General features: G+C 41.6%; 1 protein-coding gene across 2 annotated transcripts; it reads left to right on the forward strand.

Moving 5' to 3' along the window:
* The first annotated feature begins 34,512 nt into the window (after positions 1–34,512).
* On the forward strand, positions 34,513–230,887 carry CASTOR2 (cytosolic arginine sensor for mTORC1 subunit 2). Of its 2 annotated transcripts, none has more exons than XM_073665154.1 (9): positions 34,513–34,906; positions 121,441–121,511; positions 185,894–186,087; positions 197,038–197,194; positions 198,976–199,099; positions 206,955–207,065; positions 208,349–208,431; positions 212,691–212,785; positions 218,349–230,887. In XM_073665154.1, exons 1-9 carry the CDS (start codon positions 34,794–34,796, stop codon positions 218,412–218,414), a joined length of 1,014 nt encoding a protein of 337 aa, XP_073521255.1. In that variant the 5' UTR covers positions 34,513–34,793; the 3' UTR covers positions 218,415–230,887. The 2 variants fall into 2 exon arrangements, with proteins under 2 accessions (XP_073521255.1, XP_073521256.1); XM_073665155.1 differs by having other exon boundaries at positions 34,514–34,906; positions 197,038–197,170.
* The last annotated feature ends 31,296 nt before the right edge of the window (positions 230,888–262,183 follow it).

Genomic DNA, 262,183 nt, shown 5'->3' on the forward strand with positions numbered 1-262,183 from the left:
ATCTGCATTCAAACAAAATTTGACAGGTGCATAAGTATGGGCACCCTTATCATTTTCTTGTTTTAAATACTCCTACCTACTTTTTACTGACTTACTAAAGCACTTTTTTTGGTTTTGTAACCTCATTGAGCTTTGAACTTCATAGCCAGGTGTATGCAATCATGAGAAAAGCTACTTAAAGTGGCCACTTGCAAGTTGTTCTCCTGTTTGAATCTCCTCTGAAGAGTGGCATCATGGGCTCCTCAAAACAACTGTCAAATGATCTGAAAACAAAGATTATTCAACATAGTTGTTCAGGGGAAGGATACAAAAAGCTGTCTCAGAGATTTAACCTGTCAGTTTCCACTGTGAGGAACATAGTAAGGAAATGGAAGAACACAGGGACAGTTCTTGTTAAGGCCAGAAGTGGCAGGCCAAGAAAAACATCAGAAAGGCAGAGAAGAAGAATGGTGAGATCAGTCAAGGACAATCCTCAGACCACCTCCAGAGAGCTGCAGTATCAACTTGCTGCAGATGGTGTCACTGTGCATCGGTCAACTATACAACGCACTTTGCACAAGGAGAAGCTGTATGGTAGAGTGATGCGAAAGAAGCCGTTTCTGCAAGCACGCCACAAATAGAGTCGGCTGAGGTATGCAAAAGCACATTTGGAGAAGCCAATTTATTTTTGGAAGAAGGTCCTGTGGACTGATGAAACCAAGATTGAGTTGTTTGGTCATACAAAAAGGCATTATGCATGGCGGCAAAAAAAACACAGCATTCCAAGAAAAACACTTGCTACCCACAGTAAAATTTGGTGGAGGTTCCATCATGCTTTGGGGCTGTGTGGCCAATGCCGGCACCGGGAATCTTGTTAAAGTTGAGGGACGCATGGATTCCACTCAGTATCAGCAGATTCTTGACAATAATGTTCAAGAATCAGTGATAAAGTTGAAGTTACGCAGGGGATGGATCTTTCAGCAAGACATTGATCCAAAACACCGCTCCAAATCTAATCAGGCATTCATGCAGAGGAACAATTACAATGTTCTGGAATGGCCATCCCGGTCCCCAGACCTGAATATCATTGAACATCTGTGGGATCATTTGAAGAGGGCTGTCCATGCTTGGCGACCATCAAACTTAACTGAACTGGAATTGTTTTGTAAAGAGGAATGGTCAAAAATACCTTCATCCAGGATCCAGGAAATCATTAAAAGCTACAGGAAGCGACTAGAGGCTGTTATTTTTGCAAAAGGAGGATCTACTAAATATTAATGTCACTTTTCTGGTGAGGTGCCCATACTTATGCACCTGTCAAATTTTGTTTGAATGCAGATTGCACATTTTCTGTTAGTACAATAAACCTCATTTCAAGGCAGAAACATTACTGTGTCCAACAGTTATTACATATATCAAACTGAAATAGCTGTTGCAAAAACACCAATTTTTATAAAACATTAAGCTTAAGATTAATAGGGGTGCCCAAACTTTTTCATATAACTGTAGTTATACAGAGTATGGGAGACCACAACATTTCAATCTCAAGTGATATTTAAATTAGACATGACATAATGACCATGAAACATGCTCCATTTACCCCAGATTTTGTCAAATTTACGTATAGCCTTCCGTTTTTTGTACACTCCCTCTTCTAATCTTAATAAAAGACGCATTCTATCCAAGAATTCCTGGAACTTGAGAGGGGAGGGATCCAGCCAATGTGCGGCTATAAGCTTTCTGACCTGGTATAGAGTCCTCTTAATGGCTATTATTTCATCCTCTTCACATCCTATTATTTCCACATGGCCTAATACACATACTTTAGGATGTAGGGGTAAATTACACTCAAACACAATATTAATATATTGCACACACTCATTCCAGAATACAGTAACCCTCCTACACATCCACATCATATGCATAAGATCTGCTCCTTCCTCTCCACATTTCGGACACACACTGTCATTCCTTACCCCAATGCGCTGTAGAAATTTGGGGGTTCTATATACTTTATGTAATAAATACAACTGTGAAAGTCTATGTGCTTCACATGTAGATAATGTCGGAACACTCTCCACCACATCTTCCCACTCCTCTGAGGATATAGTACTAATGTCACATTCCCATCTCTCCTTGATATTTAAGGGTCTGTCCCACTGAAATTGCAACATAAGTATCCCGTAAATTCTGGATATCATTCCTTTCCCACCTCTATGGCATAGTAGCGTATTAAACAGTATATGATGTTGGATTTTACTCTGCATGTGTCGTGGCTGTACAAACCATGTGTGCCTCAATTGGAGATAAAAGTAGAAACTGGTTTGTGGGACACAATATTCGTCTTTTATCTGTTGGAACGATTTAAGTATTTCCCCCTCTAATATTTGCGCCACATTAGTTATTCCCAATTTTTCCCATATTCCGAATCCTTTCAATTTATGGATCTCTGGAAGGCCCGCATTATGCCACAATGGGGTAAAACCCTCTATTCCCAACAACAGTTTGATTTTCTGCTATGTTTTCCCCATAAGTGTTAGGGTCGGGAGGTGTCGCCTAGCATCCCACCCCGAGATTCCTGTTTCTAAAAAGGAGATAATCGGCAGATTGTGTGAAAGTAGGCGTATCAGTTTATCCAGGTTCCCCTGAACCAACCCGAGCTGTTGAGTCTGAGAGGCCAGAAAGTATATCCATGGATTAGGTGCAGCTAGTCCCTCTTGATCTTTGGGCCTTTGAAGTGTATTCAAACTAATTCTGGCCACCCCTTTTTTCCAGATCAGCTCCCGAAACAATGCCTGAAACTTATAAAATATTTTCATGGGGATCCAAACAGGTGAATTATGAAGGATATATAATAATTGGGGCATTAACACCATTTTAATTAGATTAGTTCGACCTACCACTGATAAGGGAAGTTTACTCCAAGTATTGGCCTTTTGTTGAAACCTGGCAAGCAGTTCAAGTAAATTTAAAGGAATATAATCTCTGATAGATGTGGTCACTCTAACTCCGAGATATTTGAATTCCCGCACAACCTTCAAGCTGGTACTCCCTACCTTCGTATTCTGAGACAAACAATCAACCTGCATAAGGACTGATTTGTCCCAATTCATCCGCAAAACTTCTCTAACTTTGAATCTAGAGATAGTCAACTCCATCACAGATTGTTTACTATAAAACTGTCTGCAAATGGCCTAAAGACATCACAAGAGATCAACAAGTACTGTCAGATTCATAGAAAACAAAAGCAATTTGAGATCACTTAAAAGCCCCCCTGCATAGTACATTACTGAAGATGATGTTGTAGAGTTGACTACCAACTCCAATTTTACTGGAGTAGAGATAGTGCCTTGGAATGATGTAGCTTACTTTTTGTCATTGTTATAAAGACCAGAGCTGCCATAAGGGCAATATAATTCACACTGCTGTCAGGGGCCCAAACTCACCTGAAAGTTGCAACTCAGCCACCAGTCACTACATGGAAGCTATAAAACAAAAGTGGCCTATTCAATAGGTATCAATTGGCATATCTGCCCCCCTCCCTGATGGACTCACTAAATACCTGGTAAAGAGTGAACAAAAAGATTATGGTATTCTCCTGAAGGTGCTTGAGAAATATATGGTTGATATATATGACAGGTACACAACAGGTGATCCTGATCTGGAATGCCTATCGCTGCTTCAGAGATACAATGGCAGGCATGGGGGCATTGAGGCTAGTGTTATTACAGAATGGCTGGGGTCTACCTGCCAGCCGTAATTATATTATTGGTATTTATTAACCAATATCAGTTGTACCATTTGTGTTGCTTTCAACAGACGATGTATTAAAAAAAAAGTGAGGTTGTTGCTCATGCCATCCAAAAACTGGACTTGTTGCTTTTGGCAACTACTGTACTTATTTTTTGTACCAGTTTTAATAATATCACCCACCATGTGCTTCAGTTAATCAGACTTGATGTTTGATATGAGCTTAAAGGGATTCTCCAGCAAAAGAAAAAAAATGAAATAACTAAAGGAAATATTATTATAAATAAGTTCCTAAATACCCTTAATTAACTAATCATAATCGTTTTGTCTAGGGAGGTAATCACTATAGACTTAAACAATGATTACGCTGGTCTTACACTGACAAAAAACTGCCCCTGAATGTTAAGACGGGTGCCTGTGAGCATGTGTAGTAGGAAGCTCCACTACAGTGACCTGGGGATAATTTACACTGTGTGGGAGCTGGATTACTTTGTGGCGGCCCAGATGGGAACTATTACCATGTGAAGGCACAGAGAGCTGCCGACTAGACATGGATGGAAGAAATCATCATAGCATTCAGGACCAGATGTAGAAGAAAAGGGAAAATTAACACTATGATCAGAGCTGACGTCACTTGTGGGTCACTGGATGTATCTGGACTGCATACATATATCTACAGAGCTCTTGTGTAAAACGGTTATCACTATATAGTCACTCTATGGTAGTATTATTAGTGTCACATAATATTATCTGTGGTGTAACATTGGACTGAAGTTGACATCTACTTTATCTTGAAACAGTTATCACCATATTATTGTGGTGTTACATTATGGCTGCAGGTAACATATACTAGAGCAGGGGTCTTAAACTCGACAGGGTATATGGGCCGCACATGGAAAAAATTTAATTTTGGGGGGCCGCATTCTTTGCAGGACAAAGCGACATTTTTAGCGATATAATTTCTTTCTATACACCTTTTGAACATTTTTGCTGTGTTTTATTTTATTTTTTATAGCTTGGGTCGTTACGGATGTGGTGATAACAAATGTTCACTTTTTTTGTTTACTTTAGTTTATATATAAAGCAGCATTTTAAGTGGTATAACATTTTTTCATGCTTTTTTTACATTTTTAATTTTTTTTTAATTTTTACAATTTTGTTTCCCTCAGTTGCCACATACAGTGATATTGTCTTACAATTAGCACCAGATAGTAATTCTGGCAAACATCTTGTAGTAATGTGACACAGCCTGGTCCGCATCTGTCTCAATGTCACCCATCCAGGTCCCCATCTTGTCGTAATGTCCCCATCTTGTAGGAATGTCCCCCATCCAGGTCCCCATATTGTAGGAATGTCCCTATCCAGGTCCCCATATTGTAGGAATGTCCCTATATTGCAGGAATGTCCCCATCTAGGTCCCCATATTGGAGAAATGTCCCCTGTGCTGTTTCTTCACATACATATATAAGAGAAATAAAAAAAGATTCTTCTCACCTGTCCTCCGTTCCCTCGGCGTCTTTTCTGCACATGCGGGCCGCAGGCACCATAGACCCCGATTGCAGCCTGGTGCAGGAGCTGCCGACAGCTGAGCTTTAGTTCATTGTATTGCCGCGCAGAGACCAGCTCTCTGCACAGCAATACCAATGCCAGCTGCCGGCCTATCAGAGGCCAGCAGCTGACATCTGCGCATGGTAGTGATGTCATACGCCGCTGCGCCGGGACGCAGATGTCAGCTGTTGGCCTCTGATAGGCCGGCAGCTGGCATTGGTATTGCTGCATGCAGAGAGCCGGTCTCTTCGCGGCAATACACTGAACTAAAGCGCAGCTGTCAGTGGCTCCTGGACTGGACCACGATCAGGGTCTATGGTGCCTGCAGGCTGCATGAAGCTGTCTGAAGAGCTGCATGCAGCCCGCGGGCCATGTGTTTGAGACCCCTGTACTAGAGTGTTATCACTGTGTGCTATACATTGCGCTACATCAGACTTTGAGTAACGTCTACTATAGTATATGTAAAGGCCTCACATAAACATTAGACTAATGTAGACTAATCCCACTGATATCGGTGGTCTAGGCCAACAATCTAATGTGAATGTGGCTTCCCTACTTACACCCAACAGATGATGTTTTTTGGAGAGATAACAAACCGGTATGTCCAATTTTGGACTGCCGATCCTTGTGTTCTCAGTGAGATAACACTGTTCTACATATTTTCAAAAGTTGTCAGGCTCAGTTATGAAATGGGCCATTCCTTAATGATTAAGAGTTTTCCCTTTACTGCTAAATATAATTATTGCATAAAAGTTTCAGTACTTTGAAACATTATTATTTTGCAAATATGGAGATGTTCAATATTTTGTTAAGCCAATTTTCTGATATTTGTTTTAAACTTAGCAACAATTCAAATAACTAAAACATGTCTAAACACTATTGCAAATTATAAATAGTTACGGAAATTGCACTACAAAATTTGGTCCTCATTTAGTGACAACTCTTTTTTGCTTGTCTCTTGCACTCCTGTATTGGATCATCACTTACAATTGTCTAACAGTAATCTGCAAGCATTGATGGATTCCAATTTCCTTGATATCTTTTCTCCATATCAGCAATATCTTGGTGAAATATCTCACTGTGCTCATCGCTCCACAGTTTGGTGGAAGAAAGTCTAGATGCGAATGTAAGAAATGAATCTTTAAGGACATGTTACAGCCAAGATCCTTATATGTTTTGATGAGATTTTCCACCAACTCTTCATAGTTATCTGCTCTTGAGTTTCCGAAAAAATTAGTTACTTACCACTAATGCAAATGCTACCCATCCAGCCTTTTCCCTGCCCTGCAACAAATGGTAAAACTCCACATCTTAAAGAAACTTACAAATCTGAGGTCCAATAAAAACTCCTTCCTTTATCTTTGCTTCACTCAACCTTGGAAATGTATCAATGAGATACATGAATGCTTTTGCATTTATATCCATTGCCTTCACAAACTTCTTCATTAGACCCAACTTGATATGCATTAGTGGTTAGAAAATCTTATGTGGGTCAACAAATGCTGGATGCAGGTCATTTTTACTCCCTGATTGAAGTGACTGTCGGAGAGGCCAGTCTCTTTTATTGTACTGATATTCTCTTGCACAACTATCCTACTCACCCAGAAATCAGCAGTACTTTATGTATCCACCCTGGAGACCAAGTAAGGGGGCAACCACCATTAAGCCATCATAGAGGGGCCACAAATGTTGGTCATAGTTCAGACACCTCAACATCTGTTCATGTGGTCATATGTTTCTTTCATGTGAACGGCATGACCAACTGAATTGCAGGTAGCGCATTGCCATTATGCAGCAAGGCAGTTTTTAGGCTTGTTTTGGACGAATCGATGAAGAGCCTACATTCCTCTGGATTATGACTTATCTTCAGAGCTTTCATTTAACTGTTGATGTTATTGCATGCCACAAGATCGCCCTCCATGAAGAAGTATTGAACAAGATCTTTATAATGGTTGCAGAACAAAGAAATCCAAACATTGCCTGCTAGGAGATTCCACTGCTGTAGCTTGGAACCTAAGAACTCAGCCTGAGGCTGTGTGCCCACGATGCGTTTTTCAAGCGTTTACGCTGCGGAATTTCTGAAGCGTAAACGCTTGGGAAACCTTCCCCCATGGTCTCCAATGCAATTCCGCACTTTCAATGCCCATGCTGCGTATTTTTCCGCGCTCAAAAATACGCAGCATGTCCATTAATTTTGCAGACACGCAGCGTAATCGCCGCCATTGACTTGCATTAGAACGTGCCAATTCTGCAAGACTGCATCTGTACTTGCGTAATTGGCGCATTCTAATGTGCGGATGGTACCCAAGTCTGGAGGAGAGGAGAGTCTCATCCAGACCTGGGTACCATAGAATCTGTAAAAAAAGAATTTAAAATAAAAAATAAAGTTTATACTCACCTTCCGATGTCCTCCCGGTGTTTTGTCCACGCCGTTCGGTCTCTTGCAATGCTTGCGCTGTTGTGAAGGACCTGCCATGACGTCACTGAGTCATGTGACCCATCACATGACTCAATGACGTCACCGCAGGTCCTTCACACCACCGCGAGCATTGCAAGAGACCGGACGCAGCAGAGATGACACCGGGAAGACATCGGAAGGTGAGTATAATCTTTATTTTTTACCATTCTTATTTTTTTTTATCTATTACTTGGTCACACTATATAAATCCATGCTGGTTGCATGGATTTATATAGTGTGACCAACTTGTCAAGCACTTTTCCAAGTGATGCTCAAAATCGCTTGGAAAACTGCTTGAAAAAAATGCATGCGAAAACACATGTAAAAATGCTGAAAAAACGCTTCTCTCTGGCAGAAAAAACGCATGTAAATCTGCATGCGTTTTTTTCTGCCAGAGAGAGGCAAAAACGCTCTGCATCAAATCTGCTACGTGGGCACATAGCCTTACTCTTCGGAAGATCCAAATCTTTAACAAGATCGTTTAGTTCACTTTGTGTTAGAAGGTGTATTTCAGTTGAGGTTGCTGACAGAAAGTCTGGGTCATGAGAGGAAGATGCTTCATGACACCAAGCACCCTTTTCTTCCTCACTTGACTCGACTGAAAATTTTTCTTGTGCTTTTGGAACCCGTAGTTCTTCTGTATGTGGTACTGGGCATATTGCCGAATGTTTGGATACTGTAAAGTCCACTTCTTCCTAGAAACTTCTTTACTAACAGGGGGCCACATGCAGAAATAGCAATTGGTAGTGTGATTGGTTAGCTCTCTCCTGATCATTGGGACTGCAAAAGGCATAGATTGCCTCTTTCCATGCAACCACTGGGTAAGATGTGATGCCCAACTGTTACAGCATATGTGTGGAGCCAAACACTTGTCCTGATCTCCTATTCTGCAGCCAAAGTACAGGTTGTAAGCTTTCCTTAGCTTGGTAGTCAAGTTTCGCTTTTACGCAAAAGTAACTTCTCCGCATATGTAGCAAAAACTATCTGCTTTTTTAATGCAAGAACGAGGAATATCAGAGCTGAGTTGGAGATTTTTGATTGGTCACACTGAGATGATATGATACTGACTAAATACACTGACAAGCAAAAGGGTATCAATGTTTTGAATTTATGTTTGAGATAGCCAAGAAGATTGCGATTCAACCTAATAACACACTGAGCTACAAGGGAATGTGAGAACAGGGTGTATTTTGTAGTATACAAGAAGAAAAAGATTTTTCCAGCACTAGGAGAAAAACAGTAACTATGCAGTGACATACAGTGGTGGCCAAAAGTATTGGCACCCCTGCAATTCTGTCAGATAATACTCAGTTTCTTCCTGAAAATGATTGTAATCACAAATTCTTTGGTATTATTATCTTCATTTAATTTGTCTTCAATGAAAAAACACAAAAAGAATTGTCCTAAAGCCAAATTGGATACAATTCCACACCAAACCTAAAAAAGGGGGTGGACAAAAGTATTGGCACTGTTTGAAAAATCATGTGATGCTTCTCTAATTCGTGTAATTAACAGCACCTGTAACTTACCTGTGGCACCTAACAGGTGTTGGCAATAACTAAATCACACTTGCAGCCAGTTAACATGGATTAAAGTTGATTCAACCTCTGTCCTGCGTCCTTGTGTGTACCACAATGAGCATGGAGAAAAGAAAGAAGACCAAAGAACTGTCTGAGGACTTGAGAAGCCAAATTGTGAGGAAGCATGAGCAATCTCAAGACTACAAGTCCATCTCCAAAGACCTGAATGTTCCTGTGTCTTGCGTGCGCAGTGTCATCAAGAAGTTTAAAGCCCATAGCACTGCGGCTAACCTCCCTAGATGTGGACGGAAAAGAAAAATTGACGACAGATTTCAACACAAGATTGTGCGGATGGTGGATAAAGAACCTCGACTAACATCCAAACAAGTTCAAACTGCCCTGCAGTCCGAGGGTACAACAGTGTCAACCCGTACTATCCGTCGACTTCTGAATGAAAAGGGACTGTATGGTAGGATACCCGGGAAGACCTCACTTCTTACCCCGAGACATAAAAAAGCCAGGCTGGAGTTTGCCAAAACTTACCTGAGAAAGCCTAAAACATTTTGGAAGAATGTTCTCTGGTCAGATGAGACAAAAGTAGAGCTTTTTGGGAAAAAGCATCAACATAGAGTGTACAGGAAAAAAAAAGAGGCATTCAAAGAAAAGAACACGGTCCCTACAGTCAAACATGGCGGAGGTTCCCTGATGTTTTGGGGTTGCTTTGCTGCCTCTGGCACTGGACTGCTTGATCGTGTGCATGGCATTATGAAGTCTGAAGACTACCAACAAATTTTGCAGCATAATGTAGGGCCCAGTGTGAGAAAGCTGGGTCTCCCTCAGAGGTCATGGGTCTTCCAGCAGGACAATGACCCAAAACACACTTCCAAAAGCACTATAAAATGGTTTGAGAGAAAGCACTGGAGATTTCTAAGGTGGCCAGCAATGAGTCCAGACCTGAATCCCATAGAACACCTGTGGAGAGATCTCAAAATGGCAGTTTGGAGAAGGCACCCTTCAAATATCAGGGACCTGGAGCAGTTTGCCAAAGGAGAATGGTCTACAATTCCAGCAGAGCATTGTAAGAAACTCATTGATGGTTACCGGAAGCGGTTGTTCGCAGTTATTTTGGCTAAAGGTTGTGCAACCAAGTATTAGGCTGAAGGTGCCAATACTTTTGGCTGGCCCAATTTTGGAGTTTTGTGTGAAATGATCAATGATTTGATTTTTGCTTCATTCTCTTTAGTGCTTTTTCCTTGCAAGCAAATTAAATGAAGAGAATAATACCAAAGAATTTGTGATTGCAATCATTTTCAGGAAGAAACTGAGTATTATCTGACAGAATTGCAGGGGTGCCAATACTTTTGCCCACCACTGTAACACGAATCTGCATACCTAATCATATGCTAAATAGTTGCAAGGCAAATGTATGTATGAGATAGCCAAAGTGATTGTCTATAAAATTATTGTAGTTTCACGTTCGAAGCAGTAGTGGACGGTGAGATATGGAGCCTGAAAGTCAAAAGTTCAAATCATTGTTACTCTTTTGCTCGTCAGTGTAGTTGATGTAATAGACTAGTTACTAATAGTGATGGGCAAACCCATGGATGTTCGGGTCCGGCGAGTTCGGCTGAACATCTAAAAAAAAGTTTGGTTCTGGTACCAGAACGGTACCCGAACTCCATTCAGATGAATGGGGGGCCAGAACGTCCGTTGTTTGCCACGCTGTCATCTGTGTGACAATGTGGCAAACACTGGCTCGGATCCGCAGTAAGATCATTACCGCCGGTCAGAGAGCTGCAGTTCTCACACTGTCAAAAGACAGCATGAGCCAGCAACTGGGACTGGTGGTAAAACAGTGATAAAAGCGAGAGCAGGCACCGCTGATGGGAGTATTCATCAGCCAGCGCCTGTGCTATAAATAAATAATTTATTTAAAAAATGACATGGGGTCTCTTCTATTTTTGATAACCAGCGCAGGCAAAACTGACAGCTGCGGGCTTCAGCCTCCAGCTGTCAGCTTTATCATGGCTGGTTATCAAGAATAGAGGGGTCCAATGCAGCTTTTTTAAATTATTTAAATAAATAATTAAAAAAAACAAGTAGGGCCCCCCATTTTTGATAATCAGCCAAACTAAAGCAGACAGTTGGGGGATGGTATTCTCAGACTAGGAAGGGGCCATGGATATTGCCCCCCCCCCCACAGCCTAATAATAGCAGCCCACAGCCACCCCAGAAAAGGCACATCCACTGGATCCGCCAATTCTGATACTTTGCCCGGCCTTTCTCACTTGCCATGGTGTGGTGGCAAGTGAGGTAATAGGTTTGGGATTGATGTCAGCTGTTTTATGGCCGCTGAAATCAAGCCCAGAGGTAAGTAATGAAGATAAGTCTATAAGACGCCCCCATTACTAACCCCATAGTTAGATTTTTTTTTTTTTAGAAAAAAGCCAGAATAAAATCCTTTAATTGAAATAATGACACTTACTCCTTTATTTGAAATAAAAAAGCACAGTTATACTCACCTTAACACCTAATCCATTGAAGCCCATGTCCCCTGTAAAAGAAGAAAAATAATAAACAACCATATTCCTCACCTGTCCGACGATAAACCATATCTGTCCCTTGAAGATCTGGATGATTTGGTTAGCGGTGACATCAGTGATGCGACCGCTATCCATGCCAGCTGGCTCACACTGACACAGGAACGTGAGAACGCTCCTGCAGTGTATAGCGGTGCCGTAAGAAAGATCACCAGAGTTCATAGTTGATGAACCCAGTCACTTCACTTACAGCACTGCTGGCTGCCTGAGAAAGTTTTCACGTAGCCAGCAGTGCCGTAAGTAAGGTGAGGAATATGTGTTTTTTTATTTTTTGTCTTTTACAGGTAACATGAGCTTCAGTGGATTAGGCGTTAAGTATAACTTAGCTTTTTTATTTTTATATCAAATAAAGGAGTCTGTGTTTTTATTTTAATTAAAGGACTTTATTCTTGCTGTGTCTTTATTACAATTTGATTATGGGGTTAGTAATTCTTATAGACGTCTCTCCATTACTAACCCCTGGGCTTGATGTCAGCTGACAATACAAAGCTGACATCAACCCCAATACTATTACCTCATTTGCCACCGCACAGGGCAAGTGAGAAGAGCGAGGCTAAGTGCCAGATTTGGTGCATCTAATGAATGCGCCATTTCGGGGGCACCTGAGAGCTGATGTTTTAAGTCTGGGAGCGGGTCAATAACCATGGCTCCTTCCTAGGCTATTAATATACCGCAGCTGTCTTTTTAGCCTTTGCTGGTTAGTGAATATAGGGGGGACACCATGTCAATTTTTTGGGGGGTCTCCCCTATAATAACCAGCTGCTGCAAAAGGGCCGATGACCTGAGGTGACCTCAATGAGATCACCGCGAGAAATATTCTCATGGTGCTTGCGCTGAGCTCAGTGAGATCACTGCTAGCACCATGAATTTTCTCACGGTTTACTGCGGTGACCTCACAGAGCTCAGCGCAAGCACTGCGAGAATTTTTCTTATGGTGCTAGCAGTGATCTCATTGAGGTCACCACAGGTCATCAGCCCACTCGCAGAAGCTCTGTCTCCCCTGGTTTTTAGCATGAATGGTCGCATCATGCCACTGTTTATTTTGAAAACCAAATGTTGCACAGTTGTATTACAGAGTGGGACAGTATGGATTATTTTCATGTCGAACAGGTGAGGGATATGGTTGTTTATTATTTTAGCTTGTTTTTTTTTTACAGGGGACATTGGCTTCAATGGATTAGGAGTAAAAGTGAGTATAACTTTGCTTTTTTATTTTTATTTCAAATAAAGGAGTATGTGTCATTATTTCAATTAAAGGACTTTATCCTGGCTGTGTTTTTTATTTACAATTTGACTGTGGGGTTAGTTATGGGGGTGCCTTATAGATGCCTCTCCATTTCAAACCCCTGGGCTTGATGTCAGCTGACAATGCAAAGCTGCCATCAACCCCAAACCTATTACCCTACTTGTTACTGCACCAGGGCTAGTGGGAAGAGCCGGGCAAAGCACCAGAATTGGCGCATCTAATAGATGCGCCTTTTCTGGGGCGGCTGCTATTTTCAGGCTGGGGAGGGCAATATCCATGGCCCCTTCCCAGACTGAGAATGCCAACCCCAGCTGTCTTCTTTAGCTTGGCTGGCTGTAAAAAATGGGGGGACCTCATGCCTTTTTCTATAATTTATTTAAATAATTAAAAAAAATGTTGTGGGCAGCCCTCTGTTCTTTATAACCAGCCATGATAAAGCTGACAGCTGCTGGGGTTGCAGCATGCAGCTGCCGGTTTTGACTGCGCTGGTTATCAAAATCAGAAGAGACCCCAAGTAATTTTTTTATTATTTATTTATCGCACAGTCGGCAGTTGATGAATACTCTCATCAGCGGTGCCTGCTCTCGCTGCTATCATCGACAGCAGGAGTACGCTTATGACAGTAGTACTTTCATCAGCCAATGCCTGTCAGAGCTGCTGGCTCACACTCTGTCATCTGACAGCGTGAGAACCGGAGCTCTCTGACCGGCGATAATGTTACTGCCGTTCAGAGCCGCTGGCGTTTCTCGTGCTGTCAGATGACAGCGTGGAAAATGGCCAATGTTCGGGCAGCCGAACCCGAACAGTAACACGGACTTCCTGGAGAATTCCGTGCCCAAACACTAGGTGTTCGGTATGGACCCTGAACTTTACTGTTTGGGTTCGCCCATCACTAGCTACTAAAAATGCAATAATGATGATGAAACAATAAAGATGCAATTTTTCTTTAAGCCTGCATGAAAGTAATTACAACCTTCTCAGGATCTTGAAAATTAGAGCCAATCAGCAAACTTAAGCATATTCGTTTTCAGCACCCCAGAATTAGTTAAGTTCAACTGTTATAGTCTCTGAACCAATTTGGCCGTAGAACAGTGTATGTCGCTGCCGGAAGAGTCTAGCAGCAGCTTTCTCATAAACAACACTAGAGCACTCAGCACAACCGTCATTCAGCCAAGAGCTATCCATTTTGTAAAGGGATCTTAACTCCAACAAACTCCACAATGCAATTGAGCACTTCATAAAATCCCAAATCTTCTTTCATTGCAATCCAATTTAAAGATGTATTTATAGACAGACAAATGTAAAGATGTAGGGTAATAGAAACCTATTCGTTATGAACCATAAGGCTCTTCTACACGGTACCATAATTTTTTTAATAAATTGAAATAAAAGATTTTGTATTTTACCAAGTTGTGCAGTGCATTGTGGATTACATTGGCATTACTGATGCCTTGCTAACTGAAAGATCTTGCACTATAAAGGATTTGGATACACGGTTTTCGACTATATAAGGTGAAGCGGGTGAGATAATCTCTCTTGTTTTATTCCTATGCTTTTTTACATTATCTATATTCAGAGAGTCATCACTGTATGATACAAATGATGCTATATAGGATTGGTGGCAACATCTACCACATTACCTGTACTCACGAGTTAGCACCATGGGTCCAATTCAATAAGTCTCAATATTTTGGGTATAAACAAAAAAGACTGACCGTCACTTCCAAAACAAGAAGTAGGTGTGTACAGGTGCTTACTAGGAGCAGCCATCTCCACATACAACTAACAAATCAAGTAGCACTCTGCAACGCTAAGTATGCGAACATGAAATATATGAAATTTGAATTGCATTACCGCAATTAAAATTTCATATATTTCATATTCGCATACTTAGCGATGCAGAGTGCTACTTTATTTGTTAGTTCAATATTTTGGGAAATACATGGGCGGGACAGGGCATGGTGATGCCAGTCCATCAAACTCATGAAAAGTTATATCACTCTGGTGGTGTAAATTATTGCAATGTACACGAGTCCCTGACTGGAGTTAGTTTCTGGCAGTAGCATGCCAGTTGATAGATGCCCCTAATTCATTAAGTGGCAGGCGCTTCTTAATGAATAAGGCTCATTGTACTCCAGCAAGCGCGATCATTAAGACTGACGTGCGCAACGCCAGTTTTAATAAACTGTCCACTGTGTGTTTCCTGTTTTGTTACATAGGCCTGCAGGTAAAGGAACCCATACACATTAGATAGCTGTAACTCAACTGACAGCTATTGTCCGCGACCCCAATACACAGGACTGCTTGATTCGGTAGAACATTTCTGAGTTCTCTATGAGAGCGTTGCTTCCAGACTCCACAGGCAGCAGCTTATCTTTCAGAGAAGAAAAGGAGTGGCCAGAGGAAACAAGTTGGTTCCATCATCTGTTGGAGGAGAGATGGGAGGCCTCTAAACACATTTGACTGTCAGTCAATCACACGGATATCAGCAGGTTCAGCCGACTTTAGTCTAATATGTATGGGTGCATTAACATCTACTATAGTAAGGGTATGTGCACATGTTGAGTATTTGATTGCAGAAATTTCTGCACCATTTCTGCATCTCTTGGAAGGAAAGTGCAGCCTCCAAAACGTTGTGCTTTTGCCACGTTTTTTTCCTGCATTTTTTCAGTGCATTCAATGGGTGAAAAACGTAGGCAAAATACACAGAGAATTGCCATGCTGCAGATTATTTTCTGAACCAAATCTACAAGTCAAAAATACTCAACGTTTGCATGACACTTCAGGTTTCTCATTCACTTTGCTGGCATCAGGTTTTGTCACAAAATCGCACAGAAAAAAACAATACAAAATCGCACCAAATCTGCAACGAGTGCACACAGCCTAACTGTACTCAGAGAGTTATGTGGATAATCTTTCTCAGTGTAGAATTGCCTTATAACCCTTTCCAGATTGATGGGCAGCAACAATTACTAGTGTGGAGCGAACTTGTTCGGCATTTCAAATTTGTGTTCGGGGGTTCCGACTTGTTCGCGCCAAAAAAACCGGCTCCGCCCATGAACCCCGAACACGAATTTGAAATGCCAAACAAATTCGCTCAACACTACCAAATACCAGTATTTCTCTAAGATCACTGCTGATGGCTTTCAACTGGCCGACGACGACTAATCCACTTTCCAGGAAACTGTTCATGTAGGAATGCTGGGACCTGACACCCATAATGTGGTGGTGCACCATCTTGTTGGAAAAACTCAGGGAACGTGCTATCTTCAGTGCATAAAGAGGGCAACACATCATCATGTAGCAATTTCAGATATCCAGTGGCATTGTGGCTTCCATTGATGAAGAATGGCCCCACTATCTTTATACCCCATATACCACACCATATCATCAAGATACAAGATGTGCAGCATCTGAAACAACGGATACTGGAAGCCTGTGCTAGCATTTCTTCTGCGGTGTTGCTATCAGTGTGTCAAGAGGGTTGCATTGACAATCCAACACAATGGGCAGCACTTTGAACACATTTTATAAGTGGTCATAAACTTGTAAAAAACTCATGAAAGAATAAAGTTACATTACAACCAAGCACACCTTTGTTTTTCTTATGAAATTCTCAATAACTTTGATGTGTCACATGACCCTCTTCCCATTGAAAAAAATAAAGTTGGATCCAAAATGGTTGACTTCAAAATGGCTGCAATGGTCACCACCCATCTGGAAAAGTTTTCCCCCTCCCATATACTAATGTGCCACACACAGGAAGTTGATATCACCAACCATTCCCATTTAATTTAGGTGTATCCATATAAATGGCCCACCCTGTACTTTATACTTCTGCCTTACTTCATGTTAACTGGTGAGGTGGATCCACAAAGCCTCTGGTCCTTATGAGCAGGTAGTAAATAACACTGGCAACTGACAAGAGTCCAGCTTTACAAAGCTGGAACAGCGGAGTTGTTGGATTAGAGACCAGATGTGCCAGAGGCCAACAACCTGTATATTCAGGCAGAACCGCACTGCCTGAACTAGGCTTAAATAACGCAACAGCATGATATCAAGAGTGAGCTGGAAGCACAATATGCCAGAAGAGATGGGATTGTCTGGAGAAAAGGAGTGATGCATTGCTCGGCGCTGGAACAGGCGAGTTACAGTACTCCTGTTTTAGGGGCCCTTCTATTGGTGTCCAATAGAGAAGAGAGAGGTTGTTTGGCACAGAACTTCTTGAACAAAACTGAAGCATTGATGCCTTTTTTAGGAACCAAACTTCAGTCTTAGAAGTTGGGTTCCTAAAAAGTGTTAGAAAAGTAGTAGGCAGTTTCAGATGGTAAGTGACTGCGTTGCTTTGCTGAATTACTTTTAATCAGCTTTGAAAGCTTCTTAGAACCAAACCTTATTCACAGGGAAGATTTTTGGAGCAGGAGGGCTATGTACATCTACATTCTTTTTAGCCCTAGTCGTGGCTGCAGATAGAGTGACTTGGACTTCAGTACAGATGTCATGGATCTATAGACAAACCTTCGCCACAGCAGGAAGCAGGCACTGTGGAGGATGGGCAATGAAAGATGAGACTCCTGTCCAAAGACCGTATTGAATGGACATCTCCTAGTGGCTTCTGTCACAAAGTTGTTATTTGCCAATTCAGCCCAATTGTAGTGACTGGTATTACATAGTAACATAGGTTGAATAAAAACCTAGGTTCATCAAGTTCAACCTTCCTCCCCCAATTGTACTCCCTACACTAACACTACACTAACTTACTGGGACTAGGCCTCACAAATGTATTATTACCATTTTTATTAATGTTGCTCTTTTACAATTAAAAATGAACCCGTTTATAATTTTTTAATTCGTTTTATATTTTGTATTACTCTAGTGATTCTAATAAAGGTATTACTAAAATCCCTATGCCTAAATCTATTGATCCATAAGAAGGCAAAAACCCCAGGACACATTCAGCCAATTTGCATCACAGGAAAAAATTCCTTCCTGACCCCGAGAAAAGGCGATCAGTCCAAGAACCCTGGATCATACCTAATTATGATACTAGTTATGTAATTATTATTACCATACTAAATGTATTACTATAGTTGTAACATTTTGTCTAACTGTAACCCACAATGCCATTTCTGCTGAGGAATCATCCCGCCCATTTTTGAAAGCTGTTATAGTGTCTGCCATTACTACCTCTTGTGGTAGGGCATTCCACAGTCCAACTGCTGTGACTGGAAAGAACCCTTTCCTGTTTAGGTGCCGGAATCGCCTTTCTTCCACTCGTAATGAGTGTCCCCTGGTCCTTAGTATGGTCTTTGGAAGGAATTAGTCATGTGCCAGTCCTTTGTACTGACCCCTACTGTCCCCTCTGAGGCATCATTTTTCTAAGCTAAACAAGCTCAACTTTTCCAACCCCTCATCATATGAGAGGCCTTCCATCCCTTGTAATAATCTAGTTGCCCACCTTTGAACTGACTCTAACTTCTGAATATCCTTACTAAAATGTGAAGCTCAAAACTGGATCCCATATCCCAGATGTGGCCTCACCAGTGATTTATAAAGGGGCAACAGTACGTTGGGATCGCAGGATTTTATTTCTCTTTTTATACATCCTAAAATCTTGTTTGCGTTTGCGACTGCTGCTTTGTAACTGCTGCTCAGCTTACTTGTAACCATAATACCCAAGTCCTTCTCCTGTTCTGTTGTCCCGAGTATACTCCCATTTAATGTATATGCAGCAATAGGATTACTCCGTCCTAGGTGCATTACTCTACATTTATCTACATTAGAAAGTAACCAAAAATATTGCTTAATTGAATGATTAATTTTCTCAATGTGACCACTGCTTTGAGGATTATAAGAGGAGAGATATCCAGGGAAATTCTCAGTACAGGGAGGAAGACGTTGTAAATGAAAACGTCCTTGGCCAAGACTTGCACCCACTGCAGAGCATAAGGCAAACCAGATAATGGGACAAAATTCACAATCTTGGAGAACTGGTCAAATAGTTGTGAAAGCTTAGCAACTGGCAAGATCTGTGATAAAGTCCATAGATAGTTCAGATCAAAGTTTCTGAGGGATGAGCAGAAGTTGTAAAGGTCTGAGAGGTGTTAGACAAGAGGACTTTAATTTGTCACATTGGGTACACAAAGCAACAAATTCCTTCACATCATGTCTCCACTTGGGCGAAAAGATCATAAGTTCTGGAGACTGTGTTAACTCTTTTTTTCTACCAAGTGGGGACGGTAACTTGAACCGAGAAAAATAAAAAGTGCTCAACATCCTTGAAGGGGATTCAATCTTTGAGCAGATTTAAGTTATTCAAGGTTTTTTTTTATCATCAATAGGGTAGGTGATACATCCTTAGGAAATTGTCCAGTGCACGTCAGTATTATAAAGCGCTGGCTGGAGTACACTGACCTGATTCATGAAGTGGTGTTCAAATGATGCCATAAATGTACTATAGCTGGGGGATGGCGTACATTTGAGAATTTTAGCCACTTTAGTGGTGTAACTTATGACTGAATAGTACCACTATATTGGTTATTAACCACTTCGCGCCAGAGCCTGTTTTTGCCTTCGTGACCGGGCCAATTTTTTCAATTCTGACCACTGTCACTTTATGAAGTAATAGCTCTGGAACGCTTCAACGGATTCCCCTGATTCTGAGAATGTTTTTTCATGACATATTGTACTTCATGATAGTGGTAAAATTTCTTCGATATCACTTGCGTTTATTTGTGAAAAAAATCAGAAATTTGGCGAAAATTTTGAAAATTTTGCAATTTTCAAACTTTGAATTTTCATGCCCTTAAATCAGAGAGATATGTCACACAAATAGTTAATAAATAACATTTCCCACATGTCTACTTTACATTAGCACAATTTTGGAACCAAAATTTTTTTTTGTTAGGAAGCTAGCTATAAGGGTTAAAAGTTGACCAGCGATTTCAAATTTTTCCAACAAAATTTACAAAAACATTTTTTTAGGGACCACATCTTATTTGAAGTGACTTTGAGGGGCCTTTATGACAGAAAATACCCAAAAGTGACACCATTCTAAAAACTGCACCCCTCAAGGTCCTCAAAACCACATTCAAGAAGTTTATTAACCCTTCAGGTGTTTCACTGGAATTTTTGGAATGTGGAAGAAAACAATGAACATTTAACTTTTTTTTCACAAAAATTTTACTTTAGACCCAATTTTTTTATTTTCACAAGGGTAACAGGAAAAAATGGAATACACAATTTGTAGTGCAATTTCTCATGAGCGCGCTGATACCCCATATGTGATGGAAAACCACTGTTTGGGTGCACTGCAGGGTTCGGAAGGGAAGGAGCGTCATTAGACTTTTTGAATGTAAAATTTGCTTGAATAATTAGCGGACGCCATGTAGCGTTTGGGGAGCTCCTGATGTGCCTAAACAGTGGAAACCCCCCACAAGTGACACCATTTTGGAAACTAGACCCCTTAGGGAACTTATCTAGATGTGTGGTGAGCACCTTGAACCCCAAGGTGCTTCACAGAAGTTTATAATATTGAGCTGTAAAAATAAAATTTTCACATTTTTCCCACAAAACGTTTTTGATTCCTAATTTTGCATTATCATAAGAGTAATAGGATAAATTTCACCATGAAATTTGTTGTGCAATTTCTCCTGAGTACGCCAATACCCCATATGTGGGGGAAAACCACTGCTTTGGTGTACGGAAGGGTTCGGAAGAGAAAGGAGCGCTATGTTGGCTGGGATAGGTTACAGACACCATGTCACATTTGAAGAGTCGCTGACATGCTGAAACAGCAGAAACCCCCACAAGTGACCCCATTTTGTAAATTACACCTCTCAAGGAATTTTTTAAATTTATACCATTGGGCAGTGAAGAAAACATAATTATATTTTTACCACAAAAAAATGTTTTACCCTCAGATTTTACATTTTCACACAGGGCAATGGGTAAAAATGGTGCCGAAATGTGTCACACAATTTCTTCTAAAAGTGGCAATACCCCATATGTGGCTGTATCGTACCGCTCAGCCATACGGCAAGATCTGGGGGGGACGGAGTGCTATTTGACAATTGGAGAACAAATTATTGTAGAATAGGCATTTGGATTTGGGAGCACAAAATTTTCTGAATTTCTTTTCGGGGGCAAGGGCCATTTCGCTTTTCCAGAGCCTTTCTGCTACCAGTAACTTGGAATATTTTTAACAGATGACTGACCTGAGTGGGGACTAGCTTTTTTTGAGGACTGAGTTGAAGCTTTTATTGGGAACATTTTACGTAACATTTATCCGGCACTCGAGGCTGAGCACTTACATTGGGGTTTCCATCTAAATTTCCAAGTGATGTAATTCAGATGAAACCCCTGTGGGATCCATTCACTGTAATGAGGCAGCAGAGTTACACTGGACTCCGTCTGGCCTCTGTTTAGCGGTGTCCTTTTTTTCAGACGTGCACAAAACTGTGGCCAACTGCACTTTTATGCACGCCTAAAAAAACTGACACCGTGGGATCACAGGCCAGACGGCATCCACAGTGGCCTATATCTGCCTCATTACAGGGAATCTTCGGTCATGGGTTCCATCTGAATCACATATTTCAGAGATTTACACGGAAACTCTGGTGTAAGTGCTCAGCGCAGAGCGCAGGATAAATGTGAGCAGAGCCTTACTGCGATCTTTGGGAGACATAATAAACAAATCAGTAGCAGGTGAAGAATTGGTTTTATTTATTTTTTACGCCGTTCCTCGTGCAGTATAAGTGATGAGATTACTTTATTCTTCGGGTCGGTGCGATTACAGAGATACCAGATTTATATCTGGTTTTTATGATTGACAGCTGTCACACACTAAGACGCTTTTTTTTGCAAAATCTAGTTTTTGCATCGCCATATTTTGAAAGCTATAATTTTTCCATATTTCAGCCGACAGAGTCATGTGACGGCTTGTTTTTTGGGGGACGAGTTGACATTTTTATTGGTTCCATTTTTGGGTACGTGACATTTTTTGATCGCTTTCTATTCCGTTTTTTGGGAGGTAAAATTAACAAAAACCAACAATTCAAGAATTGTTTTATGAGGTTTTTTTTATGCCGTTCTGCATGTGGTAAAAGTGATAAGGTAGCGTTATTCTTCGGGTCAGTACGTTTACAGCGATACTACACTTACTGTATAGTTTTTTTTATGTTTTGGCGCTTTTACACAATAAAACAATTTTATAGAAAAAATTTTTTTTTGCTTTGCTTTATTCTGAGAGCTATAACTTTTTTATTTTTTGGCTGATGGAGCTGTATGGCGGCTTTTTTTTGCGGAACAAGATGACGTTTTCAGCGGTACCATTTTTATTTCAATTTTGCTTTTTGATCGCATTTTTTTCCACTTTTTGTTTGGCGATATGATGAAAAGGCATAGTTTTTTGCTCCGTTTTTTATTTATTTTTATTACGGTGTGCACAGAAGGAGTTAATTAGTGTGACAGTTTTATAGATCGGGTTGTTTCGGACGCGGCGATACCAAATATGTGTACTTTTTTGTTTTTGCATAATTATACGGATTTATTGGTTTAATATTTTATTTATTTATTTTTATTTATTTTGTGATTTTTTTTTTAACAGCTTGAAAACATTTTTTTGACTTTTTTTTTAACATTTTTACTTAGTCCTTGTATGGGACATTAATTTTTATTTTTCTAATCACTGATCTCATGCAATGTAATAGACATGTATTGCATTGGATGAGATCTTTGCTGACAGTTTTACACTGTCTGTCTCCTGCTAGAGTTCAGCTGCAGGCTGAGCCTAGCAGTACACCATATATGGCAGATCTGGAGGCGGTCATGTGACCTCCAGCTGCCATAACAACGGCAGGTCCTGGAAGGCATCAGGGGGCCGTCGGAGAGGTAAGTTGATGACCCCCTCTCCTCTCACTATCTTCTATATGCCGCGATCACTATAGATCGCGGCATATAGAAGATAGCAAAGGGTTAACATCATTGGGACCTGATCCAATCAGGTCCCGATGATGTCCCCTGTCAGAGCTATCGCTCTGCACCGGAACCACAGCGCTTGCAGGACCCTGGGGGTCCTGAGCGCTGCGGGACCACCTACCGTTTTTAAACGTCGGCGCTGCACAGAGCCCAGGCAGCGCCGAGGTTTATGTACAGTGGGCGGTCCTGAACCGGTTAACAAAAACCACAGTAACAAAAACCACTAATATTATCAACAGTGCCAGTTATACACAGGCACTTTGTAGATAGTATATAGTGTAAGTGTACAGTGATTCATCTGTGGCTGATCGCTTCTAGAGCACCCTCCCCACTTTTTCCCTCAATTACACACTGCACCAGATGAAGAAAAGTGCTGTATTGTTGCCCAGGTACCCTGCACGGTAACAGCACCTCCCTTTCCCACCAGTAACAGAATCCCCGAAAATAAAATATACAGTGACTTGATCAGTATTCATACCCCATGAACTTTTCCACATTTTTTCATGTTACACTCACAAACTTAAATGTATTTTATTGGGATTTTATGTGATATACAAACACAAAGTAACAAGTATTTGGGAAGTGTAACTGAAATGATACATGGTTTTCTAAATATTTTAAAAATATAAATATGAAAATTGTGACGTTCATTTGTATTCAGTCCCCCTGAGTCAATACTTTGTAGGACCACCTTTCGCTGCAATTACTGCTGCAAGTCTTTTGGAGTATGTCTCTAACTAGCTTTGTACATCTGCAGGCTGACATTTTTGCCCATTCTTCTTTGCAAACTACCTCTAACTCTAGTGAGATTGGATGGAGAGCGTCTGTGAACAGTAATTTTCAAGTCTTTCCACCGATTCTCAATGGGATTTAGGTCTGGAATGTGACTGGGCCATTCAAACACATGAATATGCTTTGATCTAAACCATTACATTGTAGCTCTGGCAGTATGTTTGGGGTCGTTGTCCTGCTGGAAGATGAACCTACACCCCAGTCTCGTCTTTTATAGGTTTTCCTCCAGGATTGCCCTGTACTTAGCTCCATCCATCTTCCCATCAACCCTGAACAGTTTCTCTGTCCCGGCTGAAAAAAGCATCCCCACAGCATGATGCTACCACCATGTTTGACACTGAGGATGGTGTTTTCAGGGTGATGTGCAGTGTTAGTTTTCCGCCACCCATAGCGTTTTGCTTTTAGCCCAAAACAAAAAGTTCTAGTTTGGTCTCATCTGACCACAAACTTCCACATGCTAGCTGTGTCCACTACATGGATTTTTAAAACTGTAAATGGGACTTTTTATGGCTTGCTTTCAAAAATGGCTTTCTCCTTGACACTCTTCCATAAAGGCCACATTTGTGGAGTATATGACTAATAGTTATCCTGTGGACAGATTCTCCCACCTGAGCTTTGAATCTCTGCAGCTCCTCCACAGTGACCATGGGCCTCTTAGCTGCTTCTCTATTTAGTGCACTCTTTGCTTGGGATGTCAGTTTAGGTGGACCTCTACGTCTTGGCAGATTTGCCTTAGTGACATACTCCTATTTTTGCATGACAGATTGAATAGATTAAAAGTTCAAAATATCGGCATGATACAGTGCAGCACTACAGAAAAAAAAAACGCGTTATAGCTAATGTGCCTTAGCTATGGTCTGTGTGAACAAGCATCTAGCTAAGCTAATAAACATTTGTTCACTAGTTAATTAGTCAGCACCTGTGTGCCAAAGAATATTTAACTCTTGTTCACACAGACCATGACTAAGGTACACTAGAAGAAACACGTTGTTTTTTTTCTCTGTAGTGCTGCATTGTGTCATGCTGATATGTTGGACTTTTAATATGCTTAAATTAATGTGAAGTTTTATACTTACCTGTTTTTCCATCATCGCTGGAGAACCACTTTTTTTCTTCATGATTATATCTGCCTGGACCAAGGCGGCTCTGTGCGGTGTATTCTGCTGATAAGGTGCTTCAGATTGCAGTGAGCTAACTCTCCCTTGTTTCCTCTCCCCCTTTTATGATTATATCATACAGTATAATGTCTCCACATCTGTCCCCGGGAAATAATATCCCCCATCCATTTTTGCCTTCACAAAGTAATGTCCCAATATAGAAATAAGGTTCCCCAATTGGTCCCATACAGTATAATGTCTCCCATTCAGTAATGTCCCTCATTCTGCCTATATAAAATAATAATCTACATCCATTTTTGCCCCAATATAGTAACAAATGTCCCCCATTCTGGTCCCAATATAGCAATAAAATCCCCCAATTGACACAGTACCGTAAAATATTTCCCATTCTGCCCCCCATACAGAATAAACTCCCCCCATTCTGGCCCTAACATAGCAAACACATCCCCCAATTAGCCCCATACAGTATATCTGTCACGCAAGGTGTAGCAAAGACTAAGTGCAACACGAAGGGAAGAGGGAAAGGGAGCCCAGACACTAGGGTTAGGCGGAGTGGAGACCTCCTAGGCTAATCTTATATCACCATGGCTCCCCTAGCATCCCTATATTGGTTCCTCACCAATTGCCGCACAGGAACTTATGTCTTGTATATCCCTAGCGCTTGGCCCTGGATAGGGAGGGGGTGGTGAGCACTAGTCAGTCCCCACTAGCAACTAAAGACAACAAGGGAGACACACACGGGGAAGAGTAACTTAGCTTGAGCCGACTTCAGAGAGATACATAAAACGTCCTCCCAGCACCAGAGAGGAAGTAAGCAGACTCCAACAGCTCCAAGCCAAACACAAGAGAACATGTGAATATCACTGGCCCCTCCCTGCAGCAAACTGAAAGTATTTAAACTCAATTAGCAGGAGGGAGGTAGCCGGTGGGTCCTAGAGGGAGACAGATTCAAGAAGGTGTCTGTAATACAAAACGAAGAGATCTTCTGCAACCAACAGCAGGGCGACTGTCTGTCACATCTGACACACCCGTGACAGTACCCCCCCCTCTACGAGTGGCCTACGGACACTCAGGACCAGGTTTCTCGGGATAAGAGGTGTGAAATGAACGAACCCACCTCAAAATCTGGTGAGTAGATCAAAATATAGTCCAGATAGACCACCACAAAACTGCCTACCAAATGATGGAAAATGTCATTTATGAAATGCTGGAACACCACAGGTGCATTGGTCAAACCGAAAGGCATAACTAGACTCTTGAAAGGCCCTTCAGGGGTATTGAACGCTGTTTTCCATTCATCCCCTTCTCTAATTCTAACCAGATTGTAGGCTCCCCTTAAATCCAACCTGGAGAATACCTTAGCTCCCACAACCTGGCTAAACAAATCTGGAATCACAGGAAGAAGGTATGGATCTCGCATGGTAATTTGATTCAATTCCCGTAAATCTAAACAGGGACGTAGGCCGACATCTTTTTTCTTCACAAAGAAGAACCCTGCCACCACGGGTGAAGATGAGGGCCTAATGTGTCCCTTCTCCACATTTTCCACAATGAAATCCTTCATGGCTTGTCTCTCAGGGCCAGAAAGATTATACAGTTTGGACTTCGGTAGTTTAGATCCGGGAGTCAGGTTAATAAGACAGTCATATGCACGATGAGGAGGCAAATCTTGACACCCCTTCTCAGAAAAAACATCCTCAAAAGCAGACAGAAAAGCAGGTAATATTTCCATAGAGACTGTAGCAAGGGAAATATCTAAACAGTTCTCATGGCAGTAATCTCCCCATTCAATGATTTCCCTGCCTTGCCAATCCACCAACAGATTATGCTTCACCAACCAAGGAAGACCCAAAACAATTGGGGTGGGAAGACTGTCCAGGACGTAGCAAGGAATTATCTCACAATGAACCGACCTCATCCTCAGTTTAACATTATGTACAATCTGAGTAAGTGCTTTCTGTGCAAGTGGCGCTGAGTCGTTGGCGAAGATGGCAATAGACTTAACTAAAGCACAGCAAGCAAGACCATGAGTTTTCACAAACGCAGCATCAACCATGCTGACTCCAGCTCCACTGTCAACAACAGGGCTGTGGAGTCGGTAAGCCAAACCTTCAACTCCCACTCCTCAATTTCCATGACACAGACTCCAACTCCGACTCCCTCATACATGGCTCATGTTTAAGTGATAAATTTACTTTAGTAAAATGGTAACATAAGGCTTTTAATCATTATTATGATACAATAATCAAGCTATTTCGATAGAACATAAAATGTATTTATTGGAATACAACTTTAGAACAAAAAACTTTTGCATATTTACAATTTATTATAGACTATGCGTAAGTGAAAAAAACAGTTTTCAACAAAAATGTACATTTTTGACGTCTATGAATTTGTTCTGAGAAATAGTATCGTCTCCATAAGATCCTCCTTCATAGATGACCTCAAATCTGACCTAATTATTTTAAGGCTAGAGAACAACCTCTCTACACCAGGGGTCCCCAACCACAGGTCCACGGACCACTACCGGGCTGTGTTTTTTTTTTTGTCGATCCGCGGTGACGCCGTAGACGATCACTAAACACTGACAGTGTGCTCTGCGGCAGCTCAGAGCACACTGTGTGGGGTGGATGCTGCATGCTGATGCAGGGCATGACGGGGCGGGGAAGCAGGCTAGCCTCAGTAGACGCGGCTCCCGGCAGAGAACATTATGCTGGGGGTGCCAGTCGGCGGGCTGGTCTCAGTGACGCAGCTCCCGGCAAGGCACAGTATGTGGGGCTCGGCAATCTGGCCACAGTGTCGTGGCTCTCTGCATAGCTGCTGGCGGGCACCTGGTCTACAGTGTAGACCAAGTCCCCACCAGGAGCTATGCCAGGAGCCAAGACACTATACTCGCTACACTGTGTTAAAGGGAGCCGCGTCTGACCCGGGTTCCGGGTATCAGTTCTGCACTGGAGCAGGCCTCACCCCTTCCGGTGACATCACTTCCTTGCATGGACACATGGGCCTGACATCAGCATTATGAGATGTTATGTTGCATTATGAGATTGAATAAATGAATGAATGGGTGTGACTCCAGCAGCCATTGTGCTCCTCCTGTATTCAGGTTGCAGGCACCATTTATTGAGAGATTTAGGCCCTAAATTATACACTGCTCAAAAAAATAAAGGGAACACTCAAATAACACATCCTAGATCTGAATGAATGAAATATTCTCATTGAATACTTTGTTCTGTACAAAGTTGAATGTGCTGACAACAAAATCACACAAAAATCATCAATGGAAATCAAATTTATTAACCAATGGAGGTCTGGATTTGGAGTCACCCCCAAAAAACACACTACAAGCTGATACAACTTTGATGTCATGTCCTTAAAACAAGTCAAAATGAGGCTCAGTATTGTGCGTGGCCTCCACGTGCCTGTATGACCTCCCTACAACGTCTGGGCATGCTCCTGATGAGGTTGCGGATGGTCTCCTGTGGGATCTCCTCCCAGACCTGGACTAAAGTATACGCCAACTCCTGGACAGTCTGTGGAGCAACGTGATGTTGGTGGATGGAGCGAGACATGATGTCCCAGATGTGCTCAATCGGATTCAGGTCTGGGGAACGGGCGGGTAAGTCCATAGCTTCAATGCCTTCATCTTGCAGGAACTGCTGAAACACTCCAGCCACATGAGGTCTGGCATTGTCCTGCATTAGGAGGAACCCAGGGCCAACCGCACCAGCATATGGTATCACAAGGGGTCTGAGGATCTCATCTCGGTACCTAATGGCAGTCAGGCTACCTCTGGCAAGCACAAGGAGGGCTGTGCAGCCCTCCAAAGAAATGCCACCCCACACCATTACTGACCCACTGCCAAACCGTCATGCTGAAGGATGTTGCAGGCAGCAGATCGCTCTCCACGGCGTCTCCAGACTCTGTCACGTCTGTCACATGTGCTCAGTGTGAACCTGCTTTCACCTGTGAAGAGCACAGGGCGCCAGTGGCGACTTTGCCAATCCTCGTGTTCTGTGGCAAATGCCAAGCGTCCTGCAGTGTTGGGCTGTGAGCACAACCCCCATCTGTGGACATCAGGCCCTCATACTACCCTCATAGAGTCGGTTTCTAACCGTTTGTGCAGACACATGCACATTTGTGGCCTGCTGGAGGTCATTTTGCAGGGCTCTGGCAGTGCTCCTCCTTGCGCAAAGGCGGAGGTAGCAGTCCTGTTGCTGGGTTGTTGCCCTCCTACGGCCCCCTCCACGTCTCCTGGTGTACTGGCCTGTCTCCTGGTAGCGCCTCCAGCCTCTGGACACTACACTGACAGACACAGCAAACCTTCTTGCCCCAGCTCGCATTGATGTGCCATCCTGGATGAGTTGCACTACCTGAGCAACTTCTGTGGGTTGTAGAGTCCGTCTCATGCTACCACGAGTGTGAAAGCACAACCAACATTCAAAAGTGACCAAAACATCAGCCAGAAAGCATTGGTACTGAGATGTGGCCTGTGGTCCCCACCTGCAGAACCACTCCTTTATTGAGTGTGTCTTGATAATTGCCTATAATTTCCATCTATTGTCTATTCTATTTGCACAACTGCATGTGAAATTGATTGTCAATCAGTGTTGCTTCCTAAGTGGACAGTTTGATTTCACTGAAATTTGATTTACTTGGAGTTATATTCTGTTGTTTAAGTGTTCCCTTTATTTTTTTGAGCAGTGTATATAATATATATGATAATCCGCAGCAGAAATTTCCGCATGTGCACAGCACATGCGGATTATCATTGGGGAACATTGCTCCCTTCTACCATGCGTTTTTAATGCGTTTCCGCAGCTGCAAAAACGCTGCAGAAACGCATTAAAAACGCATCGTAGGCACACAGCCTAATACTACTCCCATATTTGTGAGCACACATGACAATAGTAAACCTCTGTGTTTCCAAATGATAAGTGACCCCCTTTGTGTCTCCACATATTAATAGTGCCGCTTCAGAAAGGCCGTACTCAGCCCCTGGCTTCAGAGGGAGGCCGGCATGACAGGGTTTATGCGGGATAAAGGGGGGGGGCTTATCGAAGTGGAGTGTGAATAAGGTTCAAGCAAGGTACTTATGTTGGATTTGGTTGGTGAGGATTGTAGGAGGGCACTTGTAGGAGAGGAGTGGGGTATATAAGGGACGGCCATTTGGGACTTTGCAGCCATTTTAGGTTGCCATCATCCCATACACATCATCTGTGCCAAGATGGAGGCCATTGATGGGATGCAGCAGTAGCAGCTGCGGGACGCTGCTGGTCTGAATGGGGCGGACTGGTTGCAGGCATCGGTCCAAAGCCTGCTTGGGGGTACTGGAGCTGGTAATGCTTCACCAGCTCCTGAGCCACGTCGGCCGCGGAGGACTAGGCCTCCGGCGCGCCTTAGTCCCAAGGAAACCCCCACGGTCCGGTGGCGAGTTAGGAGCCCCTCTAGGGACCCTCTGGTCGGGAGTAGGGCCCGCACTGCTGCGGCCCGTACTTCGCGCTCCGGAAGGAATCCACCTCCACGCCGGGACCTGCATCAGGAGGAGGTGTCGGCCTCCTCCTCTACAGTGCGAAACAGCAAGACAGCTGGACCTGGTGCGGCAGACCCCAGGTCGCGGCGGGGGCCTGCTCGGCGCAGCGAGGTGAGGAGGGCGCGAGGACGGGGGCCTAACCTGGGGGCCCCTCAGGCGTCGATTGCGTGGCTGGCTCCACCCATCCTCCGGCGGTCCAGGCTGCAAGAAAAGTGGAATCAGCAGCGGGCGGTCAGGATCAGGCCGGCTCCGTCCACAATGCAAGCTCCGCCCATAGTGCGGTCGCAGTGGCTATCAATCTGGCTCTTACTTGCGGGCAGCAGTCAGCTGGCTCTGCGGACGGGGGGATAGGCAGCAGCACACATGCAAACGTGGGATCTACATACAGGCAGCACTGTGCTGGCCCAGCCCCCTTATCACACATAATAGCAGTTCATGGCATTAGCCAGGCTGGCTGCAGCCATTGGTCGGCTCACTCTCCATAAGATGTGGGGTCGGGATCCGAGCGCTTAACGGGGCAGCAAGCTGCTGGCCCTTCAGGTCTCCCTTTCACGACATACTGTGGTCAGCAAGGATCGGATGAAGGTCGTCAACAACAGGATTCAGGATCAGAGGCAGCTGGGTTCACAGCACCTAGGCAGCCAGGTGAGTCGTCGCTAATTTTTCCTTTCAGGCCCCCGTTACCTTCTTTGGCGTTTAACAGTCAGGACATTTCTGGGGGGGTTAGCGGGGGTATTGGTATGCTGATGCAAGGTTTAAGGAATTTAACTTCAATACTGGGGATGGGGATGAATACGTCACAGGGCATAGTGTCGCCTACCCCTGCGTGGCTGGGTAATTTTCAGTCGGCCCAGTCGGAACATAGCGGGATAAGCTGTAATAACACTTGAGTTTTTGAGGGGTTCTAATACAATGGGCGCAGGGGGAGGAAATCCGTCAATGAGTGAATCTAGCACGGGGGTATCAGGAACAACACAGGCTGTGGGGGGCGAAGGCGAGAAGGACAAAGATGACAATGTAAGGCTAGACGATATGGCAAAAGGGGAAGTATATGTTTGTTTTGAAGGGCCCTTGGGGTCACATTTGAAGGCCAAGGTGAGAGAAAAAATATGGGAAGGAGAATATGCAGAAATATTCTCGTTATTTCCATTGGAACATTTTAACCTAGACAGGGCTAGAAAGAATGATTCCAAAAAAGATGAAGAAAAACGAAGGTACGGGCTGATACCACGGACCTTTACGAACTGGTTACAAGCATTTGCAATACTAGCCAGTGTGATAGGCGAGAAAGCTCCAGAAAATTGTTCCGGGCTTTTTTGTGACATGGATGCAATCGAGGAGGAATATAGGGTGTATGGGGGACAAGGGTGGTTACGTTATGACGAACAATTTTGTCAGAGGAAAGCGGTACGATCTAGTATCCGTTGGGATCATAAGGATATTGCCTTATGGCTGAGGGTAACAGCGCCGAGTAGGAGTGGGCAAACTAACCAGTCCTTTCCTGGGAGCAGCGGTGGTCTCGGCCAGATGGGACACTCGGCAGCTGTGCAAAAAGGGCTATGTTTCCTTTACATCAAATTTGATATATTGAGATTGTGGGCAATGTTCCCAAAGGTTTTGGTTATTTGGTCTGATATTGTTCCACTACAAGTCTGGCGAGTGACCGGATCAAATGAGGCAATTAATAGAACCCGGATAAAAGTAAATAGGGCGGTGACGCGTTTCATGGTACGAAACGGGGCTTTGGTCATACACCATACAGAACTTGAGTCTGGTGAAGGGGAATTTTGGAGGATGGGGTGCACTTAAATGCGGTCGGTACGGATATGTGGTGCCTAGCAATTCAGGAGGGCATAGAAAAAGGTTTAAGAGTATGTAGGGACACAAATATTTGAGGTGTCAGAATATTTGTGCTCATGGCATGGGGGGTCCTTGAAGTTGGTGATCATGGTTAATGGTGGATCAGTGAGGGGGGGGACCTCGGGAAGTTCTGGACCCCCCTACATGGTATTCAGTGGTCTCGGGTGGTTGATCCCATGGGAATGGATCGGAGGGCCCATGGTTTGGGGCATGTTTCATTGGCCAGGCTGTTTGAATTGGTGCCTCCGAGCTGGTGCTTAGCGGCTGGAGGTTATACGCAATCTGGCCTGAGACAAAGACACTATTGATTTCTTGGTTTAAAATAGTTTGGGGCTTCGAGGACCACCCCTTAGGATGTGGTTTATAATGTTTGTATTTTTATGTTAATAAACGGCTGCTGTGGCTAATTTAATCCAACAAAGAAATGTGTGGTGTGTTTATTTAAAAAGGGGGACAAAAAATTATAGTAAAAGGGTAGTATTAATCCCTTGACTCACAGATACCCACTGTCATGTGCTTTCACAAGGTAATAATAATCCCACAAGTTAATAGTGCCCTTTTTGTAATCATGCACAGTAACAGTGCCCCTTTTGTCCTCTCAAATGGTAATAGTTCCTCCTTTGTATCTCCAAGTGATAACAGTGCCACCCTATGTGCCTTCTTATGGCAATATTGCCCCCTCCCCCCCCTTCAATGCTCATGGTGGTAATACCATCTATGTACCTTGATGTGTTAATAGAGTCTCTACATGGTAAAAGTGTCTATGTGCCGCCTTTGGGCAGAGACAGACTGCCATATAACTTGTGCGATGATCGCATCGCACTGAACGGACTGGCCGGCACCTCTCCTGACCTGAACATGACAGCATGATGTATTTCTATGCAGCTGTCAAGCTCAGGTCAGGAGAGGTGTTGGCCAGTACGAGGTTTACAATGCGATCCTCGCACAAGAAGCACGGCAGTCTGTCTCTGCCCTTATGGTGATAGAGGTACACAGATGGCACTACATGGTATCATGGTATACCTCTGCACGGTAATACTACCAACCTATGTGCCTACTTATGGTAATAGTGTCACCTATGTGCCTCAACATAGTAATAGCTTCCCCTAAATGTAATAAGGCCTATCTGTGTCTCCACAACGTAATAATGCCCCCTGTATGCCTCAGCCTTACTAGACTCCTGAAGTCTGTAGGGGAGTCTACATAGGGGTAACAGCAGCGTAGGGAGGACACTTGTGGGCAGATGAATGCTCTTCCACTATCTCCCTTCCCTAAACCACCTTCATTACACAAAGACTGCGGCAGGGTCAGCATCTCTAGTGGAATGACGAAGGTGGGGCAAGGATATCATCATCGTTCCGCCGGCAACACACACTGCATGTCTTAAAGGGTTAGGATCCAGATTCCGATTTCACCCAATTTTGCTGAACTGGCTGCTATTTTAACAAGTGGTCGTAGAGAACCAGGCGGTAAAGGCCTGAATCCCAACCCTGCCTGATCGACAACAAGATGGTGGCTGTATTGTAATAAAACACAATTATAAAGAAGCTGGTCTGCAGCAGTTAGGACACACGGGGGAGGTAATAAAATAGTTGACAATTCCTAAGGGCCACCAAGCCCTCATAAAAAAAAAAGAATGGACAGCAACATAACAACCAATTAGAAGTCAGCTTACATTTTATAAATAGATCTAGAAAAAAGAAAGCTGCACTGTGACTGGCTACTGTGGGTGTGACAATGACCTACTTTTATATCGGGGACATGAGCGCCCACCTCTGCTGGGGATTCTCAGAAATGTGCGAAGGAGCCATGAGGGGGTTTACTAAAGTGACTATAGCAAGCCTCCCAGTGCCTGATAGCAGGGAACAATAGACTGCAGCCTGAATCACACGGTGTCTCTTTAAATGCGCCGTCATTCAATCAAAACAAGTCGCAGAGTCACGACAGAACGCTACACAAGCCACAGAAGGCCTTACTACCCAACCAAATGTCCCGACCCCCACACTAGAGCTTAGAAGTCTGTGACTGCACGTCACAACAAGACGACATACAGCGAGTACAAGACACAAACAACCCAGCGTCTTTCTCCTCAGCGGCGGGCAGGACTACACTTCCCGTCATGCCTCGGGGCCGGCACGCAGGCGCAGTGAGGAGAGGCTTGAGTGGCAAGTTGTTTGTTACAGTGTAGCACCAGCTGCTTTTTGCACTCTGGAGCCGCCGCTGTGCGAGTCTTCCTGAACTCATTCAGCTTCTCAGCTTCCCTCTCCCTGTGATCCCCCTCTCTCTCCATTTACCGACCCTTTCTTACTTTCCCCTATCAGCTGCATTGAAAGGAGAAAAGATCTGCAATCGACACAAAAGGCAACAACAGTATTCCCTGCATATGATCTACAAATGAGAAGAAGAAAAAGATGGAACTGCATATCCTAGAGCACAGGCTAAAAGTAGCCAGCATAGCCAAGGAGAACATCGAGTTGTTTACCTATGGATTAATCAAACTTGCCTTTCTATCCTCCAAAACCAGGTAAGGGGCACTGCAAAAGGGGGCAGGGGGCAGAAGAGCTGGGGCACTTCTCACTGGTTGGTTGTGGATGCACAAAGCCCAGAGAAAAACAACTTCATGTCATTGGAATCCCACAGGATGACTGTGCCTGTCATTGGGATGCATGAGAGGCTGCATGAATGAATGGAACAGGTGTGGATTTTGCCCAGAAAACAGAAGTATATATAGATATATGTATACAGTACATAGTGTGTGTAGGTGCAGGCTTCCTATTGGCCAGATGCTCTGTGGATCTCCATATACCCCACAGTGCAGGGCTGGAATCTGGATAAACAATTCTCATCCTTCGCCCCCTGGTTCCCTCCTGATATAGATCTCTTACCCCATAATGGGTATTTGCTTTATTTTCTTTCCTTTGTTTTCATCTTGCAGACACTATGTTTTTGAGGCCTGATTGTACATTACTGTCCCTAGTACTAGATTTTAGGATAACACATTGTGTCCATTGTTCTGCAGGGTGCAGCAATTGTATAGCAACTTAGACAAACACATTGGTAAAGTTTGCCTATAAGATCAATGGTCCATTTGAAACAATGGCTTGGGCTTTTTGATAAGGGGGAGTGGCAGCCTATGTAGAGCTCTGCACAAATGTGCACACACACTACTTGCTGCTTTTGTCTCCCCAGTAGTTGAGCTCTGCTATTGTTTGCAAAGTAATTTATTCCAGACCCTTGTTTACTTTCTTTCCCTCTGCTCTAGGGGGGTGCAACTGTGAAAATGAGGTGTATCACCGCCTGCAGTTTCCCTAATCACTCCAAGGCTTTGCAGTACCATCCTCCACTATTAGGCGGAATGAAGGGGGTTAATTTAATTATTCTATAATAGCTGCTAAAGCTTTTCGCATTTCTTATCCCACTCTCCCCTTCCTTTCCTGGATCAATTAATAGCTATAATTATACTTCCATAGATTGTTTATGAAAATGAGCAAATAAGTAAATCACCCCATAAATTCCATCGCCCAAAGACATGTCGAGGGGGCGGATGAAATATTTTACTGTTCCTTTTTTATTTTAATACTGCCATTTGCCTCGGTCAGTTGTTGCATGTTTAATGAAATGGATGTTTACAAGGAGCGGAAAAAGTAAATGTTTCTTCAATACTTGACACAAAGAGAAGCTCTGTTTGTGACCGAGGCCTGGCTTTTTCCATGGATATGCAATGCAAGGTGTTTGGGAGTTTGGTGAAACCCCCACCCACCCCCTGTTTTTAAGCTTTCTGGGCCTTGTTGTCAATTTTGCATCATAAGGCTCTGTTCACACTGTGTTTTTGCAGCATTTACTTTATGCGAATATTCAGCTGCGTTTTATAGTACCAGCAGTCTGAGATTTCAGAAATCTCATGCACACTTTTTTTTTTCCTGTTTTGTCAAAGAACTGTGTTTTTGCAAAATGCAGCATGTCTCTTATTTCAGTATTTTACACCCATAGAAAGCGATGGGTAGTGCAAAAAAAACCCGCAGTTATCAGATTTTGCTGCTTTTTTCGGTTCCAAAACTCTGCTGAAGTTAAATTGTTTTTTTTTTCTGCACTAAACTTTATCAGCATGCACAGGACATAAATTAACACTGGCAAAAACTCAGCAAAATCTGCTTTTTTGACATTGCTTCTTTACTGCTAAGAGAGCAGGTTTTGCCTGCAGAAAAAAAAACTCATCAAAAACGCAACATGTGAACATAGCCTTAGTCTTGCAGTTGCAGAATTATAATTATATATACACATGGAGTGGTATCAATGAATGGTCTCATTTTCTACTCAATAACTAAATACTGCTGGAACAGACTTCACAGTTGATTGACTGTCCGCTTAATGGCCATTGTTGTGCTGTGTAGACACCTAATCGTAGTTTCTGAGTCATCCCTGTAGGCCAGTGGTAAACATCTCCTATGGTAGGTGTTTGTCTGTAGTGTATCATTGTAGTCTTTGTTTAGATGACTTGCTTGATTACTATGCAGTCTTGTGTTCTTTATCTTTGCGACACATGTACATTCATATGTGTATGTGTGTCCCTATAGAAAAACATTATTTCTCAATAGACGTAATCAAAATTTGTCCCATATTAATCTATAGCACTTCAAACAACATGAATGAACCAATTCAATCTGTGATAACCATATCCCGTAGCAATAAGAAGAGATCTATGATGCAGTAAAAGCTTTACAAGTATATTGAAAAAAATAAAAATTAAAAAGCGTTATTTAAAAAATTACATAGAACAAGGAATACCTCTGAGGGACATCATACACCTGGGTGAATTAATATTACTTGCAAAATCAGGCTATATATAAAAAATCTATACAGGTATGAACAATAGTACTTGATGCATGGTGGTTTTTCTACCTATATAATGATTTTGCCCCATTTGCAAGCACCATCAGAAACCATCACTAGTTAATGTATTACCCATTGAAGTACATATATACATTATAAGTATAACCTGAATATAATAAGGATGACTGTCTCTAGAGCTGTTGCAGGGTAACAGGTATGATGTGTCCTGCTACCCCCATACTTGTTTCGCCTCCTTTGCTTCTTCCTGAGGGTTTTCCGACGATGGGTTAGGCCGACAACCTAAGGTGTATGGGGTGCACTGGCTGATGAGGAATGTCGATTACGCATGTCCGATTTCGGACTGCCGATTGCCGCACTATTCTGCCAGAGAGAGGCCGCAGACTGATGTGTCATCCAATGGTTTTCTCATAAACACGGAGGCGTTTAACAAATGAGTTTTCCTTGTTTATGGGAGAGTCTTAGATGGCTGTCAGCTGAAGCATAATTCATTCAACAGCCACCTAATGTGTGTATGGGGGCCTTTACTCTTCATTTACAGCTACAAATAAGGCTGTGTTCACATGTCCAGTAATCATCAGTTAGAACGGATCCAGCAGCAATCCGTTGACAAAAAGTTGTGCAGAAACAACTTTTTTTTTTTTGTCCTGCTAAAAAAACTGATTCAACTGGATCTGTTTCTTTAACATTGAAGTCTATAGTTAAATAGCCGTCAGTTTTGTTTCATTTGAAAAGGATCCGTTTTTTGCTTACTGGATCAGTTTCAAATTAAACAAAACTGATGGCTACTTAACTGATCAGTTTCCCATAGACTTCAATGTTGAAAAAACGGATCCAGTTGAAATCAGGTTGTTGTGTTTGCACAACTTTTTGTCAACGGATTGCTGCTGGATCCATTCTAACTGATGAATGCTGGGCATGTGAACATAGTCTTACAAAGTCTGCCTCAATGTCTCTTTTTTGGAGTAATACTGTGTTTTTGTTTTTTAAGATAATTCTATAGATATCTAATGTCCAATACCATATCCCTAATTTTTGTATTTGTACGTGCGTTTCTTATTGCCACTAATAGCTTTGCTTTCAGTAAATTTTGCTGGAGGCTCATACCTTTCTGTGTGAAGACTGTCAGATACCCACTAGTAGTAACCGCAGCTCCAAAAAAAAATGTTCTGGCCTTCTTCAACAAGTCTGCATAACAAGATTACATCATCATTTATCCATTCATATGTGTATATATATATATATATATATATATATCTGTAAAGAAAAGCAGGGAGAGCAAAGCTGCAACTCCATCAACAAGAAACTCCCAGCTCTTTAACCATTTACTCATAATGGGTATGTGGTCAATAATGTAAAAAAATAAAGGTTTGATCTTATGACTCGGTATTATAATGCTAAAATCAAATCAAAATATTTACTCATTTCAGAAGTAAATTTGTATAAAGTCTACAATGTACAGTATACGTGCGAGCCTACCAGAGAAGGGCTATTTACTAAGGTGGTAGTAGCGTGTAAAGTACACACAAGTCTTCTTTTGGTTTTCCAAATTATAACAATGACGAATAACACATTTTTATGGTTCTACTTGATGGATGTCTATTATTAATAGTGCATTTGATATGGACACATTACAGAAACTTTAAAGCCCAAAAATTATTGCTTACAAATTCCATTTCAACTGTATGTATTACTAAAAGCTTGGTTCAGCACATGTATGAATTGTAGCTCCTCACCACAATCTGTTATAGGGCCCCCACCACCATGTGCTAGTCAGTCCTGGCCTTTTCTTGTGCACAGAGAGAGGTCCTTCTGCCTAAAAATAAACATTAAAACTGACTGTTACCAGCTTTCACCAGGGGTCAAAGTTCAGTGTGTTGCCTAGCCCTCTATCTAAATACCCTAGACTCTTGGGAGGCAATCATTGGATTTTTCCAATGTTAGAAAACCTTTTAGGTACGCTACAATTTTTGTTTTTTGCCTCTTAAGTTTCAGTACTGAGTTCTGTTAGTATTACAATGACGATACAATTAAAACACCTTTAATTTGAGACAATGCCAACAATAAAAGTCGAGGCGTTCACTGAGAGCTTGTAATATTGTTAATCCTGCCCTTCTCTCACTCTGCTGTGACATTTGGGAAAGACATTAAAAAACTTTAAACGGCATTTATGAAAGTGTTAGGAGTAAGTTAATAAATCATATGGGAACATTTAAAAAAAATACCTTGGGAAATTCACTTTGTGGTTGTACAAGAATATTTTAAAATGTGTGTGTGTGTGTGTGTATGTATATATATATATAATATATATATATATATATATATATATATATATATATATATATATATATATATATATATATATATATATATATATATATATATATATATATATATATATATATATGGAAAAACCTGAAATGGACAAAGTCAAAAGTGGGCAGTTTTTGATCTTTTTATTCAGTTTTTTTTTTTTTAAACCACCATGCAGTTCCAGAGGTATGGGCATTTTTATGTAGTGCTAATATAAGGGGCGTGGCTTATGGGATCCTCTGTGGTGTGTCTTTAAGCTGCTCTGAATAATTATCCTCCAAGCCACGCCCCTTTAGTAAGGACCATAAAAATGAGTGTTAAATAAAAAGGCCCATATCTCTGAAACCGTATGGTGCAGCATATATTTAAAGTGTACATATCTTATGCAGTTCCATTGATGTAGAAATGAAAATGTTGCAGGTCTTGGAGCATGGCAACGCAATTTTTTTTTTTAATACAAATTTCCACTTTTTTCACTACTTTAATAAAAAAAAAAAAAACACTACATTTATCACTATAATTATACTGACCTGCGGAATCATATTGCTTGGTCATTTTTATAACACAATGAAATCAGTAAAAACAAAACACAATTGCAGAACTGCAGGATTTTTTTCTTTTTGCAAATATGCTGCGTTCGGAATTTTTTTTTTTTTTCTGGTTTCCATCACATTGAATGTTAAAATGAATGGTGTCATTCAAAGCTACAAGCTTGTTCCACAAAAAAACAAACCCTTATACGGCTATGTCAGCGTAAAAGAAAAAAAAAAGTTTCTGCACTTAGAGGGGAAGAAACAAAAAGGAATCAAGAAGGCAACTAATCCAGACTTGGCACATCTACTAAAACAGGTTACATAAGACGTACACAAAAACCTGTATACTATTTAATAACTGCCAATGTTGCACTAGATAGGCAAAATAATTCCTAGAGTTCTTCTCTAAAAACACCTGTAAAATCCAAATAAGTGTTGCATTGTAATTGTACTAGTAGTTCTAGTGTAAACTCCTTTCATATAACCTGCTGGTAGGAGACTGAGGGCCTTGCTTGGCATTCTAGAATGAGCAATGTTGTGTCTTCTCCAGTATGCTTCTATTCTTTTTGGATTAGAGGTGGGCGTTTGTTTTCTTTTTAGCACCCACTTACTTAAGTTCCCTCCTTCTGCTGAAAAACTGACAACTCTGGATTTCTACTCCAATTATCATGTGAACTGCTAGGAGAGCGAGATAAGAAAGATCAATCCCCATTGTTTCTGTTGATGCCGAATAATAAATCTGTACTGCACATTAACCTTAAAGGTAAATGCATTTATTATTTGAAAAAAAAATCCTATAATTGATTTTAAGTAAACATCTTTAACTATTTTGATTCTGCATTTGACATGTAATGCATGGCAAGCTACTCTGAGCTCCTTATTGGCTCTGTCTCATCCCCTCCAGTTAAAGCAGTATTAGAGGGGTTTTCTGGCCTTAGGCTACAAGTCTACAGTGACTCAATGTGACTGCAGACTTGGGAATTCTCAGATCGCACGGATTGCGCGTTGTAGGTATTATCCGGCGACAGGAGCGGGCGATCGTGTGATCACAAGTATGCAATTTGCATAGTTCCTGCCACATTACGGCCTCACTCAATACACTTGCATTGAGCTAGGCCGCGTACGTCTAGTCAGCATGTGATCGAATGCATGCAAATTGCATGTTTGCGGTCACGTTCCCGGAGCTGGCACAGGAGAATCAATGCAAGTGTATTGAGCGAAGCCGGAATCAGTGTACTTTGCATATCGCATACTTGTGGTCACATGACCGCCACTACCTGTGCAGGTCCCGGAGATTTCGCACAGCGCACAGTGACTGCAAACTTGTAGCCTAAGGCCTTTTAAGATTAGATTTGGCGTCAGGAGAAGACATAAGGGGGTGGAGACTGAACGGACAGCAAGGTGGTTCTCTACATTGACACAGCATCAGACAGTTTACAATGTGTTGTAATATATGAAAACTGTAGAAGAAGCTAAACATTTTCCAAAAATATTTGTTTTTACACAATGCATACCTTTCTATTAAAAGATGCAAACGTACCAGTGGCCATTATCTATTCTTGAAGGGAATCTGTCAGCAGGTTTTTGCTATGTAATCTGAAGGCAGCAGATAGGTTCTGGAATACAAAATTCAGGGATGTGTCACTTGTCAAAATGTGTGCTGTTGTTTACGAACTGTGAAGGATTTATCACTAAGAGATTAACATTGCCTGACTAGTCTGGCAACTAAGCAGCTCACTGTCTATGGACTTTGTACACAGAGATTCTAGTGTGGGCGGGGTTAGCTTCCTCAGCTCTGCTTCATTCTAAATATAAAAACTCTGTGTGAGAATGGCTGCAATCATTAATCTAAGAGATACGTTGTTGGATTTAGCTTCTCTTTGCTTACATCTTGCTACTCTCAGATGAGGTAGAAAAAACCTGCTGACAGATTCCCTTTAATGAAAGAGAATGTATGTAATTCTCTTCTGTCACCTCAGTTCTTCTTCCTCCCCTTAATAACTATATTACTAGATGGCTCAGAGGAGTGAAAGCAGAAAGTGCAAAAATTACCAGCTAAAGATGGATCCTGGACCTCTCCAGGTTTTGATGGCACTAAAGGTGCTCAGTGAGGAAGGTATCCTCTTTGCTGTACCTCCTGATAAAGCTTTGGTATTTAATTTGGTTGTCCCAACCTAAGTCTTTCTGCGTGACACCTTCTGGTAGTTCTGTCATAGATGAGAGAAAATTCTAAGAAAGTTATATTCTCCGCTACTGCATGCCATCATCATCTCCTGCCTACACTGCTACAATATCCCTCTTTGTGGCTTCGTATCCAACACCCTTGCCCCCGTTCAATCCATCCTCAGTTCCGGTACAAACACTGTTGGATGGCTCTCAGTAGATCTCAAATGACATATATTGAATAAGGACTTTTCTTCACATTCTGTAAAGTTACCAAAGGTCTTAGTCTCTCCAATGAAACATAAATTAATAAGAAAAAAAATCATTGTGCGGCTGGCTTCTATGGCATTTCTAAAGGCCTTTAAAATGTAGACTTATTTATTTTCATCTCCAAGCTATACTCTGAAGAAAAGCTTTAACAGCCCAAAGAGGCCTGTTTACCCGTCATTTTTTTTCTCCAATAGAGTAACCTAGATACAAACTTGGCAAGGTAAGTGTAACAATTTGTAAGGATGCCATATCCTAATGTTGATTGACATGTTTAAAATGGCTGCTATTGTCTTGTTTGTGCTCATCTTCCAACCCTTCCAGCAATCTCGGTAATGTAGATGACTATTTTGAAGGGTACTTTAAATGTGTCTACACCTACCAGCTAAATAAACTTTGTCTCTTCAGTAGCTGTAGGAATAGTTTGAGTTGTGATGATCGTTTTTCTATGGGTTCTGCGTATTAAAATATGACAATACCTTTGAATAATTTAACTGGGCAGTATTCATAGCTGTGTTCAACATAGTAAATAGTTCTCCATGTACACTTATTTATTGATTTATATAGCACCATTAATTTCCACAGCGCTTTACAGACATCATTACAATACCCATTGGTGCTCATAATCGAAAATCCCTATCAGTATGGCTCTGAGATTTTCTTCTGGGAAGATGATCAGATGTGTTCCATTTGTCTTTTGCTGTAGGTCTGAGATGTAGCCCCAAACACCTCGAAATCCTCATCGTACTAAATAGACATGGTTGTTGATAAATGTGTATAAAGCTACTTCACTTCTCTCTGGAAACCTCAAATGATCTTCATTACTAGGAAGATTCTGTTCCTTATTTCCACTTGGAGAAACCAGATAGCCCTCTCAACATGTATTAACAGTTCTTTGAATTCTTATGTTATTTTTACATTTCTGAAACTTGTAACCAGATGACTTGGACGAAATGGATGATCCATACATCTGCTCCTGAATATTTGTGTTCACATTGGTTATAACGTTTAAAAAAAATTAATCGCTTTTCTAAGAAATAAAATATGATTGAAGTGGTTGAAAAATATTTTTTTATGCTATATTGAAATCATTCTAGTTTTGGAAGTTAGGACTCGAAGGTATTCTTCTTTGTGGTCAACATGCCCTAGATCTGCTGGAGTTAGGCATGTGTGTCCTATGACATGGGCAGACCAAAGTAGTCATGTTCACATCACAGAAAGAAAGAGGCCATAAATACCTGCTCACAATACCAATGATATTGATATAAGGCTTATAGGTATTCATTTTGTCTGAACGTTCTAATAGTGTCTCTATAGGATCAAAGAGTGACAGAAAAACAAGTTTTGACCTTATCTAGTTGCTGTATTGGTACTTAATTAATCAGTAACCATTTTGTCCATGCTATTTCTACAATCGCAATCACAATGACAAGCAGACCCAGCTCTTTATTGTCATGACCCTAAAAAAGACCATGATAGGTGGCCAAACATTTTTTTGAGTGGGTCTGCTTCAAAAAATGCCTAAAAAAATGCATGTTCAACCCTTCCCGTTCATTTCTATTGTAAAACTACTTTGCTGCTCAAATATTCAGTCTTTTTGGGCTTTTCTTTTTCTTGCTTCAGATTAAGTTCTTACAATAAATTTTGGTTGCTAACTATTTACATTGGGATTTTTACGCTGTATAAACTGATCAGCGGTGTGTTTTTGAAATTTGCCACTTATGGATTTTTTTTCCATGTACGCTGAGTTTTATGTACGCATTTCTCCATACAATTGCATTAGAGTTGTAAAAAAAAACAAAAAAAACAAAACATATATAATCCCCACATTCTATTGTATCAAAAACAAAGCCGCTTTATTTAAAACATGGCACACCAAAAAGAGACAAATTCAGCATCAAAAAACGCAATAAAAACTCATGTATGAAATAAACGCACTCAAAAGCGCAATGAAAAAACACAAGTGACCTAATTTGCCTAATAGGTGTAGAAATGCTGCAAAAAATCTGCAACATCAATAACCCTCCAAATACTTGTCGTGGGAACGTAGATTCAGGTTTTCAAAAAGGCAAGTGGGAAAAAAAGTGCAAGAACTCCTTGATAGAATCTACTCCAATCTACGCACCATCCAATCAGAAGGCTGTAAAAATTCTTCAGGAAAAAACTGTTAAAAAATGCCTTTAAAACCGCTAACTAAAGGCTCCAAAAAGAAGTAGCAGATTCCACTAGAATAAACTCGATGGTTTTGATTGCTTAGAAAAAAAATTGCTTATCCACATACCCATAAAACGTGCCTTCTTGTACTCCTATGGTCGCTGAATAGCCATTTTTATTGACTATTTAGAGCAATGGAACGGCTTTTTAAACACTGTTTTTGATCTAGAATCTATACTTTTTGTATGGTTGGTATGGACAACTAGTTCTGTGGGATAAAAACAAGTCTATCTAAAATAGTCTTCTCTTACCATATATCAGAAAACAGATAGCATGTACGATTGAAAGAGAAAGACATAAACAGTAATTATCATCATTCATGTATATGGAAAAATAAAGCACAAAATAATACTTGTCTAAATCCGGTAGATTAAAGAAAATGTTTTTCTAGAAATTATTAGCATTTTTATTATTACATAAAATAGTAATAATATTTAGTAAATAATTGGGCAAATTTTCTGCAGTGATCTGTTAAAAGCAATATTGTTCCTTGGTCTTTTTAAAAAAGACTCAGGAGTTAAAGAGTTAACCCAGTTTGCTGGTAAGGTCAGCACATTGTAAAGTTGGTTTAAGCTGCTGGTTACCAGGCAAGAGAAGATGAAAATGACTTTGCTTTGCATGCTGTGTATACAGAGCGTTAGGGAATATGAGGAAGTGTTTGCATACACTTTATTTGTTGTGACATTTTGATAATCATAAAGATAACCGAGGGCAAAGAAACCAGAGCATGAAAGGTGGGAAATACCATTATCTTAATGCTACAAAATGGTCATCCACAGTGAAGTACAAGCATATTTCTGTTTTGACTTTGTTATCTCTTTTAACTTAAAAAAAAAAAAAAAAAAAATGTCATGGGGATAAAGCCTTAACATGGCACAGATCACCATTCTTACCTTATGTATTATAACCAAATCTCTGCATTTTTGGCACACAGATTGCATAAAGGCATCCTCTTGTAGTGGTTGCCCTGTAAGTGGTGTTCCAGTAGGCACAATCTTTTTTTTTTTTTTTTAAGAAGAAGATAGGAACATGTAAAAAAAAATTTACAAAAAGGTTTCTATACTGGGTACTTTCCAGAAATTTTGGACCTGATTCATTAAAGAGAACCTGTCAGCACGACTTTTGTCATATAAAATAAAGACCTGGCTGTAACGGTGCTATAATACAGATTCAATTGATACCTCTGGTGAAGAAATCTGCTTTGTGGTTCTTCTTTAAATGGACTCTGTCAAAACAGAATGACTGTTCAAATTGATTCCTGCTACTCGGTGCTTCACGGCGGAGCCAATCTTTTAAATGCACCTTCCTACCTGCTTATTTTCCCTCAATGTCTACCTCCACCTTCTTTAATCGACAGCTCTGGCTTCATAGAGCCAGAGAAGGGTAGAGATAGATGGTACCCAAGCAGGTGGTTTCACGGCATTAGTTCACACCGCTCTGAGTCCAAGTAGCACTTCCAACTCTGCTGCATATCCCTGATGTCTCCACATGGCTATAGGTAGGCTCGGCCAAATCTTGCAGGAATTTAACCCTTCTGTGTCTTGCAGGGTTTGGATTCCCCAGCCAATCCCAAGTTAGCAAATGCTATAACAGGCAGTGCCACCCTCCACACCTTGCCTTAGGTTCCAGTTTGCTGTTAGCATCTAGTTCCCAGTTAAGGTGTTTTGTTGTTTGTAGTTTGTCCTCTTGACCTTTCTGTTCTCTCTGCTCCTGATCTCAGCTATGTAGCCTCAACCTGTGCTGCCTGCCCCGACCTCTGTTCAACTGACTATTCTTCTGTCTCGCCCACCTATACCCCATACCCAAGTCTCTGCCCCTCTAGACAGCTTCTGCAGTCAAGGGAACTGCCCTGGAGTGGGACCTGGTGTCTAAAAGTGTCCCACACTATCCTCCCCATCAGAGGCTCTAGTGAATACACAGGAGACAATCACGCCCTTCTAGGGTGCCTGTGGCACAGTCTGTTCACACCCATTAGCGTTACAGGCAGTAAAGTGTATTTCAATTATTGGCCCCGCCATGAAGCACTGAACACTTGTACTTGGTTTGAGCAGTCAATCTGTCCTGACAGAGTCCCTTAAATCATCATTTGGAGTTTTCTGCTAATTAGATTTCGGTGCACAGAGGCCGGAGTGAGTACTGAGTCTTCTCTTCGCTGTCTGTGATTCTCCGGCCCCTCTGCCTGCCTCCGGTCTGTGAATGATTTTCCTCCTCTATTTACAATCTCAGTAGTGACAAGTCATTCACAGACCGGAGGCAGGCAGAGGGGCCGGGGAATCACAGACAGAGAAGAGAAGACCCAGGGTACAGTCCGGCCCCTGTGCACCAAAATCTAATTAGTAGAAAATGTCAAATAGAGACTGCAGAAGAACAAAGGGGATTTCTTCACCAAAGGTATCAATATAATCAGTATTACAGCACCATTACTGTCATGGCTTTACATTACATTACAAAATCATGCTGACAGGTTCTCTTTAAGACTGTCGCCAGTCTTAATGATGGCATCACTGCAGTAAGATGCATTCATTAAGAAGAATTCATTCATTAAGAAGCTCACGCCTACTTATGAATTAGGCGCATTATATAACTTCTGTGCGCCTCTGCAAGAAATGTTAGTCCAGTGGCGTAAATTTTGATGAATTTGCTAGGACCCATCCAGCCCAAACTCCACTTGCTTTGGCGCAGCTGGCGGCGTCTGTTATAAAAATGCTAAAGGTGCAAATAATGTTTTTGAGTAACTTTTGAAATGTCGAAAAACTGCTGTGTAACTTAATGTTTTACACCTCAAAACTGTCAAACAACATGGTTCACAGGAAAACATGAATCCACTTTAAATCTGTTCTCCTTTTAACATATGTTGAATTTAAAGCCACCTGTCAGCAGGATTGTACTCAGTAATCTACATACACTGTGAGGTGGGTGACATTACACTGATTAAAATGATACCTTTGTTGGTGAAATCCACGCTGTGGTTCTTTTTTAATCTTTATTTTCATTCCTGAGATAATGAGATGCTTGTGCTTCGGGGTGGGTCTTTGGGGAGGAGCTTTATCTGGTGCTCTGCTTATGTATTCCACTCTATGGCTTCTGACAGGTCACTGTGCCTTCACTGACCTGCCCCCTATTTTAAATACTGCCTGTGTAATTGTGGTACAAATCTAGAAATTTACATGTAACAAAATGGCCCCGCAGCCCGCGCATGCTCAGTAGCATCTCTTGTTTGCCGAGAGATCTCATAACATCTTTGAAATTTGCTCATGCAAGAAGCCTCTATAAAGTGCATCAGTGTGTGTTACATTGAAACCCATAGTCCTCTGTAGATTACAAGTGGTTTCTGGGTGTCCCAGGAAGTCGGACACCCAATGATGAACTTATTTTCAGGGCTATCTTCTTTAAAAAATAAAAAAAAAAAGCATTGCCCCAAAAAAAAAATAACCACTTCATTTAGTACTCTATTGTAAAATATTTTGGGTGTTTCCATTCTTTTTTTAAAAAAAAAATTGCATGCCAATGGTTTACATACAGTGAAATTAGTCACTAAAGCTGGCCATACGCGTTAGATGGTTGTCGACCAAATTATGCTTCGACTGATGATTTGGCCGACAGCCATCTCAGCCAACACTCCCATACACGGGAGCACTCGTTCAGTTGAGTGCTGCTGTGTTCCTTATGAGAAAGCCACCGAATGACACATTGGCCAGAGTCTTATCTCCAGGAGATCAATGCGATTGTCATTCCTAAATCGGAGATGCGTGATCAATATCTCTCCTGACTGTCGGCCAAACACAACGATATCAGCAGGTTCATCCAACATCAGTCTGTGATTGTGGGCCTTTAGACTCTGGGCATATTACATTTGGTCCTTTTGTTGGATGCTTACATCAGGAAGAATTCCCAATATATATCTCTGACAGAAGGCTATGGTTCTCTGGATATAAAAAAGCAGTCTGCTGCTCTTCCTATGTGGTTAAAAAAAAAAAGTACCAAAACATGCCTCCCCAGTGGGGGCCAAAATGTGACTATCTTGGTCTGTACCAGTGGGTGGAATCCTAGGGATATGTTTAACCATTGCTAATGCACTGTTGGTGGGAATGCCTCTGTAAACTTGCCTTATTTGCAGTCTCATGACCATGTTCCTTGCGTTTATCTCCTGCTTATCCCTCGGGTGAATAGAGTGCTTCTGTATGAGTGAGCACTGTCGTGTTCACTTCTGTGGGACTAATAGAGAGTGCTGAGGCCTTTAAGAAGAGAATGCAGCAGTAGTCACACGTGGGCAATAGCACTCCATTTACACAGCAATCTTTGGGAATCCCATTTGCGTCATTAGTATCCCAGTGGATGTATATGTTAGTTAGCAGATTATTTTAACATGTTGCCTCTTTAGGAGATCTTTTAGCACCTAGTTAGGTGGATAGAAAACAAGGTTGACACAACTGTGCTTTGGTTGGTCTGAGCAAGGTCAGTTTGTTAGACAAAAGAGGGTTGCGTGCCACATCCAGAGCCACCCAAGTAGTGACATCCAGATCCCACCTCTCCCCCCTCCACAGTAGTGAAGCCCAGAGGCCCCATTACTGGTATAATAACAGCTAAAACTTCTCCAAAGTAATCACACTGAGGCAGTATACTTAGAACTAGGGATCCCACCTTACCTCCCTTTTGGCATTCTTGCATCAGGTACTCCCATCACACTATTGCATCTAGCTTCAAGCAACCCTTTAATTGGTAGCATCAGTTGGGGATCCTGTCTTAGGGCATCAAAATATTATCCAACCTCCAAAGCAAGACCTCAGAAAAACCTTTGCCTGTTCTCATACTCATAAAATTATTGTTGCAATTTCCTTTAATTTATGTTTATGTATACGTTTGGCTATATTGGTAAAATTATTAAAATATTTTGAACAGTACACAAGCTATTTTTATTTTGTTACCTTGTAGTTTGAAGCTAACAAATGAGATTAAATACATTCTTGAATGTAGAGGTTAATATGTCAAATGGACACAAGGCTGCCACCAGGAATTTCAGGGCCCCATACTGGCAAAATTTTCGGGTCCTTTTGAGACTCTGCTCAGGCTCCGCCTCCACCCCTCGAACCTTCCACAGTCCCATGCCCACTCTTGGAAAAAATCTACTTCTGCACCACATCCTCACCAATCACAGATTAACAGTTCACATTGAACACCAGATCACATGCATAGTCAGCAGCTTTTGTTTTGACTAAAAGATTTTTTACACCGCCACCACCACGACAAGGTAGACTCTTTTGGCCGGGCCCTACTCTACTATTACCTATTAAACATTTTTTATAATACCCAATACTCTCTTTAGGTATATTTTTATTTATTTTTCTTTATGGGAATATCACATACAGTACAGACCAAAAATTTGGACACCCCTTCTCATTTAAAGATTTTTCTGTATGTTCATGACTTTGAAAATTGTACATTCACACTGAAGGCATCAAAACTATGAATTAACACATGTGGAATTATATAATTAACAAAAAAGTGTGAAGTAACTGAAAATATGTCTTATATTCTAGATTCTTCAAAGTAGCCACCTTTTGCTTTGATGACTGCTTTGCACACTCTTGGCATTCTCTTGATGAGCTTTAAGAGGTAGTCATCGGAAATGGTTTTCACTTCACAGGTGTGCCCTGTCAGATTTAATAAGTGGGATTTCTTGCCTTATAAATGGGGTTGGGACCATCAGTTGTGTTGTGCTGAAGTCAGGTGGATACACAGCTGATAGTCCTACTGAATAGATTGTTAGAATTTGTATTATGGCAAGAAAAAAGCAGCTAAGTAAAGGAAAACGAGTGGCCATCATTACTTTAAGAAATGAAGGTCAGTCAATGCGAAAAATTGGGAAAACTTTGAAAGTGTCCCCAAGTGCAGTTGCAAAAACCATCAAGCGCTACAAAGAAACTGGCTCACATGAGGACTGCCCCAGGAAAGGAAGACCAAGAGTCACCTCTGCTTCTGAAGATAAATTTATCCGAGTCACCAGCCTCAGAAATCGCAGGTTAACAGCAGCTCAGATTAGAGACCAGGTCAATGCCACACAGAGTTCTAGCAGCAGACACATCTCTTCAACAACTGTTAAGAGGAGACTTTGTGCAGCAGGCCTTCATGGTAAAATAGCTGCTAGGAAATCACTGCTACGGACAGGCAACAAGCAGAAGAGACTTGTTTGGGCTAAAGAACACAAGGAATGGACATTAGACCAGTGGAAATCTGTGCTTTGGTCTGATGAGTCCAAATTTGAGATCTTTGGTTCCAACCACCGTGTCTTTGTGCGACGCAGAAAAGGTGAACGGATGGACTCTACATGCCTGGTTCCCACCGTGAAGCATGGAGGAGGAGGTGTGAACAAAGCCACATTGTTTGACAGAAGACTGGATTTGGTGGCATTATATGTTAATTATTTTAGCTAACAAGACAATATAGACATTGGTATTTTGTTTTCTTATATGTTGGTATTTGGATGAATCACTAAATTCTGTTGAATTAAAGGGCACTAGGTAAACAGATTTATGTGTATTAGTTATGGTAGCTGGTATATTGACAATTCTATTCACAAGTCTTCCTAATACAGTTGGACCCTGGAGATGGGTACCTAGATCCTCCGTGGAAACCTGAAACCACTGAAAGTAGTGTACTTGCTATAAATACCTGTCATAAGGGAAGTAGTGTACTTTACTCCTTACTTCCTTTTTGCCATCATCAATATTCAGCAGTTTCAGGGAATTATTAGGCAAAATAAGGGTCACTAGAAAACGAGGGAGAATTGATCTGATCACCAAGCTGACTACTCAGAGTACCGCACAGTTTTACTATGAGTGCTTACCACGTGACCATGCTAAGGGAAATCGTGATTAAAGGGAATCTGTCACTAGGTTTGCCAATATAAAGTACAGCCAGCACCTGTAAGCCCTCTTATAGAGCATTCTAGTATGCTGTATATATGTCCCCAATGTGCTCTGCATAACGCAAAAAACACCTTTTTATTATACTCGCCTACGGGGCAGACCGGTCTGATCGGCGTCTCTGGTCTTGATCCGAGCCTCCTCTCTTCTTACGATCGCCGTACTCCTCCTTCCCTACTTCATGTGGATGACACCTCCTACGTCATCCACACAGTGTCCCCCATCTTGCTCCTGTGCAGGCGCACTTTTCTCTGCCATTCTGAGGACAAAGCATAGTACTGGGGTGCGCATGCACCAGGAAAGGCCAAAGCGCGCCAATGGCCCATACGTGTCACCTATCGCAGGAGCGCAATGGGTGACACTGTGTGGATGACTTGGGACGCATCATCCACACAAAGCAGGAAAGGAGTACTGTGACTGAAAGAAGAGAGGAGGCCCCAGGTCAAGCCAAGAGACGCCCATTGGAACGGACCGTATAATATATTTTTTTTTGTGCTTTGCAGAGCGGATTGGGGACATACATACAGCATACTAGGGTGCTATAAAAGAGGACTTGAAGGTGCTGGTCCTACTTTATATTGGGAAAACCTTTTGATGGGTTCTCTTTAATTAAGCTGTAGATTTTGCTCTTAATTGGTAAAGATTATGAATGAAATGTATGTACGGTAAATATCATGTTTTTCATTTATATACAGACATTACTAAAGAAAACCAAATTAAGGATCACTTAAGTTGTAACATGCATGTCTGGAGCTGTACATAATTATGAATTGATGGCTCCAAGATTAGTTTTATTAGCATCATTATTGCCGTGTACCTGGATTTAGTTCCTAGACCACTTGTATTTGAGCTATGGGTTTTAATATAGGCAGATGAGCAGTCGTCTTATGTATGATACTTGGATAAAATCAGTCAGACGTAATCCACGTAGTGAGAATGTTGGCAACATTTTTATTAAAATGTTCCTCTATCTATGTTGTATGACTGAGTGATTTATATTCGATTTGTATGTCACATTTATAATTAACCCGTTGTTTAGACTGTAAAACAATGGAAAAATCTAACTTCTGTTTCTCCATATCCACCCTAAAATCTTAATGGAAGGCTGCTTGGTTCCCTGGGCCACTGGCATGGTCTTTTTTTAGAGCATACTGTAAATCGCATGTGGCACGTTTCACATTTTCATTATTATTTTTAGTTTTTTACAAGGCTGCACTTTGCCACGATTTTCCAATTTTATGATAAAAATGTTGTGGCTCCACTGCAATTGCAGATTGCAAAAAAAAATCCCCCAAAAAACACAACACGGGTACAGAGTCTCGGAGTTCATTCAGACGCTTTTCCGTGTACGAGTTCTCTTCTGGTCTTTCATGGATAGTACTTGTATTTTCGTGTATGGGGCTTTTCAAATGACCGTGACACTGATGCGTTTTTGATTTTCATCCGACTCGCTGATGCAAGTCTATGGATCCATGAAAAAAATCGGACTGCAATTGTTTGCCATCAGTGTACTATACATGCCCTTTTTGATGAAAATTGATCAGTTTTTTTCATAAATGAGAAGAATCACTGATGTTTGAATGAGACCTTTTGTAAATATTTTATTTTAATTTCTATTAACTGTGTATATAATTGAACAATTGTTCTACTTTTGTAACAGATTACTGATAAACTCCACTAGTAGATTTATGCTTTCTCGTTAGTCTGACATGCATTAAGCCATCATTTTAATCTTTTTCTCATGATTTCAGTAAACCTAGATTATTGCATTATGCGATGCCTCCTAATGCTTTGCCTCTTACCAGAATGGATCCGTGTAATATTTACTTTGAAGTGAAAAAAATTTTTTTTTAGTGCAGCTTTTTTTTATTCTTCCCGATTGCTTTTTTTTATATTCCATTCAGTCTGTCAACATGAGTGGCACTGTTTCTGGAGAAAAAGGAAAACCCCCTTTTTTTTTTTTCTCTTTTCTTCAACTTCTATTTTAATTATAGAACCCAGTAGATCACACGATAATTGCTTTTAGCACATATATATACAGTACAGACCAAAAGTTTGGACACACCGTCTCATTTAAAGAATTTTCTGTATTTTCATGACTATGAAAATTGTACATTCACACTGAAGGCATCAAAACTATGAATTAACACATGTGGAATTATATACTTAACAAAAAAGTGTGAAACAACTGAAAATATGTCTTATATTCTTGGTTCTTCAAAGTAGCCACCTTTTGCTTTGATGACTGCTTTGCACACTCTTGGCATTCTCTTGATGAGCTTCAAGAGGTATTCACCAGAAATGGTTTTCACTTCACAGGTGTGCCCTGTCAGGTTTAATAAGTGAGATTTCTTGCCTTATAAATGGGGTTGGGACCATCAGTTGGGTTGTGCAGAAGTCAGGTGGTTATACAGCTGATAGTCCTACTGAATAGACTGTTAGCTGCAGCTAAGTAAAGAAAAACGAGTGGCCATCATTTCTTTAAGAAATGAAGGTCAGTCAGTCCAAAAAATTGGGCAAACTTTGAAAGTGTCCCCAAGTGCAGTTGCAAAAGCCATCAAGCGCTACAAAGAAACTGGCTCACATGAGGAGCGCCCCAGGAAAGGAAGACCAAGAGTCACCTCTGCTTCTGAGGATAAGTTTATCCGAGTCACCAGCCTCAGAAATCGCAGGTTAACAGCAGCTCAGATTAGAGACCAGGTCAATGCCACACAGAGTTCTAGCAGCAGACACATCTCTTCAACAACTGTTAAGAGGAGACTTTGTGCAGCAGGTCTTCATGGTAAAATAGCTGCTAGGAAACCACTGCTAAGGACAGGCAACAAGCAGAAGAGACTTGTTTGGGCTAAAGAACACAAGGAATGGACATTAGACCAGTGGAAATCTGTGCTTTGGTCTGATGAGTCCAAATTTGAGATCTTTGGTTCCAACCACCGTGTCTTTGTGGACGCAGAAAAGGTGAACGGATGGACTCTACATGCCTGGTTCCCACCGTGAAGCATGGGGGAGGAGGTGTGATGGTGTGGGGGTGCTTTTCTGGTGACACTGTTGAGGATTTATTCAAAATTGAAGGCATACTGAACCAGCATGGCTACCACAGCATCTTGCAGCGGCATGCTATTCCATCCGGTTTGCGTTTAGTTGGACCATCATTTATTTTTCAACAGGACAATGACCCCAAACACACTTCCAGGCTGTGTAAGGGCTATTTGACCAAGAAGGAGAGTGATGGGGTGCTACGCCAGATGACCTGGCTTCCACAGTCACCAGACCTGAACCCAATCGAGATGGTTTGGGGTGAGCTGGACCGCAGAGTGAAGGCAAAAGGGCCAACAAGTACTAAGCATCTCTGGGAACTCCTTCAAGATTGTTGGAAGACCATTTCCGGTGACTACCTCTTGAAGCTCATCAAGAGAATGCCAAGAGTGTGCAAAGCAATCATCAAAGCAAAAGGTGGCTACTTTGAAGAACCTAGAATATAAGACATATTTTGAGTTGTTTCACACTTTTTTGTTAAGTATATAATTCCACATGTGTTAATTCATAGTTTTGATGCCTTCAGTGTGAATGTACAATTTTCAAAGTCATGAAAATGCAGAAAAATCTTTAAATGAGGTGTGTCCAAACTTTTGGTCTGTACTGTATATATATTTTTTTTTTACGTGATAACCACAGGAGAAAATCTCTTTTAATCCAATGACATTTGGCTTTCTGCCTCTAAAGATAATGTAGGTTTCCCAGTCCTGGTTACTCAGTGTAGATGTGAGCATGAAACTTATCGTGCCAGATGGCACCATTCAAACACTATTGATTGAGCTAAGCATTTTGCAGTGGAATTGTGTAGAATGTAAGAATGTTTCTTATTGCTGACTTAATATGGGTTACAATTTGCAGACGCTAAAAAAACCAATACATTGGTGGATGGTTGAGAAGTCGTGGAAAAATTAGGTGCCGAACATGATCTAAAGGTTCCTGAGATGATCTTTGTCCTCCAGATGCCACTAACCAGAACTAATGTAAAAGTATACAATATCATACATAATATCCCTCCTATTCTGTACATGAAATCTCAAGTTCAATATGATATTTGGATGAGATCTTGCTAATATCTCACTGACAGTTTAGCGGTAAAAATTCAAGTGCCGTAAAGCAATGTGATCCCTCCTATGGTTTCTTGTCACTTTTTTCCTTATAGTTAAAGCATATTGGAGTGTGTGGCTATGTAGAATATATTTTAAGATTTTTCATCACCATAATAAGCTAAGTTAGCAGCCGAAGATCCGTATGTAGAACACAAAAAAGTCATAGGGTAAATATATTATAACAGCAAAAATTAGTAAGTAGATTGTGAATGCTCACCTTTGATAGTTATGAACGGATAGGCACAACACTATTAAATGTATGGGGTGCTGCCAGATGTCGTCTGTCCTGTGAGCTTGTTGGCTGAATCTTTGCACAAAATTACATTATTTTTAAATAATGTTTTACAAAAAAGAAAAATGTGTTTAGACTTTTAAGAAATAGTCTTTGATCAAGATGTGTGGTGGGCTCTTGGATGTCTGCCATTTTTTCATTGAAAGATTTTTTGATTCACCGTAATAATGAAAAACCTTTTTGTTTTTGTATCAACAACATTTTGTGCACTGTTGTACAGGAGATTTGAACTATATTAACACATAACTATTTTAAAATGGCACTTGTCACCAATTGTACATCGTATATACAATAAACTAATAGTAGGGTACAGATATACCGGTGCTGGAGTTAACTCCACATTTTATAAATATGCACTGTTATAGGGGTTGTCCAGGATACTGATGGCTCCAGGATACTGATGGCCTATCCTTGGGATAGTTGATGAAGAACTTGGCACTTATCGAGGAATCTGTAAATAAAGCATATTGACTTCTATTCCCTCGATGAGTGCCAAGTTCTTCATTACCTTTTGAATAAGGGGTGGGACCCTACTTGTATGCCATTTGCACAGGAGTGCGTTCTTTCATTACATATTGTATTCTTAAGATAGGTCATTATCAGAGGTGGGGTGATTTTCGTCACCACGAAGATCGGCATTTACAGGTATTGCACTAGTGTATGGAACCGGTACACCACCTCTCTTTTCACTACACATTGGCTGTTCTCAGGTACTGAACTTAGCTGTGATACCAGAGAACTGCCATTATACAGTGTTAGGAGCTGTCGTGTTCTGGCTGCATACACACACATAAATAGGAAAAAAATGTATGCTTGCTTCTCAGACGAGCGACGCTCCTTGTGTCCCCCACAATGCTTCTAACAGAGTCTGCTGCACGGCTATAGCCTTTATAATTCTGGATGAGCGGAAGAACAATATTTCTCCTGCTTGAACATAAATGTGAAGGCTGCAGAAGTGATGTGACATCATACATGCCAGGAGTCTTGTGGGGGACACAAGGTTGAGGGCGGAGGAGTAGCGCTTGTTGGGGAGGTGAGTATAGAGGTGTTTTTTTTTTTTATTTGTTTTTCACCCTGGGGCCAATAATAAGGGATTGCTCTTGTCCAGTAGCAGACAATCCCTTTTCGGCTACGTTCTCATGGTGCAAAAACGCAGAAGATATTCTACCTTGTAATTGTTTGTGGAAAATTCATAGTATTTTACAATGCTAATATATAGTGCATGGGTTTCTAAAAAAAATTTCTAGCGCATGCTGCAAAAATATATCTGCAGCGTAAATTGACGAGTGCCAGATTTTAGATCTGCAACATCTCAGTTTATGCTACAGGTGTATGCAAATTGGATGAAATTTCATGAAAACTCATGATCTCACTGCGTGATTAAAGGCGCTGTTGAACTTAGTATTTTGGTCCACTTTTCTTCCTGTATTTTTCTGTGGGGAGCCAGAAAAACATATGTAAAAAAAATGTTGAATCCCAGCGTTTCTGAACTAAATAACACATTAAAAAACCCGCATCATCACATCTCCACCGAAAAGCATCAAGCAAAGGGAAAATGCTTAAAAAACTACAGCAAAAATCCAATAATCAAAGCGGAAAGCAAATTGTTATTGCGTATTTTTGGTGTGGTCCTATGTTGAGAAAAATATCAAATATTTTCACACCTGGGAATATAGCCTTAAGCAATAAGAAAGTGCTATCACTTTACAAATATTTCCATTAATGCCCCACCTTCTTTTCAGCATATTTCTAATTTTTATAATCCCTTCCATTACAAATTTACAATACGTCGTTTAACCCATTGGTGCTGTGTGACTTATTTATCCGTCATGTGCACGTCCGCTTGTACACTATGGCCACGGCCCCACTATCAGTCTTTGGCCAGTATTTTTTCTCAAGTATGCAAAATGTCACAGGACCGCCCACTTGTTTGGGGCATACAGAGGAATCATGACATTGTGCGCATTGAAAAGGTCAGAATTTAGTAGTCTGTGGTAGTGACTGCAGATCTCTTGTAAGGCCACGGCCCCACTATCAGTATTTGGTCAGTATTCGGTCAGTATTTTTTCTCAGGAGTAGGAGCCAAAACCAGGAGTGGGTGATAAATGCAGAATTGGTGACTTGTTTCTATTATACCTTTTCTCTGATTGTTCCTCACCTGGTTTTGGCTCCCACTCCTGAGAAAAAATACTGACCGAATACTGATAGTGGGGCCGTGGGCTATGTCGAATATACACATCATGCATTTTCTGTACCAGTGAAATCAGCTGCAGGAGCCCGACTGATATACACAGCCAGCCCACTGCTGTAATTACCAGGATTGTTGTTCTCACCGATATCCGCAGTTTATCTTCTCATAGGCTCCTTTCAATAGTAACAGTGGCACATAATGAGTTTGACAGAGGGAGATTGCTACTTCTGTCAGACCATAGGCACTTTCAGACTATGTGCCCACGATGCAGAAATGCTCCGGATTTTTCCTGAGCGTTTCTGCATCTCCCTGGCAGAAAAAACACATGCGGATTGTACATGTGGATTGTACATGCGTTTTTCCTGCCAGGGACATGCGGATGTGAAGCGTTCTTCACATGCATTTCCGCATGTGGGTTGACAAGCGATTTTAGCATCACTTGGAAAGTGCTTGACAACTTGGTCACACTATATAAATCCATGCAACCAGCATGGATTTATATAGTGCGACCGAAAGAATGGTAAAAAATAAATATTATACTTACCTTTTGATGGCCCCCGGTGTCCTTAGCGATCCGTCCTGGCTTGCCGGCAGCTCGCGGTACAGTAAAGGACCTGCCGACGTCAGCGGTAGCGTGGCCCGTCACATGACTAAATGACGTCATGGCAGGTCCTTGAGTCCACCTCGAGTATTATTCTTTTTTTACAGGTTCTATGGTACCCGGGTCTGGAGGAGAGTCTCCTCTTCTCCAAACCCCGGTACCATCCGCACATTGAAACGCATGGAATCCGCATGTACATATGCAGTGATGCGGATTCCATGCGTTCCAATGCAAGTCCAAAAAAACGCCGCGCTTCCGCAAAATAATTGGTAGTGCCGCGTATTTTTCCGCAATGATAACCCGCAGCGGAAATTTCCGCAGCATGTGCACAGCGCATGCGGATTATCATCCGCAAAAGTCAGAATTTTTTTTGTTTAGAGTTTAAAGAAAAAAGTTAGGCAATAGTTATGTGTCCCAAAAAGCTGGGACTGGCAAATAAAACTCAACTGAAAAAAAACAAAACTCTCTTATATGGCTAAATCGATTAAAAAAATAAAAATACTATGGTTCCTGAAATGTGACAAAGAAAAAACAACAACAAGGATGCGACCTTACGGTCCTGAAGAGGTTAAAAACTGTAGTTTGCTTGTTAGCAAAACAACCCTTAGCAAATAATCAGCCCAGCCACATAAAATGCAAAAATGTGTATGGCTGGCTTCTTTGTGACAATAAGCTCTTCTCGGAGTCTTGTGGAATGAGCTAGTCATGTGTATCAGATAACCCAAATTAGACCTCTGCTAAGAAGAAGGTTTAGCCGGAGCTGGAGAAGAGAAGCAAACAACACGTATGAATTATTTGTTTTCAGTCTCCTGTGCTACTTTGTGTTAGGATGAATTGCTTCTTTCTCTGGGAGCTGTTTACTCAACTGCTAATTTAGAAATGCTATAGGAACAAAAGCTAAATTCACCAAATGTGTTTACAACGTTTTGGACGCAAGCACAAGTTTGTGCCCCAACCTATAAAAAAGCAACTAAGCGTAAAATTGAACTACTCACAGATAAGACGTGAAGCTTCATTGGAAAAACTGTACATCTTCAATCGCAAACTTATTTCTTCACCCCACATCATCAAAAGAAAAGGCTCATGTCACAAGTACAGGCATGGATCCAACTTACCTAAGGCATTGGTTTCCTGTTTACACCTAAGCCTATGACTGTTAATAATAATAATAATAATAATAATTTTATTATTTCTATAGCTTCAACATATTCTGCAGGACTTTACATTTCTATATTGGTAGGTAGGAAACATTGAAAGCCAAATTAGCTACTGTATCCATTGGTTTTGCTAAGTTGATGCCAATGACACAGGCTTCTTTTTATACATCTCTCTTAGGCCTCCTTCACACATCCGTGTAAAATCGGTACCAGTGTAATCAGGGTGTCCGTTTTTATCACCAGTGTTTTTCCAGTACGGATACAGAAAGAAAGAAATTACAAAGCTTCTCCAATACTTTGCAATGTTAAAGGGGTTCTCCTCTATTAGGACAACCCCTTCTTGAACTAAATGTTTGGCCCCGATAAAATAAAAAAGCCTATAGTTTCCTCCCGTGACGGTGTCAACTCTCGGGGCTCTCGTGCTGCTGTTGGGACACGTGACGCTGGTGCCCAATCAGCTCTGTTTGGGCGCCGGCGTCATGTGTCACAACAACCGCACGGGAGCACCAGGGAGAGCGAATGCCGACAGCGCCGGCACGGGAGGTGAGTATAAGCTTTTTTATTTTATCATGGCCAAGCATGGGGAATGAGAAGGGGGTGTCCAAGTAATGGACAACAACTTTAAGCACAGACAGCATATGGAGGCCATCCGTGTGCTGTACATGTTTTTCACAGACCCATAGATTTGTATTGGCCCTTATCCGTGCTGCTGGGAAAAATGGACATGTCTGTGTGTTTTGCATAGCACCATTAGTTATATTGGGTACATGTGGGATCATGTAAAAAAGGCCTTATAATGACTGATAAATTACTGTCGTTGGACTATTGGTGTTGCAAGTTGTCTGCTTTCAAATTAAGCTTTTTAATGGCAATGCCAGGCACAAACTGTAGGCTACAGTGCCACTCTTGTACGGTAAAAATGCCGATCCTTTCTCTAATCTTGGATTACCCATTTAAGTCTAAGTTAACTCGACTGTTGTCAGTCTTGGGCCAGGCATGTCCACAGTTTGACACCTGCATGGCGGATAAGCGCTGCTTGCTTTTTTTATGCACTCGTCTCTTCCACACATCAGACCAGAATAGCCGATGCTGCAATTTATTTTACATTGATGTGTGAGAAATGGCCTGTGTACAGTAGCACATAGGATAACATCGAACCCTTGTGTGGTCTGTTTTCCACAAAGGCAGCACACAGACCGAAAACACATTTGTCTGAACATACTTTTAAAAAGAAAAGAGAGGGTCTATGCAATTTAATTGAAAAAAAAAAAGAAAGAGAGGTGGGTGGTGGAGGTTAAACCTATGTGCCTCCAATGAGTGTTTTGGTGAGTTTCTGACGCATACTTTTTGTCTTACATGGATTGGATTTATACAAATTTCCTGCATCAATCTCTCTTGCGGGTGCTCTGAGTTTTGTGTGGATTTTCCCTATACATTTGCATTAGATGCTAAAAATCCACAAGTAAAAAACATACATGCGTTTTGCAACAAAAAACGCATCCCAAGCCCATGTAATCCACACATGACTGTATAAGTAAAGTTTTGTCAAAGTCAAATACCAGATAGTATCAAAAACAAATCAGCTTTATGTAAAACATGACACTTCGTTTCAGGGAGGGGGCAGGGGCTGCGACAGTGACAGCATCCTATGCCCTCTGATGACTGGTCGTTTGAGTATCCTAGGATGCACTGGGGTGCTCAATTTGTCACCAGACCGGAAATACTAAAAAAAACACAATAGAAGTTAGTGTAGTTAGGGAACAGTATGGAATTTTTAAAGCAAGTATTTTGGAAATGAGCTTATATTATAGTATCAAATAGATAAGGAGTTAGGAGAAAAATAATTTTGCCTTTGGGCCATCCCTTTTAATATTATTGCACATATATTTGTCTTTACACTTGTTGGAAACCAGCAGAGCAGTAGAGATGCTCTATAGGTGTAAATGTTCTAAAAAGAAAAATAAATGCAGGGTTTGGTGAGCCGTGAAGCAGGTTTTGCAACAAGATCCCTCGTAATTATGAGTGCGAGACTTCTCAGCGCCGGGAGTGAGGTTGAAGGATCGTTGATAATGATTCTCATGAGTAATACCGACAACACATGCTTAACGCATACAGCCTATATCAGTAATTGGTTCAATATTACAAAATGTTTAGTCCTGTCGATTGCCATGATAATTTGATTGTAATTGATTGGATCATTAAATGCAAGGTTTATTTAATTTTGAAGGGGGCTAAGATCATCCACTTTCTATTCACTAATGGGCACATCAATGATGTGAGTGATCTGACGTCTCTTGTTAGTGCAGATTTCCTCACCAACTGACCAGCACTTTTGTCTGTACAATGGCTGGTGATGGAGGAGAATAAGACTAGACCATCAGCCTCCTTCAATAGAAAGCAGCTTTTCCATGTGAGGTGATTTACAATTGGAGGAGGCTGTTGGACTGGTCACACGTTCCTCCACCATCAGACAATTTATGGAGAGAAGTATTGGTAAGTTTGTGAAGAAAGCTGCACCAACAGGAGAAAGTGGCCAATTTCTAACTAAGAATCCATCAGTGAGCTTGTTCTGACAGTTTAAAGGGAGTCTGCCACTAGGTTTTTGCTACCACATCTGAGGGCAGCATGATGTAGGGGCAAATACCCTGATTCCAGTGATGTCATTTACTGAGCTGCTTGCTGTCCTTTTGATACAATCACAGTTTTATCTGCTGCAGATCTACCAGTTTTCTGAATGCCGAGCTCTATATAACCCCGCTCACACCACTGACAGCTTTCTGCCCATGTACAGTGTATACACAAATCTGCCAATCAGTGTGCCTGGGGTGGGGTTATACAGAGCTCATGAATATGGAGGACTACCTGGCTGCAGGTTTACTAGTCCTCTAGTGATAATTACTTGTTGATAAAACAATGATTTTTTTCTAAACTACACCAAGCAGCCGAGTAAGTGATACATCTTTGGAATCTGGTTCTCTGTCTCTACATTATGCTGTTCTCATATTAGATGGCAGAAACCTGCTGACAGATTCCCTTTAACAGAAAAGTGGCCAACCCTTTTAAGTAAATGTTATGTGAGTGGTGTTGTTAGTGCTGCATATTGTTTGTATAGAGCTGCTATCCTTTTTGTAAATAATTTTTCTATTTTTACATAATTATTTTTCATTATATTTTTGTTTCCAAAGTATCAAGTTCCTAAATTACAATGAATTCTAATATCTGTGGCTTTAAAACAAGAATAAGAAAAAAACAGTTTTCCTCTTTAATGATTCTTTAAAGAAACGTTTTTCTAGGGGTGTGCAGCACACAAATACTGTAAGTGTAGGAAGATGCCCTGCAATACAAACCAGCACCACCAACTGATCAGACTGCAAGATTTCCATGCTCCTATGGAGATTCCACACCATTGCTTGCAGTATTTGAGAAGGCCAGGTGGCATTTCACAGGGTTCGGCCTTCTTGACAGTGCTGTTGTATGGATGGAAAAGTATTCTCTGTGGCGCAATGCTATAGAACTTTAGATTGTCTGTGTACTCTATTCTATGATATGCATATAACCTCTTAGCAGAGGAAGAGAGCAGGGACTTTAGTAATGCCTCAAATTAGAAGTAGTCAAATTAAAAGTCAAATAAGGCCCTTTAAAAAGGCCTTGTTACCTGACTCCGGATATAAAGCCAAACCAGAAATTCAATTTGCAGAAACATGTTTCAGGGTTTTTTCCTCTCATCAGTGCAATTCAGGAAAAATTTGGCTGGGTGAGTGGCCTTTGACAATGGGTTTAAGGTGTAAAGTTTCTCCTTACAAAGAGCTCCTAGTTGGCGTAAAGAGGCTTACAGGCCAAACAATGCTTCCCTGGGAATCTATATATGCAATAGTCTATTCTCATAGGAAGAGAGCAGGGTTTCTTGTGCCATCATATTGGAAATGGCAATCCTTAAAGTCAATATTAACCATTTAAAGAGCCTTGCCATATGACCCCGATTTAAAGCTGAACCAGAATTTTGATTTTTCAGACACTAGTGACTCTGCTCTCTTCCTCTGTGAAAGAGGCTACTTGCATATTTAATTACCAGGGGAGTATTGCTTGGCCCATAAGTCTCCCTATGCCAAACTTGGCATTCTGCACAAGTAGAAACTTTACCCCTTTGTACTACGTGCACAAGTTTTTGTTTCCTATACATGATATTGGAGCCATATGGAAGTATAATAAGGCTTTATAGAAGTCTGTGAATGCCATTTTACAACTTCAAACAGTTCGGAGACTGGAAAGACTATCAGACTTTTTATATTATTATTTTGCCTAAGATTTTACATGAAGCAACAATTGGCAAATGTCTATTTTTGGATGACTTGTTCCTGATTATGTAAAAATTTTGCTAATTGGCCAATGAATGAGCAAACACTTGTTTGTTGTGTGATTGGGTCATTTATGTTAGCCCTACAATTGTTGATGGGGGCCGCACATTAGCCCTGCATGCTGTGTGGTGACAAAATGAACATATTAATGATTGTTCAGTCTCTATATAATTTATGAATAGTCCTTTGTGAACAGGCCATTAAATATTTGCCTGTCGAATTGTATAGAGTTGATCTACACTTGTTTATGGACAGAAGTCCACCCATCTCAGTGGGTCTTAAACTTGAATGTACAAATCTTTGCTATCTTATTTTCTTCTGCCTAAACCTGATCGGTGCACTCTAGGAGTATACAACAGAGCCTGCTCAACGTTTGTGCCGCTAGGCTCCTCCAGTGTCCGATGCTGTTAATCAAGATCAGGGACAGTATATTATTTGTATGATCTTAGTAGATGAAGTCCCCTATATAAATGTTCAAGTAGCTGAGTTTTAATTTTAGGGGCAACAGTCTTCCTTTTAAGAAGTAGTTTTAATAGTGTTCTTTTGTTTCAAGAAATCCTTATTACTTATTTGACAAAGGAAGACAGTAAATTAGAAGCATGAAGTCTGCTGAGATTCTTCCTCCATAACATGTTTACTACTTCAGCAGAACAGTTTGTTCAGAAGTGTCTAATAAATAAATTCAATTTGATCAGCAGTTACAAGTCCCTTTGTCAGGAGTCTTCAGATATAGTGGCGCTGTTTGGATACAGCTTTTGTAAATGGACATTTTAGCTATATTTAACAAGAATAAGGTTTCTGTGTTCTAAATTTGTTAGGGAGAAGACAGTTACAAAAGTATTGAAGATTAATATAGAAGAAAGTATCAACATAGTTTAATATTTTCTTATTACATATTATATTCTGATTCTTATATTTCAGAATGTAAGATGTTGGAAAAATAATTTATTATATTGGTTAAACCAGGTTTTTCCCATATAACCTACGGCCAACGCCTTTCAGCCCTGTGTTACAGCATTCTGGAATGCTGTATAGAAATCTCCAAGCCACCCTGCAACACAAAAAAAAAGTCTGGTCCGATGGGAGTCGCTGGTCTTGCTTCGGTGCCGCCTCTCCTTGCGATGCCGTCCTCTTTCTTTGCTTCGTGTAGCTGACACGTGCTACGTCATCCACACAGTGTTCCAAATCGCGCTCCTGCACAGACGTTCTTCTCTTTGCCCTGCTGAGGACCGTGCACAGTACTGTTCTGTGCATGCGTTGGCACTGTTTGGATTTTCCGCACGCATGCGCAGAACAGTACTTTGCTCTGCCCTCAACAGTGCAGAGAGAAGAACGCCTGTGCAGGAGCGCGATGTCGGGGACACTGTGTGGATGACGTAGCACGCGTCATCCACATGAAGCCGAGAAGGAGGATGGCATTGCAAGAAGAGAGGAGGCGCCGGACCAAGACAGCGACGCCCATCGGACTGGACTGCCTTGTAGGTGAGTATAATAAAAGGTCTTTTTTTTGTTTTGCAGAGTGGCTTGGAGACTTGTATACAGCATTCTAGAGTACTGTAACACAGAACTGAAAGGTGGTGGCCGTAGGTTATATGGGAAAAACGTGATGATTGGTGAGCCAATAAGAATCTGAGAAAAGCATGATGTAGGGTTAGAGACTGATTCCAGCTTTGTGTCACTTATTTTACTGGGCTACTTGCTGCAGTTCTGATTAAAAATTGTTTTCTCCACTGCTGATCTAGAATGCTGAGCTCTGTATAACTTCGCCCACATCACTGATTGACAGCTTTCTGCCTATACACAGTATACAGAGAAATTTGCCAATTGGAGGGGGGGGGGGGTGGTTGGACCTAAATGTCAGCAGGTTTACTAGTCATCTAGTGATGACCAGCTGATAAATCAGTGGTTTTATAAAAATTACACTAAAAAGCCTTTTAAGTTAAAAAATTGCTGGAGTCATGGTCTCTATCTCTACATTATGCTGCTCTGAGTAGGTAGGAGAAACCTGGTGACAGATTCTCTTTTAGCATTCAATGCCAAAGACACCCATACACGTTACATAGCTGTTGGCGGAATAGTCATTCATTCAGCCGACTGCTATCTCTTTGGACCCTATACACAGATCTAAGGGGTAACATTTCGCCTTGTGGAGAGTGACAATCCAGGCCTGGCATGTCAGAGTGAGGAGACTTATACGCCATGGATGCTCCTCTGGGAAATTAAATATGCAAATTGCCTCTTCAGAGAGGAAGAGGACTTTAACGCTAGTGCCATCTATTGGAAGTGGCAAACCTAAAAGTAAAGACCCCTGAGCACTCTGGTGTTATGTATGAGAGACTCTTCTCATAGTAGCTTATTTCCGGGGAGAAAAAAGGCATAGCCTGCTGAAATTCATAGCAATGCTGCTTTTAGGTCTGCGGGGTATGTGGAAGGAAATTTCTTGCAGGGCATCATTGGCATCGAATCACCTTTGGGGTTTTACTGGCCTAACAATATATTAATCATGAAAGTTATTTCTATATGTTGGTAATGTTAGTATATATTTATAGAGTAATACACCTTTACAAAGTCGATGAAATAAACTGTCTCTTGTTTACCGACAAGATGGCAACTGGTACCAGTGGGACTGATGCATAATATGCATCATTCACTTATTATATTTATTTGGAGGGTGTGCTGTATGTAAAGTGGATTTTGGATTTCTTCTGCGTTGTATCTTCGTCTAATCTGTAACATTGATATGCATAGAATCTGTATTTTTGATTATAGCAGAATACAATATAACTCTATATGATGTAATTAATTAATTGCAGAGCTGACGATATCTCCTAGTTTTATCCTCTGTCTCAGAATCAGAATCAGACACTTCAAGGAACTCAGCCACTGTCAGTTTTTTAATTGCCATGTATTTTTTTTTCACTTCAAGGCAGAATTCGACATGTGAAGTCCTGCAATAAGTTGAAGTTGTCAGAATGTAGTACAGTTTCTTTAGATTTAAGTTGCACATGTTCTTGGCAAAGAGATGGAAAAAAAGTGACAGTTTGCCAATTGACTCATGGTAATGTTCTGACAGCAGGACTGCTGCAAGCTAGCAAAAGTTTAGTTATTTCCTTTTCTTGTGGTTCCAGGGAAAATGTTTTGACTTAAACAATTGTTTCAAAGAACAAAACTTGTGCTGATGTATTTCGGCATTGTCACTGTTTGTAACTGCCCTGCATCCTATTCCAGTTTCAGCTGTTTCCTCTGATGCACAATGAATGGTACATCCTGTCAGTGGCATACTGACATCAGGTCATGAGAGCAAATTACAAGGACAACCTGGAAGTCGGCTCTGAGCTTTCAAATTAAGTAGAAGCTGCGGTAGAGAAGCTCAGGGATGATTTCCAATTCATTCAAGCATCTTCTTTAATAATTGGCTAGAACGGCTGCGAATATGGCAGCATCTTCCCAGCACTTTACAATTCAGATTATACATTTACAAACATTACCTGACATTGCAGAGTAACACACCATTCAACAATTTAAAAGTGCTGGCAAGCTTACAATCTATATCATTACCATAGGTGGCCTGTGCACTTTTATGGAGCTGGCTATAGGGTGGAAACCCACTTTAAAGAGGTTGCTGTAAAGTGGCATGTGGGCTTATACAGTTTTATCAAAATGTGTACTAGGGACTTAGGCCATGATTCAACAAGACCGACATTTTTCATTTGTGGCATAAGGAACGCCGCCGCTCATCAACAATTTAACAAATGGGGGTCGTTTCAGCTCTGCCCACTTTAGCAAAAGCGGTGTGAAAACACCAAAAGTGGCAAAATTTTTGCACATCCTCACAGTTCTCAAAACTTTTTACTCCAGAATCCTGACGTAGCACCTTTTGAAGGTTTAGGGGCCTTAGTGTTTATATGATAAAACTTGGTTATAGAGGTCATCAGGTCACAATATTTTCATGACTTCTGCATAGGATAGGTCATCAATATGAGATCGGTGGAGGTTCCAACTCTTAGCATCCCCACCAATCACCTGTTATTTGCTCCAGTGACCGCTGGATGTTAACGATTAGAACAGATGTGCAAAGCACAGCGTCATTCAATATATAGTAGCCACTGCCAAGTACTGCAGTTCAGCTAATAAGAGTTGTTGTGCAGTATCACAGCAGCGGCTGCTGCATATTGAATAAAGCTGCGCTTTGCAGCGGGATTTAAAATGTTTACATCCAGTAGCCACCTGGGCAAACAGCTGATCAGTGGGGGTGGATAAGTCCACACTATTCTGTGACCGGATGACCCCTTTAAGGGGTATTCCAGTAGACAGAAGTTTTCATTAATAACTTCTAGATTAGTTATAAACTGACTATTGAGACCCCCACTTAGGTCAAGGCCCCACTATCAGTATTTGGTCAGTATTCGGTCAATATTTTTTCTCAGGAGTGGGTGATAAATGCAGAATTGGTGACTTGTTTCTATTATACCTTTTCTCTGATTGTTCCTCACCTGGTTTTGGCTTCCACTCCCGAGAAAAAATACTGACTGAATACTGACCAAATACTAATAGTGGGGCCAAGGCCATATTGCTAAAGTGAGAGGCTTCTATCCCCAGATTGAATGAGAGTGACAGCGCGCATGCTGAAATACTCCATTCTCTGTGTCATGCAATCCCATAGAAGTCGCCCATTCGCCTCACCGATGTAGAAGTGATCACCTACCCTGCAGGTAGACGATAACCTTCCACTTAATGCAATACTCCTTTAAGAATAAATGCTAAATATATACATGCAAGGGTTACGATTTTTGTAAGTTGAATGACAAATATTTATGTGTGGGATGCACAAATTGTAGTGTGCTGCTACATATATATCTATAACCGAATAATATAGTTACAATATTCTACATAGACAATAGATGTCTTTGGAATGTAATTAAGTATCCTTGTATGTAACAGTCCCTTTCTAGAAAATTTTCCCACTTGTGTACCACCTCCAATGCTAAAATTCTTACTGGTTTGCCACTTTATGAATATGTACAATCCTACCTACATTTACCAATATTACCCTCATCCTTTTATTTAACGTTTAAATATACAGTCAAATTTGCTAACACCTTAAAGGGAATCTTGTCAGCATTTTTTTTGCTATTTTAATGTGAGAGTAGCATAATATAGGGCAGAAAGTTTGATTCCAGGGATGTGTCACTTAGTAGGCGGTGTGCTGTAGTTTCACTACAATCAGTGTTATATCAGCAGAAGATTGACACTGGAGACCTAAGTCTGGGTGTAAACCAGATTAGCTAATGTATGTAACCCTGCCCCCACCACTGATTGGCAGCTTTCTGCCTATACACAGTGTACACAAGAAGCTGCCAATCAGTGGTGTGGGCGGGGTTATATAGAGCTCAGCCTTCTGACTACGGCAACACCTACAGCAGAGAAAACAGGGATTCTGTTAACCTGCACAAAGCAGCCCAGTAAGTGATATATCACTGGAATCAGGCTCTCTGCCTCTTCATCATGCTGCTCTCAGATTACATAGCAAGAACCTGCTGACAGAATCCATTTAATCAAAACTCATCTTTTCAAAATTCCAGGTTTATAGACCTCCTTGCTCACACACTATTTTTCAGTTTGGCAGATACATTTTCTGAGATTGAAGTCAGGTTTTGTGATGGCCACTTGATTACCTTCACTTTGTTGCCCTTAAAGAGAACCTGTCATCAGAAATAATGCTATTAACCTGCAGATACGTGGTTAATCTGTAGGTTAAGCATTGTTATGCTGCCCGGCGCCTGCACGCAGCCGAATGCAGTGGGGAGAAAATCAACTTTATTCTCTTCACTAGCATTCAGTTTCAGTCAAGGGAGCGGAGGCGCTACAATACAAGTTCAGTCTCCGCTCTGAGAATACAGATCACGCCCCCGGCCCTGAGTGACAATCCCGCTGCATTGGGCCTGGCTGTCAGTCAGGGCCGGGAGCTCGGTGACAGCCACCGCTCTGTATACTGAGAGCAGTGACTAACCCGGCGCCACCCCCATGGTTGAAACCGAAGGCTGGCGGGGAGCATAAAGTTCATTTTCTCCCCGCTGTATTCGGCTGCGTGCAGGCGCCAGACAGCATAATAATGCTGTTAACCTGCAGATTAACTGCATATCTGCACATTAATAGCGTTATTTCTGGTGAAAGGTCCCCTTTAAGCTGTTTTGCTACAACTTTGGGAGTAGGCTTGAGGACATTGTCTATTTGAAGGACTCATTTTTGGCCAAATTTAATTTTCTGTCTGTTATCTTGAGATGAGTTTCAATATCTGCACATCATTTTCCTTTCTCACAATGCCATCTGTTTTTTAAAGTACCACCAGTCCCTCCTGCAGCTAAGCACCCCCATAACATGATGCTGTGACCCCCGTCAGAGCTTAATAGTTAGAAGCCTCCCCCTTTCTTCTACATATAAAATGATGGTCACAATATCCAAATAGTTCAATATTTTTAGTTCTCCAGACCAAAGGACATTTGTCCAAAAAGTAAGACATTTCCATTTGCAAACTGTAACCTGGCTTTTTATAGTGGTTTTGGAGCAGTGGCATCTTTCTTGGTGAGAGACTTTTGAGGTTGTGTCAATAAAGGAAAAGTTTTACTCTTGACATAGATACTTTTGAACCTGTTTTGTCCAGCATCTTCTTGAGGTATTTTGCTATTGTTCTTGGATTGGTTTCTATTTTTTTCACCATGTCCGTTCATCTCTAGGCAACAGAAGGTGTCTCCTTTCTAAATAGTAGCATGGCTGATGGCATTAAAACAAATGAATGTGGTATCTTCAGTTGTTTGTAAACTATCCCCAAGAATGCACCAGACTTGTGGTGGTCTACAGTTCTTTTTCTAATGTCTTGGCTTATTGCTATAGATTTTTCCATGATGTCAAGCAAAGGGGCTAGTATGCTAGTATGCATTTAAAATGGTGCTACAGCCTACATGTACACTTCCAATTAACTCAAATGCTGTCAATTTGCTTTTCAGAAGCTTCTAAACCAGAGCTGGGCAAAGTGCGGCCCGCGGGCCACATCTGGCCCTTTGGCTGTTCCAAGACTGCAGAGTGGCTAAAAAACAGTGGCTCATTAGACCAAATAATGCCATTGCCCTCTGCCCGTTCACCTCCTACCACTTCCTGATGTCACCACTGTCTGCATCCTCAGGATGCAGATAGCGGTGAATACATTGGTGGAGAATGGGGCGCCGATTTCTTCAACCAATCAGCATGTGAGACAGCAGACACGCTAACCTAATTACATCGCTTCTGCTGTACGCAGAGTCAGCGCATCAGAGACAGGAACAGAGCATCGGGGGAACAGGAGCAAGGTGAGTGTTTTTTTGTTTGTTTTTTCTTCATATGTGTATGGGATGTTTGCATATTTATAGAAGGTTATGCGGGGGTTTGTGAGAGTGTGAACTGTGATAGCAGCAGGAGAGCATTAGGACCCTGTGGATTTTGCCTGGCTGAGCTCAGAGCAGGGGCAGATCAGGAGACCCTGTGTGTTCTGAGGGTGTCTGCTGTGTGAGACGCTGGACGGGGGAGTCTGAGGAGAACTGTGAGGACTGAACTGCAACAAGACTCTCTCTCTACAAGCTTTCCTGTGGGGGTTGTTAACCCCTGGCCCTGGTGAAGCTGTGTCCCTGGTTAAGAATGAGTGCTGAGCTGGGGAAAGCTGTGTGGCTCTTTAGAGTTTTGTGGAAGTCCATGCTGAGTGGACTAGAGACTTTGTGCAGAACGAGCCAAGTGTCGAGTGAGAGGGAAAGAGACTGAGGAATCCATCTCTGTGATGGAGCACGTGGTCAGTGGTCTGGAAAACAGTGAGTGACTGCGAGAGGAGAGACGGGGTTCGGTGCCATTTACATTGAGAGGATACTGATAAGCCTGGTGAAGAGTTCTTCCCAGACCTTAACCTGAGGCTACAGCACTAAAGTCCCCGACGTGTGGGCTCGGCGTTGGCCGACAAGACAAGGAACCTTTAAAGCCATAACATTGTTTCCTGGAATTTTCCAAACTGTTTATAGTTGTGTGCACATAACAACATATGTAGATATCATTAAGTATTTGCTGCCGGCATTTCTGCTGTAAAATACTGACGTGTTAGCAGGAAAAACGCAGCATAAAATACTTATTTTCGATGCGTTTTTTCCATGCACTTTTGATTCATTCGAATAGGTCAAAAAATGCTGAGAGAATTGACATGACATAGATTTGAAACTGATTCAAATCTCCAAGGAAAAAACAAGCAACTTGTGCATGAGAGTTCTGGATTCTCATTCACATTGCTGTTCTAGGAAATGCTTCAGTTTTATGACTAAATTTCATGTGTAAAAACTTCTGACCTACTTGAATTTGGATATAGTGAATTATAACTGAAATGATCTGTAAATACTTTTTTTTTAAAAAAAAGTTTGTTACTCTCTTGAACAAACTATTTTCTTAAACTATAGTTTGCTGACATGGAATCTGTGGAGTGGAAAAATATTAGTTTTAATTACTTCAATCTTAAGTGTATGTAAACTGTTTTTGACTTCAACTGTACTTTGTATTAAACTTCTGATGTCAAAATCCACTATTGGAGGATGAATATTTTCCTATTGCACTAGATGTACAGTCCTGCTCATCGTTATTGGCACACATGAAGTTTAAGTACATAATGTGGAATATCTCCTGAAAAAAAATGAATCAAGTGAAAGTTTTTTTTGTATAGAGCACTCGTGTTGAACAATTTAAAACAAAAAAACATTGGGAGGGAAAAATAGAAAAATCTAAAGCTTGCTGTGTCACTGGTATTGGCTCCCTTTACGTTAATTTAGTATGGAAACACATTTTGACTCACTTGTGGTAAATCGCAAAAGAGATTCACCTGTGATTAATTGTCGGTGCCCATGGGACATGAATTAGCCAATGAATGATGACTTTAGTGTTTTAAAAAGGCACATGGTAGCCCTGTTCCTTTGTCACAATAGTGAAGACAAAAGAGCTGTCTAAGGACATCAGAACTGCTATTAGCAAACACAAGACTTCCAAAGGGTATAAGGCCATCTCCAAAGACCTTGGTATCCCAGTTTCAACAGTGCGCAATGTTATTAAGAAGTTTGCCAAACATGGAACCGTCAACAACCTCCCTGGACGTGAGGGAAGGAAGAAAATTGACAAGAGGTTGGTGCGAATGGTAGAAAAAAAACACAGCATCAAACATCCAAATACCTGAAGGCCAACCTGGAACAGTCTGGGGTCATGGTTTCAACAAGTATCATACACCGCACGCTAAACCAAGTAGAGCTTTATGGGCGAAGACTGAGGAAGAAACTATTGCTGAAGAAAAAACATAAAATGGAACAACTGATCTTTGCCCAAAGAGTTCCTCGACAAACCACAATCCTTCTGGGAAAATGTTCTTTGGACAGATGAAACAAAAATAGAGCTTTTTGGCAATGCAAAGCAATAGTTTGTTTATAGACTACGCAATGAACCTTATAAGGAAAATAACACCTTACCAACAGTGAAGCATGGTGGAGGATCCATAATGCTGTGGGTATGCTTTGCTGCATCTGGTAATAGAGGCCTTGACCATATCACAGGAATCATGAAATCAGAGAATTATCAAAAGATTTTAGAGTGAAATGTCCTACCCAGTGTAAGAAAACTTGGTTTGATTCGAAGATCATGGGTCCTCCAGCAAGGCAATGGCCCAAAGCACACATCCAAAAGTACATAGGAATGGTTGAAAAAGAAAAATGGACTGTTTTAAAATGGCCAGTAATGTGTCCTGACCTCAATCTCATTGAAAATCTTTGAGATGAGTTGAAATCTGCCATTTGGAAAAATAAACCTGCAAACATTCAAGAGCTTGAACAATCTGCAAAGGACGAGTGGGAGAAAATTCCAGCTGAGAAGTGCAAGAAGCTTATAGATGGCTACAAGAAAGGTTTGGAGGCTGTCAGCAATGGTAAGGTGTGCAACCAAGTATTAATTAGGGATGGTTTTATTGCTGCACATGCTGTTTATTCTGTTTCTTCTTTGAAATTGCAACATGGAAATTGAAAAACAATGTTTTGTTGTATTGCTTTGGACCAATAATTAAAAAATCCTGAGAATGTAACTTTGGTACATTTCCTTTTATTTCTGAAGATATTGTACAGTCTATGAAAAAAAGTAAGCGGTGCCAATAATGGTGAGCAGCACCATACTTCTGCACAACACAACTAATGGTCCCAACCCCATTTATAAGGCAAGAAATCCCACTTATTAAACCTGACAGGGCACACCTGTGAAGTGAAAACCATTTCCGGTGACTACCTCTTGAAGCTCATCAAGAGAATGCCAAGAGTGTGCAAAGCAGTCATCAAAGCAAAAGGTGGCTACTTTGAAGAACCTAGAATATAAGACATATTTTCAGTTGTTTCACAGTTTTTAGTTAAGTATATAATTCCACATGTGTTAATTCATAGTTTTGATGCCTTCAGTGTGAATGTACAATTTTCATAGTCATGAAAATACAGAAAAAATTTTAAATGAGGTGTGTCCAAACTTTTGGTCTGTACTGTATGTTAACAAATCCTCCAGATCAAGCTTACCTATGATATTTTTTACATTCTACGTTGAGATGACATTGACCAACATCAGGTGGCCCTTATATGTCACATTTACAAGATATGGTGACCTGACTATGACTTTAATATGTGATAATACCAATCCTCTTATTTTATTTTTTTTATTCAATTACTATTGAAAACTTTCTAGATAGTACATTTTAGTATTTCAAAATGTAGTGAAGCTTAGCAAAAAAAAAGACGAAAATGATAAAGAATAATATTTGGTATGCATTCACTGCAACGCCAAGGATGAGGAAATCATAAGGGAAATTAAGTTGATGTATAAAAACTGGCAGCATAGCTTCCATCTATTAGCATTTTATTTTCCTTTCTCTGGGATACTAGCAGTTTTAATTTCACTGCGCGGTACGTGTCCTACAAAGTATCTATTAGCATTCCACAATTCCTTCACAGCAGTGGTTCTGTAAAATGGTTCCTCAGATCTTGTCTTTTTCTATATAATTAGTATATGTAAATGTATGCTCAGATAACTAGAGGCATCAAGGATTTTTTTTTTCTAAATGACAGGTGGCTTAATCATTATTTATAATATTACAGTCATCTGCAAAATACATTAATAACATTTTTAGTAGTTACTTTATAATTTATCAGACTGTATGTTGTATTATTTATGTTTTAGTTTGTCCTTAAGGATTCACATAGGCATACATATGTACATTGTGTTAGGTTAACATTTTACCTGATATTTCTTGAGCGGTTTACATCTTATCTTATTAATTTAGGGCCTAGGTATGGCTGTAAGAAATTTTTTTTTTGCCTAAATGGAGTTTTTCTAGTGGTCTGTATCGCCAGTGGGAGTTCAACTGCCCGGATGCCAACCAATCGTCAGAAGGAGGATATTAGTGCAGATCGGGTTATTTTGCCCATCTACTGTGCAGGGAACGAATATACAGCCCTATTCACTTCAAATGAGCTGTGGTGCCATCTGTGTCCTGTGATTTAGTTTCAAGTGCAGCTGTGCAGGAGAATTGTCGAATGGACCTTGATTCCTTCAGCCTTGGAGGTTGGCTCCACACCCAGCATTCAAAATCTTGAAGCATTTCCTAGTGATCGTCTTAAACATTTTAATCTTAAAACATCACAATACAAACCATTAATGTGTCTTATATGCAGATCCAACCTTTTTACACTCATAACTGCATAGAAAAGTGAGGCTGTGTTTGACTATCATTTAGGACACGGTTAATGGTTACCTGAGGAATGTTCTGCCATTTTAAATGCTCTTGGGAATGCAAATCCTCAAGATCTGCTGCTGGCAGCTCCCTTTGCAAATGCCAATCAATGACATCCCAGAAGTGTTCAATAGGAATATAGGGCTTGGTGTTGTCATGTTGGAAAATGGCTATTGGGACATTTTCATGTTCCCTTTTCATGGTGTTGCCCATGTGGTCTGAAGAGCAGTCTCCAGCTATCATTGTATCCAAAACAAAAGGGGAACTGGACCTTCATTCCAGCCTCCATTGCCATCTTGCTCTGCACCATGATATCCTTTGAGATTGGTGGCATGAGGTTAATGGAACACTTGTAGCTGGCCATCTGGCTTGTAGCCATATGTTTTGCAAACACCTTCTAGTTTATGTAGACACTGACACCTTAATCTTAGTATATAACGTTTAATTTCACATGCAGAACAGAATGGACAATCGTGGAATCAGTGGTATGGCCATTTCTCCAGTGTCCCAGGAGCCGTTTTTCAAACATGACAATGCCAGGTTGCATGTTGCTCCTGCTAAGGCATACAAGTCCATGCATTTCTGCATGTGGAGCTCATACTCTATGCTGAATAAAATTATATGTTTTAAAAATTTTGTCTTCATTTTGTCATTACTTGCAATTCATTAACATGTCTGTCAATCCTGTGATTTCCACAACTCCACAACTTTTCTTTCTTGGTGTTGCAATTTCAGCTTTGAGGAGTGTATATGCCAGTTTCTTTTTCAAGCTCTTAGCTTTTAATAAATCGTAAAGGTTAAAACTGCTGAAACATCAGCTTTTCTTGTTTAGTTAGGTCCTCTGTCTGTTATTGCAGCCTCCACCTGGGATATAATTGAGATCTCCTAAGGAAAAAAAAAAACAAGGCTGAACATCCTGACTTTATTAGCTGATTTTCCGCACTTTTTGTATAATTTACTTATCCTTCTTTATGCTTCCTAGGGAAATTAAAGCTAGAGATATGCATTTTATTTATCTGAAGCTGAATCTTATTTACTGGTTAATACTAAATTCTTGTGATATCCAAGTGATTGCATGTCTAAAAAGTATTTTCTTAGGACCCCATGTTGTGCCATCCCTCTTACATCCTGGTAATCTATCAATAAATTGATTGCTATTGTCGGTGTCAATACTGCATGCCCTATATATACTGTCTGACACAATCTGATTGTGGAACTGAATATTTAATAAAATTGACATTTCAGATCTGTAGAAAAGGGTCTTATTTTTCAAATGAATTTCACAGAAGATATTTAAAGTGAACTTGTCACCAGTTTTCTCATATAACAACTAAAACTATGACCTTATTTAGCCTCTGTGCTGCATTCCATAAATGCTTATATAACCCTCTGACTCCCACTCTATACCCCCCAAAAACCTTTTTAAGTTCTCCCGCGCTGTATGGAAATCGGGTCAGTCCAGTCTGATGGGCGAGGTTTCGGGCCTCTCCATCTCGCCCCCCGGATGCTGCTCGCCATCCTCCTTCTTTAATTTACGTGGAAGGCGCCTCGCGTCATTTCCAGGCGAAATCTCGTGCCTGCGCACTATACTTCGCTCTACTGCGTGCGCATGCACACTTATGTTTTTGGCTGTGCCCGCAGTAGGACAAAGTATAATGTGCAGGAGCGAGCCATGATTTCTGTGCGCAGATGCAAGATTTCGCCTGGCAATGTGGCGTCATCCACGTCGATTTAAAGAAGGAGAATGGCGAGCAGCAGCTGGGGGGATGGATGGAGAGGCCTGAAACCATGCCCACCGGACCAGACCAACTCGATTTCCACACTGGAGAACTTAAAAGGGTTTTTGGGGGATATACAGGGTGAGTCAGGGGGTTATATAAGCATTTATGGAGTGCATCATGGGCACTGAATAAGATCATAGCTTTAGTTGTTATATGACAAAACTGCTGACCGGTTGCCTTTAAAAGAAGAAGGAAAAACCCTGTTGGTCCCTTGCTTTCCAAACTGCTAAAATATATATCAAGTTCAAGCAAGTGAAGCCAAACACTTTATTCTGACCGAAGTTCAGACACTTTCTTGCATTGCTAGTTGCATGATATACTGCGGCTCATTTTTGTTTCTTTTTGTTACCAGGAGACCTCATTTTCCCAATCTGCTACAATTTACAATATGATTATACCACTTAGTTCTTGCTAGTTTAGAGCGTTAGGATGTTCACTGCTGTGGTCATGTGGTGCAAAAGCAAAATTTCCCCAGGTGGATGGAGGACATGAGTCCCTAACTGTTTCAGATTGATTTGAAAGCTTTAAATATTCACTTCTTCGGTAATTTACTTCTATAGATCGACATAAAAATGTTGTTTAGCTGTCACTTAGTTTTATATTTCCTATAGAATATATAATTTAATGTGAAAATTGCTGTGTTAGGGAATCTGTGAACAGAAGTCACCAGATTCTTCTTCTCACAGCAGTTAAACGTCCCACAGGAGGCACTTGCACCCATAAGGTAATTATGGCATATCCTGTGGATTTGCTGTTCATGCTTAACATGTGAATACCCCTTTAAATGGAGCTTATGCTACTTTGGAGCTCAGCGTCCATTCGAGTCTACAGAAGTAACAGAAAGGACAATTGGAGCACTGTGATACTGTACTGTGTTGAGAGAAACCGAGAAGTTGGCTATGTTCAGGTCTTTATCTGTTAGAAATGGATCCACCGTGGACGTGCCATAGATCAGAAATGGAAGCCTTTTTGCCAATGTGACCAAACTTCTCAACATTTTTTTTTCTTTGCTAAATGTGGCTTTTCAGTTTAAATTTCACATCATTTCCACATTTTTGTTGTTATTCAATGAAAATATTTTTGCTTGCATCCAAAGGTTTAAAACCTATGCAGATTTAATACTTCTCACAGCTGCATTATTATATATCTAGACAATCTTATATGAGCTAAACAGCCTGTAGTCTTCTATTTCCCCTATACTGATGCAGTGTAGCAAACTGATCTGGGCAAGAAATAGATATCAACAGTTTAAAGTTTTTTTTCTACCCAAAATAATGTAGAGCTAGAGACCCTGATTCCAGTGATTTATATCACTAACTTTACTGAGTGCTGCAGCTTTAATAAATATCCCTGTTTTATCTGCTGCAGATCTAGCAGTTCTCTGAATACTGAGCTCTGTATAACCCCGCCCACACCACTGACAGATTTCTGTGTACACTGTGCATAGGCAGAAAGCTACCAATGCTGGGGGCGGGGTTTTACAGAGCTTATGAATACAAAGGACTACATGGCAGTAGGTTTGCTAGTCCTCTTGCTAATAAATCGGATTTTTTTTTAAACTACTGTAAGAAACCCAGTACGTAACACATCACTGGAATCTGGGTCTCTGTCTTTCTCTACATTATGTTGCTCTGCAATTAGGTGGCAAACTTCTGGTGACCTGTGACTACAGATTATCTACAGTTTCTGCAAGGAGTCTGATGAAGTCTGAAACACAACCCTATTAAATCATTGGCTGCTGGTGCTTTTCTCTCCCTGCTTCTCAATTTGGCTACTGTTTATAAGCAAAAGCCCACCCACAAGCACACAGGGAAATCCCTGCTAGGGAACCTATCACATGATTTATGCTGCCCAAACCATGGGCACATGAATCCGAGCTTGGCTGCACCAGGTATATTTTTCTACAAAGCGCTCTGGCGTGTCAGATAAAACCTAGTTTTGAAGGCCAGGGACCATAGTAAGAGACCAGATTAGTCCGGCTTTTTCCTGGAAGCCCGCCGTGGTTTGGGCACCTTAAATCGAATGACCGGTTCCCTTTAAATAACTGGTCTCTATTTCAGCATGGGCAGGATGATTATAAAGTGTAGACCATTAAATCTCTAATGAGAAAGGGAATTGTAATATAAAGGGGAGCACTGGTAGCTAGCTTAGGTCATAGTGGATTGTGGACACAGACTGGATTCATCTGTAGCAAACTCTCAGCTGTGAGAATTATTAGGTCTGCACTGGCTTTCAGTCTTTCTATGTAAACATGAATGTGTTTAACCATTGACAGAAAAGATCTTCAAAATGACGAAGAATTTAAAAGTTGCCGGTCTTTAAACACAAAGCCTGTAGAAAAGTCTGTTCTGGCCGCCCTCATCCCCTACAAGTTACAAGGAACTACCCTGATTCTCGTGCTTTTAACTTGCCAGTCACTGAAGTGGCGGCTTGTCAGCATATATCAACCATCTGCCAGCACTATATTATATTTTGTTCAATTATTAAAGAAGTTGGCCACAACTTTTTATTATGCCCCCAATGTATCCCCCCGGGGCCCATAAGTGTCTTTGTAATTACCTTCTGTTTCAGTTTCTGCCTGTGAGCGGCGCTACAGGTGGCCGCTCACAGGCATCACGTGACCCGCCACTGATGTCACGGCAAGTGAGGTGTGATTCAGCGCTGGGGTCCCCGCGGTGGCTGCTGGGTTGTGTTACCCCCCGCGCCACACCCAGGATCCACCGTGCGCTTTCCCAATGAATGGGGAGAGGCAGAGCGCACGGTGGATGTCGGGTGTGACGTGCGGGGTAAATCCACCCACAGCCTGGCATCCACCTGGAACGCAGAATACAGAGACCCCCGGCTGCATCCGGAATCATGACGTGACCTCAGCGGATGTCAAAAGTTGCAGCCGGGGGTCACGTGATGCCTGTGAGCGGCCACCGATAGCGCCGCTCACAGGCAGTAACTGCAACAGAAGGTAATTACAAAGACACTTATGGGCCCCGGGGGGATACATTGTGGGGGGAATAATAAGTAGTGGACAACCCCTTTAAGTGCTGTTTCTATAAAATTAAAAAAACAATGTAACAATGCCTTTGGCCATTGACTGGTCAGTTTCAATAGTTATCTATTTATCTCCAGACCTATGTGCTAATAAACCAACACCACTGTGAAATTCTGCTAGAAGTCCACAACCACCATTAGACCACCTCTAATCTGTGTTCTCCAAACATTTTGATTAACTCTTGAAATGCTAGCTTTAGGCTAATGTATTGGAATAGTAGTATGGGCCATGCACAGCCTACAAATCCGAGCTGTGAAAGATGATATATGGTAGGCAGGGTGCGCCAAAGCTTGAGCCTAAATAATGTACGTATATAAACACAAGCGTGCTACTTCATGTATGGAAACTATAATAGCAAAAGGAGAGAAAAAGAGCCAATACATGTGAGAGCCAATACATACTTCAAATGTTCATAGAGTTCATGGTTGCCATGTCTATTGTAGATTCAGGGGTGTTGTAATATTGCTCTTTTTTCGTGTGATTTTAGATGGTTTTATCATGTTTGGTTTGTTTGTCTACTGATGTGAATACAATAAAAATGTGCTTTTATTCATAATTGGGTATGCACATCTCATATGTATTGGTTCGTTTTCTCTCCTTTAGCTGTGAAATATGACTGATAAACCAGAGACCTAGGCAAGCGGTCATGTTTGGTGTTATTGCTCAAAGTGAGCATCTCACAAAAGGTCCAGGTCTAATAGGATTCACACCATTATCTGCCTTAAAATGCCACAGAACCCACAGTAATGTAGAATTATTTTACATATTTGTAATGACAAAATTTTGAAGCTCATCTGTCCATCAGATGGTTATCGAAAGGAAAATCTAGTTTTCAGGACTTTTAAAACTATTCTTTAAAACTTGGGGAAGGGCAGCAATATTAAAGGGGTTGTCTGGCCTTATGCTACAAGTCTGCATTTACCCTCTGTGCCTGCAGACTTATGATTCCTCACAGCGCACTGTCAGCATGTGCTGGGGGCAGCGGGTGTGTGACCACAAGTGTGTGATGTGCATTACATGTGGTCACATAGATGGACATGGCCCTGCTCCATTCATGGACACAGTCTCTAGTAGGAACGTGGCTGGAAGTATGGAGATCGCATACTTGCAGTTACATGTTCGCCTGCTCCCGGCACCAGAGAATCCTCACAGCATGCAATACACACAATGTGAGGATTCACAAGTCTGCAGTCAGAGTGACTGCACAGTTGTAGCCTAAGGGCACGGCCCCACTGTCAGTATTTGGTCAGTATTTGGTCAGTATTCGGTCAGTATTTTTTCTCAGGAGTGGGAACCAAAACCAGGTGAGGAACAATCCGAGAAAAGGTATAATAGAAACAAGTCCCCAATTCTGCATTCATCACCCACTCCTGGTTTTGGCTCCTACTCTTGAGAAAAAATACTGATAGTCGGGCCGTGGCCTAAGACCCAACAACCTGTTTAAATCTGTGATGGATCTGACATCGGCTTTTTGAAGGGGGCCTTTCCCCATAGGTTCTGAAGCATTGTAATAAAAATATATTGTCTTTAGTCAAATTGGTACTAAACTCCTATACTTCCATGGATATTGTTGCCTTTATTTGACACGCTGCTGTTTGCACAAACCTGTATAAACTTTACAATTATATTGATTCTTCTTTTGTTTTTCTTTTAATTAAAATGTTCACATAAACTTGGAGTTTTATTTTAAGTAATGGCAAGTATAGCAGTGCTATTTGGACAACAGATAACCCCATGACCCTTGCATACCAGTAAACACTTACTATGCACTTAATTCAAGGAAGGACGAATACCTACAGCCAGAGACTTATGGTGCCTACAAAGTTCTTCCGGACACCTAACTTGTATTTCTCTTTTTAAAGTTCACCCAAGTTTTTAGTGCTATAAAGCCATAATATTCCTGCATTGGTGCATTGATACTATATTCATAAGATTTTTTTTTATTATTTTTCTTTTTTTATTCTGAAACTCTTCAGCATCATATCTATGTACGTCATCAATAGCTTTTTTCTTTTTTTGTACAACCTGAAATGTACACAGAGTAGAGTTCACATGTGAGCTTGCATTTCCATTGTGAAATACACTCTGGTATGTAGTGGAAATGTATAGGAATGTTCGAGAAGCTGCAGTTTTATTTAAGGAGAATTATATAGAATAGTTTTCTTTGAAGTAAAGACATGAAAGTTTGCTTTGTTTTCTTCAAGGAAATGGATCATTGTGTGATTTGCCTGAATGTAACTAAAATGTATTTTGTGTTGGTGGCAAAGACAAAAACGAATTTTGAGGAATGCTTGTAAATTGTGAATTACACTCATGACTTTTCACTTTAAGAATTACAAGCATTTCTTAAAGAACTGTCAGATGTAGTGTGAGTAGGGGTCAGGGCATAACAGAACTCAACATGGACATATTTATTATGCCCAGGTTTATTAGGGAGGGGGGAGATGCTAAAATTTTAATGCCATATTGAAAGGAAAATTGTACCCTGAACTCAATTTAATTGTTGCAAAGCCAATTTTCACTTTCATAAAGTACCCAATATATTTATATTAACTTTCAATTTTCTCCTAAAGTAGCAATTGCATTTGTTAAATTGTTCCACGGTAACAAGTTATTATTGAGACGCTTGATAAGCCGATATGTTTGCGGATAACAGAGGATCCCAAAAGTGGGACCCTAACCGATGACGAGCACTGGGCTCCACGGTTCTCTTTTTTTTTTTTTTTAATGTAGAGTACTTCCAATTCTGCTCCATTCAAAATCAATGGGACTGACTGAAATGGCCAAATGCTGTACATGTCTATTAACAGTGTATTTTGGTCTTCTGTTCTTGTGATCTGTAGTTTTCCCTTGTCCCATTCTTGTGGAGGGATGCAAGTTTCCCACATATCTTATGGAGGTGATATCCTGATTTTTTTTTAAAAAATGTGTCTACACTTTGTATAATGCTTAAGAATAAATACATTTATTTCAAGAACTTTTTAGAGACTTAGAAAGGAGAAAAATTAACTTTCCAGTTAGAAATTCTTCAGCGTTTTGGATGCAGGAAAAAGGTTCACATGTAGTTTTTATCTCTGTATTATTTTGGATGGAGAGAAAGAATGAAATAAGGTGTTATAAGACTAAAGGCCCCGTCACTCTAAGCGAGATCGCTAGCGAGATCGCTGCTGAGTCACAAGTTTTGTGACGCAACAGCGACCTCCGCAGCGATCTCGCTACGTTTGACACTTAGCAGCGACCAGGCCCCTGCTGTGAGATCGCTGGTCGTGTCGGAATGGTCTGGACAATTCTTTGATCGTTGAGGTCCCGCTGGGTAGCATGCATCAGTGTGTTTGACACCTTACCAACGACCTTGTTGACGACTCAGACACAGAAACACATAGGCGTGCATCGTTATACAGGTCGCTACGGGTCGCCGGATCGTTGGGAAGATCTGACTGTTTGACATCTCCCCAGCGACCACATAGCGACGCAGCAACGATCCCTGCCAGGTCGTATCGTTGTTGGGATCGCTGTAGCATCGCTTAGTGTGACGGGGTCTTAACAGTATGATGGCACCGTCCACAGTAAGCCGTGAATAGCTAGGTGCCAAATAGTTGCTTGGATTTTCTGTTTGGCCTGAAGGGGATAGCCACAAGCTTCACATGGTTCATTTACATCTATGAGCAAACATTGAGCACTGTCTTACTGTAATCTTACAGTTTCTGATGTTTATCTGAAAATACCATAGTATCAGGGTATGTGCACACCATGCAGAAATGAAGCAGAAAATTTCTGCATCATTTCTGCATCTCCCTGGCAGAAAAAACGTATGCAGATTGTGCATGCGTTTTTCCTGCAGAATACATGCGGATTCACATGCGTTTCAGCATGCAGATTGACAAGCGCTTTCCAGGCGATAGCATCACTTGGAAAGTGCTTGACAACTAGGTCACACTGTATAAATCCATGCAAGCAGCATGGATTTATACAGTGTGAACCGTAAAAATTAAAACAAATAAAGCTATACTCACCCCCGATGTCCCGGCATGGCTGCAGCGCTGCTTCCTGGCTGGTTCCCGGCTGCCGGCATATCGCGAGACAGAGCGGTGAAGGGCCTGCGGTCACATGACTGACGTCACCGCAGGTCCTCAAGCGATGCCGGCATTCAGAGAGAAGCCTTCGGAAAGGTGAGTATAAACTTTATTTGTTATTTTATTCTTTTTTTACAGGTACAATGGTACCCAGGTCTGGATGAGAGTCTTCTCTCCTCCAGAACTGGGTACCATCTGTACATAGAGACGCATAGAAGCCGCTTGTACAAATGTACAGTCGCGGTTTCTATGCGTCTCAATGCAAGTCAATGGCGGGAGTTCCGCTGCGCTTCCGCAAAATTAAATGACATGCTGTGGATTTTTGTACGCAGCATAAACGCTGCGGAAAAATCCGCAGCATGTGCATAGAACATGCGGAATCCCCTTGGGGACCATGGGGTGCGGATTACCTAGTGTGTCACAAGCGTTTCCGCTGCGGAAATTCCGCAGCATAAACGCTTGAAAAACGCTACGTGGGCACCCAGCCTTAGCATCACCTGGAAAGTGCTTGACAACTAGGTCACACTATATAAATCCATGTAAACGGCATGGATTTATATAGTGTGACCCGAGAGAGTGTATATACTTACCTCCGATGGCCCGCGTTGTCCTGCTCAATCCGTTCTCCTGGCTGCCTGCAACTTTGAATTGAAAGACCTGCCGACGTCAGCGTCACGTGACCCGTCACATGACTCTGACGTCAGCGCAGGTCCTACAACTCACTGCAAAGTGCCGGGAACCAAACAGGAGCGGTGCGCGGGCCGACAGAAGGTAAGTATATATTTATTTTTTATTTTATTCTTTTTCACAGCTTTTTTAATGGTACCTGGGTGTGGATGAGACTCTCCTCTCCTCCACACCCGGGTACCATCCGCACATTGGAACGCGCCAATAACGCAAGTACAAATGCAGTCTTGCGGAATTGGCGCGTTCTAATGCAAGTCAATGGCTGCGAAAACGCCGCGTTTACGCAAAATTAATTGACATGCAAAAATCCGCATCATGGGCACAGCACATGCGGATTTCAATTGGGGAACATTGCTGCCCTTCTACCATGCGTTTTTAATGCGTTTCCGCAGCTGCAAAACGCCGCGGAAACGCATTAAATACGCATCGTGTGAACTCAGCCTCACAGCATACATAGGCTCGGTGCAGTTGGGTAGCACATAAGGATTACAAGTTTCTCTAACGACAGACATGTACAATCTCCTGTGTATACCAAGTGTTGGCTCAGAATAGCTTTGTTTGAGTGAATTGAGATTAGATAGAGAAGAGGTCTTGGGTGAAAGCCAGATACTCTTCTCCAAAGATATGGTGTATTATTTATAACACATTTCTTAATTCATTCATTATTGCCCAACTGGGCTAATAACTAAGACTTTGCATAAAAAGGAAAATGCAATTATTGTGCACCGCAGAAAGATCACATTCATGTGGAAAACACATCTCACAAGTGTAGGTTTCAGTTGCTTTCTCAGAATAGATCTGGATCTCCACAGTAAAACCTAGAAGCCCTTTAAGAGGGAAGGACTATGTGATGCTTGGATGTAGTGTTGTCCGAAGTTTACAGGTTGTCTACATGTAATTCTTTCAGGTTTCTTTCCTTGTTTGCTGTAATTTAGAATTTTTTTTCTTGCAGTCAACACAATAGAATAAAAAAGTAAAGGGTAAGTTTTGAGCAGTAACCTGCTATTGCTTTGTAATCTTGAGATCTGCCACATGCACAACATTTTAATTAGTGCAACTTCCAACAAAAGAATGGGAAGAAAATGTTATCCCCCTTCCCATCCCAGTGGTGTAGCTGCTTTGAAACCCAATAAGGCTGGCACTCCATGGTGTGGGCATGCAGTCGACTGCCATGCCCTCCTGGGGCCTCCAACGAGTGAATAAGTTTGTTATAACCCTGAGGTGTTACTTACGTTCTCAATTGCCCCTGTGAGGCGTGGTTGTGCTTCTAGATGCTGGAGCTCAGCCTGTGAACACAGCCTAAACCTCCAGAAAGCCATCATACCAGAGATCACACTGCTCCTCATATAAATTGCAGTTAAAATCCCAATGTTGGGACAGTAAAGCTGGACATACACCTTAGACTTGGGCTGTGTTCACATGTCCAGTAGTGATCCGTTGGAACTGATCCAGCAGAAATCCGTTGGCACAACTTTTTTTGGCCGGCTTAAAAAAAAAATAGATTCAAACTGCATCTGTTTTTTTTTTTTTTTTTTTTTACCATTGAAGTCTATCGGTTCTCCCATAAATAGCCATCCATTTTTCTTTCATTTGAAAATTATCTTTATTTTTTTTTTTTTGCTTTCTGGATTAGTTTTAAATGAGAGAAATACACTTGGCAAGTTTACGGATCTGTGTTTCATTAACTTCAATTTAAAAAACCGGATCCAGGTTGAAATCCTTCTTTTTTTAGCTGGACAAAAGTTGTCTGCACAACTTTTTTTGTCAACGGATTGCTACTGGATTCGTTCTAACGGATGATTACTGGACATGTGAACATAGTCTAACATCAGTAGGACCTCTCAACTATCCAAAGCAGCATATGTAGAGGGGAAGGAAGGATTCCATAATTGGTTTTAACATCCCTAATCTGTCAGTATATTATACCCCTCTTCATACCGTATGGGGGAGTCATGAGGAATTCCTGTTAAGTTAGCTTGCATGTCAATCTGAGAAGTTTACAGATCGGACAGGTATCTTAAGTGTATGTGTACCCAGCCCCAATCTCAAGCCACATTTTGGTTTGCAAGCTGAACAGCTGTTGTGAAAACCTGGTGCTTGAGCTTTGTGTCGTTGAAACTAGCACTCTCTCATCTGTGCTGCGATTTTGGTCTTTTGGTCTTGCTCATGTGCACTGGTACATTGGGGCTGATTTACTAAGCTTCAAGCTCCATAAATCTGTCTTAATTTGTGCCAAAAAAATGTTTTTCATGCTTTGCACCACATTTATTATGTTTTAGACACATCGGAAACATATTTTCAACATTTAACTGCAAGTTGCATTGCCTATCAAAAAGTGGCGAAGAAAGGACGTAACCTAAATCAGAGTCCTAAGAGCCAATATTCCTATAAAAATTGTCAAATTGTTTGCTGTGTTAACAATGTTTCCATTAATTATGTACAAAAAAGTGCAGCTTGTCCGACATTCTTCTGGGGTGTTGCCGCGGTGTCTTCAGATTATTTTGGTAAACTGGCCATTCCTAGCTACTTTCATTACTGTTCTTCTTCTTGGACTTCTGGAGACTCTGATACAGATTTTGGGTGTTGGGAGTCCCAGGATTTTAGAAATTGCTTTGAAACCCTGTTCAGATCTACATATTTGAACAACTTTTTTCTCATCTTCTCCAGAATTCCCTCTCATCGTAAAATAATTTTTCCAAACGGCAAACCAGTGGCTGAATAGCACTGAGAATTGTGGATTTACCTGTCAATAAAAGGCTAGCAATCTAATGTAATTTTATTTATATTTCAGTGTTTCTGCCTCAATAAAAAGCATCTACAGTTGAATTCTTTCCCCATTATTACTTCACTGTCTCTCATGAGCCTAAAGGGTTTTTCTGGACTTTTAAAATTGATTACCTTTTCTTAAAATAGGAAATCAGTATAAATTGGTGGCAGTCTTACACTCAACAGTCTGACGCCTGACCTTTTCACCAACCAGATTTTGTCAGCTCTGGCGGTGGCTGGATGTAGCGGTGACCAGAGTGGAAAACCACAGCTTTATTCACTTTGTAGTGACCATTGTCAAGAATTGCAGCTAAGTTTACCTAAAGTGATACTACACCTGAAAGGCACCTGGCGTTAAACTGAGGAATAAGTGAATACTGAGCATAAATCAATGTTGCTGTTGGTTTGTGTACATATCACAAGTAAACCATTCGTGGGTAGTATCTCTGTATGGAGAAATGTCAAATAAAAGTAGTGCCGCTCCCAATTGCTGGTAAAGAGCTATGTGTTTCGTTGTTTTCACAATTAATTATTTTGCTGCTTAAAGTCTTTTAAAATTACAAGAAAGTAGAGCATTGTTAGGGACTTCAGGAAAGGTCAACTGACAAAGTATTTCAAGAACACTTTCTAAAGAGGACCTGTCACTTGATCCAAAAAATGTAGTTAATATTTTATAATAAAAATCCCTGAGCTCCCCTAATTTTGTCGCTTTTTTCCATTTTGCGCTGCGTCACACCACTTCAGAGATTTTCGCATTTGTTGCTTTTGGAGCATAATATGTGAAATCTCTGCTTGTAGTTCAACTGGGTGTTTCTTCAGAGTCCTTTCTGGGGACAAGCACATTCACCCCACACTCCTAGATGCTGCCAATCACAGTTTGACAGCTGATTTAAAAATTTACCAGTCTCAGAAGCTGCTAAACTGGGATTGGCAGTGTCTGGGAGGGTGGGATAAAGGCTTATGCCCCCCAGACAAGACTCCGGAGAAATGCTCAGAACTGCAATCAGAGATTTCTCATACCGTCATCCAAAAGCAGCAAAAAATGAATATCTCTTTAAAGGAGCAATGCAGCACAAAATGAAAAAGAGCAGAATAATCAGGGAAGCACAGGGATTTCTTAGGGTATTTCTTAGGTAGGGGATTTCTTAGGGTATTTTTTTGAGCAAGTGACAGGTCCTCTTTAACAGTGGCAGAGATGTTTAATAGGCTTGCAGTGGCTGTCTTCAGTGATAGCTCAAGCTTAATACACTGGCATCTTTACTTGAAAGAAATACTCAGTGTAGTTTTAGAATGGCCAGTCCCACTTTCAGTGGTGTTACATTTCTTCTAAACTCTACTGTACTTGGCTAAGATAAAAAAAGGATCAGCAGCCGCACTTCATAACTTCTAGTAATGCTTTGATTGGAAAGCAGAAGGTGGGTTAGAATTCCAGAGCTCTGAGAGTATGTGATCAGTTTTCTATTTGCCTGCTAATGTTTCAAGCTATCGGTTTCTGTGCCAACCACTAGGGCATTAAAATAAGCTGAAGAAGTAAGCTGCAGTAATTTAACTAGGTTTATTTACTTCAGATATTCAACACACTGTCAGCATGACTGATCTTTCCTTAAATTTATTTCCAGTATCTGTCATCTAGTAATGCAGAATGTATTAACATATTTTATAGCCATTCCTTGTAGCATAACTACATAGATATTTAATATTTCAGGATAAATCCGCCAGGGCTGGACATATCCCAGGAGTCAGTTGGCCAATTAACCAGGAATGTCTAATTTGTTATAGGAGCGTTTTAACTGTCTCCGAATATTTACAGTGGTTTGAAAAAGTGTTTGCCCCCTTCCTGATTTCTTATTAGTTTGCATGTTTGTCACACTTAAATGTTTCAGATCACAGAACAAATTTAAATATTAGACAAAGATAACACAAGTAAACACAGAATGCAGTTTTTAAATGAAGATCTCTATTATTAAGGGAAAAAGAAATCCAAACCTACTGGGCCCTGTGTGAAAAAGTGATTGTCCCTAAACCTAATAACTGGTTGGGCCACCCTTAGCAGCAACAGCTGCAATCCAGCATTTGTGATAACTGGCAATGAGTCTTTTACAACGCTCTGGAGGAATATTGGCCACTCATCTTTGCAAAATTGTTGTAATTTAGCCACATTGGAGGGTTTCCGAGCATGAACCGCCTTTTTAAGGTCATGCCACAGCAGCTCAATCGGATTAAGGTCAGGACTTTGACTAGGCAACTCCAAAGTCTTAATTTTTTTTCTTAAGCCATTCAGAGGTGGACTTGCTGGTGTGTTGTGGATCATTGTTCTGCTGCATAACCCAAGTACCCTTCAGCTTGAGGTTACGAACAGATGGCCGGATATTCTCCTTCAGGACTTTTTGGTAGACAGCAGAATTCATGGTTCCATTTACCACAGCAAGTCTTCCAGGTCCTGAAGCGGCAAAACAGCCACAGAATATCACACTACCACCACCATATTTTACTGTTGGTATGATGTTCCTGTTATGAAATGCTGTGTTACTTCTACGCCAGATGTAATAAACCACAGTTAATTTATGTTATTAAGGGGGGCAATCACTTTTTCATACAGAGCCCTGTAGGTTTGGATTTCTTTTTCCCTTAATTATAAAGACCTTTAATTAAAAACTGCATTTTGTGTTTTACTTGTGTTATCTTTGCCTAATATTTAAATTTGGTTTGTGGCCTGAAACATTTAAATGAATAACAAATCAGGAAGGGGCAGACACTTTTTCACACCCCTGTATATCACTTGTTTTACCTTGCCATGATTCTCCTTAAAATGGAGGTTGCCCGGCACTTAAAATGTTCTTTTCAAATCTAAATCTTTACATACAAACCACTTTTGTAATTGGCTTTATTATACAATACCCTACACTTCTCCCTATCCTGATAATCCCTAAATGCCAAAACAGGACGTCACAGGAGCCTGGGGCTATACTCACTTCCCTGTCATCATGGGCTGTGCTAAAATTATTTGTTTCTTGCATCGTGGCCCTCTGAAGAACTCCTGGATCCATGGTGATGGAAGCTGTGGGAGAGGTGAGCGCAGCGCCGGCACACTGCTTCTAAGTGTGAAACAAGACATTGTCAAGTGGCGGAGATAGAAGCAGTGAGTAACACCAGCGCCGCCCCACAGCTTTTAGCAGCGCCCTCAAATGAATAGTCTTCAGGGGTGGAGGGGTGGAGATAGAAGTAGTGAGTGTGGCTATCATAATTGCAATATATAGGAGTTACAGGAAGCCAAGCTCTGCTAAATTCACCATTGAGCTTTGCTTACCAGTATTACTGGTTTTTCAACTTTTATGCTAGTCCATGAAAAAAATCGGACAGCGCTTGAATGCCATAATTGTGCAATCAGTATACAGTCTGAATTACATAGTTGTTTGATAGTAAAAGCTTGTGGAAACAAGACTAGACACTGATAAAATTCTGATGAGAATCGGTCCATTTTTTTTGCGTACAAGAAAAATCACTTACTGCTTAATAAGACCTTTATCGGCTGTTTATGCAAATTAGATAAATTTACCAGGAACCTACATTGAAAGCTTGTCAGCTTGTGATCAGTGGAGGTCTGGCCCTCAACTCACAATCAGTAGAACATGCTTGACTGATGCCAAATACAGCATCACTTCTGTAATTTCAGTTGTACTTGATAATGCTCATCAGCCTCAACTTTGGAACTTTGGTAAAAGGGCTTGTGACACTCCAACAAGAATGGCGGCCCCTTAGGGTGCATTTACACTTGCCACTAATTTGGAGTGAACATTTCTAGAAATGCTCTTTCTAGTTAATCGGCCTGTCTAAACAGTGACCTTTTAAAATGAACCTGTCTGCAGAATTTCACCCCCCCCCCCAAACTATATATAGTCACATGTAGCTCTTTCAAAGACAAGTCTAGCAATACCTTGGCTATCCTTTACTGAGAAATCCATGTCTGAATTGATATGCAAATGAGGCAGAAGGTCTTTGATAAATATGAAACCTCTGTCACTTTAGTTCTATTCACCACCCAGTGCCACCTGTCATTTAAGGCATCGGGCACAGCTCCTGTGCCTGCATGATCACCATGACATACTGTTACATCCATTTGCAAGTTCTCAAATAAGACATTTGGGTACATCCAATGTCAAGAGGGTGTTAAACTACATTTTAATTTAATTTCCATCTTTTATTTGTTTTAACCACCTTAAACCTTTTATAAAATTCATATACAGTTAGCGCTGAACTAAAGTCATACCAACGAAGAGCACTTTGTATATTATATATTTTTAAGCTATGTATAGGACTGTACCCACTATCATTTTTAAAGCCAATGCTGCCAAAATCACGATTTTAGTTTTGAGTCAACTTTTTGAGGCCCTTTTACGCAAGGAAATAGTAATCTGAATCAAATAATCACACAAACTATGGTATTTTTATTTAAATTTTTTTTTTTAAAATATAAACACAAGTAAACAAGCTCTGATCAATTTGCTATATTGACTATTGGTGTTTGTTACAGGTATGTGTGTTCTTGTAAAAAGTCCTAAAAAAGTTAAGCGGGTTGTCCAGGACATTTATATATTTAGTCAAGGAGTTAAACGGGCATAATCCCAACAGTATGTAATGTACTCACTTGGGATTCTGCGGTTTCTGTACGCCTTCTCCTCTTCATGTGACCTCTCTTATGCAATTTGTATACTTGCCATCACATGTCGACCTCGCTCTCTTGCACCTCTGTCAATGACCTCAATTGAGAGACCTGAGATAAAGCAGTTGGCACGTGATGGCAAGTAAACAAGTCACATATGAGCAGTTACATGACGAGGATCAGGAGTATAAAACAGCAGAATCCCAACAGTGAGAACATTACACACTGTTAGACTCCCTGACAAATTCTATAATTGACCCCTTTAAAGACTTAATTTCCTTTTGAGTAGCATATTTTCAGCTACGTTACATGGAATGTACGTGTATATGCATTGACATGCGGTTTTACTTTGTTAAATCTAGGAAGATCCTCTTTTGTCTTGTTATTAATTAGCTTGTGTTTACTGCACGCCTGGACAATCTCTTTTACCTGGCAGTAACTAGATCATGCTCAGTCAGTCAGAAATACCATCAAAATAAACATTTAGGTCTTTGTCATTCTGGTCAAGCAATAAATAGTTTAGAAAAATGTAAAAGATTCATGTCATGCAACAAATAGTAATTTTATTTATATAATGACAACATATTTTGCAGCACTTTAGAATTCAGGGATACATTATATATATATATATATATATATATATATATATATATATATATATATATATATATATATATATATATATATATATATATTTCACACATTTATTTAAAATGTATATGTACAAATTTCAAACAATTTTTTTTTTTTTTTTTTTTTTTTTTTTTTTTTAGAAATAAAAACCTTTTTAATACAAAAAATGATCTGAAACGGAGACCACCGCCGATTGCCAATATTACACTACTGTTGCATCCAGACATCTGCATTACAATGTCAAATAGTGACAAATGTTGCCTTATGTTATTTGTGCGTTGCACTGACAGTCAGTGATCGATATAATTCTATTTAAATGCAGTAGTAATTTTACAATGAAATTAAAGAAACTCTGAACAATTAGTGATAATAACAAGGCAAATCAACAATGAAACAAATAACAAGTTTGGAATATCAAATAAAGTCTTTCACTAGATAACGTTAATGTTCCCTTAACAAAGGTGGTGCGCCCATTTGTGGGAGTCACCATGTAAGTTCTTTCTGCAGCTCTGGCAATAGCAGGGGGTCACCGGGTTTTCCAGCTAGGTCACAAGTCTCCCTCTGATGTAGTCTATCACAGCCCGTTGAGCCTCCCACGCACCAACCGGCCCCCTCCTAATCTGTAATCCTAATCCCAGCCAACCCCGGTACCGTAGGTGGAAGTGACGGCCCTGCCTGCCCGCGCGCGCTGTCTGTCCGCAATTGCAGGTGTTCAAATGTCTGTCGCAGTCTCGTCACTGATCTTCTCATCTTGACCTTCGGCGGAAGTGTCTTACGATTGGAGCGGAATGGACTAGGCCTCGCAATCAGGGGGCACTAAATGCCCGCCAATCCTGTACTTGTTTGCTGATTAGCAGTCGTTTAATAACCTGTTTACATAGGTAGACCGCTCTTCAGATGTGCACTGAACATTCGGCAATGTTCGTTCAGTGCACATAGGCTGCCATTGTTCACGGCATGGAAGGATTTTGATTAAACAGAACGATGCATTGCTGAGAATGATGATCTTTTGCACAAAATAAACAATCTTTTCACCCGATAAAAAAGTGTTTTGCTCATCCGTCGGGTGATTGGCATCCTGTTTAGACTAGACAATTACCGTGAAACGAATATTCCTAAGAGCGCTCATTCACAATAATTGTGCAGTGTAATTTCACCTTAAGTCTGTTATGTTACATGCTGCGTAAATTATAAAAAAGCTGACATAATGCATTCAAAAAATTAATGGCGTGTGACAGATATGCCTGGACCAAATATGGCACTTATTATCTATCCTGTAGAAAAGCAAACTACAGCTGGAGTGCCATACAACTAACGTCTCTACTGATAAGTTTAATGACATTTGTAATGAGCTGACTTGTAATGAGACAGTGATCTTGTTGAGCTCTTGCATAATATTTGCTTTCTTAATGCAAAGACTGTTTGAGCTGAAAAACGTAATGGATAGATGCATTTGATGTTGATGAATCCCCAGCATTGGAATTACACTGCTGTAAATTGTCTTTAAAATACATAGGGTTCTTCTATTTAACCTTTAAAAAGCTGTATAAAATATGTTTGCCGTAAAGGTCCTAAATGCTTATGATCTCCAATATAGCACCAGTGCTGTATATACAGTTTAGTTCTGGAATTCTGTTTTTAAACCTGAAAGCTCAAGATAAGCAGTATTATAGGTTTGGCCAAGATTCACACGGTGTAGAATTAAAGGAAATCTGTCAATAAGATTAATTTTCCCCAAACTGCATACAGGCATTCGGGTCTTTGAAATGTAAGTCCACAGACACCTTTTATATTTTATATCTGTTGCTGCATTTAAGGTAATATGAAAATGAAGTGTTAAGCACTCTTTTTTTGTGACATAGCACTTAAGGAACTTCTGTGTCACTATGTGGTTTCCCTTCCCAGCACCAGCAAACTTTCTGATTTTCCCCTTCTCCCATGACAGCACCACCTGAGAGAGGGTATCCGCCCACCAAGGACAGGAACCTACTGAATAAAAAGGCGGTACCTCTCTTCCGCATCAGTTTTTGGTTCCTGTCCTTGATGGGAGCCTCGCCAGGTGGTACCTCATGTACCTGGACCGTGTGGATTCCGGGGTCGGTGCGGCCTGGAGGCCGTGGAAGCAGCAGATGGCACCTGTTCTCAGCCCATCTGGCTGCTGCCCTGGTCTGCGTGTGGGGGGGCTGCCTTCCGGAGTCCTCCCCGCGTGCGCCGGGTCCTGCGGCTGGGTCTGCGCCTCACAATGGACTAAACTGAGCGCGCGCCGGCCGGCTGGACTTCCGGGTCTGCGCACGTGGGGGTCGCGTCGCACCCTGTGACGGAGCTCGCCGGAAGTCCGGGCTGCGCACGCACGGGGTGGTGATGCGCCCTATCACGGAGTGCGCCGGAAGCCGGGTCTGCGCATGCGCTGGTGGGAAGCCGACATCCCGCTTCAAGCGCGCCGGGTGCCGCTGGGCTGCGCACGCGCAGAAGGAGGAGGATCTGCGGTGCAGTGCGCCAGCTGGCCAAATTTGAAAAAAAAAAAAAAAAAAAAGAATGAGCACGCTGCCAGAAGGGGAGGAGCGTAAAGGAGGTGGAGCCCTACTGCTTTTTAAAGGATGGTGAGGAATCAAGATGGCGGTGTCTGCATGCCCGACATAATGAGTGAGGAGCCGCAGTCACCTGGGCAGCAGCTGTCACCACAGCAGGAGGTACAGCAGCAGCCACAGCCGCCAAAGCAGCGCAAGCAGCTTAAGAAACTGGTTCAAGAATCTTCCCATCACCAAAGCCACAGCAGTGGAGGGTGTACGAGTTCCGGCAGAACCGGTCAGAAAAGACCTCGTCAGTCCACCTCTGCCAGATGGGAGCCCTCATGTGAACTGCAACCACCGCCTCCGGTACCCTAGTCTGAACGGCAGTGTGGTGAGTGATCTTCGTGAAAGTCTCACCTTGAGTAATGTGCTCTTCTCTGTTTTCCTCTCTTTTTCTCCTTTCAATTCTTGGGGTGTTAGGAGCCAAAGAAGTGTAGCTCTAAGAGTAAAAACAAGGAGTGTGCTTTATGTAAAATCAGTCTTCCCACTTCCTACGTCAAAAACCTGTGTGCGGACTGTATTCAGAAAACCATAGCTTAAGAGTCCCCCAGGTTTTCTATGGAATTAAAGAATCTGATCCAGACAGAAGTCAGGGATTCTTTAAAAAGCTTAACCTCACGCAGGAAGAAGAAGCAGAAGCTAGTTTCCTCAGAATCAGAGGAATCTGTAGAGTCCCAGTTTACAAGAGAACTGCCTTCCTCCTCTAATCCCTCCTCATCATCATCGGAATCTTCGGATGATGATGGGGGGGGGGGGGGGTTAGGCCTGGTTTTTCGGTAGATAATACTGAGAGACTAGTTAGAGCCGTCAGAGTGACTATGGGTATTACTGATACCAAAGTTCCCAGAACAGTCCAGGATGTTATGTTCGGGGACTTGGCCCAGAGGAAGAGACGCACATTCCTGGTTAATGAGAGGATCAAATCTCTTATAGAAAGGGAATGGAAAAAAACGGAGACGAAGGGTCAGCTGCCTTCCTCCTCTAAGCGGAGATACCCCTTTGAGGAAGAGGATGTGGCTAAATGGGCCAAAACCCCTAAGATTGATGTGGCCATTGCTAAGTCCTCAAAAAGATCCACTCTGCCCTTTGAGGATTTAGGGGCCTTGAAAGACCCGCTTGATAAAAAAGCGGAGTCTTTCCTTAAACAAGCCTGGGAGTCGTCAGCAGGGGCCCTTAAACCGGCGGTGGCAGCCACCTGCACCGCTAGATCTATGATGATCTGGCTTCAACAATTTGAAGACCAGATTAGGGGGAATGTCTCGAGGGAGAAGATTTTGTCGGACCTTCCTCTTGTGCAGGGGGCGGCTGCATTCCTGGCAGACGCATCGGCAGATTCAGTGAGGCTGGCTGCCCGGTCTGCAAAGCTCTCTAATGCAGCTCGTAGGGCATTATGGCTCAAGAGCTGGCCAGGGGATGTTCAATCAAAGACTAAGCTATGCTCAATCCCTTGTGAGGGGGACTTTCTGTTCGACAAAGGTCTAGATGACATCCTGGATAAGGCCGCAGACAAAAAACATGGGTTTCCCACTGTGTCTGGTTCACAGTTTAAAAGCTCCTTTCGGAAGTGAAGTACAGTCGCAGTAAAGCTCCTAGAGACCAAGATACCTGGAAAGACAGGAAGCCATATAACAGAGGCTTCATGTTCGGGGGTCCCTCCTCCGAGAATAAGAAGGCCCGTAAGTGACAGTCCCCCCCAGGTGGGAGGAAGGTTGTCCCACTTCCTGCCCACCTGGGAGAAAATTTCATCCAATTCTTGGATTTTAGGGATAATCAGGAGGGGGCTCACATTGGAGTTCAAGAGCAGGCCCAGGAACACCGTCAAAATTTCAGTCCCCAGGGGTCTAGCGGAGCAGATAGCCTTGCAGCAGGAAGTTCTCTCTCTGCTTGTGAAGGGGGTTCTGGTGGAAACGCCTGCACCCGAGCAAGGAAGGGGATTCTATTCAACTCTCTTCCTAATAAAGAAGCCGGACGGCTCCTTCAGGACCATTGCCAACTTGAAGAAGCTGAACAACCATTTAATCTACAGGCCGTTCAAAATGGAAACCATAAAGTCGGCCATAAGGATGCTATTTCCGGACTGTTATATGTGCGTCCTCGATCTGAAGGACGCCTACTACCACGTCCCGATCTTGGCAGATCATCAACAGTTTCTGAGGGTGGCTGTACAGTTCGGCAAGCACGTAAGGCATTTTCAGTTCGCAGCTCTTCCCTTTGGCATTTCCATGGCGCCGAGAGTCTTCACAAAAATTATCCTGGAGGTCACAGCACATTTGAGGGAAAGAGATATTCTGGTCATCCCTTATCTGGACGACTTCCTAGTAGTGGGCAGATCAAGACAACTCTGTGCTCTAGCCCTGGCGGACATCATGGCCAGTCTAAAACGCCTGGGTTGGCTGTTAAATTTAGAGAAGTCAAGGCTGGAACCAATGCGGGTCCAGTCTTTCCTGGGTCTCATTCTGAACTCAGAAAACCAAACCTGTCTTCTACCAGAGGAAAAGAAGCTGAAGATTAGATCCCTAATATCTCGGGTTATCAGCAATCCGACCATGACCCTGAGGAAGGCAATGTCTCTGTTGGGTATAATGACATCTTGCATCCCGGCGGTTCAGTGGGCCCAGTACCATTCCAGATGTCTTCAGCAGGAGATCCTGGCAGCGGACAGGCGGCTCAAAGGTCGCCTGAATGGCAAAATATCTCTTCCAGAAGTTGTAATCAACTCCCTGGACTGGTGGAGATCTCCAGTCAATCTATCTTTGGGGGTTCCTTGGACATTCCAGGTGTCGGATACAATTACAGCGGACGCAAGTGCAGAAGGCTGGGGAGCTCACCTAAGAGATCATTCTGTACAAGGCCTCTGGTCGGACAGCGACTCAAGTCTCTCTTCCAACATGAGGGAGCTGTTGGCAGCCAAAAATGCTCTAATAAAGTTCAGTCCTGTTCTTCGGGGTCATCACATCCGGATAATGTCAGACAACAGATCGACAGTCGCCTACATCAATCATCAGGGGGGTACCAGGTCTCTCCCTCTGATGTTAGTAGCGGATCAGATCTTCAGGTTTGCCAAGAGTCAGCTGCTCATGCTCTCGGCGCTTCATATAAAAGAGGAACAGAACGTAAAGGCCGATTTCCTGAGTCGTCACATCTTAAAACAAGGAGAGTGGGAATTGAATCCAGCCGTATTTCAGCAGATTGTGGGCAGATGGGGACAGCCCCAAATAGATCTGTTTGCAAACAGACTCAATCGAAAGACCGAAATCTTTTGCTCTCTGAATCCAAAAGAGGGGGCATTTGCGGTGGACGCGCTGCAGATTCCTTGGAATTTTACTCTAGCCTATGCCTTCCCCCCTTTAATACTGATCCCTACTATCCTGAGGAAGATCCGAGAGGAAAGGGCGAGGGTTATATTGATCGCCCCGTTCTGGCCCAAGAGACCATGGTTCACTTGGATGAAGAGAATGTCCCAAACAGATCCATGGGTTCTTCCGGACATCCCAGATCTCCTCAGACAGGGCCCAGTCTGTCATCCCCAAAGATCGGGCCTGCATTTGATGGCCTGGATTTTGAAAGGTCGCTATTGACACAAAGGGGGTTTTCTCCGGATCTGGTTACTACCCTACTGACAAGTAGAAAGCCGGTAGCAACTAGGATCTATGGTAGAACCTGGGCTAAGTTCCTGTCTACCTCGGGTCAGTCCGCCAAAGGGAGGGTTCCTATTGGGGCCATACTAGAATTCCTCCAGAAGGGGTTAAGCATGGGTCTAGCCACCAGTACTCTTAAGGTACAAGTATCAGCTCTGGGGGCATTATATAATTATGACTTGGCGGCGAATAGGTGGATCATTAGGTTTATTAAAGCTTGTGATAGGTCCAGGCCTATTCCTACTCCAAGGATGCCTCCTTGGGACCTTAATTTGGTTCTGGAGGCACTAACCAAACCTCCCTTCGAGCCCTTAGAGGAAGTTTCAGAAAAAATCCTAACTTTAAAGACTGCCCTACTGGTAGCCCTGACATCAGCTCGTAGAGTCAGTGACTTACACGCACTATCTGTTAACCATCCATTCACTCAAGTATGTACGGATAGAGTAATCTTAAGACCAGACCCAGCCTATCTTCCGAAGGTAGCCTCCAAATTCCATAGGACGCAAGTAATCACTCTCCCTTCCTTCTATCCTAATCCTAGGGATTCTGAGGAACATAAGCTTCACACCTTAAGGCCCCGTCACACTTAGCGACGCTGCAACGATCCCGACAACGATACGACCTGTCAGGGATCGTTGCTGCATCGCTATGTGGTCGCTGGTGAGCTGTCAAACAGGCAGGCTCACCAGCGATCAGGGGAGCAGCGACCTCGTGGAAAGAATCTTTCCACGATGTCCTGCTCCTGGTTACGAGCCTGCTGAAGCAGGAGCAGGCTGGTAACTATGGTAAACATCGGGTTACTAGGGGCACACGCGCACCTAGTAACCCGCTGTTTATCATGGTTACCACTCTGCTACGGTGAGCGGGAGGTTACCGCTCACTTTAGCAGGCTCGTAACCATGATAAACAGCGGGTTACTAAGTGCGCGTGTGCCCCTAGTAACCCGATGTTTACCATAGTTACCAGCCTGATCGCTGCTCGCGCTGGTCACACACAGCGATGTGTGCTGACCAGCGGGAGAGCAACGAACAAAAAATGGTCCAGGACACTTTGCAGCGATCAGCGACCTCACAGCAGGGGCCTGATCGTTGCAAAGTGTCACACATAGCGACATCGCTGGTGAAGTCGCTGTTGCGTCACAAAAACCGTGACACAGCAGCGATCTCGCTAGCGATCTCGCTATGTGAGACGGGGGCTTTAGATGTTAGGAGGGTGTTAGTCCAGTATTTGGAGGTGACAAAAGCCTGGAGGAAGAGTGACGCCTTATTTATATCCTTTCAGGGGGCTAGGAAAGGACTTAAGGTTACAAGAGGGACCATAGCTAGATGGGTCAGGGATACTATTACCTTAGCCTACTCTTCTAGCAATCTGCCGGTTCCAGAGAACCTGAAGGCCCACTCCACCAGAGCGGTAGCTGCTTCCTGGGCGGAGAAGGCGGATGTGCCCATCGACATCATATGTAAGGCGGCAACTTGGTCATCCCCCGCTACATTTTACAAACATTACCGTCTTGACCTTTCCTCTTCTACTGATCTGTCCTTTGGTAGGAAGGTGTTGCAAGCGGTGATCCCTCCCTCTGGTGTCTGATCTCTATAAATCTCTCAGGTGGTGCTGTCATGGGAGAAGGGGAAAAGATCCTAGTTACTTACCGGTAACAGGATTTTACAGAGCCCATGACAGCACCCTATTAATTCCCTCCCCTTTATCACTATGGTGTGCACTTTTTAAGGTGTTTATTACAAATGTTGAGGTGGCGGTTATGTATTAACCTGTTTTCGGAGGCCCTCTCATGCTCTGAAACAAAAACTAATGCGGAAGAGAGGTACCGCCTTTTTATTCAGTAGGTTCCTGTCCTTGGTGGGCGGATACCCTCTCTCAGGTGGTGCTGTCTTGGGCTCTGTAAAATCCCGTTACCGGTAAGTAACTAGGATCTTTCCTTGCCTAATAACTGACATCACACAGACAAAGAGCTCTCTATCAAGCTGAGCAGGTTGGAGTAATGTAGTGGCTCTTTAAATTTTCTGCCACACCCAACCTTTTAACACCTCAATTGCAAATGAACAAAAATGCTAATTACTCTGGAATGCAGCAACAGATAAAACATATATCAAAGACCTGTACATGTATCTCAGGTTTATCAAAAATTGTTGTGAACGGTGTTTCATGGTAGGACATGCCCTTTTTAAGTAAGGCCACACTTCCTTGCCAGACAACATGCAGAAAGTGACTAAAATGTATAATAAATATAGTGCAAGTCATGAAAATTTTTGGGGGTGCTATTTTGGCACAAATAATGCCAGAATTCTGGCTCATTTAACTTGAGAAATACGTCCCAGTATGTAAAAACGTGTAAATATTAGAGGTAAGCACGGTTGTTTCCTTGTCTATAATGCCCGCAAACCGGTCGTGTCAGATTTAGTTCACTAATAAAAAATGCTGGCTCATTTCCCACATAAAATGCAATATGGATATACAGCACTTTGCTTGCTTTTAAAATTTACATTAAATAAAAATTATACATAGTTTAAAAAAAATAACACAGAAAGGTGAACTTTTAATAACAGCTTGCTTTGAAAAGTGTGACCATATAGTTAGATTGCAGTTGTGAAAAAGTTGTTGGGCAAACCATTGTCTCCAGACTCCATCATAGCTATTCATACAAAATGTGGCTGATCAAACAGGTTTATTTCAAGAAGGAGGAGTAGAGTAGGTTACTGGGGAACAAAGGTTTGGGCAATTAGAAATCTAAAATATCAGATCTTTCCTGTCCCTGTCTTTTTAATAAAGATGAGCAAATCAGGTAAGATTCAAATTCTCTAGTTCGTGCATTTTTTCCCTGGAAATACTTTTTCCAGAGAAGTTATTCTCTTCAAATGTATTGTACCTTATTATTATTATCTCTTCAGACACCAGAGCATAATAAACAGAATATGTAAAAAAAAAAAAAAAAAAAAAAGTTATATTCACCCTATCGCTCTCCTCTCAGGCCCCTCCACCCCTCAATTCCACCCATTCGGTCATCAACAAATCTTCTGATTCCCCGCCACTTGCGTTGAAATCTTCAGTGCATGGTAGGGTTCTGCGCGGGTACACAAAAGGTCAACGGTGTGATGACGTCACTGCATGCGCCGTGACCTTGCACTTGCAAGCACAGAACCCTTCTGGGCGCCACGATACCTGGAAGTTCAGCAAAGTATGAGGGAACCAAAGATTCCATCGCAAGTGACAGGGGGTATCAGAAGATGTAATGCAAGTACTAAACGGGTGGTGGTGCGTAACGGAGGAGCCAAAGAGGAGAGCAGTGAAGTTAGTATAATTTTTTTTTTCTTTTTATCCTTTTGATGGCCTATTACAGTTCATAAAAATGTTAGCCGCATCACTTGGAAAGTGAGTCTCCTCTTCTCCAGACCCGGGTACCATCTGCACATTGAATCGCTTAATATCCGTGTGTGCAAATGTGCTGACACGGATAATATGCGTTTCAATGCAAGTCAATGGCGGCAATTACGCTGCGTGTCCACAAAAGTAATGGACATGCTGCGTATTTTTCCGCAATGATAATCCGCAGCAGAAATTTCTGCAGCATGTGCACAGCACATGCGGATTATCATTGGGGACCATGGGGCACGTATTACCCAGTGTTTTTTAAGCGGTTTCGCTGCAGAAATTCCGCGGCAAAAAAACGCTTGAAAAATGCATAGTGGGCACGCAGCCTATGGGTAAAGTTACCTAATCAGCCGGCCACCTGTGCAAAATTAAAGCAGTGTCCTCTCCACCCCAACACCGTTTTGCCAACGCTTCTTCCCGACCCCCTGAATTTATTTATTTCATCTTCATCTGATTCTCATTAATAGATGCTTATTATAGACTAAAGCCATGGCCCCACTATCAGTACTTGGTCAGTATTTGATCAGTATTTTTTCTCAGCAGTGGGAGCCAAAACCAGGTGAGGAACAATCAGAGAAAAGGTATAATAGAAACCAGTCACCAATTCTGCATTTATCACCCACTCCTGGTTTTGGCTCCCACTCCTGAGAAATAATACCGACCCAATACTGATAGTGGGGCCTTATGGTAGTTATTAGATTGCCCTTCCTACAGATTTAGGTGTGACCTGCCATTTTCTCTATGTTTTATATGTCCATCTTCTGATTATTGTTAGCCTGTATAGGGATTACAATCCCATCTATGCATGTGTTCTCTTCCTTTTTTGGAGGTTGTTGCCCTGTCTTTTTAATTGTTTTTATATTTTTCTTTGATTAAATAAAATGTATATGTTTTGTCATAAAAGCTGGAATCTCTTGTTTTCTAGACAACTATAGATTGTGCTGATTTAGATTTTGGTTGTTCATTGTCAGCCTACGTGTCCAGCGATGGATTGGTATTGCACATATTTTGATTAATTCAAAAAATGTTGACTGCCCTACGGTAGTTTTTGTTGTGTTGATTTAAAAGTACATTCTCTTTTACATCAAAACATGCTTTTTTTCAGAATTGTTGTGATTTAAAAAAAAGATATCCTGTTTTAAAGCTTGTTACTTGTAATGGTGCCCCTGGTGTTCTTTTGCTTGCCTCTGAGAATGTCCACTTAATTTGATAAATACGACTGCCATGCCATGAACCCTATGTTTGGATGCCCAGAGAGGTGCTGAAAAATTAAACAGTATGGTACTGCTGCGATTTTGCAAAACCTTTTTACGATTATCAGTTTTATTGAAGGGAAAAAAAATGAAGGTTTTTTTCTTTTTGTGATTTTATTGGAGGCCCCACCCCAAAGCACGAGTCCTAAGTGCCATTCCTATAATCACAGTTATTCCAATTTCCCCAATTGCTCAAAAAACATGTATATAACACTCTTAAGGTCTACTAGGACTGTACCCAACATGGTATCCCGGTAGTAACCAACAGTGCACTGACACTTCTTGTTTTTTGTTTTTTTTCCCCCAAGCTAAAAAACTGTCCAACAATTATCTCTGTCCTGTTTGCTCAGGCAGACTGTTCTGTGCAGACACTAAACTCAAACTGACAGTGTCGCTGTCAGAGATAACCTCATCCTGTTGTGATTGAGAGGTGGCAGATAGTCCATTACACACTTTGCATCCTTCCCACTATTGTGCTTTTTGGAGTCAAAGAAGCCCATTTGTGGCCTGCATTTTTTATTAGTACAGCATGGACAGGTGATGCCAGTGGTTGTAGTGCTTCTGCTGCTGCCAGCGGCTCCCACACTTTTTTTCTTTTACCATACTTGTACAACTATAGTTCACTTTTGACAGTTTTTTTCAACCCCAATTATTCAACCCTTGCTTAAAAGATGTTGTAAGAAATGTTAGGTACACGTACTGAAAGCAATATGGTTGTCAAATTGGATTAGAAAGACAGGTGTGCAAAACAGACATGCAGTTAAATATCTACATTTAACAAAAAATCTACAAAATTCACCCCTCTCCCAAAATATATTAAAATAAGTGCAGGATAGGTACATGACAATAAATCCAGTACCAACAACAGTGCACAATATTGGTGTGCAGTGTACAGATGCAAAATTTACTTAGTAAAGCAGATGTGTAAAAAAAAATTCTTTGCGATACGCAAGGGTTGTAAAGTAGACAGTCACCATTGAGTGTCATGATTTTAGAGAATTTTTCCTCCTTCACATAAACTATTTCATAAGAAATGCAAAACCTCAGTACAGTCACATGTGATGATCAGCACACCATCTGACATTAATTTCAGACTTTTTTCTTTTTGTAAAAAATATGCTGTTTTGATTCTGCTTTCTAGTGTATTATGAATGAAACAAAAAAAAGTTTAATTGTAATTGAAAATGCAACTCGACAAATGCCATCTACACCATATCATTATCACACAGAGTCTGGCACTGCTACTGGCATCTCTCTATTCCTCTTCACCTATGAACTGAATCTCTGAAAAGTTCACAGACTCCTATTCTTCAGTGCTGCAGTTATGCAACCCATTACTGTCTGGAGTATTTGTCCAATGTTTTAGAGCATTCTCTTATCTCTCAGCTTGCTGAACTGTGAGCTCTGACATGCCTTGTCTTTTATACAGGCTATGATAGTTACTCCTGATTAGAGATTAGCGAATCTTTCAAAGTTCGGTTTGGTTCTGATCGGCAAACTTCCCGATGCTCGCCGAACAGTTCATCGAACATATCCAATCCCCATTGAATTCAATCGGAGGCAAAACCAAACGCATACACAACACCTTCAAAGGTTCTCAAAAGCTGCCAAAACAGCTCAAATTGGGAGGAAAAAGTGGCATCAATAGACCCACAGTCGAAATTTTATAATGGCACATCAGCAGTCAGCCATGGGCAATTCATGAGGTTTCAGGGTTTGGGCCAGCATTTACAGCTTTGAATTTAACTTCAAATTAAGATGAGGTGGGTGAGGGACCAGTGTAGGTCTGCTGTGCTGGGAGCCCTTATTCCACATGCAACAGCTCAATCTGCTTTTCTGCTCAGCCACACTCAGGTGGCACAAATATAAGTTTTGTAGACTACTGTTGCTAGAAAAATTTAAGATTAGTAACACAGGTAGTTGACTGAAAGTAAGTGCAGGCCTGCCAATCTGGGAGCCCTACTGCTACAGGCAACACACATGAAGGAGACCCAATTTGGCGTGCAAACATTTCCAAAAATTAGGAGCAGACACCAATAAAGTGGCATCAATTTCACCAGAGTAGAAATAGCATAATGGGGCATTGACACCCCTTCCACTACAGGCAACCCACCAGATGGGAGACCCAACTAGGAGTCTCCACATATCAAAAAATTATTGATTGCAGCAGGAGGCACAGAAGCCACGACAAAGATGCCACACACTGCAATAACACGAGATCAATGCAGCACACTAAAAACGACACCATCGCCTAGCCTGCACAGTCTGCGATTGGGGTGCAAAAGTCCTTGGAGATCCATGACTTATCTGGATGAAAGTTAGGTGGTCTACACTTTCCCAAGACAACTGGATGCGCTTATCCATCAGGACACCACCAGCAACGCTAAAGACATGTTTTGAGAGAATGCTGGCTGACGGGCTTGACAGGTGAGCTCAGGCCACTCTTCCATTTTTGAAAACCAAACTGCAAAAGGATCCAAACTCTCCCTGATGGCATTTATTATTGAGCTTGAGATACTCCTGCACCATCCTCTCCAGTCATTCACTATGTGTCAGACTTATACTCTGTTTTGCTGGTGCACACGCTGGTGTAAAAAACAAATGTGTGAAACGACTCACAGAAATTTCTTCTGCCAATTACGCTGCTGCTAATGATTTTGTGTTGATGGCTCAACATTCCCGGGGTTGGAAGTCAACAACTGTGATGCACATTGTGTGCCTCACTGCTGTCTTGGGGAAAACCAATCTTAAGGTTGTCTACAAGCGTGTTTCGATACTCTAGCATGCGCGTGTCCCTTTCCAGGGCAGGAAGTATCTGGCAAAATGTACTCTTGTACCGTGGATCTAACAGAGTGGTAACCCAGTAGTAAGCACTATTTCGAATCCAAACAATACAGGTATCCTGTTGCAGACAGTGCAGCTAGAAGGCGCTCATGTGTCGGGCTCTTCCATGAGGTTGAAGTCCAGGTATACCTCGAGCACTAAGCCTTATTCCCCCTTCCACCACGACCTCACTTTTTCCCACTCATGTTGGATGTACCCTTCCCCTCTTTTAACCAGCTGTTTCACAACCCTAGGCTCAGACCTGTCAGTCACCTGTTACTAAATTACCAATCAGTATTTATTTGCTGAGATAGTGTGTCTGTAGCATGCTAGTAGTACAAAGAATTTAGATTTTCAAATGTGGACTTCTGCCTAAGTCACAATATTAGCAACACAAAAGAGTTATACGCTTAAATGTGGCCTGGTGTCTCTGGACCATACAATTAGCAAAAACGATTGATCTGCTGGAAGGTCGATTTCACAGCCACACAGGAGCTATCTGAACTAGCTGACTGACAATTAATCGCCTAGCTAACTATGTCACTATCCAGGAGCAGCCTCTCTGTGCTGTTACACTGACAAAATGGCACAAAAACAACATATCCACTCTTTATATGGAGAGGGACACCTGAATTCGGCAGCCAATGACACAATCCCTTGTGTCTGGACGTTGTGGATGGTTTCTCCACAGATTAATTTAAGGGGGAAAAAAAATTAAGAATAACAGTCTGCCGCTCCTCTGACCTCTCCCCACCTCCTCCTCTCATCAAACACGTGCCCCCTGCACATCATACAGTACCACTATCCTAGCCAAAATCCTAAAAAAAGCATTAGTGTAAACACGATCATTTACCGCACTTTGGCCGAATTTTGCTTATTTTAAGTAAAAATACTTGGGGGTCCAAACACGAATCCGAATGTGCAGTGTTCGTGCCGACTTTGAGATTGGCGAACGTTTTCCGAATAAGTTCGCTCATCTCTACTCCTGATTTTGCTGTAATTCACCATGTGATGAGATAGCTGCAAGGCATTATGGGAAAGCCCACGCTCCTGAGGTCATGTCAGCTTGTTTTTTGGGAAGCAATTCACATGAACTGAATCGTAAAGTATTCAAATTCATGGGGACCTGCAAATTTCATAAAATTTGACCCAAATTCGATTCACATCTAATTGATTTGGTCATCTCAACTCATTAACTTCCTGCTGGCTGTCTCTAACTAGGCAATGTTTCAATGAAATTCAGATATCATAATGGTCCATATCTCTTCTTAAAGAACAGCTGGCACACTGGCGAATGGTTTCTCTTATGTTTCCACTCTGGAATGTTATCAAGTATCAGCAGAGAACATTTTGATCTATTTTGTGCTACACTGCATATCTAGAATAAAGTTTATCTTTATTGTCAATATAAAAAGTATACAAGGAATGAAAGGATGATAAGCGACCTCTATCCTGACCAAATTAGTCCTGCTGTTTCCTTAGACAAGGTTCCTTTGGGAGCCAGTAAGAAAAATCACTTGTCACAATGAGGCTATGGTAATGAATTTTTATTCCTATAGTTTGACATGTGCTTTAAATTTTAATATCCAGGGACATTGTCAGACTTTCTTTTCTTTTTTTCTTTTTTGTTGTTGTTTTATACAGAAAAAGACTAAACTGATAATAACAATACTTATTTATTTCTTTTTTTTATATAGGTTAATGTAGTCATTCCATACAAAACAAAATGCAACATAGTGCTGGATCTTTAAGGCTGAGAATTTCTTGGATCGCAATTTTAGCACAATTTCATTTGTTACCGGAGCCTGAAATGTCTTTTCATGGTAAAGCTCCTTCTGCTTAGTTGGCATCCATACTTGCTGAATTTGCTGGGCCAAACACAGTTAATCCACAGGTCATCGGCAGCACAAAAATCAGTGACTAAGCCAATGTGTTACTGTGGGAGCAAAGCCTCCCGGCAATGTTTGTGGTGTGTTTCAGTGTTTTATATAAAAGTTTGACTTTTCGTCACAAACAAAATGAAATGCAAACCATGTACTTAAGGGAATACTTCCAAATAATTCCTAGTGAATATAATATAGTTTTTAATTTTTCTATTATCCATGTGATAACATTAGTACATGCCATACAAATCATATGTGCATTAAAGGAATTGTCCAGTGAAAACAACTTATCTATTATCCACAGGAGAGTGGAGGGGTGAGTGTCTGACTGCTCGGAAGCGCATCGATCTACAGAACAGGGAACATTTATCCCCAATAGAATAAAGCAGTTTGCCTGCTCGACCACTGCTCCGTTCATTTTCCATGGGGCTGATGAGTGGTTGGCTTTTTCCAACAGCCCCACAAAGGATGAATGGAACGGCGGTTCAACATCTAACCTGCTGCACCATTTTGTTTTTAGATCAGATAATTTTAATTAAACCTTTTTTCCCAATATAATACAAATGTCATAATAACGTATTTCCCAATTCCTAAAACCACACCCAAGCCCCAGACTCAGACTTATAGGTAAAGACCTGCAGAATATTGTTACAGTTGAATTCAGAAAGGTATGTGTTCTCTTTGTAGTAGATGAATTCAAAGAAATGTCCATACTTTCCTCACTTCTGACCCTCTTCGTCACTCATCCACCCCTCAGCCTGCAAGGGGGCAGATAGATCCTAGTATGCATATAAACAGTATTTAATAGTAAATCTTTAAGGGATGTCTGCCAGCTGCTCCTTCATGGAGAACACAGGAGCGCTCGGAAAAGTTGTTTATGGGAGAGTTTGCTGAGATGGCTTACAGCCAAGCCGATCGGCTGAAGAAACATTTATCCGACAGCTTTCTAATGTATAGGAGGGGGCTTAATGGTCTTCTACATTTCTCTGACCATTGACTCCCATTCATTGCTGCTGCCACAAATGACACATTTAAAAAGGCTCACGTTTTTTTCTTCAACATATATAGATTTAAATGGAATCTGTCACCAGATTTTTGATACATAAACCGAAAGCAGTATAATTTAGGGACAAAAGACCTTAATTCCAGCGATCTGTCACTTACTGGTCTGCATGCTGTAATATTGCTACAATCACTGTTTTCTGTGCTGCTGCAGATCTAGCCATTCTCTGAATGCTCTTTATAACCCAACCCACACCACTAGTTGGCAGCTTTCTGTGTACACTGTACATTTGCAGAAAGCTGCTAATCAGTGGTGGGGGTGGGGTTACACAGAACAGGAAGATTACATGGTACCAGACCACTATTCTTCTAGTGACAATCTTCTGCTGATAAAACACTGATTTTTATTGAAACTGCAATAAGCAGCCTAGTAAGTGACACATAGCTAGAATCAGGATCTCTGTCCTGTAATCAGCCCAAAAGTACAGGTCACGATCACCAACCTCAGTGCTGATGATTTGGCCAATTTTTTCATAGAAAAAATTACAATCCCATAATATTATGGATCATCTAACCTCCTGCACTTCATCAAGCTCACTTTCTGTCTTTGAACCGATCACAAAAGAAGTTACCAGACTCCTTGCTGCTTCTCACCCTACTACCTGCACTATTGACACTATTCCTTCCCCCTTCTTCGGTCTCTCTTCCCAGCTGTCACTACCCATCCAACTAAAATATTCAACCTCTCTCTTTCTTCCAGTATCTTTCCCTCCTCCTTCAAACACGCCATCATACACGCATTACTGAAAAAAACATATCTTGACCAGAACTGCACTGCTAACTACAGACCAGTCTCTAATCTTCCCTTTATCTCTAAACTCCTGGAACTCTTGGACTACTTCCATCTAATATGTTATCTCCCAGATAACGCTCTTCTTGACCCGTTAAAATTCGGATTTCACTCATTACACTGTACCGAAACTGCCCTTATTAAAGTCTCTAATGATCTACAAACAGCTAAATGCAATGGTCACTACTCCCTGCTGATTCTCCTGGATCTTAATGCAGCATTTAACACTGTGGATCACCAGCTCCTCCTTACTATGTTCCACTATACCTGCCTCAAGGATACTGCCCTCTCTTGGTTTTCCTCCTACCTCTGACTCCTTTTTCACTGTATCTTTTACTGGCTCCTTTTCCACGACTCTTCCTCTTACTTTTGGAGTTCCCCAGGGTTCAGTCCAAGCCCCCTCCACTTTTCTCTATACACTGCCCTTATTGGACAAAACCATCAGCTGATTTGGTTTTGTTGATGACACCCAATTATACACTTCTTCTCCTGACATCACCCCCCATTACTACAAAATACCTGTGATTGTCTGTCAGGTGTCTTTTACATTGTGTTCTCCCTCTATCTAAATCTGAATGTGGTAAAAACTGAACTCTTTGTATTTCCACCCTCCACTAATGATCAAAACCTGAAAATGCCATTTCCTTGTATGGTTCTACCATAACTCCTAAGCAGCATGCCCTCTGTCTTGGGGTTATATTTTACTAAGATCATTCCTTCACTCCCTATATCTGATCAGTAGCTCGCTCATGCCACCTGCACCTCAAAAACATCTCTAGAATTCGATCTTTTCTTACCTTTGACTCTGCAAAAACCTTTACTGTTACTCTTATCCATTCTCGTCTGGACTACTGCAACTCTCTACTAATCAGTCTCCCTCTTTCTAAATCCTGTCCTCTTCAATCCATCCTGAAAGCAGCAGCCAGGATCATCTTCCGTTCCACTAATGAACTTAAACTAACCTCCTTAATAATCCAACTCTTCCACTCTGTTTCCAAGACTTCTCTCATGCTGCGTCAGTTCTCTGGAATGCATTACCCCGGGCAATTCAATTAATTCCCAGTATCCACTATTTTAAGCGTGCCCTAAAAACGCATTTCTTTAAACTGGTCGATCATCTCACTAATATAACTATTTCCGTATTGCCCTTCGTCAATTTTCCTCAGCATCTGGTCCCTCTTATCATCTGTTAACATACTCTCCTTGCACTTAATAGCACTCTGTATCTGTGCTTGTACCACATACTGTCTGGTGACCGGTTCATGTAGCATTATTTGATTACCCTATTTATTATATAACCAAATGTATTATATTGATTTTTTTTGTTTCCCCCAATTCCTAATAGATTGTAAGCTTATGGGCAGGGTCTCACTCCTCTTGGTGTGTATTGAATTATGCGTTACTCTTTAATGTCTGATATTTTTGTATATTTCCCCTCTGAATTGTTAAGTCTTGCAGACGAAGTTGGTTCTATAGAAATAAAATTATCACCAAACTATCAGAGCTCACTACACATCCAATATAATCAAAGGTAGTTATCATGTTGTGTATCATACTTTCTACTTTTCCAAATCATCCAAGAATTTCCCAAAATTGGAGAGGTTTCCAGGTAGAACCGACAAGGTGATTGGCATTGAGCTTCGCTGTGGCTGCTGCTTTTTATTATGTAACTCAGGTGTAAGATTTTGCTAAAATGGACCTTTAACTCCTATAAAGTTGTATTATCGCATTTAACGGCACAGTAAATACAACATAACCGGAGCTGAGCTGCAGTTTTTGGCAAGTGTATCAAATTGTGTTGTTCCACTTCATACACTGTTTACATCCAGCCGCCTCCAGAATTGATAACAACAGATCGGTGGGGTGCAAGATGTCAAATCACCACAAATTTGGCATTAATAATCTATCTTAGGAAAAGTCACCATTATCAAGGTAGTGGACAACCCCTTTAGACAATGGCAGTTTGTATTACCTAGCATCAAGCAAGAATAGGAAAGTAATAAGCAAGCAATGGAGAGCAAGGGGCAGTAGGTATACCTCGAAACTTTCCATCGTGATTGTAATGTTTTACAAGCCATGCCTTTCCACACTCCATTTTATTGACATCACTTGTAATAACTCTGGTGATAAATACATTTTATCAAAATTTAATAATTCCAGCAGTCCTCAGTGTGCTACGTGTGAAATAGGATATTAACACCTTCAACTTCCAAGAATTCCTCTATCAATTTTATGACATTTTATCAGTGGAGATAAAATCCAAGTGCTCAGCTTTATAGCTCAAATTTCAGACATTATCTTCTCCAGTAAAATGCATAGACTGTACTGGGTAGGAATAGACATTTACTGAACTCTGTCCTAGCTGTTAGTGGCATCCTGGTAATTATTCCAACATTAAATAGTCTTTCCGCAAAGTGTGCTGAATTTAGTCAAAGTAAATGACCAGATTTGAACACTGTTTAGTGTTTTTATATCAAAGATCCCAAATTTTGCAATCAATAATTTTTTAGAATGAAATCCATATATCGCTATAGAGTTAAGTGATACAATTTGTGTGTATGCATATAATATTGAGATTATTGGGAGCTTTTAGAAATCCTAGTAGTGACTTTGAGCAGCGAGAATATTATGATTTAATTCTATGGTGTAAAGAGAGGTCACGACTCTTGATAAATAGCTACTTTGGTACTTTTAGGCTCATTAGGTGAGGTTGATCCTCAAGGCCTGGGTGGGCACATGGGCCATGGACATTGGTGCAACAGGCAGTTGAGGCACTCGGGAAACAGGTAGCGGAGATCTGGAAAGACTGGGAAGAGGTCGTGTAAGCCACAGGTGGACGGGAAGAGGTCGTGTAAGCCACAGGTGGACGGGGAGAGGTCGTGTAAGCCACAGGCGGATGGGAAGAGGTCCTGGAAGCCACAGGCGGACAGGGAGAGGTCCTGGAAGCCACAGGCGGACGGGGAGAGGTCCTGGAAGCCACAGGCGGACGGGGAGAGGTCCTGGAAGCCACAGGCGGACGGGGAGAGGTCCTGGAAGCCACAGGCGGACGGGGAGAGGTCCTGGAAGCCACAGGCGGACGGGGAGAGGGCCTGGAAGCCACAGGCGGACGGGGAGAGGGCCTGGAAGCCACGGATGGACACAAAGCAGAGGTCCTGGAATACTGAGATCAGGTAGCAGACAGGACTCAGGAGTAACTAGAACATGTGAATACCAAGACACAGGTGTGTCTTGGCAGGCTTTACAGAGGCCCAGGCAGATGATCACATGGAATCACGCCAGGCCATCTGCGAAGTACAATGTAGAGCAGAACAGAGCTAAGCAAACTGGGATGAGGGGAGCAAAGCCCCCATTCGAGACAGGTGCGTAACAGGTACTCAATATGGTGTTTGGCATTAGCAAATTCCATCTTGGAAGATATTCAGAGATTTTTTTTTTTAAATCCATGCTTATAGTGTTTAAATAACAAATTTTTACACATCCAAAAGTCTTCTCCTTTTGATTTCTAAGGGAGTTTATCACGCTGAACATGCTGTTTGATCTGCAGGCCATATGTTAGAGAGCTGCGCAGATTTATATATAGTTTTGTGGCAAAAGATTCAGTATGATTTGTAATTTTATTTTATTTTTTAGCTCCCTGCTCTTTGTATTTTTAGGAGTGCAGTGGCAGTCCATACATACATTCATAGCTGTCAGATAATAAGTTGGACCACCCACTAGAGTCCTAAGCATATAATAAGCAATTTTATACTGAATCTTTTCCAAAAAAGATAAATATTATTCTGCTCAACTTCTCCTATACCATGCTGATTTCTTGTCAGTGTTTCAGCAAAGAACATTAAACATCAAATACGTTTTCCAGTTCTATAGAATTGATTCCTTTTCATTTTATAGGCCAATAATGTCAGATCGGTGAGGGTTCAATTTTCGGCACCCCTCTTACCAATCAGTTTTAAGGCTGATCAGGGAAGGATGCAGTGACCCCCACCAATCTGATATTGATTGCCTGTCCCATCAATTTTATAGAATTGGATAATCCGTTTAATATCTCTGGGGATTAAATACATAAATAGTTATGTTCAGCCATTGATTTTATGTCTGTTAATCTACTTTATTTCTCTATCTGTTCCAAATTTCCCATTGTAGGTGGTAGTAGAAGTAAACGCCTTTTCAAAGGATATTCTGTTTTTCTTCAGTGTAGAAGAAAATATTGCAAATGGATAAGATTACTATAGTGAATCCATGTGACATAACACAGAAAGATTTATCCTGACACTGCGGCTGTCATGCTTGATCTACCGCTGTTCTCTTGGTCATGCAATCTGACCCATCCAAGTACTTTCTGAGACATTTTCATGAATACTGCTGAAAGAAAGCAGCATCTTTCACCAAGGTTCATGACTATTTAATAATGTGGAGCTACCCGGAGATGAAAACATATCACTGAGTTATTCAGGCCATTTAGCCATCAGAATGCATATTAGACTGGCTTACCGAGCAGAGTTTTTACAATGTAGTTTACGAGATCCTGTAAAAAGTTCATTTTTTTTTCATCATTGCGAATGCTGAGCAGTACCTCCTCGTATTTTCCTTGTTCTGCATATTAAAACAACACTTCTTCAGGTTAAATTTTACTTTTATTGACCCAATACTCAATGCCAAAAAATTGTAGAGAGAATTGTGTTTTAGCATGAACCTGTTGTGACTGTATGAAGAGAGTAGAAAGACTGAAACGTGGAATATGCAGTCTGGCCAGGTTTCTAGGACCACTGTTATCTGTATGAAGAATGTACCTAATGCTTCTGATATGTTTAGTCTGCGCAATAAAATGCCACTTATACATTTACTATTTATTATCTTCATTTAATTTGTCTTCAATGAAATAAACACAAAAAGAATTGTCCTAAAGCCAAATTGGATATAATTCCACACCAAACCTAAAAAAGGGGGATGGACAAAAGTATTGGCACTGTTTGAAAAATCATGTGATGCTTCTCTAATTCGTGTAATTAACAGCACCTGTAACTTACCTGTGGCACCTAACAGGTGTTGGCAATAACTAAATCACACTTGCAGCCAGTTAACATGGATTTAAGTTGACTCAACCTCTGTCCTGTATCCTTGTGTGTACCACATTGAGCATGGAGAAAAGAAAGAAGACGAAAGAACTGTGTGAGGAAGCATGAGCAATCTCAAGGCTACAAGTCCATCTCCAAAGACCTGAATGTTCCTGTGTCTTCCGTGCGCAGTGTCATCTAGAAGTTTAAAGCCCATGGCACTGTGGCTAACCTCCCTAGATGTGGACGGAAAAGAAAAATTTACGAGAGATTTCAACACAAGATTGTGCGGATGGTGGATAAAGAACCTCGACTAACATCCAAACAAGTTCAAGCTGCCCTGCAGTCCGAGGGTACAACAGTGTCAACCCGTACTATCCGTCGGCGTCTGAATGAAAAGGGACTGTATGGTAGGATACCCAGGAAGACCTCACTTCTTACCCCGAGACATAAAAAAGCCAGGCTGGAGTTTGCCAAAACTTACCTGAGAAAGCCTAAAACGTTTTGGAAGAATGTTCTCTGGTCAGATGAGACAAAAGTAGAGCTTTTTGGGAAAAAGCATCAACATAGAGTGTACAGGAAAAAAAAAGAGACATTCAAAGAAAAGAACACGGTCCCTACAGTCAAACATGGCGGAGGTTCCCTGATGTTTTGGGGTTGCTTTGCTGCCTCTGGCACTGGACTGCTTGACCGTGTGCATCGCATTATGAAGTCTGAAGACTACCAACAAATTTTGCAGCATAATGTAGGGCCCAGTGTGAGAAAGCTGGGTCTCCCTCAGAGGTCATGGGTCTCCAGCAGGACAATGACCCAAACACACTTCCAAAAGCACTATAAAATGGTTTGAGAGAAAGCACTGGAGACTTCTAAGGTGGCCAGCAATGAGTCCAGACCTGAATCCCATAGAACACCTGTGGAGAGATCTCAAAATGGCAGTTTGGAGAAGGCATCCTTCAAATATCAGGGACCTGGAGCAGTTTGCCAAAGAAGAATGGTCTACAATTCCAGCAGAGCATTGTAAGAAACTCATTGATGGTTACCGGAAGCGGTTGTTCGCAGTTATTTTGGCTAAAGGTTGTGCAACCAAGTATTAGGCTGAGGGTGCCAATACTTTTGTCTGGCCCATTTTTTGGAGTTTTGTGTGAAATGATCAATGATTTGATTTTTGCTTCATTCTCTTTTGTGTTTTTTCCTTGCAAGCAAATTAAATGAAGAGAATAATACCAAAGAATTTGTGATTGCAATCATTTTCAGGAAGAAACTGAGTATTATCTGACAGAATTGCAGGGGTGCCAATACTTTTGGCCACCACTGTATATCTTTATATTTGTTTTCTTATTGTAGACATCTTGTGTAGTAATGTATCAAGAATAACATGAGAGAACTACTAGAGGTTCTGCATGCTGGCTCTGTTGTGGGTTTAGGCCAGGTTCACATTTGCATTGGCGGTAGAGGTAGAGAATGGGCAGAAAATCTGGCCTGTGACGAAACACACATTTTGTGTCATGAAAACACATCCATTAGAAGATTGTAAATCCGACACTAGGTGAGAACTTCTTTGTTTTTGCTTTCCTGTTTGGTGGGGAAAGTAGAGTTGGAGTAAGTTGGTTAAGTTCATAAATGTAAGGCTGCTCTCCAATGCAGGCTAGCCAACATTCTGCAGGGGTGTAGATAATAATTCTGATTGAAGAGTTTAACCCAAGACTTGTTTTGTTTTTTTTTACTATGGGACTAAAAACTAAACAGCCAGGTAGTTGCTACCTACATGCCTGTTGTGCCCGGCGCCGATCTCTGCCTGCACAGAGCGGTTTCAGACTGCTCAGAGCGGTCTCAGACTGCTCCTGCTGGTGATTCAGTGTCTTCCGCTAATGTCACGTCGACAGAGCAAAGTCTTTTCCGCTCTACTTTGTTGACAGGGTGTAACTGCTGACATCGTGCTGATAGACCGCCTGCTCCCCTCAGTCTAACTGCGGGGAGCAGTCTGTCCATAATCATGACGTTGACAGAGCAGCCCGGAAGAGCTGCTCTGTTGATGTTGAACCGCTGGCAGGAGGGGGCAGTAACAGATCTCTACCCGCGCTGGGTGGAACAGGCAGGTAGTTAACTACATGCCTGTGTTAGTTTTTAAGCCCATGATATAAAGAAAAAAGTCCTATCTAAATCCTTTAAGTTCTAACACTATTGTACCTGAAGTGGTGTTAATGTGGTCTACAGAATGTTTTCAGTGGGAGAAGTTGTGCTGATATAAATATTATTATTATCCTTTCCTACTGCCGTCCTGAAATGCCTGAATATATCTATTTAGTGGATCCTATTAATATCCGTTTCGTATAGGCCAAGTGTTATTTTCGTGTTAGAGGCCTGTCATCTAAGAAAAGCATGTTTCCATTGCTATATATAACCATCTTCCTCTTACCTTGGAATCTACTTGTGTTTGGCAATGTTGTTGCCTCTTGAAGAATAAATTGGCTATGATAGGCGGCTGTTGCTTAAATGGTTTAATTACCGAAAATATAGATTAAGGGTTTATTGAGAGGTGCGGGGAAATGGCAAGCATCATTCCCACTTCTATTAGTGAGATGATGGCGTTTGTGTGTTAATAAGAAGGTGTGGGGCTGGAGGGGAGATAGTGGGTGAGCGACAATGATGTAATTGTACCAGGGGATAAGCTTTTCTTCACTATGAGGTTTGGCTGATCTAATAATACATCTACATTCTGTGAGCTGCCAAGATATAAACAAGACCTATGTTTTCCAACATTCGTATGCTACAGGCCTACCAGGAAAAGGGAGATGCTTGAAGATGAAATACCAGATCTAGAACATGTTATTTTAAGTATTAAATACTACGGAATATTGAACTTTTGCATAAAATCTCGACTGACCACTTTGCATTGTGTGGTCCATGATTACATCACTGCTTAGTTGGAAATAATGCGGTTACATGGATTGGTTGCTCTATGGGTCCCTAGGGACCACAATGTTATAAATTGTATGATTGTATTTTCATTTTTTCCCCAAAAAAACTATTCCAGTTAAACCAATTTGTAAAAATATCTTTTTATCTTATAATCTAAAAAATTCAAGCTTGTTCTAAAATTTCCTAAAAAATATAATGGGTATGTGCCACAGTTGCCACCTATACCTATATAGAGAGTTGTTGTAGCTATATAAATCGGTATTTTCTGCTCATTGATTCAATAGCATATGAGTAATAATGGTCCTGCATTTTAAAATCCTATATTTCTTTTCTACCACCGGTTGGTGATTTATTGTGGTAGTATTGTAGTTGTTTTTTTTTATCTACATAAGACTACTGCACAGGGCTTAAATTAATATGCCAAAATGCACTGTACTCGTGGTGTCAGATTTTAAATAAGTTTTTCCTTGTTCTTTAAGTTATACTCTATCAATAGCATAGGGGATAATGTACTGGATGTTGGTGGTCCTACTACTGGGCTCCGTTTGAATAGCGTGGATGTTGAGCATTTGCACCTCTACTCTATTCATTCTAAATGTGACTTCCAGAGATGGCTGAATGCTTTACAAAGCCCTAGTCTCGGGATCAGTAGAGGCCCAGCAGTCAGATCCGTAGCAATTGGTAAGTTATCCCCTATTCTGTGGATAGCGGATAACTTAAAAAGTTGGTAAAATCCCTTTAAAGAGTTGTTCACATCTTTTATAGATGAGTACTGTTAGATATTATTTATAAAAATAAGCACTTGAGATATTAACACTATTCTTTTGTATGAAGCTCTTTCCCTGGGTGACTGACCACAACTGGTGTCTAACAGCAGTGGTTGAACATACAGTGTGCTTATAATCTCTTTACTTTTAAAATTGCAAACATTGCTTTGAAGCTAGAGGAATTACAGGAGTGCACTGTTATCTCCTAAATCCATCCAGCTTCAGTGCTGTGCTTATAAGATGGCAAGACCTAGGCAACAAGCTGTGAACAATAAAAAACTGTTATTATCTTAAGAAGAGGCTTCAAATTTTAGTAAACAGTAAATTGCAAAACCGCTTGTTTTTATAGGCATTAACAAACAAAAATCATCTATGAAGTTGGGAATGGCCCTTTTGAAGAGGACCTTTCACCAGTTTGAGCATGTTGAACTGGCCACATCTTGGAAAAGAACCTCCACAGCGGAGTAAAACATAGTTGTTTTTTTATTTTTTAATTTTTCCTCTCCTTTATGGCTATATTAGCCAGTAAAATTTAGGTTGACTACTCATCAGTACTCCTCATCATGCAGGGGAAAAAAGAATACTCCCTCCTCTCCTCACTGATCTCTGCGGCTACTGTGTAGAGATACAACAAAGATGAGTTATGTGTCATTACAAACACTTCCAGATCTCATGTCATGGCAGTATGTGGGAGGGTCAGAGCTGACTGCATTGTGAGACTAAGATGAGATCTGGAAGGGTTTGTAATGATATGCCAGCGCTGTGGAATTAATGACGCTATATAAGTGAAATAAATAAAAATAATAATACATAACTTAGCTTTGCTGTATCATTACAAATGCTTCCAGATCTCATGTCATGGCGGTATGTGGGAGGGTCAGAGCTGACTGCATTGTGAGACTAAGATGAGATCTGGAAGGGTTTGTAATGATATGCCAGCACTGTGGAATTAATGACGCTATATAAGTGAAATAAATAAATAAAAATAATAATACGTAACTCAGCTTTGCTGTATCTCTACACAGTAGCTGTACAGATCAGTGAGGGGGGAGTGCTCTTTTTCCCCTGTATGTTTCTAACTGTTTATGATTCGTAATCCTCATGCAGGGGCAGAAGTGCACACCCCATGAGCCAAATCTCTGGTAACGCCCATTTAAACTATAACATAAATCATAACCTAAAGTTTACAAGCTAATATCATCTCAACAGAGGAGAGATATTAAAAAATAAATTAAAACTAAATTTTTCTCAGCTCTGCAGCTACTATTTCATCATGTGGCCAGTTTAACATGCTACGAGTGGTATTTTTCCTCTTAAACTGGTTAAAGGTCCTGTTTAAGGGGGACCATGAGAATTTTGGATACATCTTTGAGTGTTGCTGCACAAAAAAAAGTGTTGGAAGTCCCTAATATTCAGGAATCTAGGCTTCACTGTTAAATGCCTGTCTCTTTCTCATTTTAGGTGCAAGTTTTTCAGTCTGACTGAAACTCCTGAAGACTATACTATTATCGTGGATGAAGAAGGGTTTCTAGGTATGGATTTTTTTTCTTCTGGCTGGCTCCTTTTAAAACTGGCAGTTTCAGTTCTATAGTTTTAACTTAAAGTACAGTTCATGTATGGAATGTGAACCATTCTAAAATTTAAATTCCAAGAGTTAAAAATGTAAATCTTAGATATTTACTTTTTCTTTAAAGAGAATGACTTGGAGTTCATTCTTTTGATGATTATTTGTCATATATTTTCAGGGAAATAGACCCTGTGCTTGAATCTCAAACATATGAAATAATAATAAATATGTACAGTACTGTGCAAAAGTTTTAGGCAGGTGTGGGAAAAAATGCTACAAAGTAAGAGCTACTAAAAAGTAAAAGTTTTTAGTAGTTTATTTTTGACAATTAAAGTACAAAGTAAATGACTAACTGAAAAATCTAACTCAAATCAATATTTGCTCTGACCACCTTTCGCCTTCAAATCGGCATCAATTCTTCCAGGTACTGTTGCTCAAAGTCAGGGATTTTGTAGGATTATTGCCAGGTGCATGAGTAACCAATTGTAGCAAACCAGTGATAATCATCACTTTCATATGAAAGTTGAAACACAGACATTAAATGAAACAGATGATTAAAAAAATCATGGCACTCCTGGTTGGTGCTGAAGTAGGGTCCAAAACCAATAAAATATATGAAAAAACTTGACACTCAAAATTAACGTATTTCTTAATATAAATTGCAGTCCATATAACAAGGACAAAAATAGACGTTTTGGTCTCAAAACGACCTTCCTCAGTGTGCCGACTGCATAAGTAGAGAAGTGAAAGAGGAGAGGACACAGTGTCCAGTGAAGCAAGTGTTCCGGATTGTTTTAGAGAAAATACCAAATGGGTAACATGCTGAATGCGGCATCCACCGTTACTTCCTGTGTATAGAAATAATACGTTTATTTTGAATGCCAAGTCTTTTCATATATTAAATAAAACAGAAACTTCTGTGTTGGAGGCTTAAAACTGGGTGAGGAACAGCCAAACCCAACTACAAAGGTGTGGTTCTGTACAACGATTTTCTGTCACAGGTCATACAATATGGCAAGTCTGAGTACAGCAACAAAACACAAGTCTCTCCAGCAAAGATTTAAAAGTTTATTTGGATTTCAGTATGCATTGTTCAAGCTCCTTTTGGAGCATCATCAACCAACAGGTAATGTTCGGGACTGAAGACTTCACCCATCTACTGTTCAAAGTCTGGCCAGCGGCAATGGAAGAATTGCAGCCAAAAAACATACATTTGTCATGGAAATAAAGTCAAGTGACTCAACTATGCATGAAAACATAGGAACTGAGTGCAGAAAATGGTAGCATCTGCTCTGGACTAATGAATTAAAATAGGAAATATTTGTAACAAAATGCAGCTTCTTTGCTGAAGGGATAGAAAGTGGTAAATTAATGAGTATCTGCAGGCAACAGAGAAGCATGGTGGAGGTTCCTTCTAAGTTTTGGGGCAAATTAGGTTGAGAATTTGGTCAATAATAATAGTGTCCTTAATGCTGAGAAAAACAGGCAGATGCTTATCCGTCATGCAGTGGCATCAGGGAGGCGTCTGATTGGCTTCAAATTTATTCTACAGTAGGACAACAACACCAAACTTGCAGCCAGTGCAATCAAGAACTATGTTAAACATAAAGAAGAACAAGGAAGTGATCATATAGCCCCCATAGTTCCCTGATCTTAACATCATGGAGTCAGTGTGGGACAAGACAGAAGGATTGTACAGGCCTACATCCACAGAAAACCTGTGGTTAGTTCTCCCAAGATGTTTGGAACAACCTTCCAGCCATCTGTATGTAAGTGTACATAGAAAAATTGATACTTTGGTGTTTTGAAGGAAAAGGGTGGTCACACCAAATATTGATTTTGACATAGATATCTCTTTTGTTGGCAGCATGGTATCTCAATGGTTAGCCGCGTAGCTATGCGACAGTGTGGGGTCCCAAGCTTAAATCCCACCAAGGACAACTTCTGCAATGAGTTTGTATGTTCTTTTTGTGTTTGCTTGGGTTTCCTCTGGGTTATTTGGTTTCCTTCCACACTCCAAAGACATACTGATAGGGAATCTAGATTGTGAGCCCCAATGGGGACTTTGATTACAGTGTCTTTAGAATATGTTAGCAAGTCAAATTAGAAAATAGCAAAAGGCTATGGTGCTTACCAGCCAAGATTTCAAGAAAAATGCACACCAGGACGCAGCCGGCCCCCTTTTGTTAGAACACAGGTGCAGAATGCTGATGAACAATCACTCTCACCCACTCTCACTGGAGGAATGACTGCCTAGCACTAAAACTGTACACAGATGAAACTTGCAGTAGGATGCAATTCACACACACGCGGCACTGTGCCTAGTCCTAGGTGACCTTGTGAGTTGGGGCTTTGCACTTCTGCGATGCTCGGATAGGGTGCCGGGCATCCCGCATAATCGAATAGTAGGGGCGTGTAATAGGATGCTGACTAGGCACGGTGCCACATTGCCTTTTGCTATTTTCTAACCCGCTATATAAGCAAGCATAATAAATAAATAATTCACTTTACTTTTTCAAAATTATTTTTGAAGTGTTATTTCTGTGTTTGAAATGTTTACTTTGTAGCATTTTTTCCACACCTGCCTAAAACATTTGTACAGTACTATTTGCGTATATATGTGACAAACACTAATATATACACACACATTTGTATGCTGCTGTCCTCTATAGGCACTGTAGCAAATTTCTTGCAGGACATAAAAAATTAGAATAAGAATCAAACTCTGACAATAGCCAGCAAATTTTCGATTTAAGGGTGGACACTGACGGTGAAGGGCCCCTGTTCAGAATGTCTGGCCCCCCGCATTACCCACCCTTTTATAGAAAAATATGAACCTATTAATAATGGATATAAAATACAGTATATAAAAACTGAAGATACATTTAACATGTGCATATACACGGACATTTTTATGATGCATTTCAGTTCAGACGCCAAAAAAATGTTTTCGTTTTCACCTTCCCACATTTATTGCTATAACCGACAAAACATTTTTTTTTATTATTGAGGTCTTGTTTTGTTTTTTTTTGTACTAGCTTTTTTAGGCATTATTGCACCATACACATATATAGGCTTTACATTTAATTGTTATATTTTAAATGGGAAAAAAAGTTAATAATTGGCACATTTTTTACTCCATTTACCAATCTCTATAAATAATGTTTTCTTTATTGTGTGGGTTGTTACGATAACAGGGATAACATACATAATCTTGTTATTTACTGGTTTATGAAGAAGAAAAGTAAATTACAAAAATTTGATTATTACGGTAATTGATTTTGCACGATTTATTTTTTAGTAACTTTAAAGGGAAAAATTCTGTGGGCTTTATTTTTCAGCTTCTTTTTATCCCATAAGATACAGATGTATTGGTATATAGAGGTGTATCGATACAACAGTGCAGTAAAAAAGAAGAATAACATTTAGTTTTGTAAGTAGAGAAAAATCTCTGTGGCTCACCGTTAATGTTTCTGACTTCCATGCTACAGGTCCTGAGTTTGTCACGTGTAAGCCCACCTTGGAAAAAAAAAAAAAGAAATTAGTGAACCCCTTGACACAAAATCATGTTACATGTATTACATAGTCAGTATCTGTGTCCCAAGAGCCGCCTGAGCTTAATAGAAATCTGACATTTTCACTATATAAAGTATGATCTAATGAACGATCACAGGTTCAAGTTCCCTAAGTAGACTAAAACATAATAAAGTTTTAAAAAAAATTTAAAAATATATAAAAATTCAAATCATTCGCCTTTTCACCCATTTAAAAATTTTAAAAAAATAAACTTATTTTGAATTGCTGCATTGGTACAAGTTCAGTCAATCAAAGTGAATAAACCCCTATTGTAATTTGTTATACAGAGAAAAAAATCAAAATGCCAGAGTTACCGGAAATGCGTTTTTTCCCCTCACCCATGACAGCACACCTTGAGAGAGATCCGCCCCACCAATGACAGGAAACCGTCTGAAATAAAAGGGCGGTACCTCTCCCTCGCTTCAGTTGGTTTCCTGTCATTGATGGGAACCTGTCTGAAGAAAGGTGTCTTACTTACCTGGGCCTGTTCTGGTGTGGAAGAGCTGGCACTTGCCTGTGCTTCGGGTTCCGGGTCCCAGAAGCGCAGTTCGCGCTTCCCTGGAGCCGTGTCCAAGCGGGCGCAGGCGGTGAGGAGGGCTTCGGCTCCCCGCAGACCGCTGCGCTGTCCTCTCCCTGCCACAGGCTCCTGGCTGGTCGCACGCCGGGAGCAGCGTCTTCCGGGTATGACGCGCCTGACGTCACGGCGTACGCCGGGAGAGGCGTGCCAGATGACGTCGGAGGGCGGCACCCGGATCCAATATGGCGCCCTGTAAGCGCTTGCCGGCCGGCTTTTTTCAAAAATCGTCTGGTGGGTGTCAGGAGGGGGGAGGACACATGAACCGGAGGAGGTCCGGATGTGCCCTATTTAAGGTGGGGGGGGGGTTCTCCTGACAAGCGCTGCTTATGCTCAAGCTCATGGTGTAGCAGCTATGGCAAACCAGGACAGCCAGGAGCAGCAGCAGCTGACCCCTCCACCTCATCAACGCCAGCGGAAGAAGCAGTCGGACACCCCGCACACGGACGGCCTCTCCAGCAACCGCAGCAGGAGAAGTAAGGTGTCGGACGCTTCAGGGCCATCCAGAAGGGATTCATCTTATGTCCCGCCACAGCCTCCAAATCCGGTACCCTTTTGTGACTTCAGGGGTGAGTGATCTTCGTGAATGTCACTTAATAGTAATGGAAAGTTATTATGTGCTTCATTCCTTAGGAACCTAAGAAGAGTAGCACCAAAAAGAAGCACAGAGTTTGTGCCTTATGTTGACTAAAGTTGACGGGTCTGTCGACCGATCATCCAAAAGATTGTCTCTACCCCTGGAAGATTCCGGCAGTCTAAAGCAGGGTTCCCCAACTCCAGTCCTCAGGGCCCACCAACAGGTCATGTTTTCAGGATTTCCTTAGTATTGCACAGGTGATGGAATTATTGTCTGTGCAGGTGATGCAATTATCACCTGTGTAATACTAAGGAAATCCTGAAAACATGACCTGTTGGTGGGCCTTGAGGACTGGAGTTGGGGAACCCTGGTCTAAAGGATGCTCTGGATAAGAAGGCAGATTCCTTCCTGCGTCACACCTGGGAAGCAGTGGCAGGGGGCCTGAAGCCAGCAGTAGCAGGCACTTGTGTTGCTAGGTCACTTATGGTGTGGCTTCAGCAATTAGAAGACCAGCTCAAGGATAAAAAGATGCCCAGAGATAAAATCCTCTCCAATCTGCCTTTGCTACAAGCAGCATCTGCTTTTTTGGCCGACTCCTCAGCGGATTCAGTTAAACTCGCTGCCGGGTCTGCAAATTTGTCTAATGCTGCCAGACGAGCCCTGTGGCTCAAGGGTTGCCCAGGAGACCTACAATCTAAGCATAAGCTTTGTAGCTTTGTTCTCTTCCTTGTGATGGTAAACTTTTGTTTGGCCAAAAACTGGACGAGCTTTTGGAGAAGGCTGGCGACAGAAAGAGAGGTTTCACGGGGGAAACAAAAAGGTCCTATTTTTGGAGGAAGAGATTTAACCAGGTTCGCCCTCCGGGAGAAAGGAAAAGATGGGAGCTCAGATCTAAAAAGGACTCTGGTTACATGTTTGGAGGACCATCCTCCAGTACCAAAAAATCTCCCCAATGACGCGAGGCTAGAGGTCGGGGGAAGGCTTTCCCATTTTATCCCAGCTTGGGAAGCCATAACTTCAAATCCCTGGGTGTTGGATATCATAGAGAACGGCTTAAAGATACGCTTCAGTCAGGTCCCTCACCGAACCTTCATGATCACCTCCAGGAGGAAGTCCAGGGAGGAGCAGATGGCTCTAGAATCGGAAGTGTTAGACTTAGTCAACAAGCAGGTCCTTCACAAAGTTCCAGTTTCACAATGGGGACGGGAATTTTATTCCCCCATGTTCTTGATAAAAAAAACAAATGGGTCCTTAAGGACCATTATCAACCTCAAAAGTCTAAATCAGCTGATAAACAACCAGACTTTCTAGATGGAATCAGTCAACTCTTCAGTAAAACTCCTACACCACAATTGTTTCATGGCAGTTATCGACCTAAAAGATGCCTACTTTCACATCCTAATCCATCCAGACTACCGGAAGTACCTAAGGGTAGCCCTGTTCATCCAAGGGCAATTGAGACATTTCCAATTCACTGCCCTACCTTTTGGACTCTCGATAGCACTGAGAGTGTTTACAAAGGTTATAGCGGAGGTGACAGCTTTTCTCCGAATCTAGAACGATTGTTCCCTATCTGGACAACATTCTGATAATAGGGAAATCGGAGGACCACTGTTCCTCTCAACTTTTAGAGGTTAGGACAGCTTTACATCACCTGGGGTGGTTAATAAATATTCAAAAATCAAAGCTATCCCCCTCAAGGACTCAGATCTTTCTGGGCTTGACCCTAGATTCCCAACACCAATCCTGTTTCCTCCCGGAAGACAAGGTTTGCAAAATAATCAGCCTGGTCTCAAGGGCCATAAGGTCTCCCGTGATGTCCTTGAGAGAAGCAATGACCCTACTAGGCTCCATGACTTCCTGTCTTCCGGCAGTCAAATGGGCCCAGAGTCATATGAGGCTTCTTCAGTGGGAGGTCCTGTCAGCACAGAAATCCTTCAACGGACATTTAGGAAAAAGACTATCTCTTTCTTTGGAGACAGTAAACTCCCTCTCCTGGTGGACAAACGGAGAATCTGACCGCAGGCTTACAGTGGTCCAAACCAGTCGACCACACAATTACAACAGATGCAAGTGGCTCCGGCTGGGGGGGTCATCTAGCAGAGCTCTCAGTTCAGGGGCTCTGGCTACGTCACGAAAAAGAAGCGTCATCAAACCTAAAGGAGCTTTTGGCAGTAGAGAAATCCCTGATAGGCTTCCTTCCCCACATACAGGGTCGCCATGTCCAGATCAGGTCCGACAATCGGACGACAGTGGCGTATATAAATCACCAGGGAGGAACAAGATCTCGCTCCCTTATGGTAGTGGCAAACAGGATCCTGCATCTAGCAGAACAGCATCTTCCATCCCTCAGTGCTCTTTTCATCCGGGGGGGTAGAAAATTCAAGGGCAGATTTCCTCAGCCGCCACACTTTAAGACAAGGAGAGTGGGCTCTAAACCCGATAGTCTTGCAACAGATTATCCAGCTATGGGGGTCACCGGACATAGATTTGTTCGCCACCAGGGCGAACAGGAAGGTGGAGAGATTCTGTTCACTAAATCCAACAGAGAATCCCTATGCTGTAGACGCTCTCCAGATACCCTGGAAGTTCGGGAAGGCCTACGCGTTTCCACAGATAGTGGTGATCCCGGCAGTTGTGAGGAAAATTCGGGAGGAGGGGGTGAGGATAATTCTGATAGCCCCCTTTTGGCCAAAAAGACCCTGGTTCTCCCTGCTTCGCCTAATGTCGGTCTCGGATCCCTGGGTCCTGCCGGACAGGCCGGACCTTCTCATCCAGGGGCCGATATTCCATGCACAAGCCAAAGGTTTCCATCTGGCAGCTTGGAATTTGAGAGGTTGTTACTGAGCAATAGGGGCCTTTCACCAGGCCTAGTTTCTACCCTGTTGGGTAGTAGGAAGCCCATAACAACTAAAATTTATTCCAGGGTCTGGGGAAAATTCCTGGATTTTATAGACTCCCCATTGTCTGATAAACCTCCAGTTAGAGAAGTCCTAGAATTTTTACAAAAGGGACGTGACCTGTGGTTGGCTACGGGAACACTTAATTTTCAGGTGTCTGCCCTAGGGGCGCTCTATAATTGTAACCTGGCAGGGAACAGATGGGTCTCTAGATTAATTAAATCCTGTTCCAGAGCTAAGCCAGTTCGGGCTCTCAGAGTTCCTCCCTAGGACCTGAATTTGGTTTTAAACGCACTCTCTGGTGACCTATTTGAAGCCCTGCAGGTTATCTCCCCAAAGATCCTCACCCTCAAAACCATTCTCTTAGTGGCCCTAACGTCGGCCCGTAGAATGAGTGATCTGCAGGCCCTTTCTGTTGATCCCCCATACACCCAAATTCATGAGGACCGGGTCGTCCTGCGTACAGATCTGGCGTACCTTCCGAAAGTAGTATCCAGATTCCACTGTAATCAGGAGATTGTACTTCCCTCTTTCTGCAGTAACCCTAAAACCCCCGGGGAGGTTAGGTTCCACAATCTAGATGTTAGAAGGGCATTACAACAGTACATAGACATGACTAGTCAGTGGAGGAAGGACAAGTCCTTGTTTCTGGCCTTTCAGGGGAGTAGGAAAGGTCACGGGGTATCAAAGGGAACTATTGCTAGGTGGCTTAGGGAGGCCATTTGTCTAGCTTATACATCTACAGGTGTTCCGGCACCGGACGGTATTAAAGCTCATTCCACCAGAGCTGTCGCAACCTCCTGGGCAGAGAGAGCAGACGTCTTGATTGACCAGATATGTAAAGCTGCTACTTGGTCTGCACCATCCACCTTCTACAAGCACTATCGGTTAGATCTATCCTCCTCTGACCTTACCTTTGGGAGAAGGGTACTTCAGGCGGTGGTCCCTCCCTAGGGTGCTCATATTCTCCAAAATTCTCTCAAGGTGTGCTGTCATGGGTGAGGGGAAAACACCAAGGTTACTTACCGGTAGCCGGTTTTTCCTGAACCCATGACAGCACCCGTAGTCTCCCCCCCCCCCCCCTGTCTTTCTCACGCCCTGGTGAAGCACTTTGCACTTTACATTTTGGGTGACTTTTTATATATATATATATATATATATATATATATATATATATATATATATATATATATATATATATATATATATATATATATATATATATATATATATATATATATATATATATATATATATATATAGTAGGTGTTGGTTATGTGTCTAACCTTTTCTGGAGGTCCTCTCAATGCTCTGTAATCCAACTGAAGCGAGGGAGAGGTACCGCCCTTTTATTTCAGACGGTTTCCTGTCCTTGGTGGAGCGGATCCCTCTCAAGGTGTGCTGTCATGGGTTCAGGAGAAACCGGCTACCGGTAAGTAACCTTGGTGTTTCTTGGTCTTCCCAAAAATTGCAATAAAAAGTTATTAAAACATATATACCCCAAATTAGTGTTAATAAAACCATCAGCTTGGGTGCAAAAAAACGCCCTCACACAGTTCCATCAATAGAGAAATAAAAACATTATGGGTCTCTGAAAATGGCGACACAAACCCAATGTTTTGTTTTTTTTCACTACTTGAGCATTGTTCACGATTATCTTGCCATGTGAACAGGCTGCCGATCACCCAAAATGATCATTCATCAAGTGAAAATGATCTGTTATGCAGCATTAAAGATCATTGTTCTCCCTTGTGCATCAACCTGTGTAAACAGGATTCACACTGCCGAGAACCATGGCAGCCAATGCGCACTAAGCGATATAGTCTAGACCGCCACGTTTGCTTTCGTCTGCCTGTGTAAACAGGCATTCAAGCGACTGCTGATAAAGGTTTAAAAGGGTAAAGGTTTGATAACCGGTGGTCGTAACGTGCTACCGGTCGATGCGTAAAAAAAGTATCCAAAATACATATCTGTATAGATCAGACTAACTAGTGACAACTTTCAGGACTTGAAATTGTTTTGGTGAACTGGTTCTCAATGCACTGTGATAAAAAAAAAAACTACTATCGTGGACATCATGGCAGCACAGCAGTGAAATACTCTGATAAGGCTTCTGACAGGTAAAGTAAACAGAGTAGTCACCACATCAGAGGTTACAAGGTAACTAATTGTTATCAGTCTGTGCATGACTGATAGCTTAGCTAGTTAATCTTACCTTGATTAAGAGAAGAGGAAAGAATTATCGAGAAGAATTGTAGCTGGTCTTTAGCTTATGTTGTTTGGATATTTGCAAAATAATATGTGAAAAATAATACATAAAATGTTTGATAAACGCAGCATTTTCTTTACCATGAAAAAAACATAGTGTAGTCATTATATAGGGTGTTTCATTTCATGAAACTTTTTACTTGTCATGTGATTGGCTAGAAAACTGTATCTGAAGCAGGGACTGCCTGGGAGCCAATATTTGCACTATGTGTTCCCACATGGTAAACAGGTTATGGATTACGGCTGGTGCGAATCTGTTAATTACCTGTATAATTTATATGTTAAAGCAGGTTTCCTCAACTGTAGTCCTCACGGCCCCCAACAGATCAGGTTTCCTTTTTTTCCTTCGTATTACACAAGTTAGAGAATCTGTGACAATTTCTGATGCCTCAATTATTCCATCACCTATGCAACACTAAGGAGGTCCTAAAATTATGATCTCTTGGTGGATCTGAAAGATTGGAGTTGAGGAACACTTTGCTAAAGGGTATTTCCATCTAGCCCTTTCTTGGCTGAAATGGGAATAATCCATCCTGCCGCTGACTACTGAAAATGACCTGTTATTTCAATCTAGCTTTTTTTTTTTAAAAAAAAGATGATTTCACAATGTTTGTTTTCTGTATTATGCATTGAAGCATTTAATGAGTCTGTGCAAAGGTCATTGTGAAGGGAGAGGACTGTGACATTACCTATTGTGATTAGTGAATCCTATCAGTCATTGTAATCCTGTCTGTGATGATAAGAAAACTCCTGTAAACTCTTTCTGAAAGGACAGAAATTTAGTCTAAAAAAGCCCCAGTGGCCAGTGTGAGAATAGCAAGATTACTAATTTTGTTTTTTTTAATACAGATCATGTTATGCAGAAAAAAAAACATTGCAAAAAAAAGTAACACAAAACCTGATTTAATCAATAGATCATTTTCTGATGATAATCTTTGCTTTTAGGAGGAATGCCTGCACTCCTGTAGTACTAATGTGCATGTGTATGTATGCCAGCACGTACACCAATATACGGTATATATGTGTGTGTAAAATATATACAGTTGGGTCAAGAAGTATTTGTACAGTGACCAAATCATCATGATTTAGTCTCTGCATACCACCATTTTTTTTATATAAAATGAAACAACTGAAGTGTAGACTTTCAGGTTTAATTAATGAGGTTGAACAAAAATCTCCTGTGAAACGTTTAGGAATTGCAACCATTTTTCTACAAAGCCTCCTAATTTTGTTAGGGTGAACAGTTTGATATGTTCACTAGTCGCCTGCTCCTGGCCTAATGGATATGATCAAGTTATTCTTTCTTGCATGAACATCAGACACACACAGTCAGATGTAAGCTCTCCTTGATCAGCTATGGCACAGCTCCAAGTGTCTTTATTCAACCCGAACATAGACTTATATAAACTCTGTATAGGGGCTCAGTTAGCCCTAGAATGGGATTAACCGGATGTATTCATTGGTTAATGGATTGGGCAATGGGCAAGTCCATGGGCGGATCCATGAGGTCATCAGGCTGGGTTGGTCCATGAGGTCATCAGGCTGGGTTGGTCCATAAGGTCATCAGGCTGGGTTGGTCCATAAGGTCATCAGGCTGGGTTGGTCCATGAGGTCAACCGGCTGGGTTGGTCCATGAGGTCATCAGGGGGTGTGGTCTCGATCGGGTGTCTCCAAGCGGCGTGTTGCTCTATGATTGGTTAGTTCTTCTATAGAATTCAGCTTCCTCCCGGAACTTCCTTGTACGACAGGATGTAGTCATAAATAAAGTCTCCACCTTTGCCACATGTACAGCAGGATGTAGTCATAGGTTCAGTCGCCATCTTGCATAACAGAGCATGGTGTGATGAAACAGGAAAGGGCAGCCATCTTTTGATCTTATGGGTCTTTTCTCTCAATCTCCTATGTCTTGAGGTTAATTAAGTATTTGATCCTATGGCTCTCTTCAACAATTTCAGGGGCTCAAAAGTAATTGGACAAATTAACTTTACCATGAATAAAATGTTCATTTTTAATACTTTGTAGAGAATCCTTTGAAGGCAATGACTGCCTGAAGTCTGGAAGCCATGGATGTCACCAAATACTGGGTTTCCTACTTCGAGATGCCTTTACTGCAGCTGACTTCAGTTGCTGCTTGTTTGTGGGACTTTCTGCATTAAGTTTTGACTTAAACATGTGAAATGCATGCTCACTGGGGGTTGAGATCTGGTGATAGACTTGGCCATTGCAGAATATTTCGCTTATTCGCCTTAAACTCCTGGGTTGCTTTGCAGTTCTGGAAGCCATGCATGCCCAGTGCCATCACACTGCCTCCACCTTGTTTTGTAGAGGATGTGGTGTGCTTTGGAACATGATCAGTTCCAAGTCTTCTCCATACTTTATTTTCCTCAACATTCTGGTACAGGTTGATCTTGGTTTCATCTATCCAAAGAACAGAGAGTTTTCTGGAACTGGGCTTCTTTTAGATGTTTTTTGGCCAAGTCTAATCTGGCCTTTCTATTTTTAATGGTGATTAATGGTTTGCAGCTTGTCATGAACCCTCTGTATTTTCTCTCATGAAGTCTTCTTTTTGGTAGCCTTAGATACTGAAAGACCTACTTCCTGTAGAGTATTCTTCATGCAGGTAGATGTTGTAAAGGGGTTTTTCTTCACCATGGAAAGAATTCTGCGATCATCCACCACTGTTGTCTTCTGTGGATGTCCAGGCGTTTTTGAGTTCCCAAGCTCCCCAGTGCGCTCTTTTTTTTAAAGAATGTACCATACTGTTGCTTTTGCGACTCATAACATTTCTGCTATGTCTCTGATGGATTTCTTCTTTTTTTTGCAGCCTAATAATGGTCTGTTTCTCTTCCATTGTGAGCTCCTTTGACCTCATGTCTTGGGTTCACAGCAACCGCTTCCTAATGCAAATACCACACCTGGAATCCATTCCAGACCTTTTACCTGCTTAAAGGGGTTGTCCGTTCAAAAGCGATAAGTCTGTGTGACTGTAGACTTATGAATCCCCCCAGCGCACGCACTGTGCACTGCAGGAATTTGCCAGTTTCATACCCGGGACCGGAGGTTATGTATGAGTTATACATACCCCAGGCCAGTGTCTGCATCACTAGACTGGGCGTGGTCTTGCTTAATACAAGTGTATGGAGCGAGGCGGTGCCCACTGGGTATGAATAACTCAAACATAACCCTCCGGTCCCAGGTCTGAAACCGGCGAATCCCCGCAGCGCACAGTGCGTTCGCTAGGGGGATTCATAAGTCTGCAGTCACACAGAGTGACTGCAGACTTATCACTTTTGACCAGACAACACCTTTTTGGTCCCTTTTAAAGGAGACAGCTACATATTAAAGAGCTGAAATTCCTAAACATTTACTCTAGTTAGGATATGAACATTCTCAAATCAAAGCTGAGAGTCTGCACTTTAAGTCCATATTTTTTTATATAGATGTATTTCAAATATATTATGGTACACAGCTAAAATGCCCAAACTTGTGTCACCGACTCACCGTCCAATTATTTCTAGATCTAACTGTATGTACGTATATGTGTGTGTGTAATATATATAATATGAATATGCGTGTATGAATAAATAAATTCAGCTATTGCTGCACACATTCCTTCGTAGTGCTCGTACATATAGGCACAGGATAAGCCATAAATGTCTGCAAGTTGCAGGTCTCTCCTATCTTGAGAATGGCCAATGAGAATGGAGAGGGACCGATGTACAGCCATCTGTCCATTCACAACTCTGCAAGACAGAGCTCCCTTCTGCCATAATACTTTGACATGGGGATACTCCTTTAATGTTACTGTCTCTAGCTACATATATTGTAGGGTGTAGTCTAGTTGTATGTTCTAATTACTTTACACTCTGATAAATGTGAAAGTTGGCATATGCATTGCTGTCACTCTACGTACGCAGAAGTCACATCTGTTTTATCTGTTTCACCGTAACAGACCTCCATTGGTCATTTGAATATTTTTTAAAGAATGCGAAGCATTTGACTTTAAATCAGATCCAAATGAATAACCCTAATAAATAAGCTTACCTATGATTTAGGATGGAACACAATAGGTCACTGAAGTGCTTCATGTTTCTGGTATGCATGATACATAAGTCCCAAGTGGTCCTCTTATGCATCATGTAGAGCTTTCATGTTTTTCTGCCTGAAAGGGGCCTTTTTGTTTTTTTATTATTCTGAACAGTTGTGTTGGTGGTTAATACTCAGAGGTCTATGGAGAAAAGAGCTATTTATACTTCAAAACCCAAATCCTTCTTAAGTGTCATGTCTGCTTGTTTATCATCTTACATTGCCATAAATCACAGTCCTGCACTTGTGTTTTATATATTGGCCCCTAGATTGTCAGCTTCTTGTGTGTTAGCAGCAGGCAGCCATTTGGACTGATTTTCATCTTTGGCATATCACACTGTGACTTTCAAATTAAAAATCATATGTACATTTTTAATATAATTAATTAATAAAGGACATTTTGGTTTCCCTCTTTGACTAAATACATTCCCCCATAACCTGCCTAAACTTTTATCTATTGGGCTACATTCATGAAACCATTTCTAACTCTCTAACCTTTTATCTTTTGAGGGTTCCAGTAAGGATAGTTTGGAACATGTAATTATGGGCATATCCTATGGATGAGATTTCTATTGTTCCTATATATTAAAGTAGGAATTCCCTGTGGTGAAGATGAATCCGATTTACTGATGGTGAATTTTTTGTTTTATTTTTGTAATTTTCTAATTTCTAGTGTACATTGAGCGGGTTCTGAAGATGCCAATGTCTGTTAGCTTTGTGCATTATTATTTTAAAATGTAGAGGACCACAAATTGTTGACCATGTATACCACTTCGTCGTCTAGTACCTCCAATATGCACAATGTGAGGATGTTAAGGTTGCCCTTACACCTTAGATAGCTGTGGCTAAACAGCAATTTGGGCGACCGCTATCTCTTCTGACCCAGCCATACACATTGCTGCTCGACTTTTCAGTGAAGAGAATGGAGTAAGTCAGTGCCAGAAATAGCGGACAGCAGTTTATCTCCAGTGGAAACAGAAGAATATATAACATTATAATACATTATGTCAGGGAGAGTTAGAAAGCCCCCTTTAAAGAAGCCCTCTCATGAACTTTTATTTTTCCCTAATCCTGTGTATATATATGTGTGTACTGTAGTGTCAGTGTGTTAGACGGAAATCTGCAACCAGGTTTTTGCTATGTAATCTGTAAGCAGTAAAATGTCAGAGACCCTGATTACAGTGATGTGTCACTTACGGGCTATGTTTTACTTTTTCATTACAATTATTGTTTTATCAGCAGGAGATTATCGCTACCGGACAGTTGTCCTTATGCATCCTAGTCCAACCATGCTCCCAGCACTGATTAGGAGCTCTGTCACTATTCAATGTACACAGAAAGCCGCTAATCAGTGGTGTGAGTGGGGTTATTTCACAGCTCAACAACTGAGCTTTGCTAGATCTGCAACATAAAAAACTATGACAATATCATAACTGCTGCACATAGTAAGCTAAGTGATACATCGCTGGAATTGGGGTCTCTGTCCCTACCTCATGGTGATGTCAGATTACATAGCAAAAACCTGCTGATAGATACCCTTTTATATACTCACCTATTTCCATTTTCTCTGGTATCCATTCCTTTTTTGAGTCACATGATAGAAATTCAGACTATGCAGGCTCACACTATGCATGAGACCGAAGTCTCTTTGAGGTCACGTTCAGTATTTGGTCAGTATTTTACATCAGTATTTGTAAGCCAAAACCAGGAGTGGATGATAAATACAGAAGTGGTGGCGTGTTACTATTATACGTTTCCTCTAATTGTTCCTCTCCTGGTTTTGGCTTACAAATACTGATGTAAGATACTGACCAAATACGGAGTGTGTGAACGTAGCCTAAGGCTATGTGCCCACGATGCAGAAATGCTCCGGATTTTTTCCTGAGCGTTTCTGCATCTCCCTGGCAGAAAAAACACATGCGGATTGTACATGCGGATTGTACATGCGGATTGTACGAGCGTTTTTCCTGCCAGGGACAAGCGGATGTGAAGCGTTCTTCACATGCATTTCCACATGCGGGTTGTCAAGCGCTTTCCAAGCAATTTTAGCATCACTTGGAAAGTGCTTGACAACTTGGTCACACTATATAAATCCATGCAACCGGCATGGATTTACATAGTGTGACCGAAAGAATGGTAAAAAAAAAATATTATACTTACCTTCTGATGGCCCCTGGTGTCTTTATTCGATGAGTCTCGGTTTGCCGGCAGTTCGCGGTAGATTAAAGGACCTGCCGACGTCAGCGGTCGCGTGACCCTTCACATGACTAAATGACGTCACCGGTCGCGTGACCCTTCACATGACTAAATGACGTCACCGGTCGCGTGACCCGTCACATGACTAAATGACGTCACCGCAGGTCCTTGAGTCCACCGCGAGCTGCCGGCAAGCCGAGACAAGGACACTGGGGGCCATCAGAAGGTAAATATAATATTTATTTTTTATTTTATTTTTTTTTTACAGGTACTATGGTACCCGGGTCCGGAGGAGAGTCTCCTCTTCTCCAAACCTGGGTACCATCCGCACATTGAAACGCATGGAATCCGCATGTACAGATGCAGTGATGCGGATTTCATGTGTTCCAATACAAGTCAATGGTGGTGAAAACGCCGCGCTTCCGCAAAATAATTGGTAGTGTTGCGAATTTTTCCGCAATGATAATCCGCAGCGGAAATTTCCGCAGCATGTGCACAGCACATGCGGATTATCATTGGGGAACATGGCAGACCTTCTACAATGCGGTTTTTAAGCGTTTCTGTAGCGGAATTGCCGCTGCATAAACGCTTAAAAAATGCATAGTGGGCACACAGCCTTACAGTATAAACCTGTGGAGCCTCATTTTAATGCTCGATGATCTTACACTATAAAGTCTTTCAGGTCACACAGATCACAGTGTGACCCAGAGACTCTGACCTCTTAATATCAGTGATGCCATTCAGAAGGGGAGTGGAATGGTTATGGATGTAGGAGAAGACTACATTATGTATTTTAACACATTGACACTACAGTACGTACACATACACAGGTTTAGGGAAAAAAGTTCATGGGAGTGCTTCTTTAATCTAATGTGTATGAGGGCTTTAAATCTTGGTGACAGCAGACCAGTTTGGCTGAGGTAGTTTATTCTTTCTAGAGAAAATATGGTAGATATGCACGATTTACATCTGATATTCAGATCGCACACTGCCATGTAAGTCATTGAGTGTTTTGAAAAAATTGGGCCTCACTCCGATGACATTCGAATGCAGTCCGATTTTCAGAGACTGACAGAATGGAGAAGATGGAAACATTTTTTTTCCATCTTTTCCTCTTCTGAAAAAAATCTAATCAAACTCTGATCAAACTAGGCATAGTAGAACCTCAGCTTTTAAGAAGAAGGTTTACATCTTTATTAAACTAGGGGTTTAAAGTATAGAAGATCAAATATACAGGTTGATTAAAATACAGAAGTATAAAGTATTCGAGAATTGATGATGGTTTATGCAAAGAAGTGCTGCAGTTGCAGTAGTTACCAGTCACCCTCATATAGACTCATCGGTGATTTTGATAATGGTGGAAATAGTTGTTAGCACTTTATGATCATGAGACTATAGATTGTAAGTAATCAGATCAAAATAACAAAAAGCAGAAATCCTTTACAAGGTTTGTAATTTGTCGGTGATGTTGACACTTCCAGCTTCATATTACTTGGCGCTTTTAATTACCTAGATGTTGAATGGTAAAAGCAGGACCCACCTTGATTATAACTTTCACAACTACTTATTAAATAAATAATTAGCAAAAAAGTGTCATTGTAAATGGAATAATAAAATGTGTTAAATGGTATTATTACATAGGTGGTTGCCGCTTCTCTGAAGTGTGGGTGGTACGGATAGCCCTACTGTTATTTTATTACTTTCTCTGTTGAAGTAAAAATACCTCCCAAGAAAATACAGAAGTGTTACATTGATTATCTCTTAAACTTTTGGTATTTCCTTGAGAAGCAAATTGAAATGTTCAGTAAAGAATGCTCTAAATAAGTTATATTATGGGAATCTAATACCGAAGTGGACTGAACATTTGTGTATTTAGCCACTGCAAGAGAACCAGAACTTTGACAGGGGCCTACAGACCTTCTTCTAGAAGCTGTTCCAAATCTTATGCTTCCTTGTCATAGAATTCACTTACAATGGCTTGTGAAAGTATTCATCCCCCTTGGCATTTTTCATGTTTTGCTACCTCACAACCTGGAATTTCTCTGGTTTTTTTGTTTTTTTTTTTGTTTTTTTTTTGAGGGTTTGCATCAGTTCATGTAAAGAACATGCTTATAACTGTGAACATTTGTTTTTCTTTTTATTGTGAAGCAAACAACGTATAGGAAAAAATAACTGGAAACTTCAGTGTGCATAACTATTCACCCCCTAAAGTCAGTACTTTGTAGAGCCTCCTTTTGCGGCAATTACAGCTGCAAGTCGCTTTGGATAAGGCAAAACTGCTCCATCTCCTTCAAGTTAGATGGTTTACTCTGGTGAACAGCAATCTTCAAGTCTGACCACAGATTCTCAGTTGGATTAAGGTCTGTCCTTTGACTAGGCCACTTCAAAACATTTACACGTTTCTCCTTTAACCATTCGAATGTTGCTTTGGGTCATTGTCTTGTTGGAAGGTGATCCTCTGTTCCAGTCTCAAATCACTGACAGACTGAAATAGGTTTTGCTCAAGAATATCCCTGTATTTCACATCATCCATCTTCCCCTCCCCATCCAACATCACCACAGCAATAGGGTGATGAACAGTGTTGGTTTGACACCAGACATAGCGTTTACCTTGGTGGACAAAAAGTTAATTTTTTTTCTCATCTGACCACTTGTGTCCTTAGACAGCTCTTTGATCTTGGCCATGGTGGAGAGGTTGGACTGTGATTGATTTGTGTGTGGACTGGTGTCTTTTATACAGGTAATGAGTTCAAACAGGTGCAATTAATACAGGTAATGAGTGCAGAGTAGTAGGGCTTCTTTAAGAAAAACTAACAGGTCTGTGAGAGTCAGAATTCTTGCTGGTTGGTAGGTGATTGGATGCTTATTTCATGCAATAAAATGCAAATTAATTATGTAAAAATCATACAATGGGATTTTCTGGATTTTTTTTTTTTTAGATTCTGTCTCTCACAGTTGTACGATGTACGTATGATAAAAATTACAGACCTCTTCTCCATTCTTTTTAGATGGGAAAAATGTGTATCCAATTCTTATTTTCCCCACTGTACATTTTGATATTATGCCATAAACATCTTAAAAATGAATACCTCTAAATTTTACTGAAGACATTAAAAGTCGTTCAGTATGATAATGTGGCCGTCGGACCAGAAAATGTTGTGCACACCTGCAGTGGAGGCAAAGGTGTATCTAGGTTTTCCGGCACCCGGGGCAAGTATTCTGTTTATTGCCCTCCCTCCTCAAGTGGTTTGAGTAGTCGTCATTAGACCAATCAATCATATGCGATTTGCACACTTGCAGTCACATGCCGACTAGCTGCTCTTTCTAATTCTCTATGTTCAGTGAAAAACTGAGAAGCAGGGAGAAAAGCTCGTTGTCAAGTCACTGTAAGTAGTATAAAAATCTCATATGAGTAAAGTGGCCATGTGATGACTGCTGCAACTAGCAAGCAGAGCTGAATCTTGACAGCGAGTATATTACAGGCTGTTAGGATTGGCTGCTACAGTGCTTCATTTTATAATTAAAAGGTTTGTCCAGCACAGAGGGGAGGAAGAGGGAGGGGGGGGGGGGTAGAGAATATAGAATAAGTAAAGTTTGAATAAGATTCTGATTGTACTAATTATATGCATATCAACATGGAATGTAAATGACAAAAAGACATAAAATTCATGATATGCTATTGGATTAATCTGTATTGCTTGAAAACAATAAAAAAGTTTGAAAAAAAAAAGCTTTGTCTAGGTTTGAGATGAAAGTCTGCAGTCACTCTAGGTGACTTCAGGCTTCTGAATTCTCACAGCACATGCATTGCACACTTTTAGGATTCTCCCTTACTGGTGGCAAGAGTGGACAGTCATGTGCAATTTGTATACTTCTGGCCATATTCCAACTAGACGTGTCCGGCCTCGCTCAATTAATTTTGATTGAGCGAGGCCACTCATGTCTAGTCAGTGCATGACCACATGTATGCAAATCATATACTTGTGGTTTTGGGACCTCACACTCTCACCACGGGGACCCAAGAATCCTAACAGCATTCAGAGCACGCTGTGAGAATCCAGAAGTGTGCAGTCACATAAAATGACTGCAGACTCATCACAAACTTGGACAACCACTTTTAATGCTCCTAACATAAATAAAAGCCTAGTAACCCTTAATTTGTCAGACGGCACAACACTTTAACATTGCCATGTATCACGTAATCTTACAAGTTATGGATTTACAGGATCAGAACCAATAACAGCACAAGAATCAATCACCAGAACCACCAGCAGTACAGAAATATATCACTAAATCCACCTTCAGTAAAGAAACACAGCATCAAAACACTCATCAGTAAAGAAATACATCACTAGCAGTACAGAAATTAATCATCAGAACCACCGGCATTACAGAAAATACATCTATATAACCCCCATCAGTACAGAAACAAAACATCAAAACCCTAATCAGTAGAGAAATACATCACAGAAACCGCAATCAGTACAGGAATGCATCACTAGGATCACCATCGTTACATGAACTCAGCACTAGAATCACCATCAGTACATGGTACATCAATTGTAATGTCAGGTCAGACCCATATGCATTTGTATTGCATGAGCCTACAACTTCCAGTATATCTTTAACAATGGTAAGGAGATACTGGGAGTTGTTGCTATCAGTCATCATGAGACTGTGAACCATACAGGAACTACAGTACTGGTGAGAATTAGTCAGCATCACAAATAAACATTTACATCCAGGTACGTTATAGATGACATTGTCTCTGATTTGAAGTCATTCTCTTTCTTTTCTTCATCTTGTCCAGTCACCATGATGACTTTTCACACTCACAGCTAGTCTCTGCAGACTTCCATCTTTTCCAGTCTTTTACAGCACATCCCCACATGATACCCTTAGAAGTAGGAGTGCCCTTTATAATGCTCCTGAATTAAAATATCTGACCTACGCTGTGCCCCTAAATTAATAATTGTTCCTCATTGTGTTCCCTGCACAAAATAAGACCCACACACTGTCTCTCTTATGGTACATGCCCTCCACACTGCCATCTCCTTTCCATACTGGGCCTCATCCTCACACTATTCTCTCACGCTTTGTCCCTCTATAATGCCCAGTCTCTATACTGTGCTCCCTCATCACACTCTCCTTCCATGGCATACTGTCCACTCCTTGCTATGGCCTTACACTGTCCCCCCATGTTGCCCCCTCTCCATACTGCTCCTCCTCACACTACTCAGTCTATTCCGTGCCTCCTCATATTTTTTTCATCCCATACAGTCTCCTCACACTATGTCCCTCAATAGGCTCCTGACACATTCTCCCCACTCCCTATACTGTTTCCGCACTCATCCCTCTCACTCCCCTTACTGTGTCCGCACCCATGTCCCCTCACTCCTCATACTGTGTCCGCATACATTTCTCCCCTTGCTCCGCATACATTCCCCCCACCCCCTCTCCTCATACTGTGTACTCAAATTTCTTATCTCCTTCCCCCTAATTACAATAAATCTTTGGTGTCTTCATCTCCATTAGAGCACTTACCACACCAAACTTCTGCCGCCTATGCGGCGCTGAGGAGTAACATCTGTAGTGTGATCACATGACCTGATCATGCTGCTGACGTCACATTGACCTGGAAGTGCCGAAGGACAGGGCTTCAGTTGTACTTATGCCTGAAGGACGTGAGTACAGTTGATCACTGGAAGCCAGCACGATGCACCATCTCCGAGCTGGCTGTCAGCTTGACAGCCGGCTCAGAGAACGGCCGACTTCTACTATGGGGGGTGGAAAAATGCTGCTGTAAAGGAGATGCCTCAGACCGCTGCATCAGGTGACCCTACAGTGCCCCACTGTGGGGATAGGTCAACACCTATTGTCAGGATTAGGTTTAGTTGGAGGACTGTAGACTAGAATAAATATTTGCACTTCTTTATTGTTTCCTTTTGTAGTGATTTTGTTTTATGAATGTATTTCTTGTTTTGCTGCTTCAATTTAACTTGTTACTTTTTATACTGGTTTATATTTTTGTTTCCATTTTCTCTGATTTCATGAGAACATAATGTAGGACATGTGGAATGGCATAAGCAAGATTTGCCCAGATGCAAGTGGAATAGTGAGTCATTAAAAGACATAAAGATTTAGCATTTGTTGCTCTCGTTCAAATCATGCTGTGCAATTCTCTGAATTCAGTATGATGAAAGACGGAATCTGCTGCTGCACAGTTACTTGTGCTAATCTTTCTCTGGTGAAGGATTACATCATCATTAATCATCTTTCAAGAAAAAAGTTTAAGTAAAATCCTTTCAATTGCAGGTAATTGGAATTTGCAAGTTATTACATGCTATTTCTCTTTGCATGTTCCTGTGAAATCCAGGGCGTTCATATTCACCATGGTGAAGATTGTGTGCTTATTTGTCATTCTGGGTTGTAAGATTCATCAGGAATATTGTCAAGAGGTAAAGCCCAGTGGTAAACCTCAGTGAAATCATACAATCAGAATTATAAATTATTGTTTAGGGCTTCTGAGAACAATGGAAATGCTGTTCATTTTCCCATTTAGTAGAATGAGCATATGTAAAAAATACCTGTAGTTATAAACCAATGTTCACATATCGCATTTTTTCAGAATTGTTTTTTTTCTGAAGCCAAAACCTTCATTCTTAGCAGTAAAGCCGCTACGTATAAAAAGCAGCAAATAACATTTGCATTTTTCAGGTGGATTACATGTGTGATTTTGATTTGTCTTCGGTACATGTTAATAAAGTTAGCTTTATTAACCACAAAAACTGCAAAAACGCTGCACAAAATGTTATCTTGCATTTTTCGCAGTGTTTTTTCACTTTCTCATTGCTTTGTATGGTTGAAAAAACGCTGCTGAAAGAATTGATCAGCTATAGGGGTTTTCAAAAACCCTGCAGTGCTTGAATTCAGTCAGAATAAAAAGCCGTGAATGAGATGAGATTTCTGAAATCTCATAGCTTTGGCTGGTAGTGTAAAATGCTGCTTCTTTTCTGCAGAAAGAAAAAAACGTGAAAAAAATGGTGCAAAAATGCCATGTTTAAACATAGCTTAAATGTTTGCTCATCATATGCAGGACTTTCTACACAATAAAGCTCACTACTTGATAGACTTGGCCACATTCAATGAAAGTGCGCTCATTGATGGACACATTAAAGGGGTTGTCCTTCCTTGAGGAAATTTTTAGCAAGCCCTACAGCTTTCCCAATCCTAGCAGTGTGTAATAAACTCACTGTTAGGATTCGGCTTCACTTGCCGGTTCCAGCTGTCACCATGTGACCGTGAGTATGTAATTTGTATAGATGCGATCACGTGTCGACTAGAGTCTTAGCTGCTTCTCTCAATGTTCTATTGCAGTGTTCCCCAACTCCAGTCCTTAAGGCCCACCAACAGGACATGTTTTCAGGATTTCCTTAGCATTGCACAGGTGATGGACCTGTGCAATACTAAGGAAATCCTGAAAACATGACCTGTTGGTGGGCCTTAAGGACTGGAGTTGGGAAACCCTGATCTATTGGATTGCATAGGTAAAAAAATGGAATTCTAATCTTTCATATTCTGTAAGGCAGACTCTAAACTATCTCTAGAATCCCTGATGAGCTATAAACAAAAATGTCATTAATGTGGATGAGAGGGATCCAGTCAGTTGTATCATTCTACTGACACATCAGACTGTATGTTCAGAGCAGGAGATGCTGAAGGGATTGATATATAGGTTTGTGGGAAACTTGAGGATAGGTTATATTTAATTCATTGAAATCCTTGCCCACTCTGGGCTTAGCAGTCAAGTGGGCGGTGTTAGTCAGTGATTGACAGCTATCACTGTAGAAGGCTTTCAGTCACTCATTGATTGGCGCACAACACAAATATTGTACATGACAAGTAGTGTAAGATACTAGTAAATTGTTGCATTTGGTCTCTTAAATTGGGAGACTTCATTTATTTCCATCAATGAATCTGTTGAATGAATATCCTACAATTTTAAAGAGGTTGTCCACCCCTGAGGAAATTTTCTGCAAGCCCTGCAGATTTCCAAATCCTAGTGTTGTGTAATGTACACACCGTTGGGATTCAGCTCTGGTTGCCGGTTCCAGTCATCGTCACTTGATCATATGTATGCAATCTGAATATTTGTGGTCACATGCCAACTAGAGTCTCAGCCGCTTCTTTCAACGTTGACTTGACAGGAGCGGATGAGGAGCTAGTCGGAATATATTTCAAGGATTAGATATTGCGAGACATTTAAACTGTTTTGGTGATTCAATTCATTACTATGGATTTATTCTATCTAAGGGCCTAGTGTTTAGAGGGAAATACCAACATTTACCCTTGATCTATCCTCGTATGTTGATCACATGGAACCTATTTAAAAATGTGATGCTTTCCAGGGTTACAATAAACATTCAGTGATCTTAATTTGGTCTGACTTATTTTTTTTTTTTGGTACAATATGGCAGTGTACCCATATGTGTGGGAAAAGCTTGGCCAAACGTATCCATAAACTTGGATTCACCCTACTGTTGCTAGTTAGGTTTCCGTTGTGTTATAGATGTTTTGGAAAGAACAATGCATCTTTTTGGCTGTATTCACTAAGTACATTGGCATTCAATAAGATGATGTATACCTAAAAATACACTTTATATTTTAATTTTACACAGTGGAATCCTATGAGTGATCGGATGAGATTTTAAGGTACAGTAATCCTTTGATGGAAGCCATAAACATATACGATGGGATATTTTCTATACATATGTGACTCGCCCCCTGGGCCGTGGGGCACTCGGGACCGGGCTTCAGGGCAATGCTGGGAGTAGTAGTGGCGACCCGGTCCCGTGGCTCAGGGTGGTCAGACCAGTGGCAGTCTTTTATATGTTTTAGGTAATGTTCGACTACGCCACCCGTGGATTGCGGTCAGGGAGGACCGCCGCTGCAAGGCAGACCGCTGAGGCTGGTGTTGGGGATGCAGCAGGGAATAGTACAACTCCCCACGGGAGGAGTGTAGCCTCAGGGCAGTGTAATGGGATGTTGGGGGTGATGGTGCAGGCGCCGCAGTAATCACACAGAGTCCAATAATGCAGTCCAGGGTCTTTTACTGCAGAACTTATCACAGACCCACCAGGAGTACAGGGTAGGAATGGACCTGGGTGTCTGAGGGCATTCGGGTGAGCTCCACTGGCCAGGGTGAGTGGGTAGGCCTACCGTTCTCTCTCTGCCCTTGCTGACTATCTCCCCCTTTAGTGGTATGATAGCCCACGTCCCTGAGCTTGCCGTGTACTACGCCTGTATGGCTTGCGACTCGGGCCTTAGGTACCTGTAGCTTCTCCGTGCTGCACCGGTCCCTCTGTGTGGCGGTGCCTCCAGGCTTCTTAGGCCAAGGGACCTGAAATCCCTTGCTGGTTGGTTATCTGCTGCAGGACCTGCAATCCTGACAGCCTCGGACCCCAGTGTCCGGTTGTGTAGTCTCTCTCTGCCAGGACCGGCTCTCGTCGCCTCTGTCCCTGGCTTTCTGTTCCTCCTTTGCCTCCTGGACTCCTCAGCTGCGGCTGACCTGTCCCTCTCTCCTGGGAACCTTTCTGGATGCTTCAGAAGTGGGTCCTGGTCTCCCTAACCCTGCCCTCAGTACCAGTTTTTATAGGGGTAGCCTGCTCCCCCTACTGGTCTGGGACAGGAGGTGCTGCATGCAAATGGTCCATGACCAGAGAACCTCCCTCCTGCTCTCAGACACAGCCTTACAAGTTTGTGGCATCCAGGCCTGGGGTGACACATATGTATTTAAAAAAATGCAGTGTGAAGAGTCTAAAGGCCACATACATAATTGACTGTCTGATGAACCCGTTGATATTAATGGGTTTGGCCGATGATCTAATGTGTATTTGGGCATCGACCGACTGATGGTCAGGACAGAGATGACAATTGGACATGTCCAATTTCGTACTGCCGATCGTATTGTTTTCCCAAAAATAAGCTGCCGGCAGACTTGTCAGCCAGCGTATTTCTCATAAAGGGCACGGGACAGCTTGGCCGAGTGAGCACTCCTGTGTATGGGAGAGTTGGCTGAAATGGTTGCCAGCCAACGATTGGCCGAAGCCCTGTTCGGCCGACAGCCATCTAATGTGTATGATCAGCTTTAGGCTGTCATTAGTTATGTTTTCCTATGTGATAGAAAACTGTTGCACAAGCTGGAAAAAGTATTCTTCGACAACCCCTTTCTATGAAGTTGTACACTGTTCTATGTGACATACTGTGTATGTGTAACATGAGGATCAATGTCTTAATTTCTAGATGAAGTATGAGCAAAGGCCAAACTCACGCTGTATGCGCTTATATCAGGTTCTGTTCCCAGTAGGGCTTAAATTCCACTATATACAGAATAGGAAGCCAATATCCTAGGTCAATTGTTTGCAAATACCTGGTACTGTATATCCTCACCTCCATTACAGAAGTACATAAACGTACAGCTTATACCTGGAACCTCCTCACCAGGCCTACCTTGCTATGTCTTCTAGCCAAGACATTACTCTTATATGGCTTTCAGACAGAATTTTGATGTTGGGTGTTGCTCAAGTTATTGTGGTCATCTTTGCTGTTTTTGTTCTCCTAAAGCAAATACAGCTATTTCTAAACCACTTTAATTAACTGCTGTCCGCAGTGTGAGATATTGGCAAAGACAATGTACATCAATTAAACATGAGCATAATCAATCACGAGAAGAATTTGTGGCATTTCTGAGGCTTAGCTGCAGCAAATATGTAGGTTAAAGAATTTAATGTGGTGATGCTCAGCAGAAAAGGGATGCAGCAGACTTGGGCACTACTAATAAATGCTGAGTGAGGCAAACGCAGACAATGGACAACCAGATAATGATGTTATGGAAGTAAACATTTCCAAACTTACGTCCTAGCAACTGTCTTTCTCAAGTGTTGGAAGTTGGGAGAAGTTTTTGTTTTTGGGGTTTTTTTTTGGCAGATATATCACAGAGATCCTGCTGCTGGAAACAAAGGCTGTGAACATTAGTTGCTGGGCAGAACATACAGCAGCTAGAGAAATGGGCACAATATATAGTGGCATTGGGTAGGTATAACCAGTAATTTAAAGGGATTGTCCAGAACTTTTATATTGAAGAATTATCCTTATGAATATCTGATCAGTAGGGGTGCAACATCTGCCAACCCCACTGATCAGCTGTTCCTGGTCCCGGTCAGCAGTGTTTAGTTACAAAGCTGCACTGCACTGCTCCATCAACTGTGGCCTTGGCTGGGTACTGCACATCTGCTCCCTAGTCGATTCAATGCTATACTGTTGACGGTAAGTGTGCTTTACATCTCTGCAACTGAGCACTTCCACCCGCCACTGGAACCGAGAACAATGGATCAATGGGGTTACTGGGTGTCGCACTCCCACTGATCAGATATTGATGACCTATCCAAAGGATAGGCCATCAGTGTAAAAGTCATGGACAATCTCTTTAAGGAAGTCTGGTCTTTTGTTGAGTAAACAGAGAAAAATATGTTTCCAGCCCCCCAATTAGTACTACGCACGTAAAGTTTGCTGCTGGTGGTGGCATCTATTTTTTTGGGGGGTACAAATTAAGTCATGTAGTTGTCGGATTGGCCTCTAAAGTTTGCTGCTGCCATTTTCTTACTGTTTCAAATTACCCCAGCTTATGAAGTCATGGCCGGGGTCATTCACAATCACAGTTTACCAAATGCTTCAAGATGGTTAGTGATGGCTGTTTTAGTTTTCAATCTTTATTTAGTATAAAGGTACTTCCTATTTATATCAATTTTTTGAAACCAAAAATGACCATTTAAAGTAAAAACTATTGTTACACACCGCAGTAATTGTGCCAATTTTGTTTTATTCCAAGCAATTGTAAAGAATATTGCTAAGTATAAATGTGCCCAGAAATTATTGACGAAAGTAATGTTCTAACTTGATTGTGCATACTTCCGAAATTCTATGTCATTTATTACCTAGAATAAAATTGGAAGTGGATTTCAGACCACTACAGACTCCCTTGAGACTGTGTAGCATAGAAGAAGTCACCGATCAGACTGTAGCTGTGTCCTAATCGAGTAAAGTAAAAAGTAGTCCACCATCCACCACTGAAGAAGATAAATACATAACCATCACCAACAAATCGTGAATTTATTTTAATTTTTAAGGATACAGCAGCTTATTAATCATTTCCAGACACAACTATTTTGGGCCTTGAGTACACAGCAATTATTTTTTCTTTTTAGTTTGTTTTGTTATTATTGTTTCTTGGACCACATTCACACTGCAGTATTTTGGTCAGTATTTCACATCCGTATTTGTAAGCCAAAATCAAAACAATGAGAGAAAAAGTATAATAGAAACGTCTACATTTTTTACCCACTCTTGGTTTTGGCTTACAAATAATGATGTGTAAAATACTGCCATGTGAACATTGCCTTAGCGTTAGAGCTGTTAATACTTTTAGTTAAGAAAAGCCAGCCATATGAGGGCTCATTTTTTAATGACCTTATTTTGGGCTTTGTATATCTTGTGTCGAAAAACTTTTTAGACTGATTTTTTATCATGCTGAGGGAATAGAAAAAATAGTAATTCCGTGGTTAAATCTGTTTTACTGCTTATTTTTATATGGCACTCATCATGCAGAATAGGTGAAATATTGACTTTAATCAACAAGTCAATTTGACTATGGCTATAGTCATACCAAATTAATAAATATAAATATATATATATATATATAAGTGGCATAGCTAGAGTCTGATAGGCCCTGGTGCAAAGTTTGGATCAGGACCCCCTCACCCTGAATATATAATATATACACATGCGCCCTTCATCCTGGTATATGTCCCTTTTCCTGGGCCTCATCCTGGTATACATGTCCCTCATCCTGGTATACATGTCCCTCACCTTGGCCCCATCCTGGGGTTATATATCCCCCAACCTGTTATATGTCCCTTATCCTGGGCCTCATCCTAGTATATATGTCCCTCACCCTGGCCCCATCCTGGTATATATATCCCCCAACCTGGTATATGTCCCTTATCCTGGGCCCCATCCTGGTATATATGTCCCTCACCCTGGCCCCATCCTGGTGTATATATATTCCCCAACCTGGTATATGTCCCTTATCCTGGGCCTCATCCTAGTATATATGTCCCTCACCCTGGCCCCATCCTGGTATATATATCCCCCAACCTGGTATATGTCCCTTATCCTGGGCCTCATCCTGGTATATATATCCCCCAACCTGGTATATGTCCTTTATCCTGGCCCCATGCTGGTATAGAATATATCCCCCATCCTGGTATATGTCCCCTGGTCTGCTGCCGTTCTCTAATGTATAGAAAAAAATTAACCATTATATTCACCAGGGGCGTTCATAGAAGTCATGGGGTCCCATAGCAGAAGTATAATGCACCCTCCATAGTCCTCCATATAATATACTGCACAGCCCGTATTAATTTTTATTAAATTTTTTTGATAAGATGGATGAACAAAAAAAATAGCAATTCTGGTGTTTTTACTTTTAAATAATCTGATATTTTTAGATGGGGTCATTATGGAGGTGGCCATAATATTTATTTGCGATCTGTTTTAGATTATTCTTAATATACATATATATACATAATCTAAATATAATATAAATATAAAAACCGGGTAGCGGAAGCAAGGCAAATTTTTTCTTTTTTTAATTTTGTTTATTTTTCGCATTTGTTCTATTTTTTTACCATTTGTGTGCTGTTTTTTCCTGCTGTTTGTTGCTGTAGGTTTTGTTACCAATTTCTGGCTACTTGCATGTGAAAAACAACATTTTTGTTGGCTACAGACAGCGCTTGTTGGTTTAGTATGTGTCTTCCCCATTTATTGATGGTCACTTTGATTCCCATGTGCATGCTTTGATTAGTTGATGATGCATCAATTAATGTCTGTTTCTATTTCTGTATTAGGTAGCAAAACAATCGTTTGTATTGTTGAGGCTGTGTCATATTTAATTAGCCAGGTAATCAGTTCTCATCTCTGTGGAAAATTGACAACAGTTTGCTTTGCATAATGAGAAATCTCATTAGTTTATCTCGGAAGGTCTCCTCTCACCACCTTTGGCTCTGACCTACTCTAACAGGAATAACTGAACATTTCAGTTTCTCGGTAAAAACATAGGGGGCTGCGCAATATTTGAAATACATTAGCAGATGTTGGTTGCAGTTTTTAACCTTTCAATTTGTCTATATTTGAATTACAGTTCAAGCAAACAATTCATATTATGGCAGTAGACCTGGTAAGCAACCTGGTACTGATGCTTTGTGCATTGTTTTTAAAGCTAGTTTTGGTTAAAGGGATTCTGTAATATTTAGGCCACGTTCACATGGTCAGAATTTGGTCATTATTTTCCATCAGTATTTGTAAGTCAAAACCAGGAGTGGAACAGTCACCCACTCCTGATTTTGGCTTACAAATACTGAGGTAAAAAACTCACCAAATACTGAATGTATTTGTAGCATCTAAACTGCCCCCAGAGCGTTGTTAGTAATGCAATGTGCATCACTAACACGCTTTTTTCATTAAAATCGGGGCTGTAATCCTTTGCAAAAAACACTTTCTATAGTTAGATCATACCTGCTCGTTTAGTCATAGGGGTGTGCTTCATGGCGTTCAGTCAGGGTTGTCGCCACCCACACAAATTGAATTCTGTTCCCAGGTTTAAGCTGACGTCACTGGAATCTGCTTTGAAATGCTGCGCTTGTGCAGTGTGTATCAGCATGCGCTGTGACGAGCGGCTCCCCTCCTGTGCGGAGTTCCGCCCATGTGCCGGAGCCTCTGCACATCTCAGTAAGTAACGTAAGTGTGTATGTGTGTATTTTTCGGACTATAAGAAGCACTGGACCATAAGACGCACCCCAAATTTTAGGGTGGAAAATTGAAAAAAAAATTTTTAATAAGATGGGGGTCCATCTTATAGTTAAATAGGTATATCTTACCTGGGGGGCAGTGGAGCGAGGGTCACAGGAGGCAGGGTCCCTCAGGAAGTCAGCGGCTGCAGCAGAAGAGGTCAGATGCTGTGGAGCCTTTGCTGAGCCTGTGCCTGGCTGAGGCCCTTAGCCTGGCCGGTTCCTGTGCTGGGGCTGGGGCCGAGGCCTCTGGCTGGGGCCTGTACTGGGCTGGCGCCGGGGCCTCGGGCCGGGGCGGCGAAGCACTGCGGCTTGCGCAGGTTTCCGATGTGCGCGGCCATTTTCCCGTAGATCACAGATTTAGGAAGATGGCCGCGCACACCAGAAACCTATGCAGGCCACACTGCTTCGGCGCCCAACACCAGCCCCAGCCCCAGTATCGACCAGACACCGGTCCCGGCCCCGGCCCCAGCTGCTCTGCCTCACCTCTGCTGGAGCTGACACGGTCGCTGCAACCACCACCGCTTTCCTGGAGGGCCCTGCGATCCAACTTTACCACCACCGCAGGTAACGTTCGGACCATAAGACGCAACCCCAATTTTCCTCCCAAATATTGGGGGAAAAAATTGCGTCTTATGGTACGAAAAATATGGTATATAGTTCTTGACTTTTTTTTTTTATTCACGATAATTCAAAAACTATTTGAGTTTGGTATCGCCATAAGTTGTACTGACCTGAAAAATCATATTACCTGGTCATTTTTACAGCAGATTGAATGTCCTAAAAATTAAACTCAGAATACAAAGGCTCAATTGCATTTTGTTCCCCCGTTACCCACATGTTTTTTTCCTGTTTTTTTTAGTACAGTGTATGTTACAGTGAATGGTATCATTCAAAATTAAATCTCACCCATCAAAAAAAACAAACATATGGCTAGGATGACAAAAAGAGATAAGTTAAGGCTCTTAAAGGGGCATATACTCTGCAAAATAATAGTGAACGATCGTTATTTAAAAACACTTGTGTCATGATTATCTTGCATGTAAACAGGCTGCCGATTACACAATAAATGAGCAAAACGCTTATTCATTAAATTAGGTGAAATACTCTTTTGTGCAGCATAAAAGATCATCATTCTTGGCTGTGTATTATCCTGTGTAAACAGTTCTCTCACTGTCAAGAACTATGACAGGGTATGTGCACTAAGAGATCCTGCATAGATCGCACACTGCACACTGCTTACTATAGTCTGCCTGATCGGTAAGAGGGTGCTTTTTACATGCCATTTTGATACAATATACTATTTTGATACAATTTTAATGTAGTTTTTTTCTATGTTATGCTCCTCCATAATATTCATTCCATACTGGTTTCCAAAACTGCATCCAAACGGCATGAAACACTCCCAGGAAATTGTTTAACATGACCTAGTTCTATTAAATCAACTTTTTTGCATGCCTTTTGTGTATGCATTGAAAAGGTTGTCCAGGCTTGGGGCTCAAGTTTGCAGTCATTGTATGTGACTGCAGACTTGTAAATCCTCACAGCGTGCACAGTGCGCTGTCCGGATTCACTGGCATCGGGAGCAGGCAGTCATGTGACCACAAGTTTTGCATACTTCGGACACATTTCGACTAGACGTGCCAGGCCTTGCTCACTTCACTTGTATTGAGTAAAGCTGTGCATGTCTAGTCGGCATGTGACCACATGTATGCAAATCGCATACTTGCGGTCACATGACTGCCCGCACCCGGTGCTGGCACTGGAGACTCCTGACAGCACACACAGTGCGCTGTGAGGATTCACAAATCTGCAATCACATAGGGTGACTGCAGACTTTACCCCAAGCCTGAACACACCCTTTAATTATATAAATTAATTAATTATGTTATTAGTCCCTTTTTGGGACAGGAACCAATTTAAGAAAGTGTATTGTGCAGGGTAGTGGAATATGTGAGCGCTGTAAAAAGAAGTAATAAATGAATTCAGACAGGTTTGGACTTCTATTTTTAGAGGTTTTGCTTTCTGACATACAAGTAGCGAAATATTGAAAGCATGCTGATCGTGACAAGGACCCTTCACACCTGACTGATGTGGGAATGGTGCGGCGTTAATCTGACTCGCACAGTATTAAAAGTGAAATGTGTAATCCTTGTCCGTGCATAAAACCATGTTGTTTCACATTGCATTGTATAGGATAACTGCCCATGCCAAGTCTGAGACCCCAATATATTCCACAGTATAAAATGTTCATCATATCTTAGCATGTCACACTTTAATTTCTATGGGCGTCCACTTTTTAGGCCATCTGTAACCAGCACAAATATATGATATTATTAGAAATGTGTAATTTATTGTTACTTTTATGTATGGCTTCTGGGAGAGTTTCTGTTCTATCATGTGTATTTATATTTTTATGAAAGATCATCATTGAGCTTCCATTGAATTGAGCAGGAATTATCTATAGAGCACCAGCTGATATTAATTGTGCTGACATGAGTAGTGCTATCAGGAGTCGCTTAGTTCATGGTGATGAAATGAGTAGTAGATAGGACACATGTCCTTTATAATCCCTGATGCAGCCATCTGATTAATCCCTTTGCTTCCAGTAGTGCACACTGTTAGCTTCTCTCACCTTAACACCAAACAATTAATGACATTGCAATGTGAAACCCTATGCACCCACTTTCCTTCACAGAGCTGGTGATTGTTCATTGTCGCTTTTTGATGAAGTCTGCGATCCACTATTTTGAGCCGCCTAGGGTGACACAGGTTTATAAATTACAGCATCTAGCCACCAAGCTGCATAAAGATTTATGAAGCTGGACGTCTTTTGGCTTGAAAGGAACAGCGACTTTTTTATTCTGGATCACATCATAAAAATACGTAAATGATATTTCAGTAATACAAATGTAGTAATTGTTAATTCAAATAATATATGTGGTCAGATAACTACATGACACACCAAGGCATTTATATATGTGGGCCAATAGAGGGGGACTTCACAATGAATTGTTTATACTGTAGACTACAGAGTGGAGGGGAGGGGCGGAGGTCACTGCCCTCCAACAGGTTGGTAGGCGTGTGCACACTTTTTTTTTTTTTTTCAACTCTATCAGAAAGCAAAGCATAGAATGAATAAAAAAATTGATGTTTTTGTAAAATGGTGACAGAATGTCTCTAGGCTACAACTGCGAACAAGTCACTTTGAATATCAATAGAGCACACATGTCAAACTCTGGCCCGAGGGCCAACTCTGCCCCACAGGGTGGTTTTATTTGGCCCCCGACACCAGAGCCACCACCCCTATGTGGGGCTCAATCTTCTGTATGGAGGACTATGTGGGGCCCATTATTCTGTCTGGAGGACTATGTGGGGCCCATTATTCTGTCTGGAGGACTATGTCGGGCCCATTATTCTGTATGGAGGACTATGTGGGGCCATAATACTGTATGGAGGACTTTGTGGGGCCCATTATTCTGTATGGAGGACTATGTGGGGCCATTATTCTGTATGGAGGACTATGTGGGGTCCATTATTCTTTATGGAGGACTATGTGGGGCCCATTATACTGTATGGAGGACTATGCGAGGCCCATTATTCTGTATGGAGGACTATGTGGAGCCCATTATTCTGTATGGAGGACTATGTGGGGCCATTATTCTGTATGGAGGACTATGTGGGGTCCATTATTCTTTATGGAGGACTATGTGGGGCCCATTATTCTGTATGGAGGACTATGTGGGGCCATTATTCTGTATGGAGGACTATGTGGGGCCCATTATTCTGTATGGAGGACTATGTGGGGCCATTATTCTGTATGGAGGACTATGTGGGGTCCATTATTCTTTATGGAGGACTATGTGGGGCCCATTATACTGTATGGAGGACTATGCGAGGCCCATTATTCTGTATGGAGGACTATGTGGAGCCCATTATTCTGTATGGAGGACTATGTGGGGCCATTATTCTGTATGGAGGACTATGTGGGGCCATTATTCTGTATGGAGGACTATGTGGGGCCCATTATACTGTATGGAGGACTATGCGAGGCCCATTATTCTGTATGGAGGACTATGTGGGGCCATTATTCTGTATGGAGGACTATGTGGGGTCCATTATTCTTTATGGAGGACTATGTGGGGCCCATTATTCTGTATGGAGGACTTTGTGGGGTCCATTATACTATATACTGGTTGGCCCACGACTTTGTCCACGTTTTTAATTTAGGCCCTTTGTGTGTTTGAGTTTGACATCCCTGCACTAGATGGACTTTATTTGGCAGAATACACTGTGGCCCTGATTCATCATTTGCATTTTTTAAGTCCATTTTTTTCTGTCTTATGGTATTCATTGCCGTTTTTTGCTCCAAATTCTTCAAAATGGCGCGTTCAGTTCATTATCTTTATTTTTGTCTTTAAACTTTTTAGGGCAAAAGCTTGCATGTTCTTTTAAAACGTTGCAAAACTTGTGCAAAATTTTTTTGTTGTGCATAAAATCAATCCAAGGGAGGACTGGGTGTATCTTTGTGCAAATATGTTGGGACTATTTGAAAAGTCGCAAATGATGAATAAGGCGAAAATATCTAGAAAGCCTAAACAGTGTCCCCAATGGCAAACTGAAAACAAAAACCCCCCCAGATGACCAAATAGAAAAAGTGACTTTAAGAAAAGGTACAAATGAAAAGGTTAATATGGCACAAAAAACACTGGTGCAAAACGCACAAAACTAGAGAAAACCAGGCTGAAAAGCTTTAATGACCCGACCCCTGTGTTTCCTTATATAGTTCTCTTATTTTCTCCAATCTTTTCTTTATAAATTGGTCTAGTTCAATGGAACAGCTAGGCAGCATGAAGCCTGGACCATCCCAGCAATTCCTTGGGGAAATAGTACTGTGGCTGACCTTGAGATGTTAGCATGATTTGGCAAAGAGACAACAGTCTTCATGTTTTGCCCTGTCAATTGCTAGTCATCTGTCAGCCATTTGCAGAATGAATGTCCTACACATATTGCATATAAAGCTCATGCCCTGCAGTGAAAAACATGTTTTCCATATCACTACCAAGTAAACACGTTGAGCTTGGCCTACTGTGTAAATTCTCATCTATGGTTTCTTTGTTAAGAGATGAACAACACTGCGCTTTCATGGTAGCTTAAAAAAAAGCTGGGTGTTAATTTTCTTGTAGAAGTCAAATGGTCCTTTCATTGCTATATTGATCTAGTCCTCTGTTGATGTGCATTTTCTGTGTGAGGAAACATAACAAATAGCATTTATAATAAAAAATGTATAAACCAAGACCTACCTCTCAGAAAAACAGGAGCCTCCAACTTTTGTGTCTAAAACATGACAAATCGCAACGTTTGTGCGACTCACTGTTGCGCAACTTTTTTTTTAGAGCTGTGGTTTGATAGTAATGAAAAAACCAAGATGTTCCATATGGGCAAAGTCACCTTCAACTAAAAGAGTAAAAGTTGTTTAATATTTATTTCATAGATCATTAGTACACATGAACATAAGAAACTTTGTAATGTATCTTAGCAGAGAAATCTGCTTCATTCTCTTCCCGGACTGATATTTTGTTCTCAAAATTTGCAATTCTCAGGTAAAATCTGTATTCAGTGAAGACCGATTGTTACATCACTGAGATGAGTGATGACAGATGCTTCTGATAAGATTCTATGTAGAGGGGAGGCATGTAGAGTCAGTGGGGGAAACCTCATACTTTGAGGGTGCCTTTCTGCAAAGGGGACAGGATGACTGCACTGTATTGAAGGGAGGAAGGATGGGGTCATGTATCGCGAGATTTTGGCCAATAACCTCCTTCCCTCAGTAACAGCATTGAAGATGGGTCGTGGCTAGGTCTTCCAGCATGACAATGACCCGAAACAAATAGGCAAGGCAACTAAGGAGTGGCTCCGTAAGAAGCATTTCAAAGATCCTGAAGTGGTCTAGCCAGTCTCCAGACCTGAACCCAATATAACATTTTTGGAGGGAGCTGAAACTCAATCTTACCCAGCGACAGCCTCGAAACCTGAAAGATCTGGAGAAGATCTGTATGGAGGAGTGAACAAGAATCCCTTCTGCATTGTGTGCAAACTTGGTCAAGAACTACAGGAAACATCTGACCTCTGTAATAGCAAACAAAGATTTCAAAACCAAATATTAAGTTCTATTTTTCTATTGTATCAAATACTTATTTCATGCAATAAAATGCAAATGAATTATGGAAAAATCATACAATGTCATTTTCTGGATTTTTTTTTTAAGATACTGTCTCACAGTTGAAGTGTACCTACCATAAAAATGACAGACCTCTCCATTCTTTGTAGATGGGAATACTTGCGAAATCGGCACTGTATGAAATACTTATTTTCACCACTGTAGCTCAGTGATGTAACAATCTGTCTTCACTGAATACAGATTTTACCTGTGATTTGCAAATTTTGAGAACAAAATATCAGTCTTGGAAGAGAAAGAAGCAGATTTCTCTGATTAAGATACGTTACAAAGTTGATTATTTGTACTATTGATTTATAATTTAAACAACGCTTACCTTTAAGTTGAAGTCAATGGAGTAAAGGATTGTACGATCTATGATTAAAAAAAACAAAAAAACAACAGTTTTTGCGACGTTAGGGAAACCTTTTTATTAGATTGCAAGTTGCAAAGTACCACCTTTGACTGTCTTCATATTGCCTGACCGATATCGCTGTGTATCCCTAGCCTAAGGGGGATGTTCAATATTGAAAAATATGTTCTGTGGTGTTGAAATGTGAAATAAAAAATATTTATTAGGGTTTTTTTTTATTAAAAACCTCACAGATTGCTTAATTTCTAGCTGTCTTTCAATCCAATGTTTTCGGAGAGTCCTGTGAGCTGGGACGCTTTAGTTGTTTCCACATAAGCACCTTATGGAGAAGATTAGTTGTCTTAGCTGATGAACTGAGCCAGACAGACAGCCTCTTCATCATATCACCAACACAGGGTTAGGAAGAAAACCTTTCTTGATTGTGAAGTTGTGATGAGGTGTCATAGCTTATGGGAGAACTTCTGAGTCATACCTGACCATGTATGGTCATTCTCAATTGAAATTAACAGGATTATCGATAGCGACTGTTCATAGAAGGCCTTATTTCCATTAAGACAGTGGTCTCCAACTTGTGGCTCTCGGACCACAAGTTGCATAAAGAAGCAAGAAACTCCAGTGTAGACAATATGGACCAGTCTGAACCAGTGTGTGAATCCTTCATATATAAACTGTTTAACTAATGGTGAAAATCCCTTTGTTGGCCATTAGTAACACTCAGTTATATATTTTCTTATCAGTGACCCCTGATGTTAGTGATTTTGCAATACTCTTTTTGTTAGTACAGCTTAAAAAATCTTAAACTGTATGTGTGGCACTATGCAACCTAGGAAAAAACATAGCCATCTGCCAGAAGCCTCATCAACTATGAGCGACGATTGAACACAATCTGTAACTGGTTAACCAAGGTCTACCAGCAGTAAGTAAGGTTTGTTTTAGGCAGTACGGCATGCAACAGACGGTAATGCCCATCATGGGCTTGATGAATTAGTCCATTTATCTCCATTTTCTCCTCTTATGAGAGGTCAGCCTGAGTTTCCAAGGTTTTCCTAGTACTGAGCAGATTATTTGGAATATGTATATTGGTGTGAGGATTTTATCAAGCCATTCCTTCCGCGAGTAAAGTTAAACATTTTGTCTTCTTGAAATAGACAAACTCTTCGTAAGCAGCTGTACTACTGTGTTCAGTCAAACAAAATGAAATACTTACATTAATAGTGTTGTTATGTAATCTTTGTTATGTAATTCCAGTCTGTGCCAAAAAGGATTTTAAAATGTCAGATATCACCAGCACCATATAAATGTTGTCTCAAAGTGTCGACACAAGGAAGTTGGATTTAGAGAGATGGATTTTTTTCCCAATGAGATAGGAAGAATTGTTAAGTCTTATTACATTGGCTTTACAATACTTGGTATTTTACATGCACTTAGGTGCGGCTGACACTAAATTAAATAATTGAAACCGATTTCTAGGGAATTTTTCAGAGCTGTAAATAGTGTTCTCATAGCAAATACTTGATATCTGCATGCCAGCTAAGCAAAGAATAATGTCCACATATTTACAGATACTTCATGTAATTTATATGTTACATTTTTATATAGATAAAACCTGATACAAAAAAGAAACGATTGGGCCACATTTGTCCCTTTAAAGATTTTTCACCCCAGTACCCTTGACCTAATGACTCTAATATCAGTCTTTGTTACATTGATCCCTTTTAGGGTAGGTTCACATGAGCATATAGAAAAATTGTTCAGAGTTTCATCCAGAAAACTCTGACAATTTTCTTCTCACTTGTCAACCATGTGCAGTCCGTATGCAATCTTTTTTTTTCTTTTCAGCAGCAGCTGTAAATCATTTACATGACCATTTGGCATCTGATTTTTTTATTTTTTTTTTGCGCGCCCGTTGACTTGATTGGGTGAGTCTCATCTGATTTATGGAAGAAACTAGCTTATGCTACGATTTTATTCACACTCAGACACATATGCACTGCCCCTATTGAATAACATTGGTCTGAGTGCTGCCCTTTTTTTTCATAGACAGCCCTCGGACTGAAACCTCGGTTGTGTGAACGAGCCATGACATGCGCTTTCAGTCTTTTACCAGCTGATTACTTTCCCAATACATGTAGAATGTACAATCCTGTCAATTACCAATCAACCAATAAACAACCTGCCCATTTTGTTTATTCGAATTGTTCTTCAAATCCAGTGGCGTAACATCAAACTCATGGGCCTCAATGCAAAACCTCCAACAGGGCTCCAATTATATTGGGTATTTAATTATTGTTTACATCTGTGCTGTATCTGCCATGCTTTTATTTGTAAGCAGGGGTTGACCTTTTTCTGTAAGGGTATGTACACACAAAGGCCCTGATTCATTAAGACTGGCATTGTATATGCAAGTCTTAGGCTAAGTGCCCACGATACAGAAATGCTCCGGATTTTTCCTGAGCGTTTTTGCATCTCCCTGGCAGAAAAAACGCATGCGGATTGTACATGCGTTTTTCCTGCCAGGGGCAAGCGTAAGTGAAGCGTTTTGATCATGCGATTTCGCATGCGGGTTGTCAAGTGCTTTCCAAGTGATTTTAGCGTGCAACCGGCATGGATTTTATATAGTGTGACCAAGTTAGTTAAAAAAAAGGATAAAAATGGTAAAAAATAAAAAAAAACATATACTCACCTTCCAATGGCCCCCGGTTTCCTTCTCCGATGCCTCCGGTCTTCCCGATGTCTCGCGGTTGTGTAAAAGAACCTTCCATGACGTCATTTAGTCATGTGACAGGTCACGCGTCCGCCGACACCCGTCACATGACTAAATGACGTCATGGCAGGTCCTCCTTAGACCATCGAGAGCTGCCGGGGAGCCAGGGTGCATCGCTATTGAGACCGGGGGCCATCAGAAGGTGAGTATAGTGTATATTTTTTATTTTAATTCTTTTTTATTTATTTTTTTACAGGTACAGTACTATGGTACCCGCGTCTGGATGAGAGTCTCCTCTTCTCCAGACCCGGGTACCATCCGCACATTGAATCGCTTAATATCCGCATGTGCACATATAGTCATGCGGATATTAAGCGATTCAGTGCAAGTCAATGGTGCCAAAAACGCCGTGATTACGCAAAATAATTGGTAGTGCTGCGGATTTTTCCGCAATGATAATCCGCAGCAGAAATTTCCGCAGCTTGTGCACAGCACATGCGGATTATCATTGGGGAACATTGCAGTCCTTCTACCAAGCGTTTTTTAAGCGTTTCTGCAGTGGAATTGCCGCTGTGGAAACACTTAAAAAACGCATAGTGGGCACACAGCCTTAATGAGAAGCCGAGATGGAGTAAGAGGTGCCTGATTCATTAAAATGTGCACACTACTTAATGATTCAGGCGCATCTTACAAGTGGCGTGCGCCTCTGTGCACCTTGCCAGAAGTCTTCAGTCACAGACTGGAGCACAATTTCTTGTGTATGGTATGCCTTGTCTGGTCATAAATTAAGTTAACTTCTTAGGTGCCAGACTTCCGCTGACATCACATCAACAGAGTGGCTGTTTGTTTTCCTGTTGACAGTGTGGGACTACTGGTGTCATGCTGATTGACGGCTGGCTCTCCACTGCCTAATTGGGGGAAGCCTGCTGTCGATCAGCATGATGCCAGTAGTCCCGCCCTGTCAACAGGAAGAGAACTGCTGCTCTGTTGACAGGGAGCAGCTGAATCTGACAAGAGCGGTCAATAACCGGCGTCGGGTACAACATACAGGTAGTTGCCTCAATTAGCAGCTACATGCCTTTTATTAAATTTCAGATATCCCCTTTAATTATATTTCGAACTGAGGACAGGGCAACTTGAAAACGCTTTGCTATCTTCCTATATCCTTCTTCTCCTGCTTTGTGGGCCTTCACCATTTTCATTTTCAGAGTTCTAGGCGGCTGCTTAGAAGAACCTATGGCTGCTGTTTTTTTGGCACAAGGTTAGAGGAGGCTGGGTTTTTATAAAGCTAGAAAATTTTGCATCACCTGACTTTCCTAACTAAGATAGTGAACAACCCAAAACCCTAACAGGCTAATTAAGGTCTGAAACCTTGGTCAAAGTTATCTGAGCACACAAATCTCCGATGGTGCCCAAACTTTTGCATCGGCCCATTTTCCTTTTTGTAATTTTTAAAATCTAAAAGATAAAAAAATAGATAAGTGTATATACATTATTACTATTATTATTTTTTATATATATTTTTTTGCTTAAGATACAAAGGAAATGTGTCATCTTTAACGTTAGGCCTTTTAGAGATCATTTCATCTTCACAATAACAGTCCTTTTGACCAGGGGTGCCCAAACTTTTACATGCCATTGTATATCCATGTCTCCACAAAGCTACGGAAGCTGTGCTATGCAACTGAGCATATTTAAGCTGTTGCCTGGCAAAATCTATAAGCCAAATAATTATTCTTTAGGGATCCTAAAGGACTATAAATCCTTTAAAATAATTACAGATGTAAACTTCAACATGAAAAATGAAAACATACATGTTAACTAGTTGTCACCTGAATGATTATTCAGACGATGGCTGTCTCCTCCGACTTCCCCATACACAAGACAGCTTGACTCTGCCAAGCACGCTTGTGTTCTCTGTTAGAGAGCTGCTGCCAGACTCCTTTGGCAACAGTTTATCATCTGGAGAACAAAAGGATCAGCCCTTGGGAACCCAACAGGAGGGATCCTTCTCTCTCCCAGACATCAACTGTTCGGGAAGAGTCAAGAGACCCCTATAGACATTAGACTGTCGGCTGGTCCTACCAATATAGTAGGATTTAGCCTGTGTATATCAGCCTTTAAAATAAAAAAATGTAGAAGTTTTATATGGTTTACAAGTCAGTAGAGTTTGTGTGAAAGCAGTTGGTGTAGAGTGAACACGGCTTCAATAGTTAAATAGAGTTGGTGCAAATCAATTCGCCGGTCCCAGTCAATAATCTCTGACCCATAGGCTTGGAGCCCTGAGGACCGCCTCTTACTTGATGGCATCTGCAGATCTTCTTTTGATTAGCCAGCCTGGCACAATGTTATGGTTGTGCTGTGATGTACATGTGGCGTCGCGCCAGGCCGGCTAATCAAAAGAAGAGCCATGGACGCCGTCTTGTAAGAAGAGACTCATGGGGTTCCTGTCAAGCGGCCACAAATTAATGATGAGGAACCAGGAAGATCCAGCTGAACAAATCTTCTAAAATCCATATTTTATTGGGTCATGCAAAAAATATTAAAAGTCACCTTGGACTTTTAATATGTTTTGCATGACCCAATAAAATATGGATTTTAGAAGATTTGTTCAGCTGGATCTTCCTGGTTCCTCATGTTCGTCTGGTAGCACCCCTGGCTCCGTGCTGTTGATCTTCTAGGTGGGTGAGCTGATTTTTCCCTTTCTTTTTCTGAAAAATTAATGATGTTGCCGATGGACCAGGTCCTGCAAATAGATTCACACCACCTCTACAAGATAGTACTAGTTATAAGTATTCATACCTGTTTACTTTCATCATCCTCATTGTCTTCGGTTGGGGGTTAAGTAATCGGCTTTGTACAGGTGTGATAATCCTCATACAACACATTAGCTGAGCCTGACTACAAAAAGAGGAGGAGGTGATGTCATTGGGTGTTGGACAATGCATTAGTTACACTGAATGTCCATTTCTGTTAACATGTTGGGAAGAGCCACTGCATGGTCATAACAAGATCAGTGTAGAAATCTGGAAAAGGTCCCATATCAATGATATGACAAAGTTATATAAAAGTAGCATTTTCTAATCAATTTTAGTTAAAAATGATTCCACATTTGTTTTTCTAAATGGCTACATTTTGAGTTTTACTCCAAATAAGCCTTAGGAAAAGCCACAGATGTTGCATTCTTTCTTTGCCTCAAGTTTGTCAGAAGAATTTGCCTAAAACATATACTAGTATAATATTCCGCCAATAAATGTGCATAGTAAATTCTTAATAACCTATCCACAATAGGATGCTCCATGGACTAAAGATAAAGGGACAGATCGCCAACAATCCTAGATATACAAAGCAGAAGAAAAACAGACAATCAAGAGTTCTCACAATTTATATCATATAAAATTAGAAACCTCACACCTCAGTCTCCAAGACTTCTCTCGTGCTGTGCCAGTTTTCTGGAATGCACTGCCCCAAACATTCCAACTAATATCTAGCCTCCATGTCTTCAAACGTGCTTTAAAAACACATCTGTTTAGACAAGCCCATCACCTCAACTCACCAACCTAACTCTTTCCTGTTCCCTCCTAAATATTAATCTTAATCTGCTCCTGCCTATTCATCTGTCTCCTCATCCTCCATGCACCAAATACTACACGGTAATTGCCCTTAGACAGATACTGGCTGATGACCATGTTCTACCTATTGTGTTCCCCCATTTCCATGTAGATTGTAAGCTTGCGAGCAGGGCCCTCAATCCTCCTGTAACAGTTGAAATGTGATACGTTGTATTGTCTGTACACGTCCCTACTTAATTTTTATTTATATAGCACCAACATATTCCGCAGCACTTTCTAATTATTATTATTAAGTTTATCAAATACATAAATTACAAAAAAATGTGACAAATATGTGGGCAATAGGCATGGAACCCATGTGCAGATGCCAAAAGGACATGCGATCTACCCAGACAACAGCCAGTTAGAAAATGTATACATGTAATGAAACCAATAATTTCAAAATTCCATTACAAATATCTCTGCCTAATGGTGTCTATAGAGAGGAGTGTATCTATAACCAACATTATTGTAATGCGCAGACACTTTTGATACCTTAAATAGGGGATAGTTGGCTTGCTGGGTGGGCGCACATCCACCCCAACGCGCGTTTCTTCCAGCCTTGGTGAGGCAGTAGTGGACAACCTCTTTAATCAGTTTGTTGGGGAAATAATTTTGTGCCACTTACTAATATATACAGTCATGGCCAAAAGTATTGAGAATGAGACAAATAGTAATTTTTCCAAAGTTTACTGCTTCATTTTTTGTAATGGCAATTTGCATATACTCCTGAATGTCAAAGAGTGATCGGCTTAACAGCAATTACTGTACTTGCAAAGTCAATATTTGCCCAGAAAATGAACTTTAACCCCCAAAACACATTTCAACATCATTGCAGTCCTGCCTTAAAAGGAGCAGCTAACATCGTTTTACTGATTGATCGCCAGCCCTGTCCTCATCAACACCCACACCTGTGTTAATGGATCAATCAGTCATGATTAAGTAAGAATGACATCACTGGACACTTTAAAAGGAGGCTGGTTCTTGGTATCATTGTTTCTCTTCAGTTAACCATGGTTATCTCTAAAGAAACACGTGCAGCCATCATTGCACTGCACAAAAATGGCCTAACAGGGAAGAGTATCGCAGCTACAAAGATTGCACCTCAGTCAACAATCTATCGCATCATCAAGAACTTCAAGGAGAGAGCTTCCATTGTTGTCAAAAAGGCTCCAGGGCGCCCAAGAAAGACCAGCAAGCGCCAGGACCGTATCTTAAAACTGTTTCAGCTGCGGGATCGGACTACCAGGATTGCCGAGCTTGCTCAGGAATGGCAGCAGGCTGGTGTGAGTGCTTCTGCACGCACTGTGAGGCGGAGACTCTTTGAGCAAGGGCTGGTTTCAAGGAGGGCAGCAAAGAAGCCACTTCTCTCCAGAAAAAACATCAGGGACCGACTGATATTCTGCAAAAGGTACAGGGAGTGGACTGCTGAGGACTGGGGCAAAGTCATTTTCTCTGATGAATCCCCTTTTCGATTGTTTGGGACATCTGGAAAACAGCTTATTCGGAGAAGAAGAGGTGGGCGCTACCACCAGTCTTGTCTCATGCCAACTGTAAAGCATCCTGAAACCATTCATGTGTGGGGTTGCTTCTCAGCCAAGGGAATCGGCTCACTCACAGTCTTGCCTAAAAACACAGCCATGAATAAAGAATGGTACCAGAATGTCCTCCAAGAGCAACTTCTCCCAACCGTCCAAGAGCAGTTTGGCGCCCAACAATGCCTTTTCCAGCATGATGGAGCACCTTGCCATAAAGCAAAGGTGATAACTAAATGGCTCATGGAACAAAACATAGAGATTTTGGGTCCATGGCCTGGAAACTCCCCAGATCTTAATCCCATTGAGAACTTGTGGTCAATCATCAAGAGACGGGTGGACAAACAAAAACCAACAAATTCTGGCAAAATGCAAGCATTGATTATGCAAGAATGGACTGCTATCAGTCAGGATTTGGTCCAAAAGTTGATTGAGAGCATGCCAGGGAGAATTACAGAGGTCTTGAAGAAGAAGGGGCAACACTGCAAATATTGACTTGCTGCATTAACTCATTCTAACTGTCAATATAACCTATTGGTACTCATAATATGATTGCAATTATATTTCTGTATGTGATATAAACATCAGACAAACACTAATAAAAACCAGAGGCCAGCAGATCATGTGAAAATATAATTTTGGTGTCATTCTCAAAACTTTTGGCCATGACTGTAGGTATTACATGTTCTCCTCATCAGTCCTCTTGTAGTGAAGCGTTCCTCACAGATTGCACAGCACTTCTGTCCATAAAATGGCAGCTGATGGAGAGGAATGTGATCAGACCTGTCCATCAGTCTTGTCCAATTGTAAACCAGCTTTCCCATAAGGAAAAGTTTTCAATGCGAGGAGGCTGATACAGGTCTGGCTATATTCTTCTCCACCTGCAGCCATTCTTTACTAAAAATAAATAAATAAATGAAATAAAAATAGTAGCAATTTTCACATTGGCCATTGAGTCTTTTGTAGAACATCTGTGCTTTCAGGAAGAGTTTTCAACAGACTTCTTATCAGTAGAGGCAGGATTACAATGACAGTACATGATGTAACACAGAGGTCCCCAACCGCCGGTCCGCGGACCAGGACCGGGCCGTTGGGGTTTTTCAGCCGGTCCGCGGGGAGAGGGGGCCCCTCCAGCCTCCAGCAGGGCCGCCATCAGGGCATGACTGCCCTGACTCCAGTATGGGGCCCGGCCGGTAGGAGCCCCCTCGGAGCCCCCCTCTTGTGCGTCTCTCTCCTCATGGGGCCCCCGGCCGCATGCTAAGCGCCGGGTCCGGAACATCTTAGCGCTGCGCTGCTGCGGCAGCACCTTCATGATTCCCTTGACTTCCGGTCATGTGACGGCGCCGTCACATGGCCGGAAGTCAGGAGAACCTGGTGTCAGCGATTTGGACGAGCGCCAGGATTCTGCAGGGATCGCATGGGGGTAAGTATAACAAGTTTTATTTTTTTTTAAATACAATTAACTAGGAGTGGGGGGAATGGGAGATGCACATGGGGGGAGGGGAGAGATGAGAGATGCACATGGGGGAGGGGAGAGATGAGAGATCCACATGGGGGGGAGGGGAGAGATGAGAGATCCACATGGGGGGGAGGGGAGAGATGAGAGATGCACATGGGGAAGGGGAGAGATGAGAGATCCACATGGGGGGGAGGGGAGAGATGAGAGATGCACATGGGGGAGGGGAGAGATGAGAGATCCACATGGGGGGGAGGGGAGAGATGAGAGATGCACATGGGGGGAGGGGAGAGATGAGAGATGCACATGGGGGGGAGGGGAGAGATGCACATGGGGGGAGGGGAGAGATGAGAGCTGCACATGGGGGGGTGAGAGATGCACATGGGAGGGTTATGTTTACATAACTTTGTTGCCTTATGAAGGGCAGGGGGGGCCCCCAAAAATTTCTTGCACAGGGGCCCACTACAGTCTGTGTCCGCCCCTGGGATGAAGTAAATGCAGCTGAACAGCAGCTGTCAGGACAGCTGCCCTGTCCTGCTGCAGGGCGTGATGGGGCCTCAGTGATGCGGCTCCTGGCACAGCACATTATGTGGGGCTCCTGGCATAGCTCCTGGCGGGGACCTGGTCTACACTATATGATAAGTATGCACTAAACTCCAAATCCCTCCATTACCCAGCCCCCATATGACCAAAGCCCCGCCCACCCCACCCCCTCCTTGCTGGGCCATGGAAAAATGATCTTGCTTCAAGCCGGTCCCTGGTGCAAAAAAGGTTGGGGACCACTGATGTAACAGATGTCCCTGTTCTCCCTCCATTCACAATGATCACTGCACAGGCTTAGTAGATGATTCAATACAAAAGATAGGGTCAGGGTCTGACCATTGCGGTTAATATACGTGTGTTGTTTCCTGAAAGAACAGTCATTTAAAGGGAATGTGTCACCCCCCCCTGGGCGATATCAGACCTGTTCTATGGGCATACAGGTGATAGAAAAGTAAATCTATACTTACCTGTATGGCCCATAGCAGAGGTCTGATTGCAGAGAAATCTGGTTTTATAAATTCTGTTTTCCAGAGGCTTGGCGTCCGGGGGACACCAAGCAAACCCCTCCTATATGCTTACTATTCCCCTAAATCACCGCCTCTGTGCTAAATTACCATATTTCCCCCCTCCCCTGCACGTCACAGGGCCCTGTGACAGACCTTGTGACGTGCCCTGCTCTGCCTCCCCTCCGGCGCATGCGCCGCTCCCATGGAGCGAGCTTTCTTCCCCTCTGACCCCGTTTGGCTGCGTACTGCCAGCGGAGCGGAAGTCTCAGCGACTCACCGTCGCTTGTGCAATACAAGGCTGTGGCGCAGTACGCAGCCAAACGGGGCCAGAGGGAAACAAAGCGCGCTTCATGGGAGCAGCGCTCTGCGCATGCGCGGGAGGAGGGGCAGAGCAGGGGAGGGGGAATATGGTAATTTAGCACAGAGGCAGCAATTTAGGAGAATAGTAAGCAGATAGGAGGGCTTTGCTTGGTGTCCCCTGGACGCCAAGCCTCTGGAAAACAGACTTTATAAAACAAGATTTCTCTGCAATCAGACCTCTGCTATGGGCCATACAGGTAAGTATAGATTTACTTTTCTATCACCTGTATGGCCATAGTAGAGGTCTGATATCACCCAGGGGGGTGACACATTCCCTTTAAAGGGGTTGTCCACTACTCAGACAATCCCTTTGCAATTATTATTTATTATTATAGCTCCATTTATTCCATGGCGCTTTACATGTGAAAAAGGGGGTAAACATTGCAAATACACTTAAACAATAATAATCTTAAAACGAGTCAGTGACTGGTACAGGAGGAGAGAGGACCCTGCTACGCAATCCCTATGTTTAACCCTGGTAAAATAATAACACCTATTCTCACCTCTGGTGTCGGCACCATTGCACCGAAGTCAGCACTGGCTCACCTGGGGATTGCATGACATTGTTATGAGAGCTACTGCTGAGCCGAGCTACTCCTCCCTCACTTTCTCAGAATGAATGTGATTCATCTGGAGGTGAGGAGAGTGCAGCCAGCGCTGATTGGCCTCAGAGATCACATGATGTAACAATGTCGTGTAATCCCTGGAAGAGCCAGTGCCGACACCGCTGGAATGGCGATAGCAGTGGATGTAAGTAAGGTGTTACTATTTTACAAGTGGAAAACATAGAGATTCAGAAGGGGTTACCTGAGTAGTGGACAATCCCTTTAAAAAAGGCTCAGTGTGAAAGTTGCAAGATTTCATTTTTAATACAAAAGCCAACAAGTTTTAAAAAAGAAGTTTAACACAAAAATTAGATTCAAAAGACAAAGATAAAAAAAACAACATACAAAGATATGCAAAGTATAACAAGCTACAAACAAGACAAAAACAGATCAACAGAAAAATACAGGTGTTTAGTAGACATAGTGTATCAATGAGATAAGGAAAAATAAACCTGTATTAATTTGAGCTTCCATTATTTAATCTAGGGTAACCCTTGTCATCTTGCAGGACTGAGATTTTGACTAGTGACAGTAGAATTAACCTCTGCGCACTTTTGGCATTGATCTGGTCACAACTCTTTATTGTCTAGCACAAACCCAATGATATAACTATTTATTGGCTAATATACTCCTGATGATACAATTTGCTCTTTGCACCTTGTTTAACCAGTGGTCGGGTTTATCAGTATATAACGGGGTCATGAGCTAAACATTATGGAATGTTCTTGTTCTGAATTATATTGGTATATATAACTGAAGGGTTAATAACAACAAATCTAACTCTTACAGTGAAACTGGAATTTAAAGGGGGAATTAACACTGCAAGATATCCATGAATGAGAGTTGTTAAAAATGCTTGCTTAACGATTATCTTGCCCTGTAAACAGGCTGCCAATCACCCGATGAAAGCAAAATACTCGTTCATTGGGTGAAATGATCTCTTGTGCAGCATAAAAGATCATCATTCTCTGTGGTATATCATCCATTAAACAGATCTCACATTGCCAATCGCTCAGTGCGCATAGGCCGCTATTGTTATCTACTGTATCTTAGTGCGCATTGTCTACTTTGGACTGGGTCTTCTTATCCTGTGAAGAGGATATTTGCCTACAAAACAGGATAAAGTAATTTGCAAATTTTGGAGATCCATGCCACATAATTTGTTTCTCGATGATGTGTATAAAAAATATGTAAAGTTGAGCAAGTCTGATGCAGTAGACCACATATGTCAAACTCTGGCCCACAGGCCAAATCAATCTCCTCCCTATCTTTCTGATTTTCCCTCCACCATCATTCTCCCTATGCGTCTGACGTCTAAGCACAGTGGGCGCGATGACGTCATTACAACGCGTCCGCTGTGCCTAGCAGTGCAGAGCGTCAGAGCACTTTCTGCTGAGACCGGAGCAGCCTGGACCACCACAGATTCTCAGAACTTTCTTCACAACTTTTCTGTGCACGGCAATATTCCTGGTTACTCACTGTGCAGGGAACGACTACACTGACCCATTTATTCAAATAGAGCTGTTTTGCAAATAAATATAGATCACTTTATAGAAAAGCAAAAGTGGAGTATATACATGTATATAAACAAATACAGGCACAATATAATCTATTACTGTATCACCCAATAAAAAGGGTTTTTATTTTGTGTTGTTTTTTTTTGTTACTTCTGAGTGCTGGATACGGTTTTATTTCCTGAATTACAAATACGCTCAGCTAGGGAATGGTCTATGCAAGGCAGTGGACCTGTGAGTGGGCAGCTGGTTTATTCGTTTTTCTATATCACTATCCAAACCTGGTTGTTAGCCGTCAAATGACACCCATGAATGACAAGCAAGTGTCAGCTCCTTCTTCAAGAAAACACAGCAGGGAAATTCACATGGAAAGTTGGGAATGAGACCCATCTAATAGAAAGTCTGTCTGCCCCTTTAATATTTTTTTAAATTAACCATATAGCATTCTAGGGTTTGTAGTCCCTATGAAAATAATACATTTTACTTAGTAATTTGCCCCTCCTTTTTGCTGAAAATCATCCTTAACCTCAATCCAATCATCATGGACAGCGATTCCTTTATGTGCGAGCAGTGAGGTTATGGAACTCTCTACCAGAACATATTGTAATGGTCAATTCACTAAACAAGTTCAAGGAGGACCTGGATGACTTTCTTGGGGCATAAATAATATTACAGGTTATGGGTACTAGACTCTGGAGATGGGGTGTTGAGCCACAGAACTAGAACTGTCCTATGTGGAGTCGGGAATCACTTATTCCCCTAATATGGGGCAATTGGTATCTGTCTCATTGGGTTTTTACCTTCCTCTGGATCAACATGTTAGGTTATAAAGTACTGGTCAAAAGTTTGTACACACCTGTTCATGCAATGGTTTTCCTGGTTCTTAATGGAAAGTGCATGTTGTAGATTCAGAGTGGAGGCAGCAAAATAATAAAGGTACATACACATATGGAAATAAGAAATAAAGAAACATGTGTGAAACAAAACAGATTGTATGTTTAACCTTAGATTCCTCAAAGAACCCTCTTTTTACTCTGATAACCGCTTTAAACACCTTTGCCATTCTCCCAACCTTCACTAGACAGTCACCTGGAATGGTTTAGGGAGTAGCATTAGAGGTCCCACAGTATTGTTGATATTTTTTTGAGGTTCTCCTGTGGTAATAAGACTGGAAAGCACTGCTCCAGGTTGTACCCATATTGTCCATGTTATTTAGGCAAAGCAGCATATTATCATGGTAGTGGCATTACCCTTATATAGCACAGGGTACTTGGCTTAAAGGGAATCTCAGTCGTATCCTGCTGCACATACCACAGGCAGCATGAATCCGCCTGCCATGTTTGCAGCCAGGTATGTTTTTATCTGCAACGCTAGAGTATTGAGGACTACAGAGACGAGTCTATTTCGGTGCAGCCCCAGCTGTCTTCACCTTGCACCGCTCTAGCTGATTGCCAAGACCCTCCCCCAATGTACACACATAGGAGAAACCTGTCAATTAGCTAAATAGTGTAAGGAGAAGGTGGCCGAGGCACCACCAGACTAGTCTTGACTCTGCCTATGGTCCCCCGAATGATTTTTAAACTGTTTGCTTTGAATTATGCAGCCAGACTCTGATTCATGCTGCCTGTGGTTTTAGTAGCACGAATCAAGGTTACCTTTAAAAATGCCAGGAAGCCCTGAGCTAGACCGTATCGCACTGATGCTTCTAGGAAAGCTGAATGGCAACCTATAAGACCAGATTCACACCTAGGCTTTCATTCACCGTGAGCAATGATTGCGTTTTCACTTGCCCTGTATCTATTGTATCTATCTACAATAGGCAAACCAGTGAAACTTATGGGCTCCCCTCGAGCGCCAAGCAATCCCGGCCCCTGCCATTCACTTGGCGAGGGAATGAGTTCAGAAATGAACCTATGTGCCACTTCCTTCAAAACGTGGGAGAAACTTATTCATTGTTTTTGAGAAATGTCCAAATTCCTCAGACCTACTTTGAGTACTGTTTATATCAATATTCCATGTTTGTGTTAATTACATGTACTAAATTTTATAAAGCTATGGGCAATGGCATTTATATGCTATTATTATTTGATTTGTCTGACTGGGGGATGATATTGTATTTTATTATGTTTATGAAACTGAATAAATAGTTGGACTAAAACAGTAAACTGTTGTTTGCCCACCCCTGATACAAAGTATGTGGAATGTCCTCCATGTGCATCTTATCAGCATTGTGTTCTGTGTGCCCATGTAATTCATGGATATCTTATCACATCAGCTTGATTTCAGTGTTAAAGCTTCATTGTTTTTAAAGAATGCTGCACCTCCTACTGGAAACTTGAGTGTTCCCAGTGTAATGTGGCTTATTCAACTTAACATTAACTCTAGACCCTTGTGTGAAAAGGTATCTTCATAGGGATTAGGTGCTTATTAGAATCACTTATGTCGACTCCATCTACTAGCTAAGGACCCCTGCAGGCGAGCATATGAGAAATCGTTGGGAGTTTAATCCAGAAAACTTTGACAATTTTTTTTCTCATTTTTATCCGTGTGCCATCATGTGTATCTCCTTATTTTTACATCCGTGTGAGATCTGTTTTCATCTTTACAAAAAATTGTACATGACATGCTGGTTATCTTATTTTTTTTTTACGCATCCATAGACTTGAATGGACTTGGAAGAAAGTAGTGCATGCTGCGAGTTTCTTCTCAGACAGTCGGACTGAGTGAAAAATCGTTGCCTAAATGAATAACAAGGGTCAGTGTGCTATCTGATCAAAAGTCGGATCTGTATGCTCGTTTGCATTCAGTAGCTATTTTTGAGCGACTTCTTTCTTTTTTTATTGAGCAATGCTATATTCTGTTTGAGAAACCATTTTATCAAACCTTAACTATTGAGAACCCTGAGAGGAACATACATAGAAGGCTATATAAATCTTTAAGGTCGATTTCACACATCCTTCTTTTTTCTCACATTTAAAAAAGCGGCCTGTGTTGTTTTTTTTCACACACACACTCTAATCTTAGCTTCTCCTACTTAATAAATGTTAAAATACAGACCATACGAATGACCCTCTAATGAAGCTAACACATGAAACGCGCGTCGGGGCACTGGGCAGTGTGGTCTACTAAATAGTGTTTTGACAATGGCGAGTGCTGGTGTTATTATGTCACTCTGGTCAGAGTTTCATTTACAAAGAAGCTGTCATCAAGGTTATGCATATTAAACTGAAGGTTCTGTTATACTGATTTAATACATACATTCAGTGAAGAAATCCGTAGCCTGGTTGTTTTTAAAATCATCATTAGATGTTTTGCTCTTCATGCATTGGGGAGGGACTGTGGGTAGGATCTTTAGCTCTGCTACAGCCCTCCCGCTGCCTCCGGTGTCTTTAGCCTTGTCTTTATTTAGATTTTGCACCTGTGCCATTCTAGCCACGGGCGGCGGTTATGCAGATTGATCTTCTGGCAGTCTTCAGGAAAATGGCACTGGTGCCGGCGCATATGCAGATTAAGATATCTGCTCAATGATGATCCTAGATCTCAGTCTGCGCATGCTTCCCCACCGGCGTCACATTACCAAAGACCACCGGAGGTCAATCTGCACATGTGCCATTACCGGCGCCATTTTACTAAAGTATTAGAGAGGAAAAAAAGACTAAGAGACCTTTATCTTGAAAAGTGTAGACCTAGTATTTTGTAGGTATTTTTAATCTCCGTTTTGGATTTTTACGTACTATAATAAATGTGATGTTTTAATTTACCGTATTTTTCGGACTATAAGACGCACCAGAACATAAGACTCACCTAGGTTTTAGAGGAGGAAAATAGAAAAAAAAATTAAGCAAAAAATGTGGTCATGAAGCCCTTTTAAGGGTGAGGGGGTCTGCTGCTGACAGTGTTATAAGGTTAATATCCCCCATCCTGGTATATATGGCCCCCTCCTTCCTGTTATACATGGCCCTCATCCCCATCCTGATATGCATGGCACCCCAATCCCCAATGCTGGTATGCATGGCCCCCTCATCCATCTTCCTGGTATGTATGGCACCCTTCATCCTGTTATGTATAGCACCTTCATCCCTTTTCCTGGTATGTATGCTACCCATGGGAGTGGTGAATATTCATGGCCTTTAATAGCGGGCACACTGACAGTCGAGTGCAGCAAGAGCCGCGATGCGGCTACAGCATGCACGCTATTGGGGAGAATGAATGGTCACTGCATGCAGTCCCGGCGTGGGGAGCAGTGACTATTCCTGCACAGAGCAAGGCACAGCCCTGGAGGAGAGAGAAGGTGAGTATGAAAGTTTATTTTTTTCTATGCAGCGTGATGGGGATCAGGGGGTGCCAAGCATACCTGGATGAGGGGGCCATACATACAGGGATGAGGAATGAGAGGTGCCATACATACCAGCTGCTGACACAGTGTGCCAATTATTAAGGAAAATTAATATTCACTGCTCACTGCTGGGGCCCATGGGTGTGGGGAGCAGTGAATATTCATTTTCTTTAGTAGCGGGCACAGTGTAGGCTGCGGCAGACGGCTGCTGCCGCCTGTGCACCGCTACTCTGCCACTGTCGCTTCCCCCATATCCCCCACCACCCACAGCCACAGTATTTATGTATATCGGACTATAAGACGCACCCCCCACTTTCCTCCAAAATTTTGGAGGAAAAAAAGTACGTCTTTTAGTCCGAAAAATACGGTACATTATTTTGCGGTTGCTGCCATTTTTTCTCCTTACTCATGCTTCATATACTTAGAAACCGGCCTGAGGCTGCTGTGCACCGCACCCTACTTTAAGATGTTTTCCTACCCGTTGAGCTGATGTTTCTGTGTGTTTTTTGTTTTTGACATTTTACTGAAGCCCACCTTGAGATCAATTTTCACAAGTGCTGCCTGCGGCGTGAATTTAAAGGTTTTTTAATGGTAATCATCATATTCCTGTTTACAATCAAGTTTTGGTCACTTGATTATAATCAAGTTTGATTCTTTGTTTGGGAAAGCACTTAAATCAAAGAAAGATGTTTTTTTTTTTGTTTTTTTTATTACAGATAATTTTTTTTCATTAATCTTGTTGCCGTTTTGTGATATATATCGTTGACCACACTGCCTATTTTTTTCTAGTTTTAATGGGGGGGTGTTCTATTTTCTTCAATTTGTGTATGTAATTAATTATAGTTAATAAAATTATATTTATTTGTATGTCTTTATTTATTATTATAGTATTCTTTTGGAGAGTTAATTATAGATTTGTAACAGCATACGAATGACGTCTGTGTGCTGTTTTCATGGGATCATTGACCTGCATCAGCGAGTTTGATCTGCAACACGGATCATATTAGAACATGTCTCAGGTTTTTTGTTGCAGACAATCAGGACAGGAGAAAAAGCCCATTCATTGTAACGGGACCATAAACTATCTTCAAAAATAGCATAGCACACGTACCAAAAACTGATCTGTGAAACCCGCCTCAATAGACGTTGTAAATCGTTTTAATTAGTGACACCAATTTCCCAAGGGAGCAGCTGGGTTTAATGCACCAATAGACTTTGCCTGATTATAGGTTTTAAATTGAGTCTGATTTCTGCAGAGTAGAATTCTTCAGATGAGCTGTCACTCCTTTCATAATGACACCTTTAATTCATCTGCCTTAATCTAATAATTGTGTTGGTTTTTACATCATGTTTTGAATCCAGCGGGAAATCCGCTTCCGGGCCTAGGGTGAATAAAGTGACAAAACTGATGGAAATAAATGCACGGGGTAAAATTAGAGACTTCATGTGTCATAAATAATGGGTCTACTTGCCAAGGAGATCTTTTCACCGATGACAGAGAGAAGGATGAAGCGTAAAATTGCCAGAAGTTCTGTTCCAAAGTATCAGCTGAAATTTTCCTCAAGCTAGTGGGCTATCAATGTCCTAATGTATCTTCTGGTGACTTTCGTAAAGGTCTTGGAGATTTTTAGGTGAAGTACTGAAGTGGTGTCTGACCGTGTCACAGCACATTGTTTGCCCTGTAAGATATCTTGTACATGTATTGATCCATGTAAGCCCAGGGATTCTCTCCAGGAAAACAATATAACAGGACAGTTTGTGAAAATCATCTAGCTTGCAGCGGCAAGCATTACACAAGGCTGTAAGATAAGAAATACACTAAACAAGCTGTAGTTGTGAGTCGGTGACTGTAGCAAAGGGTGAATACGGAGTATTGCGCTCTAACACGTGAGCTTCTATGATATCTAGATTTTTTAGCATTTGGGATGTTTCCACTTTACTGAATGGATACATGAGTCATACTTATACCAATAGAAAATTCCAGAAAACACTGATATATTGAGTTATTCTTGGACCAGGGAAATGGTGGATGGGGTAAAATGAGAAATCCTTTACTGGTACTTATTGAAGCCCTATGTCATGTACTTACCCACCTCAGGCCCTAAACTAAGCATAACACCAATATCAGTATTGCCACTTTACTAGGAAAGTCTGTTAAAGGGAACCTGTCGCTGGATTCATGCTGCCCAAACTACATCCAGCATGAGTCAAAGCCTAATTGCACCATTGCAGTCAGATATATCTCTTTGTGAATCGTTCTGGAGTTTCAGATAAAATATAGTTTAAAGATCTGGCCAGGGACTATAGGAAGAGACGAGACGAGACTAGTCTGGTGCGACCCACGTCTGGCTTCTCCCATCGATGCTTGAGGAAAATGACAGGTCTCACAGAAGAAACCTGTCAATTATCTGGAGTGGCACTGAGAAAAGCCAACCTATGGTCCACAGCTGGATCTTCAAAATCATGAAGCTAGACTCTTACAGATGCTGTCCTTGGTTTAGACCGCATGAATCAAGAGACGGGTTCCATTTAAGAGCACTGTCCTATCATTAAAGATCATATTCATTGTGCAAATCTTAAAGGGGCTGTACACTACTATTTAAAATATTCCAAAGCATTTTTATGATGAAAAGCAACTTCTTTATAATTACCTCCCTCTGCCTTTTCTGCCTGTGAGCGGCTCTGTCACTGGCCGCGCACAGACATCACGTGACCCCCCGTCTATTGAGGCGTGACTCAGCGCTGGGGTCCCTGGGCTGGCTGCTGGGTTGTGGGCAGGGTTATCCCCCCCCCCCCCCCCCCCGCGTCACACCCAGCATCCACCGCGCGTTTTCCCAATGAATGGGGAGAGGGAGAACACGCAGTGGATGCTGGGTATGATGCGCGGGAATAACCCTGCCCACAACCCAGCAGCGACCGTGGAACGCGGAAGAGAGAGACCCCCGGCTGCAGCCTGGACTTGTTGTGACGTCAGCGGATGTCCGAGCCGGCTGCAGCCGGGGGTCACGTGATGCCAGTGATAGTGCCACTCACAGGCAGAAAAGGCAGAGGGAGGTAATTACAAAGAAGCTGCTTTTCATCATAAAAACGCTTTGGCATATTTTACATAGTAGTGGACAACCCCTTTAAAGATGGAACAATATTTGCTATTTACATGAAGAATTCTTACATTCACTTATATAATATGAACGCCCACCTAATGGGCGTACAGGTGGACACTATTGCTCCATGTCGAGCCCCTGCAAAGTGATCACTGCAGCGCAGCCCCTGCTGGTCAGAGAAGGAACAGCGCTTCTGCAGTAGCATGGCAATATAGCTAAGAAAACTCCTGCAGAAGGGACTATATTGTCATAGATAAACAGTGGTGGGAGGTGTATACTTAGGATGCTATTCGTCATTAGCATGTGAGTCCCCTTTGTAAAGATCATAAAAATTTGCATTAAATAAAAAGTTGATATCTCTGGAACTGTATGACCAATTTAAAAAAAAACTGAATACTCAAGGAGGCAGTAGAATAGAATAAGAGCAAAAGTTGGCCACTTTTGACCTGCTGACTGGTCCCCTTTGACGGTATTTTTATATCACTGATATTTGGTGCTATGTCATTCAAGAATAATTCTACATTGATGTTGATTCCTCACAGTTTAGTAAGACGTATGTTCTTAAAGAAAATCCCCAAGCTTATTGGACATATACTTCATTAAAAGAAACCTGTTACCTCGAGAGATTCTATTTACTGCATATAAATAACATTTTTCAAGGTGACCGGTTCACTAAAATAATAAATGTGGGCCAGAGAGTGTGGCACTGTTGTTTTCAGGGGACACTGCAGCCTTACATTTGTGCCACTAATTTGCAGTTTTTACAACATTACTTCGGGTGCTTTTTTTAATATGTTTGTATGAATGGAGACCTCCATTAAGTTTGCTCTTGTAAACTTGTTTATCTGATCCTTTGCTTCAAACCTTGTTATAATGACATGAATTGAGTTTGCCTAAAAAAGGAAATGCATTAGCGCTAGTGACGTAGTAGATGGCCACAGAGCTACTTGACAACCTCTAAACGTTATTAGTGACTGTCCTCTCCTGGGTTCAGCTCTTCAGAGTACAAAACGGAGTCGTTGTAGAGGTCAGACTGATTCATGCAAGAAGATTTTTCCCATTTACTAAATCTTTTATTCTGCATCTAATTTAAGGGTAAATTCTCACAGGGTTGATTTGCTGAGGATTTTACCTGTGTATTAGTGGAGGTAAAATTCACAGTGGAATACGGTAGCAGGCAAGAGATTACAAATCCCAACCGCTTGCTGCTAAAATTTTCCATATGGAATTTTACCTATAGTGCCGCTTCCAAAATCCAGACTGCAGGTCAACTTTAGTGACGATTTTTCACTGCAGATTACCCCCCTTTTTAATGGTTCATGCATGACATCTGCAGCAAAAACTGCATATTATGCATGATTGCAGCCTTGTGTGCAGCTGTCTTTAGTCTTTTACCTTTATCCCATATATGCCATGCATAAGAGATTTCTCATATGACCCTTAAATCATTGTCACATAAGAACACTGGTTTGTTCAGTGGCAACGGTTTCCATCTTGGCCAATATAAATGAATTGCCTCATCATAGTCAGTTGCTTTCAGAATAAAGTCGCCATGTGAATCAGCTTATAAATGCAGGTCTAGATCCCTTGGTCTACACAAAGAAAGGATTCCAAAAGATCTAAACAAACTGGAACTGTGGACAGCAACTAACAGAATGCATTTCTCCTTGTTAAAAACCAAAGTCCTACATCTGGGCAGGAAAAATTAAAACAGCATATACAGAATGGGAGGAATAGGGCTAAGCAACAGCACATGTGAAAAGACTTAGGTATACTAATAGATCATAGACTGAACATGAGTCAACAGTGTGATGCAGCAGCAAAAAAAGGCAAATATAATTCTGGGATGTATTAACAGACGCATACAGTCTAGATCACATGAAGTCATTATCCCCCTCTACTCCTCTTTGATCAGGCCTCATCTGGAATACTGTGTCCAGTTCTGGGCACCACATTTTAAAAATAAAACATAGAAAAATTGGAGCAAGTTCAGAGAAGAGAAACCAGAATGGTGACCGGTCTGCAAACAATGTCCTATGAGGAGTGATTAGAGGATTTGGGAATGTTTAGCTCTAGAAAGACTAGAAGCAATGTGATAAAACTGAAAGGGGGAAGATACAGATTAGATATTAGAAAAAACTTTTTGACAGTGAGGGTGATTAACAAGTGGAACAGGCTGCCATGAGAGGTGGTGAGTTCCCCTTTAATGAAAGTCTTCAAATAGAGGTTGGGCAGAAATCTGTCTGAGATAGTTTAGTGAATCCTGCATTGACCAGGTGACCCTGGAGGTCCCCTCCAACTCTAACATTATATGATCTCAGCTCAGCTGATTTTTGCCTGCATAAGCCATATCTACATAGGAAAAATGTACTACTACATGGCGCATGGCTAGTGTCATGGAGGGTAGTGTCCCTAGTATAGGCCCTCCCTCTATGACTTCAATATTTCCCAACAGAAAATATGGACATGTGTCTTTATTTATAGGACAATTCTTTATCATGAACTGTTCACTAAACCGCTTTGCTTCAGATATACGATAATCAATTGGAATTTTGTACATTAAGAGCGGTTTCTGTAAATACATTATTAAAAAGTTACATAACATTTCATTATACAGTGAAGAACCTTTATTCAAATTAGTCATCAATTTCAAGACCTCTGCCTAATATCAGTGAAAAGGAAAATTTGGTTTATCCTCAAATGTTGAAATCTGTGCCGATAATGTCCACATTACACAGGTGCAGGGCCGTCTCTGGAAAGGAACCCTGCAGTTTTGTGATCCGGATTAGTTTTCTGCCTGGAGATGTAAACATGAACGTTTCTATCCAGTGATGGACAGCAAGCAGAGAATTTGAAATTGGTAAAAAAGAAATAGTGTATGGATAGTGATGATGTCTCAGGAAATTAGGACAGAATATTTTTGAAATGACACAAGTACTTTTAATGTATCCCTTTATTAGGTTAAGCTTTAAGGGGTGCATACTTGAGCTCTGAGGGGGTATCAAAGATCTTTTTGGTGCATAAGTTACCAGTATTATAAATGAAACAAGCTAGGTGGGAACAATATTACAGATGTGGTTTCAGACTCCGCTTCCGTGTCTGTCAGCCCATCTGATTAGTCCAGATTGTGAATCAAAGATTTGTGTATGTGTGTGTGTGTGTGTGTGTATGTATGTATGTATGTATGTATGTGTACATATATGACATGCAGGGCCGACGTCAGCACCCGGGCAAGTGCCGGGGGCCCTGAGCAAGTGGGGGGGGCCCACTCGTCAACGGGGACCCCTGCACACTGTGGGCCCATACTGTATGGAGCTATATATAGGGTCCATTATACTGTATTCAGCTATATATGGGGTCCATTATACTGTATTGCGCAATATATGGGGTCCGTTATACTGTATGGAGCATTATATGGGGTCCGTTATTCTGTATGGTGCATTATATGTGGTCCGTTATTTTGTATGGAGCAATATAGGAGGCACTTTTTTTTTTTTTATAGCGCCATTTATTCCATGGCACTTTACATGTGAAAAAGGGGTATACATAGCAAAACCAATTACAATAAACTTAAATAAAAACATGACGGTGACTGGTACAGGAGGAGAGAGAGGACCCTGCCCGCGAGGGCTCACAATCTACAAGTATACTGTATAGAGCATTATATGGGGTCTATTATTCTGTATGGAGCATTATATGAGGCTCATTATACTATTTGGAGCATTATATGGGGTCATTATTCTGTATGGAGCATTATATGGAGTATATTATTCTGTATGGAGCATTATATGGGGTCTATTATTCTGTATGGAGCAATATATGAGGCGCATTGTATGGGGCTCATTATTTTGTATGAAGCAATATTTGAGGCGCATTATATTGGTTCCATTATTCTGTATGGAGAATTATATGGAGTCCCTTATTCTGAATGAAGCAATATATGGGGCCCATTATATTGTATGGAGCATTATATGGGACCCATTATTGTGTATGGAGCATTATATCAGGTCCATTATTCTGTGTAGAGCATTATATGGGGCTCGCGATACTGTATGGAGGACTATGTGATGACCATAATACTGTATGGAGGACTATACTGTCCGGTCTAAAATGAAAACTATTGACTCCCCCCAGGGCACGCACTGTGCGCTGCTAGGATTCACGAGTTTCTGTGCTATTGTAGAATTTACAATATCACTCATGTAAGTAGTAAGTGAAATCTTTGGCACTGACCTATATCTATATTCCTCTGCAGTATCTATGTATCATGAATTGTGGTATGTGTTAAAAGGAGCCCCTTGAGACTCTTTCATCCGAGGCCCACAAAAACCTGAAGCTGGCCCTGATAATGTATGTATATGTATGCATATATGATGTTTTTGTGTATGTATGTGTGTGTGTGTATATATTATATATTATATTCTATTCTATTCTGTAAAGGTAGAGGACAGATAACAAATTTCCCTCCGATTGAATTAGTCCTCTCTGTTGTGAACCCACTGCACTCAGATGTCAGTGCTGACTCCCAAACCCGGACTGAAAGTGAACATATCCGCCTAGCAACTAGATCATTTGCTCTGGAAAGAGAACAACAAGTGGGTTATGGTGTACACCATTTACTGAGATGAGTGTACTGAAAAGCTTTGTGCTTAAAGGTCAATATGTATATTTTTTAAATTACATGTTTTGGAGGAACATTTATTTTATTGGACATACAGTACTTAGAAAAATATTGTTTTCTGTAGAGCTTCTCATAATTAAGGATACAGAAAAAGTCAATATAACTGGAAATGTAAGAAGAATTTTTCGAAGTCTACAATCTGAGTTTTTATTAAATGTTTGCATAGCTTCTAAACATAAAAAGAACATGTCTTACAAAAAAGGCCTTATTCAGTTTTGCTGATTGATGTAAACATAAAGTATTGCAATCTAGAATATCGAGACAAAAAAAATTGTATAGTTCTTGAGCCCAAAAATTTTCTGATCCTTAAATAGATATTGGAGGACATTGAAGCTTGACATCCACATTAGATTTGCTGTCAGTCGATCGTTCAGCCGACAACCATCTTGGTCGACTCTCCCATACACAGGAGCGCATCCTTGGCTGAGCTCTCCTGTGTTCTCTGAGAAAGACATCAACTGACACATCGATCAGCAGCTTATCTCTGGGAGAACAAAGCGATCAGCAGTTCGAAATTGGACGTATCTTTGTGAGAGCGGTCAACCAGACAAGTTGAACTTCACCTCATACACTAGAGTGTTGGCTGAACTTATCGATATTGGCAGGTTTGGCTAACCTTAGTCTAATGTGTATTACTCTGCACTCTCTAAGGGTGCCATGAAGTAGTCTTAGACACGTGGTTTCAGTGGTATATCATTTGTGTTTTTGGTGTAGTTCTTCTAAAACATTTAATTTGTTATCTACAGTATATGTGCTGTGAATTAGGAGTCCAGCGTATTCATGATCTGTTGGTTTCACCTTGCTCTTTCACCATTGACAAATTCCCCCTTATGACTGATCACATTATTTCAATGAACAATCAATGGTATGAGCCCACATCTAATAAATACCTTGGTTGTTCGTACTCTACCGTTGCCATGCATAAGTGATACAACTTTGAAATCAGTATGTCAGACACTAATTTGTGAAAGTTTTTCTTTTACAGTTTTGTAATAAGTCCCATTTAAGAGGTTTTGGAGACAATTCACATTTAATGAGCAGAAAAAAATGACCATGCAATGTATTATTTAGGCCGGCTTCACACGTCCGACATTCATGGTCCAAGTCCAGACCAGATCTCCTGAACTGAACTCAACAGCTTTTTATATGACTGGCTTTTGAGATCGAATCAAAAGACCTCTGGGCCGCCCGGACATCAGACATTATTTTCTGTACTTGGACTGTGAATTTTGGAAGTGTGAAACTGGTCTTAGTGTGAGCACTTCTTCTCTTCAGGATATGTGATTAGTGCACAATCCCTTCAAAAGATAACTGAACCCCAATGTGAATGATAAAGTCCATAGACTAATCTGCAAAAATTTTTGGCCGAATTTTCTGCATGTTACTCAAGTGGGCCGTCTTGTATAAAACCTGAACAGGACTTAAGGGTTAATTTCCTGCTGATCTCTTCAATTTTTGACTGGTCAAGTGTAGAAGACATAAAGCTTAGTCAATGCACCTGGTATAACTACCCACATGCCATACTGCAGGCAGGATTTTTTTGGGGTGTGTTCTCTGTTTTATTTTTCACGAGAAGTCCAAGTCATGTCCTATTGATTTGAATTGTACTAACTACCAGAAAGGATCTATTGGTCTCTTTTTACCAATTTTAAATAAAGAGCAATAAATGCATATTCTAAGCTGTATACATTTTTAACAGAGTTTCTCTTTTATCTTTCTTCACAGAACTCCCATCTTCAGAACATTTAAGTGTAGCAGATGCAACATGGTTAGCCCTTAATGTCGTCTCGGGAGGTGGAAGCTCCTCCAGCTCCCAGCCAATTGGAGTGACCAAAATAGCCAAGTCGGTCATAGCACCACTTGCAGACCAGAACATCTCCGTGTTTATGTTATCCACCTATCAAACAGACTTTATATTGGTAAGACTTTTGAATGCTTTTAATTTTCTTTTTTCTTTTTTGTTTTTATAAATTAAAGGGGCTATTCGGGGTTTTTTTTTTAATTGATGCCGGATCCTCAAGCCATTAATGATAAATTGGTTGAGAGTTGGCACCTCCTGAACATACCCACACCATTTTGAGAAGGTGAAAAATGGGATCCAGAATAGAGGAATGGTGCCATAGATGACTATAGTTTTAACACATATAATCAAATTTACAAGCTTCTTTTCTCTTGACAACCCCTTTATAAAGTATATGCAGGATCGGTGATGGCTTACTGATCTTTGGTTGTTCCCCCACTGGGACAAATGCCTATCGGCAGATCTGGGAACGTTTATCCCTGTTACAAAATGAAGCAGCAAGTCGGAAAATCAACCGCCGTTCCATTAATTGTCTGTGAGGCTGCCAGAAAATGCTAAGCTTAGCGCTCAGCAGCCCTATAGGAAATAAATAGGGCTGCAGTCAAGCAATGTGTATTGCAGCTCCTTTCTAAGATGCATAAAAATCTCATGTTCTGCTGATTGGTGCCGGTCCCAGCTATAGGACCCAACCGATCAAGTTATCACCTATCCTAATAGATGATAACTTGTTTTCAATGGACAACCTCTTTTATTGGTTAATCAATCACCTTTCCAATGTAAACATCCATGTAAAAGTTGGAAAATTTGGGTTTAGACACCTGGACTATGTTCAAATTTGTGTTCGACGTTCCATTTTATCCGGTCCCTTTTTTGGGACAGTCTGAATTAATGTCAAAAACAGATCTGTTGTATAAGTTATGCAAACTGAAGCAATGGGACCCCATTGATTGCTATTGATCCTTCTGGGGTTCTGGGGTCCACCTGATTTCCATTATATGTCGGTTTTTACAAGGAAAGCAAAAGGGCATCAGTCATGACTAGTGTTGAGCGATACCTTCCGATATCAGGAAATATTGTATCGGATTGGATCGGACTGATACCCAAAAAGTATCGGATATCGCCGATTCCGATACCGGAAACCAATGCAAGTCAATGGGACACAAATATTGGAATGAAAATAAACCCTTTCTTTCCTTGTAGGTTAATTCTACATGAAGTAAAACAACTAAGAATAATGTAGAATGTATTACGCGAAAAGCCGGCAATTCATCAGCGGCATACACCGGTACCCGACAATTTACAACAGAAAGAGTAGAGTATCACACATAGATTAGATAGATAGAAACATGTCAGTCACATATATATGAAGTACAGTGATAGTGTTGGTTACTGTACTTGTCATTTAGTGTAAAGGATTTATTTAAAAATATAATAGTGTTTTCATGCACCGTCTCTTTAAAAAAGCCGGCCGGCAATTTAGCATCTGTACCCGACAATTTAGAATAGAAGGAATAGAGAATCATACATAGATTAGATAGATAGAAACATGTCAGTCATATATATATGAAGTACAGTGACAGTGTTGATTACTGTACTTGTCATTTAGTGTTAAAATAAAGGATTTATTTAAAAAAAAATTGGCGTGGGGTTCCCCTTAATTTTAGGCTCTAGCGGAGGTTAAGCAGACGGCTGGGGCAGATGTTTGAAGCCTGGGAAGGGGGTAATACCCACGGAGCTTCCCAGGCTACTAATATGAGCCCCCAGCTGAATACCTAGCCTTTACTAGCTATTAAAATGGGGGACCCCCTCAAAAAAATTACGTGGGGTCCCCCCTAATTTAATAGCTAGCAAAGGCTAGGCAGACAGCTGGGGGCTGATATTAATAGCCCAGGAAGGGTGCCATGAATATTGCCCCCCTCCCAGGCTAGAAACACCAGCCGTCAGCCGCTCCAGAAATGGCGCATCCATAGGATGCGCCAATTCTGGCACTTAGCCTCGCTCTTCCCACTGCCCTGTAGCGGTGGCAGTGGGGTAATAGGGTTGGGGTTGATGTCAGCTTATAATGCCAGCTGACATCAAGCCCAGGTTAGTAATGGAGAGGCGTCTATAAGACACCCCCATTACTAACCCCATAGTCAAAGTTAAAAAAAAAAACACAAACACCCAGAATAAAGTCCTTTAATTGAAATAAACACACAATTCTTTATTGTTCTAAATTAAACTCTACTTACCATCACGCCCATTCCAGCTGAAGCCAACGATCTCCTGCAATAAAAGAAAAATAATAAAGCAACCTCATCCTTACCTTTCCATGGTTCCCAGGACAGCTTCAGTTCTGCTACATCGAGATGACAGGCTGGACCGCAGCAGAACGCTGCCATCCAGCCTGTCATCCCGCAGACACTGAGAAGCGCAGGCATGCTTGCGCTCCTCAGTGTCTCTCTGTGACGGCATCCAGATGAGCCGAGTTCATGTCCAATGAACTCAGCTCACCTCATGCACGTCACTGACAGCGTGGGAGAATTCTCCTGCACTCAGCGCTTCAGCGTGAGAATTTTCCCACGCTGTCAGTGACGTGCATGAGGTGAGCTGAGTTCATTGGACATGACCTCACCTCATTCACGTCACTGACAGCGTGGGAAAATTCTCACGCTGAAGCGCTGAGTGCAGGAGAATTTTCCCACGCTGTCAGGGACGTGCATGAGGTGAGCCGAGTTCATTGGACATGACCTCGGCTCATCTTTATGCCGTCACAGAGAGACACTGAGGAGCGCAAGCAAGCCTGCGCTTCTCAGTGTCTGCGGGATGACAGGCTGGATGGCAGCGTTCTGCTGCGGTCCAGCCTGTCATCTCGATGTAGCAGAGCTGAAGCTGTCGTGGGAACCATGGAAAGGTAAGGATGAGGTTGCTTTATTATTTTTCTTTTATTGCAGGAGATTGTTGGCTTCAGCTGGAATGGGCGTGATGGTAAGTAGAGTTTAATTTAGAACAATAAAGAATTGTGTGTTTATTTCAATTAAAGGACTTTTTTCTGGGTGTTGTGTTTTTTTTAAATACTTTACTAGAAATTCATGGTGGTCATGTCTAATATTGGCGTGACCCCATGAATTTTGGGCTTAGGGCCAGCTGATAATGCCAAGCTGGCCCTAACCCCTTTATTACCCAGTGAGCCACCGCATCAGGGCCCTGGATGAGTTGGGTACAGCGCCAGAAGATGGCGCTTCTATGAACGCGCCATTTTCCGGGGTGGCTGTGGACTGCCATTTGCAGTGGGTGGGGCCCAGAAAGCTTGGGCCTCCCTACGCTGCGGATTCCAGACCCCAGCTGCCTAGCTGTACCTGGCTGGACACAAAAATAGGGCGAAGCCCCACGTATTTTTTTTTTAAATTATTTCTTGAAATTCATGAAATAATTAAGAAAAAAAGGGCTTCCCTATATTGTTGTGTCCAACCAGGTACAAATAGGCAGCTGGTGGTTGGGGGCAGCCCGTTCCTGCCTGCTGTACCTGGCTGGACACAAATATAGTGCGAAGCCCCACGTCAATTTTTTTTTAATTATTTCATGAAATAATTTTTTTAAAAAAGGGCTTCCCTATATTGTTGTGTCCGGCCAGGTACAAATAGGCAGCTGGTGGTTGGGGGCAGCCCGTTCCTGCCTGCTGTACCTGGCTGGACGCAAATATAGGGCGAAGCCCCACATCAATTTTTTTTTAATTGTTTCATGAATTTCCTGAAATAATTAAAAAAAAATTGACGTGGGACTTCGCACTATATTTGTGTCCAGCCAGGTACAGCAGGCAGGAACGGGCTGCGCCCAACCACCAGCTGCCTATTTGTACCTGGCCGGACACAACAATATAGGGAAGCCCTTTTTTTCTTTATTATTTAATGAATTTCATGAAATAATTAAAAAAAAAAATACGTGGGGCTTCTCCCTATTTGTGTGTCCAGCCAGGTACAACTAGGCAGCTGGGGGATGGAATCTGCAGCGCAGGGAGGCCCAAGCTTTCTGCCCCCCCCCCCCCCCGGTGCAAATTGCAGTCCGCAGCCACCCCGGAAAATGGCGCGTTCATAGAAGCTGGATGCTGTACCTGGCTGGCATACAAAAATATGGCAAAGCCCACGTCAAAATTTTTGGGAAAAATTAATTAAAAAATAAATAATAATTTAGGGACTGCATCTTTATTAACTCCTCAAATGTCATTTAGTGTTAAAATAAAGGATTTATTTAAAAAAAAATTGGCGTGGGATCCCCCATAATTTTAGGCTCTAGCGGAGGTTAAGCAGACGGCTGGGGCAGATGTTTGAAGCCTGGGAAGTGGGTAATACCCACGGAGCTTCCCAGACTACTAATATCAGCCCCCAGCTGAATACCTAGCCTTTACTAGCTATTAAAATGGGGGACCCCCCCCAAAAAAATGATGTGGGGTACCCCCTATTTAATAGCTAGCAAAGGCTAGGCAGACAGCTGGGGGCTGATATTAATAGCCCAGGAAGGGTGCCATGAATATTGGCCCCCTCCCAGGCTAGAAACACCAGTCATCAGCCACCCCAGAAATGGCGCATCCATAGGATGCGCCAACTCTGGCACTTTGCCTCGCTCTTCCACGATGCCCTGGTGCGGTGGCAGGGGGTAATAGGGTTGGGGTTCATGTCAGCGCCAGCTGCCATGAAGCCCAGGTTAGTAATGATGGGCGTCTATAAGACACCCCCATTACTAACCTACAAAGTGTTAAAAAGAAAAAACACACTACACCCAGAAAAAAATAATTTATTTGAAATAAAACGCACAATTTTATTTAATTCTTAGTTTACTACAAAAAAATAGTTACCTGTCCACGTTCCAGCGCTGATCTCCCATGCACAGCTGTCACATCTGGAGATGGTGACAGCTGTGCATGGCTGCTGTAAGCTCACACTGCCGGGAACACGTCCGCTCCCGGCAGCGGAAGCCCCTGACTGAGGTCACCGGAGTGCATTCAGGCAGCGCAGCTCCGGAGACCTCCTTTACGGCACTGCTGTACCGTGGGAATTTCTCACGGTACAGCAGGGCCGTAAAGGAGCTAACCGGAGCAGCGCTGCCTGAACTCCGGCGAACCCGCTTATGCAATGACGGGGCTGCTTTACGGCCCCATCATTCTAGCGGCGGCAGCGGTTCAGAGCGGTCACATTCTATGTGGCTGCTCTAAACTGGAGATCATCGTGGGACACACGTGGACTACTACGGAGGGGTAAGGATAAGGTTGTGGTTTATTATTTTATATTTTATTACAGGAGATCGATGGCTTCGGGGAATTAGGTGTAGTTTTTTATTTTAGGTGGCGATTGGCGGGGACAGGTAATGTATGAACTAATTTATTGTAGGTAACCACTGGCCACCAATGACATGTATTTAAAATTTATTGGGGAAACAGTAGGGCAATTTAAATAACAGGATCAGGCTGATGGGAACTACTGCTCCCATCGAGCTGATCCTGCTGGCACGAGTGGACGGGGGACAGACATAGGCCGATGGGAGTAGTAGTGTCACATCGGCCTATGTCTGCCTGCACGCACACATCCGCACACACCCGCAGACATCGCACAGACACCGCACACACCCACAGACATCGCACAGACACCGCACACACTCGCAGACATCGCACAGACACCCCGCACACACTCGCAGACACACGCACAGACACCCACACACACCAATCATGACGGGCTGATCGTCTGGGAGGTGAGGCTGACCTGTGCGGCCGTGGGAAAGTTCATGTGAGTTCATGCAATGCAGTCAAGCATGAACTCACGTAAACCCTCTGAGGGCACCGCGGCTACTTCAAATGAACAGCTGATCAGCATCACCTGATACCTCAGCTGTTCATTTGAAATAACCGGCGGGAAAGCGCAGCACAGAATGGGAAAGCCGGCGGTGAAGTCTTTTCACTGCCGGCTTCCCCGCCCGGGTCCTTCGCTCCCCGCTCCTTGGTGCTGCGCTCCCCGCCCGGTCCTAACTTACGATCGGGATGGGAGGTGGCGAGGGGAGCGGAGGATCGGGGTGGGAGGCTGCGGGGAAGCAGTATGGGGCTGTGTGATTGTTTAAAAGCCGGCGGCTTTTTACCGCCCGCCGGCTTTTAAACGATCAGGAGAATTCTCCCACGCTGGGATGGCATTCTGATGACAGGCTGAATCGCAGCTGAGCGCTGCCATCCAGCTTGTCATCCTTCAGAGACACTGCAGAGCGCAGGCATTATGGGAACTTCAGATTCCGGTATTCGATATTGTAAAAGTATCGGAATTCCGATACCGCGAATATCGGCCGATACCCGATATTTCAGTATTGGAATGCTCAACACTAGTCATGACTTTTTCTTCTGTACCAGGAAACTGATGCATAACAGAACCCAGATGGATCTTATCGTAAACAATTGGGTCCCTCTGCTTTCATTTGCATCTGTTATGCATCTGATGCATTTTTTTTACCTTTATTTTATATGTATGTTCCTAAAAACGTAATAGACTAATGGAATGTCAAAACGCAAATGTGATCATAGTCAAAGTAGTCTCAAAAGCTTTTCAGTTTGCCATTAAAAGCTATCCACAACTGAAGACTTTCAATCTGTATCATTTATCTTTTCATACAGGATACGTAGTAGTACTTATTCAGTAAATGTCATTTGTGAAATATTCTTATTATGCAGTGTCAGTATAAACAAAAATTGAGTGGTAGGGGGTATTTAGAGCACCATTCTAAATCTTTACCTTTAGTTTTGGATGTGTGGTGCAAGTCTTTTTTTTTTTTTTCCTATAGTTGTATTGGATATATTTACCCACATATGAAAAAAACTAAGCACACCTTCTTTGAATTCTGTTTTAGGCTATGTGCCCACGATGCAGAAATGCTCTGGATTTTTCCTGAGCGTTTCTGCATCTCCCTGGCAGAAAAAAACACATGCGGATTGTACATGCGGATTGTACATGCGGATTGTACATGCTTATTGTACATGTGGATTGTACATACGGATTGTACATGCGTTTTTCCTGCCAGGGACAAGCGGATGTGAAGCGTTCTTCACTTGCATTTCCGCATGTGGGTTGACAAGCGCTTTCCAAGCAATTTTAGCATCACTTGGAAAGTGCTTGACAACTTGGTCACATTATATAAATCCATGCAACCGTCTTGGATTTATATAGTGTGACCAAGTTAATAGTTGAAAAAAAGATTAAAAATAGTAAAAAATAATAATAAAAAAACATTATACTCACCTTCTGATGGCCCCCTGTCTTTTCTCCGCTGCGTCCTGTCTTCCTGGTGTCTCGCGGTGGTCTGAAAGGACCTGCCATGACGTCATTTAGTCATGTGACAGGCCACGCTACCTCCGACGTCAGCGGTCGCGTGACCCGTCACATGACTAAATGACATCATGGCAGGTCCTTTTAGACTATTGCGAGCCATAGAAGAGACCGGATGCAGCGGAGAAAAGACCGGGGGCCATCAGAAGGTAAGTATAATGTATTTTTTTATTTAAATTTTTTTTTTTTTTTTAACAGGTACTATGGTACCCGGGTCTGGAGGAGAGTCTCGTCTTCTCCAGGCCCGGGTACAATCCGCACATTGAATCCCTTAATATCCGCATATGCACATGTAGTCATGCGGATATTAAGCGATTCAATGCAAGTCAATGGCGGCAAAAACGCTGCATTTACGCAAAATAATTGGTAGTGCTGCGGATAATCCGCAGCGGAAATTTCCGCAGCATGTGCACAGCACATGCGGATTATCATTGGGGGACATGGCAGACCCTCTACCAAGCGTTTTTTAAGCGTTTCTGCAGCGGAATTGCCGCTTCGGAAACGCTTAAAAACCGCATAGTGGGCACACAGCCTTAGTCCTTTTGAACTTATGAAATTAAGAAATGCAATCCTCAGATGAGCAACAACATATGAAACATGACACTGTCATTATTTAATTAACAAAAACTAAGTGTGAACGTAGCAGTATTTGAAAAACCAAGTGCACTTATTGAATCAATATCTTCTAGAACCACCTTTAGCTGCAATAAGTTGAAGTAATAGTTTTCTGCATGATTTTATCAGTCTCTCACATCGTTCTGGAGGAATTTTGGACCATTATTTTTGACAGCTTTACTTGTGTTCATTGAGGTTTGTTGGTATTTGGTTATGCACAGCTCTATTACAGTCTCACCACAGCATTTCAAATGGGTTGAGGTCTGGATTTTTACTGGGCTATTGCTGCAACACCTTGATTTTTTTTTGTTGGTCCCTTTGTTGTAGGTTTGCTGGTATGCTAGTGGTCATTGTCTTGTTGCATGACCCAGTTTCACTCAAACCTTAGCTTTTGCATGGATGGCCTCACATTGGACTCTAGAGTGCTTTAGTATACAGACGAGTTCATGGTTAAGTCAGTGACTGCAAGGTGCCCAAGTCCTGTGACTGCAAAACCAGCCTAAATCATCACCTCTTCACTACTGTGCTTGACAGCTGTTTGTGCTGATTGTCGTCTGTATTTGGTTTTTGCCAAATGTGGTTCTGGGCATTATGGCCAAAGATCTCCGTCTTTACCTCATCTGTCCAAAGGACATTATTTTGGAAGTCTTGTGGTTTGTTTAGAAACTTTAGCCATTCTCTCATGATCTTTTTAGAAAAAAAGAGAGGCTTTCTACAAGCAACCCATCCAAACAAGCCATACTTTAACCCCTCAGTTTTTTTTTCAGTTTCACTGAGCATTGCATGTTCCGACCTTGGGGTGACTTTTTTGGGATGTCCACTCTTGGGAACATTGTTTTGAATGTTTTCTGCTTGTGAATAAAGTTTCTACCACTATAATGATGGACATCAAATTGTTTCCAAATTGCCTTCTAACCCTTCCCAGGATGATGGGCAGCAAGAATTGCTTTTCTAAGATTAGTGCTGATGCCGTTCCTACGTAATATTATGTTAATACATGCCTGAATGCTGCAGACCAGCAAATTACCCAAAATGTCTGGTTTTATAGAAGTGGTCACACTTACTGAGGAACAATTAATCAATGGTATTTGATTAGCAGCACATGATTGTTATTTAATTTCTTAACTCCTATGAAAGCAGTAAGGGAATACCTAATTTTTGATACATTACTTCTAAATTTTGGTCTAGTTTTTGTTAAATAATAACACTGTAATTGTCATTTGTTTTTCTGTTCCATTGAGGTTGTTTTAACCTAATTTTTAAGGTCTTCTAAGGAAAAGAAGACCTTTTAATCTTCTTAAACCATAACATTCAAAGAAAGTGTATTTAGTATTTCTCCTATATATGTGTATATATATGTAATATCTGTATGTGATATAAAACATTTTTTTCCAAATGGTTTTAACTCCTTAGGAACATAGACTGTTTTGGCATTAAGGATACAGATATTTTTTTCTTAGTTTCTTCGTCATCTTGTTCCAAAATTCATAACTTTTTTCTATCAACATGTTGACGGGGTTTTTTTTGTAGGACTTTGAATAGTTTTTAATCGCATCACTTTGGGGAACATGCAACTTTTTCACACCTGGACGCAGATTAGGTTCTCAAGCTAGCGCCATACATTTATAGCACAAGACGGAAAGACATTCATTAGAATAAAATACACTGCAAGATGCTCCATTCCATACAGTCTCAATTCTGACATCCTCTTCTAACTGGGTTAGTCTCCAATCTCTTTATTTCTTCTCCTAAGTTATTGTTCACTCTTAAAGAAGCACCCCTCCCATCAAAGTTTTTATCCTCTTAATATATTGCAGTCATTGTATTATATGGCACTGTGTACTGACAATTGCTCATTTTGCTTTTCTACCCAGTTAATTATTCTGTTTTCCACTAGGTCTATGACAAACTGACTAGCTGAATACTTCTAATTTGTATGTTGAAACAGGAATTCTATTTTCCCTGTATGAGTTATGGGTCACTGCAAAAGTCACTGGCAGGGGGGAGGAGGAAGCACTGGGTCAGGAGTTGAAGAGGGGAATGATTCATGCAGGGAAAAGAGACTTCCTGTTTCTACATAGAGCAGAGAAAAGAGAAGAATTAGCTGGGTAGAAAGGCAAAATGAGCAATTGTAAGAATACAGTGCGATATAATAGGACGATTGCAATATATTAAGAGGATAAAAACTTTGATGAGAGTGCTTCTTTAAATCTTATTAAAATAAAAAAGCATCAACTTCAACAGATTTGACCTTCCATAATTGTTATAAAGAGGGGCTGGAGATTTGACCCGACATTAAACCGACTGTTGTAATTGAGAGTAGAGCAATATATTGCAATACATGCAAGCTGCCAAACAAAACATTACATTTTTTTACCTAAAATCAATGGCAAAAATGTTTTATATAACATTTATACAATGCATAAAAAAAACATAAAGGCGTCTGTAATCTTAACGTTTCATAAGTTGAAAGGTGGGATCTCCATGGATCTGATTATTTTTTTTCCAGCAAATCCCATAGATGCTCTATCAAATAGAGATCTGGGGCATTTTGAGGCCAAGTCAATACCTTGAAAGGAATCTGTAACCCATGATTTTGCTACCCCATCTGAGAGCAGTGTGTATACAAACCTTCAGGATGTCAGACCCAACAACTCTTAATCAGTACAATAATACAATCAAGAAGAAATGGCATTCCAGGAAAAATTACTAAAGAATTTATTTTTAATAACTCTACGTTCCAGCAATTTTCTGCTTCTTCATAGCTTCAAAATGACTGAAATATTGCTGTAACACTGGGTGATTAAATCTTGAATCTTCTCTGAATTTTCCTGGAGCTGTGTTTCTTCTTGCTTGTGTTCTTCTGTTGCTCTATGGTCCACCTTACTGCACACTTACCCATTGTTGTTGCTTTCAGCTGTGGTTATGGGTTGACATGAGCATTTTGACTTGTCAGAGGCTCCCCTAAACATGTGTATTAGGATAATTTTATTCACTTGACTTTGTTACTGGCTTAATGTTGTAGGATTGTAGAAAATTAACTTTTGTGAATTGTAGGAAAGTGAATTGCCATCCTGTGAATAATAAAAAGCTGACAGTTCATTTATTTTTTCTTTCAGGTACGCGAGAGGGATCTGCCTTTTGTGATGCACACACTGGCTGCAGAATTTACCATTTTGCAGGTGGTGAATGGAGAAACTGTAGCTGCTGATAATCTTGGAGTAACAAATGGATTTGTGAAACCCAAGCTTGGTATGAACCATGCAAAAACAAAAGGTCATGGAAACATTTCTAAAAAAAAAATGCAGAATTTCTACAGAAGTGACATATATAATGGCTGTAGAAGATTAGTTTGTGCTCTCTGACCTGCATAAAGCAGCCAATGTAAAATCTATACATGTGCAACCCCAATTCCAAAAAAAATGGATGCTGTGTAAAATGTAAAGAAAACAAGAAAGCAATGATTTAGAAATCTTATTCGATTCAAAACAGAACTTAGAACACATATAAGAAGATAAAAGTTAGACATTTTTCCGTTTTATTTGAAAAAATTAACTTATTTAGAATCTTATGGCACCAATACACCTCAAAAAAGTTGGACAGGGCCCTGCCCACTATTGTATACATCTTCTTTTTACAACAGTCTATAAACGCCTGGGAATTGAGGAGACCAATTATTGGAGTTTTATGAAAGGAATGTTGTCTCATTCTTGTTTAATGTAGGATTCTAGCAACTCAACAGTCCTAGGTTTCTTTTGCTGGATTTTTTGTTTCAAAATGCACCAAATTTTTCCTATTGGTGAAGGTCTGGATTACAGACAGCCAGTTCTACACCCGAATTCTTCTTCTGCAAGCCATGCTGTTGTGATAGATGCAGTATGGTTTAGCATTGTTTTGCTGAAATTTGCAAGTTCTTCCCTGAAATAGACATTGTCTGGATGGGAGCATATGTTGTTCTAAAACCTTGATTTTGCTCAGTAGTGATAGTACCTTTCAAGATATGTAAGCTGCCCATGCTTTAGGCACTAATGCAGTCTCATACCATCAGAAATAGAGGCTTTTTAATTATACACTGATAACAAGCTGAATGGTCACTTTCGTTTTGAGACATTACAGGATTCGTTGTCCATGGTTCCCATAAAGAATTTCATATTTTGATTCATCTTCATTTTATGTTGAGGAACATTTTCTGAAATTGTTCCATACTTTTTTGGTGCAATTTTTTCACAAATTGGTGAACCTCTGACCACCTTTGCTTCTGTGAGACTCTGCCTCTCTAACATGCTGTTTTTAAAACAGTCATGTGAAAATTTACCCTTCCATCTGTTTTTCATTTGTATTACTTACTTTTTAATTTGTGAAAAAGATTAAGCTGTACTCAGTATATGAAATAAAAAAAAATTCTTCTTTATTAGAATCCTCTAAAACATGCAGGCACGATGATAGCTTGCACAATGTGAGTAAACAATGGCCGTTTCCGCTTATTAATACACTTCTAAAATTACTTTTTTAGCCTTTTGTTAACCATGTCCCATCTTTTTTTAAGATGCGTTGCTCTAGTCAATTTTTAAATGAGTTATTATTTTTTTCAAATGAAATGGAAAAATGTATAACTTTCAAATTATAATTTGTTTTCTATGTTCTGTTGTGAATAAAATATGGCTATAAGAGATTTCCAAATCATTGGTCATCTTGTTTTCTTTACTTTTTATATTGCGTCCCAACTTTTTTGCAATTGGAGTTGTACATGCTTAGTTCCTGCAATCAAAATATGCTTGATATAATGCATGAGCAGAGCATGAGTAATAACTGTTGTTGCTGTATTGTGGATACAGTGGTCAGATATAGCAATTTCTATTAGATAAGTGCATTTCTCTGGCAACAAATTGGCATTATATGGCTTATCCCCTACATGATAAAATACAATACAGTACTTTTATAAGTGACACACATTATTTTGTTGAAGTATAATCTTATACCAGCTATACAGAGATAACATATTTTGTGTTATATATTTTGTCCTAACTTTATCAATTCTGTACTGTTTCATCCATTAGTTCAGAGGCCAGTTATCCACCCACTTTCCAGTCCAAGCAATATGTTCTGTGTTACCAGCCTGGATCCCTATACCCTTCCAAGTGTGACTACACTCCTAATGGATGTTATGTTTTACTCCAATGGGTATGTACCTGGAAATGTTGGTTGTTGGTATTAACCCCTGTTCTTCATTGTTTAATATTCACTGATTTTTTGCTCTAGCCTTGTCCCAATGGAGCGTCCATATTTTTTTTTACATTTTTTTAATACAAGTCATAGAATCATAGAATGTTAGAGTTGGAGGGGACCTCCAGGGTCGTCATGTCCAACCTCCCGCTCAATGCAGTATTCACTAAACCATCTCAGACAGATCTCTGTCCAGCTTCTGTTTGAATACTTCCATTGAAGAAGAACTCACCACCTCTTGTGGCAGCCTGTTCCACTCATTGATCACCCTCACTATCAAAAAGCTTTTTCTAATATCTAATCTGTATGTTCTCCCTTTTAGTTTCATTACATTGCTTCTCGCGTTTCTATGTGCAAATAAGAATAAAGATTATCTTTCTACACTGTTATATCCCTTCAGAGATTTGTACACGGCTATTAGGTCTCCTCTTAGTCTTCTTTTTTGCAAGCTAAACATTACTAGATCCTTTAACTGTTCCTCGTAGGATATAGTTTGCAGTCCACTCACCATCCTGGTAGCTCTTCTCTGAACTTGCTCCTTTTTTTTATGTCTTTTTTAAAACGTGGTGCCCAGAACTGGACACAGTATTCCAGTAGAGGTCTGACCAAGGAGGAATAGAGGGGGGTAATTACTTCACGTGATCTAGACTATGATTTTCTTAATACATCCCAGAACTGTTTGCCTTTTTTTTGCTGCTGTATCACACCTTGACTCATGTGCAGTCTGTGATTTATTAGTATACCTAAGTCTTTTTCACACATGCTGTTGCTTAGTTCTATTCCTCCAATTCTGTTGATGTAATTTTTGTTTTTCTTTCCCAGATGTAGAATCTTGTATTTTTGCTGTTAAAGCACACCTGTCAGCAGGATTATGCTTAGTAAACCACATACACTGTCAGTTGGGTGCCGTTATACTGAGTAAAATGATACCTTTGATGATGAAATCCGTCCAGTGATTCTGTTATAATCTTTATTTTCAGTTCTGCCATAATGACATGCATGTGCTCTGGTGCTCTTCTTATATATTCATGTATTCCTGTCTGTGTCTTGTGACTGGTCACTGTGCTTTCAGTGACCAGCCTACTATTTTATATACGGACTTTGTAATTTCTGTGTCACATTGAAATTTACATTCCCAAAATGGCCGCCAGCGCATGCGCAGTAGCATCTCTCAATTACCAATAGATGCTGCTGCCCACTTGCGGGCGTCCTTTTGCTTTTGGAAAAAGAATTTGGGTGCAGCAATATGGCGCCACGCATGCGCAGTATCATCTCTCGGCAACCGACAAATACTACTACGCGGGCAGCGGCGGCCATATTGCTGCAGGCAAATTTCTTTTCCCTCCAGCAACATGGTGCCGCTAGCTGTGCTTAGCTACTGCGCACACGCAGATGCCATTTTGCTAGAGGAAAAAGAGATTTGCCTGCAGCTTTATGGCCCCCGCCACCCGCGCTTGCGCAGTAGCATTTCTCAACCACCGAGAGATGCTACTCTGCATACGCGGCGCCATATTGCTGCACCCAATTTCTTTTTCGTGAAGACAAATGGTGCGTGCGCAGTAGCATCTTGACAACCAAAAGATGCTACTGCGCATGCGCAGGCCGCGTCGGCCATATTGGGGATGTAAATTTTCACTTTTGAGCAGAAATTACACAGGCAATATTTAAAACAGTAGGCTGGTCACAGTGACCTGTTTAAAGGCAGAGATAGGAATACATGAATACATAAGCAGAGCACCAGAGCACATGCATATCATTATGGCAGACCTGAAAATAAAGATTATAAAAGAATCACTGGATGGATTTCATCATCATATTAATCAGTGTAACAGCGCACACCTGACTGTGTATGTAGTTTACTAAGCACAATCCTGCTTGCAGGTGGCTTTAAATACCATTCTATAAGTTGCTGCCCAAAGTTCAAGCTTATCTAGATCCTTCTAAATCCTTTCTCTGTCTTCTCTAGTGTTAGCTATTCTAGCTTGGCATAGTCTGCAAATTTGATTAGTATACCTTCAGTTCCCTTATCTAGATCATTTATTAAAATGAAGATTGAACACACTGGCGTTCACAAACAGTTGGTGGTTAAAGCTGCTGGTAGTTTGGCAGGTCTTGTGTGTATGCCTGTCTGAAAAAGGATTGGAATATGGCAAAAATGACTATTAAAGGTGAATAAAGGGTGGGTCTTAAAGCAAGTGTATGAATAGATACAATAGGGTAATCTAATAGATAGGTGATAGAGAGGACGTGTGGGTGACTTCACAAAAATAGGGTACACAACATTATGTGAATACAAAAAAATAGTAAACATATTCAGCGTGCCCAGAACAGGTCACAGACCTCACAAAGAAGATTCACAGCCAGCAGATCTTATAAAGTAATGTGCTTCATAGATAGTTATTGTAATAATGTGAGTGAGGTACTTACTTAGGTAAAGATCCTGTGGCTTCCAGTGAGGCACTGAGCCAGTACCAGGGTCCTGGTTGAGCAGGCAATATGCTGCATGACCAGACGGTATGTGCTGCGGGAGTAGGCAATGTGACCCTCCTTGCGGCTTGCGAAGGTGTTCAATGGCAGCGCTCTCCGGCTGGAAGCGCTGTCGCTGGATCGCAAAGCAAGCAGGGGCGTGGCAAACGAAGAAGAAGACATGGTCCTTTACTCCACTTACCCACAAACAGGTGGGCTTAAGGATTTTTTATATTGCGATCCAGCGGCAGCGCTTCCGGCCGGAGTGATTTTTTGTAATCACATTATGTTGTGTACCCTCACATTACTGATGGTATTACCCACCATCACTATTTTTGTGAAGTCACACAGACATCCTCTCTATCCGCTACCTATTAGATTACCCTATTGTATCTATTCATATACCTGCTTTAAGACCTATCATTTATAAAAATGTTGAACAATACTGGGGCCAGGACAGAGCCTTGTGGTACCCCACTTGAAACACACTTCCAATTGGAAGTGCAACCATTTATTACCACTCCTTGAGAACAATCGCTGAGCCAATTATGAATCCACCTAACCGTAGCCTTGTCAATAGCATACTTGGTCATTTTTTCAATAAGGATAGTATGAAATCCTTTATCAAATGCTTTGCTGAAGTCGAGATAGACTATATCTTATATGTATTTCCCTGATCCACCCAGTCAGAAGGAAATTAGATTAGTCTGGCATGACTTGTTTGCTACAAACCCATGCTGGCTCTGGTTAATTACTGTATTCTTATCCAAGTACTTACATACATGCTGTTTAATCATTTGTTCAAAGATCTTTCCTGGTATAGAAGTAAGGCTCACTGGCTTGTAATTTCCTGGCTCCATCTTCTTTCCTTTTTTGAAGATGGGGACATTTCCCTTCTCCAATCTCTTGCAACTTCTCCTGTTCTTCAGGATTTTTCAAAGATTCTGGCTAGTGGTTCTGCAATTTCCTCTGCTATCGCTTTCAGTACCCTAGGATGTAATTTATCTGGACCAGGAGATTTAAATTAATTTAAATTAGCTTAGTGTTCTCTCACCATTTCTCTGTTTATAGATAGTGTGGATTCTTTTATTCCTTTGATAGGACAGTGAAGATCAGTTGATCTTACATTTGGTTTCTTAGAGAACACAGATGCAAGATAGGAATTTAAACGTTCGGCCTTCTCAAGATCACTTTTGACCACTTCACCGTTTTCATTCTGTAAAAATCCTATAACATCTTTGACTTTTCTTTTTGCTGTTGACATAACCCCAAAATCCTTTTTTATTTCTTTGGGTCTTCCTTCCAAGCCTCGCTTCATTACTTGCTTTAGCTCTTCTAATGCTTGCCCTGCATTCCCTGTAGACAGCAATATATTCTTCTTTAAAGCGCACCTGTCATCAGGATTGTGCTTAGTAAACTACATACACTGCCAGGTTGGCGACATTACACTGAGTAAAATGATACCTTTGATGATATCCGTCCTGTGGTTCTTTTATAATCTTTATTTTCATTTCTGACATAATGATATGCTCGTGCTTAAGGCGGCCTTTGGGGAGGGGCTGTAACTGGTGCTCTGCTTATGTATTCCTATCTCTGCCTTCTGACAGGTCATTGTGCTTTCAGTGACCTGCCTACTATTTTAAATACTGCCTGCGTAATTTGTGTGCCACACATGAAATTTGCCTGAACCAAAATGGCCCCTGCATGCGCAGTAGCATCTCTCTGTTGCCAAGAGATGCTACTGCGCACACCTGGGCGCAATTTTACTGGAGGAAAATGAATTTACCTGCAGCAATATGGCGCCACGTGCCGCGCATGCGCACTAGCATCTCTTGGCAATCGAGAAATGCTACTGCACAAGCGTGGGCGGCGGGGGCTATATTGCTGCAGGCAAATTACTTTTTCCTCCAGCAAAATGGCGCCGCTAGCGGTGTTTGCGCAGTAGCATCTATCTGCAAGCGATAGATGCTACTGCGCAGGCGGGGGTGCCATTTTGCTCGGCGAAAAATAAATTTGCCTTCAGCAATATGGCGCCCTCTCAGTTTCCGAGAGATGCTACTGTGCATGCGCGGCGCCATATTGCTGCAGGTAAATTCTTTTTACTCCAGCAAAATGGCGCCGGCGCGTGCGCTGTAGCATCTATCGCTAGCGGCGCCATTATGATGGAGGAAAAAGAAATTTGCCTGCAGCAATATGGTCCCCGCCGCCCGCGCTTGTGCAGTAGCATTTCTTGGCAACCGAAAGATGCTACTGCTCATGGTCGGTCTGCATGGGCCATTTTGGTGCATGTAAATTTCATGTGTGGCACACAAATTGCATAGGCAGTATTTAAAATAGTAGGCAGGTCACTGAAGGCACAGTGACCTGTCAGAAGTCAGAAATATGAATACGTAAGCAGAGCACCAATTACAGCCCTGCCCCAAAGCACGATGCCTCATTATCTCCAAATCGAAAGTAAAGATTACACAAGAACCACAGGACAGATTTAATCAACAAAGGTATCATTTTACTCAGTATAATGTCGCCCACCTGGCAGTGTATGTGGTTCACTAAGCACAATCCTGCTGTCAGGTGCGCTTTAAATATGCCCCCCTCATTCCATTTGATAAACATTTCTTTTTTTCCTTTTTAGCAAGTGTTTAGGTTCTGTGTTCATCCATCCTCATCTCTTTAAATGCTTCCAATTCTTCCTTCTTTTCTGGATTGTTACTGATTGTGCAGTGAGAATTTCATTTAGTCCTCGCAGGTCTTCTTCCTCTTGTAATCCAAAACTCGAGGATAGCATGATCGCTGCCTCATAAATTCCCAGCCACCTTTACTTCCTCAACCATTTCCTCCTTATTGGTAAGAATTGGGTCCAAGATGGCAGATCTTCTTGTTCTGTCTTCTACCTTTTGAAAGATAAAGTTGTCAGCGAGAGAAGATAAGAATTTTCTGGACCCATTACTTCTGCCTGAGAGAGATTTCCAACAAATATCTGGATAGTTAACATCTCCAATGATCACTATGTCGTACTTTTTTTTAGAGCAAAGACATCTGAAGTAAAAAGAGTTCATTCATATCTTCCCTCTGCCCAGGTGGCCTATAGTAAACACATACAATAGTGTCCTTTCTGGTCTTCTTTCCTTGTATTTTTACCCAAACAGTTTCTACAGAGCTACCATTCTCTGAAGCTTGGATCTCTGTGGAGATATACGATTCCCAAACATTCAATGCAACACCTCCACCCCTCTTGTTAAGCCTGATTTTTATAATTAAGTTGTAGCCTTCAAGGTTTGTATTCCAATCATGTGTATCATCCCACCAAGTTTCAGTGATGCCTATGACATCATATTTTTTTTCCTGTGTTGGCAGTTCCAATACTCTTTGTTGGTTTCCCATGCTCTGTGCACTTGTATAGACACATTTTAGTTTGTAGTCAGTTTCTCTTGCTCCTCTGTTTTCATTCAGAATTTGTTGTTAACTGCATACTTTTTCCTGGCCATATAAGTAAATTGGCAACAAATGTAACAGTATGACAGTGAACACCACAAACATACAAAGCCTAATTCTCTTTGGAAAGATACAAAAATTACAGTTGTAGTAGTCCGATAGTCCTTTCAGCAATTTTTTGGACTGTAAGAGGCCATAAAGTAGCCACTAGAGGCATATGCTAGTATAAGGAGAACAATACGTGTTCTATGCAGAACTGATTCACTGGCTTCAAATAATACTCCTGTGCCTCCATACCTGCAAGAGTGGCCTCAAAGACAATACTTGTACATATGTCCTATAAAGGTATATGGTCGTAATAATGAATGGGTCCCTGCCTCAAGACCTCCCTTTGTCACCCAAGCAGACTTCTTTGAATAACTGTCATGTAATACTTTTTCCCCGACAGCCGTTTCCTCTTGCAAAATCAGCAGTTTTCAGGGACGCTGAGAACCAGGCTTTTAATGAAGGATACATATTTGGCTTGTAAGCAGCCACTCTCCGCTATGATCAGTGTGGTGTACTGACAGATGTTGTGTGATAAAATATCTTGTGCATACTTGTAGGTAAATGTTCTTTGTTTCATAAATGTATGAGATCCATTGTTGGATACCAGTGAAAAGTCTTTGCTGTATAGTTTGATCAGGATTACAATCTTATTACTCCAAATGAACAATAAAATTACATTACGTAATTTTTTTCTTTCGCAATCCCATTCCTACTTCCCATGTAGAAATATGATTTGCAGTTTTCTTTTTCTGCTTTAAAACTGCTTAGATGTTCACAAAAATTAACTTCTAAAGGGATTGGCAACCTGCCAAGTTAAACTAAAGCAGCTACAAAAATGAAAATGACAGCGAGAACTGTAATGAGTAAATTGTCTAATAAAGAAATAAAAACCCTGAAATATAAGCCTGTTTTCCAAAAGGCAGCAGAAGGCGTTTAATGACAATAATGGCAATTATTTTATGAAACATTGAGGTTTTAGGTGTAATGAGCACAACTTGCGGATGGACCGTAGAACACTTCTTGGTGTTTATCCACACATTCCACTATTTCCTTCAGACTAAGATAGAAATAGAATACAGAACAGTTGGGACTACAACCTTCTCATATTAATGAGTTATCAACTAAGAAAAATATTTTAAAAGTGGGCCTGAAACTGCAGACGAGTACGAATTTTTTTTTCTTAATTTTAGCACCACTATAGGCCCACTTTTTAAATTTTTTCTAGGAATGGACATCCCCTTTCATATCTGAAAGGCAGATGCCCTATTTTGAGCAACACTAGATATTGGAAGGAAAAGACATATGCTAAAGAGATATGATTTTCCACCTAGATCAGGGGTCTCCAACCAGCTTGGAAGCCATGTGTGACTATCCGCTATGTGGTTCCTTAGCTTTTGGCATATGCAGATAGTGTTGTGCACCTTTCCTCTGACATCTGCCATTGGGGAGAGTGCTTACAGTCATACACATTAGATGGTCAACCAATACTGCTGAAATTACAAGTTTTATATCTGATATTTAACTGATGTTTATGGTCCACCTTTTATACATCTAGTCATATATGATTATAAGTGTATATTCCCCACAAACAAACTTTTCTAAATGGGTTTATACATTTTGTAGCTCTACCAGTCGTGACCTGTGTCTAATAATTTTTAAGCAGTTAAAGGTTTGTCAATTGTAATAAATTTCCAGTGATGTAAATGATTGTCCCTGAAAGTGCACCTAGTATTGATCAGGATTATATTTCTAACTTGCAGTGTATCATTAGATTTGCTATGAGCACTAGAGAGTACTGGATCAGAAGTATACTTTTTGTATGCTTGTGTAATCTCTTTAATCATGTCACTTACCATTTGTGTTACAGAGTAAAAGATTTGGTGGTGGGCAGTGAGGAATCTGGTCATATCCGCTTCTTCTCCTTTTCCCTCATTGAGGGCTACATTTCCTTGGTGATGGATGTACAAACGCAGCAGAGGTAAGGCATTAAAGAAACATTTCCATGAACTTTTGTTTGCCTACACATGTGTATGTAGTGTAATATGTGTTAATATACTCACTTATCGGCGTCTTCTCCGGTATCCAGCGCCGTTTTGCTCCTCGTCTCAGTGATGTGACCGCTCTTCAGAATTTCTGGGTCATGCTGCGCTCTGTGTGACCCAGAAGTGACTCTTACAATTTAGGTCAACGAACATCAGAGGGATGCTCCACAAGCTTACATTGTAAAAGAGACTTCCGGCTCAAGCATAGAGGGAGAGTCTGAAGTGCGGTGACATCACTGAGACAATGAGCATAACGGCGCTGGATACCGGAGAAGGCGGAGGTAGATGAGTATATACGATGAGCATAACGGTGCTGGATACCGGAGAAGGCGGAGGTAGATGAGTATATTAATACATACGTATTACACTATATACACACGTTTAAGCAAAGCAAAAGTTTGTGAGTGCTCCTTTAAAGTCAGTTGCACACCCTTCAGTACATTACATAAGGCTCTATAATGTAATGACTTTAAGTCATGGCATTGGTTCAATATAAGAACACAAACAATTAAATTACAGAATAATATTGAAGAAGTAACGTTTCTCCTTGCGGAGAGCGACATGCTAAGCACGTCAAGGTGAGGAGACTTTTTGAGCCGCAGTGCTCCTCTGCGAAATATTCAGATTGTCTCTTCAGAGAGGAAGAGAACTAGAACTCTAGTGCCACCTATTGGAAGTAGCAATCCTAAAAGTCAATATTGACCCTTTAATGAGCTTTGCCACATGACTTAATAATACAAATTTTTGTTTCTTATTAAAATATTTCTGGTTAAAGTTTAATTTCAGGCAAAATGTGTATAACATGGCTAATTCAGGGAACCCTTATTGTCCTTTTCTACATCTTAGCAGTGTGTGCTAGCCATGACCACATGATAACTGAACAGCTTTGCCATGAATCACTTGATAGTTTGTAAATACTTATGATGCCAAATGTAACAGTCAAAGAGTAATTCGATTGTTACTGGTTTTCATGACTCCTACCAGTGGTTAGAATGTGACAGTAGGACACACAGGTGACAGTGAGACACACAGATTGCATACCTCTACTGCATGAGATGCTTCGACCATCGTATGATCATCTTGGCAGCAGTGCTGCCCAGGTTTCCAGGTGTTCTTTCATTCACATTCCAGTTTCTTTCAGGAGTTATAACTTCTTGAACCACCCTTTAAGAGAAACCTCAAAAACAAAGTTTGTCTCATGTTTCTTGCATTTTTCTAGGTTTCCTAATAATTTGCTGTTTACAAGTGCGTCGGGCGAGCTTTGGAAGATGGTTCGTATAGGCGGACAACCTCTAGGTTTTGGTATGTGTAATAAATGAATTTATTAGTACTATATAAATGGTTACAGAGCTTTTTTTTGGTGAAGGTGTGTAGCAAGACCGTGGTAGAGCAAGGCTCCCGAAAGCTGAGAACAAGGTTGATGTTTTAGTTTAAAAGCCTCCATTTCACAATAACAAATCACAATACATGCTTATGCAAAATATCATTTGTCTTTTTAAAATCTTTCTGGAGCAGTTTATTCCATTTACAGTCCTCTCTTTAGTTCTTTAACCCCTCAACGACTGTCGTAACGCATTTTCGCAGAGGTCATTAAGGGTACTTATTCCACAGCGCCGTGAAAATGCAACGCTGAGGAACAAGTAAATATCGTCGCCTTGCGGCGGCGATTCCTGCGGGTGTCGGCTGTGTGTGACAGCTGACACCCTGCAGTATCGGCCCTGGCCGGTCTCAGTGCCGATCAGGGCCGATTAACCCCTTAAATACCGCTGTCAATTGTGACATCGGTATTTAAGTTGTTACAAGGTTAGTAACCATTGGACCCCCGCGATGAGAATCCCGGGTCCTGATGGTTACCATGGTACCCTGAGATCATGTGATGATCTCAGGGTACGGTGGCCTTTGAGCTCCAGCAATGAGCGGGATCTCACAGGCAGAGTCAGTGTGTCAGACATGACTCACTGACAGGTCTCATGCACTGCAGTACAGAGGTACTGCAGTGTATGAGATCAGCAATAAAAGTGACAATCACACATGTCTCACAGTGGGACTTAGTGAATAAGTAAAAAAAAGTTAAAATATGTAAAAAAAAAAAAAAAAAAACACAAAGTGCACACAAATCAATAAAATCCATTTCGCCGCTCAAAAGACCATGTTTGTGATAAAACAAAACTAAACTAAAAAAACTTACACATAATTGATATTGACGCATCTGGAACGACCCGCTCTATAAAATTGTCACGTTATTTAGTCCATTTGGCAAATGCCGTAAAAATAAAAAATAAACACGCTTTTTCATCATACTGAGAAGTGAATAAATAGCGATCAAAAAGTCGCACATAAAAAAAATTATGTAAATAAAAACGCCAAACCGTCCCGCAAAAAACAAGCCCTAATATGGCTCATTCGTTAAAAAAAATAAAAAAGTTACAGCTCTCAGAATGTGACGATGCAAAATCAAGTTTTTGTAAAATACTGTTTTTAGTCTGTAAAAATAGCAAAACATAAAAAAAATATATAAATCTGGTATCCCTGTAATCGTACCAACCCAACAAATTGGTCTTATCACTTTTACCGCACAGCGAAAGGTGCAAAAAATAAAAGCAATAACTGAATTGCTGTTTTTTGTTCATTCTGTGTCTGAAAAATCTGAATAAACAGCAATCAAAAATTACTATGTGCCCCAAAATAGTAGCAAAAAAATCTGCAACTCGTCAATCAAAAAATAAGCCCTCATACTGCTGTGTTCACCAAAAAATAGAAAAGTTACAGCTCTCAGAATAGGGCGGCGAAAATAACTACTTTTTCTAAAAAAAAAAAAAGATTTTTTTACTGTGCGATAGCAGCAAAGCCTAAAGAAGCCATATAAATCTGGTACCGCTGTAATTGCACCAACCCGAAGAATAAATCCACCTTACCACTTATACCACACGGTGAAACGCAAAAAAATAAAAGCAAGAACTATTCTGGTACTGCTGTCTATTTCTTCATTCTGCCTCCAAAAAAATCGAAATAAGGCTCGGCTCACATTTATCCTGCGCTCTCCCCCGAGCGCTTACACTGGGGTTTCTGACGTGTGGCCTAACAGTAATTTCTGATGACATATGGGACATCATCGCATTCGGGAGAAATAGCATAACAAATTGTGGGGTTTGTTTTCTTCTATTATCCATTGCAAAGATTACAAATGTAGGGCTAAAACTACATTTTCTTGAAAAAAAATGAAAATGTTCAGTATGACCACCTAATGTTATTAAATTCTGTGTAGTACCTGTTGGTTCAAAATGCTCACTATACCCCTTGATAAAATCCTTGAGGAGTGTAGTTTCCAAAATGGGGCAACTTGTGCCTAAACAGTGGAAAACCCTAACATCAGGGGCTCTCCAAACGCGACATGACACCCCCAGACCATTCCATCAAAGTCTGCGTTCCAAACGTCACTCCTTCCTTTCCAAGCCCTGCCGTGCCGTGCGCCCAAACAATAGTTTTCCCCTACATATAGAGTATGTCCGTACTCAGGAGCAATTGCACAACAAAATTTGGGGTCCATTTTCTCCTATTACCCTTGTGAAAATAAAAAAATTGGGGCTAAAAGTACATTTTTGTGGAAAACAATTTAATTTCTTAATTTCACAGCTCTGCGTTATAATCTTCTGTGAAGCATCTGGCGGTTCAAGGTGTTCACCACACATCTAGATAAGTTCCCAGAGGGGTCTAGTTTCCAAAATGGGGTCACTTGTGGGGGGTTTCCACTGTTTAGGCACATCAGAAGCTCCCCAAACACGACATGGCGTCCGCTAATCATTTAAAGCAAATTTTACATTGAAAAAGTCAAATGGCGCTCCTCCCCTTCCGAACCCTGCCGTGCGCCCAAACAGTGGTTTTTCCCCACATATGGGGCATCAGCTTACTGAGGAGGAATTTCACAACAAATGTTATGGGGCAATTTCTCTTGTTACCCTCATGAAAATGCAAAATTGGGGGCTGAAAAACATTTTTGTGGAAAAAATGTGAAAATTTTATTTTTACCGCTCAATGTAATGACATGGCGTCCACTAATTATTCAAGCAAATTTTACATTCAAAAAGTCAAATGGCGCTCCTTCCCTTCCCAAACCCTGCCGTGCACCCAAACCATGGTTTTTCCCCACATATGGGGTATCGGCTTGCTCAGGAGGAATTACACAACAAATGTTGTGGCCCATTTTCTCTAGTTACCCTTGTGAAAATAAAAAAATTGGGTCTGAAGTAAACATTTTGTGAAAAAAAGTTAAAATGTTCATTTTCTCCTTCCACGTTCCTTCAGTTCCTGTGGAGCATGTGAAAGGTTAATAAACTTCTTGAATGTGGTTTTGAGCACCTTGAGGGTGCAGTTTTTAGAATGGTGTCACTTTTTGGTATTTTCTGTCATATAGATCCCTCAAAGTGACTTCAAATGTGATGTGGTACCTAAAAAAATGGTGTTGTAAATTTTGTTGGAAAAATGAGAAATCGCTGGTCAACTTTTAACCTTTATAACTTCCCAACCCAAAAAAAATTGGTTCCAAAATTGTGCTGATGTAAAGTAGACATATGGGATATGTTATTTATTAACTATTTTGTGTGACATCTTTCTCTGATTTAAGGGCATGAAAATTCAAAGTTTGAAAATTGCTAAATTTTCTAAATTTTAGACAAATTTCCGTCTTTTTCACAAGTCAACGCGAGTCTTATCAAAGAAATTTTACCACTATCATGAAGTACAATATGTCACGAAAAAAACATTCTCAGAATCAGTTGGATCTGTTGAAGCGTTCCAGAGGTATTACCTCATAAAGTGACAGTGGTCAGAATTGTAAAAATGGGCCTGGTCATTAAGAACATAATTGGCTCCATCCTTAAGGGATTATACTGACTGCCAGCTCCACAGACTACTCTATGCACAATGTGCTCTGGTGGACAATTCTGTCATCGATTGATCCATCCAAAGGGATAGGAATCGGGGAAACCTCACCAGAAAGATTAAGAAGGAGGGAACAAGTATCTGAACTATCCACAATGCATTTATTGTGAATTTGTATTGTGAGCCGGAAGGTTCATGGTATAGACAATGGCATGTCCATGACATTGCCTCAGAGAGAACCTCAGAATTGGCTCAAAATAGGGAGGGAAGGTAAGACTGATTTTTTACATAGAATATTAGGTGCATTTCACACTCTGTTCTTACAAAAAAGCAAAGAAAATGGCAATTTCTTTAGGAAATACCCTATGAGTGCCTTCTTTTATTTCTACTTTATTTAAGTATGTATATAAATCAGTGTCAAGAAAGGTTTTAATAAAGGCTCACCTTTTGTAAGTTGTGCGAAAAATAGTCAAGGTATTGTGTGTCTGCGGCTGTTTAGACTGATGACCATTCAATAAAGGATTTGTTCTTCTATAGACAATCAGATGATTTGGTCCTGTAACGATAAACCATCATAGATGTCTATTTGCTTCTGCTGAAAGCCATCCAACTATTCTGCTTTGGAAATTACAGTACAAACACACAATAATTCTTAACGTCATTTTCATCATTTCTTGTTTCAGATGAATGCGGGATTGTTGCCCAAATCTCAGAACCTTTAGCTGCTGCAGACATCCCAGCATATTATATCAGTACCTTTAAGTTTGATCATGCACTGGTAAGTTTACTTCATTGCTGGAGCACTTGTTTTTTTGGGTAACAATATTATGTATATGTGATATAAGTGATATAATTAATTTGATTAGATGCTGGTTTTAAAGGGTTGTCTCATAAAGAACCTTTGAGATTGAAGTTGTCCCCTGCAGCCAGATGATTGCTACTTTTCTTCATCTCTTGACTCAGATTAATAGAGGAAGGTGGGCTTCCATTATGACAATGACACATCCTAGCAGAGCATATGTAGAGGGTTTGTATAGGTTTTTGCTGTGGACGAAAAGCTCAATTGCAAATAACAATTATCATTAGAATTTGAACATTTCTTATCAATTCTAATGATGATTTCCCAATGTAAATACACAAAAATGGTCAATTATAGAAGTATTGTTTATGAAAGCATAAAAATATTGTTTGCCATGTAAATGATTATTATAGGACTCTTCCTATAGAACTAACTTGCTATTGTGATAATCCTAAACCTGTAGAATGGACATTTACCAGATTTGTAGAAGGATATGTGCTATGACCTGAGTAATTTACTCTTATTATATACATGATTTGTTTAACCTTTACATATATTACTGTGTGTAGTATTAGTATAGTATAGAACAGTGTTATAGGATGACTTTTTGGCAGAATGTATTAAACTCCACACAGACACGTGAAAACTAATTGGCTCCATTTGGATACTGCACTTTACCAATTAATCTGGATCATTACCTTCAGACCCATGATCACAAAGCACATGAGGAAAGTGGCATTTACAGTTCAGGTGCCTGGCAAAGCAATTATGTTTTGGCTGTAGTATCTGCAAAGATTTTTTTATATATATACGGTATTTATTGTAATGAGATCTAATTCAAAATGATTTATTATTTCTGCCTGAAGTTTGGTATTTCTCAAAGTGTGCCTCCAATTACGTATGAACAAGTCTCATATGTAATGCTATAATATGCTTTAATGTGCTAGAATATGCTATCTGCTGTGAATCAGAGTTAGAGAGCACGGGCAGTCCAACGTGACTTATTATGCACCCGGATCAATAGCAGATGATCATGGGATCCTCTTGTTTGTGTGGCAGCATTGTTTTTTTTACATATTTTACCTCTGCTCATTCAAGGCCATGCCAAGAAGAGCTGACACAGCGATGTTCCTCACAGCGATGTTCCAGAACAGAACATTTAAATACAGGGCTGGGGTAGTGAAGTGAAATTTTGCCCCAGGTGAAGTAAATGTTAGCTTTACCTATGTGCTTATTTCTCTTTTTCTCCCTTACTCTAGTGCACATGAACCCCCTTTTATCACGATCCTAAAATTGTATGGACCCCAGCACCGCTGCACAAAAACAGACCTTAGACCAGATTCCCCAAATACTAAATAATCCCAAACCAGACCCTCTAAATCAGGGGTGAGGAACCTTCTTTCTGCCAAGGGCCATTTGGATATTTAAGCCACCCTTCGGGGGCCGTACAAATTGTGTGCTAACTACGCCCTCAAAGTAAGTCTTGACGCCTGCACAGGTGTCAGAACGTAATCTTTCATTGCAGGTGCCTCAGTGTTCAGCAGTGAACATTGCATGTGCGTGCTCGCAGAGCAAGAGGAAATTGAAAGGTCGGTGGCCATCAAAACACAGATGCCAAACCAAGCACTGTGGTCTCCAGGAATCTACCTGGGGACCAGATAAAAGGTCATTTCAGGCTGTAAATGGCCCATGGGCCTGCGGTTCCACACCCCTGCTCTAAATAAACACATATTCCATATCCCATAAATAATTACAGACCTTATACCCCCTTGTAGAGTCCCCTGACCAGACTACCTAAACAAAATACATATTCCTAACCTGACCACCTAAACAAATACACATTCCATATCCTCTAAATGACAAACCCTATACCCCCTTAGTAAAGACCCTCGACCAGACTCCCTAAACAAATACAAATTCCAAACCTGAACACCTAATTAAATATGGTGTTTCCAATAACCCCTGAACTAATACATATCACTTATCAACTGACCTCAGTAAAGATGTTCAGATGGACATTGTTTGCAGGTACTAGGGACTACAGGAACATAAAGAAGTGGTGCCAAAGGAATTTTTCTGCTCTTCCAGCCGTCTGGGCACTCTTACTTTTTTCCATGAGGCATTCAGGAAGAGTAGTATAGGGTATCTTCAATCTCTTGGTCATTAAATACAAAATTCTGCAAAAAAGCAGCTACATGTCTTGTAAGTATTCTATTCCTGGACAGCAACATCAATAAGGTGCACTTTTTTACGGATAGTCCATCACCCCTTTGACCTTGGATTCATCGACTCTACACATTGTGCGTACTCCAGTCTGCTACATCTATTCTGAACTATTATGGTTTTTGCTGAAATAAAACAAACCTATAAAAGGGAACTTTCTTTCTTTCTTGCTTTTTTCTTTAAGTCTGTCAATACACCAAGCCTTAAACTGTGTTTATTATCTCCAAAGTCATTGAAATCTGTGAGCGGACTAATCGACAGTGTCCATGTTATTCATTAGTTAGAACTGCCACGTCAACATGAATGATTTGAATTGTGGTGTATGTAATGTGGCTATTAGTCATTTATATAGGCATAGCTACATTAAACAGGTTTAGTGTTAAGCTGGCCATAGGCATTTTCTTTTTTCTTTTTCAAAAGGCACCTTTTATTACAATTGCTCTAATTTCACAACAATTGCATATCATTAAGAGTGTGCTAAAAGGTCCATGATTAAACAGTGATTTTGTGGACTAAAAAACCATGAACGTTCCAAGACTTTTCACTGATGTTGAAATGTAAGGTCGTTCTCATTCATAGGAGACTGGAGCGAATAAATGTGTATTCTTCGACATAGAAATTTCTTATTAATGCTATTACTGGGCAGCACGGTGGCTCAATGGTTAGCACTGTTGCCTTGCAGTGCTGGGGTCCTGGTTCAAATCCCACCAAGTACAACATCTGCAAGGAGTTTGTATGTTCTCCCCGTGTTTGCGTGGGTTTCCTCCCACACTGACATCCTGATAGGGAATCTAGATTGTGAGCCCCAATGGGGACAGTGCCCATAATGTCTGTAAAGCTCTGTGGAATTAATCGCGCTATATAAGTAAGGAAAATAAATAAGTAAAAATATTACTAACCAAGTGCTCTAAACACTTAGTGCTGAGATCATATGAATTTAATATTTTTTTCTAACCATATTTCTCTTGAGTTGAAGAAAACACAATTCAAAGAGCAAAGCATATTGTAATACATATGCAAAAAATCTGTCTTCTAGAATGAAAAAAACTAATCATCCTTGACGAGCTTTTAAAGAGCTTTGAGCCATGACTATTGTTTTCCGCCAAAATTATGCAAGAGTACACATGTATCTCATACATCCAACCAGAACCTTACATTGTACTGAAGAAAAGCAACAGCTTCAAAACATCTCTGTGCACAGATACATTTCTCTGGTTTGGCCGATATCTCTAGTCATGTTTCAAAAGTGCTTGGACAACCCCTTCTGAAATGCTTTAGTCCCCTGAGTAAATGTATCTAAAAAAAAACCCTTAAATTTGCCACCCACGTCGGCATTGTTCCATCAATGTCAACTTCTGGTCTCTTGGCACTCGCATGATATTAACTGCATTGCATAACAATAAGCAGCTTCTAATGCACTGCTTCGCGTAGCCAAAACTAGGACATTAGTTGAGTGTGAGAGAATCAGCCCATCAGTGGCCTCTGATTGGCTGCAGCGCTCATATGGTACATAGCAACATTACGCAAACATAAGGAGACCCTGTGCGGGAAAGGAGTATAAGTTTGGGAGTTGTTTTTTTTAAATTTTACACAGATGGACCACAGCATTTGAGAAAAGGTTTGTCCAAATAGTGGACAACCCCTTTAAGTAAAGCTGCCCATGCTCATTAAGTAGCTGGCAGGCGAACTATTATTTGTCTGACCCCTCTCCATACACATGAGCACTTGGCTTGACCAAGTGTTTTTGTGTTTCCTATGAGAGAGATGCTGCCAGAATGGTCTGGCAGTGGCTTATCTAGCCACCAAACAAAATGATCAGGCAATTGAAATTCAACTGCCTGATTCATACATTCCCCTACATAATCTTTCAAAGAAGAATTGGGAGTTCTCCATACACATTAGATCCCGCTTAAATAATCATCAGATGACTTTTACTTCGTGTGTTAAGAGCCACTTATACTGTATGTGACACAAAAGAGAGAACTTTTTTTAAAGGAGAGCTATACAGAATGTGTTTTTGTATTACAATATTTATTGTGCTGTGTATTGAGGTTTCTTAAAGACGCAATCCAGATACAGCAGGAGAAAAAAAATCTTTAATTGATAATATGATCTCTATGCTAAGCAATAATGGTACTAAGCGCACTATAGAAACTGTTGTCTTCTGCCCTGGGGAGAGCTGCAGTGCTGATTACATCCATACCTGCATTTTTGTTTGATTGTTATGCAAATGAGTTGCATGTGCAGTGGGCGGGCGCTGCACTTACAGCTCTGTTGCCTCTCTTCCCTATGTCCTGCTCGCTGCCTGTCTCCCATCAATGATTAACAGTCACTCTTGTTTCCGAGATCTGCTGCTTCTTCCGCCCGAAATCTAGTGCAAGCGCTGTCATTCCCCGAGACGGTGAATGCATAGTAAAGTCCTGATGTGCTAGAGTGTCAGTGTCTGGCTCGATCTGCATAGTTTGCAGATTTCGCCAGGTACAGACAGTCCTCTTCACTAGAACGACTGACACGGGAACGAGCAGCAGGAGTGAAAAAGACTGTCAGTGTCAGACTTAGTCTTATTCCACATGACCTTATTGTTCATGCACCACCTCAGGAAATGATATCACTTGCACTGGATCTTGGGCAGGAGAGGCAAGTCGCTGAAAGAAACATTTACAGGAGACAGGCGGCAGGCAGGAAATAAGGAAGAAAGGAAGCAGAGCTGTAAGTGCAGTGCCCGCCCACTGCACTTGTGGCTCATTTGCATAACAATTCAACAGTACATTTCTCTAAAACGTAAACCCAGATTTCTAAAATGAAAGTATGGATGTAATCAACATTACAGCATCTTTACATTGATGGCATTAGTTGGGGTATAAAAACCTGATTACAAATTCCATTTAATAAGTTCTCTGTACATGATCAATAAAGGAAAGAATAAAAATAACTAAACAGCTGAATTGAAATGAGAACCCAGTGGAAGTACCACTAAAATACAAGGTGAATAAACGCTAAGATGCATGAAGTGTGATGCACAGTGGTGGATTTAGTTTAGAATTACATTAGTTTAAATGAATCTCTTCATAAGTTGATTTGTGGATTTTTTACATTCATTTATTAATCTATAAAATCTATCATTGGTCATTACTTTACATTGTGAAATTTAGGGCCGTAGACTTTTGGCACTTCCGTGTTACACTGAAACTGTTTACATAGCCGTTTGCTGATCTCTTCTACAGCGCTAATGAAAAGCTATTGATTACTTTATTTGTTCTTATTTACCGGCATGTTAGAACTGCAAATTTCTACTTCATATTCTGTTTGATCTTTGTAGGTACCCGAAGAAAACATCAATGGTGTCATTAATGCTCTCCAAGTCAGCCAAGCAGAAAAGCATTAGAAGTCTTCTGGCTGATGGCTAGCTTCTTTTTATTATCTGTGCAGTATTTCGAAACAAGATGAAACTCAAGAGGTGCCATGAAGGAAGAGACACACTGAAATGGAGATGAACGTGAAAATCTCCAGCAAGTTTTTGTTTTCTTACATTCGCCTATGGTTTCTCTTATGTTAGTTTCCAAAAGTGATCTGTAACGTTCCTGCAAACTTGGTAAAAGAAAAAAAAGAAAACAAGAAAAAAAAATGGAAAAAAAAAAAAAATCATTGCACAGTTGCAATTAGTTGTTACCGCGATGCAGTGAAGCCTTGGCTGTACACCTATGATCTGCACCTTATAGGGGAGTGTGAAAATGTAATTCGGAAGAGTCTATGTGGAAAGTTTTACAAGTGAACGAACATGGCGAAATGGTAAAGAATATTGCACTGTAGTCATCTATTCTTCTTCACATGCCTCTTATAAAGATTGTAATATTGTAATACCACAACTATTACTACATATTGAATAGTCTTGCGCTTCTTATCCTTGCCAGTTCCTGAGAGCAATAGATTGCAGGCTGCTCCTGCCTGGGACGCGGAACGAAGTTGGGTGGAACCAATGGTCTCCATCAGCTGATCTCACTGCAGTTTCCATGTAGAGATGAAAGAGGGCGTGTTGGCAGCTTTGTATAGTTCTTTGCACCTTGACTCTGCTTTTGACCCCCTTTTATTTCTATGCATGGTGAACTGGGTTATTGTTGTGTTTTTTTGTTTTATAGTGACTTTTCTAGCCCAAAAAAAAAACATTTTGGAGGTTTTAATTGGTGCACCATGTCCAACCCGATCATGCAAGCAACATCATCACTTTGGCCTTGGTTTCAAAGGCACCTCTATGGAAAAAAAAAGTGTTTCAAAAATTTAATTTTGACACGTCATGAGTAGTGTTGAGCAAATTTGTTCGACATTTCAAATTCGGGTTCGTGTTCGGGGTTCTGGCTTGTTCGCGCCAAAAATTCCGCCCATGAACATCTCTGATGATGTTATCTGCGTGACAGTCTGGCAAATCAAGGATGTTCATGGGCGGAGCCAATTTTTTTGTCGCGAACAAGCCGGAACCCCGAACACTAACCCGAATTTGAAATGGCGAACAAATTCGCTCAACACTAGTCATGAGCTAATGATCTGTAAACTGATTTCATTGTAAGTAACGAGTGGCGGATAAAGTATGCTGCATGTCGAAGGTGGTTCTTCACTTTTAGAGTTTGGTTCTTTGTCCTAATCTTTCCCTGTTACACTACAGATTCTAGACTAACCTTTGAAAATACTGTCAGTTTTATCTGGTGTGGATTTTGACATCTTAACTCTTATGTCATATAGGGAGCTAGTATACTAAAGATTGAGCTGTGATTGAATGCCAAGTAGCGGTAGAATTTCAAATTTAATTTTTTTTAGTTTTTTTTCTACTACATTATTTTGATGGCGTATGTTATATTTGCGAAAGTCGATCTTAACCTCTCACCTTTAGGGGGCAGACATTTTTTTTCAATTTTTAACATAATTTTAATGATAGCTGGTGTGAATCAACACTCACATCCCATACTGCCTCTTACTTGATGGCGTTTGTGGCTTAGCCAGATTGGCGCACAACATCATAACATAAGCCACGAACGCCGTCAATTAAGAGGCAGTATGCTCTCTCCCAGGCAAGCTGCCAAAGACCACTGTCTTGGCTGATGGAATGAGACTTGTGCATAATTCCTCACCGACTCTATATAACCTTTTCGGTTGTCAATAACAGGCTGACTAGTAATGGTTTAACAACAAAGAGGCTGTCTCTTTTAGGGGGGAGAGTCTATGGAACAGTCTAGAAAAATTCTACCATGACGGCATTGATCAGAAATTTGCACTTCTCTAGAAATATCACATTTTGTAGATTTGTTTTGACGTATTTGGTCATAAATGCTTATCGCCTATTGAGGATTCGGTTAAAGCGATGAACTTCATTTTTAGCTGTAATTTTGATATTGCATTCAGCTACATCTATTTTACTATGTTATTGCTTGGGGCAACATAGCCAGCTAAAAGTTTAGACTGCACTAATTTCCCCTTTATTGTTTTTTTTTATGATTATTATTATTTTTTGTATTGATTGGAAGACACTAATAATCCTAATATTGTTCACAAATCACAATCACTTTCTGAAATACTAGAAACCTGTGTAGTAGACATATCTTGGTGGTTTACTATAGTTTCCAATTTCTCCTAAACCGTTACATATTCGGCTAATAATAATACATATCATTTGTATTTAAAAAATAGTGTAATGTAAGACAATAACATTACAGATCACTAGTCCTTCATGTATTTAACTAGTTTTACTTCTCTCGAACGTTTATTGCAAAGACTTTTAAAATGGCACCATCACATGACCATTCATGCCACAGGTTTTCTGTCAGTACATAGAGGCACTCCTTCATAAAAAAAAAAAGTGGATATAAAACTTTTTTCAAGTTATTTTTTTGGGTACAAAAATAGATTTGACTGGAAAGTTACTGGGATTGTGGGGACAAAAATGTTGTAGTTTCCAAGTTACTAAGCTTATGAGATAATGGCTAGATCCATTGTAAAGCACAGACTGCTAATTCTTCTTGAATACTTCAATAAACTCCTCACACATGGGGAACCTGAAGTCACAGAATAATCCAGTTTGTATCACACACATTCTCCAAGGGCTCATACATGCTTGCTCGGCTGCTTTCAGAACTCCCATAGAAATGTATAGAGAGAGCTCTGCATAACATGGCCAGCTTTCCAGTAACAACGGCCATGACACCATGACACCATAGTTGAAGGACCCCCATTCTCAAGTTGCGGGTCTCTTTTCTGAAAAATGCATTTAGCACACATTTTAAGCCATATATGTTATGGTGGAAATGGTCCTTTAAAATAACCAATAAAAGAGCTTAAAGGGGTTGTTGTTCTGCATACGGCTCCTCTGCCTCTTGACTTCTTGCATTTAGAGGAGTGGTTCTCTCCTGCTTGTTTGACAGTTTGGACCAGCGACATAATCGCATCACCAAACTGCTCTCTACGATGCTGCAAGCAGAAGCAGCTTACCTTCTACAGTGGTCCCCAACCTTAATTACAGCTCTGAGAGATGGTCTTGAAACATATTCAGCGCCCACTTGCCCTACAGTAGTGACATCCAGTATAAAGACAGCTAAAGCTTCACCACAAAAAGCACACCATCACTTTGTACCCTTTCCCTTATAGGCAGGTTACTTACATCCAGGAGTGCCCACTTCAAGCATACTTACCACTCTATTGCATCCAGCTTCAAACACCCCTTTAACTGGCAGTATCATTCTATCTCCCCGAGATCTCCAACCACCTACTAAGTATTTGAGCATGTAGATCTGCTCTTCTATGCGGGTTTTCGCAGAAAAGTCATCATCTGAAGACCTTCTCTTCATAGCTGTTTGTTAGACCTTGTGCTAATACACCAAACTGGAGGACAGACGTGAGCCACATATCATGGGCCCGCGAGCCACTGGTTGGGGAACCCTGCTTTACAGCATCGGAAGGACACAGTTGCACTGACACTGGCCAGATCAAGAGAAAAACTGTAAAATGCAAAGATTCTTGTTTTTACAAGCACTTTGCCGTTCTACAAATTTTAGATGAGAATAACCTTTAAAGAGTACATATTTAAACATTTAATTAAAAGTTACTACCCAACATGTAGCAGATCAGTGGTAGTTTGGGTTCTGAAACCCCCACTGATAACTCAAAAAGCCACTTCACCTCTTAACAGGCAGAATAATTGAGCTTCTCCCTGAACACATGTCCAAAGGGAATGTGCTCAAAAGAGACTTTGAGAGCCCATACTCTGTATACAGGCTCATAAGCGCCAATTTATTAAGTGTGGCTTTTCATGTGTGCGTTTTAATTCGGGGCATGCAGTAATAAGCTCCACCAAATTTATTAAGAGGCACACGCCACTTAATCAATTTGGTACCTCTCATCAGTGGTGTGCGCCATTTCAGAAATGTATTCCATTCTGGCAATACCTTTACTTTCCATGAATTTGAATGAAGGGTGGGCTTAGCCATGACCCAGCGCTGCCCTGCTGGCTGAGCTGCTTGTGACTGGTGAGAGAATGGCAAAAGTCGCAACATTTTTGCGCAATTCTGCATTGTTTAAAAATGTTGCTCTTATTCAAAGTGGTTTACACCAGTTTTCTGCCATAAAACTTTGATGCATTTTCTAATGAGACCATACATAGCTCTGTGCACACACTCAGGAAGAAGCGCTGCATTTCTGCATGCTGAGCAATCAGTGGGGGTCTGAGGACCTGGACCTCAACTGATCTGCTGAAAATATTAGCTAGCTTTTAAAGCAAAAAATTAAATGAGTACTCTTTAATTACTTTTAAAAAATTACAATCCATTTAAATTATCCATAAATCTAGGATAAAACTCAGCAATGAGCTTTTTGTTCTATGATAAAAGACATAGGAGGGGATTCCTTTGTGAACCTTATATATTCTTTTATTGGAGATGTCTGCATAACTATTTGGCCAGCTTTATCTTGATTCTGCTTTGAGTACTATAACATTACAAATGGGATTCTTCTACATCGAGCATGCTGTTCCTGTTAGCCGAGCATTGTATATAGGAAGAGCCACTTTTGGAAAAAGTGCCTGCAGCACAAGAACTGGAATTGGCTACAACAGACAAAATAATCTGTTTGTCACTTCCGTTAACTGTTTCTGCTAAACTGTATGTCTTACCTTAGTGCACGTCTCTTAATATTGCACTTTTCTTTTTAGATCTTTGCTCGAACTTAAAACTCCAGTTAGCAGATGTAAAGAGACTAGACTACAATGTTTTTCATCCTTTGGTCTGATAATGATTAAAGTTTATTTTAATGCAAAGAAGGGGAAATTTCCAAAACCTAGTCCAAGAGTAAAACTGTAGAGTTGGCTTACATAACCTGGCCTTTTTCTGGTACCACCAGGCATTATTTTTGGAAATTTTTCACCTCCTTTGTGCAAAATAATATTAAATCTTTAGTGTATAATGCGAGCAAGTTACTAAAAGGGCTGTACAAGGAGATGATGTTGGTGCTTGGTAAAACCTGTTATTGTTTAATGTACTGATCTGACGTATGAGGATATAGCTTATATTCTCATCTGACAATTTGGGTCATGTCGTGACCGTGTAATCAACCTACATAAGCTATAATACAGTGGAATTGGGGACATCAGTGTCACCCACGAGGCTTTAGTCTGACAACAATTATACTAAATTTTGTAGAACCAAAGATAATTCCTGGTTCAGCTTGCCCCTAAATATTTGTTGTTTGTTCAATTTTTCAGGAAATCCTTTTGGTGTGTTCCATGTTGGCTTATTGTACGTTAATGAATGGACAACCAAATACTAACTTATATTTGGAAAGTTTCCAAATTTTCATAAAACTGAACAGATTTGATATAATAGTAACAGATCATGAAAATACTAATTTCCCAATGAAGAACTGCTACTGTCGGAAATGTCTTGGGATGTTGTTTTAACACATTGTAACATAGCTCAAGGTGAATAAATAATAGACACTTTATATAAGATATTACGTTATATAAGGTTTGAAAGTTTTCTCAAACAGAGGTTCCCTGAATACGGTCTCTTTATTCCTGCCACTTATGGTACATAACATTTCAGCTATGTAATTGGCTGTCAAGTACTTTTAATAATGATAGACTATCCTTAGGATAGTTCATAAATATCTGATTGGTGGGAGTGTGACACCCAGCAAGCCCACCAATTAGCTGTTCCCTGTGCTGGCCAGATATGATCAATTGCCAAGTGGATCAACACAGTTCGGTCAACTGTATAGTGGCTGCAGTTGGGTACTGCAGATAGCCCCCTAATTTCATCGAATAGGGGCAGATGTAAAATACTCAGCCTGGGCCACTATACAGTTGACAAAGATGGGCTAAGCAACTGAACACATCGGACCGGCATTGGATACAGCTAATTAGTGGGGAAGCTGGGTGTCTGTTTCTAATATTGATGACCTATTTTTAAGGGGTTATCCAGGGCTAATTTTTTTTGTAATGTGCCTAAGAACTAACAGGCAGGTAATTGCTAACTAACTGCCTGTAGTGCCCAACGCCATTCTCCGTTGGAACAGAGCAGTCACACACCTCGCCTGCCGGCGATTCTGGTGCTTCCGCTGATGTCACCTCAACAGAGCAGCAGCTTCTCATCTGCTCTGCTCTGTTCAAGGGACTTGACTGTCCATGTCATACTGATTTGCTGCCGGCTCCCCACTGTCTAAAGCCCCTGCTGTGTCACGGTTTTGGTGATGCAACAGCGACCTCACCAGCGATGTCGCTATGTGTGACACTTTGCAACGATCAGGCCCCTGCTGTGAGGTCGCTGATCGCTGCAAAGTGTCCTGGACCATTTTTTGGTCATTGCTCTCCCGCTGGTCAGCACTCATCGCTGTGTGTGACCAGCGGGAGCAGCGATCAGGCTGGTAACTATGGTAAACATTGGGTTACTAGGGGCACACGCGCTCCTAGTAACCCGTTGTTTATCATGGTTACGAGCCTGCTAAAGTGAGCGGTAACCTCCCGCTCACTGTAGCAGAGTGGTAACCATGATAAACAACGGGTTACTAGGAGCGCGTGTGCCCATAGTAACCCGATGTTTACCATAGTTACCAGCCTGCTCCTGCTTCAGCAGGCTCGTAACCAGGAGCAGGACATTGTGGAAAGATTCTTTCCACGATATCTCTGCTCCCCTGATCGCTGGTGAGCCTGCCTGTTTGACAGCTCACCAGCGACCACATAGCGATGCAGCAACGATCCCTGACAGGTCGTATCGTTGTCGGGATCGTTGCAGCATCGCTAAGTGTGACGGGGCCTTAACAGCAAGATGCCGACTGTAAATCAACATGACGTTGGACGTCTGTTGACGTGTCGCAGCTGAATCACCAACAGGAGTGATCGGTGACCACTCTGTGCCAGCGCTAACAACTGCCTCTGTTAACAACTACCTGACTATTGGTTTTGAAGCCTGTAGTGAAAGAAAAAAAGTCCTGGACAACCTTTTTTAATTATATGCCATCAGTATAAAAGTACTGAACAACTCCTTTAAGTTCTTTATTGGTTTATTTTGATCAATAGAATTGGATGTTCCCAGTTTCTAGTGAATTGACTTTCTGGTATTGGCCCACAGATTGGTTTGACTTTATTTTATTTTGTTGATGCCTACACTTTAAATGGACTAGAGAAATGTCTATCCTAGATCAGTTAGAAAGTGATAGTCCAGTTGTCTGATGAGCATACTTAGTAGCGAGCATGCCTTGAATGAGCTCATTTATAGCCTGCGTAGCCTGTTCTATGAGTTCTTGCATTCTCCACATTTCAACTTCGCTTATTTTACTGTACTGCCAAAAACTTGCATTAAAACTGTGTGTAAGGTAGTTTAAGAATTATTTCTAGCATTTGTGCACCAGCAAGTAGTTTCTTAGTGTTGCTGTCTTGAAGGACCATGAAACCAAGGGATTACTTGAACTTGGCAGCAACCATTCTGAGCCTTAATGGAATGAAAACATTGATAGTTTTTATTTTTGTAAACATTGCACTCAGGCCATTTGTCGATACAGAATGTGTGATGTGTGATACCTTTTTATCCCATGGTTTTTAAACCCAAGAGGTAGCCCAGTGACTCTCAAGCGCTTTCTTCTTCCCACCAGCAGTACTGGAGTAAATCATTGGACTAAGTGACTTGTATGCCAGCAATATCAATCATTCAAAGACTTTACGTTTATTTAATGTATAATTTGCTAAAGATTTTGTAAATTAAGCGCACAGATTAAGTATTAATTCACAGTTATAGTAAAAGGAAAACCCCACCCAAAAAAAGAAAAATCCAGCTTTGGATGAAGATTTCAGGGTCCGCTGGCCCTTATTTTATGTTACCGGAGTTCTTCGGGTTCTCCATAATGCACTGGTTGTTTATTGGCAGCTACGAGGTTGCAAGCAGTGAGTTAGCGGTGTTGCTACAGATTTTGCTCTCCCACAGAGTAGTTTCTGTTTTTACAGTGGCTGTTAAAATTGAGACCGTAGGCAGAATACATTGTTAAACAGTAGGTCAGGGCTGACTGAGTTCTTTTAACACATATATCAGGTGGAGCGTCAGCGCATGTGGCAGGCAAGGAATTGCAGTTTAGGAATTTGCTGGGTTGTAAACAATAGAAACAAGTCGGGTTATACAAGTGTGCATATAACAGAATACCAATGAACCTTGCAGAAGGGATCTTTAAAGGGAATATGTCACCAGGTTTTGCCATGTAATCTGAGAGCAGCATGACGTAAGGACTCAGACTCTAATTCCAGCGATGTGTCACTTGCAGGTCTACATGCCGGCATATTGATATAATCCCTGTTTTCTCTGCTGTAGATTTAGCAGTGCTCAGAATGCTGAGCTGTGTATAACCCCACCCACACCACTGATTGGCTGCTTTCTGTGTATAGTGACAGGTCCATGCGGGGGTGTGGCTTCATAGAACAGTTGACTAGGAGGCACAAGACACCTAGTCCTGTAGTGATAATCTGCTGATTAAACAAAGATTTTATTAAAACAGGAACACACAATGCCACGTCATGCTACTGTTTGATTAAATAGCACAGACAGATTCCCTTTAAAAAACTGGATTAGCACGTCATTGGTTAGGAAGATCTTTGTTGTGTGTCATCCATTTAAATGGTCAGCAAGCGTGCATGCATGCACCCTAGAGACAATTTAATAGGTCCGAACAAGAGGGCAGCGCCAAGGAGAAAGGGACTGCTTCTGCAATTTGAGGAAGAGCAAAAACGCAGGCATTGCGTGCATCCAGGAGAAAAGTGCCAACAGTAACAGTGTGACACCTACATTGTGAGGTACAAAGTATACACTTTTGTATACACAGTATAAAATGTACTCTGTACACTCTATATCTCACAATCTTAGTAAAGAGGACCTTTCACCAATTTTTTCATGTTTAACTGGACACACGATGCAGAGTGAAATAAAACTTTTTTTTATTTTTTTTATTAATTGAACCTTTCCAGACAGGCAGTGCAGGGAAATGTGCAGTACAGCAGAGGAGACAGTGCTATGAAAGGAGGAGAGCTGATAGAAGGGTGTGTAATGTGACAATGTTAAACTCAGCTGCATATCTCCCCCCCCCCCCCCCCCCCCCCCCAATGACTCAAGCAAGAGGTTAGACCAGGAGATCAGGGCTGTATCATTACATCTTACAGTGAGACACCTGTTCTAAATTATTGTGGGGTATGTACTTATTGCCTTTGAGTGTTGATGCCTGCTTATGATTGGCTAGCATCATACAGCGGGAAGAAGTACATGCCCCAAGTGAAAACGCTCTGATAACACCCACTTGCACTGAAAGAAATTAACTCATTAGGGGGAAAATACTTTGATTTCTAATATCTACAATGGAGAGGAGAAATTAAAAAGAAGAAAAAAGAAAAAAAGTGTTTTAATCTGCTCTGCAGCCATTATTACATCATGTGTCCAGTTCAACATGAAAAATTTGGTGAAAGGTCTTCTTTAAGTGACTTCTGCTGAAGTGGGTAGTTGATCTATAGTACTACAATCAGAAAATAAGTAACTGACATATTGACTTATTTTGGATTTTATAATTTGAAATTAAAATTCAGTTTACCATGCATACTGCATCAGCATATTGTAGCCTTTTTTTCTACCTATTAACTTTCATAGTCTTTCCTAGATTTTCAAAAATTATGCATGTTACTCCAAGCTTCCCTAGAAGGTGAAATAACCAGAAAAGGTCATGATCTTGACCATCTTCTAAACCCCAGTGCTCAGGCAATAGTAAATTGATCTATAACCCTGTACTCGAGCCATATTTTACTTACAACTAGATTGTGAGTACTTTGTGCAATTTTTAAAGGGGTCGCCTGGTCTTCTGATAAGTCTGCAGCGTGTGTTGTGCACTGTCAGGATTCACTGGTATTGTCAGTAAGGACCGGGCCAGTAGGCAATTTGCATACATGCAGTCACATGTTGACCAGAGTGGCCTCCTTCAATTCAATAGTGCCTGGCTTCAATCAATATATCTAGTCAGAATGTGGCTAGAAGTAGGCAAATCACATACTTGCGATCACGTCAATACCAGTGAATCCTGACAGTATGCGCATTGCACGGTGTCAGGATTCAGAAGTCTGCAGTCACATAGAGTGACTTCACACTTTCATTAGAAGACTGACAACCACTTTAAGCTATTAATTTAAAAGCTGACATTTACAATAGTGTGAAAATAAATCAAGATCTGAGAATTGAAGTAATAATTCTCAGTTTGAATGCTTTGTGATGGTTTTTACACTCTTGGCGTTACCTTAAATGTGATTTTGCCAACAATGTCCTTTTTAAACGAGATGTCAAGACACAATGGAGTTCATAAATTAACGTGGCGCATAGTAAAACACTAGTCCACCCAATCAGCAATGGGTTTTATATATGATGACTCGCATTATGTAAAAAGATATGCAATATTGAGATAAAGTGACGACAGTTTTTTATTTTTAATTTACATTTTTCATAGCATCAATTTTTATGTCTGTTTACAAAACAATGGTAAGACTTCTGTAAGACATATCTAGTGTCCAGAAAAGCTGCTATGATTATATAAAACTTTAAATGTTATATAAAAGAAAATCACCTATAAGGGCTTGTTCATAATTTGTGTTTTTGATGCATTTTTATGTTTTTCTTGCTGGAAAAAAATGTTTCTTTTTTTTCTTTACATTGTGTTTTTTGACCTGTGGTGCATTAAAAAAATGCAGCTTGTCAATTCTTTCAGGCTTTTTCTGCAATTTTTACCCATTAACATCAATATGGGTTAGTAATAATAATAATAAAAAAAAATTCGGCACCAAAAAATGCATCAAAAATCTGTAATATATTCTGCCCAGAGTCTGCGGTTTTCTTGCAGAAACAAAAACGCATCTTAAAAGCTACGAGTGGAAATACTATAATATGGCTTTTTTCAATAACATGGTGTAGAGGCATACATTTGATCTTACTCTCTAGCAAACCAAGAGCAATTGGTGTCTAACTTGCACAAAACTGTAGTAAAATATCTTTGCTATTTTTGAGATAAAAATGTATAGCTCCTATTGGGGTTGTCAATACGCTCTGGACTATCTTCGCTATTTCTCTAGATAATTTTCTAGATTTGAAGAGGCTTCATGAAGGCTGGGAGTCCTGTAGAATAATGTAGGGAGGATGAGTGCCCTTTAAATCTACTTTAATACCAACTTTTATTGCCCAATTTTGAAACGCGTATTAATGTGTAAAGCAATTATTATAGTACAGGAATTCATGACGTGTGGTAATTATGCAGCAGGGGTAAATTGGATGATAAATTTGGTCCTTTTGTTTGACAATCCTCTATTTAGTATGTTATTTAATTTGCCATAATATGATCTTTCATAGGGAATCTCTTATATTTTCATTTATTTTTATTACAAGGCTGGTCAATATGTTAGTTCACTATTAAGGATTTGCTTTGTACATTTCTCATTTCTGTTTAATATCAGTGCAGATGTGTTAGAAATGGGGGAAAAAAGTTTCGGTTACATTGTGTTGTATTACTTTGTCTCTACTACACCTTTGCTCTGTAACCCCCTATAATAATTGAGTAAATTGGAACGTTATAGAGAGGAATTATTTCTCTGGTGTGAACCATAGTATCTGAAGAGTCTTTATTATATTAAGAAAGGAATATTAAATATCATACATTAATACAAATGTCACTTCTGCATAGTAAGGGTTGGTCTGTATTACTTGATTCCACTACCATATCTGTATAATGTCTAAGGGGGCTGTTCTTCAGAAACACCACCACTCTTCTCTTATCTAAAACCAGACTCAGCCTATGGATCGGAGTGAGTGATACTGTTTTTAGAAAAAAAAACATTTTTTTTTTCTAATCTTACACAATTTTAGTAAACCGTGGGGGGTTGGAAGCCTGTGCTGACATTTTGCTAATTTTTATTATAAGGGGATGAAAACAGATTAGTGAAATTCCTTACCTAAAATTGAAGCAAGAAATCAGTGTATCTTGGTTAATTTTTTATTTTTTTTTCTGCTGTACATTTCCAAATATTTTTCACACTCCAGTTTAAAATGTTACCTTTAAAAAAAAAAAAACATTAATATTTTGATGTTAATTTGCACAAGGCACAAGTCATCCAAAGAAAAGAAGTATTACTTTTATAATAAAAAAGAAGCAAATCTGTTCTCATTACTTTGCTCATTTTCCTTAGTATTGGTGCCTTTCTCATACCTCTATTTTGAAATTGTGTTTTTATTGATAATTATACCCTTGGATTTAGTCTCATTGTGTAGGATTTGTGAATGAATAGATAAAAGCAAATTATTTTACTTTTATGCTTGAACGACCATATTTCTGTGTGCTGCGTTTTTATTTGTGTCACGTTATTCGTATTGGAGAACAGTTATTGTAAGATGTGGAAACCTCATGTTTTCAGGTAAACACTAGACGGGCTACAGTGCTTGCATTGCTTGTCACACATTCAAAAGGATCTTTGCATTATGTAAAAGGGACACTTGTTCATGGATATTTTACAGTTAAAAGGGAATTTAATTATGGTTCATGCTATTGTTTGTCCGGCAGCTATCTCTCCTAACTTTCCTATACACAAGAGTGCTTGTTCTGCCGAGCGCTCCTATGCCCTCTATGAGAGAGCCGCTGCCAGACATCCTGGCGGCAACTCATCTCCTAGAGAACAAAAGATTGACAGTCCAAAATCAGACATTCCAGATCATTATCGCCCCCAACATCATCAGTCTGGTTAGAGTCAGGAGCACCCATGCACAATAAATTGTTGGCCAAACCCATTGATATTTGCCCAATGTTAGTCTAAAGTGTAATGAGGCCTTTAGGATCAACCTGTAGATCAGTCTAAATCTCAACATTTCAAGCTATTTGAAGGCCACCATAAACTTTAGTTAGTCGTAACCATCTTTCAACTGACAGCTAACTAAAGTTTATGGGGGTCTTCAAATAGCTTTAAATGTTGATATTTAGACTGATCTACTATTAAAGGCTGATCCTAAAGGCCCCCTTACACTTTAGACACATTTTGAGCAAATATCAATGGATTCGGCCAACAGTCTAATGTGCATGGGTGCTCCTGACTCCAACCAGACTGATTTTGGGGGAGATAATGATCTGGAATGTCTGATTTTGGACAGCCAAACCTTTTGTTCTCTAGGAGATAAGCTGCCACCAAGATGTCTGGCAGCGGCTCTCATAGAAAACAGAACAAGCGTTCCTGAGTCGGGTGAGACAGCTGCTGGACATATGATAGTCCAAACCATCGTTCAACTGACAACTATCATATGTCCAGCAGCTTTCTCGCCCGACTCAGGGACGCTTTTTCTGTTTTCTATGAGAGAGTCGCTGCCGGATATTTCTGGTGGCGGCTTATCACTTAAAGAACAAAAAGATCGTCAGTCCAAAATCAGACATGTCAGATCAGCATCGGGAACACCCATACACATTAGACTATTGGCTGAACCCATCAATATGCGGCTGATGTTGCTCTAATATGAATGGGGGCCTTGAGGATTGATATTAGATCAGTTTAACTCTCAACACTCCAGTTATTTGAAGCAGCAGCCATGCTCCATTTTATGGTTTACCAGGCAAAGCTCTGCATTTCTTGTAGTACCAATGTCTGTTATTACAGCTTATTTCCATTTAAGTGAACGGACCATGCAATACCAAGCACAGCCATTATTAAAACTACAATACAAGCACTTCAACAACCCCACTCATCTAATAATGATGGCCCAGACAGGCAATCCATTATAAAGGCTGGATAACCCCTTTTAAGTTAGTTTCACACACCTGACATGCTGTAAGACTGTATCCTCTGTATAAAATTACATAAAAAGATAGTTTGAAAGTTTGCTGTCCCCTCTTATCAACACCCTTCAGTAGAGAGCTGGTATTCTGTGTCTAGAAACTAAAAGGAACATGAAGAGCACTTTACATACTGGAAGATAGCTTTGTTTTGAGCAGTGCAGCGCCATAAAAAAGACACATCTATCAAAAGAGCTCAAAAATTAAAATCCCCCCCCCTTCCCAGTGCTAGGTCACTTGGATATGACATGAGAGAAGGAGGGTCAAACAGGCATTTTACACAGGTATTTCTGACAATAATGAGCGCTGGTCAACAATATAACAAGCCGATCAGTGCTAATGTAAAAGCTCTTTTACAGAGGCAGCTGAAAACTTTATGGGGAAGAACAATTGTTGATACTTTCATTTATTCCCATAAAGTATTTTTGGCAACACATTCCTTGTTCACATGGTGAGATGAGCTGCTGACAATTATTTTTTCAGGTTTCATTTTAGGTTACAGATTCCTGTCCATTTCTTACATGGGCCGGTAACTGCTATTATAAACTCTCACTTAGTCAAAAATTGCCAATTTCCCTTCCACTCCATTTTATACTGTGGCATTCATAGAGATAGCGGTCCTATGCAGCTTGACCCAGTTAAAAGGTCTAGCTCACAAGAAACATTTATCGCATATCCATGGAATGTGCCATAAAGGTCTAATAGGTAGAGGAGGGACCTTCACCTTTCTCCAGAACAGGGGTTCTCAGATTCCTGTCCAGCTTCCAGCCAGCATCAGATCAACAGTTAGTGAGGGTGACACATGTGGCGATTCTCCAGTTATTGTTATAAGAGTTCCGAATACAGCTGAGCAAATACGCTCATTTATATTTGGAACTCCCATAGTAATAAGTCATAGGAACAGGGGCATGCGTACTCACCTCCACACTCACTGCTGGCTGGAACCAGTGATTGAGGCACCCCCATTCTAGATTCATTCGGGTACCAGGGGTAGGACCCACATCTGTCAGACATTTATTTAATCTACTTTGAATATGCAATAAATGTCTCTAGTGAGAAAACCCTTTAATGAGGAAACAAATAGTGACTACTGGAGCTGTAGCCTTTTCCACAAGATTCATCTCTATGGTAAGTATATACTTATCTTCTGTAAATACTTTTCCAAAAGCTAACCTCGGGTGTGACTATAGATGTGCAGGACTTGAAATCACACCTGGAGTCGAAGAGGGCCCAAATTGGCCCACATGAGAAGACCAATACTGTTAAATACCTGTGATAGTTGGTGGCCCAAGACCTTCAAGTTACACCACTGGACATGACCATCTAGCAACTCTCTTTAACAGTTTGCAACCTAGACTCATTGATTTGATTATTTTAATTTAAATCCACAGGTACGGGACACGACAGATGAAGTAGGGCACTCCTTTACCGTCATTCACAACAGAATGAACAGACGCTACACTTTAATATTAAACAAAATAAGGAGAACTTTCCTGGAAGAGTACATGCTGAAATGTGAATTGAGCCATTAGAGCACATGCTGAGGTGGCAAGGAAAGCAGCATCTCTGGCAAGGAGTAAATAATAAGATTGGTCTTTTGCAGTCACTGATTACAATCTAGAACTGTTTTACTAGAAAGACTATGGGGCATTGACTTTCAGTGATAGAAGAATAATATCCTTCTTTATCAGCAATTGCTCCTGTGCTGTTATGAATTTTCATTACATTGCATTATTCCATTTGTATAGAGCAGTACTGAACAATAGAGGTTAAATAATGCACGTGCTCGTTGGAGGACACCGAAAAGCTGTTGAGCAAATAACAACAGTCCTCCAGTTATGACATGCCATGCTGAGAAATATTCCGGAGCCATCTGTTTCCAACACAGCCTGTATCTGTAGGAAAACAATTTTCACTTCTATAGTCTAGCTTGTGCCGATTATAAAGTCTGTAACAGACTAGTCTTTCCATAGATATATCAACAGTATCACAAGCTACAATCATTATCATTAAGCTACTGTATTCAGAATAGCTTTCTTACTAAGTTTATTAGGCCATGGAAATTCCTCTTGTAACAGTGGCTGCATAGTAAAGGTGGCCGAATGCCAACTGCAAAATAGCATTCAAAGAAAGTAGATCTGTATGTCTAAACATCATTGAAATTCTTTTGCATTCCTTACCCTGGCCCTAAGATCCTACCACAGTGGGTGCACACAAAAGAGGCCATATGCCCACTGCGTTCATAAAACGGAAAATCTGTATTATCAATCCGTCTTAACATACTTTGAATCCTTTGGTCCTTTTTTGTTATCGCTAAAAATGTCCTATTGTGTGTAAATATGAAGTGTAGAAATATGAATGTTTGCTTTACTTAGAACAAAATTAGTGTAGAACAATACAAATTAATTTCAGATGTTATCAGATGGACATTCTACCACCTGTTTCTTAATCCTGGAGGATTTGTAAATAAATCTAAAGCTTCATATTACAAGTATTTCAAAACAGCATTTATTTCTTACTAGATGACATTTGCATTCTGATTGAGTGCAATTGTAGCACCTACTTATGCATCTATCTGTAATAACTAGTCCAGCATTTAGAATCGCTGAGAAGTGACTTGTGTGCAATCCATCTACAAAGTCTCAAATGCAGTTAGGTTTAGAAATAATTGGACAGTGACACAAGTTTTGGCATTTTAGCCGTTTATATAACTGTACCTTGAATATGACATCCTAACTGGAGTAAGTGTTTAGAAATTACAGCTATTTAATGTGTAGCTGCCTCTTCTTCAAGGGACCAAAAGTAACTGGAACAATTATCTCAAAAGCTTTTTAATCAGCTGCATGGGCTATTCCCCCATTTAATCCATAATTAAGCAGGTAAAAGGGCTGGAGCTGATTCCAGGTGAGGCATTTGCATTTGGAAGCTGTTGCTGTGAACCCACAACATGTGGTCAAAGAAGCTCAAAATGGCAGTAAAATTGACCATCATTAGGCAGAAAAAAAGACATCCATCAGAGACATAGCAGAAATGTTGAGAGGCCAAAGCAACAGTTTGGTACATTCTTCAAAATAAGAGAGCTCTGGTGAGCTTGGGAACTCAAAAAGGACTGGACATCCATGAAGACAACAGTGGAGGATGATCGCAGAATCCTTTCCATGGTGAAGAAAAATCCTTCACAACATCCACCAAAGTGAAGGTGTTCTTCTCTAGGAAGTAGGTGTTTCAGTTTCTAAGTTTACCAAGAAAAGACTTCATGAGAAAAATACAGAGGGTTCACCACAAGGTGCAAAACATTAATCAGTCTTAAAAATAGAAAGACCAGATTAGACTTTGCCAAATAACATCTAAAGAAGCCAGCCCATTTCTGGAAAAGCATTGTTTGGTCAGACGAAACTAAGATGTACCTGTACCAAAACGATGAGAAGAAGAAAGTATGGAGAAGATGTACCTGTACCAAAACAATGAGAAAAAGAAAGTATGGAGAAGGCTTGGAACAGCTCATTATCCAAAGCACACCACATCCTCTGTAAAACATGGAGGAGGCAGTGTTGTGGCACAGGCATGCACGGCTTCCAGTGGTACTGGGTCACTAGTGTTTATTGAGGATGTAATTGAAGACAGAAACAGCCAGATGAATTCTGAAGTGTACAGAGCTATACTTTCTGCTCAGATTTAACCAAATCCAGCATGGTTGTGTTACGTTTACAGTGAGAGCCCAGCTCGCAAGCTTACAATCTATAAGGCAATAGGGGAGACACAAAAGGGAAATGGTAAAAGTCGACCTCTGACTTGCTGAAAGCAAGTGAATGCTCACAATTGGTGGAGAATGTGAGCAGAAATCCCAAGGAGCAGAGGTGACCAGTTTGCTAACCTTGTTCTGCTGGATAACGTCTGTATGTCCTGGGTGAAAGCAGCTACAGCACAGTCAGACAAAATGGAAGAGATTGTGAAGCAACTGATGCAGGCCCAACAAGAAACCAACAAACTTCTGATGCAACAGTTTCAACTGCAGCAGTGGCAGCAACAGCAGCAGATGACTCACTTGGCGGAAACTGTCCGGGGCAGAGAGACTACACTTTCCGCCAGCCAAAGGGATGGTCTCTGTATGAGGCAAACAGTATGGGAGGCCTTGCAGAAAATTACTCTGGAGGATGACGTTGAGGGTGGCAGACAGGGAAAAACTGCCCCACGAACAATGGGTGGAGGTCCTGGCACTGTATCTTACCGGGGAACCGCAGAAGCCGTATTATGACCTTGCTCTGCAGGATTCCAAGGAGTATGATGAACTGAAGGCGGAGATTATGACAAGTTTGGGCACAATGGGTGCACCTCTGGCGCTAACAAAAGGACAAGCCTTCCTGGTCCAAGATGTTCAACCTGTTACACCTGGTGCATAAATGGCTGCAGCCGGGGACCTGCTCTCCAGCACAAATGATGGAGAGCGTTGTAGTGGACAGATTTATATGCTCTGCTTAAATCTATATGAAACTGAGCTGCCAAGGGTGATCCTCAGAATGCAGATGACTTTGTAAGCTTGGTGGAAAGATACTTGGCTGTGGAGAACTCCCTGGGCAGTCAAGGGAGCCGAAGTTCACCTCTCAGGAATACCCAAAAGAAGGAGTGCAAAGTCACCTCTGGGGGGTGCCCAAGGTCCTAGGAGGGGTCCGAGCCAGGTTCAAGGGTTACATCTTGTAACATTGTCTGTTTGAGGTGTTGTGCCGATAGACTGCAGCATAGGCCGGCACTGCTCCTACTTTGCCTACCCTGCCTGCAGCTTTGTTTCTCATCCTGGCGAGGGGCATTAGGGTATGCTGGGTGACTTTGAACGGTGTCCAAGTGACAGGACTTCTGGACTTAGGGAGTTTAGTGACCCTGTTAGGGACCACACTTCCACAGGTACCAGTCTCTGGGAAGGTAGTGGGTGTCAGGTGTATCCAGGGAGATGGCAAGAACTGTCCTGTGGCCCGGGTCGACATTGACACAGCCTGTAGTTCTGTGACCCATAAAGTGGGAGTGGTTAAAAACTTTCGCATCCTATGATTGTCAGTCATGATTTTCCTCTGTCTTAGGATTTGTGGGGGAAAGCGGTACCAACTGGTAGCTCGGTTTATAACCAGGTCACAACTGAAGAAACCTCATCACGTGTCACTGCCGACGAGCTTCTGTTGTCGATACTGGTTAGCGACAAGGAGGGGGGGAGCATCTCCTGAGGCCAATATCCCCCTCCAGGGGAAAGTTTGGAACCGCCCAACTCGGGGACTTTGTAAAAAAAAAAAAAAATACTCAGGGAAATGTAAGTGTGATAAATGTTGTCCCCAGGAGCCGGGAACCGGTGTTTGGGTTCTGCGTTTGACTAGGCATAATGATCGGTTATGTCAAGGGACCAAGGTGATGGGCCAGGCATAAGAGTTGGTGAAACTTTAAACCTGGGGATCGGGTGCGGGTGTTGGTGCCCAAGTGGCAAGGACCCTATGAAGTGTTGGAAAGGGTTGGTGAGAGCCACTATAAAGTTTATAAATGAAAAACACCAAGGTTACTTACCGGTAGCCGTTTTTTCCAGAGCCCATGACAGCACACCTGAGAGAGGATCCGCCCTTCAAGGACCGGAAACCATCTGAAATAAAAGGGCGGCACCTCTCCCTCGCTTCAGTTGGTTACAGAGCATTGAGAGGACCTCCTTAAAACAGGAGTTATAAACAAAATCCAACACCATATCAAAAAGCACCCAACACACGTGCACACCCGAGGGTGAGAGAAAAGGGAGGGGAATATACGGGTGCTGTCATGGGCTTTGGAAAAACCGGCTACCGGTAAGTAACCTTGGTGTTTTCCCTTCCCCCATGACAGCACACCTGAGAAAATTTTGGAGAAAGAAACACCTTAGGGAGGGACCACCGCCTGTAGCACCCTTCTACCAAAGGTCAAGTCAGACAGGCAGGATAGATCCAAACGGTAGTGTTTGAAAAAGGTAGATGGTGACGACCATGTAACGGCCTTACAGATTTGATCTATCGATACCTCTGCTTTCCCTGCCCAGGAGGTAGCCACAGCCCTGGTGGAGTGAGCCTTGATGCCGTCAGGAATCGGGGTGTTACTTGAAGAGTAAGCTAAACAAATGGCCTCCCTAATCCATCTGGCTATTGTTGCTTTTGTTACCCCATACCCCTTCCTACTCCCCTGGAAGGCTACGAACAAGGACTGACTACGCCTCCACTGGCTAGTGACTTCTATGTATTGCAACATAGCCCTTCTGACATCAAGATTATGAAACTTTTGTTCCCTTGAGTTATTTGGGCTGTTACAAAAGGAGGGCAGAACAATCTCCTGAGATCTATGAAATTTTAGTGCAACCTTAGGAAGGTAGGCTGGATCAGGTCTCAGAACAATTCTATCCTCAAATATTTGCGTATATGGAGGATTTATGGACAGGGCCTGTAGATCACTTACCCTACGGGCTGATGTTAGAGCTACCAAAATAATAGTTTTGAGCGTTATATATTTTGCTGACAAGCCCTGAACTGGTTCAAAGGGCTCCATGGTTAGTGCGTCAAGTACTAAATTTAGGTCCCATGGAGGAACTTTGGGAATTGAGACTGGCCTAGATCTACTGCAAGATTTAATGAATCTTGTAACCCATTTATTTGCTGCGAGGTTATGGTTATATAACGCACCTAAGGCAGAAACTTGGACCTTAAGTGTACTGGTAGCTAGGCCAAACTCAAACCCTTTCTGTAAAAACTCCAGTATTGAATTAATTGGTGGTTTTTGGCTTAACGGTTTCCCCAGGAACTGCAAAAACTTCCTCCACGTTCTACCATAGATCTTGGTGGTTATAGGTTTCCTACTTTTTAACAGGGTAGACACTAACCCTGATGAAAACCCTTTTCTCCTCAATATTGCCCTCTCAAATTCCATGCTGCTAAGTGGAAACCCTTCACTTGAGAATGGAATACTGGTCCCTGAGCTAGAAGGTCCGGGGTTTCCGGTAGGATCCATGGGTCTGACTGTGACATCATCCTCAACAGGGAGAACCATGGTCTTTTTGGCCAGAAGGGGGCTATGAGTATCACTCTCGCTTGATCCTTCCTGATCTTTCTCACCACTTAAAGGTATCATGGCTATTGGTGGAAATGCATAGGCCAGCTTGGATCTCCAGGAAATTTGGAGAGCATCTAGTGCCCAAGGGTTCCCCCTTGTGTCTAGAGAGCAGAATTTCTCCACCTTCCTGTTGTCTTTGTCGGCGAACAGATCTATCTCTGGTAGACCCCACAGCTGTACTATCTGATGGAACACAGTGGGGTTCAGGGCCCATTCCCCTTGCCTCAACTTGTTGCGGCTTAGAAAGTCTGCTTTCGTGTTGTCTATGCCCCGTATGTGTAGCGGCGTGAGAGAGAGGAGATTTTTTTCTGCTACTGGAAAAAGCCTGCCTACTGCCTCCAGAAGAGAATAAGATCTTGTTCCCCCCTGGTGGTTTATGTAGGCCACAGTGGTTCTGTTGTCCGACATAACCCGGACATGGCGACCCTGGAGTAAAGGGAGGAAGCCTTCTAAAGCATTCCTCACCACCCATAGCTCTCTTAAATTTGACGACCCCTTTTTTTCCCAGAACGACCAAGGGCCTTGAATCATATGATCTTTCAGGTGAGCGCCCCACCCCGAGTTGCTTGCATCGGTCGTGATGATATCTTGTACCGGCGTGTCCCACTGGACCCCCCGAGACAAATTTGACCTGCTTGTCCACCACAAGAGGGTGTTCCTGGCTTGCAAGGAGAGATGAACCTTTCCGTTTAAATGCCCTCTTAACAACTTTTGTGCTGACAAGATTTCCCACTGAAGGATTCTTGTGTGAAATTGGGCCCACTTGACCGCCGGAATGCAAGACGTTAGGGTTCCCAACAGGGACATAGCCTCCCTTAGGGACATAACTGGAGTGTGTATGGCTGCCAACACCACATTCGTGACTTTGTCTATCTTGCTGTCGGGTAGAAGACAAGTCTGACACTCTGAATTTAGTGTAAACCCCAAAAAGGCCTGAATCCTTGCGGGTTCTAGTCTTGATTTCTTGCCATTGATCATCCAGCCCAAGCTCTGCAAGACCGCTATGACCTGATTCAGATGTGAAACGCAGTGTTCCTCTGAATCCCCCACTATAAGGAAGTTGTCCAGATAGGGTATTATGATTGTATTCTGGATGCGGAGAAAGGCTGTTACCTCTGCTATCAGCTTGGTAAATACCCTTGGAGCAATTGACAACCCGAAGGGAAGAGCTTGGAACTGGAAGTGTCTGAGGCTCCCCTGAATGTAAAGAGCCACTCTCAGATAGTGTTGATGACCTGGGAAAATCGGGACGTGATAGTATGCGTCTTTGAGATCTATCACTGCCATGAAACAATTGTGGGAAAGAAGCTTTATTGTAGAGTTTATTGACTCCATTTTGAACTTACTGTTGCTGACAAACCGGTTGAGGCCCTTTAAATTTATAATAGTCCTGAACGACCCGTCCGGTTTTCTTATCAAAAAGAGAGGAGAATAAAATCCCCTTCCTTTTTGACTGTCCGGCACCTCGCATAGTACCTGCTTGTCCACTAGGCTCAAAATCTCAGATTCCAGGGCCCGCTGTTCTTCTGGGGATTTTCTCACCGGAGTTATCAAAAACGAACCGCCTGGCCGTTGAAGGAATTGAATCTTTAGTCCTTCCCTCACTATGTCGAGGGCCCAGGGACTGGAGGAAATTTTTTCCCAGGCACGAAGAAAAAAGGACAGTCTTCCTCCCACCTGTGGCCTGGCATCATTGTGGAGGTTTCTTGGGGGCAGCGGAGCAACCGCTGAACATGTAACCAGACTCTTTTCTGTTCTTAAAGTCCTATTTCCTTTTTTCTCCCGGGGGGCGACCTCTACTAAATTTTCCCCTCCGAAAATAGGTTTTCCTGGCATCCGCCAAAACCCCAGGGAATCTACCCTTTCTGTCACATGCTCTTTCAAGGACCTCGTCCAATTTTTTTCCAAAAAGAAATTGGCCTTCACAGGGGATAGAGCACAGTCTATCTTTTGATTGCAAGTCCCCCGGGCATCCTTTAAGCCACAGAGCTCGTCTAGCCGCGTTCGATAACCCAGCCGACCTAGCTGCCAGTTTCACTGAGTCAGCGGAGGTATCTGCTAGGAAGGCAGCTGCACCAGGGGGAGACTGTTTAATATTTTCTCCCTTGAGGTCTTTTTATTTTTTTGCTGATCTTCCAGCTCCCGTAACCATACCATAAGGGAACGAGCTGTACATCGTCCAGCAATGGCCGGCTTAAGACCCCCTGCTGCGGATTCCCAGGCATGTTTTAAAAAGGAATCCACCTTCTTGTCTAAGGGGTCTCTAAGCACCCCCGAATCCTCAAGAGGAAGTGCCGATCTTTTTGAAGACCTAGAGACTGCCGCGTCGATTCTCGGCACCTTGTCCCAGACCTCCGAGTCTTTTAGATCAAAGGGATACCTTCTCCTTGAAGATGAAGGCTAGGCCCCCACTTTCTCAGGCTTCTTCCATTCTCTATTAATGAGAGCCTGGACTCTAGCATTCACTGGGAAGGTACGTTTTTTCTTTTCCTCCAACCCCGCAAACATGATATCCTCTAGGGACTTAATGGGCTTATCTTCTTTCAACCCCATAGTGGTCCTGACTAGAGATGAGCGTTGTTCGACTCGAACTGTTCGCCAATCTCAAATTCGAGCTGTTTTGGGCGGTGTTCGAGCCGTTCGGCGAACACGAACAATTTGAAAAAAATTCGGCTGTTCGAGGTTATGTTCGATAACTGTTCGTGCACCAAAATCATAACTGGATTTTTTCTCAGTAATGCTGAAAATTAATGTTAATACGCAGTTTGAGTGTTCAGCGGGGCGGGGGGAGGGGCAGGGGATGGATTTCTGCAGGAATAATGAAGATCTCCATTTTTTTTTCTCTTTCCCGCATTTACAGTGGGGAGGTGCAATCTGTCAGCCTATCAGCAGAGCACACACGGAGCGAACTGCTTTTTTTTCACACAAGCAAGGGCATGTGTCATTGGCAGTGTATGTCACATGTCCTTGCCCTATAAGACCCAGCCATTTTCCCCGTCGCCACCATTTTCTCACTGCTGCAGCTGCGTGTTAGACGGCACCGCTGTTGCTGTGTGCGCTATACCTTGTTAATTTAAAGCCAATTTTCGCACAAATCTACAGATAGCTTGGGAGTAGGGAAGAGTTGTGATTGCAGTCCTTTTAAGGACTAGGTTACAGCATTTCCTACGACTTTTATCAGGCAGGTCTGTGCTCTTAAATAAATAGGTTGGGAGTAAAGACTAATTGTAATTGCAGTCCTTTTCAGGACTAAGTTACATCAGTTCCTATCAGTTTTTGCCAGGCAGGTCTGTGCCAGTGCTGTGCAAATTTTTTTCACAGCATTTGGCTAAATCTAGCAAAGCTAATCCTTTTTGGCCTATTGCAGAGTGTGTTAGTCAGTGGAGTAGCCTATCTGTGTTGCAAGATACACTACCTGTGTATAGAATACCAATTTTTTTACTGCACCTAGTGAAGTAAAACCTTTTGGGCATAGCATCATTCTATTAGTCCATCTATACTGACCTCCATCAGGTTGCAAATTGAATATAATTTTTTTCTGCATCTAGCTCTGAAAAAATATTTGGGCTTCTAGCAGTGTGTGGGACTTGTTCTATTAGTCCATCTATACTGACCTCCATCAGGTTGCAAATTGAATATAATTTTTTTCTGCATCTAGCTCTGAAAAAATATTTGGGCTTCTAGCAGTGTGTGGGACTTGTTCTATTAGTCCATTAACAGTAAGAACATGGAAGAGTCCAGGAGCCATTTGGTGAGCTGCATATCCTGCTACATGTTCACAGACTTGCCAGTGGAAAAGCCAAACTTCACATGCCAGAAATGCAAGCTTGTGTCCCTGTTGGAGGAAAAGTTGCGAAATCTAGAAGAGAGGTTAACTACCTTGAAAATCATTAAGGAAGGTGAAGAGTTCTTGGACAGAGCAGAATTATCTCTTCATGATTCAGAAAGAGAAGAAATTCGAACTGCACCTGATGAAACAGAGGAATGGAAGCATGTGACCCACAGAAGCAGGAGGATCGAGAGGCAGTCAGCACCCATACTGCTCAGGAACCAGTACCAGGCTCTCAAGCAGGAGAACCATGAAGAAATACAGCAAAATAACACTTTGCCAGCAATGAATAACCTTGTAAGCCCTCAGAATCCTCCTGGATGGAAAAAGAAGAATGTTGTGAAGAAAAAACGGAGAGTGGTGGTCATGGGGGATTCCCTGTTAAGAGGAACAGAGGCCGCTATCTGCAGACCAGACATAACCTCAAGAGAAATGTGCTGTCTTCCAGGAGCAAAAATTAAAGATGTGTCTGACAGGATATCAAGACTCTTCAGACCTACAGATCACTACCCATTCCTGCTAATACATGTGGGGACAAATGACACCGCAAGAAAGGACCTGGAAACCATCAGCAGTGACTTTGAAGACTTAGGCAAGAAAGTGAAAGAATTGGGAGCGCAGGTGGTCTTCTCATCCATCCTCCCAGTGGATGGCCATGGAACAATGAGGTGGAATAAGATTCTACAGGTGAACAACTGGCTACGTCGATGGTGCCGTCAACAAGGATTTGGATTTCTGGATCACGGAATGAATTACCTATACGATGGACTACTTGCTAGAGATGGGGTGCACCTTACGAAGACTGGAAAACATGTATTTGGAAGTCGCCTTGCTACACTCATCAGGAGAGCTTTAAACTAGAACAATGTGGGAAGGGAAGCAAAAGGCCAGAAAAAGCCATACAGCTGACAAATACTATTGAGATCTCTGCTACTGGAAGTGGAAAGGAAGAACAAAAACAAAACAATTTAAATAATAAAAATATGGGAGGAAGAGAAACCAATCACAAACTAAAATGTTTTTATACAAATGCACAAAGCATGGGCAACAAACAAGGAGAATTGGAACTACTAATTCAGGAAAAGAAATATGATGTCATTGGAATCACTGAAACTTGGTGGGACGATACACATGATTGGAATAAAAGGCTAAAAGGATACAACTTATTTGCAAGAAACAGACTTGATAAACGAGGAGGAGGTGTCGCATTGTATGTTAGAAAAGCGTATATCTGCACAGAGATTGAAGCTTCAGAGACTGGGAGTTCTGTGGAAACTGTTTGGGTAAGAATACAAGGAGAGAACAACGGAAAGGACACCATTGTAGGCATTTACTACAGGCCACCTGGGCAAGCTGAAGATATGGATGAACTCTTTATGTATCAAATGACCAAGTTCTCCAAAAAATATGACGTAGTGGTCATGGGAGATTTCAACTATCCAGACATTAGTTGGGAATCTCTCTCAAGTAAAACTAACAGGTCAAGAAAATTCTTATCCTCTCTTGCTGACAACTTTATCTTCCAAAAGGTAGGGGAGAAAACAAGGGGATCTGCTACTTTGGATCTAATCCTTATAAACAGGGAGGAAATGGTTGAGGAGGTAAAGGTGGCTGGGACCCTAGGAGGCAGCGATCATGCTATTATAGAATTTTGGATAACTAGAGGAGGAAGACATGTGAAGACTCAAACTTCAAGGTTAGATTTTAGAAAGGCAGATTTTAATAGACTCAGAAAGAGAATAGGAGGGATCCAATGGCTGGATGTCCTTAAGGACAAAAATGTCCAGGAAGGATGGGAAATTTTTAAAAATGAGATTCTCAAAGCACAATCGTTAACAATCCCGAAAAGTAGGAAGAATGGGAAGCATTTAAGGAAACCAGGATGGATGAACACAGAACTTAAACACATGCTAAAAAGAAAGAAAGAAATGTTTATTAAATGGAAAGAGGGAGGCATATCTAAAGAAGATTATAATGCAGTCTGCAGATCCTGCAGGGCACGTATCAGGTTAGCTAAAGCTGACAATGAATTAAGGCTTGCAAGAGATGTCAAAAGCAATAAAAAAGGATTTTGGGGGTATGTCAAAAGTAAAAGAAAAGTCAAAGATGCTATAGGATTTTTACAGGATGAAAATGGAGAAATGGTAAGAGAGGATGTTGAGAAGGCCGAACTTTTTAACTCCTATTTTGCATCTGTTTTCTCTCAGAAAGAAAATGTAACATCAACTGATCTTCACTGTCCTTTTAAAGGAATAGAGGAATCCAAGTTATCTGTAAACAGAAAGATTGTGAGGGAATATTTAGCTAACATAAATGAGTTCAAGTCTCCAGGTCCAGATGAATTACACCCCAGAGTACTGAAGGAGATCGTAGAAGAAATTTTAGAACCACTCTCCATAATCTTTGAAAATTCTTGGAGAACAGGAGAAGTCCCAGAAGACTGGAGAAGAGCAAATGTTGTTCCTATCTTCAAAAAGGGGAAGAAGGTGGACCCAGGGAACTATAGGCCGGTGAGTCTGACTTCTATACCAGGAAAGATCTTTGAACAAATTATTAAACAACATATATGTAAGTACATGGATAAGAATGAAGTGATTAACCAGAGTCAGCATGGGTTTGTAACTAACAAGTCATGTCAGACTAACTTAATTTCTTTCCATGACAGAATCACTGACTGGGTGGATCAGGGAAATGCTGTAGATATAGTATATCTTGACTTCAGCAAAGCATTTGACAAAGTATCTCACACCATCCTTATTGAAAAAATGACCAAGTATGCAATGGACCAGGCTACTGTTAGGTGGATTCATAACTGGCTTAGTGATCGGACTCAAAGGGTGGTTGTAAATGGCTTCACATCCAGCTGGATGAATGTCTCAAGTGGGGTACCACAGGGCTCTGTCCTGGGACCTGTATTGTTCAACATCTTTATCAATGATTTAGATGAAGGAATTGAGAGTAAACTGATTAAATTTGCTGATGACACAAAGCTAGGAGGGATAGCTAATACTAGAGAAGAGAGAGAGAGGATTCAAAAAGACCTAAATAAACTGGAGCAGTGGGCAGCAACCAACAGAATGGTTTTTAACAGGGAAAAATGCAAAGTACTACATCTGGGCAATAAAAATGAAAAAAGCATATACAGAATGGGAGGAATAGAGCTAAGCAACAGTACATGTGAAAAAGACTTAGGTATACTAATAGATCATAGACTGAACATGAGTCAACAATGTGATGCAGCAGCAAAAAAGGCAAATACAATTCTGGGATGTATTAACAGAAGCATACAGTCTAGATCACGTGAAGTCATTATTGGTCTTTACTCCTCTTTGGTCAGACCTCATCTGGAATACTGTGTACAGTTTTGGGCACCACATTTTAAAAAAGACATAGACAAACTGGAGCAAGTTCAGAGAAGAGCGACCAGAATGGTGACTGGTCTGCAAACCATGTCCTATGAGGAACGGTTGCAGGATTTGGGAATGTTTAGCTTGCAAAAAAGAAGACTGAGAGGAGACTTAATAGCTGTCTACAAATATGTCAAGGGCTGTCACATTGTAGAAGGATCATCTTTATTCTCATTTGCACAAGGAAAGACTAGAAGCAATGGGATGAAACTAAATGGGAGGAGACACAGATTAGATATTAGAAAAAACTTTTTGACAGTTAGGGTGATCAATGAGTGGAACAGGCTGCCACGAGAGGTGGTGAGTTCCCCTTCAATGGACGTCTTCAAACAGAGGCTGGACAGACATCTGTCTGAGATGATTTAGTGAATCCTGCTTTGAGCAGGGGGTTGGACCAGATGACCCAGGAGGTCCCTTCCAACTCTACCATTCTATGATTCTATGATTCTATCTATACTGACCTCCATCAGGTTGCAAATTGAATATAATTTTTTTCTGCATCTAGCTCTGAAAAAATATTTGGGCTTCTAGCAGTGTGTGGGACTTGGTCTATTAGTCCATCTATACTGACCTCCATCAGGTTGAAAATTGAATATAATTTTTTTCTGCATCTAGCTCTGAAAAAATATTTGGGCTTCTAGCAGTGTGTGGGACTTGTTCTATTAGTCCATCTATACTGACCTCCATCAGGTTGCAAATTGAATATAATTTTTTTCTGCATCTAGCTCTGAAAAAATATTTCAGCTTCTAGCAGTGTGTGGGACTTGTTCTATTAGTCCATCTATACTGACCTCCATCAGGTTGCAAATTGAATATAATTTTTTTCTGCATCTAACCCAGCCAATAGTTTTGGCCTAATACCACAGTTTGGCCACTCAGCTCTGCTCGGTTCCCATCCATTGTTTTTTTGTGCAAACAACTCCAGAGTTGTGAATTAGTTAACCACCAAAATGAGTGGAAAAAGGCCTGCTGCTGGTGGAAAGGGGAATAGGCGTGTTGGGAAGGGGAAAAAAGGGTTGTGTCCGTGGGGTAGGTGTTAAAGCAACAGTAACATCTGCAGAAGAAAGACCATCTTCCAGCCAAACTAAAATGTCTACTTCTTTTAGCGGACAATGTGATAAGATCCCTTTCTTACGGCCACGCCAATCGCTACAAATTCCAGATGAGGCACAAAAACAGCAGGTGCTTCAACGGATATCAAGTGCTCCTTTAAGTGGGCTCTCCTCCACATCAACTTCAACATCACAAATACTCCAGTCCTCAAAGGTGTCACCCCAATCGCACTTGCTTCCTCACAGCTCCCAAATCTCTAGCTGCCCGTCTGAGTATGAGGTAGAGCAGATGGTTGAGTCTGCAGAGCTGTTTACTCATACTATAGCCTGGGAATCAGAGGTCGGCTCCAGCGCTTCTGTGAATCCAGACGAGGAAATGATCTGCACTGATGCCCAGAATCTTTATGAGTCGGATCCAGGAGCAGACGCTGAAGGTTCTGACCATAATGTAGACCCTCATTCCCAAACTGTAACTCATGTTGGTGGAGACAATGAGGAAGACGATGATGAGACTCAAATACCTGATTGGAGCGACAACTTTAGTTTTTTGTCAGGGCAGGAACAGGTTGGCTCTGAGGACGACGGGTGTGATAACGCACAGGGTGATGATGATGAGGTTGGAGATCCCACTTACTGTCAACCCACAGTCAGCCAAGAGATGAGGTCAGCAGAGGAGGTGGAGGAGAATGCTAGTGACGACGAGGTCAGGTTGCGCCTTCCTGGACAGAGACGTAGTACTGGAAGCACGTCAACAACTGCATCCTCAAACACAACTCTGCCTCTCACCACAAGTCGTGGTGGCTCTTCAGGTCGCATGGGTGCTAAGCCTTGCATAGCCTGGGCATTTTTTCAGATCGATAAAGATGACCCAACTCGTGTTATCTGTAACATTTGTCAGCAAAAGCTAAGTAGAGGCCAAAAAATACATAGTTTGAGTACTTCATGCATGAACCGGCACATGGACATGAAGCATAAGTTGCAGTGGGAAGCTCACTGTGCTACAATGCGGCCTAGCCGGCCGGGCCAACCACCGTCTGCCATATCTTGTGCATCCGCGGCCTCTTCATCCTCTGTGACTGGGGGGGACAGCAGTCACACCTGTTTTGGGACGCAGACCTGCCACCTCTTTACCCGCAACAGCCAGCGTGATTGGCAGGTCATCATTTTCTTTGGAGGTGGTAACACCTGCTGGTGTTGAGCGCTGTCCGACATCGATAGCACCACCTTTGGATCAAGGCAACCTAACATGTCCGCCTGCATCTTCCTCACAGACCGGCAGTTTGCCGGGGACACCCTTATCAACCCCGTCTAAGCACAATAGCCAGCCCTCGGTCCCTCAGATGTGGACAAGTAAAAGACCATTTCCTCCTAGCCATGAGAAAGCTAAGAGGTTGAATGTCACCATCTGCAAGCTCTTGGCTACAGAAATGCCGCCTTTCCGCCTGGTGGACACAGAGGATTTTCGAGACCTTATGTCCGTCGCAGTGCCCCAGTACCAGATGCCCAGTCGGCACTACTTCTCAAAGAAAGGTGTGCCTGCGCTCCACCAGCATGTCGCACACAACATCACCGCTTCTTTGAGAAGCTCTGTGTGTGACAGGGTGCATTTCACCACAGACACTTGGACGAGTAGGCATGGACAGGGGCGTTACATGTCGCTGACTGGGCACTGGGTAACTATGGTGACAGCAGGACAAGGGGCTGCTGTCCAAGTCTTGCCGTCCCCACGAGTTGTGCGTCAATCCTCTTTATCTCAAAGTTTCTCCACTGCTTCTGCCTCCTCAACCTCCTCTCGGTCCTCCACCTGCACCCAAAGCCTGTCTGGTCATGCCAGAAGCTTTCTAACTGCGCAGAAGGGATCCTGCACACCTCCTTACTATGCTGGCAGTAGGGCTCAACGTCATCAGGCGGTTTTTACTTTGAAATGTCTGGGAAATGTGAGTCACACAGCTGAGGAGTTGTGGTCAGCTCTGGAGAACCAATTTCATGAATGGTTGTCTCTACTGGACCTGAAACCAGGGAAGGCCGTGTGCGACAATGCTGCAAACCTGGGTGCGGCCCTTCGCCGGGGCAATGTCACACACATGCCTTGTATGGCTCACGTGTTGAACCTGGTTGTCCAGCAATTTTTAGCCCACTATCCCGGACTAGATGGCCTTCTGCAGAGGGCACGGTCGCTGTGTGCTCACTTCCGCCGTTCGCATCCCGCAGCTCAGCGACTTTCATCTCTACAGAAGTCGTTGGGCCTGCCACTTCACCGGCTAAAATGCGATGTGCCTACCCGGTGGAATTCAACTCTGCACATGTTGCAGCGACTGTGGCAGCACCGACAAGCCCTGGTGCAATACGTTCTGACATATAGCCTGGGCCAACGAGATCCAGAGGTGGGGCAAATCACGCTGGAGGAGTGGTCTCAGATCAGGGACCTATGCACCCTTCTGCACAGTTTTGAAATGGCGACGAAGATGTTTAGTGCTGATGATGCCATTATCAGCATAACTATTCAGGTGATTTACATGCTGGAGCACATGTTAAACAGAATTCGGAGTCAGGTGGTAGCACAAGAGGAGGTGGAGGAAGTAGAGGAGGAGGAGTTGTATGCGGAAGGGCTAACATCTGCAAGGTCCAGACGATCGGCAGCACCAAGGCGGCAGGCATGTGAGGGTGGGGGAGATGGTTTTACCAGGGCGCATGGTAGCAGCCAAACTAGTGAGGAAGGTGCAGGAGCCCAGGAAGAAGTGGAGGACGAACTGATGGAAGACTCATCAGATGAGGGAGACCTTGATCACATTTCTGTTGTGCGAGGTTGGGGGAGAGGACAGAGGAAGGAAGCATGATTGTTACCTCGCCACCAACACAACAGGGACTTGGTGCTCCTGGATGCGCAAGACACATGAGTGCCTTCTTGCTGCACTACCTGCAACATGACCCTCGAATTGTGAGAATTAGAAATAATCCTGACTACTGGGTTGCCACACTGTTAGATCCCTGGTACAAAAGTAAATTTGCAGAAATTATTCCTGCCATAGAAAGGGATGCACGCATGCAGGAGTATCAGCAGAGACTGTTGCAGAATCTTACATGTGCTTTTCCACAAAACACCAGTGGTGCACGTAGTGAATCTCACAGTTCCATCTTGCCAACCGTGGGACCGTCGAGTGTTCAGCACTCAAACCGTAACAGAAACACAGTATCTGCTGGTAACATCAATTTTGCGGAATCATTTCACCACTTTTTTAGCCCATCCTTTGCAAGGCCACAGGAGACAAGAAGTCTGACACATAGTCAATGACTAGAGACGATGGTACAGGAGTATCTCCAAGTAAACATTGAAGCCATGACTGTGTCACTGGACCCTTGCTCTTTTTGGGCTTCCAATCTGGATAAATGGCCGGAGCTAGCCACTTACGCCTTGGAGATCTTGTCATGCCCCGCAGCCAGCGTTCTGTCTGAACGTGTGTTCAGCGCTGCTGGTGGTGTGCTGACAGATAAGCGCACGCGGCTCTCCACTGATAATGTAGACAGACTCACGTTCATAAAGATGAACAAATCATGGATCCGAAACGACTTTTCTATCCCTGTGTCATCCTGGGGAGAGTAAAAGCTTGATGATTGGTTAAAATCACCTCACCAACCGTTTTAAGCTTTCAAATTACTAATCATGTTTATCTGTATCTTGGCTGGAAAATAATTTGGGCTTTGCAGCAGTGTGCAGTACTGATTCTATTAGACCATCTATACTAAGCTCCACCAGATTTAAAATTAATAATAATTTTTAGCTGCATCTAGCCTGGAAAATAATTTTGGGGCTCCGAGATGCGCAAGACACATAAGTGCCTTCTTGCTGCACTACCTGCAACATGACCCTCAGATTGTCAGAATTCGAAGTAATCCTGACTACTGGGTTGCCACACTCTTAGATCCCCCACACTCTTCGATCAACCCTTTCATTTTAATAAAGACCAAAAAAATGGTCATTTTTGAAATTATAAGCATTAGCAGGCTATAAGAAACTGAAATCAAACCGTTTTCAACTCAAAACTTTATTCTAGGTGATGTTACATTTGCACATAGGACCCCTTGTTCGAAAGGAGCTTCTGAACTCTCTCGTCCATTGAATTTGTCAGGTTTTGGATGGTTTCTGCTTCAATTGTTTTGCATGAGGACAGAATACCCTCCCAGAGCTGTTGCTTAGATGTGAACTGCCTTCCGCCATCATAGACACTCCTTTTGATGATGCTCCAGAGGTTCTGAATGGGGTAGAGGTCAGGGGAGCATGGGGGTCACACCATAAGTTTGTCCCCTTTTATGCCCATATCAGCCAGAGATGCAGATGTTTTATGTGCAGCATGAGATGGTGCATTATCATGCATAAAAATGATCTTGCTGTGGAATACACGGTTCTTCTTCTTGAACCATGGCAGGTTGACCTAAACACTCCACAATTTGTTGCTTCTCAGCAGCCGACACATCCTTTTTCTTTCCCATTTTGGCAGAAAATGTAGGCTGCTTAATAATGTGGGACAGCCTTCTTAAGTAGTCTTGCCTTTCATTGGACACACCTGCCAAACTAATTAGCACAGGTGTCTGCAATTGCTTACAGTGATATAAAGAGCCCTGACACACATCACCATCAATGAGTTTAACTGACAAACAAACAAATTCTTCCCTTATCACTCCTAAACACTTTTTGCATAATAATTTGGAACACAGTGTACATGTGCTTTTCCACAAAACACCAGTGGTTCATGTAGTGAATCTTACAGTTCTAACTTGCCAACCGTGGTCTGTATGGAGTTGTTCAATAAAGGGCCCAAAATTAAGATAACATAGATGGGAGAGGTCTCTATGAATAGGAATTCCTAAGTATTTGATACCCTGTGAGGGCCAGGCAAAGGGAAAGTTGGACTGGATGGAATCCTGTATGGATTTTGGGATGGAGACATCGAGGGCCTCAGACTTCGCTGCATTGATTTTAAAATTTGACCATGTAACAAAGTGATCTATTTCAGCCATAACAGCAGGGATGGATATATGTGATTGAGTGATATATACTAGGACATCATCAGCAAATAGAGAGCACTTGTACTCGGTGCCTCCCACCTCAATCCACCTAATATTGGGGTTATGGCGAATTGATGAGAGCAGGTGCTCCGTCACTAGGATGCATAAGAGAGGGGACAGAGGACATCCCTGCCTTGTCCCATTGGTGATTATGAAAGGTGATGAAAATGTTCTGACGCGCCCCCTGGGCCTTGGGACACCCGGAGCCGGACCCTTTTTGGTGGATGCTGGTGGTTGTAGTCTCCGTGGCAACGACCCGGTTCCGTGGCTCAGGGCGGTCAAACCAGTGGCGAAACTATTTATGTGGTTTTGATGTTTAAATGTCCCACTACGCCACCCGTGGATTGCGGTCAGAGTGAACCGCCGCTGCAGGGCAGACCGCTGAGGCTGGTGTTGTGGGTGCAGCAGAGTGTAGCATAACTCCCCACGGGAGGAGTATAGCCTCAGGGCAGTGTATGCGGAGGATGGGGGTGATGGTGCAGGGCAGCAGCAGTAACGACACGGAGTCAGTGATGCAGTCCAGGGCCTTTACTCACAGTTCTTATTATCCAGACCACTTCTGCAGGTAACGGCTGCCCACGTCGTACTGTGCTTACCAGGTGAGGGGCTCAGACAACTCCCAGATAACTTTGGAGCGCTTCACAGGACCCCCTTTGTGTGTCCTTTGTCTGGCCTTTCTTACCAACGCTTCTGTCCGGCTGCCTCGGGCCTCCTCTTGGTAAACTTGGCGCCAGTTTCCCTGACCCTATGTGGTGCCTTCCTAGCGGGTGTAGCGAGGGGCTGCGCCACATAAAATGTCACAGCCTCCGGTTTCTAGCTGAGGGTCGTTTCCCGCCTCCACTAGTTTCGGGGACCGGTCTCCCCCTTTGGCCTGACCCCTCCACGCAGGTGGATTCGGGCGTGCGGTGGCGACTCGCCCGTCCGCACCCCTGGGATCCCTTTGTTCCTCGTTCCTGGAGCCTTCTCCGCTCCTCTTCCTTCCTTCTCCCTCTTCCAGGCCTGGGCCTCTGTTACTAGGCCCGCCTCCGGAGCAGAGCTCATGCAGAGCCCCCGCTCCCTGTCACTTCTGCTCAGACTTCTCTGCACTGAACTAAGATGGTGCCCACCTTCTATACTTCCTTCTCAATGCACCCAGGAACTGCTTCCTCCCTGCTCCTACACTACAGGGTTCCCCTTCCTCAGTGTTCCCTCCCCCCACTCCAGCCAGGGACAGGGACTGTCGTGCCCATCTCAGAGGCATATTGGTCGCCCTGCCCCACAGCAATGTGGTGTAATGCATGCTGGTGTCGGGATCCTGATCCACACTCCATCCTTACCTGAGAGTGAGATATCACACCTCTGGGTGAGGTGCAATACCTCTGTAGCAACCAAGCCCTCGGGGTGCTACAGTTCCATTTATCTTCAGCCTAGGTGACGTATTGCGATACAGGGCCGTGATTTTGGCTATAAAAGGGTCCCCTAGACCCCTACCCCAAGCTTTTTAAGAGAATAATATATGGCGTGCCAGGAGACTCTATGGAATGCTTTCTCAGCATCCAACGAGAGTATCTAATTACAAATTTTTAACTGCATCGAGCCCAGGAAATACTTTGTGCCTAGTAGCAGTGTCTGCTAGTCAGCGGATTATCCCAGCTGTTAAGCAAGCTACACCACCTGTAGTTTGGACACTTAATTTTTTCAAAGGAAATGCTTCGGGACCCCGGGATACTCAGTGAAGAGCATAAGGAGGCACCCCAAGGCATAGGGGCTGGGACTGGCGGTAGGACGCCTTGCGGTGGACCGCCGAGCTCGATCCTTATAAAAGCTTTTTAACTGCAGCAGCTTTAGTGGACGCTACTGGAGCTGGAATTACGCGGCTGCTGGCATGAGACTTGCCCTCCAATAGATCCTTGTAAAAGGATTTAAAGTGTATTCATTCAAATTAGAGAGACAATTTAAATTAAAAAGCTTAGACCTGCCTCCACCACAGGGGGCTCGCTCGACCCACCAGCGGACAGGCACTAGTATTGGGAGAGGGGGGCTGGCTGTCAGGGTCCACCGCGGCTCTGGTACAAACCCGGCGACACGGAGGTGGCACAGGCAGGAACGGACTGGCCGTGTCGGCTTCTCACTTTTTGGATTTTAGAAGGGCATGACATGCCTATATCTGTGTCTCCCCCCCCTTTTACTCCTCCACCTCTTTTCTTTTCGCATGACTATATGTACTTGTCACTTTTCCATGTGTTAGTTATGTCTTCTGAGCAGTTTGTCAGCTTTTGGACACCTTTGAAAGTGTTTTCTATGTGTTTCTATGTGTTTTTGTTTGCCTGCCATTGGTTTTAACGGTGTTCGAAGGTGTTCGACGAACAGTTCGACGAACAGTTCGGCGAACACAAGGGTGTTCGACGAACCGAACCGAACTCGAACATTGCGGGGGTGGCTCAACACTAGTCCTGACGGCCTTCACCAATTTGTCTGTGTCTTCTACTGGAAAACACGGTCTCCCGTCCCTATCGCTGTCTGAAGAGGAGGAGGATGAGGATGAGGATGAGGACCCACTATGGCCCTGTCCCTTCGACAACACGGAGGAACCAGAGTCAGGGGAAAGATCAGAAATTATTTTTTTCCTTTTCTTCAGGAGTGCTTTAAGGGAGCCCTCTACCTCCGATCTGATGACCGATCTGAGGCTAGCTGCAAAATCCGGGGTTCCCTCACATATGGTTTTTTGAACGCAGTCCGCGCAGAGCTCCTTCTGCCAGTCTATCGCTAGAGGGCACTTGGAAATAGCGCATTCTCTGTTCCGCTTCTTGGCGGTTGCCTTCCTGGGTTCCTCCTGGTGATTTAAACACACAGTAGGGCCCGTTAGCAATATATATAGTGACATTCACGAATATCACTCACCCCGCCATTGCAGATACTGGAATTGGAGGTTTTTTCAGGATACGCGTCGCATCCTTCCTGGAGACCGAGGAGTCCTGAGATGCTTTACCCCTCTGACTCGGACCACCACTGCTCCTCCTACTGGACCCTCTGGACCGGCGAGCAGATGAAGATGGCGATGCAGGCGGTGGCGACTGTGGCTGTGGCGACAGCTGCTGTTGCTCCATGTCCAACCTGTTGATGAGCAACCTCCTGACCTCAGGTGCTCCCTTTTATGGGAGACTGGATGAGGTCACCACCTGCTGGTCCCTGCGGTCTCCATCCGGTATCCAATCCAAACCCCTCCACCTCCTGCAACCGTCGCCAGCGCTTTCGTGATGCCGGCCGGCATTATGCAGGGCGCCGCCATCTTTTTTATGGCGCCGCCCCCAACGTCATCAGGGCACGCCCCTACCCAGCATGCCCCGCACCACGACGCCAGAGGCACGTGACCAGTCGCATGGGCGGCCGGGGGAGGGCGGCGTGGCGGTGTCCGGAAGTCCAGGACCTCTGCACCGCCTGCGCCAGCACGTGCGACAGGTCCCCGGGGAACCTTCGGACAGCTCTTCCAGCACCTGAAGGCCGGCGCCACGGACCACAGCCTGCTCTTCCAGCGCCGGGACAGGCCTGGGTAAGTGTTCTTCCTATGGCAGCCGCCTGATATTCCATGAGGCTTCCTATCAAGGACAGGAAACCAACTGAAGCGAGGGAGAGGTGCCGCCCTTTTATTTCAGATGGTTTCCTGTCCTTGAAGGGCGGATCCTCTCTCAGGTGTGCTGTCATGGGGAAAGGGAAAAGTAAACCAGGTCTGTCACATCAGCTTAGTCAAGCCTTGGTGGGATGGGGTTCAGTATTGGTTGGGTGAAGATGTTTAGCCCTTGGCTTTGGGCAGAGGGGGAGGGTATGTAGATAAGCAGCTGGAGAAATCCTGGATAGGAGGTGCTGAGAGGGTTAACAGGACCAGTATATGGGCTCAGGATTTTTAGGAATGATTAGTTGAGATAGGCGAAACTAGTCATTCCACCCTCCAATCAAGGAGGTGCAGCTGAGTTGTTAATTCCTTGTCTGGGAGTGGAGGTGCAAACACCTCTGGTATTTGGGTCTGTGAATGCAAGGTGGAGGACTTGTGCATGTTGATTAGAATCTGCATTTATGGAGTTAATAAATCTTCCTGTTTTAGTTAAGAAACTGCGTGCCTGTGTGATCGTTACCCTACCTGCGACCTGAAAACAAGTGAATCCCTGCAGCTGCATGAACCGGTCACCATCCAGTATCTGAATAAGTACAGATACAAAGTGCTATTAAGTACATGGAGTGTGTCTAAACAGATGCTATGATGGATCAGATTTGGATGAAAAATTTGAAAGGACAAAACTGGAATGGTTACATAAGTGAGGTGAGGCGATAAGCCAGTCTAAAGAAGTGATTTTTAGGGCACGCTTAAAACTGTGGGTATTGGGAATTAATCTAATTGTCCTGGGTAGTGAATTGCAGAAAAGTGGCACAGCTTTCAAGAAGTCTTGGAGACGGGAGTGGGTGGTTCGGATTATTGAGAATGTTAGTCTTAGGTTGGTAGCGGAACGGAGGGCATGGCTAGGGTGATAGACAGAGATGAGGGAGGAGATGTATGGTGGTGCAGAACTGTGGAGAGCTTTATGGGTGAGTGATAAGTTTACATTGGACTCTGCACTGGTTTCCCATCCACTACAATGACTGGCACAGGGTAGCGGCATCGGTTTAGCGGTTGAAGAGGAATATGATCCTCGCTGCTGCATTCAGGACGCATTGGAGAGAGGATAGTTTAGTAAGAGGGAGACTGATTAGTAGAGAGCTGCAATAATCCAAACAAGAATGAATAAGAGCAACAGTAAGAATTTTTGCAAAGTCAAATACAGTATGTCCAGTGTGTGTGCCATGTGCAGTATCCAGCCATTGTGCGTGTGTCACGTGTGGTAACCGGCCACTGTGTGAGTGCCGTGTGCGGTATCTGGCCAGTGTGTGAGTGCCGTGTGCAGTATATGTCCAGTTGGTGAGTGCCATGTGCTGTATACAGTATGTCCAGTGTGTGCACGGTATACATCCTGAATGTGAGTGCTATGTAGGATATACAATATGTCCAGTGTGTGTGCCATTTCCAGTATCCACTATGGCCTGTGTGTAAATTTTTGACAGCTAGGGTGATCAATGAGTGGAACAGGCTGCCACGAGAGGTGGTGAGTTCTCCTTCAATGGAAGTCTTCAAAAAGAGGCTGGACAGACATCTGTCTGAGATGATTTAGTGAATCCTGCTTTGAGAAGGGGGTTGGACCAGATGACTCAGGAGGTCCCTTCCAACTCTACCATTCTATGATTCTATGGTATACAGCATGTCCAGGGTGGGTGTGCGCCGTGTATGGTATATGGCCATTGTATGAGTGCTGTGTGCAATATACAGTATGGCCAGTGTGTTTGTGCCATGTGCGATATAAAGTATGTTCAGTGGTGTGCCATGTATTGTATACAATTTATCCAGTGTGCGAGTGGTGACTGCGGCACATGGCCAGTGTGTGAGTGCTGTGTCTTATATGGCCAGTGTGTGCATGCTGTGTGCGTTATACGACCAGTGTGTGCATGCTGTGTGTGATATATGGCCAGTGTGTGAGTACTGTGTGCGGTATATGGCCAGTGTGTGAGTGCCTCTGTGTGATATACGAGCAGTGTTTGTGGGCTGCATGTGGTATACGGCTAGTGTGAGTGCTGTGTGTGGTATATAGCCAGTCATTTTTCCAACAAAATTTACAAAACTATTTTTTTTTAGGAACCACATCACATTTGAAGTGACTTTGAGGATCTATATGACAGAAAATACCCAAAAGTGACACCATTCTAAAAACTGCACCCCTCAATGTGCTCAAAGCCAGAGTTTATTAACCATTCACATGCTTCACAGGAACTGAAGCAACATGGAAGGAAAAAATGAACATTTTAACTTTTTTCACAAACAATTTACTTCAGACCCCAATTTTTTTATTTTCACAAGGTTAACAAGAGAAAATGGACCCCAAAATTTGTTGTGCAATTTCTCCTGAGCATGCTGATACCCCTATGTCTGGGAAAACCACTGTTTGGGCGCACGGCAGGGCTCGGAAGGGAAGGAGCATCGTTTGACTTTTTGAACGCAAAATTAGCTGGAATCGAGAGCAGACACCATGTCACGTTTGAAGAGCTCTTGCTGCGTCTAAACAGTATTAACCCCCCACAAGTGACCTGATTTTGGAAGCTACACCCCTCTAGGATTTTATCAAGGGGTATAGTGAACCCAGAGGTACGACACAGAATTTGGTAACATTAGGTCGTCATATTGAATATGTTGCCATTAGTGTTGAGCGCAAGTGCTCGGTACTTGAGATTGCATTGGTTGCTTGGGTATGCACCGAGTATCAAGGATGCTCAAGTCACATGCTCGAGTCCCTGCCCCGCATGTTTCGTGGCTGTTAAGACACACAATAAAAAGCATGCTGGGATTTCCCGTGTATGGCAGGCAATCCCCGTGTTTTTTTTGGCTGTATAACAGCTGCAAAACATGTGGGGCGGGGACTTGAGCATGTCACCCGAGCACCCGAGATACTCGGTGCATACCCAAGCAACCAATGCAAACTCAAGTAGCGAGCACTTACACTCTACACAAGACCTTTCCTTTTGAAAAAATCCCAATCCTAACTCCAACCCTACGCAAAACCTAATCCTAAAACAACCCTAACACAACCCTAGTCCTAACCCTAACAGCAAAGAATAGAAAAATATATATATTTTTTATTTTATAATTTTTATCTAACTAAAGGGCTGACAAAGGCGGATTTGATTTACTATTTTTTTTGCTTTCGATCATTTTGATAGGGTTTATCACAGTGATCATAAGAAACCAATAGGAAAAATTCCCCAATATTGCCAGGGAATGTTTTTTATTTATTTATTTTTTATTACAAGAAGATAATGGAGGGCCGGGGGACAGATCAGAAGATCCGGGGGATGGTGGAGATACCGGGAAGGGTCAGGGGGCATCATTTCTCTCTCCTCTGAGATGTATAGCATGTCAGAGGAGAGAGAAATCATTGTAGCCACGGGCACACTTTTTTTTTTCCATGATCACCGTTATTCACGGAATAACATGGATCACTTGATCGGGGACCGGAAAAACCAGCCCTGATCATGTTCTCCTGCTACCCCTGGTAGCTGAGACACCGGAGAATTTCAGACTTAGGGGGGCGCTACAGCCTTATTCCTAATCGCCTTTTTAAAATGGCAATGAGGGAATAAGGCCCCTTAACGGTCATCGTTTTAATGCGTATCGGCGGTCATTAAGGGTTTAAACCTTCTTTCCTATAAATATAAAGGATGCCCCTTTGTCCCTGTCGCAGTCCTAAGTGTAAAAAAACAAGGGCTTAGTGCGATATTATTGCAAACTGAATAACCCCAAGTTTGATAACCTGTCTTGGTATTGAAGCTCACCCATTACCTTAACCTTTGTCGCTCTTCTTTGCACTCACACAAGTGCAAAACATAATGCTATAGTGGAAGGGTAGACTACCACCTTCACCTGTAGGCCTCATCAAGACGTCAGTATTTTTCACATACGCAAAAAAATGGTACCATTGTCATCAGTGTTTTAGATCAGTGTGTCAGTGTCCGATTCATGTGTCAATTTTTATCATCAGTGTCATTGGTGTTTTCCATGTATGGATCAATAAATAAATTACAAATCTTCTTCTATCCCTTGCAATGATAATCATGGATGGTACACTGATGCCACCCATGTTCTGTCTGTGATCTTCACAGACACAGACTTATATTGGAACTTTTCATGGGTGCTGCAGGAAATAAACAGACATGGCTCCATGAATTTTGCATGGACATATGTTTTGCGAAAAAACACAGACACCATAAATTTTAATGGGTATGTGTTGAATCCATGAAAAATACGGATAGCGCACTTACGTGAAATACTGACGTCTGAATGAGACCTTACAGGGTATTTCAAAATGGCTTTTCAAAACTAGGTAACTTTTTTAAGTGATATGTTCATTTTAAAGTCACACTAACCATTTACAGAATAATGACAGTGACAGCACTGGACCTCTGCTTGTGACATGACAAAAGGTCATTGATCGGACACCAGAAGTGCTGGCAGCTGTTCAATCACTTAAGTCAACTGTAAAGTCAGCTGCTTGAATCTGCAGTTGTTGGTTATTCCATGATGACTTTAGACATTTCTTTGATATAGCTGCCAAATCTAACATGAAAACACTTCCCTTGCCCACATTATTGTAGAATATTAAAGGAATGTATGCCGACCTACTAGAGAGCAATGCAGCCCATGCAGAACTGTACAGAATACCATGCAAAAATATTTAATTCCAGGGCACAATAAATAGAATTTCCACTCAATAGGTCATTAATGGTTTTTGCTATTTAAACAAAATATTTTATTGCATTAAAACAGGATAGAGTAATCAGCTATGTATCTTTGAGAATGTGTAACTGCCCCCTAAATTTAAGTACCATTTATGCGTTTTTTTAGCAACCACATGAAGCAACAACCTTCCAATTCATCAGTCTAGAAAGAAATATCCAGGATTTCACAGTTCTCTCCAAACTGTTGAAACCTTGCATTTAAACAGCCAGAACTTTTCTATTTTTCTGTTGCAGTAAGCATAGCGTCACCCGACCATTTTCACCACATCTGAGAAAAACAGTTTGATTATTCTGATCAGAGTGGCATCAGTTTTTCTCAGACGTGGAGAGAAAAAAAAAGTTCCTCCACCTTCTCCATTCTGTCAGTCTGTGAAAATTGGGCTGCACCTGGGTGTAATCTGAGTGCGGTCCAATTTTTTTTTATTGACCCATAGACTTGCATTGCTGATTTTTGATCCAACGCTGGGATCAAAATAGGACATGTCTCAAGATTTTTTCCTCGATTCACTCGGTGCTAAGGTTCTTTTCCCTTTGTTTTCCTCTACTGTTTGTATTCTACATGTTTGTATGAACGTTGAAATACCAAATCAGTATCATTATTGCATTGTTGTACTATTCTTCCACAAAATACATTTTATAGAAAGAAAAGTCATTTTGTTGCAGCATTTAAGAACTACCGTGTAACGTTTGAATTCTCTGTCGACGCAACCGTATAGGTTTTTTTTTTTGTCAATGCAACCACCTAGAAAGCTTGTTTTTTTGCGGGAAGAGCTGCATTTTTTATTAGTACCATTAGGGTACATATAATTCATAAAAAAAAATGTATATACTTTTTTTGGGGGATGGGTAGAATGATAGCAACAGCAAAGGCTCAACTGTATTATCAATACCAGGAGCAGGTGCCCAGTTGTGTAAACTTAGCAGCAACTACAAAATCATGTGGATAGATCAGTATTACCATCCATCGCAGCCACTCAGAACAAATAAGACTCAGGTTATTATACCTTTA

This window comes from Phyllobates terribilis, unplaced genomic scaffold, assembly GCF_046119375.1.
Source record: "Phyllobates terribilis strain yellow unplaced genomic scaffold, ASM4611937v1 Scaffold_2__4_contigs__length_985480577, whole genome shotgun sequence".
Taxonomy (NCBI): domain Eukaryota; kingdom Metazoa; phylum Chordata; class Amphibia; order Anura; family Dendrobatidae; genus Phyllobates; species Phyllobates terribilis.

Bases quoted from the DNA above. Each gene is read 5' to 3' on its own strand.
- CASTOR2 (XM_073665154.1), top strand. From the start codon at position 34,794: ATGGAACTGCATATCCTAGAGCACAGGCTAAAAGTAGCCAGCATAGCC. The intron at 34,907-121,440 runs GTAAGGGGCACT...TTCTCATTTTAG, and splicing joins TTTCTATCCTCCAAAACCAG to GTGCAAGTTTTTCAGTCTGA. The intron at 121,512-185,893 runs GTATGGATTTTT...CTTTCTTCACAG, and splicing joins GGATGAAGAAGGGTTTCTAG to AACTCCCATCTTCAGAACAT.